Genomic DNA, 286,919 nt, shown 5'->3' with positions numbered 1-286,919 from the left:
TGCCTTAAGCTGCTGAGTAGCTGGGACTACAGGCACCTGCCACAACACCTGGCTATTTTTAGAGACAGGGTCTCACTCTGGCCCAGTCTGGTCTTGAACCTGTGAGCTCAGGCAGTCTACCTGCCTCGGCCTCCCAGAGTGCTAGGTTACAGGCGTGAACCACTGCACCTGGCCCAGTGTCAAAAATTTTATAGCTATGTTTTAAAGCTGCCATGAAAAGTAACCATCCTAGTGACATCTACCACTGTAGATTAATTTTTTACACATTCATCTTGTGGATGCTTAGATTTTAAAGATTTTGCTGATCTGAATGACTTTGTCCTCTTATTAGAATATCTCAAGGCAGAGTATACATTTAAAGTGAGCTTATTAACCGTAGTGGATGGGAATCATACTTTAAGTATTATAGCTTTCTTTTCTTTTCTTTCTTTCTTTTTTTTTTTTGAGACAGAGTCTCACTTTGTCACCCTCGGTAGAGTGCTGTGGCCTCATAGCTCACAGCAACCTCTAACTTTTGGGCTCAAGCCATTCTCTTGCCTCAGCACCCACCACAACGCCTGGCTATTTTTAGAGATGAGCTCTTGCGCCAGCTCAGGCTGGTCTCGAACCTGTGAGTTTAGGCAATCCGCCCGCCTCAGCCTCCCAGAGTGCTAGGATTACAGGTGCAAGCCCCTGCACCCGACCTTGGTGTAGCTCTCTGGATATTTTCTTTCTTGTTGTGCAGGGGTGCTGATTTCTTATCAGAACCAATGTGCTTATTGTTTTTACTTTGTAGTGGGGCTGGTGAAGAGCTCATGCTAGCAATGGGAGATGAATTAGTTCTGCCATTTTCCTATTGCCCACTTGCACCTGTATTCTTCATATTATCTTCATTCGTGCTGTGGTTTATTTGTCGGAATCTTTTCAAGCCACTTTTCCATTTGGGGAGGATTAGTCCAGTTAAAACCAGATGATATAATTTGTAACTTCACAGCCCAACAGAAATTGCAGAACTTTGGAAAGGAAATGAAAGTGGGCAGGCGCCACCATCAACCCTTCGGTGTTGTGGGATTCCCGTTCCTCTTTCAAGATCTCCATCAGTGGCCAGCTTACAAATGACTAAATGAGGGTGCCACGCATCACCCCATGAATTGTGTACATTGCAGTTTAATTTCATTCATGTTTTTGTTATCGAATAATTTATTTTTTTGAGGCAAAGTCTTACTCTGTTGCCTTGGGTAGAGTGCTGTGGTCTCCTAGCACACAACAGCCTCAAACTCTTGGGCTCAATGATTTTTTTTTTTTTCTTGAGACAGAGCCTCAAGCTGTCACCCTGGGTAGAGTGCTGTAGCATCACAGCTCACAGCAACCTCCAACTCCTGGGCTCAAGCGATTCTCCTGCCTCCGCCTCCCAAGTAGCTGGGACTACAGGCACTGCCACAATGCCTGGCTATTTTTTTTTTTTTTTTTTTTAGTTATAGCCATCATTGTTGTTTGGCGGGCCCAGGCTGGATTTGAACCCTCCAGCTCAGGTGTATGTGGCTGGCGCCTTAACCGTTTGAGCCACAGGCGCCGAGCCCTCAATGATTCTCTTGCCTCAACCTCCCGAGTACCTGGGACTGTAGGGACCCACCACAACGCCAGGCTAATTTTTATACTTTTAGTAGAGATGGGGTCTCGCTATTGCTCAGGTTGGTCTCAAACTCCTGAGCACAAGAGATCCACCCACCTCAGGCTCCCAAAATACTAGGATTACAGGCATGAGCCACCGTTGCCAGCCACCAAACAAATTTAAATAGAAGTTCTCATATTTTCTTCCTACACCACAGGGAATCATCTTGCACACCTCATTTTGGAGACAACTGGTTTATCGCATTGGTCCCACTTTGCAACTAAGATAACTGAGGTACTGACAGGTGAAGAAACGTACTCAAGGGCACGTGGCTAGCATGTAATGGAGCCAGCATTCAAACACATCTGTTTGATTCCACTGCCCAGGCTTCTTCTCTTATACTAAACAATTCTGGCTTATTCAGCAACACAGTTTTTGGTTTCAGACACCAGAGTGGGGAGCTATTTCTGAATCTTATTCTTCTAGGTGGGGGTACCTTTCCCTCCAGAAGGCCTGGGGCAGAGTAGGGGTTAGGATGAGGAGGATTCGGGCATAACTGGAATCTAACTTCTAGGCATCAAGCCCTTACTATGTGTAAGATATGGAGCTGAGCCTTGACTCTCCTCAGAGCCCTATGAGATATCTATTAGTGCTGTCTCCATTTTACAGATGACAAAACAGAGCCTCTGGGAAGTAACTTGCCCCATATTATGCAGCCAGTAGGTGGCCATGCTGCTATTCCAAGCCAGAATGAAATGACTCCTAAACATGGGACTGCCTCTAATCCATCTGCCCCACAGATGATAGTCTCATAATAAGCACATCCTACGTTAGCAGTGTGGTAAGCACTGTGCCTTCCATGTGTTACATGTAACTGAATTCTCACAACAGCCTTGTAAGAAAGTTACAATTAGATATTATGTCCATATTAGGCTCAGCGCCTATACCTGAGTGGCTAGGGCACCAGTCACATACACTGGGGCTAGCGGGTTCAAACCCAGCCTGGGCCTGCCAAACAACAATGACAACTACAACAATAAAAAACAAAATAGCCAGGCATTGTGGCAGGCACCTGTAGTCCCAGCTACTTGGGAGGCTGAGGCAACAGAATCACTTGAGCCCAAGACTTTGAGGTTACTGTGCGCTGTGATGGCACGGCACTCTACCCAGGGTGACAGTAAGACCCTGCCTCAAAAAAAAAAAAAAAAAAAGTAGCCGGGTATTGTGGTGGGCATCTGTAATCCCAGCTACTTGGGAGACTGAGTCAGGAGAATTGCTTAAGCCCAAGTTTGGAGGTTGCTGTGAGCTGTGACGCCACAGCACTCTAAGCAGGGCGACATAGTGAGATTCTGTCTCAAATAAATAAATAAATATAAATTTAAACAATTTTTTTTGACTTTTCCTTTTCTTTTTTTATTGTTTTTTATTAAATCATAACTTTCTACGTTGATGCATTTATGGGGTTCAGGGTACTGCTTCAATATGCAATGTGAAATGCTTATATTGAACTAAGTAACACATCCATCACAATTATATTCATTTCTTAATAGTTTTGAAATGTACCATTGCATCATGCACATTAGGTGAGGTCCCCCCAAATACCCTCCCTCCACCCATGTCCACCCTCCCCTCCCCCCTCTCTCCTCTTCCCTTCTACTTTCTGGCCTATAGTTAAGGTTTTGCCATTCATATGAGTGTCTAGGTGGTTATAAATTGATTTCATAGTAGTATTGAGTACACTGGATGCTTTCCCCCCATTCTTGGGATAATTTTCTAAGAAGAATATGTTCCAGCTCCATCCAGGTAAACATAAAAGATGTGAAGTCTCCTTTTTTATGGCTGCATAGTATTCCATGGTGTACATATACCACAATTTATTAATCCATTCATGGGTTGATGGGCACTTGGGCTTTTTCCATGTCCTGGCTATTATGAATTGGGCTGCAATAAACATTCTGGTGCAAATGCCTTTGTTGTAAAATAATTTTTGATCATCTAGGTATATACCTAGTAGAGGAATTGCAGGATCAAATGGTGGGTCTACTTTTAGTTCCTTGAGTGTTCTCCAAACTTCTTTCCAAAAAGGTCGTATTAGCTTGCATTCCCACCAGCAGTGTAGAAGCATTCACTTCTCTCCGCATCCTTGCCAACATCTGTAGTTTTGGGATTTTGTGATGTGGGCTAATTTTACTGGAGTTAGATGATATCTCAAAGTAGTTTTGATTTGCATTTCTCTGATGATTAAGGATAATGAGCATTTTTTCATGTGTTTGTAGGCCACGTACCTGTCTTCATCAGAGAAGTTTCTGTTCAAGTCTCTTGCCCACATAGAAATGGGGTTATTTATTCTTTTCTTATTGATTAGTTTGAGTCCTCTATAGATTCTATTTATCAGACCTTTGTCAGAAGCATAACCTGCAAAAATCTTCTCCCATTCTGAAGGTTGTCTGTTTGCTTTACCTACTGTGCTCTTGGCTGTGCAAAAGCTTTTTAGTTTGATCAGATCCCAGTAATGTATTTCTGGTGTTGCTTCAATTGCCCGGGGAGGGGGGAGTTCCTCCTCATAAAATATTCTCCCAGGCCGATTTCTTCAAGTGTTTTTCCTGCACTCTCTTCTAGTATTTTTATAGTTTTCATGTCTTAAGTTTAAATCTTTTGTCTAGTGAGAATCAATTTTTGTTAATGGTGAAAGGTGAGAGTCCAGTTTCAGTCTTCTACAGGTTGCCATCCAGTTCTCCCAGCACCATTTGTTAAATAGGGAGTCTTTCCCCCACTGAATATTTTTGATAGGCTTGTCAAAGATTTAATGGTGATAATTATCAGGGTTCATCTCTTGGTTCTCTATTCTGTTCCATAAATCTACCGCTCTGTTTCTGTGTTAGTACTATGCTGTTTTGATCACTATAGAATTATAGTATAGCCTGAAGTCTGGTAATGTGATACCTCCTGATTTGTTCTTAAATCTGAGTAATGTATTTGCTATTTGAGGTTTTTTCTAATTCCATATAAAACAAAGTACTATTTTTTCAAGTTCTTTAAAGTATGACAATGGTGCTTTAATAGGGATTGCATTAAATCTTAAATTGCTTTGGGTAGTATGGACATTTTAACAATGTTGATTCTTCCCAGCCATAAGCATGGTATGTTTTTCCATTTGTTAACATCTTCACCTATTTCTTTCTCAGAGTTTCATAGTTCTCCTTATAGAGGTCTTTCACATCCTTTGTTAGGTAAATTCCCAAATATTTCATCTTCTTTGGTACTATTGTAAAAGGAATAGAATCCTTGATTTTTTTTTTTGCAGTTTTTGGCCAGGGCTGGGTTTGAACCTGCCATCTCTGGCATATGGGGCCAGTGCCCTACTCCTTTGAGCCACAGGCACCGCCCAGTCCTTAATTGTTTTTTCAGCTTGACTATTGTTGGCATATATAAAAGCTACTGACTTGTAAGTATTGATTTTGTACCCTGAGATGCTGCTGTATTCCTTGATCACTTCTAAGAGTTTTGAAGTTGAGTCCCTGGGATTTTCCAGATATAGGATCATATCATCAGTGAAGAGTGAGAGTTTGACCTTATTTGGATACCTTCTCTTGGTCACCTTCTCTTGCTTGATTGCCATGGCTAAGACATCTATTACTGTGTTGCATAGCAGTGGAGACAGTGGGCATTCTTGCCTCGTTCCTGATCTGAGTGGAAATGTTTTCAATTTTACACCATTCAATATGATATTGGCTGTGGGTTTGCTGTAGATGGCCTCTATTAGTTTAAGAAATATCCCTTCTATGCCTATTTTCTTAAGAATTCTGGTCATGAAAGGATGCTGGATATTATCAAAGGCTTTTTCTGCATCAATTGATAGAATCATATGGTCTTTGTTTTCTATTTTATTGATGTGATGTATTATATTTATAGATTTGCATATGTTGAACCAACCCTGTAACCCTGGAATAAAACCAATTTGATCATGGTGTATAATTTTTTGATGTGTTGTTGAATTCTATTTGCTAAGACCTTGTTGAATATTTTTGCATTGCTATTCATTAATGATATAGGTCTATAATTTTCTTTCTTTGTTGGATCCTTTACTGGTTTGGGGATCAGGGTGATATTTGCTTCATAGAATGTGTTGGGAAGTATTCCTTTTTTTTTCTATGGAAAAATGTTGTATAAATGTTTGGAAAATGTTGTATAATATAGGTACTAGTTCCTCTTGAAAGGTTTGATAGAATTCGGATGTGAAGCCTTCTGGTCCTGGAATTTCCTTTTTAGGGAGATTTTGTATTGTTGATGCTATTTCAGTGGTTGATATAGGTCTATTCAAGGTTTCTAATTCTTTCTGGTTGAGTCTAGGGAGATGATGTACTTCCAGGTATTGGTCCATTTCCTTCAGATTTTCATATTTCTGGGAATAGAGATTTTTGTAGTAATCATTGAGGATTTTTTAAATTTCTGAAGTGTCTGTTGTTATTTCTCCTTTATTGTTTCTGATAGGCGATATTAGACTTTTTACTTTTCTGTTTGTGGTTAGGTTGGCCAAAGGTTTATCAATTTTGTTAATCTTTTCAAAAAACTAACTTTTTGTTTTGTTGATCTTCTGAATGATTCTTTGGTTTACAATTTCATTTAATTCTGCCCTAATTTTGGTTATTTTTTTTTTCTTCTACTGGGTTTGGGTTTGCACTGTTCTTCCTTTTCCAGTTGCTTGAGATGATCCATTAAGTTGTTGGCTTCCTCTCTTTCTGTTTTCTTGATGAAGGCTTCCAATACTATAAATTTTCCTCTTAGGACTGCCATTGCAGTATCCCACAGGTTTTGATAATTTGTGTCTTCGTTGTCATTTTGTTCCAAAAATTTGGTGATTTTCTTCTTAAGCTTGCCTTTGACCCAGCTATCATTCAGCCTAATATTATTTAGCTTCTATGACTTTTTTTGAGTATGAAGATTCCCTTTGCTATTGAGTTCAACTTTTATTCTATGGTGGTGCAAGAAGGTACAAGGAATAATTTCTACATTTTTAAATTTGCTGAGGTTAGACTTGTGTCCTAGAATATGATATGTTTTGGAGGATGACCCATGGGCTGATGAGAAGAATGCATATTCAGTTTTATTAGGAACTGAAATGTTCCGTAGAGGTCTGTAAAGTCCATTTGTTCTAGGGTCAGGTTTAAGTCTAATATTCTTTGTTTAGTTTCTTCTTGGAAGATCTATCAAAAACTGTGAAAGAGGTGTTAAAATCTCCAACTATTATAGTGCAGGAAGATATCAAATTGTTCATATCCATTAGGGTCTGCTTTATGAATTGAGGAGTATTCTGGTTGGGTGCATAAATATTTATTATTGAAATTTCTTCATGTTGGGTGTTTCCCTTGACAAATATGTAGTGACCTTCCTTATCTTTCTTTATCTTTGTTGGTTTAAAGCCAATTGTATCTGCTACTAAAATTGCAACCCCTGCTGTTTTTTTCTTGTTTCCATTTGCCTATAATATACAAGTCCATCCCTTCACCCTGAGTCTATTTTTATCCTTTAAGGTAAGGTAAGATTCTTGTATACAGCAGATATCCAGCCTGAGTTTATGTATCCAGTCAGCCAGCCTGTGCCTCTTTAGAGGACAATTTAAACCATTCACATTAATCAAAAGAATTGATAAGCCTGGTTGTATTTTGGGTGTCATGATTTTCAGATATCTAGTGGACATTTTAATCCTTTCACCACTGTGGAAGTAGGGTTTTGTTCAAAAATTTCTGGGTGAGTTTACTTTGGAGGTAGAGCATTGTGCTGGTCATTGTGGAGGATGGGTCTGAGAATATCCTGGAGAGCTGGTTTAGTTATGGCAAATTTCTTGAACATGTCTATGTCATTAAAGTGTTTGATCTGTCCATCACAAATGAAACTCAGTTAGCTGGATAGGGGATCCTGGCCTGGAAGTTGTTTTGTTTTAGGAGACGAAAGGTCGATGACCATCTTCTTCTGGCTTGAAATGTTTTGGCTGAGAGATATGCAGTCATTATGATATTTCTCCCTTTGTAGGTGGTGCTTTTCTTACATCTCACTGCTTGCAGAATTTTCTCCTTCATCTTAACTTTGGCAAAGTTAATCACAATGTGTCCAAGAGATGCTTTATTTGGATTGAGTCTTGCTGGGGTTCTGAAACTATCTGCTATCTGAAGTTCTGTATCTCTTGCAAGGCTTTGGAAAATCTCCAAAATCTCTTGGAGTAGAGCACCTGTACCTTTAGGACCATCCTCTTCTCTTTCAGTAATTCCTATAAGACGAATGTTTGATCTTTTGGAATGATCCCACAACTCTCTCAGGGAATGATGAGTTTTTCCTCTCCACTTGTCTGCCTCTTTGAGTGTTTGGGAACGTTCAAAAGCTTTATCTTCAGTTTCAGAGATCCTTTCTTCTGCCTAGTCAATTCTATTACTGAGGGATTCTACTGTATTTTGGAGCTCCTCAACTAACTTATTCATTTCCTTGAGCTCTGCTATCTCTTTTCTCATTGTGTCCATATCTTTGGTGACTTGGGCTTTGAATTCATTAATTTCTTGAGAGAACTTTAGAACTACTCTTTGGAATTCAATTTCTATCTTTTCTTCGATTCTATTTATCTTATTTGCAATCCATATTCTGAATTAAATTTCTGACATTGCTGCCATTTGTCTATGCACAGCATCTTCAGTTGTATCTCCTTTGTCATTTCTTGGGGTGGGGGAGTTGATCTACTCTGGTTATTCATGTTGCCAGAGTTCTTCTGTTGGGTCTGCACCATGTTTATTTTCCACCATTTGGTTATTAGAACTGGTAGGGCGAGATTGAATTGGGGTTCCCAGGTAGTAGAGATAGCACCTTACCAAAGTGCTAGGCTTTGTAATTGTGGCTTGTCTCCTACAACCTTACAAAGGCCTCTTTCAGATTTTTAGCAAAAGAGTCTGAGGACCTACTTGGTGAGATAGCGGAAACTAGCTCTGTTTGTTGTTGTTTTTTTTTTTTTAATTTTTTTATTAAATCATAACTGTATACAATGATATGATTATGGGGCATCATACACTCACTTCATAAACCATTTGACACATTTTTATCACAGTGGTTAACACAGCCTTTCCGGCGTTATCTCAGTTACTGTGCCAAAACATTTACATTCTACATTTACCAAGTTTCGCAAATACCCCTGTAATATGCACCACAGGTGTGATCCCACCCATTCCCCTCCCTCTACCCACCCCCCCCTTTTCCCACTTCCCCCTATTGTTAAGTTGTAGCTGGGTTATAGCTTTCATGTGAGAGTCCCAAATTAATTTCATAGTAGGGCTGTGTACATTGGGTACTTTTTCTTCCATTCTTGGGATACTTTACTAAGAAGAATATGTTCCAGCTCCATCCATGTAAACATGAAAGAGGTAAAGTCTCCATCTTTCTTTAAGGCTGCATAGTATTCCATGGTATACATATACCACAATTTATTAATCCATTCGTGGATCGATGGGCACTTGGGCTTTTTCCATGACTTAGCTATTATGAATTGGGCTGCAATAAACATTCTGGTACAAATATCTTTGTTATGTTGTGATTTTTGGTCTTCTGGGTATATGCCCAGCAGAGGAATTACAGGATTGAATGGCAGATCTATTTTTAGATCTCTGAGTGTTCTCCATATATCTTTCCAAAAGGAATGTATTAATTTGCATTCCCACCAGCAGTGCAGAAGTGTTCCCTTTTCTCCGCATCCACGCCAACATCTCTGGTCTTGAGATTTTGTGATATAGGCTAGTCTCATTGGAGTTAGATGATATCTCAAAGTAGTTTTGATTTGCATTTCTCTGATGATTAAAGATGATGAGCATTTTTTCATATGTCTGAAGGCCGTGCGCCTGTCTTCTTCAGAGAAGTTTCTCTTCAAATCCCTTGCCCAGCCTGCGATGCGATCCCTTGTTTTTTTCTTGCTGATGCGTTTGAGTTCTCTGTGGATTCTGGTTATTAAACCTTTGTCAGAGTTATACCCTGCAAATATCTTCTCCCATTCTGAGGGCTGTCTGCTTGCTCTGCTTACTGTGTTCTTAGCTGTGCAGAAGCTTTTTAGTTTGATCAAGTCCCAGTAGTGTATTTTTGAAGCTGCTTCAATTGCCCGGGGGGTTCTCCTCATGAAATACTCACCCAGACCAATTTCTTCAAGGGTTTTCCCTGCATTCTCCTCTAGTATTTTTATAGTTTCATGTCTTAAGTTTAAATCTTTAATCCAATGAGAGTCTATCTTAGTTAATGGTGAAAGGTGTGGGTCCAGTTTCAGTCTTCTGCAGGTTGCCAGCCAGTTCACCCAGCACCATTTGTTAAATAGGGAATCTTTTCCCCACTGAATGTTTTTAATTGGCTTGTCAAAAATCAAATAGCGGTAAGTAGCTGGATTCATCTCTTGGTTCTCTATTCTATTCCAGATATCTACTTCTCTGTTTTTGTGCCAATACCATGCTGTTTTGATCACTATCGATTTGTAGTAAAGTCTGAGGTCTGGTAGTGTGATTCCTCCTGTTTTGTTTTTATTTCTGAGTAATGTCTTGGCTATTCGAGGTTTTTTCTGATTCCATATAAAATGAAGTAATGTTTTTTCAAGATCTTGAAAATATGACAGTGGAGCTTTAATAGGGAGTGCGTTGAAATTATATATTGCTTTGGGTAGGATGGACATTTTGATAATGTTGATTCTTCCTAGCCATGAGCATGGTATGTTTTTCCATTTGTTAACATTTTCAGCTATTTCTTTTCTTAGAGTTTCATAGTTCTCTTTATAGAGATCTTTCACGTCTTTTGTTAGGTAAATTCCCAAATATTTCATCTTCTTTGGCACTACTGTGAATGGGATAGAGTCCTTAACTGCTTTTTCAATTTGACTGTTGTTGGTGTATATAAAGGCTACCGATTTATGAATGTTGATTTTGTAACCTGAGACGCTGCTGTATTCCTTGATCACTTCTAGGAGTTTTGTAGTAGAGTCCCTAGTGTTTTCCAGATACACAATCATATCATCTGCGAAGAGTGAGAGTTTGATCTCTTCTGACCCTATATGGATACCCTTGATCGCCTTTTCTTCCCTAATTGCGGTGGCTAAAACTTCCATTACAATCTTGAAAAGCAATGGAGACAATGGGCAGCCTTGTCTGGTTCCTGATCTGAGTGGAAATGATTCCAATTTAACTCCATTCAATATGATATTGGCTGTGGGTTTGCTGTAGATAGCCTCTATCAGTTTAAGAAAAGTCCCTTCTAGACCAATTTTCTTGAGTGTTCTGATCATGAAGGGATGCTGGATATTATCAAAAGCTTTTTCTGCATCAATTGAGAGAATCATATGGTCTTTGTTTTTTAATTTGTTTATGTGCTGAATTACATTTATAGATTTACGTATATTGAACCAGCCTTGAGACCCTGGGATAAAACCAACTTGGTCATGATGTATAATTTGTTTGATGTGTTGTTGGATTCTGTTTGTTAGGATCTTGTTGAATATTTTTGCATCTATATTCATGAGTGATATTGGTCTATAATTTTCTTTTCTTGTTGGGTCTTTTCCTGGTTTGGGGATCAGGGTGATGTTTGCTTCATAGAACGTGTTGGGTAGTCTTCCTTCTTTTTCTACATTTTGGAATAGGTTGAGTAATATAGGTACTAATTCCTCTTTAAAGGTTTGGTAGAATTCTGACGTGAAACCATCTGGTCCCGGGCTTTTCTTTTTAGGGAGGTTTTGTATAGTCGATGCTATTTCTGAACTTGATATGGGTCTGTTCAACATTTCCACTTGATTCTGGTTAAGTCTTGGAAGGTGGCGTGCTTCCAAGTATCGGTCTATTTCCTTCAGATTTTCATATTTCTGAGAATAAAGTTTCTTGTAATATTCATTAAGGATTTTTTGGATTTCTGATGAGTCTGTGGTTATTTCGTCTTTGTTGTTTCTGATTGATGATATTAGAGATTTTACTCTTTTTTTCCTGATTAGGTTGGCCAGAGGTTTATCTATTTTATTGACCTTTTCAAAAAACCAGCTTTTTGATTTATTGATCTGTTGTATTATTCTTTTGTTTTCAATTTCATTTAATTCTGCTCTAATTTTGGTTATTTCTTTTCTTCTACTGGGTTTGGGGTTGGAATGTTCTTCCTTTTCCAGTTGCGTGAGATGTCCCATTAAGTTGTTAACTTCCTCTCTTTCCGTTCTCTTGAGGAAGGCTTGCAGTGCTATAAATTTCCCTCTTAGAACTGCCTTTGCAGTGTCCCAGAGGTTCTGATAGCTTGTGTCTTCATTGTCATTTTGTTCCAAAAAATTGGTGATTTCTTTCTTAATCTCATCTCTGACCCAGCTATCATTCAGCATAAGGTTATTTAACTTCCATGTTTTTGTATGGGTATGCAGATTCCTGTTGTTACTCAATTCAAGTTTTATTCCATGATGGTCCGAGAAGATGCATGGAATAATTTCTATTCCTTTAAATTTACTGAGGTTAGACTTGTGACCTAAAATGTGATCAATTTTGGAGTAAGTTCCGTGGGCTGATGAGAAGTATGTGTATTCAGTTTTGTTGGGATGAAATGTTCTGTAGATGTCTGCTAAATCTAAATATTGGATGGTTAGGTTTAAATCTAAGATTTCTTTGCTCAGCTTCTTTCTGGAGGATCGATCCAACACTGCCAAGGGAGTGTTGAAATCTCCGACGATTATGGAGCTGGAGGAAATCAAGTTACTCATGTCTGTTAGAGTTTCTCTTATAAATTGAGGTGCATTCTGGTTGGGTGCATAGATATTAATAATTGAGATCTCGTCATATTGAGTATTACCCTTAACAAATATGAAGTGACCATTCTTGTCCTTCCTTACTTTTGATGGTTTAAAGCCTACTGTATCTGCAAATAAAATTGCAACACCTGCTTTTTTCTGATTACCATTTGCCTGAAATATGGATGACCATCCTTTCACCCTGAGTCTGTATTTGTCTTTTAAGTTGAGATGTGACTCTTGTATGCAACAAATATCTGGCTTGAGTTTTTGTATCCAGTCAGCTAACCTATGCCTCTTTAGAGGACAGTTTAAGCCATTCACATTGATGGAGAGTATTGATAAGTCTGGTGGAATTTTGGGTATCGAGTTTTTCAAAGGTCCAGTGGACATTTTTAATCCTTTCGCCAGTGTGGAAGTTGGAGTTTGATCCGAAGTTTCTGAGTGAGTTTACTTTTGTGGTATAGGATTGGGTTGGTCATTGTGGAGGATAGGTCTGAGAACATCCTGAAGAGCTGGTTTACTTATGGCAAATTTCTTCAACATATGAATGTCATTGAAGTATTTAATTTCTCCATCATAGATGAAACTCAGTTTAGCTGGATACAAGATCCTGGGTTGAAAGTTTTTTTGCTTTAGGAGATTAAAAGTTGATGACCAGCCTCTTCTTGCTTGAAAAGTTTCAGCAGAGAGATCTGCAGTTATTCTAATATTCTTACCGTTGTACGTTATAGTTTTCTTTTGCCGGGCTGCTTTGAGAATCTTCTCTTTCATGTTAACTTTAGTGAAGCTAATTATGATATGTCTGGGAGATGGCTTATTGGGGTTGAATCGTGCTGGGGTTCTGAAGCTGTCTGCTATCTGAATTTCAGATTCTCTAGGCATGTCTGGAAAATTTTCTTTCATAATTTCATGTAGAAGGGCCTCTGTGTCCTTGGCAGCCACTTCATCGTTCTCCGAAATTCCTATAACCCTTATGTTGTTTTTTTTCGAATTATCTGAGAGCTCTCTGAGTGAGTGATCCGTTTTTGCTCTCCATTTCTCTTCCTCTTTGAGAGATTGGGAGCGTTCGAAGACTTTATCTTCAATGTCAGAAATCCTTTCTTCTGCTTGCTCCATTCTGTTACTGAGGGATTCTACTGTATTTTTCATATCTTTGAGTGCTGTAAGTTCTTGTTTCAGTGTGTCTAAGTCTTTGGTGGTTTTGTCTTTAAATTCGTTAAATTCTTGTGACAATTTTTGAATTTCTCCTCGAATTCCTAATTCCATTTTATTAATCTTGTCTGCAAACCAAATTCTGAATTCGACTTCTGACATCTCAGCCAGTTGTTTATGAATGGGATCTTCAATCACATCTGCCGTATCTTTTCTTGGGGGGGTTGATCTATTCTGGTTATTCATGTTACCAGAGTTTTTCCGCTGATTCCGCCCCATGGTTTACTCCCTTTGGTTTTTCCCCTGGGGTTTTATCGAGGGCCCGTACAGTGTTGTGGCCTGAGAAACTGGGGCCCTGTCTGGTGTGGTGGAGCAAAGTGGTTCTGTCTTGTTTTCAGCTGGTTTCTGTTCGATCCTATTGCAACTTCTACTCTGGCTTGAAGTCTCAGCTGTGTGGAAAAATCAGCAATTAAGTCACCCCGCCTGCCCACCTCTGGCCCCAGTTGGAAAAGGAGAATCAAACCTTCCTACAATCGCACACCCAGGGCACCGCCTGAAGAGTCCTCAGTCTATTAGCCCAGTTCAAAAGGTCCGAATCAACTGTCTCAATCGGCACTTGTCTCGGGTGGAAGGGTTCAAGAGGTCTCTGGGAACTGGATCACAGGGGCCTGGTGACTCCTCTGACACAGCTCACCCCAGTGCAGCGTGGAGTCAGGAGGAGCCACCCAGCAAACAGAGCAGTCTGGGAAGGTTGACGTCTCCTTCCCCACTTTGCCCCTCCGTCGGACCCAGTCACTGGTATCTCTGCAGATGGCTAACCCAGTTGCCTGCAGTGAACAGACACTCCAGGGGTTTGCACCTGCCTGAATCGCAAGGAAGTCTGCCAGGCCCCCGCAGACTGCCGCTATCTAGCAGGAGGAGATGGGGCCTGACATCTTTGAGTGTTTGATGCAGGTGATGGGAAGGAGGTGTTCACTCAGGCTTAGCCCCGTCCCTGATGCATGCTGCTAACAGAACAGAACAGAACAGACAACTTTGTGAGGTTCTGTCTCTGTTCCTGTCGTCGCCTACAGGAGACCGGCTGTTTTGAGTTCAAACGTCTTTGCTGCTGGAGAATTGCGTCTGAACACCTCTCTAGGTCGGCCCCGCCCTGGAGGCTTCCGGGTTTGTGAGCCGTGTCACCGGTGGCCTTCTCTGGTTGCCCAGGGAGACAGGGGGTGTGGCCTCAGAATATCCAGAAGTGAGCATTCTGCCGTTAAAGAAAAAACGGCTGTTGATCTACCTCCAGGGAACTGCTGCTCTGGTGTGGGCACTCAGGCGACCCTTTTCTCCTCTGTCCCGCGCCCCAGAGTCAGCACTGAGCGGCCGCAGTTTGTGCTGGGTCCACACCCCTTAAGAGATCCCCCAAGAATCAGAACTCTTGGGGGATGGGCCCCCAGACCCCGATTGGGAGTGGGGCGGGAGGAAGCTAGAGTTTCATTCAGTTTCACGCAATACTACGGTCCGGGGTGGGCTCCTGCACTGCACCGCAGGGAAGTGCCGCCAAGGCTTGATTTCCCCTCAGCAGAGTGCCCTCTCCTCGCTCACGTGTCCCAGAGTCAGCGCTGACCTGACGCAGCTCAGGCACTGTGCACTCCCCTCGAGAAATCCTGGGGGATAGGCCCTCAGACCCCGAGTGAGAGTAGGGGTTCTCAGCTCTCAGCGGGGAGGCCAGAGTCTGATTCAGTCTTGGGCCCCGTATGCCCGGGGAGGGTTGGTGCACTGCACCGCAGGGAAGTGCCGCGAGGCGTGACTCCCCCTCAGCCCGGTGCCCTCTCCTCACTCGGCGCGCCTCAGAGTCAATGCTGACCAGTCGCAACTCGAGGATTGTCCACTCCCCTTGAGAAATCACCCAAGGATCCGAAGTCCTGGGGAACAGGCCTCCAGACCTCAGTGGGCGGGAGGGGAGCGCCGGGGATTCAGGGTTGCTGGCAAAGGATTCCCAAAGTTTTATTCAGCCCTATGTCCGGCAGGAGAACGCCACGGCACCCCAGTAGGGGAGGTAGGTCCAGTTTTTAGAAGGTCTCTCCCGTGGAGTGTAGTGGGAGGGCCTTTAATTTCTGCCCGCTTGTTCAATTGTGGGGCTCTAGAGCCGGTCTCATGGGGGAGGGGGACTCCCGTCCGCTTGGTGGTGGATTTTGTACCTTTTGTTTGCGTCCTTGTGATCACAACTTGCCTCAGCGGTGTTGATGTGCATTCTTCAGCCTTCTCTCTTGGTGAAGCTCAAGTCCACCAGGATACTTACTAAATTCCTGTCCCTTAACTCTCCTTCTGGACGGGAGCCTTTGTTGAAAGCTGGCTTCAATCCGCCATCTTGTCTCCCACCACTAGCTCTGTTTGATATCAGCCAACCTCTATCCTATCCTAAGAAACCACAGTATTAGGTTTCAATCTTGACTGTGAAGAGATACAAACAGCTGCGGTGCCCAGTCCCCACCCTTCAGTTCTATTCTGCTACAGAACTCAAAGGTCAACCTCAGAATATCCCTGAGTGGACAGCCCCAGACACAGGTTCCAACCAAATTGTCTCAGGCAGTGCAAACCCTGCCCAACAGAGAGGGATTCAAGGGTCTCCAACAGTGTAATTGGAGCCAGGAATCCACACTCCTGCCTGCCAGACTCAGTCCACACTGTTGTTCACTTCTCTGCTCACAGGTCCAGCTGGAACCAGGGGCCACGCCCCCACCCACCTGTCTCAGTCCACATCCAACTAGCCTCTGTTTGCCAGACCAGTTGGGGTCAGGGGGCCACACCCCCTCCTGCCAGTCTCAGTCCACTGCCTGGCAAGCCTCTATTCGCAGCCTCTGTTGCAGTCAGGGCACTGGGCCCTGCCCTCCATTCTCAGTCCACACACAGCTAGCCTCTGCTTGCCAGACCAGTTGGGGTCAGGGGACTACACCCCCACTTGCCAGTCTCAGTCCACTGCCTAGCAAGTCTCTGTTCACAGGCTCTGTTGGAGTCAGGGCACCGCACTCCACCAGCCAGTCTCAGTCCTCATCTGGTAAGACTCTGCTCACCAGCCCCGCTGAAGACAGTGGACCACGCCCTAGCCCTCGGGTCTTGGCTCACACCCAGTAAGCCACTGCTGGAGGGTTCTGTTGGAATCAAGGGACTACACCCTTGCTCTTGGATCACCACAGTCCAAGCCTATCAAGCCTCTGCTCGCAGGCCCAGCAGGCACTGGGGCCCAGCCCTGTCTGCCGAACTCAGTCCACACGGGGCAACCACTCTCCCACTGTGGGTGCCATCAGAGCTGGGGGTTCTGCACCCTGTCCTGCCAGACACAGCCCACTCTGAGGGTCAACACTACCACTGGCTGGGCATAGTCATAACCAGGGGACTGCTCCTCCTCCCGCCAAGTGTCCCTTTCTTCCCACACCCTCTTTCTTCCCTGTTAGTCAGATTCCGTCCTGATGGTTGGCAGTCCACGCTATGCCCAGTTCTCTCAGGACAAGACCAAACACTCTGTGCTCTGCAGGGGGCAGAACTTCAGACCACCATGCAAGGAGGAAAGGGTGGACTGGGAGTTTGGACTTGTAGGGGAAAATATCTGTTCAATTTTATGCCTGGTGGGGTGGTGTCTAGGTTCATAACTGGGACCTCCCTGGAGAAAGAGACCTGGAGTTTAGTGGCTCTCTTCAGCAAGGTAAAATGAGAGGTCTTTTGTTCTTTGCTTGTTCGCAGATAGCCTGTGGCAGGCCCCCTGCTTGGGGGAGGGGTCTTCTGTCCTCTAGTCAAGAGGCTTTATACCTGTAATTTGGTTTCTTGAATGCTCTTCCTTGGAGTTATAGCTTGCCGAACTTCTTTCTTGGCTCAGTTCCCCATTTTTGACTTCATAGAGTTCGATTCTGTCCAGTTTTTCTTCCTCTGCTCAGGAGCCTCTGCGGAGGGTTGCTACTAGTCGGCCATCTTCTCAGAATTCCTCTAAACATATATATTATGCCCATTTTGTAGATAGAGAAACTGAGGCTTAGAGAGGTTAGATAACTTGTCTAAGATCACATTGCTTCTAGCTAGTGGCAAATCTTCTACCAGTCTGGCATCATTGCTTTGGGTATAGAATGGAGACGATCTCAACAGAGCCAGTCTGTCCTAGGGAGCTCACCATCTACACTGTGAACATCTACTCACTGAGCAGATGTAGAATTCAGACAGGCCTGGAACTGAGTGGGTTTTGCTTGGTGCCAGGCCAACTATATGAGGAAAGAAATTGAGAGTTTAGAAATGTTTATAGAGATTTGATATTGCTGTGGCATCTGAGCCCATGATCAATTTCTACTGATTTTTTTTTTTTTTTTGAGACGGAGTCTCACTATGTTGCCCTCGGTAGGGTGCCATGGTTTCACAATTCACAGCAACCTCAAACCCTTGGGCTTAAATGATTCTCTTGCCTCAGCCTCCCAAGCAGCTGGGACTACAGGCACCCGCCACAATGCCAGGCTGTTTTTTGGTTGCAGTTGTCATTGTTGTTTAGTTGGCCCGAGCTGGGTTCAAACTTGCCACTCTTGGTGTATGTGGCTTATGTCATAACCACTGTGCTATGGGTGCAGAGCTGATTTCTACTGATTAAAAAAAAGTATGTGTCCAGGACACATTGGAAATTTAAAAAATAAAAGAAATAAACAGCTAGTCTTTTACCACAAATATAGCTGACAAGCCCTGGTCTAGATAATTCCTGTCCACTATGCATACCCAGGGCCTGTCATTTTGAGAGCGTGAGTGGTCAACTCCAAGCCAGAGAAGTGGCGAACTGCCTGCAAATGGTTGCCAAAGGATTATGGGGAATATTTTGTTCACCCAAAGTTGAACCTGATGTTGAGGATTTGTGAAAGACACCAAGACCTGATCTTGTTCCACTTGGGAGGTTCTCAAGAAGAATGAGGTGATTGGCTTTAAATGGCAATGGTGCCAACTATAAAGATCCAGCAACCAGACCAGGTGTGGTGGCTCACTCCTGTAATCCTAGCACTTTGGGAGGCTGAGGCAGGTGGATTGCTCATGAGTTCAAGACCAGCCTGAGCAAAAAATGTGAGACTCCATCTCCACTAAAAATAGAAAAACTGAAGCAAGAGAATCACTTCAGCCCTAGTTGGAGGCTGCTGTGAGCTATGACGCCACAGCACTCTATCCAGGGCAACAGGTTGAGCCTCTTCTCAAAAAAAAAAAAAAATCCAGTGAATAACATTTATAGACTTGCGTATATTGAACCAGCCTTGCATCCTTGGGATAAAACCTACTTGATTATGATGTATGACTTTTTTGATGATAAGCTGTAATCTGTTGGATAAGATTTTGTTGAGAATTTTTGCATCTATATTCATTGGTGAAATTGGTCTGAAATTCTCCTTTTTAGTTGGGTCTTTTCCTGGTTTTGGTATCAGAGTGATGTTTGCTTTGTAGAACGTACTGGGGAAGATTCCTTCCTTCTCAATTTTTTGGAATAATTTCTACAATATAGGAATAAGATCTTCTTTGAAGGTTTGATAAAATTCTGGTGTGAAGCCATCTGGACCAGGGCATTTTTTCATTGGAAGATTTTTTATTGTATCTTTGATCTCAGTGCTTGAAATTGGTCTGTTCAGGAGATCTATTTCATCTGGGGGTAAGTGTAGGGAGAGGGTGTGATTCCAAATATTGATCCATTTCCTTCACGTTGTCAAATTTCTGGGCATAAAGTTTCTGGTAGTATTCAGAGATAATCTCTTGTATCTCTGTGGGATCAGTTGTTATTTCCCCTGTGTCATTTCTGATTGAGGTTACTAGAGATTTTACTTTTCTATTTCTAGTTATTCTGGCCAAAGGTTTATCTATTTTATTTATTTTTTCAAAAAACCAACTCCCTTGTTTCATTAATTTTCTGAATGATTCTAAAAACTATATGATCCTCTCAATAGATGCAGAAAAAGCATTTGGCAAAATCCAGCATCCTTTTCTAATTAGAACACTGAGGAGTATAGGCATAGGTGGCACATTTCTGAAACTGATCGAAGCTATTTATGACAAACCCACAGCTAATATTTTACTCAATGGAGTCAAACTGAAAGCTTTTCCTCTTAGAACTGGAACCAGACAAGGTTGTCCTCTGTCACCTTTACTATGCAACATAGTGTTGGAAGTTCTAGCCAATACAATTAGGCAAGACAAGACAAGGGCATCCAAATGGGAGCAGAGGATGTAAAACTCTCCCTCTTTGCTGATGATATGATCTTATACTTAGAGAACCCTAAGGACTCAACCACAAGATTCTTGGAAGTCATTAAAAAATACAGTAATGTTTCAGGATATAAAATCAATGTCCACAAGTCAGTTGCTTTCGTATATGCCAACAACAGTCAAGATGAGATGTTAATTAAAGACACAACTCCCTTCACCATAGCCCCAAAGAAAATGAAATACTTAGGGATATACCTAACAAAAGAAGTGAAGGACCTCTATAAAGAAAATTATGTAACCTCAAGAAAGGAAATAGCAGAGGACCTTAACAAATGGAAGAACATACCATGCTCATGGCTGGGAAGAATCAACATTGTTAAAATGTCTATACTTCCCAGAGCAATTTACCGATTCAACGCCATCCCTATTAAAATACCAACATCCTATTTTCAAAACTTGCAAAAAATGATTCTGTGTTTTGTATGGAACCAGAAAAAAACCCGTATTGCTAAGGCAGTTCTTAGCGATAAAAACAAAGCCGGGGATATCACCATACCGGATGTTAGGCTGTATTACAAGGCCATAGTGGTCAAGACAGCATAGTACCGGCACAAAAATAGAGACATAGAGAAAACCAGGAAATGAAATCAACAACTTACAGCCACCTAATCTTCGATAAACCAAACAAGAGCATCCACTGGGGGAAAGACTCCCTATTCAATAAATGGTGCTGGGAGAATTGGATATCCACATGTAAAAGACTGAAACTGGACCCGTACCTTTCTCCACTCACAAAAATTGAGTCAAGATGGATAAAGGACTTAAATTTAAGGTATGAAACAATAAAAATCCTCAAAGAAAGAATAGGAAAAACACTGGAAGATATCAGCCTGGGGAAAGATTTTATGAGGAAGACTGCCATGGCAATAGCAACAACAGCCATAATAAACAAATGGGATTTAATTAAATTGAAAAGTTTTTGTACAGCCAAGTAGACAACAACCAAAGCAAATAGACAACCTACCCAATGGGAAAGGATATTTGCATATTTTGAATCAGACAAACACTCAATAACCAGGATCTATACAGAACTTCAATTAATTCACAAGAAAAAAAACCAACAATCCCATACATCAATGGGGAAGAGAGATGAATAGAATCTTCTCTAAAGATGACCGACGAATGGCCAGCAATTATATGAAAAAATGCTCATCATCCCTAATTATTAGAGAAATGCAGATTAAAACCACCCTGACATATCACCTAACCCCAGCTGAATGACCTATATCACAAAATCTCAAAACTGCAGATGCTGGCGCGGTTGTGGAGAGAAAGGATCACTTTTACACTGCTGGTGGGACTGCAAACTAATACAACCTTTTCGGAAGGAGTATGGAGAAACCTCAGAGAACTCAATCTAGACCTCCCATTTGATCCTGCAATCCCATTACTGGGCATCTATCCAAAAGGAAAAAAAAAAAAACTTTTATTATAAAGACACCTGTACTAGGCTGTTTATCACAGCCCAATCTACAATTGCCAAAATGTGAAAACAACCTAAATGTCCTTCAACTCAGGAATGGATCAGTAAGCTGTGGTGTATGTATACCATGGAATATTACTTAGTCATTAAAAAAATGGAGATTTTGCAGCATTTGTACTAACCTGGATGGAGGTGGAACACATTATTCTTAGTGAAGCATCGCAGGAGTGGAGAAGTATGAATCCTATGTACTCAATTTTGATTTGAAGACAATTAATGACAATTAATGACATGGTGGGGCATGGGGGAAGGAGAGACCAGACAAGGAGGGAAGGGGTGAGGGAAAGGAAAAGAAGAAAAAAAAAAAAACAAGAAAAGAAAATGATGACTAATTTTCACATAAATTGGTTTTAATTTTGACCAAATTATATTACTTAAACATTAATTTTTAACTCAACATGTTAATATATTGTTTAGGATATTGTATCCTCATTTATAAGTGACATATGTTTGTAATTTCTCCTTTATAATAATATATTTTCTCCAATTTTAATATCAGGTGTACCCAGATCAAGTACAATGATTTTGATGTATTTCTTATTTTTCTACTGTCTATAAGATTTAGCATGATCTGTTTTTTGAAATTATCTTTTACTTTTATTTATAAATATTAGTTGTCTATTTTTTGATACTTAAAAAACATAATAGGAAGTTAAGTGATGACTCCATACTGAATCTCAGAGTCAAAGTATTCTATAATAGACATACTCTTATTTGACAATGTGAATGTCACTTTCTTCGCATTATTATTATTGCTTAATATTTCAATGAAGCAATTGTCTGATTCCTTTTCTGAATGTATTTATGTTTGTTCGTTCTTTACAAGTTTTTTGTTTCTAATCCTTATCTTAAACATTGTTATTGTTATTAAATTTTAAGTCTTTTTAATTTTGAGAAGGCAAAAAAATGGAAACCTTATTAACACATGTATATGTAAAAATTAAAATTAAAATTAAAATTAAAAAATGATAAATGCAAAATCACTGTGTTAATTCCAAGGAATGTGTCCAGAAATGTAGAGGAAAATATTGTCTGGAAGATAATTTATAAAAATGTTATTTTCTGGAAAAAAAAAGATCCAGATCCAGCAACCTTCTCATTTCAAGGACTCCATCAGTAGAGCTCCAACTGTCCATCAAGACAGGACATCAATGTGTCACCCTCCAGATCCAGAGATGCCACTGCTGTCCTCAGTTTCAGTAGGCATTGCCATCTCTTCAAATTCAGCTGGACACAACTCAGTTAACTTCTGTTAACTGTTGTGGGACAGGACAGACAGGTAGAGCTGGGAAGGGAAACAAGATTGCAAAGTGAGTTTTAGGGGGCTAAGGGTCTAGGAGGGTGACCAGACTCCAGTTTTTCCCTCCCGCCTTCTGCCAGTGCAAATGCTACCCATCCCAGCTCTGCTTCCTCCCCTCCATGCAGCTCTGCTTGACTGGTCTAGTCCTACCCTTCACAGCATGCCTTTCCCTTCACCGCATCCTTGCAGTCTATAGCACCCAAACCAACACTTCTTTGTACACTACTCTGAGTGGTTCTCAAATTCTTTAGGTCCCAATTCCTCATCTAGGTTAAAGGTCCTCAAAGCACAGGAGACAAGGCAAGGACTTAGCAACCTGAACTGAGGCATGATGGGTTACTGGGGTGATGTCTAGGCCTCAGGGATAAGAGGGCTGCCCAGTTATCAGGGCTAGCCAGCAGTAAGAGTGACCTGAGGCAGAGGCCCAAGGTGCTGGGCTGTAGTTTGTGATGTCCCTTTAGCCTAGAGCCTGGGACATGGCTGAGGCTACAACTAAAGGTTAGTTGATTCCCTAGTCACACACACAAAGTGGCTCCAGTGTGGAGTGGGGAGGAGCAGAGTCTGCGAACCGCACAGGACTTGAGCCCACACTGTTGCTTGGCCTGGCTTCAAAGCCTTTTGCAGTCTGACTTCATCATCATGATAACAATCAACACCTGGTGAGCACTTTCTATATATTTTTTCTTATTTATTGTAGAGATAGGGTCTTGCTATGTTGTCCAGGCTGATCTTGAACTCCTGGCCTCAAGCAATCCTCCCGCCTCAGTCTTCCAGAGTGCTGGGATTACAGCCATGAGCCTGGTGAGCATTTTCTTTGTCCTAGTCACTGCTCCATGTTTACATGTATGATGAATCCCCACAATAACCTTATGAGTAGGTTCCATTATCATCCCCATTTTACAGATAAAGATATTGAGGCATAGAGAAATTACAAAGTTAAGTTACTTTCCTAAGATTGCACAGATAGTATGTAGTAAGGTTTGAATGCAAACCTAGGCAGTGGCTCAAGGGGCAGATGTTTAGCCTCTGTACTATGCTGTGATATATTCACCTTGTGTTAGGAGCCTTCAATGCCTTACCCCAAGGGAGTGGCTCTAATGGTGGGGATCTCAGACATGTAGAGGAGAGAGTTCTGATCCTGGAGACCTTTCCTAGTGGCACATCCCCCTCTACCACCCAAGCCTTATGTTTCATGGTGGCTCCTCTCTGAGACCATATGTGTCTCTTGAATGAAATAAACAAAAGCAGATAGTCCTCTAGCTGGGCTTGTGGCATCTTTCTAAGTGACCCAAGATTTCCAGGCTGGTTCTGTTTGTCAATTACCAGCCTCCATGGCTGACCGGCCCTGGTATGGGCTGAGTTCACTTGAACATTGTTTTGACTTAAAATGGGCAGAATCTGATGAGATTTCAACTTGAAACATGATTGGCTGTGTTTTGTATTATACTTTATTGTTATCTGGAGATCGAGAAATAGGACCTGTACCTTTTCTGGAAATAAGTCTGTTATTGTCACCTGTGCATTCTGTGATCTTAGGGCAGCCACACCCTGTTTCTCTTTTCACTGATCAGGGCAGATGTGGGCAGTTCCTGATGATCGGTTTGCTAAGAGCATGGTCCCTTTGATGCGCTGAATGTTTGGTGCAGGTTGGTAGAGGGCACAAGAGGAACCCCAAGCTGAGCATGGACTCTCAGGAGGGGGCACTATCCATGGGTCAGCTTGTTCAGTGGGTATCTAGCAGCACCCACAGACAACAGGGAAAGGGAGACAGGGTTGTGTCTGGTCCGGATGCCACTGCTAACTGATTCACATGCCATCTCTGGTATGCTTGCCACAGGTTGCTAACCCTTGAGGAAAAAAGCCCTGCCTGGCCTTGCCAGGACAGTTGAAATGTCTACTGGGTGCACAAAGACCCTGAAGTCTATAGCTCAGAATTACCTATCACAGGGTGGTTCCTGTCTTTTGGAAGTCTGTTTTGCTCCCTTAATACTCAATGAAGAATCTACCCCAGCTCCGTCACCCATTCTAGCTGGCCAACTGGCATCATCAGGAGTTCTGTTCCTAGGGCCCCCTGGCAGCCAGTTTGGCAAGAGCAATCTGGGAAGAATAGTCACTTGATTTGTTTCCTGTCTGCCAGACGCTCAGAGCTACTGCAAATTCACACGGATGCAATAACTCGACATGGTTTCATTCATCGAGATCCAGAGGGAGGATGCACTCCTTCCGAAGAGAGATGAGGCCCACGAGCCCAATTTCGCAAGCTGGGTAGTTTTCACACTTCTCCATGCATTTCAAAGTATAATTAAATGTCGGGGCTGCCTCATGCATCTCCTTCTGTGCTCATATAACACTTGTTTCTCGGGGCTCCTGGGGACTGTAGATTTTGCAAGGGAACAAAACAGAAACCAAACACACATATAAATTATTCATTTATGAGTGAAAAATGAGTAAGTTAACAGATTGATGAAGGTTTGGTACTGACACAGGGCTTTGATTCCAGGCTGCAGAGGTGGCAGTAGAGTGTCCAGAGCAAGGGGAGTGGGGACACAAAAGGCCTGCTTTGCATGGGACTGTCCAGACCCCACTGGAATATGGTGTTCAGTTTTGGGAGTCCATCTGTAGGAGTGAACAGGAGTGAAGGGGCTCCTGATGATAAATTGTTGAAAGCATTGGGAATATTTAACTGGAGGAGAAAATTCACTGGGAACATGACAGCTGCCTTTAAAAAACTGAAGGGCTGGCCCGTGGGAGAGAGGGAGGGGACTCAGGCAGAGAGGAGGAGTGGAGACAACAGAAGCATTGGACTCAGGAGCCCCCAGCTGAATTCACAGCTCTGTGACTTACTGGGCCTGCTCCCTTTGGCAAGTCACTTCATCTCCCTGAGTATCAGTTTCTTCATTGGTGCAATGGGGAGGCTAAACCTTCCTCACTGTGTGTTGTGAAGATTCAGTGAGGGACGTCTGTAAAAAAGTGCTTGAAATTAGAAAAAAAAAAAAAAGCCATGTGGTAATTGATATTACTGTAAGTCTCTGTAGTCCTGGAGCACAGAGCCTGGTCCCCCGGGTGAAATTGGCAGAGATGCAGATTTTTGGCACAGTTCCATTAAGAAGAGCTACCTAATCATTATAGGGGTCTTAAAATGCAAATGGCTGCTTTGGAAAGTGGTAAATTTGTTGCTGCCCAACCAGGTTCATTGCCGCTGCCCACTGCTCAAGATGAAGCCAATACACTGAAACAGCAGGTGTTACTGCAGAGAAGTGGTTTAATTCCACAGAGCATCAAGTAGGGGGAGATGGGAGGGATTTCTCAAATATGCTTCTCTGAAAATTTGGGAGAAAGAATTTTTATTTTATTTTATTATTCTGTTCTGTTCTATTCTATTCTATTTCTGAGACAGAGTCTCACTCTGTTGCCCAGGCTAAAGTGCCATGGCTTCAGTCTAGCTCACAGCAACCCCAAACTCCTGCCTTCAAGCCATCCTCCTGCCTCAGTCTCCCAAATACCTAGGACTATAGGGATCCACCACAATGCTTGGCTAATTTTTCTGTTTTTAGTGGGGGGGGTCTCATTCTTGCTCAGGCTGGTCTTGAACTCCTGACCTCAAGCAATCCACCCACTGTAGCCTCCTAGAAAATTAAGATTACAGGAGTGAGTCACTGTGCCTGGCCCATGAAAGGGTTTTTGAAGACAGTTTGGCAGGCAAGGCAATTGGGGTCTGTTAATTGGATGGGTTCAGGGTGCAACCACAGGGGTATAGAAATTGTCTTCTTCGTTGACCAGGTTCTTGGGTGGGGGTCACGAGATCAGTTGAGTCAGTTCATTGCTATGGGCCACTGGTTTGGGTGAGTCAGTCATTCCACTGGAATGCAGAGACTGGAAGATAACTTAAAAACTAGCCTTAGCTTTCACAAGGGTGATGTTATCTACAGAGAAAGTTATGACCACAGCTATGTGACTCCAGAGTAGCAATTACAGAGAAGCAAACAAGGAGGCAGTGACTAATTATTATCAAGCAAATGAGGGGACAGTGGCTGATTATTATCATTATTTTTAGCTAGGCCTGTGCCCTCACAGAGTTTTAGGCCCTTACCTCAGTTCTCACCTTGTACCCCATTAATTGATTTGTAAAGGGGCAGTTTCAAGTTCATCATCACTGGAGATGTTCAAGCAGAGGCTGAACCAGTATTTTCTGGGAGGCTGCGTGGAGGAATTCCTGAATGCAGAAGGTCAGAGTGCATCGCTTCTAAGGGCTTTTCCAATCTTCGGGGTTGAAGATTCTACACTGAGTTTCTGCAAAGTCCCGTTACTATAATGAACTATCCATGCTCCATCTCTGCATTTGGTTCCCTGCTAGAGTCTGAACGTGTCTCTCCAAAACTCATGTGTTAAAAAGAGGTGGGGTCTTTTGGAGGTGATTAAGTCATGAGGGGGAAGACCTCTCGACCTTGTAATAAAGGTTGAAGGAAGCAGCCTACCTCCCTCTACGTGTGAAGACACAGAGAAGACACCATCTATGAGCAATAAGCCCTCATCAGACACTGACTCGGCTAGTGCCTTGATCTTGAACTTCCCAATCTCCAGAATCATGAACAATACATTTCTGTTGTTTATAAGGTACCCAGTCTCAGGCATTTTGTTGTAGCAGCCCCAGTGGACGAGGACATCCCCTCTCTCCTGTATCATCAAGTTTTCCCTTGACTGGATCTTTTCTTTTTTGCAGTTTTTGGCCGGGGCTGGGTTTGAACCTGCCACCTTTGGCATAGGGGGCCGGCGGCCTACTGCTTTGAGCCACAGGCGCCGCCCAAACAAATCACTTCTTTTTTAATCTTTTCTATTAGACACAATATGCAGTTTATTCTCCAACTAAAGAAAAAGAAAAATTATTTCCTTTAGCCATGCCCTCATCTGTTCAAGTTATCTGCACTTGCTGCCTTCTATCTTGCTCCTCCAACTCTTTCTTTCACCTTCTCCACTCCACTGAAGTTCTTCTTAAGGTCATTAACAATGTACATGCTGTCAAATCCAATGATCCATTGTCTCCATCCTCCTCTGACTCATCTCTTCTGCAGAATTGATAAAACTGGCCTCTCCCTGATCCTCTAGAACACCACACTCTTTCCTCCTACCTCACTGGTTCTCAGTCTCCTTGCTTGGCTCCTCATCTCCTGACTTCTAAATGGTGGAGGGCCCCAGGGCTGTGTCCTCAGACTTTCTTAGTGTTTTCCAGTGGTCTCATACAGACCCATGTGCATAATTGCTGCACGTGATTCTTGCCTCTCTATACTGGACAACTCCCACATCCATATCCCAGTCAGGACTTCTAGCCTGCACTCCCTGGACAGCCAGATCATACTTTTTTTATTTGTTAATTGTTTATTCATCACTCATATTCATAGCTCAGGAACATAGGTCAGTGACAAACTTCTGTATAAATCAGTCCAATGAAATTCTTTATATTCCCAACTCGCTTTGTGCTCTGAAAGATACCAGCCTTCCTCAACTCCTCAAAATCTTTCATAGAATCAGAATTTCTGTAGAAATCTGCATATGCCTTCTTTCTTGGTTCAACCACAGCAAACTTTAAGAAAGCTGAAACCCCAAGGAGGACAGCAAATGCTCCAAATAACATGAGTCTGCAGGCACCTGGCCAGGAGGCCACTCTTTTGAGGTTTGATCAAAGCGCTGGACGCCATGGCAGTTACTGTCCTTGGTGGGTATGCCGGCCTTCCTGGCTGGTGGAGAAATGAACTGGGCTCTAGCATCTGGAAAGCGCAGAATGAGGCTCAGAAGACCCAGTGACAGGAGACAGGTCATACTTAACAGGTTCAACACCAAATCCCTGATGTTGAAACCTGAGCCTCTCACAGTCTTCATCATTTCGGAAATGGTGATTCCCTTCTTCCAGTTATACAGGCCAAAACCTTAGTCATCTTACACCCCACATCCAATTTATCAGCTCTATCTTCATTATGTACCCAGAACCCCTCCATTTCTGACCTTCACTCCTCTCACGTGGATCTGAGCACCTGAGTTATTCCATAGCCTCCCCATTGGACTCCCTGGTTTCACAGGGGGAGCCTGTTAAAACATAAAGCGGATCTTATCACTTTTCTGCTCAGAATTGCCCAATGGCTCTATCTTAAAGCAAAAGCCCAAGTCCTTATCTCCAGCTACTCACCTCCACACTCATTCTGCCCCAGGCTTTGGCTAATCTTGCTATTCCTCTGACATGCCACACAAGCTCTTGCACTAGAATGTTCTTTTCCCAGACACCTGTTTGGCCTACTCTCATGCTTCATTCAGGTCTTCTTGGAGAGTCCTTCCTTGACCATTCTATTTAAAATTGCAACTTTACACCCCAATAACGTTGACATTCTCTCTCTCCCACTTGCCCTTCTCGGCTTTATTTTCTCCTTAGGACTCATCGCCACCCAGCAAACTATATTATGTTTTCCTCACTTGTTTTGCTTATTCTTGAATGTAAGTAGGCTCCATAAGGCAGGAATCGTTGTCTATGTTGTTTACTGAGGCCTCTCCAGCTCTTAGAGCAGTGCCTGGCACAGAGTAGTGCTCGGTAAATGTTTGTTAATCTCCCAGACAGACTGGTAAGTGACAAATGCAAATTGCAGAACAATGGAATAGTGTGATCCAATTTATGTTAAAGAACATCCACAAAGTACCACTCTATATCTGCATATATACACGTGTGTGGGTATAAATGCGTGGAATAGAGTGCGGAAGGATCACATCCAAGCCAGGGTTACAATAGGGTTATTCACAGCAGGCCCAGGAACGAGAAATGGGTGCCAAAGGAGACTTTAGTCCTATCTGTAATGTTTTCTTTTTCTTTTTTTTTTTCTCTATAAAGTGTATTCTTGTATTACTTTTGTAGGATTTAAAAAAAAAATAAAAATGAATCAATTAAAAATTATGCATTCTAGGCGGCGCCTGTGGCTCAAGGAGTAGGGTGCCGGTCCCATATGCCAGAGGTGGTGGGTTCAAACCTAGCCCTGGCCAAAATGCAAATAAATAAATAAATAAATAAAAAATAAATAAATAAAGTAGGCTGTTTCTGTAAAAAAAAAAAAAAAAAATTATGCATTCTAACAATTTCCAGAAAGTGAACAGTAAAATTCTGAAGGACTCAGAAAGTACTAAAACCCATTCTCAGGGGTGAGTCTTGCTGTAGCCTCCAGGAACAGCCCCCCAAGGACATCACCTACTCTGGGTCAGGTACCAGTCTCAGAGCTGGGGATATATTAGTGAGCCAGATGGAGGGAGCCTTTTTCCTTGTGGAGATGACTTGCTGGTGGGAGAGCCAGAGTCTCAGGATCCTGCTCAGGGCTGCTGATATTCAGGCCCGAGCTGCCTTAGGTCACATAGACTGGAATCTGTCCTTCTAGAAACTGCAAAGAGCCACCTTCTTTTCTTTTATTTTCTTTTTTACTTGTTTATTTATTTATTTTAAAACTCTTATTGTGTGTACTTTCATCTTTTTTTTTTAGTTAAATCATAGCTGTGTACATTAGTATGATCATGGGGCACCATACACTTGGTTCATAGACCGTTTGACACATTTTCATCACACTAGTTAACATAGCTTTTGTGGCATTTTCTTAGTTATTTTGCTAAGACCTTTACATTTAGAGGTGAGGTCTCCCTCTGTTGCCCAGGCTGGAGTACAGGGGCCAGATCATAGCTTACTGTATAGCTTACCTTAAAATCCTGGGCTCAAGGGATCCAGATGCTCCTGCCTCAGCCTCCTGAGTAGCTGAGGCTACAGGTATGCACAACTATGCCCTGCTGATCGTTTTTTAATTATTATTATTTTGGGGGGGGGGCTGGGCACCATGGCTCACACCTGAAATCCTAGCACTCTGGGAGGTCGAGGTGGGTGGATTGCCTGAGCTCAGGATTTTGAGAACAGACTGAGCAATTTGAGACCCCATCTCTATTAAAAATAAACAAAAACTAGCCAAGCATTGTGGCAGGTGCCTGTAGTCCCAGCTACTCGGGAGACTGAGACAAGAGGATGGCTTGAGCCTAAGACACTGAGGTTGCTATAAGCTATGATGCCTCAACACTCTACCTAGGATGACAGAGTGAGACTCCCTCTCAAAAAAAAATTTTTTTTGTAGAGATGGGATTTCCCAATGTTGTTCAGGTTGGTCTTGAATTCCTGGCCCCAAGCAATCGTCCCATCTCAGTCTCCCGAGTAGTTGGGACTGCAGGTGTGAGCCACCCAGCCCAGCCACCTCCTTTTCTCTTGCCTAGGGTTGGGGGATAGAATATCACTAACTAGAGTTAGTGTGCTTTGAACCTGCAGGGAGTGTTTGCCTATCATTTCTCAACCTACCCACCACCCAGGCCTCAGGCCACCCAGGCCTGGTCTGCCAGAAGATGAAGCTTCTTGCCTCTGGCTGGTCCTTCACCTCTTCCTGTGTCAGTGGGACCAAGGCTGCCCTGGGGGAGGCCCCCTCCTCCTTCCCAACTTACAAGGCTGGAGACCTGGAAGCCACATTTCTCCCCTCAGTTCACTGTCACAAGGGGCAGGTTCATGTACCAGATTTTTCAGAGTCTGGATGACCCTCCACCACACTCTTGTCACTTTCCTCCTTCAAGCCAGTGCCTCCAACCACCACCCTGGTGATGCCTCTTGATGAGTCCACTGAACAGCCTTTAGCAAAGCTGGTGGGAGGGAAAAGTTATTCCCGATTCTCTTTCTCCCACCAGCCTGGGCAGACACCAGCCTAGGCCTTGTGTGTGTGCCCCGTGTCCTCCTACTGGTTGCTCGGGGCCGCTGTCATGGCCCCTTAGCTCAGTGTGGAGAGAATTGTCCTGTCAGTTAGGAGCAGAGCTGGCTGAGAAGCCTTAGACTCTTGTCCCACATCCTCAGTGGGAGTCTTGTGTTTCCTGTAAATGTAAAGAGAATCCTGACAGGGCCTGTGCCTCTGTAGAGTGGGGACTAGGGCTTAAGACACAGGCTCTGGAGCCACCTGCTGGGGTTCAATTTTCAACTTTACTAGCTGGATGACCTTAGGCAATTTGCAAAAACTGTGCCCTCTGCCTCCTTCTGTGCGAGAGTCCTCCTTTGTAGAAGGGGGGTGATCAGATTCATAATACTTACTTCACAGGGTTGCAGTGACAGTGAAATGCATTAGTGATTGCCTGTAAAAGCTCTTAGAAAAATGTCTGGCACAGAGTAGGCACCCGACACAAGAAGACTGTTATATTCACTGTCATGCATACTATATTCTATTTCATTTAATGCTTACAACAGTCCTGTAGGCGACAGTTAACAGAATGGGCTTTGGAGTCAGACAGACCTGGTTTGAATCTTAGCTTGGAGACTTAACTATGGGATATATGTAAGGCACTTCCTTTCTCATGCCTCAGCTTCTTCATCCATAAAGTGGAGGTCATAAGTTACACCTGCCTGCATGATTATTCTAAGAATGAGGGCGGTGCTCCCAAAGAGTACACTGCGTCGCTGCAGGTGCCAAGCCTCAGGGAATGGTTTCACTTATTTTATGATCCTGATTTGGCTGTGACCTCCTGGCTGGCTTTGGGTTCATCTGTCCCTCTCCCTGGAGCTTGCTTTCTTTAGCTGTCATTTAGAAAGAAGCCCTCAGCCTTCCCCTCCTGCAAGTGGGAACACTTAGCCTCCCCATTCCTCTTGGTTGGTCCCTGATGGGCTGCGGGTATCCTGTAGGGCAGCTGCTAATACTGTCCACCCTCTCTAGCATCTGAGCACCTCAGCTCCTCTAGGGATGGGACTTTGGAGGTCCTGGTCTTAACTTTGGTGGCTAAATACTGAGTGCCAAGTCTATTTGTTTCCAATTCTTGAGAAGGCACAAGTCTGGCCACCTGCAGTCCCAGGTGATGGAGGAGGCTGCTGCAAGAATCACTATTTTTTGAGACAGAGTCTCACTTTGTCACCCTTGGTAGAATGCCATCGTGTCATAGCTCACAGCAACCTCAAACTCTTGGGCTTAAGCGATTCTCTTGCCTCAGCCTTCCAAGTAGCTGGGACAACAGGTGCCCCCCACAACACCTGGCTATTTTCTATTGCAGTTGTCATTGTTGTTTAGCAGGCCTGGCCCGGGCTCGAACCCTTCCAGCTTCAGTGTATGTGGATGTGCCGTAACCACTGTGCTATGGGCACCAGCCTGCAAGAATCACTGTTACCTCCCTGACCATCTCCAGGTCTCAAAGTGACATTTCTGTGCTCAGTTCACAGCCACCAAGGATGAGTTCACTGTGGTGTTTCTTCCAGAGCCTGGTCTGCTCCCACCCCGCCACTCATTCCTGTCATTCGGCTCAGCTTGTCACTTCCCTCCTTCAACAGCACCTGAAACTGCCAACCTGATGCAGCCTCAAAGAGACGGTTGCTGTCCCTGGGCGCAATTCCATCTGCCCCCTTCATTCATCCCTGCCCAGCAGCAGCTCTGAGGATTCTAGTGCTCAAGGCCGCCCTTGCCTGTGGCTTCTGTCTCTCCCAGCACAGTCGTGTCCTCTGAGACTGAAGCGCACAGGCTGAACTTGTTGGACCGGTGCTCCAGCAGTGCCCTCCGCAGAGCTCTCAGTTCCAAGTGAATCCTCTCTATGGGCCTGGCTGGCCGTCAGCTGGCCAGCTCTGAAGCGGACTCTGGGGAGGAAACCCTGCCAAGGGCTGGCCTGAGTCCCTGCTGCTAGAGGAGCAGCTGCACCCCCATAGAGACATCGGCTTCCACACTTGTAAGTGCACGTGCCCGGGAATTCGCTACCCCCATTCCTTGTGCATTGAAAGCCGGCTAACATGGGTAGCCAAGGACAGGGGGAAAGATCTAATTGTGACTGGAGTCCTAGGTCTGCTGGTGACTGGCTGTGTGACCTTTGGTAATCACTTCACTTTTCTGAGCCTTAATTTTCTTATCTGAAAAATGGACGTGAAAGTCATTCTTTTATTAACTCATGGGCATTTTGTGAGGATCAGATGAGATCAATCGTGGATGTGAACACTCTTGATATATGCACCAGTGACAAGGGCTGCTGCTGATTTATTTTTGTGAGAGCACATACCGTTTGCCACTGATTCTCCTCTGAAGTACTTGAAGACTTTGCTCAAACACGCATCCCCTTCTGTTCCTGCATCGTTAATCCTGCCCCCTCCAGCCTGCAGAGCATTGCCATCCACATTTTAAAAATTGTAATATTTCCTCTCTTCAAAAACCACAACCTTGGCTCGGCGCCTGTGGCTTAAGCGGCTAAGGCGCCAGCCACACACATCTGAGCTGGCAGGTTCAAATCCAGCCCGGGCCTGCCAAACAATGACGGCTGCAACCAAAAGATAGCCGGGCCTTGTGGCGGGTGCTTGTAGTCCCAGCTACTTGGGAGGCGGAGGCAGGAGAATCGCTTGAGCCCAGGAGCTGGAGGTTGCTATGAGCTGTGATGCCACAGCACTCTATCCAGGGCAACAGCTTGAGGCTCTGTCTTAAAAACAAAACAAAACCGAAAAAAAAAAAACAACCTTTGGCCAGGCATGGTGGCTCATGCCTATAATCCCAGAACTCTGAGAGGCTGAGGCAAGAGGATGGCTTGAGCCCAGGAGTTTGGGGTTCCAGTGAGCTGTGATGACATCACTGCTCTCTATCCCAGGCAACAGAATGAAACTCTGTGTCAAAAAAAAAAAAAAAAAAAACTAACAAAAAAAGCCCCCAAACCTTCTTAGCTCACTATCCCCAGCTACCCACCATCCTATTCCTGTGTCCTCCTATAGCAAGGTCCTATAGCAAGACCACTTGGAATTCAAACTCTTTCCCAACAGTCTCTAGTTCCTCACCCGCTGCCACCCCATTGTCTCTTGGACACATTCCAATAAAGCTCACACCCTGCCAAGCCTCAGAGTCTCACACTTGCCAAGACAGGACCAGATACATAACTTGTGGGCCCCAGTGCAAAGTGAAAACATAGGGGCTTTTGTTCAAAACTGCAAACAAATTACCATGAATTAGGTGGCTTAAAACAACAGAAATTCATTCTCTCACGGTTCTAGAGGTCAGATGTCCTAAATCAAGGCATCAGGAGGGTGGGTTCCATCTGGAGGCGCTGAGAGAGAATCTCTTCCAGTCTCTTGGCCGCAGGCAATCCTTGGCACGTGTCGGCTTGTGACACATCATTCCAATCTTTGTCTCCATCTTCATATCCCCTTCTCTGTCTTTTCTCCTTCTGTTTACTTATTAGGACACCTGTCATTGGATTTAGGGCCCACCCTAAGCAAATATGACCTCATAACAAGAACTTTACCTTCATTATGTCAGCAAAGATCCTTTTTCCAAATAAGGTCACATTCTGTCTGGACATGTCTTTTGGGAGAGGGTCCACATTCACTGCAAATGAATTAAGAATTTCAAGACAGGCCCGCTGTGGTGGCTCACACCCGTAATCCCAGCACTCTGGGAGGCTGAGGTGGGTGGATTGCTTCAGCGCAGGAGTTCTGAGACCAGCCTGTGCAAGAGTGAGACCCCATCTCTAAAAAATAAAAAGAGAAGAAGAAGACGAATTTCAAGATAGTTCCAGAAAAATATTAGGCCAATTGCAGGACTCTGCTAAGGGTGAGGCCCTGTACAATTGCACAGGCCACATACCATGAAGCCAGGGTGTGCCAAGGTCGTCCACATCCTCCCTTCCTGCTGTCAAATTCACTGAGAGTTCTGGGTCATCTTACTTGGCTTCCTGGGAGAATTGAGCATAGTCCATCACTCTGTCCTCCTTGTGACTTTTGCTTACTTCGGCTTCCAGAATGCTCTCTGGTTTTCTTTTTCTCTCCCTAGCCAATCAGTCAGTCCTTGGTGCCTTCTGTTGGTCCTGCTATCTCCATCCACCAGAGTCAGGAGGTTGGAGAGCCATGGGGCTCATGCTTGTGCACTTTTCTCTATATGTGCTCACTTCTTTAAGGGTCTCATCTGGTCCCACTTTAAACACCCCCTGTTGCTCCGACCCCTCCTGTAAGTTCCAGGAACACAGATCCAGCTACCTGGGCAATAGCTCCCTGCGGAGATCTAGCACCTTCTCCAACTTAGCACATCCTCACTGAAGTCCTCTCAGTTGCTGGGGTGAAAATCTTTGAGTCATCTAGTTCCTCTCTTTCCTGTTACTCCTCAACATGCAGTCTCAGCAAACACTTCTATTCCACCTCGAATGAGATCTCCACTCCCTGCTGCGGCCCACAAGACCCCCAGTAAAAACACGACTGAGTCCTCTGCTACCTCATACACCTCATCTCCTACCAATGCCACCCCACCCCGCCCCCGCACTTGCTGCCTCCCATGTCACCACCACCTCTTGCTTCTTGATTGCTCCCATCACACCTGCAGCTCCCACTGCCCATGTGATTTCTCTCCATCCACTCACTAGGCTGGCTCCCTCACTCCGCTGAGTCCTGCTCAAATATCACCTGGGCAGACAGGCCTTTCCTTGCCACCCTGTCTGAAATAGCACCCATGTGGTTCCTCCAGGTTGCCACTCCCTTCTTTGTTCTTAACCATAGATATATAATATATTCATTCACAACTAGAATGTGAGCACCATGAGTTTAGGGATTTATTGCTGTCATCTCCACCATCTAGCGCAGTATGTGATACATATGTATTCAATCAAAGAGCAAATCGGTCTGATCACGTTGCTCTCCTAGTTTCAAATCCCACAATGCTCCATCACATCTCTGTACATTTGCCCAAGATGTTCCTTCTGCTTGGAATGCCCTTCCTCCTAGTCATTCTGAAAAACGCTTACTCATCCGTCCCTCAAGACCTGACCCAATTGCCACCACCTTTGTGAACGTCCTAGTTGCTGTAAAAGGCACCCGTTTTTTGTTTTGTTTTGTTTGGGATAGATGGTATCATGTAGCTCACTGCAACCTCAAACTCCTAGGCTGGAGAGATCCTCCTGCTTCAGCCGCCTGAGTAGCTGGAAATATAGGCGTGCATCACAATGCCTGGCTGACTTTTCTATTTGTAGAATAGACAGGGTCTTGCTCTTGCTCAGGCTGGTCTTGAACTCCTGAGCTCAAGTTATCCTCCCACCTCAGCCTCCTAGAGTGCTAGGATTACAAGTGTGAACCATCATGCCAGACTAACACCCATCTTTTCTCCTCTATATTTATTTTATTTATTTTTTTATTAAATCATAGCTGTGTACATTGATATGATCATGGGGCATCATACATTAGCTTCACAGACTGTTTGACACACTTTCTCCTCTATATTTAAAAAAAAACAACAAAAAAAACAGAGCCAGGAGTGGTGCTCACACCTGTAATCCCAGCACATGGGATGCCGAGGTGGGTGGATTGCCCAAGCTCGCAGGTTTGAGACCAGCTTGAGCCAGACCAAGACTCCATCTCTAAAAATAGCCAGGCGTTCTGGCGGGCACCTAAGGCCCAGCTACTCAGGAAACTGAGGCAAGAGAATTGCTTAAGCCCAGGAGTTTGAGGTTGCTGTGAACTGTGACGCCAAGAAAAAAAAAAGAAGAAGAAGAAGAAAGAAAGAAAAAGAAACACACACACAAACCAACAACAAGGAAAGCAACAACAAAATTCAACCAAAATTATATGTTTTCCTTGCCTCTCCAAAGGCAATGTCTTTGGAGGAATTTCCTTTGAAAGGAAATTATTGTAACAGAGTAGACAGGGTTGCGTGTGTTTTGTTTTTTTAAGCAAAGCGCAACCTGGAGGCAGGAACTTGGTGAGTCACAAGGGGGCAGCAAAGTGTTCCTCCTCAGAGGACCCCTCTCAGCCAGAGACAAAAATCATTCTCAAAGCCAGGGAGCAATGAAGGATGAGTCACTGCATTTAAGAACAATTGACCACCACCCACTCCCACAGCAATATTTGAAAAAGAAATAGGACTTTAAATCTCAGCTCAGCCATTTATCATATGCCCCTTGGGCCAGTAGCAATTTATTTGACCGCCAGTTCCCTCCAAAGTTAGGGACACCTGTTTCCCAGTACCACTTCTTCATATAATTGTTTTGATTAACTAAGGGGAATAACTAAGATAACAGCTAAAAAGCCTGGCACATAGTAAATGTTTCTATGTAAAACATCACTATTACCATAGAAAGAACCAAGGGAACTGTTCCTGAGCACCTATTATGTGCTCAGCACTTTGATTCCTTAAAATTATCTAGTGAGGAATAATTGATTGACAGATGGGGGGGGGTTTAAATGATGTGCCTAAGGTCACATGGCTAGCAACAAGAGCAGTTCACACTTAGCAGGTACTTACTCTGTGCCAGACACTCACTGTTCTAAGTACTTTGCTTGAGTTATCAGCCGCTTGCAAAGGTCCTATGCAGTGGGTATCATCATTATGCCTGTTTGATAGAAAAGGAAACTGAGGCACAAGTCACCGAGGCCAAAGTCACACTGTGGAATGTAAGTGTGGAGCTGGGTCAGAGCTGAGGCAGTCTGGCTCCAAAGCTGAATTGTAACTACCATGCCATCTGGCAGAGGTGGAGTTTCAACTGAGGTCAAGTTAAGGGAAAGCCCTAACTCTTTCCTCCATCCTATGCTGCTTCCAAGGTAGCTTGCAGCAAGGCTGCTCAAGACTCTGATGAAAAACAAAACCAACGCCCTCACCTCAACCTCACTAGAGCCCCCTCCCACCACTTCCCTTTCTCCCTCTTCCCCATCATAACTGCACTTCTTAGGTGGCCTATGACCACTGCCTTCATTGCTTCCCCCCTCACTTCTGCCTCCAATCTGGCTTCTGCCACCGCCCCTCCACAGAAACAGCCACCATCAAGCACTTTCACATCAATGAACCCACAAGACATTTTTCATGCCTCTTCTGAAAATTCAGACTTTTGTGATTTTGACACTGCCCACATCCTTGGCTTCTGTGAAACGTCTGCTCCTGATCCCCAGGTTTCTCCCACCTCTTTGTGGCCCTGTCTTCTTTTTTGTTTGTTTGTTTTGTTTTGTTTTGCAGTTTTTGGCCGGGGCTGGACTTGAACCTGCCACCTCCGGCATATGGGGCCAGCGCCCTACTCCGTTGAGCTACAGGCACCGCCCATGGCCCTGTCTTCTTTGCAGGCTCAATATTCTCTCCTGGCGTTTAGATGTAGATGCTCCTCAAGTCTTGGTCCTGGGTCTCTTTTTCGTCTCCTCTTTGTACTCTTCCCTTTTCCTTCCTCTCTCTGTTCTCTTCCCAGCTTCAATGTCATCTACATCCCAATGGCTCCCAAATGTATATGTGAACTGCAGACCCATGTATCTCTGACATCTCAGCCTGAACCTGTCAAAGGCCTCTCCAACTCAACACACACAAAACCAAACACAGGACGGCTCCCCTCCAGACTGCTGGCCCTCTTTTCACTGGCATTCTTTTTGTTTTCCCTATATACACAGTTCCCTACTACTGTAGGACTTTTACATATATTGTCCCCTAGTTTGTCTTTTTTTTTTTTTTTTTTGTAGAGACAGAGTCTCACTGTACCGCCCTCGGGTAGAGTGCCGTGGCGTCACACGGCTCACAGCAACCTCTAACTCTTGGGCTTACGCGATTCTCTTGCCTCAGCCTCCCGAGCAGCTGGGACTACAGGCGCCCGCCACAACGCCCGGCTATTTTTTTGTTGCAGTTTGGCAGGGGCTGGGTTTGAACCTGCCACCCTCGACATATGGGGCTGGCGCCCCACTCATTGAGCCACAGGCTCCGCCAGTTTGTCTTTTTTTTTTTGTTTTGAGACAGAGCCTCAAGCTGTCACCCTGGGTAGAGTGCCATGGCATCACAGCTCACAGCAACCTCCAACTCCTGGGCTCAAGCCATTCTCTTGCCTCCACCTCCCAAGTAGCTGGGAGTACAGGCGCCTGCCACAACGCCCGGCTATTTTTTGTTGCAGCCGTCATTGTTGTTTGGCAGGCCCGGGCTGGATTTGAACCTGCCAGCTCAGGTGTATGTGGCTGGTGCCTTAGTCACTTGAGCCATAGGTGCTGAGCCTGGCTTGTCTTTTTTTTTTTTTTTTTAATTGAGACCAGGTTTCATTATGTTGCCCTGGGTAGAGAGCCACGGCATTATTGTAGCTCACAGCAAACTCAAACTCCAAGGTTCAAGGGATTCTTCTGCCTCAGCCTCCCAAGTAGCTGGGACTACAGGTGCCCACCACAACGCCCGGCTAATATTTCTATTTTTAGTAGAGACTCAGTCTTGTCCTTGGTCAGGCTGGTCTCGAACTCCTGAGCTCAAGCTATCCTCCTGCCTCAGCCTCCCAGAATGCTGGGATTACAGGCATGAGCCACTGCACCCAGCCCTTTTTTAAAAATTTTTAATTAAAACATTTAAAAATTTTTTTCAGGTTAATGTGAGGGTACAAACATCTAGGTTACAATGTTTGTATTTGTTAGGTAGCGTCCCTCTTGTAGTTGTGTCCCACACCCAAAATGTGTGCCAGTACCCCTACCTTGTGCCCATTAAGTGGGAGCACTCCAATTCCCTCCCCTCCTCTCTCATTCTCCCTCCCCCCAACTTAAATTAAATTGAACTTTTCTCTTATGTAGGTGTGTACTAGAGTGTCTACTGGCTTCATATTAGAATTGAGTACATTGGATATTTGTTTTTCCATTCTTGTGATAAGTTACTAAGAAGAATGTGTTCCAACTCCATCCAGGTTAATACAAAAGATATAAAATCACCATTTTTAATTGCTGTATAGTATTCCATGGTGTGTGTGTGTGTGTGTGTGTGTGTATCACAGTTCGCTAATCCATTCATGGATTGATGGACATTTAGGTTGTTTTCATATCTAGGCAATTGTAAATTGAGCTGCAATAAACAATCTAGTGCAATGTCTTTATGATAAAATGATTTTTATACTTCTGGGTAGATGCCCAGTAATGGGATAGCAGGATTAAATGGGAGGTCTAATCTGAGTTCTATGAGAGTTCTCCATACTTCTTTCCAAAGAGGCTGTATTAGTTTGCAGTCCTACCAATGGTATTAAAGTGTTCCCTTCTCTCCATATCCGCACCAGCATCTGCAACTTTAGGACTTTGTAATGGGGCTAATCTTACTGGGGTTAGGAGATATCTCAAGGTGGTTTTTGATTTGCATTTCTCTGATGATTAGGGACGATGAGCATTTTTTCATGTGTTTGTTAGCCATTCATCTGTCTTCCTCAGAGAAGGTTCTATTCATGTCTCTTGCCCAGTGATAGATGGATTGTTTGCTCTTCTTTTGTTGATTAATTTGAGTTCTCTATAGATCCAAGTTATCAAGCTTTTGTCAGATTCATAACATGCAAATATTTTTCCCATTCTGAAGGTTGTCTATTTGCTTTAATTGTTGTGTCCTTAGCTGTGCAGAAGCTTTTCGGTTTAATTAAGTCCCATTTGTTTATTTTTTGTTGTTGTTGTGAGTGCCACTAAAGTCTTCATAAAATCTTTCCCTAGGCAGACATCCTCAAGAGTATTCCCCACACTTCCCTATAGGCTTTTTGTCATTTCATGTCTTAGATTTAAATCTTTTATCCATCTTGAGTCAATTTTTGTAAGTGGTAAAAGGTGGGGGTCTAGTTCAGTCACTGACATATGGTTATCCAGTTCTCCCAGCACCATTTACTGAATAGGGATTCTTTTCCCCAGTGTATGCTTTTGTTAGATTTATCAAAGATCACATGGCTATAAGAGACTGGTTTCATCTCTTTCTATTTAGTTCCATATGTCTATGTCTCTATTTTTGTGCCAATACCATGCTTTTTTGATCACTGTGGACTTGTAATATAACCTAAAATCTAGTGGAGTGATGCCTCAGGCTTAGTTTTGATTACTGAAAATTGCCTTCGCTATACAGGTTTTTTTTCTGGTTCCATTTAAATAAAGAACTGTTTTCTTCCAGTTCTTCAAAGTATGATGTTGGTATTTTAATGGGGATGGCATTGAATCTGTGATTGCTTTGGGTAGTACAGACATTTTAACAATGTTGATTCTTCCTAGCCAGGAGCATGGTATGTTCTTCCATTTGTTAATGTCTTCTGCCATTTCTTTTCTTAGGGTTTCAATCCCAGCCTTCAGACACTGTTTGAATTTACTTGCTCACTTAAGCCTTTGCAAGGCAGCTGCAAGGAGCAGCTCAGTTCAAAATCACAAAGCTGCAGGACAGCCCATTTCTGTCCCTAGTCCTCCTTGGGAGGGTCAGCTGGCCCAGCAGCTTGATTTCTGTGTTGATCCTACTCAGATCCAGACCTCCTCGCTGGCTCCTGGAGTCTCTATGCTTCACTGTGCCCCCAGAGTGATGTTTCTGGGTAGGTTCCCCCCAGCCAGAGGTGCATAGAGTCTTCTCTGCCCTATCTCACTACAACAGACTGGTAAGGAGATGTCTCTAGTCTAACAGCTTTCGTCACCCCCCCTAAAACATTTTTTTTTTTTTTTTGTGAGCAGGTCTCACTATGTTGCCCAGCCAGGCTGGTCTTGAACTCTGGCCTCAAGGGATGGTCCCACTTTGGCCTACCAAAGTACTGGTATTACAGGTGCGAGTGCAGGCCTGTCCCCTGTTTTCTTTTTTAAACAGGTCCTTTGCCTATTAACACTTGCTTACCCCTTAGATCTCAGCTTAGTGACCACTCCCTTAGAAAAGATGTGAGGGCTCCCCCTATTATGTGCTCTTACCTAACTCTCCTTCCTACACCTGATTATGGTTGTAAATTTACATGTTTGCATGTGATTCTTTTTTTTTTTTAGAGACAGAACTTCACTTTATTGCCCTCAGTAGAGTGATGTGGTGTCACAGCTCACAGCAACCTCCAACTCCTGGGCTTAGGTGATTCTCTTGCCTCAGCCTCCCAAGTAGCTGGGACTACAGGCGCCCGCCACAACGCCGGGCTTTTTTGTTGTTGTTGTTGCAGTTTGGCCGAGGCTGGGTTCGAACCCGCCACTCTCGGTATATGGGGCTGGCGCCCTACCCACTGAGCCATAGGTGCTGCCCTTGCGTGTGATTCTTTTTTTTTTTTGCAACTATTTTTTTTTATTGTTAAATCATAGCTGTGTACATTAGTGCGATCAAGGGGTACAATGTGCTGGTTTCATATACAATCTGAAATATTCTCATCAAACTGTTCAACGTAGCCTTCATGGCATTTTCTTAGTTATTTTATGTAGACATTTGTATTCTGCCTTTGGTAAGTTTCACCTGTACCCATTCTAAGATGCACCGTAGGTGTGGCCCCACCCATTACCCTCCCTCCACCCTAACCTCCCCCCTTCCTTCCCCTTCCTTGGCCCTTTCCTCATAGTCTTGTGCTATAGTTGGGTTATAGCCTTCATGTGAAAGCTATAATTTAGCTTCATAGTAGGGCTGAGTACATTGGATACTTTTCTTCCATTCCTGAGATACTTTGCTAAGAAGAATATGTTCCAGCTCCATCCAAGTAAACGTGAAAGAGGTAAAATCTCCATCTTTCTTTAAGGCTGCATAATATTCCATGGTATACATGTACCACAATTTGCTAGTCCATTCGTGGGTCGATGGGCACTTAGGCTTCTTCCATGACTTAGCGATTATGAATTGGGCTGCAATAAACATTCTGGTACAGATGTCTTGGTTATGTTGTGATTTTTGGTCTTCTGGGTATAAACCTAGTAATTCTAGGATCAAATGGCAGGTCTATTTTTAGGTCTCTAAGTATTCTCCAAACATCCTTCCAGAAGGAACATATTAGTGTGCATTCCCATCAGCAGTGTAGAAGTGTGCCCTTTTCTCCACATCCACGCCAACATCTCTGGTTTTGGGATTTTGTTTTGTGGGCTACTCTTACTGAGCCACAGGTGCCGAGCCAGAAATCCACAGATTTTAAAAGTGAAGACCTATCATTCAACTACAGTTAGTGTCCCATCTCTGCTGAAGACGAAACTGTGACTGTGACCTCTACCCACCTGGGAGGCCTACCCCCCAACCCAGCTCACACCTTAGTCAGCCAGACCCAGGCTTCCACCTTCTGCAGGGCAAAGAACAAAAGACATTTCCCTGCCCCATCTGAATAGTCAGAGGCAGGGATGCAGGTCTCAGTTTCCAAAAAACGTTTTAAACAGATAGAATACATGTTTGCCATTTTTCCCAGGCTGTTTCCACTGTCAGGGTTAGCCGTGTTGGGAGGTGGGATCTATGTTGGAGAAAGAAAAGTCTTTCAGGTATCACTCAAATCATACCCCTCCCCTCAGTCCACCTTGAATGGGGATGATGCCAGACCCTGGTGTGCACCATGACTGGCAGAAGAGCCAAAACATGGGCAATGAAATGGCTAGAGTGTCCTCCCTGAGCCCACATGCTTCATGTGCATGAGTTCAATTCTGTTTACTGAATAGTCATTGAGTGCACACTGTGTGCCAGGCACTGCCCTAGCAGCTGGGGATACGGTAGTGACTAGGACTGAGACGGTCCTTACCCTTGAGTAGGGGAGATAGACCAGCAGGAAGTTATAGGGCAACATGATAAGTGCTCTGAGAGGCGTATGCTTCCAGTGCTGTGGGAGCCCAGAAGAGGGGTCTCTGAGCCAGCCTGGGGGTGGAAGAGAAGTGCCCCTGAACCCACTCTTTTCTTTCTTTTTTGAGACAGAGTTTCACTTTGTCGCCCTCGGTAGAGTGCTGTGACATCATAGCTCACAGCAACCTCAAACTCTTGGGCTCAAGTGATTCTCTCACCTCAGCCTCCCAAGTAGCTGGGACTACAGGCCCACAATGCCTGGTTTTTAGAGATAGGGTCTGGCTCTTGCTCAGGCTGCTCTCAAACCTGTGAGCTCAAACAATCCACCTTCCTTGGCCTCCCAGAGTGCTGGGATTACAGGTGTGAGCCACCACACCCGGCCCCTGAACCCACTCTTAGAGTGTGTAGGACCCAACCAAGCCATTGGGGTTAGGGGACTATGAAGGAAGGGCTTCTAAAGCACAAGAAGCACCATGAGCACAGGCAGAGAGGCAGGAAACTATATGCAGTGTGGAGGAACTGCAGGTAGTTTTGCTTTGCTGTGCAATGTTGACATTGCCAGGAAAAGAGGCTGCAATGTTGACATTGCCAGGTGAGGCATGGACCTATCACATAGCAGCCTAGACACTATGATCATGACATGAGGAGGGCTTTGTGCAGGGTTTTCCACCAGAGAGTGGCCCATATTTGTGGTTTGGAAAGGGTCCATTGGGTGATGTGTGTGTGTGTGTTTGACAGGGAGTCTCACTCTATTGCCCAAGCTGGAGTGCAGTGGCATGATCATTCCTCACTGTAACCTTGAGTTCCTGGGCTCAAGCAGTCTTCCTGCCTCAGCCTCATGAATAACCCAGACTATAGGCATGCGCCACCACACCTGGCTAACTTTTGAAAAAATTTCTTTGTAGAGACAGGGTCTTGCTATGCTGTCCAGGCTGGTCTTTAACTCCTGGCCTCAAGTGATCTTCCTGACCTGGCCTCCCAAAGTGACTAGTATTGTAGGTATGAACCACTGGACCTGGCTTGTTGGCTGCTGTGTTGAGGACACACTGGCACTGGCCCCTCACAGGGAGGCATACCTTAGTCAGACATTGGGGATGGGGACATTTCTCAGGGCAGCACTTCCGGGGAATAGTCACATATCTGGAAGGTGTTTGCTTCAGCAATAAGCCACTACTACATACCTGGGCAATAAGGCTTATATTGATTTGGCAATAAGTCCTACATCGATTTAGTAGGTTAATACTGGATTTATCTCAAAACCCATTATATGCAGTGGAGATAATTTGTAAGGGGAGGTGGCAATGGGAGGTGGGGGATCATGCCTTATCTGCCCCCTAGGAATACTCTTACCCATCTGTCATGGGGCTGTCCATCCTCTTCCTGGCCACAAATGCCACAAGGAGGGAAGAATTCTCTAGAAATCAATTATTTGTATTTTTTGTTTGTTTGATTTGAGACAGTGTCTCGCTCTGTTGCCCTGGGTAGAGTGCCCTGGCATCTTGAATTCCAGCAATCCTCCTGTCTCAGCCTCCTGAGTAGCTGGAGCTACAGGCACCCACCCCAACTCCTGGCTAGAGACGGGGTCGCACTCTTGCTCAGGCTGGTCTTGAACTCCTGAGCTCAAGCAATCCTCCCATCTCTGCCTCCCAGAGTGCTAGCATTACAGGCGTGAGCTACAGCTCCAGGCCAATTGTTTGTTTTAAATTCATTTTTTTTGGCTTTTTATTTTGAAATTGTTTAGAGTTTACACAAAAGTTGTAAGATTTGTACAGAGAACCCTGTATAACTCCAGTTTGAAAAGTCTGTTTCTTGAGCATGCCTCTAGCCCTTCGTGAGCATGTCAGGCTGCCTTTCTCTCAGCCACCATGGAACCTGAGCAATCAAGATAATGCACCAGGTGAGGGAGACAGAAGCCAGTCTCAAGTGATCTGGAGGGTGGAAGACAGATGCTTAAGGGAAGTACTAGGCCAGGAGGTGCTGCCCAGGGCCAAAGTTGCCAAAGGTCAACTGCATACCTTAGCTAGGAGCCAGCCTGATTGCCATCTAACCTGATTCCATCAGCCACTTCATTGGGGTTTAATGGATACGCTTCAGTCCAGTGGGGAGTCAAGCCAGAGTCACCTCACAGAGAGACCTGGAGGGCAGGAAGGTGTCAGTGTTCTCTAGAGGCTTCATGGCCTGTCAGAGAAGAGATCTTAATTCTCCTCGGTGGCATATGATAGTGCAGTGTTTCTGAAATATGTTTGAATGTGACCTCACTGAGAAATGCATTTTTCTCCGCCCCCCTCCCCACCGAGACAGAGTCTAACTCAGTCGCCCTGGGGTTGAATGCCATGGCATCATAACTCACAGCAACCTCAAACTCTTGGGCTCAAGTGATTCTCTTGCCTCAGGCTCCCGAGTAGCTGGGACTACAGGCGCCCACCACAACTCCCGGCTATTTTTTAGAGACAGGGTCTTGCTCTTGCTCAGGCTGATCTCGAACTCCTGAGTTCAAATGATCTGCCCACCTTGGCCTCCTAGAGTGCTGGGATTACAGGAGTGAGCCACCTCGCCCGGTCTAGAAATGCATTTTTCATTATGATCCAGTGTACACACACTCATACACACACACACACACACACACGATAGTATCATGAAAGTTTCAAAATAATACCCTTCTGACACACTCTGATATTTTCTATTTTATTACAAAGACAATGCTTGGCTGGCTTGGTGGCTCTTGCCTGTAATCCTAGCACTATGGGAGGCCTAGGGGGTGGATTGCTTGAGCTCAAGAGTTCAAAACCAGTCTGAGCAAGAGTGATACTCTGTCTCTACTAAAAATAGAAAGAAAAAAAATAAAAACTAACCGAGAGGCATGGCAGGTGCCCGTAGTCGCAACTACTCAGGAGGCTGAGGCAAGAGGATTGCTTGAGCCCAAGAGTTTGAGGTTGCTGTGAGCTAAGATTCCAAGGACTGGCCCTGCATTGGCTTCCTGGGGCAGCTGTAACAAAGCACCACAAACAAGGTGACTGAAAACAACAAGAATTTATTGTTTCACAGTTCTGAGCCTGAAAGTTCAAAATCAGAGTTGTCAGGGCCACAGTCCCTCTGAAATCTTTCCTTGCCTCTTCTAGGCTCCTGGTGGTTTATCAGCAATCTTTGGTGCTCCTTGGCTTGTGTGGGAGCAAAGAGGAAAACATCCCCTTTCCCAGAAAGTTCACTGAAAGATCAACTCACAATTAAGGTTGATTGGTAAGAGAAAGGTTTATTAACCCTAAGCAAAGGGAGAATCACAGAGTGATTACCCCATAACCCAGTAGGGCCCAGACATTTATATATACTCCTTTTAGAGGTTAGGGGGAGCAGCACCCATAGCCCGGTGGGTAGGGCGCCAGCCACGTACACCAAGGCCGGTGGGTTCGAACCTGGCCCAGGCCTGCTAAACAACGACAGCTGCAAAAAAAAAAAAAAAAAAGCTGGGTGTTGTGGCGGGCACGTATAGTCCCATCTACTCAGGAGGCTGAGGCAAGAGAATCAATTAAGCCCAAGAGTTAGAGGTCGCCGTGAGCTGTGATGCCAGAGCACTCTACCCAGGGTGACAAAGTGAGACTCTGTCTCAAAAATAAATAAATAAATAAATAAATAAATAAATAAATACAGAGGTGAGGGGTAGATGCAGAATGTAGGTAATTCTGTTTAGGGGCAATAAATGGTTGCTAAGGAGAATGAGTGAATGGGAGAAACAAATTGACTTGTAAATGATTGTCTTTGCAAATTAAATTAACCTGGGAGACAGGAATTATATGTAAAATGATTTGGGCCAGGTCTGTTTGCATTCTTGATCTTCTTTCCCTGCAATATAGTGAGATAACAGGGAAGGGAAGTCAATTGTTCTTTTTGATGGGTTCCTCTGGCTTATGCAGCTAGAGGGGAAGCCCCTTCCAAAGCCTGTTGATCTCTAAGGGCCTTTAATTTAAAATATGCTGTATCCGGCAGCGCCTGTGGCTCAGTGAGTGGAGCTCTGGCCGCATTTACCGATGGTGGCGGGTTCAAACCCAGCCCGGGCCAAACTGCAAAAAAAATAGCCTGGCGTTGTGGTGGGCGCCTATAGTCCCAGCTGCTCTTGTGTAAGCCCAAGAGCTGGAGGTTGCTGTGATGCCACAGCACTCTACCGAGGGCGGTAAAGTGAGACTCTGTCTCTACAAAAAAAAGAAAAAGAGAAAAAGAAAAAAATATATGCTGTATCACATTTGGGGATGAAATTTCCTGAGCTCCTTCACTTGATTACTTCTGTTACAACACTGTCTCGAAATAAGATCACGTTCTGAGCTACTGGGGGTTAGGACTTTAGCATATCTTTGCGGGGGGCACAATTCAACTCCCAGCAGAATGCCAGGCAATCATACTGGGCCCCACCTGTCCTCCTGCCCCCCTGCCATGGTTCCAGTTGTGGCTGGAACTGTACCATGTGGACTGAGAGCTGAAGAGCACTGTTTTTCACTCTTTGGGCCCGAAAAGCAGAGTGAGCCAGTATGCAGAGGGAATACCGAAGCAGGTACACACACAGAGACAGGGAGAAGGCACTTACTGTCTGTACAATTCCCACTTACCGAATACTTAAGATATGCAAGGCACTGAGCAACTGCTTTATATCCATTAGCTCATTGCGTGGTCTTAAAATACATCATCCCCATGTTTAAATTGAGGAAAGTGGGGCTCGGAAAGGTTATGTTGCTTTCCCCAGCTCTCAAGTAGCAGAGCCAGGTTTCAAATCTGCCTGAGTTCACAGCCCTGTACTCCCAGTGATCATAGTAGATCGCTGCCCCCGGTTCCAGTCCCATCCTGAGGTCCAGATATAGTTTTGCTCTTGAATCCATGGGATATCTCTACAGCATTATAATAAAATATACACATCCTATGTGTGTAAATCGAATTGCGTATATTTTTGCGTGCACCTGTGTATATGTACCCTGTTCATGACACAGGACATTTCCAGCCCCCTGGAAGGCTCCCTCCTAATGCAACCCAGGCAATCTCCCCCAAAGGAAACCATCTTTCTGTCCTCTCTTTCACCATAGTAAACATGTTTTTTTTTTTAGAGACATAGTCTCACTTTATTGCCCTCGGTAGAGTGCCGTGGCGTCACACAGCTCACAGCAACCTCCAACTCCTGGGCTTAGGTGATTCTCTTGCCTCGGCCTCCCGAGTAGCTGGGACTACAGGCGCCTGCCACAACACTCAGCTATTTTTTTGTTGCAGATTGGCCGGGGCCGGGTTTAAACCCGCCACCTTCAGTATATGGGGCTGGCGCCCTACCCACTGAGCCACAGGCACCACCCAGTAAACATGTGATTTTTACTAGCTGTTAGGAGTTTCTCTTAACTGTAATCTGAGAGTCCTATTTCAGTGCCTTTCAAACTGTAAGTTGCAAGCTATTAGCGGCTTTTAAAATCAAGCATTGTCTTTTTTATTATATTATATTTATTTATTTATTTATGTAGATAGAGTCTCACTGTGTTGCCCTTGGTAGAGTGCCATGGAGTCATAGCTCACAACCTCCAACTCCTGAGCTCAAGCGATCCTCTTGCCTCAGTTTTTTTATTTTTTAGTAGAGATGGGGTCTTGCTTTTGCTCAGGCTGGTCTTGAACTTGTGAGCTCAAGGTATCCACCCACGTTGACCTCCCGGAGTGCTAGGATTGCAGGCGTGAGCCACTGTGCCGGCCTATTTTTATTTTTTGAGACAGAGCTCCTGAGCAAAGATAGGGACTCAACCTATCCATCGGTGTAGGAATGGATAAAGAAAATGTGGTATATATACACAATAAACAGCTATTTAGACATAAAAAGAATGAAATCCTGTCTTTTGCAGCAACATAGATGGAACAGGAGGCCATTCTCTTAAGTGAAACAACTTAGACACAGAAAGGCAACTACTGCGTGTTCTCACTCATAACTGGGAGCTAAATAGTGTATACGCATGGAAGCAGAGTATGGAACGATGAACAGTGAAGACTTGCAGGGGGTAGGGGGAATGAGGGGAGGTTGTCTGGTGGGTAACATGTGCACTATTTCAGTGATGAATGCACTGACGGCCTCAACATCACCACAATAAAATATATCAGTGTAAAAATTTGTACTTATACATCATGAATATATACAAATAACATGAACGGGAGCATGACCCCATTTCTATGAAAAATAGCAAAAAAACTAGCCAGGAGTTGCGCTGCACTCCTGTAGTCCCAGCTACTGGGGAGGCTGAGGCAGGAGGATCACTTGAGCCCAGGAATTTAAGGTTGCTGTGAGCTATGATGCTACTGCACTCTAGTCAGGGTAACAGTGCGAGGCTCTATCTCAAACAAACAAAAAACGAAAAAACAAACCAAAAAAAAAGAGAAAGAGAAACTACTTTAGAAGGAGATAAGCCAACCAGTGGTTACCTCTAGGGGAAATATTAGCTTTGGAAATGGGGCTGATAAAAGGGAACTTTCACTTCATTCATTTTTTGCTCTTTTATAAGAACAGATTAATGTATTACTTGTGAATTAATAATAAATTTATATATTCAAACCTGAACTTTAAAAGGCTCATTTAGTCAATGTTATCTACATATCCTTTGTACCTATATTCATTCAATTCATTCTTTCATTCAGTTATTGTTGAGCGCCTACTACATGATTGCTATTATGTTAGACGCTGATGGTTTACAAGAATTTTAAATATGGTTTCAGAAAGGAAATGGAGAGAAGAGGATGAAGAGAAGTTAGTTAATGGGCCTCCAAATACAGTTAGATAGATGGAATAAGTTTTAGTATTTGATAGTGCAGCAGGTAATTTATAGATAAGAATAATGTCTTGTATATTTCAAAATACCTAGAAGAATTGTATCGCTCCCAACATAAAGTTAAATGTGTGGGGTTATGGATATCCCAATTACTCTGACTTGATCATTTCACATTGTATACATGTATCAAAATATTGTATGTACCCCTCAAATATGTACAAATACAGTGTATTAAAATAAAGTATGACTTGGTTTCTGTTGACTAGCAGCTTTATATCTGTGTAGGGGAATTGCAGAGCAATTGTCCCTCAATGTAACAAAATGAGCATGTGATGGATAAGATCAGATGTAAAATAATACTTTAGGAGCAAAACCTTCCCTAGGCCCAGAGCAGAAAGAATAAAAAATTGATTGTAACTGAGCTGAAAGTTATAATCTAAAGAAAGAACATGTCTGTTTGAAGGAGGGCAGTCAACATTAGACACAGAGAAACAGGAATTTGAGAGAAAGAGAGTTGTTAGGCCCAAGCCCAAGGCCCTTGCTCAACTTACTGAATTGTCTGAAATTACCCTTGGCAAGTGCATGTCTGAATCCTCAGATCTTGCCTCTACCCCAGGAGTGGGACAAGGAGAGTCAAGGACCCCTGGAAGCTTAGCAGAATTAGCAAGGAGTAAATTCAAACTGAAAGGCATTAGGGAGAAGCTGCAAATTAAGCCTCTAGGAGACCAAAGGCAAATGCTAACACAGAGGGTCAGACACCGATCACAAATGTATGTAAAGCTGAGTTGGGGAGCTGACAGTTTAGCGTCAGCTAGAGACATGGCCAGGTGAGGGTATAAGTGGTACACAAGCAAGGAGGGTCCAGGGAAATGGGATCAAACAATTTCGGGGTGGATTCCTGGAGCACATAGGTGTGCTGGGCTGTTTTAAAGGCTGTATTTGGGGCAGCCAGTTTATCACTGCAGTGGAGATGATATACCAGGCTTGACTTGCTTGCTGTCTTTCCACATTAGAACCATCTAGTTAAGCCCTTTTGTCTGGGTTCTGTGGTCACCAAGCAACCCCTTGATTAAAATGTGGCCTCCCACATAGATCTGCTTATGGGGAGATAAATGGGTTGGCTAGCCAGCATAAGTAATTTTTCTCTCTTGGCCTTTATTTCTCACTGTAAGGCTTTTTTCAAAAAGAAATATATTTGATCACGTTCTCTTATTATAAAAGTAATATACGCTAATTATAGAAAATATAGATAAGCAAAAGAGGAGCATGAAAATCACTCATAATCCTACAACCCAGAACAACTACTGTTAAGACATTCCTATTAGCTCAGATCCTTTCCTTTTTTTTTGAGACAGAGTCTCACTTTGTTGCTCTCAGTTAAGTGCTGTACTATCACAGCTCACAGCAACCTCAAACTCTTGGGCTCAACCTCCCAAGTAGCTGGGACTACAGGCACTTGCCACAATGCCCAGCTAGTTTTTAGAGACAGGGTCTCACTCTTGCTCAGGCTGGTCTTGAACTCCTGAGGTCAAGGGATCCACCTGCTTTGGCCTCCCAGAATGCTAGGATTATAGGCATGAGCCGCTGTGCCCGGCCCAGATCATTTTTGTATGTATATATTTATATACAACACATATACACATGGTCAAATATGCGTTTTTAGCTTTGCTATTCTTTCTTTTTCTTTTTTTGATTTAAAACTTGTTCAATTAGGGCAGCACCTGTGGCTCAACGGAGTAGGGCGCCAGCCCCATATGCCGAATGTGGCGGGTTCAAACTCAGCCCCAGCCAAAAACTACATAAAAAAAAAACAAAAAAAACACTTGTTCAGTTATGCAAGTGATACATCACATTTTCATAAAAGATTTTAACATATTAGAGAATTATATAGAGTAAAATGTGAAAAACCTCAGAAGCAACTTTACATTTACTCTTACAGGTTTTTTTTCCTTGCAATTTCTTTTTTTTGAGACAGAGTCTCACTTTGTTGCCCTTGGTAGAGTGCCATGGTGTCATAGTTCACAGCAACCTCAAACTCTTGGGTACAAGCTATCCTCTTGCCTCAGCCTCTGGAGTAGCTGGGACTACAGGTCCCTGCAACCAGCCTGGCTGTTTTTTCAATTTTTAGTAGAGACAGGGTTTTACTCTTGCTCAGGCTGGTCTCAAACTCCTGAGCTCAAGTGATCCACCCACCTCAGGCTCCCAGAGTGCTAAGATTACAGGCATGAGCCACTGCATCTGGCCTACATATCATTTTTAATGGCTACAGGTATTCAATTGTATGAATGTACCATATTTGGTTGTTTCCAACCTTCTCCTATTACAAACAGTACTTGGACAAACATCCTTCTGCATATACCATTATGCACATGAATGATCATTTTCTTGGAATAAATTCTCATGCAAGATCAAACAGTTTGAATATTTGAAGGTCCAATTTGTCTCCACAAAGGACGTATCAACCTACACACCCACTACCTGGAGTGTGAGAGTGCTTATTTTCTTCAACCTTTGCTCACATTAGATATTTTTCAATCTTTTAAATCTTTGCCAATCTATGAACACAATAGGACAGCTCATTGTTGCTTTAATTAGCACTTAAAATAGTTCCTGAGGTTAATTAATTTGCTTAACAAATATAATTCAGGGCTTGCTGTGTGCCCAACACTATTAGTTATCAGAGGTATAGTGGTGAACAAAAAATGGCCAGAGATATTGGTCTTATGGAGCTTACAATCTGATGAAACAAATAGACAATCAGGCGGCACCTGTGGCTCAAGGAGTAGGGCGCTGGTCCCATATGACGGAGGTGGCGGGTTCAAACCCAGCCCCGGCCAAAAACCACAAAAAAAAAAAAATTAAAAAATTCAAATAGACAATCAAATGATATGATAAATAAAGGTAAAACAGCAACTGTGGTAAGGGCCATGAAGTACAAAGAGCTCTGAGAGCAGAAACCAGGGGAACTTGGGCTATCAGAGAAGGCTTCCCTGAGAAAGTGATGGTTAAGCTGGTGACTGAAGAGAGAGTTGGAGTCACCTGGTGAAGCAGGGCAGGCAGCATTCCACAGCGGGAGCAGCATGTGCAAAGATCCTGTGGTAGGAGGCAGAATGACAAGGCACTTGAGAGCAGTCCAGAGTATGGGAAGCACAAAGAGTGAGAGCAGTCAGACAGACAGGCAGGGGCCAGGACATTCAGGGCTGGTCAAGTGGATTAAGGATTTTGGTCTTCTAAATGCAAAGGGAAGTCATGAAGAGTTTAAAGCAGGGAAATGACATGATCAGACTTGCAATATGAAAAACAAAAGATAAAAAAATCATTGAGGCTCCAGCGTAGAGAACAGATTGGTGGGAACATGAGTGGATGTAGGTAGACCATCCAAGAAGGGAGTTGAGATGGGTGATGATGATGAATTGGACCAGCGGTAGTCTTAGGGATGGAGAGAAATGCACGAAGACTTTGCTAGTATCAGGACAGATACTAAGTGCTATGGTTTGGATATTATTTGTCCCTATCAAAGCTCATGTTGAAATTTGATCCCCGATGTGGCGATGTTGGGAAGAGGGGCCTATTGTGCGATGTTTGGGTCATGAGGGTATGTCTTTCATGAATGGCTTAGTGCCATTCTTGTGGTAGCAAGTGAGTTCTTACTCTGACAAGATGGGATTAATTCCCATGGAAAGTGATTCGTTCTCATGAGAGTGGATTGTTATAAAAGGAAGATCCCCTCGGGTTTCTTTCTCTTTGCACATGTCTGCTTCTTCTTTGACCTTCTCTGCCATATTTTGACCTAGCACGTGGCCCTCATCAGAAGCCAAGCAGATGATGGTGCCATAATTCTTATGTTTCCCAGCCTGCAGAATGATGTTCTAAATAAACCTTTTTTAAAATAAATTATCCAGACTCAGGTATTCTTTTATAGGAACATGAAATGGACTAAGAGACTAAGGAACCAGGAATAGAGCCAAAAACTAATCATCACCAAGTCCTAGTCTATTTCCATCATGAATCTCTCTTGAATCTGTTTCATAAACCATGTTCCAGTGGAGGCCTCATCCACTCCTGCCGGGACACTGCAATGGTCACTTCTGTGGCCTCTGTCTCATCTCCACTTTCCTTCCTGCATCATCTACCATAGATACTTTTTAAAAATAAAAACTTTATTGAGATATAATTAACATACCATACGTTGCCCTTTTTAAAATATACAGTTCAATGGCTTTTAGTTCACAAATATATGAAACTATCACAAGTATCTAATTTTATTTTATTTTATTTATTTATTTATTTATTTTGAGACAGAGCCTCAAGCTGTCGCCCTGGGTAGAGTGCCGTGGCATCACAGCTCACAGCAACCTCCAACTCCTGGGGTCAAGAGATTCTCCTGCCTCTACCTCCCAAGCAGCTGGGATTACAGGCAACCGCCACAATGCCCGGCTATTTTTTGGTTGCAGCCGTCATTGTTGTTTGGTGGGCCAGGCTGGATTCGAACCCACCAGCTCAGGTGTATGTGGCTGGCGCCGGAGCCGCTTGAGCCACAGGCACCGAGCCATAATTTTAGAACATTTTCACCATCTCAAAAAGAAATCCCAGACTGGATGCAGTGGCTCACACCTGTAATCCCAGCACTTTGGGCAGCTGAGGCAAGAGCATCACTTGAGGCCAGGAGTTTGAGACCACCTAAACAACATAGCAAGACCCCTCTCTCTACACAAAATAGAAAAATCCCCACTATGTGGTGGTGTATACCTATAGTCCAAGCTACTTGGGAGGCTGAGGCAGAAGGATCACTTGAGTCCAGGAAATTGAGGCTGGAGTGGCCTTTAATGATGCCACTGCACTTTAGCCTGAGTGACAGAGTGAAACTCTGTCTCAAAAAAGAAAAAAGACACCCCATACCCATTAGCAGTCACTCCCGTCTCCCTTCTAATCCTCTCAGTCCTAGGCAAGTACTGATCTACTTCATGTCTCTATACATTTGAATCCTACAATATATGTCTTTCTGTGACTAGCTTCCTTCACTTAGCATCATGTTTTCCAGGTGAATCCACATTGTAGCATGTATCAGTACTTCATTACTTTTTATGGCAGAATAATATTCCATTGTATGGATTATACTATGTTTTGCTTATACGTTAATCCATTGATAGTTGCGTGTTTCCACTCTTTGACTATTATTAGGAGTAATGCTGCTGTAAGCATTAATGTGCAAGTTTTTGTGAGCTATGACACCATGGCACTCTACCAAGGGCAATCAAGTGAGACTCTTTCTCAAAAAAAGAAATCACAAAAAAAAAAAAAAAGAAAGAAAAGAAAAAGAACTGCAAGAGTAAATATCAAGTTGCTTCTGAGGTTTTTCACAGCAACCTCAAACTCTTGGGCTCAAGTGATTCTCTTGCCTCAGCCTCCCAAGTAGCTGGGACTATAGGCTCATGCCACAACGCCCGGCTATTTTTAGAGATGAGGTCTCTCTCTGGCTCAGGCTGGTCTCAAACTCCTGAGCTCAGGCAATCCATCCACCTCGACTGCCCAGAATGTTAGGATTACAGATGTGAGCCATCATGCCCACATTATGCCTGGCCTTTATGTATCTTTTTGATTACAGACATCCTAGTAGGAGAGAAGTGGTAACTCATTGTGTGTGTGTTTTTTTTTAAACTCTTAGCCTTCTTCAGTTTATTTTTATTTATTTATTTTATTTTATTTTTTTGAGACAGAGCCTCAAGCTGTCACCCTGGGTAGAGTGCCATGGCATCACAGCTCATAGGAACCTCCAACTCCTGGGCTCAAGTGATTCTCCTGCCTCCACCTCCCAAGTAGCTCGGACTATAGGCGCCCTCCACAACACCTGGCTATTTTTTGGTTGCAGCCGTCATTTAGAAGATTTAGAATTCGGGCGGCACCTGTGGCTCAGTCGGTAAGGCGCCAGCCCCATATACCGAGGGTGGCGGGTTCAAACCCGGCCCTGGCCAAACTGCAACCAAAAAATAGCCGGGCGTTGTGGCGGGCGCCTGTGGTCCCAGCTACTCGGGAGGCTGAGGCAAGAGAATTGCTTAAGCCCAGGAGTTGGAGGTTGCTGTGAGCTGGGTGAGGCCACGGCACTCTACCGAGGGCCATAAAGTGAGACTCTGTCTCTACAAAAAAAAAAATAGAAGATTTAGAATTCATTCCTTGTGTTTAAAGGGAATGTTTAATTAAGAAATAAACACTTGGCTCGGTGTCTGTAGGTCAAGCAGCTGGGGTGCCAGCCACATACATTGGAGGTGGCAGGTTTGAGCCCACCCCGGGTCTGCCAAACAGCAATGACAACTACAGTCAAAAAATAGCCAGGCGTTGTGGCAGGTGCCTATAGTCCCAGCTACTTGGGAGGCTGAGGCAAGAGAATTGCTGAAGCCCAAAGAGTTTGAGGTTGCTGTGAGCTGTGATGCCACAGCACTCTATGGAGGACGACATAGTGAGACTCTGTCTCAAAAAAAAAGATAGAAATTAACATTTGTGCACAAAATGATAACAACAACAACAACAACAACAACAAAAAAGTACATTCTTGGGTGGCGCCTGTGGCTCAGTGAGTAGGGCGCAGGCCCCATATACCGAGGGTGGTGGGTTCAAACCCAGCCCCGGCTGAACTGCAACCAAAAAAATAGCTGGGCGTTGTGGCGGGCGCCTGTGGTCCCAGCTGCTCAGGAGGCTGAGGCAGGAGAATCACTGAAGCCCAAGAGCTGGAGGTTGCTGTGAGTCCTGTGACGTTATGGCACTCTACCGAGGGTGGTAAAGTGAGACTGTCTCTACAAAAAAAAAAAAAGAAAAGAAAAGAAAGTACATTCTTTTTCTTTCCTTTTTTTTTTTTTTTTTCTTGAGACAGAGCCTCAAGCTGTCGCCTTGGGTAGTGCTGTGGCATCACAGCTCACAGCAACCTCCAACTCTTGGGCTTAAGCGATTCTCTTGCCTCAGCCTCCCAAGTAGCTGGGACTACAGGCACCCGCCACAATGCCCGGCTATTTTTTGGTTGTGGTTGTCATTGTTGTTTGGCAGGCCTGGGCTGGATTCGAACCTGCCAGCTCTGGTGTATGTGGCTGATGCCTTAGCCGCTTGAGCTATAGGCGCGGGCCTACATTCTGTTTCTTAAAAACACTCAAATGATGCCCCTGTCAGGAGTCTGTTTCTGGAGTCAGCATGACATAGGTCCAGACGGAATAGTTCCCACTGTTCCAGTTCATTTTGTTAAATACTAGTACTCTATTCTTATTATTGGACCAATCAGAATTGACCAAGGACCAACAGTAGGCCTATAAATTTGCACTTTTGAGTAAATACAGTTTATTAAACTTTTTTGAGATACTTTCGTATTACTGTACCCACAGTACATATTGTTGAATAGCCAATAAGCCATATGTCACCATTACTGTCAATTTATGTGGCTTGTACATATTTGTGCCTTTTTATTTATTTATTTATTTTGAGACAGAGTCTCACTATATCGCCCTTGGTAGAGTGCCGTGGCATTACAGCCCACGGCAACCTCCAACTTTTTGGCTCAAGCAATCATCTTGCCTTAGTTTTTCTATTTTTTTTTTTTTTTTTTGTAGAGACAGAGTCTCACTTTATGGCCCTCGGTAGAGTGCCGTGGCCTCACACAGCTCACAGCAACCTCCAACTCCTGGGCTTAAGCGATTCTCTTGCCTCAGCCTCCCGAGCAGCTGGGACTACAGGTGCCCGCCACAACACCCGGCTATTTTTTGGTTGCAGTTTGGCCGGGGCCGGGTTTGAACCCGCCACCCTCGGTATATGGGGCCGGCGCCTTACCGACTGAGCCACAGGCGCCGCCCTAGTTTTTCTATTTTTAGTAGAGATGGGGGTTTTGCGTTTTGCTCAGGCTGGTCTCGAACTCCTGAGCTCAAGCAATCCACCTGTCTCGGCTTCCCAGAGTGCTAGGATTACAGGAGTGAGCCACGGCTCCCAGCCAGTGTAGATTTTTTATTGTGAAAGTTGAGAAGCTTGACTTCTGGTCTCACCTGTATGGAAGGTCATAGGCTCTCTCATGGAGGTAGGCCATGAAACTACTTGAGGTGAAGCTCGGATCAGTAACTTTTGCTTTTTGTCAGCATGTCAAAAAAATACTTTCTTGAGTCCTCAAGTTCTACAGTATGAAGCATGGCATTAACCAGTCACTTGCCATGGTCATACAAAAATCTCAGTACTATTCCAGTACTACAAAGGCCACATAAAGGACCCCTTCAAGAAGCTGGGGGTGGTGCAGACTATATGCAGGGGTCCTCAAACTTTTTTTTTCTTTTAGAGACAGAGTCTCACTTTATGGCCCTTGGTAGAGTGCCATGGCATCACACAGCTCACAGCAACCTCCAGCTCCTGGGCTTAAGCAATTCTCTTGCCTCAGCCTCCCAAGTAGCTGGGACTACAGGTGCCCGCCATAGCACCTGGCTATTTTTTTGTTGCAGTTTGTCCGGGGCTGGGTTTGAACCCGCCACCCTCAGCATATGGGGCTGGCGCCCTACTCACTGAGCCACAGGCGCTGCCCTAGGGGTCCTCAAACTTTTTAAACAGGAGGCCAGTTCACTGTCCCTCAGACCATTGGAGGGCCGGACTATAGTTTAAAAAAAAAAACAAAAAACTATGAACAAATTCCTATGCACACTGCACATATCTTATTTTGAAGTAAAAAAACAAAACGGGAACAAATACAATCACACCGCCACATGTGGCCTGCGGGCCATAGTTTGAGGACCCCTGCTTGAGCGTATGGAATCAAGCTTAGATGAAGGGTGCTTATCCTGTCTCTCAAGATGACATCTGCACTTGGGGCAAGGCATTTCTGCTTTACTAACTTTAGAGACCTTTTCAAAGTCCCTGTGCCCCATGTCTCTGTAGTTTGGAACCTTCCCCTCCCTCACATACATATCCATGCTCGTCTTCAATTTTGACTCCAGTTCAAGACAATGGACTCACACCATTGGAATCTAGCCTGTGCTTTTGTTTGACCGTCTGGCATTTTCCAGCCCATTTTTGGTTACTAGTGTTTTATTCTTAGACCTCATCCTGATAATTTGATAATTACTTTTGCCTATTTTACCCAACCACATCTACTGCCACTCAGGCCTTAATTTAGCTATCACCTTACTTGACTACTAGAGTCTGAATTAGGTACCTGTCCTTGAGAGTCCCAGAGCATCCCATTCTTCTCTTATCACTCTCTATTATAATAACCTGTGTGCCTTTCTCCCTCCCCCACACCCCCAGAATGCTTAGCCAGACTGTGAGTTCCACAGCAACTCTCATTCACGGCTGTATCCTCAATGTCACATACACGATGCTTGTAAACTTTTATTGAATAAATGAATTTATTCCACCAGTTTATTTACTCCTTTAAATCAGGACTGTATCCTTGACATGGTCCCTAAACTGAAGAAAGCCACTTTTGAATATCTGATTTTAAGTAACAGGACTTCACCATGAGTTGGCTTGGTTGAATTGGCGGCAAGTCAATACACCCTCAGGTGACTAAACCTACTTTATAAAGTTATTTAATATTGACCAATTGAGTTACAGAAAACAGGCACCAAAGTCAATGGTTACAATTTTACCTCAATTACTTTTTTTTTTTTTTTTTTTTGTGGTTTTTGGCCGGGGCTGTGTTTGAACCCGCCACCTCTGGCATATGGGACCGGCGCTCTACTCCTTGAGCCACAGGCACCGCCCATACCTCAATTACTTTTAACAGGAGAAAAACACCATGGCATTATCTTTTGAGGCACCTCTCCACAGGTAATGATAAAAACCATGTCACCAACTTACTAAAGGTCCCTGAACATGTATTTGCCATGGTAGGGAGAATATCTGTTCAGGCGATTGAAATGCAGGTTCAAAACTTGGAGCGCGACTAGGTGCCTGTAGCTCAGTGGCTAGGGCCCCAGTCACATACACCCACATACACCAGAGCTGGTGAGTTTGAACCCAGCCTGGGCCTGCCAAACAACCATAACAACTACAACCAAAAAATACCCGAAGGCAGCGCCTGTGGCTCAAAGGGCTAGGGCTCTGGTCCCATATGCCAGAGGTGGTGGGTTCAAACCCAGCCCTGGCCAAAAACCACAAAAAAAAAAAAAAAAAATACCCGAGCATTGTGGCAGGCACCTGTATAGTTCCAGCTACTTGGGAGGCAGAGGCAAGAGAATTGCTTAAGCCCAAGAGTTTGAGGTTGTGAGCTGTGCTGCGGCGACACTCTACCGAGGGCGATATAATGAGATTCTGTCTCAAAAAAAAAAAAAAAATTCAAACAGAAATTTAAAAGAAGGGGGCAAGCTCTTTGCGGGTAATATTTACAAATATCAACCCCCGGTGAGGGGTGTTACTTGGTCACCAAGAGACCTGACAGGATGCTCATACCTTGGTGAATTTAGTAAGATCCACAACCTGTTCATTACCTTTTTAATTTAAAACATCTGAGCCTCAGAAAGATAATTCATTCTATCCAAATTCACATTAATAAAAGCAGAGTGCCGGGGCGGTGCCTATGGCTCAGTAGGTAGGGCACCAGCCCCATATACCAAGGGTGGCAGGTTTGAACCCGGCCCCGGCTAAACTGCAACAACAACAAAAAATACCTGGGCATTGTGGCGGGCGCCTGCAGTCCCAGCTACCCGGGAGGCTGAGGCAAGAGAATTGCCTAAGCCCAAGAGCTGGAGGTTGCTGTGAGCTGTGATGCCACCACACTGTATTGAGGGCGACAATGTGAGACTCTGTCACAAAAACAAACAAAAACCCTTATTTCTTTTTATTTTTATTATTTATTTATTTACTTATTATTATTTATTTTGTGTGTGTGTGTGTGGTTTTTGGCCGGGGCTGGGTTTGAACCCGCCACCTCCGGCATGTGGGACCGGCGGCCTACTCACTGAGCCACAGGCACCGCCCTATTTATTTACTTATTATTAAATCATAGTGTGTGTATTAATGCAATCATGGGGCACCATACACTGGTTTTATATACCATTTGACATATTTTCATCATACTGGTTAACATAACCTTCCTGGCATTTTCTTAGTTATTGTGTTGAAACATTTACACTCTACACCCGGTAAGTTTCACATGTACCCTTGTAAGATGCACCATAGGTGTAATCCCACCAATCACCCTCCCTCCGCCCATCCTCCCCCCTCCCTTCCCCTCCCTTTTCCCCTTCCCCATATTCTTAGGTTATAATTGGGTTATAGCTTTCATAAGAAAGCCATAAATTAGTTTCATAGTAGGGCTGAGTACATTGGATACTTTTTCTTCCATTCTTGAGATACTGTACTAGGAAGAATATGTTCCAGCTCCATCCATGTAAACATGAAAGAGGTAAAGTCTCCATCTTTCTTTAAGGCTGCATAATATTCCATGGTGTACATATACCACAATTTAATCCATTCATGGATCAATGGACACTTGGGCTTTTTCCATGACTTAGCAATTATGAATTGGGCTGCAATAAAAATTCTGGTACAAATATCTGTTATAAGGTGATTTTTGGTCTTCTGGGTATATACCTAGTAGAAGAATTTTAGGATTGAATGGCAGGTCTATTTTTAGATCTCTAAGTGTTCTCCAAACATCTTTCCAAAAGGAACGTATTAGTTTGCATTCCCACCAGCAGTGTAGAAGTGTGTCCTTTTCTCCACATCTACGCCAACATCTCTGGTCTTGGGATTTTGTGGTATGGGCTAATATTTCTGGAGTTAGATGATATCTCAAAGTAGTTTTGATTTGCATTTCTCTGATGATTAAGAATGGTGAGCATAGGGGCGGCGCCTGTGGCTCAGTGAGTAGGGCGCCGGCCCCATATGCCGAGGGTGGCGGGTTCAAACCCAGCCCCGGCTGAACTGCAACAAAAAAAATAGCCGGGCGTTGTGGCGGGCGCCTGTAGTCCCAGCTACTCGGGAGGCTGAGGCAAGAGAATCGCTGAAGCCCAGGAGTTAGAGGTTGCTATGAGCTGTGTGACGCCACGGCACTCTACCGAGGGCCATAAAGTGAGACTCTGTCTCTACAAAAAAAAAAAAAAAAAAAAAAATGGTGAGCATAGGAGGCTGAGGCAGGAGAATCGCATAAGCCCAAGAGTTAGAGGTTGCTGTGAGCTGTGTGACGCCACAGCACTCTACCAGAGGGCGGTACAGTGAGACTCTGTCTCTACAAAAAAAGAAAAAAAAATAATGGTGAGCATTTTTTCATATGTCTCTAGGCCGTGCGCCTGTCTTCTTCAGAGAAGTTTCTCTTCAAGTCCCTTACCCACCTTGAGATGGGATCACTTGTTCTTTTCTTGCTAATATGAATAACCCTTATTTCTGGACGGCGCCTGTGGCTCAAAGGAGTAGGGCGCCAGCCCCATATGACAGAGGTGGCGGGTTCAAACCCAGCCCTGGCCAAAAAATGCAATAAATAAATAAATAAATAAATAAATAAATAAATAAAAATAAATAAATAAAAGCAGAGTGCCAATTTAGTAATTTACAATAAAACATAGATCACCAAGGGCAAAAATCTTTTTTTTTTTTTTTTTGTAGAGACAGAGTCTCACTTTATGGCCCTCGGTAGAGTGCCATGGCCTCACACAGCTCACAGCAACCTCCAACTTCTGGGCTTAAGCGATTCTCTTGCCTCAGCCTCCCGAGTAGCTGGGACTACAGGCGCCCGCCACAACGCCCGGCTATTTTTTGGTTGCAGTTTGGCCGGGGCTGGGTTTGAACCCGCCACCCTCGGTATATGGGGCCGGCGCCTTACCGACTGAGCCACAGGCGCCGCCCGGGCAAAAATCTTAAAAGGAAATATGGCTAGATTTTAATGAATAAGTATTTATCTTAAACCTCTTTATACTAAAATCCACCATAAATAAAATTAATGAGAAAAGATTAATATTTATATATAGAGAGAGACATCATGTGAATTAACAAGAAAAAGATGAATGTTTCTTTTTTTAAAAAAAAAAAAAACCTAGTCCTGAACCCAGAAGGGTAAGTGTTTCAATACAAAAGTGGGCAAAGGACATATACAGGGAATTCATAAAATAAAAAATGCAGTTGGCTAATAGCCAAAAAAAATTTTTTTTTTTTTTTTTTTTTGTAAAAATGCTCAGGGTTCACAATGAAAATTTCAATTCTTTCTCTCATCAGTGGTATGCTAGAGACTACTTGCAGGGCTTGAGACATCATGCTGGTCACTTGACATCAGTCATCATGGTTGTTTATTTTTTACTTGGAGAGCCAATTGTTAAACATTTCCCAGGATATTACTGTGTGTATCAAATCACTGCCTCTTACTGAATCCGTTCCAACTTCATTTAAACTTTCTGGAGTCTTCATCTTTTTTTTTTTTTAATTCTATTTTTCTCTCTTTATTTATTTATTTATTTATTTATTTGTGTGTGTGTGGTTTTTGGCTGGGGCTGGGTTTGAACCTGCCACCTCTGGCATATGGGACCAGCATCCTACCCCTTTGAGCCACAGGTGCCACCCTTCTCTGTCATCTTTAAATTATTTTTTTTAGAGATAGGGTCTCACTCTGTTACTCAGGCTAGAGTGCAGTGGTGCAATCATAGTTGACAGCAGCCTCAAACTTCTGGGCTTAAGCCAACCTCCTGCCTCAGCCTCCTGAGTAGTGGGGAATACAGGCACATATCACCACCCCTAGCTAATTAATTTCTTTTTAAATTGAGACAGGGTCTCACTAATTTGCTCAGGCTGGTCTTGAACCCCTGGCCTCAAGTGATCCACTCACTTCAGCCTCTCAAAACGCTAGGAGTTACAGACATGAGCCACCATACCCAGCCTTCTCTGCCATCTTTAAAGAAGCCCCGACACCTATGTCCTCCTCCAGCTACCATACCATCTCTGTTTTCTTTTCTTTCTTTTTCTTTTTTTGAGGCAGAGTCTCACTATGTTGCCCTGGGTAGACAGCTCACAGCAACATCAAACTCTCGAGCTTAAGCGATTCTCTTGCCTCAGCCTCCCAAGTAGCTGGGACTATAGGCACCCACCACAACACTCGGCTATTTTTTGGTCGTAGTTCTCATTGTTGTTTGGCAGGCCCGAGCTGGATTCAAACTCACCAGCTCTGGTGTATGTGGCTGATGCCCTAGCCCCTGAGCTATAGGCACTGAGCCCCATCTCTGTTTTCCTTCACAAATTTCTTCAAAGAATTTGCTATATAGTACTTGATGAATCCATTTTCTCATTTCTCAGTCGTTCTTCAATATACTTAAACTATATTTTGCCACCATTAGTCTCCTAAAATGCTCTTGCTGAGCTCAATGCCCTACATTCTACGGACAGTTTGCACTTACTTCCCTTGCCTGCTTGGCAGTTTTCAGTTCTATTGACTACTACCTTCTTAAAATCTGCTTGTCCTTGGGTTCCAGAGACACAGGATTGGGTTTTCCTCCATCCTGTCTGGCTTTTCCTTTTCAGGCTTTTCCTCCTATTTTCCGCCTCAAAACGTTGATCACTCTGGGTAGAGTGCCGTGATGTCATAGCTTACAGCAACCTCCAACTCTTGGGCTCAAGTGATCCTCTTGCCTTCGTTTTTCTTTTCTTTCTTTTTTTTTTGCAGTTTTTGGCCGGGGCTGGGTTTGAACCTGCCACCTCAGGCATATGGGGCTGGCGCCCTACTCCTTTGAGCCACAGGCACTGCCCTGTTTTTCTATTTTTAATAGAGACAGGGTCTTGATCTTGCTCAGGCTGGTCATGATCTTGGTCAGGCAAACTCATGAGCTCAGGAAATCCACCAGCCATGTCCTCCCAGAGTGTTAGGATTACAGGCGTGAGCCACTGTACCCGGCCAGTTTTTTTAACCTTTTTTCCTTGTGAAATATAACATACACACAAGAATTCCTAAAGCATAAGGATACACCAAAATCAGTATTTATAAAGCAAACAGCTATGCAACTACCAACAAGACATAGAACATTGATATTTATTGTCTGTACTGCACCTTGGATAATGCCTTATGACATATTTGGTATTTTCTATTTGATGTGTGTGTGTAGTCTCCCCCGTTAGACGCTAAGTTCCTTGTGAACAGAAACTTGAGACTTTATATTTCTTTCTACATCCCACAGTGACTAGTGCAGTGCCCTAGATATGGTCGTTGCTCAGTACATTTTACATGACTGTTCTCTATGACTCTGGGAAGACTTCTGAAGACTAATTTTGGCAAATGAGAATTGTTTGAGGGACTCAGTGCCCATAGCTCAGCGGTTAGGGCTCCAGCCGCATACACCAGGAATGACAGGTTCGAACCTGGCCTGGGCCTGCTAAACAACAACGACAACTACAACAACAACAACAAAACTAGCCGGGCATTGTGGCAGGCACCTGTAGTCCCAGATTCTTGGGAGGCTGAGGCAAGACAATCACTTAAGCCCAAGAGTTTGAGGTTGCTGTGAGCTGTGACACCAAGGCACTCTACCGAGGGAGACATAGTGAGACTCTGTCTCAAATAAATAAATAAATGAAAATTTTAAAAAAGAATTGTTTGAGGAAACACAAAATAACATTATTTGTCTAATTAAGTATGTACAAACCAGGGTATAAGGATGACTGGTATGTCATGATGTGAGTAGGAGGCACCCAGAGTCCCCTTGATTTCTGGCTCTGGCCCAGTGTACGTGTATAATTCCAGCGGAGGACTACTGTAGCATCCTCTTAACCAGTCTCCCTGTCTGTAGTCTTATCTTCAATTAGTTCTTCACTGTAGTAACTCAAGTGATCTGCGTAAATATGGATCTCACTGTGCCGTGCCACTGTTCAGTAACTATTCATGAAGTGGTTCTCCAACTATAATGTGCCTCAGAACACATTTGGTACAAATTCACGTTTCTTCTCCCATACAGAGATTCTGATCCAGCAGATCTGAGGTGGAGTTTAGCCCTCTGTATCTATAAGAAGCACTATAGGCAATTCTGATGCAGCCGCTTTGTGAATCACCCATTAAGAAACATAGCTTCGGGTGGCGCCTGTGGCTCAAGGAGTAGGGCTCCGGTCCCATATGCCGGAGGTGGTGGGTTCAAACTCAGCCTGGCCAAAAACCACCAAAAAAAAAAAAAAAGATTAAAAAAAAAGAAACATAGTTTCGAGGGCTCTTTATTCCCTACAGGTTGAAACTTCAGCATCTTTGGCATGGTACACAAGGCCTTTAATGGGTGCCCCCTTTTCATGCTGACTATTCCATCCATGCCAGTCCATTCCCATGTCACAGTCACTGTCATTTCTTGCCTGAACTGCTATAAGTGTCCTTACTCTTAAGTCATAACTGCTTTAATCACCCTCTGCTCCATTTTTTTGCCCCAGCTGGAGCTAGACTGACCTTTCCAAATTGAAAATATGTCCATGTCACTCCCCCACTCAAAACTCTCCGGGGATAGTTTCTCCAACTAGTTCGGGTGGCACAGCATCTGGATGTGGTGTTGTTCTTTCCAGAACACCCTGAAATAATTGATATATTAAATCGCACCACATGAAATAAAGCTCTTCTCAAAAGAACACTTCTGCTAGCTGAAAGTATATCTACATTATGTGTGTTCAATATAAATTCATAGCCACAAGCACAGATGTCCATGAAAAAATAAACTGTTGAATTAAGCATGATCAGTACTGAGATTGTCTGTTTCATATTCAATTGCTACTTGTTCATTCGTTTTGTTGCTTGCTAGCAGATAAGTAGAAGCATCTGTCAAAGATTTGGAAAAAATTATGGATAAAAAAGTTAAAATAGGGAAATTTCTACCATTAACTGATCTTTCCCTCCCTTCCTCCCTCCCTTCCTCCCTTCCTTCCTTCTCTTCCTTTCCTTTCTTCCTTTTTTTTGTTGTTGCACTGTGCACATCTACCATTAACTGATTTTTCCCCTCCCTTCCTTCCTTCCTTCCCCCCTCTTCCCCTTCTTTTTGTTGTCCTGTTGCACTGTGAACATCCCATGTGCCCCAGGCACTGTTCCAGGCTCTGACTGAGTAGGCATTGTCTCTGAAGACCACAGCTTGAGAATCCCTACTCTGGAGCAAAAAGTTTAAGTAACTTGGCATGACCAACCTGACCCTTCCAGATCTGGCCCCATCTTATCTTCCATTCTCATATATGGCCACTGTCCCTTCCTCCTATTACTCCTTCTGCCCAAGATTTGTAATTCCCTAAATGTTCTCTGGCCTTTCACGCTGTTCCCCCTTGACTGCCAGATAAATCACTATTTATTCTTCCAGACTTAATCCAAAAGGCTCTTATTCGAGGTACCTTCCCTTGCTTCTTGGGGTCTTTTCCTCTGCAAGGTCTTGCTCCTGACTGATTATATCATTTATCACATTATTGCTTATTTGTGGAGATATCTGGCAATGGAATAGAAGAGCCCTTAGTTTGAGATAGGGGTTTTGTCACCCATTCTTTCTTGAGTCTTCCGGCACTTAGCACAGCTGCTGCTGATGTGTAGTTGGGATTCAACGAATATTTGTGGAATGAATGTAAAATTGCAAAGGAGGCAAGGCTTATCTTTCAAACCCTTCCAGCTCCCTACACGAGCCCCTCTACTTATTTGGCAGCCCTTCCCCAAGCCTGGGCACTACATACCCTCATTCTGCCCATCATAGAAATCCACCAGGACCTGCCACTACTGACAATAGCCTAGGCTTCAAACTTTTCCCTCCATATCCTACCAAACCTTACCTATTCTGTGTCCCATCCCACTGGGGCTAGATTTTCAGACAAACCAGTGGTCCTCAAACTTTAGCACAAATCAGAACCCCCTGGAAAAATTTGTTAAAACAGAAATTTCTGGGCCCCAGTCCTAGAAGTTCTGATTTAGTGGATCTGGGATTGGGCCTGAGAATCTGTTATTTGTAATTTCCCAGCTGACTCTTTTACTCCTAGACCACAGAAAGACCACATTTTGAGAACCACTGGAAAATACTAATGTAAAACCAGAGGTAGCAGGTGATAATATACAAAGGACTCCTTAGTTCATCTTGACTCAGCCCCTTCACTGAATTTGTGATTCTGTTGGCAGGTCTAGATTTGGTTAATCCCAGATCATTTTCCCTCTGTTTCCCCTTGTCTTCCTCTTCCAGTGTTCTGATCTTACATTTCAGGTTGTTCTCAGGCTTCTCCATTTGTGACCAATGTTGCTGTCCTCATTTTCCTTTCACAAAGCCACAGCTGCGGGACAAAGAAAGCCCTTTCCTGAGTTCTTGGGTCCATTTCACTGCCCTCTTCTCCCTCTCTGCCCTCTCAATACTCCCCTATACAATGTTAGCATCCCAACCCCAGGGGTTGAGTGACCTTTCTAAAGCTTAGCTCCAATGAGGGCCCACTCCTCTCAAGCAGGTCTTAGCCACTTCCCCCCACCCAGGCAGTGGAGTCTAGTTCCACTAACAGCATTAGCATGCTAATGACAGTCACCTACTTGCCCAGGTTCTTTAAGGACAGGGGAAATACTAAAAATAGGTCATTTATATGCTTCTGCTCATTTCTTCACTCCACAAACATTGATTGAGCACCTGCCAGACATCATGCTGGGTCCAAGGGATCCTGCAAGGATACATCAAACGTGAGCACATACATGTCCGTGACAGTGCCTGTGAGTCCAACACAAGGCTTCATAGGGGCTCTTTCGGCTTCACTCGTCAATGTGGACAGACACTGAAGGAAGAAAACTCACTATCTGACCTCTCATGAGCCCTCTTGCCTCCTCAGCCCTCACATCTTCCCTGTGCCCAGGAAGGTGACCTGGGACCGAAGACTGGGAGGCAGTGATCAAGGTGGCTTCCAAACCTCTTTGTTGAAATGAGCATTATAATTCACACCTCTCAGACACGTAAAGCCCAGAACACAAGGATCTAAAACCTCCCTACACTTGACACACACACATACAACAACAAAACAAAACAAAAACAGCACTGACAACACACTCTGACACACATTGACGCAAACCAAAAATACACACTGACACACACCTTGAAACACACAAACACACTGACAAACACCAACATCACACACACTGATGCACTGACACATGCATACTGGTGGACACAAAATACACACTGGTGGACACGCATCAGCAGGTCTTAGAGAAACTTGACCTGCCCAGTTGATCCAGGTTGCAGGAGACTTGAATTGCCCACTTGATCCAGGTCTTTGAGGTCCATCCAGTGTTCACAGGGTTCTGGTAGTCTCTAGGGACAGGTGGGTCAAGTGGGGCACAAGGGTGGCACACCAAGGATTCCATGCTAAGGATTCCTCTCAATGCTGGGCAGAAATGTCTGGAGCTTCGGTAAGCGAGGAGTGCTAAGCCAGGAGGGCAGCACGTGGGACCCCAGCAGGCCTCTGGATTTGGCTCCATCCTTCTGGCAGCAGCTCTCAGTTCTGGCTTCCAAATGCTCGCTTCTTATCCTGCCACCATCTAAATCCCAAGTCCATATGGGAGTTAGTGGCCTTGGGGCCTTTTGGTTTACGATGCCCCAGCCTTTGCCAGGGAAGACCTGTCTTCCAGATACCCAGCCTGGAAGAGCCAGTCACCTCTGACTCCCTGCCCCCATCCAGTTGGGCCCAAGGCTTACAGTGGCTCTCCAACATAGCCCTGGAGTGTCACTGTCACCCTAGTCCTCGGCCCAGCCTCTCCTCCAGGCCCTCCAGAGGGTCTTGCAGACTCTGCCTACCCCTCCTCTTTGCTGCTGCCATCTCCCCTGTGAGCCTGCATCTTCCATGTCACAGAACTCCCCTGTACTGGTCCCTAGGAATGCCAGGCTCTTCTCTTCAGGCCCCTCCTGGGTCTCCAGCACAATGATGGAGCAGTAGGCACCCACCGAATACTTGGCTCTTCGTGACTGTCCCTACTGCTATCCCGCATTGTGTCTCTTCTTTCTTCTGCTCCCCCCCGCCATGGGAATCCTCTACCCTCAGCTCGAGTGCCTCCGATGCCAGGCCCTGCACTTGGCACTGGAGATGCACTTTGAGTCTCTGTTGTCAAGCAGCAAAAGGCACATCAGAGCTCCCTGAGAGAGTTTGAGTAGCACCATCCCAGCAGGTGGAACCAAGTGCTAGGGAAGCTCTTCTTGTGGCCGCTCCATTTTCTCTTCTCCTCCCTTCTCCTAGGCCAGGGCTCTAGGTTGGGTCCCCTCTCTCCGGTTCCTACTTTTCTTTTGTCCTCTCTCCTACCTCTCTCTCAGCTGCTGCCGCCCTGGGCATCTGTGGGTTCACCTTCCATGCTCTGCTGGGAACTGGTGGGCCCGGTTTCCCCCATAGACCCATCACTCCTCCTCCATCTGGAGTCCTTCTCAAGACCAGGGAACCTGCTCTTTTGAGGACTGGAATGGAGTGTCCCGCTCGTTCAAGCCTCGGGCATGCCAAATCTACCAGGCTTCTCCAGTTACAAGAAGCTAGTGAGGGGCCAATCCTGGAAAAGACGAGTGGTCTCAGGACCCGAGAGGTAGAGAGGGGCTGAGAGCAAGGGACAGGACCTGTAGCGGGCGTTTGGCGAGGATTTCAGTAGGAGAGCAGGCAGGTATATCTCCTGCCTAAGGAAGTCCTCTACTCTAAGCACACACTATCAGCCGCCTTGTCCAGAGTTGAATTAGAGCTAAGGGAAATCAGGGAGCGGGACAGAGACTGGAGGCCACTCCGGGTCACCTGCCTCTTCATCTTGCTGGATAGAGCTCGGGTCCTGCATCCCCAGCCCTTCATCCGAGACTCCATCGCGCCCTGGCACTAGAAGGGGTGAGTTGTCTGAGCTTTGCTTAAGCAGTTTAGAGCTCGGAGGGACGAGGCGCGTGGGGTCCAACTGCATAAAGTGCCCAACGGTGGTGAGCTCGGCTTCACGAAACTACAGTCCACAGCACCCGAAGCTTGGAAATCTCTGGGGAACAGGGGGCATCTCAGGACCCCTGGCTTCGGACTCCGCGTGTCACAGCTCAGTCGCGGGGCCGCAGTGCGGCTTCTGACAGCAGCCCCCTTTCTAAGCTCCATTGTGGAGCGGCAGGTGCCGCAGGCTCCCCCCCACCTCCGCTCCGCCTCAGCGGCGCTCCGCGGTCATTGGGGACAGAGGGAACAACAGCGGAGCATGGAGACTCCAATGGTCAGGCACTCCCACACATGCACCCTGGGATGTCGGTGGAGAGGAAGAGGGGGTACCAGGGGTCGGGAGGAGGGAGAGGAGGGCTGCGGAGCTCAGTCGCTGGAGCTGAGCGCGGGAAGGGGGGAGGGGCGGAGGCTCCTCTCCAGCCTCCAGGGTCTGGGGACTCTGGATGTCAGAGAGAGCAGGAGGTGTAACAATTCAGCAGAGGTCGGGACGTACCACGGAGCCCAGTGGCGGGGGGCCAGAGGACGTGGTCACCGAGGGGAGCCCCCGCCCCCCTTCTCAGAGGCCTATGGCTGGGGTTGCGGGGAGTATTGGAACTGAGCTCTTGGTCTGGGGAGGCGGTGCGTTAAATCCGCCCCCTCTTCATACTCAACTTCCGAGGGAGGTGGGCGATAGAGGGGAGGTTGGGGTTGGACCAGCGGCGAGGGAGCCCCTCCCTTGCACCTCCCCCCACTGGACTTGGTCGCGCCCGAAGTGTAACACTTTCTCTTTGTCGGAGGAGCTCCTCTGTTTCCTGTGCAGTAGCTCCCGTTACGGCGGCTCCCGTGGCAGCCCTGGCGGACGCAGGAGCGATGGCAGCGACCGATATAGCTCGCCAGGTGGTGAGTACGGGGCTTGGGTGTTAGCGCCCGGGGTGGGGGTCTGGAGAGGGTCAAGGAGACCTGGCTGCCGCTACGGCCGCTGAAAGGAGGACAGTGGGCACAGTCTAGGAGCCGAGGCACCGCGGGACTTCGGCTCTCGGGGTCAGCGGCTCAGTTCCCCAGACTGTCCCAGAGAACCGTGGTGGCGGGCGCGGTGGTGGTGGTGGGGTGTTGGCAAAGCCTGCGGGCCGGCCTCTGAACTTGCATTGCTCAAGAGCTGCAGTAAGCGCCGGCGCCTCGCTAACTGCAGCTGCGGCCCCACCGCTGGGGCGTTGTCGAATGAATGGCCGCACGAACTGCCGAGCCCTCCGGGTCCCTGGCACCCTGGCCTTGCAGCGCTCCTACGCACAGCTGCGCCCTGGGACCCTGGCCTGAACTGGAAGAGGGGTGCGGGGTTGGGTTAGCTTGGGGCCGAAGGCAGTGAATGAGTGGTGAGGGGGGCGGGGAGGTGACTGGCTGGGGTAGGGTTTCTCCATATGCATTACATATGTGACTGCGTCTGTGTGTATGAGTGTGTGCGCATATATGTGTGCGCGCGCGCTCTCGTGCTTTCCTGGGCGGGCGGCAACGGCGCCCGGATTCTGTCTGTGACCCTAGATAAGTCTGCCTGTTTCTCTGAGTGTGCTTACCTCTGTAGTGTGGGTCCGTGTCCGAATGCCTGTCTGCTGATCCTCTTGCCACTGGGTCCCATTTGTGCGTCAGTGTGGGGTGCAGTTGGCTGGCCTGTAGGTGGCAGGCTGTTGAATTTTGGCATGATTTTGAGCGGGCCTCTGGGGATCTGTTTTGGGTGCATGTTCAGTGTAACTAGGCTTGTGTACCAAAACCTGTGGAGCTGGCTTCTTTCTGTGGGGACTCAGGAAAATAAGTATGAGACTTCCGAAATTAGTGCTGTCTCTCTTTTTATTGGCGATTGACTCTGGGGAAAAAAAATATCTTCATTTAAAGAACTGAAGTTTTCCAGCCTGGGTTGCGCAGAGAAATCATGTCGAAGTGACCTGAGGCCCCACGTTATTTTTTTTGGCCAGAAGTTTGGTTGCGAAGGGAAATTATTCCATTTGGTCATTTGGTGGAACACCCTAGCTCTTCTATTTATCCATGGGTGTTTGGGATTTTAAGAAGCCCACTGGCACCTCAAGGTGAGGAAGAGGCGAAAGAGATAGGTCAAATCCCTTGGCACCAAATCCTACTTGATGATAATCTCTGAACCACTTAAAAATGTTTTAAAACCTTGTAGCGTACTTTTTTAGGAGAATAGTTCATGCAATGCAATCCTAGTGCAAAAAAAAAAAAAAAAAGACGCCTCTAGGTATCCGGTGTAATTGAAATTGATTTGTTTTCAAAATCTGAATCCAGAATCGGATAGTACTTTCTCTACAGGCATGTATTAATTTATTCCACCCGTTTGTCCCTGTTTAGAAGACCAGAAACCTCCCTCACCTCCTGCACACCCCAGCACAGAACTGTTTATATGCAGTTATGATGTGGAAGGACCAGGAGACAATGATGAAACGTGATGAAAGAATTTGAGATAATTCTCTTTTCTCCAAGAATGGCACTGTAATATGTATTTCGTTAGTGTTTTGAGGGCTCTCTCAGAGTGCTTTTCTGTTCCTCATTACTTGATTTTAGAGATGACATAGCTTAAGTGGAGGAATTAGTCTTCTGGATTACACTTGCTCCATCTTTGGTGAACAAAAATGACACTAATGATTTTTTCTTGTCAGCTAATGAATTTGCATCAACCTTTTCATACTGTCTCACCACCCCCCCTTGCCTGGATTAGCATCGCAGGGCAGATGTTGCAAAGGGGAACATTCCAGAAGGTTGTGCTTCACCTCAGGCACAACTCTAGTAACCTAGAGCACCCCTTTGTTATGGAGATGGGGGGTAGGAGGTGGTTTAGGGCCACTTGGTTTGCTTTGCATGGTTCCAGTTTGCTCTGGCTGGCCTTGCCATACTGTATGATGAAGAACATAATTATACACCAGATTCTGAAGCTCAAAGAGCAGCCTGAGCACTTGAGACCTTGTTATCGTGATAAATGGGTTTCTGGGAAAATTGACGTCACTCTCCAGGCCCCCCTCCCCCAGTCAGTGAAGCTCTTGTTTATGTGTCATTTGTCTCTCTCTCCTCCTTTGTGCCTGCAAGAAGTTATAATTCACCAGGGAAGATAGAATTACCTCAAGAGACCTTGGATGTCTGGTTGCTGCTTTTTTCTTCCAAGGAATATGTTTCCAGGGTTTGGGGAGAGAAGACAGGAGAATAAACCTTGGTGTGACTAGCTTAAGACATGGTGCCATGGGAGTAGTACCCTGGTGTGTGTGTTGGGGGGAGTCCTTTCCAGAGTCAGTTGAGGATTACAGTGATCAAAACAGGCCTTAGAGTTGTTGGGTAGGGCCTATATTGCTTGCATGTAACTTAAAGTTCAATTCTGGTCTATGTAATACAATTCCATCCCATTTGAATGAACACCACAAAAGATTCTGCATGACAACATTATTTCTCCACTGTATCCATGGGTATTTATTTGATTGATGTGTGTCCAGCATGACTGGCCCTTGCCAACTATACTAAAAAAAAGCAGTAGACGTAGTTGATGGCTTTGAAGCGTATAGCTAGTTAGAGAGACAAATTGTGGATACTGTGAAATAACTGGAGAACTATAGGACATCTTTGGGATGCCCTCCCCCACCCCTGCCCTCCACCCATGAGGTGGCATTGGTGGCTGGGGCTGCTGTTGATACAGTGTATACATTGAGGTTATATGACTTATCCAAGGTAACCTAGTGAGACACAGCCTAGGGCCCCAAAGCTGCATCTCTTGGCTCATGCACCGAGCTGTTTCTTTCAGTGTTGCATGTCAGGGTCTAGACTATTAAGTGCTGGCCCATGGACAGAACATCTCATTGATTCTGGCTTGAATTTATAACACCGTGTGAACAACAGTGCTTTTTCCAGTAGCAATCCAGGTAATGGTTATTCTCTCAAATGAAAGAACTTGCAGGGGCTCACTCTACCCTACAAAGTTTGTGTGTGTGTGTGTGTGTGTGTGTGTGTATGTGTGTATGTGTGTGTGGTGGGGGGGGGAATTGGCCAGGGGAAACTGTCCCAGAGAAACTGCTTATAGGTGAGGAGAAGATTCAAAACCTCAATATTCACACAGCCGTACAGGGAATACAGCACTAAAGCAAGTTTACATGGCCCCAAATATTAAAAATTGTTTAATCTTAGTTGAGAGTATGTGAGTCGTCACTATACTATTTTCCAACTTTTCTCTGTGTTTGAGATTTTTCAAAATAGAAACCTGAAGGAGAATTACAGTGCCCTCCCCACATGTACATGGCCTCTTCCCTCAAGGAGTTTACAATCTATTGGGGGAGGCAGACACAAATATATAATTATCATTGTCATAAGTGCTACAGGAGAGCGCCTGCCTGCCATGAGAATTCATTTCAAGAGGACCTGATCCAACAATGGATGGGAATCACAGGAAAGGCTTCCTGAGGGCATCAAATAGCAAATGTGAAGATGGTTGAGATTTCACTTTTGTTTCTGAGTTGGGAACATTTGATTTGTTAATTCGCCCACTCTTATTTTCATTCATGACTTCAGCACGTATTTATTGGGCACCAACTCTGCCAGGCCTTGTGCCAGGTGCTGGGGATAGAGTGGTGGCCCAGGCACACAGGAACTGTGCTCTCTCAGAGCTTCCAGATGAAAAGCAGGAATGAGCTCTATTTCCTCTTCACATCCTAAATCCTGGAAATGTGAGTGCTAGTAGTGTTCTTATTACAAAACTGCATTACAGCAGAGTGATTTGTCTGTATAGTATGATGAGATTTTGATCTGTAGTCATGTGCATAGCATTTGTTTCATGAAGTCTCTGCTGTAAATTTTCTATTAATTGTTGGCTTTGTTACCCAGCACAGCCCCTGCCTTTGTGTGCTATAAGGGAATAAACCCATTGCATTAGCCTGAGCAAAACTAATTAGGAAGATAAGTCCCCTGGAAAAAAAGGTATTCTAAAAGTAAATAGAACTGATTTCAGGACTTAGCTGGGTTCTGGATGATCAGAGTCACAGTTTAATACTAGGCAGGCGTGGTGGCTTATGCCTGTAATCCCAGAGACTCGGCAGGCTAAAGCAAGAGGATCGCCTAAGGCTAGGAGTTTGAAACCAGGGTGGGCAACATAGCTAGACCTTATCACTAAACCCCCCCCACAAACAACAAAAAAATTAGCAGGGCATGGTGATGTGTGCCTTGCAGTCCTAGCTATTCAGGAGGCTGGCATGGGAGAATTGCTTGAGTCCTGGAGTTGGAGGCTGCAGTGAGCTGTGATTGTGCCACTGCACTCCAGTTTGGGCAAAGAGTGATACCCTGTCCCAAACAAACAATTAGCATGAACAATTGAGAAGGGCTTTTCATCGCATATACATTAAAACTATAGTCAAGACAAATGGAAAAAAGAAGAGAGAGAAGAGGAAAACCATGGATAAACGTCATGGGTCTTAGTCCAAAGCATTACTGCTGGTCATTGGATGACACAATGCAACACCTACCAGATGACACAGATGCCTTTAAAAGAAAACACCGGTCTTTTCATGATGCTTCTGAGAAATTAAAATCCTGCCCTGCCCCCACCTCCCCCTCTTTTTACTGCATCCCCCTTAGCACCCTTCGGGGCCAGAAAAGAGTATGCTTAGGTGGTGATTTGGAGACTGCCTGATGTTAAAAAGATTCTCAGCTTAAATCCAAGATAGCACAGTCACGGGTTATGTGGGTTTTCTCTTTTCTTCTTCTCCATATTGCTTTAAATAAAAATCTTGGAGCCATCAGCCATGTAATGATGGATTATTTTAAGTAACAACTGGGGGGGGGCAGAATAAATTAGAAACACAGACCCTTCCTCCTCAGTTTGGCAGGAGGAGGCTTTTGCTGCTGGGATTTGAAGCCTTGAGTTTCTCTGCTGCCTGCACAGAGGAAGGAGGCCACATGCTCATGAGGGTGAGAAATCATGTTATCCTCTTCTTCAGAGTCTTCTCGTTAGAGGCAGTCATCTGCTGAATTATGCAGCGCCCTGCTCTCAGCTGGCCTGGCGTGGGGTCATCCTTTACACTCACTTAAAAGTGACCCGGGAAGGGCGGCGCCTGTGGCTCAGTGAGTAGGGCGCCGGCCCCGTATGCCGAGGGTGGTGGGTTCAAACCCAGCCCCGGCCAAACTGCAACAAAAAAAATAGCCGGGCGTTGTGGCAGGCGCCTGTAGTCCCAGCTGCTCGGGAGGCTGAGGCAAGAGAATCGCGTAAGCCCAAGAGTTAGAGGTTGCTGTGAGCCGTGTGACGCCACGGCACTCTACCCGAGGGCAGTACAGTGAGACTCTGTCTCTACAAAAAAAAAAAAAAAAGTGACCCGGGAAAAGATTTGCAGGCCTTCTCAGGGCCAGGCCTCAGGGCTCAGGTTTCCCCTGCCAGGGCCTTCTCTGACCCCTAATGGTGGCCCTGGGGTAACAGGAGCAGAACTCTGCTTCCTGGCCCTGATGAGGTGTGAGGTGGTGTTCGGTTTCCGGAGGCCCCCAGCACCAAACGCTGGCGCTGAGGCAGGAACTGGTTTTTTTCAGATCCCCATTAAACAAGACCAGATGGAGGCAGAGGCAAATTCAGACTCCCCAGAGGGCAGTTGGGCATTCACCCAGTGGCCTCTGGGTAAAACTTTTCTTTTTTAGCAGATTGGAAGTAACAATGACCAGAGCACCTAGAAAACTGTTTAATTTCCTGGATTGAAGGGAATCTGGCTTTTGTGGCCAAGTTGACCCACCTTCAGCAGGGGTCACCCCTGGCCTGAGGTGGAGATATTTTACCTAGACTCTGGCTGGTGGAGTTAGGCAGGCTCATTAGCTCTGTGGCTTTGGAGCAGAACTCAGGAGCTGGCCAGGCTGAGGCTTGGGCCAGAGTCAGAAGAGAGGGGAATGGGAGAGAAAACTGGGGGAGTAAGTGGAGAGGAGGAGCACAGGCCCTCCATAGCACTGACCGCCTCAGTGGCTTTCCATGGGCCGGAGCCACCTTGATGAGCCCACAGCCTTCTGAGTTGTGTCCTTTGACCCTTCTACTTCTCACCATCCACAGCCTGATGTCTCGGAATTTTACCAGCATAAAGAAAAACACATCTGCCACTTGAGTCAGCTTTTCCATTTGAGAGTGGCTGTCTGCTTGACGGGCCTGCATCCTAGCACCATTCTGTGCCACCAAATCACTCTGTGGAGCAGGACAAGGCACTTCCTCTTTCTGAGTCTCTGTTTCCCCTTTTGAAAAATGAGTGGGCTGGATTAGGGGATGGTTAAGGGTGTTTCCAGCTCTAACATTGTATAGTTTTTATGTTTCCTTTTTCTTCAGCCTAATTTCTTTTAGGTCTTTCCCTGCTTCTGCTTCTGAATGAATGGCAAAATATAACTCCACCCCTTCCCAGCTTTGACTGTTGAGTTGGGTGGGGAGAGAGTTGTAGAGAAGGTGAATCTATGCTTTTAGCTCAGCAGGGTCTCTGTAAGTGGAATAGAAACAACACCTCAGATAGTGTCTGTGGGTGTAGGTATATACAGCTATTCTTTCCTTATAAAGGTGTATGGCAGCTGAATGTTTATCTATTGAATCCTACTTTAAATGCAATAGGAGAGCTGGCTATTTAATGGAATCCTGCTGTGAATCCTTTTATAGAATGAAAAGCCACTCTGGAATTTATCTTGTGTATTAACATCAGAGTTTCATCTACCGGATTTGCTAAAAATGCTGCTCCCCCCATGGTAAGGATAATCTTCCTAAGCCACTCCCCACTGAAGGGCATTTGTGAGCCCCTTCAGTGGTGCTGCCAGCTTTTGCAGGTCTTATTTTTCCTTGGAACAGCCTCCGTGTTTCTCTCTCCCAGTACAGGCCATTATGACTACTATCAGTTTCCTCTTAGCCTGGCTTAATCAGCATAAGGGGAGTTCTGATATTTGATGTGTTAGGGACATTGGAGGGTTTTTTTTAAACCACTGAGAACTTATCGGGGCTTTCATGGTTCTTATACCTGGTAATACAGAGGCATTCACTCCCTTGATGGCATTGAAAGCAGCAGATGGGACTATCAGCTGCCTGATTGTTTTACGAAGATTTTTTTCTACATGTTTTAGGATATATGATTTGATGTCTGATTCATACGAATCTTTAGAATACAAAGTTATACTGTATAACAGTGTGCTATTCATATTATATGTAATAATAAGTTATAATAGGGTTTTATTGTATTATTGGGAAAATACATGTTTTATATACAATAAAACTGCCTTAAAGCTAACTGCTCTGATTAACCAAATTGTCAAGCATCTTTCTGGTTGTAGTTGAAGATTTTTCTAAAGTATCTGAGGCCACTTTCTTACCCAGGAAAGTATCATCATAGACTCTTTAGAATCTTTTTGTTTTTTTTTTCTTGCTCTATTACCCAGGTCGGAGTGTAGTGGCTAGATCATGGTTCACTGGAGCCTCTAATGCCTGGAATCAAATAATCCTCCTGCCTCAGCCTCCCACGTAGCTCAGACTACAGGCACATGCCATCACACCTGGATAATTTTTCTTTTTGCGTATGTGTGTAGGGACAGGGTCTTGCTGTTTTGCCTACGAGGTGGTCTTGAACTCCTGGGCTCAAGTAATCCTTCCACCTCAGCCCCTCAAAGTGCTGGGATTACAGACATGAGCTGTTGTGCCTGGCTGAACTTCTTTAAAGGCCATAAATATTCAAGACTGAATATTTTTTAAAAATAAGACAACAGAGGCCAGGCACAGTGGCTCATGCCTGTAATCCTAGCACTCTGGAAGGCCGAGGCAGGTGAATTGCTTGAGGGCACGTGTTCGAGACCAGTCTGAGCAAGAGCAAAACCCCGTTTCTAAAAATAGCCGGGCATTGTGGCGGGCACCTGTAGTCCCAGCTACTTGGTTGGCTGAGGCAAGAGAATTGCTTGAGCCCGAGTTTGAGGTTGCTGTGAGCTGTGATGCCACAACACTGTACTGAGGGTGGCAAAGTGAGACTCTGTCTCAAAAAATAAAAATAAAACAACATTTTTTTCTTGTTTATACGAGTAAGGTATGCCTATTGTAGGAAATTCAGAAAGCATAGAAAAGCAACCTCACCTACAATCCCTCCACCCAAAAGTAACCATTGATACCATTTTGATTTATAGTCTTCCAATCTTAAAAAAAAAAGAATACATATTTCCCCCTCATCCTTGGGCTCTTGGGATTATCCTGAGTATACAGGTTGGGTGTTTTTTCTTTCTTTTTTTTTTTGTGGTTGTTTTGCCTACTAGTATTTGATCATGTCATTAAATATTCTGAGAAAATATTTTTATTAGCTGCTTAATATTTCATCATGTATCATTGAACTGATGAATTGGTTTGGGTAGTCTTAGAGATTTGCAGGATCAGTATTGAGGGCAGGAGATGGAGACGGGAATGTCCACAATTAAGAGAGCTTAGGTCCACAATTAAGTGACTGATGAGGCTGCTAAAAAGAATCCTATGCCAGGTCTGGTGGCTCATGCTTATAATCCTAGCACTTTAGGAGGCTGAGATGGGTAGATTGCTTTGAGACCAGCTTGAGCAAGAGTGAGACCCCCTTCCTACTAAAAACGGAAAAAGAAAAACTAAAGCTGGGCATAGTGGTGCATGCCTGTGGTCCCAGCTACCTGGGAGGCTGGGGTAAGAGGATCACTTGAGTCCAAGAGTTTGAGGTTGCTGTGAGCTATGATGCCACAGCACTCCATTTAGGGTGACAGAGTGAGACTCTGTCTCAAGAATATATGCATACGTACATACATAAAAAGAATCCTATTTCAGGATTTTTGTCCTTTCCTAGCATTTGGATGCAAAAGGCTAGAGGAGACAGTTCAGGGAAAACCTAGTCATCAGCAATGAGTTCCAGACGTTTTTCTTTCCTCATTGTTCAGAATGACAGCCACTAACTTAGTCACACTGCTTTTAAACAGAGGCAGAAAATGCTCCATCCACAGAGAGGCACCCTTAGTCCCCAGAGACCTCAAGTACTGCTCTGCTGCTCTGCCACAGAGGTTGGAAGAGGGGCGGAGGGAAGAGAGGGACAGGAGTTGCCTACTTGGGTGCTTCTGTGACTCGTTACTTTCAGGACAACAGCAATGGGAGAAAGACGCACAGCTGGAACTGCCGTAACTTGGTCTTCATAATATGATTTTACGGATATTCAATTAAAAGACAAAATTGGGGGCGGCGCCTGTGGCTCAGTGAGTAGGGCGCCAGCCCCATATGCCGAGGGTGGTGGGTTCAAACCCAGCCCCGGCCAAACTGCAACAAAAAAGTGGCCGGGCGTTGTGGCGGGCACCTGTGGTCCCAGCTGCTCGGGAGGCTGAGGCAAGAGAATCGCTTAAGCCCAAGAGTTAGAGGTTGCTGTGAGCCGTGTGACGCCACGGCACTCTACCCGAGGGCGGTACAGTGAGACTCTGTCTCTACAAAAAAAAAAAAAAAAAAAAAAGACAAAATTGGGGCGGCGCCTGTGGTTCAACGGAGTAGGGCGCCGGAGTAGGGCGCCGGCCCCATACGCCGAAGGTGGCGAGTTCAACCCCAGCCCCGGCCAAAAACTGCAAAAAAATAAATAAATAAAAGACAAAATTGGTGTGTCCTCAAGAGAGGAGGCGGAAGAGAAAGAGCAGTGCTTCTGCCTGTGATATGAAATGTGGTATAACGTATCTCAAAACCGCAGGTGACTGCAGATGAGGAGAAAACAGGAAATGTGACTGGGGCGGGGAGGGGGGCTTCTCCCAGTTCTCAGGAGCGCTCTCTCATTTTGCCTTCCGTTTAGCTCTTTGCAGACTCTCTGCATCCTAATTATCTCTGCTGCAAAGCTGAGTGAGAATGGTCCTTTTTTATATTAAAAATGTTTTTGGCAGGCGCCTGTAGTCCAGCTACTCGGGAGGCTGAGACAAGAGAATCGCTTAAGCCCAGGAGTTGGAGGTTGCTGTGAGCTGTGTGAGGCCACGGCACTCTACCGAGGGCCATGAAGTGAGACTCTGTCTCTACAAAAAAAAAGTTTTAAAATTACACAGGTAGTGTGTGAATACATTCATGCTAGGAAAGAATCAAATAATACAGAAGCGTACTCACTACCACTTAACTAAGGGCCTATTACCATTCCCTCCCCTGAGGGAGCCACAGTTCTTGGTTTGGTGCATGGTTCAGTCTTCTTTCTATGCATTCATACACACTCGTGTGCAAATACGCGTACACAGGGATTTTTGTGCGTATGCGGGCTCATACTGTTTTCTGCTCTATAATATGTCTTGGCGATATTCACATCAGTGTATATAGAACTACCACATTCTTAATGGCTTCAGAATACAAAGGATAGATGTATCATAATTTTTTTTTTTTTTTTTAGTAAGAAAAGGAAGGTTTGTTAACTATACGCAGCTTTGAGGGATACCAGCTGCTTCTTGGAAATCTAAAGTGTTTGGTTTCAAGGCAGTTGCCTGTCTGCTAAAATGTTGGGGCTTCAGGCAGCTGCCTGGGTCTTTGGTTCTTGGAGTGTTCTTAGTCAGTAAGTGACCAAACATCCCGAAGTAAGGCAAGCATGCCACAAAGTTTATTGAGAAAGAGAAAGATAGGTTTACAGTGTAAGAGCAAGGTATATAGGCTTACAGAGTAAGATGTGTTTGCCATAGATAGTGACTGGCTCCTGGTGTCAGGACAAGGAAAAGGCAAAGAGCTGATGAACCATAATGTAGTTAAATATTTTCCTATTGTCTTGTCGGGCATTTCAGTGTTTTCTAGTTGTTCAGTATTACATACAAATTTGCTTGTGTTTAGATCTTTGCATGACCCTGGGAGGAGGTTGCAAGATTATGGAAGATGTGCGATATAAAATTTTGGTGACTTTGGCCTTTCTAGCATCTCAGTTTAAGCCTTGAACGTGGTACCACTTGCTATTAAAGATGAAAACTTGAGGTTTTAATCAGACGTGCTGGGCCAAGTTGCCATTTCCATTTCCTCTTGTTCTCACTATAGTCAAGGGAATATTCAATTAACTGCAATCAAAATAACCAGGACCTCAATTAATCAGGCCACCGTTAAAGAAAAAGAGGAAAGAGATAATACATCAGAGATTTAGTGAGGAGGAGGAAAGAGACTTCCAGGGGCTGTCCTGGGGTCACTGTACATTCAGTCCAGTGTCCTGTCCTTGTTACCTCTATATATTTAGCTCTGAACAATGAGGACTGATATCCACAATGATGACCTTGACATCTTATAAGATTCATTAAAGCAAGAATGCATGGTGTTCCCTAGACAGGATTTCCTAAAGCAGGAACTATACAAATACATTTTGGAAGCTTTCTTAACTACAGGGATTGACACAAAAAGGTTGCTGCTTAAATCTCAGTTTGCAAGAAAAGCACATTAACAAGGTCCCACGTCCCCTCCTTCCCTAACTCCTTAGTTAATTTAGGTGGATTGGACACTGGGTAAAAGATACAGTAGTAAGGATTCTAAAAGTCACTAGTGTTCTTCACCAAATCCAAATCAATGGCCATTTATTTTTAATTCTTGACGTTCCCTTTGGCCTTTGGTGATGGAAAACTATTGGGTCATCTCTTACTGCTCTGATCATTTCTCCCTCTTGGCAGAATCCACTTCATCTTCTCCTGGCTTATTTGTGGGCATTTCCTATGTTCAGTCTTTAGCTCCTCTCTCTCTGTGCTAGCTCTTGGAGAACACATCCAGTTTCATACTTCTCACTCCTAAATTTATATCTCAGTCGTGAAATCTCCCTGAGCCTATGATCCCATATTCTGAACTACTTACTGGATTTCCTCCCCTGGATATCTCACCATCAAATCAAAACTATCTTACTTTCCTTAATACATAAAATGCTTTTACCAATCCAAAACAGAAAAAACAAATACCCATTTTTTAATAGGCAACTCACATATACATCCCTAATATACAGTAGAACAACAAGATAATATTCTCCCTCACTAATACAGTGCAAATTAAATGCCATGATGCCATTTTTCAGTGATTCAAAATAGTTCAAAAGCCTGTGAAACTCAGTGTTTATGGGTAAACAGACCCTGACACATACGTAGTATTAGTGCTGGAAATATAAATTGCTACTGTTTCCTGTTGAATGATGTGTCAGTTGTACCGAGGTCTTTAAAACCTATGTACTGGGCCAGGCACAGTGGCTCATGCCTATAATCCTAGCACTCTGGGAGGCCAAAGTGGGTGGATTGCTTGAGCTCAGCAGTTCCAGACCAGCCTGAGTAACAGTAAGACCCCGCATCTGAAAATAGCTGGGCATTGTGGTGGGTGCCTCCAGCTACTCTGGAGGCTGAGAAAAGAGGATAACTTGAGCCCAAGAGTTTCAGGTTGCTCTGAGCTATGATGACCATGGCACTGAACTGAGGGTGACAAAGTGAGACTCTCAAAAAAAAAAAAAAAAAAAAGTGTGTACTCTTTGATCCAGCAGGCTTCGGTTCTAAGAATTTTACTTAACAATATAATCAGAGAGATAAACAAATCTTTAAAAACAAGAAATATTGACTATAATGTTGAAAACTTGGAAACATGCTATATATGTCTAGCAGTGGAAAATTGGTTAAGAAAATATGGCCCCTCCCCTCTCCTTCCTTCCTTTTCTTTTTCACTTTCCCCTATGTTCTATTTTTTGTTTTTTGTTTTTTTTTGGAAACACTTGCTCTGAGAATGAGCACTGCTTGCCTGTGTAAGTAGTAGAGCTGATGGGTGAAGACCCCAGCCTGCGAGCCTAGGGGTGTGTCGTCTTATTTTAAAAAAATTAATTGACATCTCCACAACCAGCGACAATGGGTCTCACTCCATCTCCCTGGGTAAAGTGCCGTGGTGTCATCATACCTCATAGCAACCTTGAACTCTGGAGCTCCAGAGATCCTCTTGCCTCAGCCTCCTGCGTAGCTGGGACTATGGGGGGAGGGGACAGTCTTGCTCTTGCTCAGGCTGGTCTCTGGTCTCCAAACTCCTCAGCTCAAGGAATCCCCCTGCCTCGGCCTCCCAGAATGCTAGGATTACAGGCAAGAGCCACCGTGCCAGGCCCTGTCACTTCTTTTTCTATGGAGCTGTTCCACGGAGGGTAAATCCATCCTCTGATACTATAGGGATGAATGAATCTCAAAGCCCAGTGGGGAGGCGGTGAGGGAGGGGAGAGATCCTAGGTAGTTTCCCCTTCAAGGCCAGGTCAGGTCAGCGTCTGGGCATTTGGGTACCTACCTCTCCTATAAAATGGAAAAGATCAGAAGTAAAGGTCAAACACTTAAAAAAAAAAAAGAAAATCTGGCAAATTCCTCTAATGAAATGCTATATAGCCAATAAAAAATAAAGTTTTAGAATTAATTTTTAGTGTATATTAAGCCTCAGGTTATTAAATCAGGTTATGAGAAGAAATATATAGGATTACCTCTATTTGTAAAAGAAAAGCACACAGACGGGAGGGAAATACATACTTGTATAAACATTAGCCATGATGATCTCTAGAGAGTGATGTTATAGATAATTTTTCTTTTCCTTTATACTTTTCCATATGTTGTAAAATTTCTGTGGAGAACATTGATTACTTTTATAAAATTGTTACTATTATTATTAGTGAGACAGAAATCTCACTCTTTCGTCCCAGGTAGAGTGCCATAGTTTAACCTCAAGCTCTTGGTCTCAAGAGAACCTCTTGCCTCAGCCTCCTGAGTAGCCGGGACTACAGGTGCCCACCACTACACCCAGCTAGTTTTTCTATTTTTACTAGAGACAGGGTCTCACTCTTACTCAGGCTGGTCTTGGACTCCTGAGGTGTTCCCCCGCCTCAGCCTTCCAGAGTGCTAGGATTACAGGTGTGAGCCACCATGTCTGGCTACTTTTATAAAGTTAAAAACCTGATAAATATAATTCTCTTACTAACAGTTTATTTAAAACCAGACTTTTTTTAAAAATTTTTTTTTTTTTTTTTTGCAGTTTTTGCCCAGGGCTGAGTTTGAACCTGCCACCTCCAGCATATGGGGCCGGCGCCCTACTCCTTTGAGCCACAGGCTCTGCCCTTAAACCAGACTTTTTGACATTCCCACTAAACAAGCTCCCTTTCCTTCCTAGCTTCCCTCTATCAATGTTGCTGTCAACCCAAGTCCCCAGGCTTAGCCCTTGTGCTGGGCTTTGCTCCCTCACCCCTCTGCTCAATCACTCATTGAGTCCCATCCTTTCTTTTGGATAGCTCTCATATTTGTCTCTTCCTTTTGAGTCCCAAGTCAGGTCAGTTCACTGCAACCAGCATTTATTGTCACAGTGTCTGGATGTCACCTTGCCAGCTCATATGTTTTCCTGACCCTAGTCTTTCTTTTCTCCAATCAAGCAAGCACCTTGAATCTGGAATGATCTTTTTATTTTTCTTAATTTTATTATTATTATTTTGAGACAGAGTCTCAAGCTGTCGCCCTAGGTAGAGTGCTGTGGTATCATCATAGCTCACAGCAACCTCCAACTCTTGGGCTCAAGCAATCCTCTTGCCTCTGTTTTTCTATTTTTAGTAGAGATGGGGGGGTCTCTCTTTTTGCTCAGGCTGGTCTCGAACCTGTGAGCTCAAGCTATCCATCCTCTGGGGCCTCCCAGAGTGCTAGGATTACAGGCACGAGCCACCGTGCCTTGCCTGGAATGATCTTTTTAAAAACACTACCTGTATCTTGGCCCGTCCTGTTCAAAACGCTTGAAATCCCCCACACATCGTTGCCTCGGGAATGAAGCCCATGCTCCTTTTTCTGCTGTTTAGGGCTGTTTGCATCACTGCTAGGTGGGAGGTGGGCACATGAAAGGTTTTTGTTAAGTTTTTGGCAATGAATTACCATTAATTTTGGTAATGATTCAAGAATAAGGTGTGGAGCTCCCCACTGCCCTCTACTTCAGTTTGAAAATGCCAGATGGGTGTAGTGGCTATCACTTGTAATCCTAGCACTCTGGGAGGCTGAGGTGGGTGGATCACTTGAGCTCAGGAGTTTGAGACCAGCCTGAGCAAGAGCTAGATCCCTGTCTCTACTGAAAATAGAAAAATCAGCCTGGCACTGTACTGTGGTGGACAGCTACTGGGGAGGCTGAGGCAGGAGGATTGCTTGAACCTCGGAGTTTGAGGTTGCTGTGAGCTAGGCTGACGCCATGACACTCTACCCAGGGGGACAGAGTGAGATTCTGTCTCAAAATAAAAATTCTTTTCCTTTCCTTTGGAGCACTTGCAGTTTCATGGTGCTGAATTTGGAAACCAGAAGAGGCAGCTGGGGTGATAAAATATGGCTCAGGAAACCTAAACTCTGAGCCTATCCCAATTTCCCATGTCTGCTGCAGAGGAGGCTCCATCAAGAAAGCATTTTGTCAGTTAAGTCTCTGTCTCCCCTGCCCCCTGCAGTGTTGAGGACCAAGAACCAACAGCGAGAACCTTATAGCTTATGTAGTTTGCTTTAATAAAAAGAAGACAGGGAAATGGGAAGGGGAATCAGAAAGAGGTAAACATAGAACAAAGCCCTGAGTGATGTGAAGCCCTCATGAAACTCAGCTGTCTTTGAGGGGCACAGAATCTACCAACTCTGAATGATGGCATATGGTCGTCTGTCAAGAATGCTCTGCTGGGAGTGTGTGGGGTGAGATGTGTGGAGGGTAATGAACTTGCCAGATGGCAGTCACCAGCACTGGTCCTGTCACTTGCTTTTGGAGTATCTGATGACACCGATGGGAGTGGGATCCCAAGCTGGGTAATGGGGAGATCTGGCAACCCGTCCTGACTAGGTCAGCTGCCAAGAGGCTCTTCCCCCCATCATAGCCTATCCCTTTCAGTGTGAAGATGGTCCCTTACTATGGACCTAGTCTAAAAGCAGGGCCAGTCCAACGGAAGAGCTGCCTGTTAGTACAGATTGGGATGCTGGCGCAGGCCTCCTGGCACAGACCATGCCCTTCTTGGATTGCTCTTGGCATCTTTCAGGTTATGGAAAGCTTGATGCAGCCCCACCCAACAGAAACTCCAACTCCTTACATAGCTCATCCTTCTCATCTAGCTGGGCTGTCTCCAGCTTCCCTTCTCCTCTCTTCTCCCCTCCCTTCCCCCGTGGCCATTGGCAGTTGGCACGTTTTTTGAGTACATGCAGGCCCCTTTTATCCTTCCCCTTGGCTTCTTGGAAGCCTGCCCCAATTTGAGGCTCTCCCTGTTTTGTAAAAACCATTAACTATAAGAAGCTTTGGGCCTTTCAGGGGAAGCAATGGCCCTCTGCTTTCCAGGGCTGGAAGTAGCTTGGCTGACCCCTATGGAGTCAAGGGAACCAGAGGAAACATGGAGACAGCTCCCTTAGCTGTGGGAAGTGCTCTGTGACATTACCAGTCAAGTCGGAGGGCCTAAGGTGCAGTGTTAACAGCAGCTCCTGGTGCTTGACTGCTTACCACGTGCTAGGCACTGTGCTAGATGCTTGAAGAACATTATCCTGTATAATCCCCACACTACTCCTAGTTTCCAGTTTTACAGAGGGGAAAACTGAGAAGTTAAGTAACTTGTCTGAGGTCACACAGCCAGAAGGTGGCGGAGATGCGGCTGTAACCCAGACCTGCCTGATTTTAAAGCCTGTGCTTTTAACTTCTACACTATTGCCTTTGTGGATCCCAAAAATGTCCCTAGAGAGAGAGGATTAATTACTTTTTAAAGTCTTTTTGTAATATTTATGGAACACGTATGCGTGTATTAAGCTCATTACATCTGTTAGCACATTTGACCAGTCACCTCTAGGGTATGCCATGTTTCTTCATATGTCAGATATGGAAGGAAACAGTCTCAGTGAGGTTACCCAGCTCGTAAGTGATTGAGATGAGGTTCAACCAAGTCTGTGAACCTCCAGTGGCAGCGTTCTCTTCCCTGACCCCACCATTCTGCCCCTGTTAAGCCCCCTTGGTAATTCGCTCTGTCTGAAAGCGTGGTAACATCCATTACTGAGCCTAGAGGATACTTGTACCCTCATCCGTGATTTCCAAGCTGATGGGCCATTTTGCTTTAGACCAGGGAGTAACTGAGGGAAGAGAGGACATGCTGGGCCTGGGCAGGTGTTATTGCCTGGCATAGAGAGCATTTGAACGGAGAAGTGAGACCCAGATTGCCTTTAAGCACATTTTCATTTTCTCCCCTTCCAAACTAGGGTGAAGGTTGCAGAACTGTCCCCCTGGCTGGACATGTGGGGTTTGACAGCTTGCCTGACCAGCTGGTGAATAAGTCAGTCGGCCAGGGCTTCTGCTTCAACATCCTGTGCGTGGGTGAGTATTTCCATAGCAGGAAATTCTATTACAGAATATGGATCCTTAATGGCTGGATGTGGCTTTGCAGGTAATTAGGTTAAATACTGTGCCATTCTGGTCTAGTTGCAAGAGTGTTTTTCCCCTCTTCTTCTTTTATCCTTCTGTTTGCTTTTGTAAGCGGCCAGTTGTCATTACATTTTCCCCTGGTCAGACCAGAATATGGAGGCCTTATCTTTGGGGAAACCGAGCTATGTGAAACCCAGTGGAAATTTTGCAAGGGAGCTGGCTGGCTCCGTTACTGCTGTCAAGTTCATTTTGACTACAGAAGACAGGAGCTAGGGGAGAATTGGAAAGTAGGTAACGGATGAGGAAAGATACCTGCCCATCAGCTGTGGGAAGTAGGTTGTATCTGTCTGTTTCTTCTACAGCTTTGTTTAGGCTCAAGTTCAGGCACTACACAGCTGTGTACGAAGTTCTTTTATTCCTTTTAGCTGTATCTCTATCTAGACCTTCAATCCAGTGGTGGGAGCCATGTCTTAGTCACCCTATGTGCTAATCACAGCACAAAGAGAATTCAATAATGTTTGTGAAATGAATGAATCTGTGAACCCCATGGGAACCACTCATTCTACTTCTCAAACACTTTCTCACATTAGCTCTTTTGATCCTTCCTAAGACTCTGGGAAGCATTTGTATCCTCATGGAATAGGTGGAGACCCAGGGACTTGAGAAAGTTAAAGATTTACCTGAGGGGAGTGCCTGTAGCTCAGTCGGTAGGGCGCTGGCCCCATATGCTGAGGGTGGTGGGTTCAAACCCAGCCCTGGCCAAACTGCAACCAGAAAATGGCCGGGCGTTGTGGCGGGCGCCTGTAGTCCCAGCTGCTCGGGAGGCTGAGGCAAGAGAATCGCATAAGCCCAGGAGCTGGAGGTTGCTGTGAGCCGTGTGACGCCACGGCACTCTACCGAGGGCAGTAAAGTGAAACTCTGTCTCTACAAAAAAAAAAAAAAAAAAAGATTTACCTGAGGTAACAGAAAAAGTGGCAGAGCCATAACAATGACCCAGACTGCTGCCAGCAACAGCTCTTAAGGACACATAAGTACTCTAGAAACCATTGCACACCAAACAAATATGAGTGACAACAGTTCCTTGATATTCTTTAAGAATCTCTCCTTAGAGCCAAGTGTAGTGGTGCATGTAGTTACTTCAGAGGCTGCTGCAGGAAACTTGCTTGAGCACCAGGAGTTCGAGGTTAGCCTGGGCAACATAGAAAGGCTCTGTCTCTAAAAGGAAAAAAAAAGAAAAAAAAGAATCTTCTCAGACGTTAAAGATCCCAAATTTTCAAACACAATCATAGCATATCATTTTCACCTACAGTGCAGGAAAGCATATTTTCTGTGACCTCCTTCTGAAATCTAATGATTTTAATGATTGCATAAATACCAGAATAGAGTCAGTTTTCACATTGGCTGGAATACTCAAACACACTTTCTGCTAATTGCTTTCTTTCTTTCTTTCTTTCTTTTTTTTATTTTTATTTATTTTTTTTTTTGTAGAGACAGAGTTTCACTTTATTGCCCTCGGTAGAGTGCCGTTGCGTCACAGCTCACAGCAACCTCCAACTCCTGGGCTTAGGCGATTCTCCTGCCTCAGCCTCCCGAGTAGCTGGGACTATAGGCGCCCGCCACAACGCCCGGCTATTTTTTTGTTGCAGTTTGGCCGGGGCTGGGTTTGAACCCGCCACCCTCGGTATATGGGGCTGGCGCCCTGCTCACTGAGCCACAGGCGCCACCCCTTTCTTTTTTTTTTTAATGTACGGGGAACTCATTCACATTGTAGATCTGAACCACCTCCAAAGTTGGTATTGTACTCTTTAATGTATTCAAAAATTCTGTTTTCTCACTAAGGTCATTCATTTTCTTGGGTTCTTTATTTTTTCTTCTCCTACCACAGCACTTGTTTTCAGATATTTTTCTGTAGGAGAATCACTGCGTGCTCAAGGACAAGTAGAGAACAGTGGATGACAGGCAGTCAACAAGGCTCACTCACTAGCTAAATGACTTACTCCCATGCATCAGCTTTGGAACCTATGAAATGAAAATAATGTGCTTCACAGAGTTACACGTCAAGGACTTTAGAGTTCAGATCTAGGCTGTTAATTCTTCAAATGCTGAAAATCTAACTCATGATTGTGATTAGGTATTAAGAGAGGAATATAAAATAAATAGAAGTCATAATGATCAACATTAAGAACAAATGCTATCACATCCAATATTAGTACCACCAAATCTCTGTTTAACAAGATCCTTGGTCTTTGGCTGATGGCCAACTTATTTCGTGTAATATTTGATTACTGCAATATTTCAGCACAAACATATCAGATTCTCTTGGCACTCCTCCCAGAGCTCCATATGACCTGTACTGAATTTGAAGAGATGAGAAGAGAAATGACAGACTCACTGTCAGTGACCTTTCAAGCACATACAATTGGCTGGGCTAGTAAAGCTTTAGGAGGGGGGTCGCTGTGAATCAGAATTGCTCTCTGAGGGTGAAAGTGTAGGCTAATTTGACATGTGGATCCCAGGCTCCCCTAAGGCCCAGGGAAGAGGCAGCCAAGCTCAAGTCAAAGTGAGTAGAAGAGTAACCTCCTATCCTCTAGTTCCCACTCAGAGATTGTAGAGCTAGAGTTGCTTCAGTGTGCACCTGCACGGGTAGAATTGCCCAAGTGCCTGGAACAGACCTTCCAAGAGGGGAGGGGTACCTAGGAGATGCTCTCACCCCCCAGGAGTCATATTCTTTCTCTCTCCCCACTTGTCAAGTTTCAGGAAATGGCTGCCTCAGTAGCTCCCCTCTTAGACCTGCAGTGTAACCATTGGATAGACCAGCCTGGGCCGGGTTAATTTCATTCCCCATTCCTGATCTGAAAAAGCCTACAACACATGCATCCTGGCCTCTTGCTGTGCTGACAACACCGTCATCGCTCAGAGAAACCACAATGTGGGCCAAGGTCACAAGTGGCTTAGAGTGTCTCTGAGGCTGCAGTGTCAGCCCAGCCATGGGGCTGGATCCAGTCAATGACTTGGCAAAGGATCCATAGGTTGACTGCTGAAGGTGATCTTTTGTGTTGCAGGGCTTTCCATGGCCATACTTTTATGCCTACTGTCTGTACATAACTGTCAGGTCAACTGCCTTAATAATGACTGTTAAAAAAATATTCCGTTTGGGCATCGACTTATGTTCCCCCAAAGTATTTTCTTTTCTTTTCTGATAGGACATTTTTAGGGTGAAATTATGGTAGTGTTAGCTTTGGTTATTAACAAGGACCTAGGATATTTTCACATTATCTTTTTATTCTTATTTTTAGAGACAAGGTCTTACTCTGTCCCCAGGTTGGAGTGCAGTGCTGTGATCATACTGCAACTTCAAATGCCTGGATTCAAATTGTCCTCCCATCTCAGCCTCTTCAGTAACTGGGACTACAGGTGAATGCTCGGCTAATTAAAAAAAAATTTTTTTAGAGACAATCTTGCTATGTTGTCCAGGATATTCTTGAAATCCTAGGCTCAAGTGATCTTTTCACTTTGGTCTCCCAAAAGTACTGGGATGTAGGCGTGAGGCAGCAACAGTAATGGCTGTGAGGAGGAAAAAGGGTCATAATCATAATATTTACTTTGAAGCTGCTCAGGATTCCAAGCTCAATTGGGCTCTGTTGAACTTGGAAAAAAACACACCAGAGAAACAGGATTGAGGTAAGCCTACAGAAGGAGGGGAAAGGGCAGCTAGCATTCTATCAAGGTCAGGGGCCAATTGTTTCATCCCTCTGTCTCTGGGAAAGACAGCTGTTCACCTTTCTTTTTTTTTTTTTTTATTGTTAGGGATTCATTGAGGGTACAATAAGCCAGGTTACACTGATTGCAATTGTTAGGTAAAGTCCCTCTTGCAATCGTGTCTTGCCCCCAGAAAGTGTGACACACACCTGTTCACCTTTCTAAGACAGCCTGCCAGTAGTGGTGTGCTGATCAATGTCTAACAACCCATCTCAGGAAAAAGATAGTTGTGGTTTGTAGAATCTGCTGATTTCTGTGGTGTCATCGCTCCCATACTACTAATGTGATGTCATTGCACATGGGCTTGGGGAGAGATGCAGGAAACAGACAAGCCAGCTCCAGCACACCAATGCCTGCCAGGCTGCTGCAAGATCAGGAAGGAGAAAGGGCAAGGTCACAGAGCCAGGCACAACCTTGTCTCTTTCCATAGGCTGTCTTGGCCAACTGGAGTTCCTGGAGTGTTTCCTTTTGGATACCTCCCTGTTGAACTTGGAGGCATTTCTCTTGGTTTATTCCAGCATTCAAAGCTGGAAGAGATTTTTTAGCTCTATGAGAACAGGGATTATTGCTATCTTGTGCATTGCTGTATCCTCAGCCTCTATAACTGCCTAGTTTCTGTCAGAGCAGCGGTTCTTAACCTGTGCGTCGCAACCCCTTTGGGGGTCGAACAACCCTTTCACAGGGGTTGCCTAAATACATCCTGCATATCAGATATTTACATTACGATTCATAACAGTAGCAAAATTACAGTCATGAAGTAGCAACGAAAATAATTTTATGGTTGGGTGTCACCATAACATGAGGAACTGTATTAAAGGGTTGAGGCATTAGGAAGGTTGAGAATCACTGTGTTAGAGGCTTATGAGTGAACATATTACACCTATGATCCTCACTAGAGCATGTTGGCCTGCCTGGATTTAAATGCTGGCTCTGACATTTATTAGTTTGTGACCTGGGACCAATTAATTACTTCCTCCGCATTTGTATATGAGGAAAGTAAGGTGCAAAGAGGCTGAGGAACTGGTACAAATTCACATGGCTAGTAAGTGACTTGGTTAAGCCATATCTGTAAATTGAGGACAAGGAATAGTATCTATCTCATAAGCTTGTTGTGAGGAATACATAAGAAAATTTATGTAAAGAATTTACAGCAGTGTCTGGCACATAGTAAGTACTCAATAAATAACAGTTCTTCTTAGTATTACTCCTGTCCTCTCATTTTATGGAAAAAGAGACTGGGAGCCAGAGAGGGGAAAGGGCTCTGCTCAGGTCACACAGTAATTTAGTGATAACTTGGCTAGGACTCTTCATTTCATAACTTGCAAGAATTTAATTGCACAAAATGCCAGAAGTTGCAAACATTAACAATAACTGATATTCTTTTTTTTTTTTTTTTTTTTTGGTTTTTGGCCGGGGCTGGGTTTGAACCCACCACCTCCGGCATATGGGACCGGCGCCCTACTCCTTGAGCCACAGGTGCCGCCCCTGATATTCTTATTTATTTATTTTATTTTATTTTTTGCAGTTTTTGGCTGGGGTTGGGTTTGAACCCACCACCCCCGGCATATGAGGCCGGTGCCCTACTCCTTTGAGCCACAGGCATCTCCCTATTCTTTTTTATTTATTTTATTTATGTTTTATTTTTAATTTTTTTTATTAAGTCTTTTGTACATAGATCATAAATACATTTATGCCCATTTCAGTGTGATTATTTGTACAAATTGGAGTGCTTACATCATACTAATCAGCATAGCTTTCACCTCATTTACCCAATTATAGCCTTAGGACATTTGTGTTCTACACATGATAGAACCAACTTGTACTTGCAATGTGCTCCATAGTTGTGTTCCCCCTACTATCCCTCCCACCTCCTCCCCATCCTTTTTATTTTTAAATTGTCTTTAGAGACAGGATCTCACTTTGTTGCTCAGGCTGGAGTGTAGTGGCATAGCCACAGCTCACTGCAGCTTTGAACTCCTGGGCTCAAGAAATCTTCCTGCCTTAGCCTTCCAAATAGCGTCAACTACAGGCATGTACCACCATGCCCAGCTAAGCTTTTCTTTATTACACAGGTTTTCACGTTTTTCACGCAAAGTGAAGGAGGTCAACATCAGAGTATAGTTCGAAAAAGCGTAGTTCATATTATATGCTTTAAATTTAAAGTCATTTTTCAGAAACTGTTGTTTCCAGAATACTATCTATATTAATCAAAGTGAGATGGAATCCTCTTGGTTGGTGGAACACGAATTAAGATCAGAAACCCTACTGTCTACTATGAGTGTCTCTGAGAGGGCTGGGGAGGCAGAGAGAGAAATTGACCCCTTGGGACTCCTCAGGTTTCCTGCTGGAATCTAATTGCCAAGTCCCCACCTTCCTGCAGGGTGTGGAATCTGCTGACCTGATCCCAGTTAGGCCACGTGTGTCTCCCCACCCCCCATCCAATACAGAGCCCACAGCAGCTGTGGGAGGGGACAGCATCCTAGGCTCAGGCTGGCTCTGTGCCAGCCATTGAGAGAAAGCATCCCCCACTCCCAGGCTTCACGCTGACAGAAGACTGGAACCAGAGCATTCGATAGCCACAGGACAAGCTGGCTTGTTTTTCTGCCCTCTTCTAATACTGCATTTATCACAATTCCCTAGACACCGTGAGTTCTTTTCTTCCAGACATTCATTATTTGGCATCTAATTTCTACAGCTTTTTGTGCTGGCAGGCATCTGGGTGGTCATTTTTCCTGCTGTTCCTCCCTGCTGCTGCCCTGCCCTGCTCAGCCAGGCGTTTCTCCAGCTGTGCAAACAGGGTGGGTCCCTCACTCTGCAGGGCTGCTCCTGAGGTGTTCTGTGTGAACCTCAGGCTAGGCACTCTTGGGAGGACAGGAAGATGCCTTGCCCCTGCTCTCTGAGCATTCTTAGGAGCAGGGAGCCAGGGATCCCACTCCGGGCACTGAGGGGACAGCGCCTGCTGCTCTCTAGGAGTTCTGAGCACTCAGCAGGGAGCTCAGGGAACAGAAGAAGGGTGGAGTGGGGATGCACATGGAAAATTTATTAGGCACACACAATGATGGGCTAAGATATAGCTCTAAGCTCAGTGCCCAGAAGGGAGGTGACTTAGGATGAGGGACCCACCCTGTATTTCCACCTCAGTGAGGTACTGGCCCCATTTGCAGTTGAACTTCACCCCCATCTTCAGTGGGGTGGAAGAGAATCTTACACATTCTGTTGCTTGGCCAAGTCTGTCACCTTCCACAAGCAAAGGCTTCACCTCATTAAATTTTTCTTGAGACCCAAATACTTCCTGTTCCTTTAGGAGAGGTAACAGGGGACCTGTTCTTGGAGAGTCTTCACTGCTAATGGATATAGCAGACCCTGGCTGGAAACATGATCCGTGTGAGGAACTATTTCCTCCGCACACTGACAATCTACTGAGTTAGTCAGACCTGGCTATGAATTGGGCTGGAGAGCTGGTTAGCTGGGCTGAATTGAATGTTCTCCTTGTTCTCTCTGTCACTCTCTCTCCGCCCCCCTTCCTCCTTCCCTCTTTCCTTCCCTCTCCATGCCCATGGAGAGCTCTCATCGTAGACAGATATTTTAAAAGCACCTCCTGCATTCATAGCTCATTATTCTGCATAAAACAGGCGAGGAAGATGCAAAGCTGGACACACCCAGAGGGTGGAGGGGAGATGGAGCATTTTCAATTTCGAATCATGCAGCTCTAACCCTAGCCTTGGACCGCAGACGTATTGGCCCCAAGGGCAGATTTGCCCAGTGCAAACCCACTCCCATCTGGGAAGAGAAGTCAAAACTCACATCCTCTAGGCTGGAGAGGAGGGAGAGAAGGGGAATGATGATAGCAGAATATCAGGGTAATCTATGTATTCAAAGTCCAGGGTGATTAACTACTGACTCTTTCTCCTGGTATTCCTGAATCGCTTGGAATAGGCTGGGGGGCAGATATAGTCTGGATCTGTGGAGATCATAAACAGTTCTAGCACCCAGAACTCTCATACCCAGCCTAGCTTGTAACCTCATATCAGATTCCTGCTTAACCCCAATGTCACCAACTTCCCTTCAACTTGTGACTTCTTGTGATGTCCCATTCTCTGAAGACTCCTTGGCTCCTGACAATGGCTTGATATCCCTTGGCCTCCCATGTGTAAGCTCCCCAAACCTTCACCAATCTGCCAAAGCCCTTCCCCCATTCATCTCCCTAGTGTGAAATTCAGGACTTTTGAAATTCCAATGGTTTAATTTATTAGTATCTTGAAGCCTGGTAGTTAAACACGCAAATGGCTGGTTTGTTTGAAATTTAAGGAGAAGAATAATTTGTGGCCTGCTAAGTTCCCTCCCCGTTAGTTAAAAATGTTCTCACTGAAAACTCAAGCAATCTGGAAGGAAAAACCAAGGGCCCACACAAGTCTTGCGCAGCCTCACCTCCGGACACATCTGCAGCATCCACACAGGGGTGTTGGGGTCCAGCAGGGAGTAGTGATGGGGACAAGAAGAAATCAGTTTGACAAGAGGCCACTGTCCCTTTTAAAAGTTTTTAAATAGACCTTTCATTTTTATTACAAAAACTAAACCTACCTAGAAAACTTAAAAAATACAGAAAAGCATAAAGAGATAAAACCACACATATTCCTACCACTCAGTGATAATCATTAGTAAAAATCTATTGGATTTCCTTCTAGTCTTTTTTCTAGGCATAAGTATCCCTCTTCATCACTGACCGTAATATAATTTCTTTTTCTGATTGTAAAAGCAATGTATATGCAAGGTAATTTTTTTTCAAGTAATAGAAAAAAGGGCAGGGTGCAGTGGCTCATGCCTGTAATCCTAGCACTTTGGAAGGCCAAAGCGGGAGGATCCCTTGAAGTCAGGAGTTTGAGACCAGCCCAAGCAAGAGTGAGACCCTATCTCTACAAAAAGTAGAAAAATTAGCAGAGCATGGTGATGCATGCCTATAGTCCCAGCTACTTGGGAAACTGAGGCAGGAGGATTGCTTGAGCCCAGGCACGTGAGGTTGCAGTGAGCTATTATGATGCCACCGCACTCTACCTGGACAAACAAGAGGTAACTGAAAAAAAATTAGAGGAATAAAGTGAAAACCACTGGAATTCTACTGATATGATTACGGCTGATATGTTGGCACAGTGCCTTTCAGTCTTCCATCTAACTGAGGCCACGCGGTCTGAGTACTTCCATATGCTTTTCCTTTCATGTGTTAGCATGTATATTTTCCCGTGTCAGGAAATACACATTTGAAGCAGGATGTGCAAGGGCTGCATAGTCCCTGTGTGAATGGACCATAACTTATCCTTTTGCTTTTCAGGAGAGACTGGTTTGGGCAAGTCCACCCTCATGGACACTCTGTTCAATACCAAGTTTGAAGGGGAGCCGGCTACACACACGCAGCCGGGTGTCCAGCTCCGGTCCAACACCTATGATCTCCAAGAGAGCAACGTGGGGCTAAAGCTGACAATTGTTAGCACAGTGGGCTTTGGGGATCAGATCAACAAGGAGGACAGGTAAGGAAGGAGTGGGGTGGGGAGGCTGGAGGGAGGCTACGGGGAGGAGCTCACCATGCAGGCTGAGCCCCTAGCATGTCCTCCGAGAATGACATGGGGCAGTGCCCTTGTGTCCTTGTCTATAGCAACTGTTCTACTCCACACACTTGGGTGGGGTCTCAGTTTCTTTCAGCAAGCATTTATTGAGCTTCTACCTTGTGTCAGGGACTGCTGTACTGACAATCTAAAAATGAACAGCTTAGTCTCTGCCCTTGAGACATTCATGGGTTAGACTGGTTTAAAGCAAATAATTTCCATAGCGTGCAACATGTTCTGTAAAGGACAGGGTACAAAGAGGTAAAGGACAAGTTACAGTGGGAACACAAAGGTGAGAACATTCAATTCCATGTGGGGAGGTCTCATGCAAGCCTTCACTGAGCAAGTGTCCCCTGAGCTGACTCTTGAAGGATTAATTATTTTGCCAGACAAACAAGATAAGGAAGAGAAGGGCATTCCAGGCAAAGGTAGCTGGTTGTATAAAGGCAAGGTGATGCTGAGGATTCTGTTGTGTTCTAGGGCTCTGCAGCTTGCTCTGCTTGGCTAGACAGAGGCAGAGTCGCTGTGAAGCTAATGAGGCTTCAGCTTCAGGGCTCTCACTAGCACAGGGCCCTTGCAAGGCCCTGTGATGGATTTTAAGTCATAATGTTGTATTATTTTTCTTGGAGGGTCCTTCAAATTGTATAAACATGAGGCCTGGAGAAACCTGATCTGCCCCTGGGCTAGCACTTGGAGCAAGCCAGGGGGAAAGTAGGGGGAAATGAGCCTGAACAGGTAAGCAGGAGACAGATCACAGAGGGATTTATAGAATATGCCAATATTGGAAGCATTGGAAGGTTTTGAGAAGTCGAATGATGTAGTCTGGCCTTTGAAGAAGGAACTTTGGTAAGACTGGAGATAGAAGAGCAAGAAGACCAATGAGGAGGCTATTGGGCCAATTAGATTAAGGCAAGAGGGAAAATAGGTGCCGAGACAGGGAAGAGGAGACAAATTTGATGAATATTGAGTAGGTAAAATTCAATAGGACTTGGTAGAGAATTGGTGCGGGGTTGTGAAGGCAAAGGAAGACTAGAATGAGGCCCACATTTCTGCCTTTGGAGAGTGGAGATAGGGTGGTGGCATTCAGTAAGAGAGGTAATATGAGAGAACCGAGTTTTAAAACAATAAGCTCCGTTGTGGATGGGTCGCATTTGCTCTGTCTGTGGAATACTGAGACACGTGCTGACCTTCGGCAGTAGTAGGCAGTTGAATATGCGGAGCAGGAGTTCAGAAGGTGGTCTAGGCTGGAAATACAGATGTGGTTTATCAAAGGTAAAGGGGATATGTTCCTACAGTGAACACATGTAGGATCACCCAGGGATCAGAGTAGAGTGAGAAGAATGCTGGGCTAAAGACAAAATCTTCAAGATGCTCAATCAGCAGATGGAGGAAAAGACATTCTGAAAAGGGGCGGAACAGGAATAAGCAGAGAGGGAGGAAGGGGAGCTAGGAGCGACTGTGACCATCTTAAGAACGTGTGTGAGTGAGGGGCAGAGTGAAGCTGAGATGATGTGATGAGGGCTGGGGTCAGGAGTGGGTGGGGGTCAGGCAGCATCTGCATTTAACCAAGAAGTCCATGGTTATCATACATGCTCATCTCAGAAAGAGCCAGTCATCATTTTGAGCTAAGTATCTGCTCATCATTTGAGGATTCTCTTGTTATTTAGATGGACTCTATGTCAAATTATTTTATTTTTACTTCCTTATAATGGGGGAAATATAAATAGTTTCTTAATAATTGAACTGAATTCTGTTTTCTATTTGAAATTCTAGAAGAAGGACACCTTGTGCTTTTTTTTTTTTTTTTTTTGCAGTTCTTGGCTGAGGCCAGGCTTGAACCCACCACCTCCGGTATATGGGGCTGGTGCCCTACTCCTTTCAGCCACAGGCGCTGCCCTACCTTGTGCTTTTTATAGGCTTGCTTATTGAAGTGCTAATCTTCTTTGGTTGAGTATAAATTAGACCCTAGAGAATGGGGATGTTTGGACCACAGTGTGAGTGCTTAATCTCAGCTGCAGGTTGCTCAGGAAGTGCTCAGTTCAGTTTCTCACAGCTCAGAAAGATTCAGCAGCTCTAACATTGGCCAATGCCTCCATAACGAGGCTTAGGAGGACTGAACTGATACTGCCCCTTAGAGGCAAACCTACTTCTGTTATATTTTTTAAATGTTCTTATTGTTTTTTTCCTGATTATAAATATGACACATAGTCATAGAAAAATCAAGTAAGTAGAAATGAATGGGGCTGGGGAGCAGCGGTAGAGTAAGTTTCAGGGAACTGTAATAAAAAGCAGTGTTTTCTACATGCTGTCATGGCCATTTCAGCACAGATGTCAGTGCCTTTGTATTGAAACAGGGAATCAGAACGCCCTGCTTTACCAGGGCACATGCGTAAACTGGGAAGAACAGCGAATTAGCCCTGATCTTACAAAAAGTTACCATTCATTGAAAGGATGCTAGAGAAAAAGAACCCAAGGGGGAGACTAGAGAGGACAGTGCTTAGGAACTCAGGCTTTGGTCTCAGACAGACCTGGTTCCAACCTCATCTTGCCATTTTTTAGCCTAACTTAAATTCTCTGTGCCCCAATTTTCTCACCTGTCAAGTGGGGATAATGATGAGGTGTGGTGAAGCACACTGGGTATGTATGACATATGAAATGCTTAAACAATGCCTGGCACAGAGTGACTACCTCATAATAAACCAAAGTTACTATTTTTGGGGATATAGCAATAGTTTATTAGAGGATAGAAAAGCTTCCGATAAAATGGAAAGAGTCCCAAACAGGTTGCCCCCAAAGTTATTATTATGATCATTATTTTTATTAATAGAAAAATGGAGAGAGAGTTGTATCACATGGCATATGAGAGGTAATGAAAAATGGTGTCTAGGAAGAGAAGAACCATAAGGTTTGGTGACATGAATGTTAATAAGTTTAGGAATGATAATTCCAGGGGAATTGTGGGTAGAAGCCAGAATGCCACAATTGCTGAGAATGGGTGGTAAGAACATAAAAGTTCAGAACAGTAAAAAGAGCAAGGGGATAGAAAAGCGAATCCAAGACCAGATCATGCTTTTCTGGAAATTCAGTATATATAAGTCAGCAGGGAAAGAATGGACTATTCAAGAAATGATGCTGGGAAAATAGGCCATCCATTTAGGAAGAAAATAAAATGAGACCTTCCACATAAACACCATTCACAAAAATAGATTCCCATTGGACTAAAAACAAATTCTAAAAATATAAGGGGAAAATATCAGAGAATATTTTTGTAACTTTGGAAGTAGAGAAAGCTTTTCTAATCATGACACAGAATTCAAAAGCCATAGAAGAAAAGACTAACAGATTTAAAATCACTAAAATAAAAAACCTTGGTATATTGAAAGAGACCATAAACAAAAGTAAAACAAGCTACAGATGGGGAGAAGATACTTGCAGCCTATATAACAGACAAAGGATTCTTCTAAATTGTAAAAAGAGCCTCTACAATTCAATGAGAAATAAACAGATAATTGACAAAAGGGAAAATACAAATGGCCCGTCAACATGAGAAAAAGGACGCTCATTCAACTTCCCCAGTAATTAGGGAAGTAGAAAATGAAACAATGAAATATCTTTTATCCATGAGACTTGCAAAAAATAAAGGATGCTATAGATACTAACACGAGGTAATTTCATTCATGTTAGTGGGAATGTAAATTGATACAGACTTTTTTGGACAGCAGATCTGGCAGTGTCTATTAAAATTTAAAATGTGAATAATTTACGTCTGACCCAGCAGTTCCACTTTTACGTATACAGCCTTGAGAAACAATTGCACATATTCATGAGAAGCATACAAAATGGATATTCACTGCTGCATTGGTTATCAAATAAACAAATTTAAACAGTTTAAATTTCCATCAAGAAAGCAATTAAATAAACTGTGGTACAACCACACCATGGAATTGTGTTTGGCAATTTAAAAGCATGAGGTAGATCGGTATGTCTTCATATGGATAGATCTCCTGGACATTTTGCTGAGTGAAAGAAAGAAGTTGCACAGTGATAACACAGATCACGATGCCACTTGTGTGAGTCTGCTCTCCTTTCCCTGATAAAGCAACAAATATTGCTTTTTTTTTGAGACAGAGCCTCAGGCTGTCACCCTGGGTAGAGTGCTGTGACGTCACAGCTCACAGCAACCTCCAATTCCTGGGCTCAAGTGATTCTCCTGCCTCTGCCTCCCAAGTAGCTGGGACTACAGGCGCCCACCACAACCCCCGGCTATTTTTTGGTTGCAGCCGTCATTGTTGTTTGGCGGGCCTGGGCTGGATTTGAAACCGTCAGCTCAGGTGTACGTGGCTGGCACCTTAGCCGCTTGAGCCACAGGCGCCGAGCCCAAATATTGCTCTTTATGTATGTAATGCAGAGTAAAAGGTGTGGAAAGTCAATCAACAATCTGAAAATAACAGTTATCTCTGAGGAGGGGAGGGGAACACATGTATTACTTGCATGGCCAGATGAGGTGGCTCACGCCTGTAATCCTAGCACTCTGGGAGGCCAAGATAGGTGGATTGCTTGAGCTCAGGAGTTGGAGACCAGCCTGAGCAAGAGTGAGACCCCCATCTCTACTACAAACTGAGATCAAGAGGATCACTCGAGCCCAAGAGTTTGAGGTTGCTGTGAGCTGTGACACCATGGCACTCTACCAAGGGTGACGAAGCAAGACTCGGTCTCAATAAAAAGTAAATAAATAAATAAAAAAGAATGAAATTTTCTTTTCTTTTTCTTTCTTTCTTTCTTTTTTTTTTTTTGAGACAGAGTTTCAATTTTGTCGCCCTCGGTAGAGTGCTGTGGCGTCACAGCTCACAGCACCCTCAAACTCTTGGGCTTGAGTGATTATCTTGCCTCAGCCTCCCAGGTAGCTGGGCCCACAGGTGCCCACCATGACACCGGGCTATTTGTTTTTTTTTTTTTTTTGGTTGTAGTTGTCATTGTTCTTTGGCAGGCCTAGGCTAGATTCGAACCCGCCAGCTCCCGTGTATGCGGCTGGCACCCTAGCCGCTGAGCTACAGGCACCGAGCCATGAAATTTTCTTAAAAGGAAGCACATAAAATGAGTGTAGACTACTTATTTAAAAAGCTTATCTGGGGTGGCACCTGTGGCTCAAGGAGTAGGGCACCGGCCCCGTATACCGGAGTTGGCAGGTTCAAACCCAGCCCCGGCCAAAAACTGCAAAAAACAAAAAAGCTTATCTGGCAGCGCCCGTAGCTCTGTGGGTAGGGTGTGGGCCACATACACCAAGGATGGTGGGTTCGAGCCTGGCCTGGGCCTGCTAAACAACAATGACAACTGCAACCAAAAAATAGCTGGGTGTTGTGGCGGGCACCTGTAGTCCCAGCTACTCGGGAGGCTGAGGCAGGAGAATCATTTAAACCCAAGTTAGTTTGAGGTTGCTGTGAGCTGTGATGCCACAGCACTCTACCGAGGGCAACATAGTAAGATTCTGTCTCAAAAATAAATAAAAGTAAAAAAAATAAAGAGCTTATCTGAGCTGGGAAGAAGAGATAAAGAAGTGTCTAGAGGGAGACAAGGAAGTCAGGGGTAACTCTTGAAGATGGAAGAGGTGATAAGGGCTTGAACAGGTGCAGAAGCTTGGAGGATAGAGAGGAGGGGACAGATTCAAGAGAAAGAATCTTTTAAGCCTTAGTAACCAAGTTGATGTGGGAGATCTGATTCAGTTTACAAACTACTATGTGTCTACTGCAAGTGCACCATGAAGTATCAAAGATACTAAGAAATAAAGCACAATCTCAAGAGCTTGCAGCTTAGTGGTGGGGAAAATCTGTATACAGATTATGTATAGCGTGGAAAGCACAGTCACAGCAATATGTGTATGTGGGAACAGGAAGAGTAACAATTAGTCGAACCTGGTGGTAGGAGGATAGGGTGAAGGTTGTTGACAGGGGAGAGCAGGTGATCAGGAAAGGCTGAGCTAAGTCTTACAGTTCAGATTAGCCAACTGGCATGTAGTGGGGGTATTTGTGCATATTTGTTGAATGAATGAATGAACAGATGAATACATGAAAGAAATAAATACACATTGGTAGGAAAAATAGAATAAAGAGAATACCTGTAAGTTATTCAAAACGAAAAGTATCCATTTATGTGCATATTGTAAGGGTGTATAACACGCCCCCTGGGTGAGAGACTCTTTTACAACTGGAACTTTACCCCAGAAGTGAGAACAATGAAATCTAAAAATTTGTACCTTCTGGTGTCTCTCGCCTGTAATCCTACCACTCCGGGAGGCCGAAGCGGGTGGATTGCCTGCACTCACGTGTTCAAGAGCAGCCTGAGCCAGAGCAAGACCCCATCTCTAAAATAGGTGGGTGTTGTGGCGGGCACCTGTAGCTGGGAGGCTGAGGCAAGAGAATCACTTAAGCCCAAGCGTTTGAGGTTGCTGTGAGCTGTGATGCCATGACACTGTACCAAGGGCAACAGAGGGAGACTGTCTCAAAACAAAACAAAATAATAAAAATAAAAATTTGTACCCTCATATTAATTTGAAATAAAAAGAAAGATGTTGAAAAGTCAAAATCTATAGCCGGGCGTTGTGGTGGGCGCCTGTAATCCCAGCTGCTTGGGAGGCTGAGGCAGGAGAATCGCGGAAGCCCAAGAGCTAGAGGTTGCTGTGAGTCCTGTGTACATCATGGCACTCTACTGAAGGCGGTAAGGTGAGACTCTGTCTCTACAAAAAAAAAAAAAAAAAAGAAAAGTCAAAATCTAAATCCAAAAAATAAAACAAAAGTATCCATTGAATGTGTTAACTAGGATGTTGGTGTGGGTCAGTCTACAATGTGTTGAAATGAAGAGTGAATGGGAAGTAAAAAAATGAGTATATTATTATTTCACAAAATCTCCAGCTACCCATTGAATATCTATTGGGCACCTACTATGTGTCAGGTCTTATGGTAGGTGCAGGACAAACTTGACTGCTAGGGGAGGGAAAGACAGAAGGAAGTAGCTGGGAGAAGTGGATGGTTAGGAAAGATATTTTTTTAGGTGAGAGAACACTTAAACCTATTTATAGATTTAGGGGAAAGAGTCAGTAGGAGGTAAAGAAATGGTAGATGAAGTAAGGATCCCAAACAATCTGAAAGGGATGAAATCAAGTGCACAGGGGCAGTGAGCCTTGAAGAGGATGAGAAACGCTTCATCTTCAAAGACTGGGAGGGAAACAGGGAAGGGTTGCTTCATTTTTCAAGGACAGGGAGCGAGGCAAGAAGTTGTGGAACTGTGAGCCTGGTGACCTTGACTTCATTGGTAAAGTAGGAAGTAAGACCATCTTGTGAGAGTGAAGAGGTCAGGAGTCAGTTTTGGAGTTTGAGGAAAGTGATAAAAGTTTGGAATGGCCCATGAGGCCAATGGAAAGGAGTTAATGAAGGCCAAATAAAGGGACTGTTATGTTGCTCTAGAGCCGTAGGAGGACAGCGACCAGGCACTCGTCATGGTGTCTAGACCCATGGTTTTGTAATTGCTTCTAGACAACTTGAGCAGCCGTGGGGCAGGAGCAGAGGAAGTAGATCCTGACGATTCTTCAGCATAGCAATTTTGTGGGGTGGAAGGAAACTTGGAACGGAGATGAGGGTGTGGATAAGAGTGGTTCAGGTGATGGGTCATGGGGTTCAGCCTGGGCAAAGGAGATGAGGCCAGTAAGGGGCTGCTCCCCTGTGAGATAATAAAAGGGTCAGGGTTGCAGACCTAACATGCTCTTATGTACTCTCATATGTTCTCATACATCCTCATATGCTCACATGTGATTGCATACACTCCCCTGGCTCTCATATGCTCTCACACCCTGTTATATTCTCTCATAAGCTCTCACGTGTTGTCATATGCTCTCACAAACTCTCATAACCTCTCCTACTCTCCCACATAGTCTCCTGTGCTCTCAGATGCTTTCATAGCATCCAGTGAGGTGGAAGACTGGCGTTAAGAGAATTGAAGGCAAAAGAACTGGAAAGATGTGTGGTTGTGGTCAGGCGGTTGGATGTTAGAGTGAGGATTTCTTGGGTGGAGCTGGTCTGGCTAATGGTAAGTTGGGTAGGCGGCTGGAGAGGAGGGAGCTAAAACTTGTGAAATTGACATGGAGAAGGAATAAAGAGGCTGAAGTTTGATGGGTTGTACACGCATACATCACAGTCACCCAGAATGTAGACAAAGACTGAACCAGAAAAAGATGGAAGAGGATGGAACAGGGCTCAGGTGTAGAAAAGTTTTTATACTGAGGTGGAGAAGTCAAATGGTCTAGAAGGGGCACTGAGGAGCCACATGAACGCCTGCAGCGCCTGAATCCAAGGTCCTCAGGTTGGTGGGAGAATGAGAAGCCGGAACCTAGAGATGTCTGCTGGATAATGATGTCCTCAGGAGAGAATTAGGTTTCCATTAGGGTAAGGGGGTAGACTTCTGCGAGGAGGTAGATGACATAGGCTGGCTCTTCTCAAACTTCATTGTACATATGAGCCCCTGAGGCTCTTGATAAAAAGCAGATTCTGATCCTGTAGGTCTGGGCTGGGACTAGAGAGTCTTAAATTCCTGAGTAGCTCTTGGGTGACATGGGTGCTGCTGGCCCAAGGACCACACTCTGGTGAAGACACGGGCGATTTTGTTTATCACAGAACAGGGGTTTCAGAGGTACAGTGGAAATGTTTTGGGTGAAGGAGAACTCTAGCATCATGAGTCCAAGAGGGACAGAGCAGAATAGGGATGTGTGCAGAGGAAAGAAGCAGTGACTGGAAGTGTGGTAAGAGGATAAATGAGCTCTTGTCACTTTTGGCATGGGTCCAGTGGACCTGACTGACTTTGGGGCATCTTGGCGTTGGTGCTTGACATAGATAGTTGTGTTCAGGTACAGTGTCTGTGATCAGGCCTCATGGGTCTCTAGCAGGGGACCCTCTGATGGCTGTGTTTGCTCAGAGGACTGACCTGAGAGAGAGAAAGATAAGGATGGCATTCAGGTGTCTAAGAAGTATGATAGAGGGCGGCGCCTGTGGCTCAGTGAGTAGGGCGCCGGCCCCATATACCAAGGTGGCGGGTTCAGACCCAGCCCCGGCCAAACTGCAACAAAAAATAGCCGGGCGTTGTGGAGGGCGCCTGTAGTCCCAGCTACTCAGGAGGCTGAGGCAAGAGAATTGCTTAAGCCCAGGAGTTGGAGGTTGCTGTGAGTTGTGTGAGGCCACGGCACTCTACCGAGGGCCATAAAGTGAGACTCTGTCTCTACAAAAAAAAAAAAAAAAAAGAAAGAAAGAAGTATGCGAGAATACTTAATAGTCACCTTAGTGGTGACTGAGCCCATGAGAGGGAGTGAACCGCCTGGGGACAGTGTGCATACGATGTACAGAATGCTGACAGAAGATGGTCCAGGATGGAACCACAACAAAGACAGGCCAGGAATTGAGCTGAGGTAAGTGACAAAGAAGAGTTAGGTAGGAGATAATGACGTCAGTGAAGCCCGGGGACAGTGTTCAGGAAGGGACCAGCAAACGTTATCAAGAAAGATGACAATTGAAAAGTGTTCATTGAGAGGTAAAATGATTATTTTTCTACAGTATAACTATTTAGGAAACCTAAGGTAATCAGCTGAAAAACAATTGTGACAAATAACAGTTCACTAAGGTACCAGTCTGAAAATAAACATGCAGAAAGCCATAGACTTCTTATAAACCAACAAAAACCAATGAGAAGGCATTGTGGAACAAAAGACCCCATTTGCTGTTAAAAAACCTTCCTTCCTGGGCGGCGCCTGTGGCTCAGTGAGTAGGCACCGGCCCCATATGCCGAGGGTGGTGGGTTCAAACCCAGCCCCGGCCAAACTGCAACAACAACAACAAAAAAAAATAGCCGGGTGTTGTGGTGGGCGCCTGCAGTCCCAGCTGCTCGGGAGGCTGAGGCAAGAGAATTGCATAAGCCCAAGAGCTGGAGGTTGCTGTGAGCTGTGTGACGCCACGGCACTCTACCGAGGGCAGTAAAGTGAGACTCTGTCTCTACAAAAAAAAAAACAAAAAACCTTCCTTCCTACATCCTACCCACAAGCCTTACATCATCAGGCCCTTGCTACCTTGCTTGTGCTTATCCTTTGTTATCACATTTTCGTCTTGAGGTGAAATTCATATAACAGAAAAATGAACTATTTTAAGGTGAACAATTCAGTGGCATTTAATACATTGACAACTATGACCTGTATCTACTCCCAAAGCATTTTTTTCAGGTTTTATTTTATTTGTTTTATTTATTTATTTATTTAGACAGACTCTCACTATGTCACCCTCGGTAGAGTGCTGTGGTGTCACAGCTCACAGCAACCTCAAACTTCTGGGCTTAAGCGATTCTCTTGCCTCAGCCTCCTGAGTAGCTGGGACTACAGGCACCCGGCTATTGTTTTTTGTTGTTGTTGCAGTTTTGGGCTGGGGCCGGGTTTGAACCCACCACCTCTGGTATATGGGTCTGGTGCCCTACTCCTTGAGCCACAGGCTTTTGTTGTTGTAGTTGTCATTGTTTGGCAGGTCTGGGCCGTTTCCAACCTGTCAGCCCTGGTGTATGGAGCCGGCGCCCTAGCCGCTGAGCTACAGGCACCGAGCCATTTTTTCAGGTTTTAAAACTTTATTTGCATATTAAAAATTGTGCATTCCAATTATTAAAATCATTTGAACAAAAAAAAAATGGCACTCTGATTAAATTGCATTTTACAGCCTGCAGGAAACGTTGGGCCAGCTCGGTTTTACTCTATTTAACCCTTGTCCCACCCTGCTTCTTCCTTCACCAACATGCACGTTCCTTTGTTGTGGGTAGATCTCAATACTTTGATATGAAAGGGGCAGCACAGTCATTTAAACGGGATCCAACCTCTTTGCATCTTACAAAGTTAAAACAACTGAAAGAAATAAAATAAGACAATGCTTGTGGGATGTGCAGTGCGCCCTGGGGGCACTCGCCTCATGAGGGCTTAGCTGCTTGCTTCTCCTGTTTGATTGTTTCTTTGGAAGGCGGTGGATTTTTCTCTTGGGTTTCTGTCTTCTTCAATCTCGACTTATCGAATTTCTCCATCTCAGCTACATTGGGTTTGTCAGGCATGATGGCCGAGGAAGTGGAGGGAGGCGGGAGAGTGAGCAGGACGGGATCTGCCCAGTGGCCACCTCTGAGTGTTCCAGAACATTTTCATCACCCCCAAAGGAAATCCATTAAACAATGACTCCCCACTTCTCCTCCCCTCAGCCCCTAGTAACCACTGTTCTATTTTCTGTCTCTAGAAATTTGAATATTCTAGCTGCCTCCTATAAATGGAATCATACACTATTTGTCCTTTCGTGTCTGGCTTCCTTCACTCACTCTGATGTCGTCTTCAAAATCCCTCCATGTGGGAGCATGTAGCAGAATTCTTGTCATGGCTGAGTAACAGTCCATTGTATGGATATTCCATATTTTCTTTCTCCAGTAATCAGTTGATAGGCATGTGAGTGGTTTCCACCTTTTGACTATTGTGAATAGTTTCTTCACACTTCATTCACTGAGTCCCACCTCCCTGGCTTTCTTCCTCTAGTTCAGACTTGACAGACTTGTTTCTGCCCCAGGACCATTCTACCATTTGTTATTCCCTCTGCCTGGAATGCTCTTCTCCCTTATCTATCCTGGGAGCTCTCATTCTCATCTTTGCAGCTCAAATGTTACATTCTCAGAGAAGCTGTCCCTGATCACTGCATTTAAAGTAGTTGAACCCCTAGTTATTGTTTATCCCATTATCGGTAGAGTGTAGTGTCTTCATAGCACTTATCACCACCTAAAAGTATTGTCTAGACCAGGGCTTATTTTGTGCCTCTGGCCATTTAGCAATCTAGTGAAGCCTATAGGCTCATTCTCAAAATAATGTTTTTAGATGCCTAAAATATACCAATTATACTAAAAATACAATTACCAAAATATTGAAAACTTGCGATTTAGTAATCCACCTGCATCCCTTTCAATTCCTGAAATAACAATATCTATACGCAGGCTTAATAATTACCAGAATTTAGAAGTTGTGATGCATAAAGTGCTATTTTAGAAGATTTGCAACAACTAGAATAGGAAACGAAAATATCAGTGCATCCTCTTGGTCCCAAAGTCACTTGTACTGCTAACATTACTGTAGCTTATTGTTACCTATTTTTTTTTTTTTTGTAGAGACAGAGTCTCACTTTATGGCCCTTGATAGAGTGCCGTGGCCTCACACAGCTCACAGCAACCTCCAACTCCTGGGCTTAAGCGATTCTCTTGCCTTAGCCTCCCGAGTAGCTGGGACTACAGGCGCCTGCCACAATGCCCAGCTAGTTACCTATGTTTTTAACCGAAGAAGCTGCTAAACTTCGGTTAGAGATGAGTGAAAAAAATGTATTATTTTCCTAACTATATTTATGAATCCTCTGAATCCCTAGACCCTTTGGAGATTCAAGGACCCCAGGGTTAAGAACTCTTGTCTTGAAAGATCAAAAATTACCAGTAGTGATGAGGAAAGGTAGAGTCTGTGGGAGCTAATTTTGACCAGACACTGGAGATAATCCTAGTAAACTAGAGACTAAAAAAGCTAGAAGAAAGCTGCTGCCTTCTCTGGCCCTCCATGGAACTTAGGGTGTGGGAGATGAAGAAATTTCCAGTTGAGGACAATAAACAGGCAATGTCTTTGAAAGACAGGTATCACCTGGACCAGGGTTTTTCAACCTTTTTAATCTCATGGCACACTTGAACCTATAGTTAAACTTCTGAAGCACACTTAAATTATGTTGATCAAAAAATAGAGTAAGCAAAAATATATACGTAACTGTGCTTTGAGCTTCTTTTGAAAATAATTTAATTAATGATCTTTTTGTATATATTGAGACAGAGCCTCAAGCCGTCACCCTGGGTAGAGTGCTGTGGTTGCTCACAGCAACCTCCAACTCCTAGGCTTAAGCAATTCTCCTGCCTTAGCCTCCCAAGTAGCTGGGACTATAGGAGCCCGCCACAACACCCAGCTATTTTTTGGTTGTAGTCGTCATTGTTGTTTGTCAGGCCCAGGCTGGATTTGAACCCGCCAGCTCTAGTGTATGGGGCTGGCGCCTTAGCCGCTTGAGCTACAGGCACCGAGCCAGGAGTGGTGGCCACTGTGGGAAGCTGAGCCACTGGGGCTGGGGGCGGGGGATCTCAGAGCAGTAGGCGGAATCTTACTATATTCCAGACAGCAGGCTAGACATTGAGAGTATGAAGATGAATAAGACAGCGATGAGTCACCCATTTAGGATTCATCTAGACCAAATCCTGGAGGCTGATTGGCTGGTTTGGCTGGTCTGATCCATGCACCTCTGCAGAGACTCCGCGAGACAGAGGCAGTGGCAGTAAGACAGGCACTAGAGATTCAGGGTGGAAAAAGCCAGAAGATATACTCTTTTCTTCCCTGCTTTGATCCCTTCTGCAAAGCAAAAAACATGGAGCTACAAAGTTATGTAATGGAGAAAAAAAATGAAGCATTGCCATGACCAGATCATTCGAACCAGCCAATCATCCAAAAATTCAGTGGATAAACCTAGGGGATGCATCTCCCACCGTCATTCCATATTCTTCAAGAACCTTCTAAGGATCTTTATAACCAAGAGATTCTTTGATGTTATTACCTTTCAGAACAATGTTGGCTCAGAGGGATCAGAGGAAGAAAGAAAGGACTATATTTTTAGATTTTTCTGTGGGGCTCCAGAAATACCCTGCACCTGGATTTCTCCTCTGTACGCAGCTCTCAGAATCTACAATTCTGAGTTTTTTGGGTTTTTTTTTAAGCTATTTTCCCCTTCTCTACTAGGGGGATCTTTCAGAAAGGCTCAAGTCGGAGGCTGCTAGAGGTAGGAGGCATTGGCTGGGGCCAGGTCCTCTGATCATGTTCCCTTCTGGTAGTGGTGTCTGAAAACTCCCTGCCCTGGGCCCAGATAATGAGCCTCTTCTAGCCTGAAGGGAGGCAGCCTCTCAGGTGGAGAGGCAGTAGGCAGACAGTGATGAGAGCAGAGGCAGGGCTGAAGCTCAGCTGACCTAGTTAGAGCAGACAGAGGCTGCAGGGGCAGCAAAGATGGCTTAGGAGTGGGTGGGAGCAGGGAGAGAGGGAAGCTTGCAAGTGAGGCAGGCCCAGGACAAGGAGGAATAGAGGCATGACTGTTGTTCAAAAAGCCCTGGCAAGACTTAGGGGCCACCTAGGGGAGCTGTTCTTGGAGACTCAGTGAGACTGGGGGTGCATGTGTACCTGTGTGGTGGGTGTGTGCAGGAGGATCTTTCCCAGATTTTGCCTGAGTATTTAGATTTTAAAGTCATAACCTTGAAGGACATGAGAGCCAGAAAAATATCTGGACCTCACGGGAGCTAAGTGGGGAGCTCCACTAAACCCAACAAGAATGAGCAAGATCCCCAGAGCATTCTGACAAGGTTCCCCAGGAGTGGCTCAAGGAGATGGGTGGTATCTACCCACTGTGTAACATACTAGGCACCATGAGGGCAGATACAGGAAGCAAAACTATGAGCCCAGCCTAGAGCAAAAGCAGCCCATCTACAGATAGCGCCAGGCGACTCCACACCAGGTTGGGACCCCTCAGGGGACAGAGAAGTGCCCTTCACAGGCCCTGCCCTGCCTGGGGACACAGTCTCTATTTGAGAGAATACTGATCCTTGTGAAGCAACAGTAAACAATCCAATGCCACATTTTTTGTTAAACCCCTGGGTCACAGAAGAGATTTCCGGTGTAGGAAGGAGGTGGACGTTAAACCGAGCCCTGAGGTCTGGGAGGGCAAGATTGGGATGAGGAGAGAGAAATCAGCATTCCAGAGTGAAGGCACACAGGTAGACATAAGTGTGGCTCATGCGGGGACCAACATGAGGTGACCAGGCTGACAAGATTAGAGGCCCACTGAGGAGAGACAGAAAAATCCAGCTGGAGAGGGGAGAGTCTGATTACAGAGGGAGTTTTAAACTTCTAGGAGGAACTGTGTCAACATCTAAGATTTGGAAGCCTTTCTCCATTCTCCCCTTTAGCTACAAGCCCATCGTGGAGTTCATCGATGCACAGTTTGAGGCCTACCTGCAGGAGGAGCTGAAGATTCGAAGAGTGTTGCACACCTACCACGATTCCCGAATCCACGCCTGCTTGTATTTCATCGCCCCAACGGGTCATTCCCTGAAGTCTCTGGACCTGGTGACAATGAAGAAGCTGGACAGTAAGGTACGGAGGTAGGGCGGGGGCACAGGTGGGCAGGAGGCAGAGCAAGCTGGACTCACTCTTACTGAAACGCATGCAAAGTAGATCCCCTTCCTCATTCCTGTCCCTCTCTAAAGATGGTGTTCTTGATCCAACACCCGAGTCATATGTTTTGTGATCTGTTTTGCCATCACTAGGAATGGGTTTTCCCTGAGCTGTCTTTCTGCCCTGATCTCTCTTGGGAATAAAGGTGGATGCAAGCAAGATGGCTGTCCAGGTCTAGGGCTCCAGGCTTTGACAGCAGAAAGGTGTTTTGTCTTTGTTCCAACATTAACTGGCCTGTGCTAGAATCAAACATGCAAACTTGACTTTGAAAATTATTATTGGAAAAAAATTATTATTGGAAACACCTGTTCCTGTGTTGTGGCTGGAGTAGTGTTCCTCAGCCTATCAGAGTGGCCACTGCAGGTTGAGACCTTTTCATGAGAAACAAAGCTCTCCTTTGAAAAAAAAAAATAGATACATAAAATGAAAGTTATTATTCTTATTATCCATAATAATTTTTTTTTTTTTTTGGTAGAGACAGAGTCTCACTTTATGGCCCTCGGTAGAGTGCCGTGGCCTCACACAGCTCACAGCAACCTCCAACTCCTGGGCTTAGGCGATTCTCTTGCCTCAGCCTCCCGAGCAGCTGGGACTACAGGCGCCCGCCACAACGCCCAGCTATTTTTTTTTTTGTTGCAGTTTGGACGGGGCTGGGTTTGAACCCCGCCACCCTCAGCATATGGGGCCGGTGCCCTGCTCACTGAGCCACAGGCGCTGCCCTATCCATAATAATTTTTATAATAGCAATTAACATCTCTTAAACTCTCATTGTATACCAATCTTGTGAGGTAAACACTATTATTATCCTTATTTTATGGAAGAGAAAACTGATGCTCTGAGAGGTTAAGTGACTTGTCCATTGTCATATAGCTACTGGTAGAACTTAGATTCAAACCCAGATCTGTGGCACTACATTTTGTTGTTGTTGTTTTCTGAAACAGAGTCTTACTTTGCCACCCTCAGTAGAGTGCTGTGGCAAGGCAGCTCACAGCAACCTTAAACTCTTGGGCTCAAGTGATTCTCTTGCTTTAGCCTCCCAAGTGCTACAGGCGCCCACCACACACCCGGCTATTTTTGGAGATGGAGTCTTGCTCTTGCTCAGGCTGGTCTCAAACCCGTGAGCTCAGGCAATCCACTCGCCTTGTTCTCCCAGTGTGCTACAATTACAGGCGTGAGTCACCGCACCCAGCCTTTGTGGTACTATGTTATGTTGCCTCCAGGCCTGAGAAAAATAGCTGTGGGAATCAGGCATGTCCTACTTTAACAAAAACTGGAAAGTGCAAATCCTACTCCACGTCTAAATTAGACAGTGTTAAAGGATTGTTCGCTGCACAAAAGAATTAACCACAGGATTCTTCAAAAGGCCTAATTACTAGTATATTTTCTCTTAATGTTTTAAGAAAACTGTAATGCGTACTTCATATGCATTATTTTATTTCATCATTCCAAAAATCCAGTGTAGTGAATACTGTTATCATCCCCATTTTACATACGAGGAACCTGAAGCACAGAGAGTCAAGTGGCTTGCTCAAGGTCAGACAGCTTATAATCAGTTTGGGATTCGGACCTCGCTCTTTCTGACTCCAAGGTATTTTATTTTACAAAAATCGAATTTACATGCAGTCATTCAGTAGCGCAGCTACTATAAAAACTAAATTTCAGCTATCATCAGAATAGGAGCAATTTTTCATTTTTCACAGCAATGAGCTCACTGCCCGAGAATAATAGGCTGCTCTTGAAATGTTGCCATGTCCTGCATGCCCTGTCCAGGGTGGCATTGAGCCAGGCGGGTAGAGGTCTGGTGGGTGGGCTGGGTTAAATAAGCAGCCTTTGATATATGTTTATAGTATGCTGATAGGGACTTGGCAAAAGTGACAAGGAGAATTGGCTCTGCCCGCTGTTCCACCTTGGCAAGGGCTTTGGCTGCCCGCACCTCTGAAAGACTTCAAGGGAGGTGCTTCCTAGATCCAATCTTTCTTTGCATCAGCACCTGAAGCTTTGTGTGATATCAAGGAGCCATTCCTAAGCCAAAGTGCAAAGGAAGCAGGACTTCTGGGTCTAGAGCCCCCAGACTCCCCTTTCTGAGCCCATGGTGTAAGCACCACCCATGCCACCCATTGGAGTCTGCTGGCAGGAATGACTGTGCTCTCCATGTGACCCTGAGCCCAGGGGCGCTCTGTCTCATGAAGACATGTGCATTTCAAGTTTCTTTACCATCTTACTGTAAAAGCCTTGTTTCTGCTTGCAGAATCTCCAGGATTGGCTAAGTTTAGGGGGGTTGAACTTTAGGTTGGCATTAGGCCATTCTCAGCACTGCCTGAAATTGGGCATTTTACCTGCTTTCTTTGCCCAGAACCTAGTCATGAAACTGAGTATAACGCTTTTTGTATAAGGCCCAGGTCAGATTGGTAACTGAAAGGGTCTTCTTTACCTGAGCGATTGGTTAATCAGTGTTTGCAGCCAGAAAGAGAGCCATGTGTGCATCCTCAGTGAGCACTGCCCCTTCCTTCCCTGCTGTATCCCAGGTGGGTCATCACACCTGGCTGGGGTTAGCCTGGCCTGGGTACGTTGGGTCAATATACTGTTAACAAAGGAGCAGCCTTCTCTCCTCCTGTCAACCACACATTTCCAGCTATCATCTCTGTGCTTTGAATCACCCACACAGTGACCCTGACGCCAAGATGTCACTCACACAGCTTATCAACTGGATTTTGACCTGGTAGACAGCTCCTGGCTAAGACTATAGAATAAGGCTAAACTTGGATTTGAATACCAGTTCTGCTACTTCCTGGCTCTGTGGCCTTGGACAAGTTACTTAACCTCTCTATGCCTCAATTTCTCTTTGGTAAAACAATACCGCCTCGGAGGATTATTGCTAGGATTAATTGTGCTAATCCATATAAAGTACTTAGTTCGGTGCCCAGCACGTTGTAAGTACTATGTTGTTGCTTATTACATTATTTGGCTACAGAGGTGTAGCCACTCCACCATTGCGCTGGGCTGCTCGCTCTGGTAGGTCCTAGGTCATGCCACTGTCAGTTGCAGGTTACCAACAATAACTCTACTTTGCTCCTCCTTTCCTTAGGTGAACATCATCCCCATCATTGCCAAATCAGATGCCATTTCTAAGAGTGAGCTAACAAAGTTCAAAATCAAAATCACCAGTGAGCTTGTCAGCAATGGGGTCCAGATCTATCAGTTCCCTACAGATGATGAGTCGGTGGCAGAGATCAATGGAACCATGAATGTGAGTAGGAGCACAGGGGCTCAACCTTCTGACCGTTTGCTTTTTATTATCATTTTAACAAATAGCAGTAAAGCATTATCACCATCTGTCTTTGCATCGTCAACTCTTGATTATGTAAGTCCCAGGTATTTGTGAGTGAGAATCCAGAACAAAAACAGTCTTTCTTCCTAGTGTTGGCTGCTGCAAAACCTCAGATGTGCAGAGATTAATAGCCAGAGACAAAGGGAAAGGGAAGAGCGTGGAACAGGGACTTCAGACCTCTTCTTTCACTCATCTCCTTGATGCTGCTCTGGCCTAGGTCAGACAGCCCCCATGGGTCTACAGGAAAGGCAAACAGTCTTTGTCTCTGAGTAAAACAATTCTGGGAGAGTTGACGTAGTGAAGGAAGAAAAGGCTGAAAATGTTGACTGGCTTCAGAAACTCAGGGATAATCTGTACTCAGATAATCAAGCCTTCTGCCTCTAGGAAGACAAATGGTTTGTAGCCTCCAATGTCATTGGTGACTAGAGACATGTTATTTTTAAATATCAGGGTTATGCTTTGCTTATTAAGTGTTGATGAATCAAAAAAATTCTTGCCATCTTTCCGCTCCCTCCCCACATCCCCCACTAGAGGAATGAGTAATAAAGAAGGCAGAGTCAACCGTCTCCTCATGCTTCTTTACAATGTGTTGATGCTGTTGCCTCGAAATAGTCAATGTTGTGATTTCAAGGAGACAGCTAATAGCTTTCAGAGAGCCTCTGCTTTGGGAGCAGATTTCTTTTTCTCTATTGAGAGGCATCAGTTTTTCCTAATGACATAATGCCTGGGTACAGCCAAACTCAGGAAAACCTTGTAATAAAAGCCATTTTTAGAAAACTTTCCTGCTGCTGCTGCCCTCGAAGTTATCATTACAGCATCAGCTGCCACCTCCTATGAACTGGCCAGCAAATTAGCATAGCAGGGCAGCAAGCCATTGTCTCGCCTGACTTCCTGCCCATCAGTACACCCAAGATAAGTTTGTTATTAGAAGTCCGTCATCATCTTCGACAAATCTAACTCAAGGGTAAGGCTTTGCAGATTGCGGCAGGTGGACATTTATCCTCTGTGACTGGCCGTGGGCATGGAAAAACATAAAAAAGATTACCATTTGTCTTCATAAGCAGTCAGGGTGTTTTGATGGCAACTAGGCTCTGTTGTGATGAGAAACCCTGAAAGTGTGCCGAGCTTGCTGAAAAATGGGAGCCTGGAGAGAAATGTCTGGGTGTCACTGGCACTGATGTATGGAAGCACATAGTCACCTCGGGACATCAGCCTCCATAGATATCTTCCAAATGCCAATTCCCTAAGTCATCAAGCAGTTTTCAGGCTTATGGTTTGCTGTGCTAAGAATAAATAGGGACTGAGAGTGTTCAGCCATCTCAGGGTGTCACATAAACTACATTGTGGATTAGGAGTGATAGTCATCCTGTGCTCTGTTCTCAGCCCAGGCTAGGCTCAGCTTCAAGGTTGGAAACTTCTCATGCTACAAAGAAGCAGTTCTTAAGCACACTGTTACGGCTGTGAAGGGGTTATGGGTCCTTTGTTACCCGTAACAGTCTAAGGATTGCCAGTGTTTCACTTTGAAAAACTAAATTCAAGTGGATGCGGGATTATCCCTATAATAACATCATTCACCACTCACTCCCTTACATTCCACCCTGCCTTTTCGAACGGGAAAGAGAGGCGTGGCCTTGCAGCCTGGAATTGGGAGTGCTTTGTGTTACATGCACTGTGATGGAGAAAAGGGTAGGATGTTGCTGCTATAAAATGTTCACCGAGATTGCTTGGCCTGCCTATCACGGGAACAACTGTATCAAGTCTTAAAGTCTTCAGACAAGCTGTGGTGTATGAAGCTGCAGTGTGGGAGACCTGGGCTTGGGTGGTAAGAGGAGTGGGTGCTGGCCTTTTCAATTCTGGATTTGAATTCTCCAGCTTCAGCCACCCAGCTAATTGGTATAGGAAGTGGATTAGAAGAAGTGGAAGAAACCTCTTACCTGAGTGGAGAAGTACAGTATCCTGTCACTCACCGCGAGAGATTCTCATGGGAGGACATGAGAGTAATATGGGCTCAGCTACCCCATTGGCTTGTGGGTGGCTCTGGAAAACCTTTCAGATGGAGGGGGCAAAAGAAGGGAGAGAGAGGTCTTGCTACATGCTACTTTCCAACCTGTCAAGGTTGTAGACTTTAATACAAGAAATTGCTATGTTTACATTTAAGGTGTTTTGAATGGTTCGGACGAGTGAATGGGCCCAATTACTTGACTAAGTTCAGTTGGCCATTTTTCTGGGGTTTGGTCCCCACAAAGGCATTTGATATTTGGGCCTAGTGAGCTGGTGTCTGACCAGTGGAGTCACAGGGAGCTCCCTCTCCCCGGCCCAGGCACAAGCTCATCCCTTATCCTGAAACAACATGGTATCTCCATTGTTTGCATGAACTTTTGCAGGATTCACCAAAGGCTGACTTGAGAGCAAATCAGGTGATGGTCTTAGTTGCCAGTAGGAGGCTAAAATTGGGACAAACATGACCAGCAGTACAACTGGGAAACACTGTCCACCATGGGCGGAAGCCAAGTGCAGTCAGGATATTATTGGCAAATGAAGAATAAAGAGCCATGACAGTGTCTGTTTCACTGGGATAAGGAAAACAATCGTCTAACCTCCCTGGTAGAATGGAGGTGGTAGGATGAGAATAAAATGATTAATGTCACTTAGATCATCAAACCAAGAGGGCTGGGTTCAGTGGCTCGCGCTTCTTATCTCAGTACTTTGGATTACTAGAGGCCAGGAATGTAAGACCAGCCTGAGCAACATAGTGAGACCCTATCTCCACAGAAATTAAAAATTTAGCCGGGCGTGGTAGTAAGTGCCTGAAGTCCCAGTTACTTGGGAGACTGAAGCGGGAGGATCACTTGAGCCCAGGAATTCGAGAATACAGTGAGTGACCTATGATCATGCCACTGCATTCCAGCCTGGGTGAAAGAGCAAGACCCTGTCTCTAAAATATAAATAAATAAAATGCACCAAGAGGAACTTCAGGAAGACATGAAATAGTATAGCACAAGTAGTGCTATCGTTTGGATGTGTTGCCTCTAAAATTCAGGTGTTGCCCATGTGATAATAGTAAGAGGTAGGGCCTTTAGGAGGTGATTAGGTCATGAGGACTCCTCATTAATGGGGTTGGTACCCTTTAAAAGAGACCTCAGGCAGCACTGGGCTACCTCTCGCCCCTCTGCCTTCTGCCATGTGAGGGTATAAGAAGAGGCCCTCACCAGAACAGATACTGTGCCTTGATCTTAGACTTCCCAGCCTCTAGATCTGTAAGAAATTTTTGTTCTTTATAAATTACCCAGTCTCAGGTAGTTTACTAAGGTAGTGAATCTGAGAATAGCCTCCCAAGAACAGGCTTGCGACTACCTCTTACTGGAGTTTTCTGAGACTGGGAATCTGACATCAGAGGACACCGCATTAGAGGTGTAAGTGAGACAGTTACATGGCCTCACCTTAGGAACCTGTCCATGTTTTGGCAGTAACACTGCCTTGCTTATCAGAGTCTCATCCCTAGGCCCACACATACAAAATGTCACCCCTGTCAGTCTCTTGCAGGGACTTGAAAGACAAAAAAATCAGGAAGCCTGGTTTCTGATTTGAATCCCCTGGGTAGGACCTAGAAGAATGGTTGAGGGGTCTTATCTTCTCCCTGCTCTGATGGAATCCATTCTGGTCGTCACAGCCATCTGTCTCTCACAAGCACCAGGACAGAGGGCCAAAGGCTTGTCCCCATGACTTCCTGCCTGTCTCAGTCAGCTGACTTCCAGCAGATGCCATGTAGCCAGGAGGCAGGGTGCAGGCCACCCTTGGGTGGCTGAGGCAGGTTGGCAGGCAAATCTTCCCTCCTTGGAATATCTGGACATGGGGGTCAGGGCGACTCATTTAACCTTTCTGTATCCCAATTCCCCCAAATCATGAATGGTGTTTATAATCATTGCCCTATGAGATTGTGAAGGTTGAATGAAGGGAGAGTGCTCAGAGATGCCCACCTTTACATACACTTACCAGAACAGACTCTGGTCTGATACTAGTTGCAAAGGAGTCCTCTAAAGTCTGTTTGGTGGAGGCTGACTTTTAGAGCAGGAGAGAAGCTAGAAGAATAAAATTACAGCAGTTTTGAGGAAGACGGGAAGCAAGTGACCCTGTCATTCTGGCAATGTCTCTTGATAGTAAAAATAACAGGCCCAAGGGAATACTGACCTTTCTTTATGCCTTTATATTCTTCTTGAGGTTTTTTTCCTCTTTTTTATTCTTGAGCCCAGACAAGTACCTCCCACTTCTTAGGCCTTTCTCTTCCAACACACGGGGGAGAGCCCAGGATGAGCAAGAATGATACCATCTGACTTCCCTTCTCACTTCCTCCTTCAGTCTAGCCCTCTGAAGGGGGCTGCTGCTTGCCTCTTTTGTGTTTTGTGGCTGAGGCTTTGAGGGTCTCTGTAGGGGAAACATTTTTCTGGAAAGTGTTTTGGGGTAGATTTGAGGCTTCTGACATGTCTTAGGTCCCTGAGTGGGAAAGAATTATGCACAGATGACCCCCCACACACAAAAAGCCAACCGGCAAAGGTTGGAGATGCTCAGGCCCTTGGGCAGCATTTTCAGGAATTCGGTGCTCCCCAAATGCTTTGTGTGTCGCATGCCCAGTTTCCCTGTTGATTAAATACCCCCCACCTCCACCCCACACCCACCTTCCATATCCATACCTCCTCTTTCCTGTGTCCCTATTTTGGGGATGTCAGTGGAGTGAGAGGGGATTGGGCAGTAGCTGAGAGAGGGGAGAGGGTGAAGGAAGAGCAGCTTTAGCTGGTAGATAAGTACCTTGGGGGATCAGTGGATATCCTGGAAGTGAACTGATGAAATCCTGGGTTTGTCCCCAGTGCTGAAGGACATGCCTGGAGTCCAGAGCTAGAGAAGAATGAAGAGGAAGGATTGGCTGTAAGATCAGCATGGAGATTAAGCAAACAAGCAACAGATTGGCTGTGGGTTTCCCAAATTGAACTGCATCTTATAATCTGGCTTTGCACAACCAGTTTCCCCCAGGGTTTAAAGTGTTTACGTCATCTGCTGCTCGAACCCCTCAAATGGGAGTAGCAGACCAGCAAGGGCTGGGCTTTGAAGTCAGTGACCAGGATTCCCCACCTAGCTCCATTCTTACTGTTGTGTTCCTGCTGGCAAGTCACTTAGACCTTTGGAACTCTGTCTCCCTGTCTATGATGTGGGATAATAAGATGCCCTACCTCCTAGTGTTGTCATAAAGCTTCAGTGAGATAATGCCATGTAAGCGCCTGGTACACGTGCATAGAGCTTAATAAACGGCCACCACCTCCAGAACTGTTAGTACAATTGCTCCTACCTACTCAGTGATGACTTCTTTGACTCCCATAAAGTTAGTAGTGCCCTCCTACGTGTTCCTCCAGCCTTCGAACCTCTTTTTACAGCCTTGATCTTACGGTACAAGGTCTGACAATTAAGTTCACAAACTTGCCTTAGAAAAAGTGCTGCATACCTCATTGCTGAATATCACTATGGTAACCTTCAAAATACTCCCCTTGGGAAGCTATGTAGTGATTCTAGTGCCTAGTACACTCTTCAAAGCAAATTTAGAACTCTTTCTGGAGTGGCCATCGGAGCTGTCCTCATTATTACCCTTGATGTTTTGAATATCATCAAAATGTCTTCCTTCCAATATTGCCAATATTTTCTTTATGTTCAAGTAAAGAAAAAAGTCATTGAGGGCCAGATCAGTTGAGTAGAGAGGGTGTTCCAATATAGTTATTTGTGTACTGGCTAAAAACTCCCTCACAGACAGTGCTATGTGAGCTGGTGCATTGTTGTGATGCAAGAGCCACAAGTTGTTGGCCGAGATTTTCAGTGAAGATTTTTCTGTTTATCAATGTTTACTTGGTCTGCTGTACTTCTCACAGTCAGCTGACAATTTTAACACACAGTTTGATGAATTTTTGCAATGTTGTTATCAGTTCTACTGGTTACTAGGTTCTTTGACTTCTCTTCATCAATGATGCTTTCTTTCTCCTCAGAAAAAGGTTTAATCCATTTGTACACTGCTGTTTTCTTCATATTATCCCCATAAACTTGGATTAACATGTCCCTGATTTCACTTCTACTCTTGCCAAGTTTAACAAGAAATTGAATGATTTTTTTGTTGCTCTAATTCAAGCTCTGACATTCTTATAAACGGCACACAAAAACACACAACAATAATGAACACCATGCTGCAAGATACTGCCAGACATTGTCACAAACACAACTGTGAAACACTGATATACCAAGGTTATGAATCTTTACCAAGTTGTTTGTACAGTGCTGCCAACATAAGTGCACAGTGGCAAGTTCAAGACCTTAATTGTCAGACCTCATATTATTGTAGCTGGTAGGTCTTTCTCCCTTAGCAAACTGTGTATTCTCTGGGAGCAGTCTCTGTGTTTTTTTAATATTGTATTCTTCTTAATGCCTAGCATATAGTAGGAGCTCAGTAAATATTTGTAGAATGGATGAGTGAGCAAATGGGTCAAAATATCTGATACCATGGCTTCTTTCTCCAAGCAGGCTAAGAAAGCTTGCTCCAGTGGACTTTTTACCTGTTGGGTTAGTACCCAACCTGGACTCTCCTAGTTTATAAAATAACGTTTATTCCATGATTCCATTTGGCCAGTGGTGACTTAGTACTCACAAGCTGGTCAGCTCCCCGCAGACCAGACCTTTGGGCATTTCCTAGGCCCTACACTACCTAGAAGGAATGGCTCCCTCTCCTCTGGCCCACAAAGCTGGGGCCACCTCCTTGTTTCCCTGTAGGCACCAAGCTCATACCCCTGTTTGTACTTTACCTTTCATTCCTCTCTCCTGTTCCCATAGCCCTACCACTGCCATTCGAGTATTGATTAAGTACTTACTTACATGCTGGGCACCAGACAATGTATTTGAGCCCTTGGTCACATACTGCCTTACATGATGTCAGGTATGTAATTTGGGCTTCCTCAACAAGACTATAAGTTCTAGAGGGCAAAGGAGTGTGTCTTCTAATTCTTCTGTCTCCCTTATAGCACCTGCAGCAGAACCCAGCACGGTCATGGGTAAATACTTGATGACTTGCCCTCTAGGCTCACAAGTTTAATGTGAGCTCTTGTTCCAGGGAAGGATGAGAGCAAGGACAGTACCACTCAGTCAGCCACATGGCTATAGCATGTACCTATTCTCAGGGCTCTTGTGCTCTGGGAGGGAGGCAGTAATCCAAGCCCCCCAGCTCTCCTTTCTATCCTGTCTATCCACATGGAACCTTCATCTTCCAATGGCCATTCTCCTCAGCAGCAACAGTGAATAGGAATAGCTTGCTAATCTACATATCTGTTTATTATTCTGCTTATTTTCTCTCTTTGTCATTCCCTATGCATTCAGTCATGTCATTATTACCTTCTGTTGTGAATTTCTGAACAGCAGTAGCCTAGTCTAGGCCTCTTATCCTTAAACAGCTCAGGAGCTTTAATAAATGCCTCTTGATGATGACAATAGTGAGGGACGTTGCAAGGGGAGGGCCTGAGACTCTGGAGATGAGCAGTGGTTGGATTGTGGGGTGCTCAGTGATTTACCTCGGGAGTTCTCAGCTTTGGTTTGCCTTTGGTTTCAGGCCCACTTGCCATTTGCTGTCATTGGCAGCACCGAAGAACTGAAGATAGGCAACAAGATGATGAAGGCGCGACAGTATCCTTGGGGCACCGTGCAGGGTGAGTGAGTCTCCACGAGAGAGCTAACACTCAGGGAGCCCCTTTTGACTCTTTGCTTGTCCCCAACTACGGTAGGACAAGGCCCTACCTTGTCCCCAGTCTCTGTTCATTCATTGTGGATCTCAAATAGACATAGGGATCACTAGCAGGCACACTCTGGCTCTAGGCATACCTAGATTCTTAATGCAAGCAAGCTCCCTTTGTCTTTAAGGGAGAAAGCATTCTTAAAACAAAACCAAATGGACTTGGAACAAGGTAGGAAGGAGTGTGCAAAATAAGCATGTATGCTTGCCGAAGTGCACTAGGAGATGTACAAGAAAGTTCTCAGCAGTGTTGTTTGCGATGACAAAAAAATAGAAACAATCCAGACATTGTAAAACAGGCATCCTCAAACCTTTTAAACAGGGGGCCAGTTCACTGTCCCTCAGACCGTTGGAGGACCGGACTATAGTTTTAAAAAAAACTATGAACAAATTCCTATGCACACTGCACATATCTTCTTTTGAATTAAAAAAACAAAACAGGAACAAATAATCACACTGCCTCATGTGGCCCATGGCCGCAGTTTGAGGACCCCTGTTATAAAATATTCATATAATGGAATATTATATAGCAAAAAAATGAACATACTACAGTTACATCTCCATGAATGAATCTCAGAAACATAATGTTGGGCTAAGTAAATCATAGAAGAATACATACTGCATGATTCCATTTGTATAAATTTTAAAGGTAGACAAAACTAGACATATTTTCAGGAATTTATACATAAGTGGTAAAACTATAAAGAAAAACAAAGGAATGATAACCCCCAAAGTCAAGATAGTGGTTAAGAGTCATTGTGGTGGGGGGAGGGATGAGATTGGGAAGGGGCTGGCCCACAGGGGCTTCTAAGGTGCTGGTAATGTTTAAGCCAGGTTGTAGCGACATTGTGTTGACACATTTCATGCACCCTTTTGTATGAATGATTTCACAATTTAGAAATAAGATGTACTGTATGTACACTTAGAAAAGTTCCTTTTGTGGTCTGCTGACACATGGTAAGTTACCCTCGGGGTTAGTCTATTCAGTGGATAAGACAAGGCCTAGGACACTGCCATGTGTGGAAGAGGTCTCTGGTCCTTAGCATCTACAGCTATAAATGGGGCCATGGATTGCTGGGCACTGTTTGAGAGGGTGGATGATTCCCTGTACACTCATCCGTATTTCTGGGCAAACAACTGAAAGTGGGCAGTGAATTATCCTTATCCCGTACAAAGGCTTCCATGTTTTAAGCCACTCGAAAGAACCACTGGTGATAGCCCGATCCTCCATAGGTAGGACAGGACTGCTTATCAGAGCTGTGCTAAGTTTTGGTCTTTGCTGTTTGGAGCTGGGGATGCCCCACAATAACCTTTGCAAATGTTTTTGGACCAACATCTCCAAATAAATCTGTGGTCTGAGAGATAGGTGCAATAAGGAAAAGCCAGCAGATGTGGTTCCAATGACTTCCTTCCTCTAACTTGGACTACCCCACGCCTAACCAAAAAAGGGGGGTTTTGAAAGTTTTTCTTATAAGTCTGAGTTGACTGTTCTGTGGGAATGAGAAATTGTCTATTGCTTGGGCATCCTACAGGGGCCTTACAGGCACTCCTTCTGACTGACCACCAGAGATCACTGTCCAGAGATGGAAGAGGAGATGGCTTATAACATAGTCCTGAGACATTGTCTTACTGAGGCAATTTTTAATGTTAGCTTATGTTTTATGACAGTAGGGGCCTTTTTCCCACGTGCAGTGAGTCTTAAGCACAGAGGGATTCTGTGAGCTCATCTGAGCTTTGGAAAGATTACTCTGACCACAAGGCAGCCTTCTGCAAATGCCAGACCCTGACATCCCAGAACCCTTCTCTGCCCCCACTCCCCTCTGCCAGACACTGCAAAACAAAATTTGGGGTGACTGTGCCTATTCATCTCAGACATTACTGTCCCTTCATGGTCAGGCCAAATTGCACCAAATGACACAATTAAACCACACCTGTAGCCACCTTGACAGCACTGCTCAGGACCTGCTGGTCCATCCAGATGTCAACTTTGCCATGACTTAGTCCACATCTTTTACTCTTGGCCACTGCTGCCCAAAATGCAGACCTTTGCTACACGCTCTTGAGGTGGGAACTTGCTCACTTGGGCCAGAAAGTGGGTTCCCCTTACTCCTGGGCACCACTGCCACTGTCAGACCACACTATTCACTCTCTACAAAAACACCCCCCTGGAAGCTTCTGTCACTTAGATGGCCCATGCCTGTGGTCCACATCCCTCTTCGTCACTGTCATCTATTGATATCCTAGTTCTTTCCCCTTAGTCTTTGGAGACTGTGTCACCTGGTCAGAGCCTTTGCCTCTGCCCTATGTTGCCTGGGTTTGAATCCTAACTCTGCAACTTACTAGCTATGTAACCTTGCCTAACCTTATTGAGACCCTGCAAGGACTGTTCCCTTCTCTTCCTGATAAATTCCAATTCTTCCTTCCAGAATTATCTTAGGGGTTGTCTCTTTGGTGAAGCCTTCACTCTCCCAGGAGTTCTTAGGCCCCCCTCTTCTGAGTTTTCATTGCAACTCAGTTATATGTCCATATGTTTGTAATTTCGAATTATGTTATATTTGAATCTATTCTTCCACTGAACTGTAAGCTCCCGAGGGCGAGACTCCATGACTTTGTATCTGAATTCCCTATGCCTCCTACTATTCTGGGAACAGAGATTCACAAATATACATTGGCTGGGTGGATGAATGTACATGTGTTATTGTCCCCAGAGTGGTGTGGAACAAACATTCCCATGAAGGTTCTGATTGCTGCATTTGGGTTGAGGTACTACTGAACGTCATCTTAGGTATTTTTTTTTTCTTCTTCTTATTTTTTTTTTTTTGTAGAGACAGAGTCTCACTTTATGGCCCTCGGTAGAGTGCCATGGCCTCACACAGCTCACAGCAACCTCAAACTTTTGGGCTTAAGCGATTCTCTTGCCTCAGCCTCCCGAGTAGCTGGGACTACCCACGCCCGCCACAACGCCCGGCTTTTTTTTTTTTTTTTGGTTGCAGTTTGGCCGGGGCCGGGCCTGAACCCGCCACCCTCGGTATGTGGGGCCGGCGCCCTACTGACTGAGCCACAGGCACCGCCCCATCTTAGGTATTTTTATGGTATCATAGTTTTTCATTATTGCCATTTTGGTAATTTTTCATTTGCATTTTCGGTAGAAAAGCAAATTGGGAGGTCAGCCAGCAGGTCCTGTATACATAGATTCCAAGGTGATACCATTGTTAGACATTTCTCCTTTCATTTCATCCCTTTCTGCTTCTGCTGCCCTTTTAATACTCCCAACCCTACTGTGCAGTTGAAAATGAGGCCCACTGCGACTTTGTGAAGCTGCGGGAGATGCTGATTCGGGTCAACATGGAGGATCTGCGGGAGCAGACCCACACCCGGCACTATGAGCTGTACCGCCGCTGTAAGCTGGAGGAGATGGGCTTCAAGGACACGGACCCTGACAGCAAACCCTTCAGGTACCACTCCCACCAGCCCAGCCCAGCTCAGCGCCCCCAGGTGGTGTGGAAGGAAGCCTTGCCCTGAACACTTCGCAGGGGAGGCGAAACACAGGTGCTAACACCGAGAAGAGTGGCTAACTCACATGCCAGTTCTGCTCGCCTGTTTCCCTTTCTGCCTCTTCGCACCTGCCAGGAGAGCTGTGGCAGGGCAGGCCTGGAAGCCCTGCTGCCCTGCTTACAAGGGCAAGGAAAGGGAGGAGGCCCAGAGAATCAGCAAGGCTGGGCATTCGCACACAAGCACGCACGCGGCAGCTCCGGTCACCTCTACTGGAGGGAGACCCTGAGCTGGGGCCTTCTTCCATAGGGTGGCAGTTTGTAACTGTCCTCTGCCCCTCTTTCTTCATCAGGCTTCTGCTCAGGCAGGCTTCCAGTCTGTTCTTTACCAGTCTCCCCATTCTCGAAACCAGGTGGGACCAGGAAGCAGATACATATTGATGAACTGCAGTCTCTTCATTCACTGTTCTTAGTGTTTGCATTAAAGTGCAAATTTTATTTTGACCACAGGATGTGAATAATCACCGGCATAGTCCTCGAATCAGAATCTAAATGCTCTCAGAGAAGAATGTTTTTGAAAGCAGGTTGTTACGCAGATAGGAGCGATACACCAAGTAGAAGTGTCTGATCTTTGTGTGTGATGTGTGACAGAAGCCCCACAGTCTAAGTGAGCACATGGTGCTCTTTATTATGGTTTGGTCTCCTTTTAAGAGATATCAGACATTGATAAGCATGTGAGGGGAGATGTCTGCATGCTAAAGTGGCTTTCAAATGGCCTCTGAAATCCCACAGTAGCTGCTCACAACTGAAACCTGGCCTGGGGACAGAGCCTAGCCGGTCCTTTGGGGATGCCCTGCTTCAGGAGGGACAGACTCACTCCTGTACAGGCTGCAGGGCCAGCAGCCACCAAAGCCTCTCCTGTTCTTCTTCACTCCAGCCTGAATACATCTGTTTCCCTCATCTTCACCCTCTTCACTCCTTCCCTTCTGCCTTCTTTCCATTTTGCATGTAAACATTCTCATGCTGGGTGGTGCCTGTGGCTCAGTGAGTAGGGCGCCAGCCCCATACACTGAGGGCGGCGGGTTTGAACCTGGCCCCGGCCAAACTGCAACAACAACAATAACAACAACAAAATAGCCGGGCGTTGTGGCGGGCGCCTGTAGTCCCAGCTACTCGGGAGGCTGAGGCAGGAGAATCGCCTAAGCCTAAGACCTGGAGGTTGCTGTGAGCTGTGACCCTACAGCACTCTACTGAGGGCGACAAAGTGAGAGACTATCTCAAAAAGAAAAAATTCTCGGGTGGCACCTGTGCCTCAAAGGAGTAGGGCGCCAGCCCCATATGCCAGAGGTGGCGGGTTCAAACCCAGCCCCGGCCAAAAAGAAAAAAAAAATTCTCATGCTAAAGAAACTCTCTTAACTGCTCTTCCTCTACCCCAGAAGTTTGTCTCTGGCAAGGAGAAAAATTTGTCCCATATTTTACTGGTTCTCCTCCCCCATTTTTCTTTCTTTTGTTCATCAGGCCCACGTGAGGTTTGAACTTGCTTCCCCTGGTGTGTGGAGCCAGGGTGCTAACCACTGAGCTACAGCACCCAGTTTCCTGTCTTTCATTCTCCCTCACCTAGTGCAGTCTGTCTCCTGCCCCCAGCATGCCCCGGAAACACCTCTGTCCAACAACCTTAGACTTGTGGCCAACACCTCTGCCAGCAACCTTAGACTTGTGGCCAATTCCAGCTTACTTGATCTTGACACCACCTTTGATAGGCTTGAATATGCTCTGCCTTTGGTTTTTCTAGTGCTGGCCTGGCTGCTTTTATTCCCAAGTCTCTTGCCATTCCTTAGCCTCATTTGCAGGCTCATTTTCTTCAGCTTCCACCTTTAAATGTTGGCATTCCCCCAGGATTCTTTCCGAGGGCCTCTGCTCCTTTCTGTCTCTGTCCTCTTCGCAGCTGATTCTTTCTACTCACAGCCCTAATTACCACCTAAAAGTAGATGACTCCCAAGCTGAAATCTTACTTTCAAGCTCTAAACCCATTGATCCAACTGTATACTAGACATCGCTGCTCAGACGTCCCATAAACTCAACCTGTCTACAATCTCATTTATCTTCTTCTTTTAAACATACTCCTTCCCCAGTGTCCCCTGTTGTAGTTCCTGGCAGCACGTGGCTGTTGGCCCTTTACCTGGTTGTCCAAGCCCTGAACGTGAATTATCTTTGAATTCTCCAAGTTCTAGGAGTTCTGCTTCCCTTCCTGTTCTTGTAGTTCCCTCCATTCCTTACGAGCCTTTAACATTAAGATTCTGTCATTTCTTGTTGTGTTGGAAAGGCTATCCTACACCCAACAGCCAGAGTGGTCCAAATTGGATCTGGTGAGATTTCTTGCTTAAAACCATGCAGTGGATATATGTCTGATTTGTTTTTTGAGATAGAGTCTGACTTTGTCACCCTCGGTAGAGTGCTATGGCATCATAGCTCACAGCAACTTCAAACTCTTGGGCTCAAGCAATTCTCTTGCCTCAGTCTACCAAATAGCTAGGACTACAGGTGTCCACCACAATGCCCGGCTATTTTTAGAGATAGGGGTCTCCCTCTGGCTCAGGCTGGTCTCAAACCTGTGAACTCAGGCAATCCACCCGCCGCAGCCTCCCAGAGTGCTAGGGTTATAGGCGTGAGCCATCATGCCTGGCCGTATGATTTTCTTTTTTTTTAATATGGCATCTAAAGCCCATTCTCTGCAGACTCAAGAACCTCATCTCCTGCTACTCCATGGCTTATGTTGTGCTCTCTAGACATATAGGGCCATGCCTGGCTCCCAAGAATGATGTCCTCTCTCCACATGTGCTTTTACACATGCTACCCTCTTTGGCACACAGTTGCCCCTCTTCACCAGGCTATCTCATGTTTCTTTAAAAATTAGCCCTGTGGCTCAAGCGGCTAAGGCGTTAGCTACATATACTCTGAGCTGGCGGGTTCAAATCCAACCCGGGCCCACCAAACAACAATGATGGCTGCAACCAAAAAATAGCCGGGCATTGTGGTGAGTGCCTGTAGTCCCAGCTACTTGGGAGGCGGAGGCAGGAGAATCATTTGAGCCCAGGAGTTGGAAGTTGCTGTGAGCTGTGATGCCACAGCACTCTACCCAGGTGACAGCTTGAGGCTCTGTCTCAAAAAAAAAAAAAATTAGCCCAGGCATCTCCCACTACACCGTGAGTTCCTTGATGGCTGCATGGTGACTGTTGGCCCTAGATGCTGAGTGACTAGCATCATGTCAATTAGCACTGGATTGAGCATATGGTAGCATATCATCAAGAATCTGTTGATATTATTAATGTGGTCAGTTTCAGAGCTAGGGCCAGGCAACACAGTGCAGGGAGAGGGCCCACATGAAGAGACAGAAGCCCCAACTTCCAGCCCCACGTCTGCCTTTAACTAGCTGTGTGATCTTGAGCAAGTCGCCTCACCTCTTTGGGCCTCAGTTTCCTCATGTATAAAAGAAAAGTATAGAACCAGATGTTCTAAGTCTGTCCAGTTCCTCAGGGCTGCCCCATCCCCCTCCAGAAGCCCTGTTATTATGCGGACAAGTGCCAGGCTAGGTGCCCACAGTTTTGTGCTTCTGTTTTTGCAGCCAGCTCCCAATTGGGGGAGGGAGGAGGATGGAACCCAGAGAAGATTGTTGGCCAGTTTTCAGCATATAGGAGCCATTCTAAAAGCAGAGGAATTTACCTGACCATGTTTGCAGTTTACAGGAGACATATGAGGCCAAAAGGAATGAGTTCCTAGGGGAGCTTCAGAAAAAAGAAGAGGAGATGAGACAGATGTTTGTCCAGAGAGTCAAGGAGAAAGAAGCGGAACTCAAGGAGGCAGAGAAAGAGGTAAATGTGAACCTGGGTGCCAGGCAGAAAGGGCAAGAGGGCTGTGCATGGCACGGAAGCTGATGACAGGGGCTTCCTTCTCAAAAGAGACAGCCAGTGGGAGCCTCCCAGCCTCTGGGCAGTGTGTCTGGAGCCATGTCTTGGCTGGCACAAATGGGGCTGTGAGTTTTTTTTGTTGTAGCTTTTTTTTTTTTTTTTTTTTTGTAGAAACAAGATCTCACTATGTTGCCCAGGTGGTCTCGAACTCCTGGCCTCAAGCGATCCTCCCACCTCAGCTTCCCAAAGTGCTGGGATTACAGACATGAGCCATTACACCTGGCTAGTTCTGTGTCTTTTTGACCTTTCGTCCCCAAGGCTGAGATGTTTTCTCATTCGGTGTCACTTAATTCTCCAGACCCTTGCCATCCCGTACAGTAGCCATGTGTGACTATTTAATTTTTTTAAATGGTTTAAATTATTTTTTTAATTGACAAACAACAACTGTCTATAGGGTGCAATGTGATGCCTTAATTTATATTTATATTGTGGAATGATTAAATCAAGCTGATTATCAAATTCATCACCTCACATGCTTATCTTCTTGTGATGAAAACATTTTAAAATCTACTCTTTTCACAATTTTGAAATATACAATGAAATTAAAATCTCAGTTTCTCAGTCACATTAGCCACATTTTAAATGCTCAACCCTCATGTACCTCATGGCTATCATACAGGGTGCCCATAAGGTTCGTGTGCAATTTACTATGCTAAACGATTCAATTTTAAATTGCACACGAACTTTATGGACAGCCTATATCAAACAACATAGCTGTGGAACATTTCCATAGTCATAGAAAGTTTCGTTCTATTGGGAAGCTACAGAGTCAAGCTCTTTAGGTCAGGTGTGGGGTGATTCTTTGTCTCTTCTCAGGAGTTTGGAGCTCAGTAGGGACAACTGATCACTTTTTCTGATGGCCATGGGGAAAGATGGTCCCAGGCAGTCCTGAGTACTATGCTGAAAACTAAAACAGTGACAGCTGGAGCATTTCCCCTTCTACTTGGATATCCTGTTCCATTACGTTTTAAACATCTCTGCAGCTCTGGAATTGTAAAACTAAGGTTTGATGGTCTTATCTGGGCTTTTCATTGCTTACGCTGTGCCTAGGCATATGTGGTCCTCCATCCCATGGCCTTGCCTCCAAGGTTTCCCCTCCCAATTTACTTACTGCTGCCTGAGGTGCAGTTTTGGTCATGTCAGCCACTGCTTCACCTCTCTGGGCCTTAAAACAAACCCTCAGCCTAATAGAAGGAAAGCACTTCATTACTTCCCAAGTCTGTATCACCTTGAAGGGTTATCACTAAAGCCCATGACAAGGGTATTGATTTTGTATCAGTTTCATTCGTAAAAGGAAAAATATCACCTAGCACTTTTAGGAGAGGTGAGGGGGTCGCAAAGATAAATGAATTAAAGCACAATGAAGAAAAGTCAGGTTAAAGCACCTGATAGGCAGCCCGAGTGACACCCCCACCCCAAGTAACTAGTAAAAGCCGGTTTGTACAGCAAGTCTATCATTCACCACACCTTACTAAATGACAGTTCCAAACACCTGTAGGATCCAGAGAATTTGCCTTCTTCATGGTGTGCTACAAGTGCTGCAGAATCCTAAATTCTTTTTTTTTTTTTTGAGACAGAGTTTGACTTTGCCACCCTTGGTAGAGTACTATGGTATCAGAGCTCACAGCAACCTGAAACTCTTGGGCTTAAGCGATTCTCTTGCTTCAGCCTTCCAAGTAGCTGTGACTCCAGGCGCCCGTCACAATGCCTGGCTCTTTTGTTTTTGTTTTCTTTAGAGATGCAGTCTTGCTCTGGCTCAGGCTGGTCTTAAACCTGGAGCTCAGGCAATCCACCTGCCTCGGCCTCCCAGAGTGCTACGATTACAGGTGTGCGCACCCGGCCGCAGAATCCTAAATTCTTGCCCAAATCCTTAAAGAAATTAAAGTTATGCTTATTCTGCTTTTATATTTTAGGGCAGTTTCTTGCACTCAGTTTATGATTGCAAATGCCTCTTCCTCTCGGAGGTACTTATCGCATTAGCATGCCAGAGTATTCTTCCTTTCTTCTTTGAATGTCAGGTTCTGTTCAAGGCTAGTTAAGCCTCCCCTAGGTTAACGCAGAGGTCTCCACACTCATGTTATAAAATTCTCTGGCTCAGCGCCTGTAGCTCAGTGGCTAGGGCACCAGCCACATAGATTGGAGCTGGCGGGTTCAAAAACAGCCCGGGCCTGCCAAACAACAATGACAAATACAACCAAAAAATAGCCAGGCATTGTGGCGGGCGCCTGTAGTCCCAGCTACTTGGGAGGCTGAGGCAAGAGAATCGCTTAAGCCCAAGAGTTTGAGGTTGCTGTGAGCTGTGATGGTACAGCACTCTACCCAGGGCGACAGCTTGAGACTCTGTCTCAAAAAAAAATTATGGGTTGAGCATGGTAGCTCATACTTATAATTCCAGTGCTTTGGAAAGCTGAGGCTGGAAGGTCGCTTGAGCCCAGAAGTTTGAGACCAGTCTGGGAAAAATAGCAAGACCCTTATCTGTACAAAAAAATTGAAAAATTAGCAGGGTGTAGTGGCACAAATCTGTAGTCCCAGCTACTTGGGAGGCTGAGACAAGAGGATCCCTTGAGCCCAGGAGTTTAAGTCTTCAGTGAGCTATGATTGTGTCACGACCCTCCAGCCTGCTGACTCCGGCCAAGTCTCAAAAGAAAAAAAATCCTTTTATTTCCTTCCATGTCCAAACCCAAGTATTTCTTTGATAAGCTTTACCATTGCTACAGTTTTTTTAGTAATCCACAGTGATCCTGCCTCATTGCAGGGGATTAAAAGAAGGCCTTGGGCCCCTTACGTATGGGAGGACCTATTACATAACCCTCTGAAGATTGGGTTGTGGGAGGCGCCTGTGGCTCAGTGGGTACGGTGCCGACCTCATATACCGAGGGTGGTGGGTTTGAACCCAGCCCCGGCCAAACTGCAAAAGAATAGCCAGGTGTTGAGGTGGATGCCTGTAGTCTCAGCTACTTGAGAGGCTGAGGCAAGGGAATTGCCTAAGCCCAGGAGTTGGAGGTTGCTGTGCGGTGTGATGCCAAGGCACTCTACCGAGGGTGACAAAGTGAAACTCTGTCTCAAAAAATATAAATAAATATTATAAAAAAATAAAGATTGAGTTGTCCTTGGGCAAATTCCTTAACTTCTCAGACCCTTTGTATCCTCATAAAATTGTTGTAACACTTAAATGAATATACACAAAGTGCTTATAAAAGTCAGTGTTGGCCTGTAATAAACACTCAGTAAATGTTATATTATTATTATAAATGTTATTTACCACATCTGGTAACTATGGAGACTCTTTCAAACAATGATTAAGCAGAATGCACTGCTCTGGACTATACTCACGAGCAGAGACTTTGAAATAAACAGGCAAGAGGAGAGAACTGCCCGAATGTGGCCCCCTTTGGTGCTATTATGGCAGTCCCTGGCAGAAATGTCTCCTGAGGTCCCAGGGTCCTACCAGGTTACAGCTCTGCCAGTGCCCACCTCTCCTGGGCTTGGCCCAGCTAGCAGCTGCACGTGGAGGGCTCTCTTGCATCTTCCTGTGCTTCCCTGCCAGCTGCATGAGAAGTTTGATCGCCTGAAGAAATTGCACCAGGATGAGAAGAAGAAGCTGGAGGATAAGAAGAAATCCCTGGATGATGAAGTGAATGCTTTCAAACAGAGAAAGACAGCGGCTGAGCTGCTCCAGTCCCAGGGTTCCCAGGCTGGAGGCTCACAGACGCTGAAGAGGGACAAAGAGAAGAAAAAGTAAGTAGTAGGCTGTCCCGGGGTGGTACCTTCTTCCTGTCCTCTTCCTCCCCACGGGGCAGGACCTGGAGGCTGAGGAGGCTCCGGGCTGGTAACCCAGGGTGAGCCATGCACTGTCGGACTAATTTGGGTACCTCTTGCTAGCCTCAGGGCCCGCATGTGGACCCGTGGACTCCTCAAGTTTGGGGAGCTGAAGGTAGGGGAGGGTTGTGGTCCCAGAGGTCCCACCCCTCTGTTTGGCCCGCTTAGGAAAGCCCCTGAAAACTCAAGGTAGATGGGAGAGGGAGGGAAAGAAGTAGAAAAGAAAGGGAGTGTGAGACAGAAGGGAGCAAATGGTGAGAGGTACGAAGTTACATAGATGAGAGGAGCAAAAAGAAGGGCAGATAGAAGGTAGTGGAAGAAAGCGGTTCTTCAACAGACGCCTCTGGGCCCCTTCTTCCCTGCCTCTCGCGAGGTGGCAGCTGATCTGGCTTCCAGGTCTATTCGCTCCTCCTATATCTGAAGTGGTTTACCCCTTCACACCTGTAGTCCAGTCCTCATCCTGCCTCAGTTCTCACTAGCTGCAGCCAACAGACAGAATTTAACCAGCCGCCACTGAAGGCTTTGCTATCCCTCCTTTCCTGGCTGCCCAGCCTGGGGTGCCGAGAACTTAGCGGGGAGCCTCCAGATGGCAGTGTACTCTGTGTGTCCCCTATCCTCAGTCTGGGGAGTTATTTTCAAACCAATCTATATCGCCTGGTATTTGGTAAGGGAAAATAGTATGAGCTCCTGGTTACCTTGTGAGTCAGTGATCCTAACCCAACCCCAGTCTCTGCTTACTGAAGTTACCCAGTCCTGATTTTAGATCCAGACAACGGTATTTCTGCTGGGACCTATACAACACCAAGAAAACACACAGTGGTCCCCTTTTGCCCTGTAGTTGTTTGTATACTGTGACTGAGGAGCTCCCAGATGGAGTAGGATCTAAAAGATGTCCATAGGGGCGGCACCTGTGGCTCAAAGGAGTAGGGTGTCGGCCCCATATACCCGAGGTGATGGGTTCAAACCCGCCCCTGGCCAAAAACTGCAAAAAAATAAATAAATAAAAGATGTCCATAGTCATTGCCTTCTATTTTTAGCCACTTGTTCCTGGACTTAACTACTGGACATTTGCCAGAAGGAAGAAGCATCTTTCTTCTGTGCCTGGCTTATCCCTTAACATAGTAACTTTTGTACAACAGTAAAATATTTTTATATTTATGGGCGGTGCCTGTGGTTCTGTGGGTAGGGCGCCAGCCCCATATACCGAGGGTGGTGGGTTCAAACCCGGCCCCGGCCAAACTGCAACCAAAAAGTAGCTGGGCGTTGTGGTGGGCACCTGTAGTCCCAGCTACTCAGGAGGCTGAGGCAAGAGAATCACCTAAACCCAGGAGTTGGAGGTTGCTGTGAGCTGTGATGCCATAGCACTCTACCGAGGGTGATAAAGTAAGACTGTCTCTAAAAAAAAAAAAAAAGAAAGAAAGAAATATATTTTTATATTTAAAGGCACTTTTTGCAATCCAATTATCCTCTATTGAAATATGTAATTTGAACATTTTCACAAATTAGTCCAGAGATTTTTTTTGTTACTGGATCTTAATATTATATGTCACATTTACTGATTAATTAACATTTTAGGTATTACCTGATGAATAAAGTTCAACTAGCCAGAAAAAAAGTCTCTTTGGCTAACCCTCTACTGTTATTAACTGTCATGGTATATTGCACCAGCAGGAATGGATTCCTATTTTTAAGATCAGAAAAATCTAAAATTTCCCAGCTCTAACCTGCTACTTTCATAGTCCTGTGGTATTTGTTAACTGAGTCCTGGGACAGTTTCACAGCCTGCTTGTGGAATTGAGAGATTAGTGTCAGTACAATCTGAACAAACTACCCTATAAGTAGATGTTCAGTGAAAGTTCCTCTCTGACCAGGCTTTCCCCTAGTCATCTCAAATTGACTGACTTTCCCTACCCCGGGCAGGGAGACACTTCTCTCCAGTCTCCGGGAATACTTGGGGTTGGCGATATGCCCTTTTCAAATTCTGAGATGGTTGAAAACCTTGCTGGCACGTGGCACCTCATATTAGCAAAAGGGGCTTAATTAAATGGCCTGTCCTCTATACTTCCAGAGACCTAAGTGGCCATAGGTCTGGACTTCTTAGATAATTCCATGAACAATTAGTTAACTTCTGGGACAGCTATCATTAGACCCTGCTCCCACAGTGGTTGTGGGTTTTAAGCGTAGAAATCATGGTTAGTAGTATTTCTTCTTGAGAGATGGTAACTGGATCTAATAGTTATACATGCAGAATTTCCTTTGGCTTTCCCTAAAGAGATTAGAAAAGAGTTCTAGTGTTTCAGGGGTCCCTACCAATCTACCCTTCCCACTTCCCCTTCCTACTACTCCTAATCTCGGTTGACCTCTAACCCTTCATTGTTTGTGTCAACTCATAATATTTGATTTCTCCTCATGCTCCCCCACCATCTTCATCAGCTCTTACTGTTTTACAGTTAACTCTGCTGTTTGCTGCATGCTGCATGAGACCCAGGGTCCTGGTAAGCTTTATTAACTCTAAATAGAACTGCCAGTGGCTTCTAGAAAATGTCTCCCCCAATCCCACACCCCTGACACACATATCTAATCGTAAAAGTCGCTGCTTCATTGGTCTAGACGGGTTCCTCCTGTGATTTACAGTCTTGGGAAGTAGCCTGGTGTGGTTTCAAGTGTACATGTCGAATGCCTGCCTGCCTGATCGAAAGGGGAGATGTTTTCAGACTTTTGTTGCTAGAACAACTGGGTAGCTTAGGTGGATCCTGTGATCAATGGTTAAGGTTTCAGTTTTGGCAGTTTTTTTTTTTTTCCCTCACAGAGGCATAATCATCACTTTCTTTTTTTTTTTTTTTTATAATCATCACTTTCAAAACTGTAGCAATAAGAGAAACTTTGGGGTTCAAAAACCCTGTCCTGGAAGGCGCCTGTGGCTCAAGGTGTAGGGCGCCGGTCCCATATGCCAGAGGTGGCGGGTTCAAACCTAGCCCCGGCCAAAAACCAAAAAAAACCCTGTCCTACAGTGTCACAGGACATTGAGGATGTCCAGAGCCAATGGAATCTTGCTTCTTTCCCAGCTACTTGGAAAGCTAAGGCACGAGGATTGCTTGAGCCCAAGAGTTTGAGGTTTCTTGTGAGGTATGATGCCAAGGTACTCTACCAAGGGTGACAAACTGAGACTCTGTCTCCAGAAAAAAAAAAAAAGAAAGGAAAGAAAGAAAGAAAAACTTGCTTCTCTATTTCCTTTTGGTACCTGTTTCTTATCTGAGGAGTTCAAGTTCTCAATTTTTCTTGGGCTGTGTACCCTCCAACATCATAATAAAAGGGGAAGAAAATGAAGAGACCTCAGATATTAGAGAGAATTCCTTACATTTAATTTTATAAGTACCAGCTTCATGAAAACTTCTGATAAGGAGATAAACAGGCAACCTTTGGTAAGAAGGATTCCTGAGTGCTGGGTACACGTATTGTGTCTACAGAAGTGAGTATAGCAGTCCCTGCCATCACCTACTTTATAGGGAGACCAAAAGCAGTAATTAAGCACCTTTTATTTATTCTAATAGACTCAGGTGGTAGAGAGGAAATAGAAATATTTTTAATTAAAAATTTATTATATATATATTTTAGACAGTCTTATTTTGTCACCCTCGGTAAAGTGCTATGGCATCATAGCTCACAGCAACCTCACACTCTTGGGCTCACACAATTCTCTTGCCTCAGCCTCCCAAGTAGCTGGGACTACAGGGACCTGCCACAACGCCTGACTATTTTTTAGAGACGAGGTCTCGCACTTGCTTAGGCTAGTCTTGAACCTGTGAGCTCAGGCAATCTACCCACGTCGGCCTCCTAGAGTGCTAGGATTATAGGCATGAGCCACCACACCCGGCCAAAATTTATTGTTTTTATTGTTTCTTAAACTTTATTATGGAAGATGTAAAACATATACAAAAGAAGATATGATAGTACAGTGTAGCCCCATGCACTCATAACCCCGAGCAACTGCCAACATATGGCCAATCCTGTCTCATCAATTGCCCTAGACCTGCTGAATTATTGCAAAGCAAAACTCATATCACTTTATCCATAAATATTTTAGTATATATCCCAGAGAGACAACAGATCTTAAAAAAAAATAAAAAACATAGGCATAATCCCATTACCACACCTACAAAATTAACAATAATTTGTTAACATAAAATGTCTAGCCAGTGTTTGAAATCCCAGTTGTCTCCTAAATGTCTTTTTACATTTGGTGTGTTTAGATCAGGGAATATAAAATACTGAAGACTTTTCCTCACTCACCCATGTAGTTTATGATTTAAATGGACAGCTACTGTTAGTCACCAAACTGATTGCTGCAGCTTTTGCACTGGGGCCTTAGGGCAGCTAGCAAAACCTACTTTCAAGCAGATCCCGAAGAAGTCTAAAGAGGCTTCTGAGACATGGCCTATGAAATGGAGCCAAAGGAAACAATCTTAAAAGAACAATGAGGTTCAGTGCCCATAGCTCAGTGGTTAGGGCGCCGGCCACATACACTGGGGCTGGTGGGTTCAAACCTGGCCCGGGCCTGCTAAACAATGACAACTGCAACAACAACAACAACAAAAATAGCCGGGTGTTGTGGTGGGTGCCTGTAGTCGCAGCTACTTGGGAGGCTGAGACAAGAGAATCGCTTGAGCCCAGGAGTTTGAGGTTGCTGTGAGTTGTGACACCACGGCACTCTACCTGACATAGTGAGACTCTGTCTCAGAAAACAAAAAGAAGAAGAAGAATGAAATTATTTACTATCTGGCTTAAAGGCAAATCTTGGAGCTATTGCTAGTTGACTGGAATTAAACAGTGGATTTCCATTTAGGAAGCCTATAATTTCCTAGAGTATCTCCACTGCTGTTGTCCCAGTGTCTAGCAGTGTCTGACATGTACTAGGAGCTCAAAGTTTTCTTTGTTCCCCCATTTTCGCTGACAGCAAGAAAAGTTGTATTCTACTAAATTGGATTTCAGTTAATTCCGGTTTCATTGCACATGACTTGACAAAATTTCATTCCATTTTCCTCAAGTAAATCATTGATAGTGGCCATTCCTAAACTTAATTCTGCCAAAACTATAACTAAAGCTACACTTTACAAGAAAGAGGCAATTGGGAAACATCTGGGACAGCCAGCCCCAAATAGGTCAGCCCTTCCTGGCAGGCTTCTTTCTCCCTGGCATACCTCAAAAGCAATTCCACATTAACTAGTTGGGGGACGCCTCGGATCCCCAGGATCTGAAAGCAGCAGAGGCAACTGCCCCGTCCCCAAAGCCCTCATTCTAGTGGTGGATCAGAGTGGCCACCTGGCATGCAGGCACAGTGATTCTTACTATTCCACCTTCATTTTGAAACACTTGAGGCACTAGTTGTAGCTGTCTGCGATTTTAAGAGAAATTCCTTTGTTACCCATACGCAGTGGCAGATACTGTGTTTCGGTGGTTATTGGTCCTCGGTGATGTGCACTGTATGGACAGTATACAAATATCAAAGTACATCAGCCTTCCAGTGAAGCCCAGGACATAGTCCACTGAAGTGTTGTTGTTTTTGTTGTTGTTGTTTTAGACAGAGTCTCATTATGTCACCCTCAATAGAATGCAGTGGCATCACAGCTCACAGCAACCTCAAACTCTTGGGCTTAAGCCATTCTCTTGTCTCAGCCTCCTCCTAAGTAGTTGGGACTACAGGCGCCCACCACAACGCCCGGCTATTTTTGGTTGCAGTTGTCATTGTTTAGCTGGCCCAGGCTGGGTTTGAACCCTCCAGCCTTAGTGCATGTGGCTGGCGCCATAACCACTGTACTACAGGCACCAAGCCTGCAGTGTTTTTGTAGGTTACTTTTTCCCTAAGAATTAGACAAAGTTATGAAAAAAGAGGTGAGCCTTCGTATAGCATTTGTTACTTTTCAAAGTGATTTTTTCATATGGTATCTCATTCTATCCTTACAATACTTCTGTGAGATAAAGAAGGAAGGAATAATCATCAGTTTACAAGATGAGTAAATGGGGATCAGGGAATTTGAGGGACTTACCAAGGACCACACAGTGAGTTAGTGGCAGAACTGGAACAAGAACACAAAACTGCGTGACCAGTTCACACTGGCCCACTGTGATTGCAGTGACTCACACTGGTAATTCTAGGACTCTGAGAGGCCGAGGCAGGTGGATTGGTTGAGCTCAGGAGTTCGAGACCAGCCTGAGCAAAGTAAGAGCCCATCTCTACTAAAAATAGAAAAAGTAGGGCGGCGCCTGTGGCTCAGTGGGTAAGGCGCCAGCCCCATATACCGAGTGTGGCGGGTACAAGCCTGGCCCCCGGCCAAACTGCAACAAAAAAATAGCCAGGCGTTGTGGCGGGCACCTGTAGTCCCAGCTACTCGGGAGACTGAGGCAAGAGAGTCACTTGAGCCCAGGAGTTGGAGGTTGCTGTGAGCTGTGTGACGCCACGGCACTCTACTGAGGGCGATAAAGTAAGACTGTCTCTACAAAAAAAAAAAAAAAAAAGAAAGAAAAGAAAAAGTAGGTGGACACTGTGGCAGGTACCTATAAGTCCCAGCTACTTAGGAGGCTGAGGCAGGAGGATTACTTGAACCCAGAAGTTAGAGGTCATTGTGAGCTAGGCTGAGGCCATGGCACTCTAGCCTGGGTGATAGTTCTGTCTCAAAAACAAAAAATAATAATGCACACCTCCTAATTCCTGGTACAAATTGCCAGTAATCTGAGTGTATGTAAAGGGTGTGCATGTATGTGTGTGAGAGAGTTTACTGTAAAACATAATATGGATAAATTTCTAAGTATCTCCCCCAAATATCTAATAGTCTTTGTTTAATAAGATAAATATATATTCTTCAGGCAATAAATGGGCTCAGATCCACAGCCAGTTATTCTCAGGGACAGTGTGGTATGATGGGAAGAGCTAGCTCTGATCCCAGCTTGACTCTCTGTGACCATGAGAAAGTCTGTTGACTCGTTTCTCCTAATATGTCAAATGGAGATGATACTAATTGCCTTATTTATGTCACAGGGATGAGGGTTTATGTAAGCAAAATATCAAAGTATTATGTGAACACAAATCAATAATGGGTTTCTGTAGTTCCGGTTTTCAGGTCATTGTGGTCTAGACGCTAGAACAGGGCCCAGCAACCTGGGGTACCAGTTAGTCAGCTGACCAGAACAGTTCTTTTTTTTTTTTGAGACAGAATCTCACTTTGTCACCCGCAGTAGAGTGCTGTGGTGTCATAGCTCACAGCCATCTCAAACACTTGGGCTCAAGTGACTCTCTTGCCTCAGCCTCCCAAGTAGCGCCTGCCACAAAGCCCAGCTATTTTTAGAGACTAGGTCTCACTGTGGCTCAGGCTAGTCTGGAACCTGTGAGCTCAGGTAATCCACCTGCCTTGGCCTCCCAGAGTGCTAGTAACCAGGACAGTTCTGAAGGCCACCAGAGTAGAGACTTCAGCCTCCTCTGCTTTCCCTTGGGACAGGAAATGCAGTGGCTGAGCGGTTCCTGTGCAAGGTATCTAGGTGGTGGCGTGTGGAGGGGACATTAATCAGGACTTACTAATTAAGAGATAAAAAATATGTTGGGGGTTGTTGATCATTGTTTTGCTAGCTAATGCCACTACTGCCACCATTTGCGTGTGTGGGGGTGTATGAGAGAGAAAGCATGTTCCCACAATCAGTGCAGTAAGACCTTAAGACCATCTAACAGCTATATTCTCATTTGTCATCCATTTGTCATCATGCCTTAAATAATTTTCTTCTGACCTTTTTGGGGATACATTAATCCATCCATTCATTAACCCAACTTCTCTTTTCATTTTCAGTTTGGGCTTCCTGTAGACGCCCTTTTCCTGCGCAACTGAGCTGGGCCTCCCTTTCTTTAATTTCCCCCTTAACACATGGGGGTACATAGAATCTATGCCCTCTCCTCTCTTCCTGCCAAGGTTTATACAAGCCTGAGAGTCTGAGGATGATGTTTGGTCTCTGGTCAAGAAGCCAGCAGTGACATGGCTTGGAGATGCATGCTGCATCCTACTCCCCCTCAAAGCACCCCAGCCATTCCCTCCCACTTCACCCCCATCTTTGCCAGACTGTAACACGTTCAGGGGCACGTCCGCTGCTCTTCACCACCAGCTTCCCTGTTCAAAACTCTGATTGCTGCATGTTTCTCTGAGGTATTTGCATCCACCACGGCTGGGTAAGGACCAGCCTGGCCCATTCTACCTCTGCTGTCAGGAGCCACAGCCCCTTCTCAGAGAGTTCCAGGAGGAGATCCTTTTGTGCCTTTTCCTTCTGGCCTTTTAGCCTAGCCCTTGCCAGTCTTCATTCACTGCACTCAAGCTGTCCTGCAAATCTATGACAAGTTTATTTACATAAAACACAAATGCTGGAGAAAGCAGCATAAATGTCCCCTCTCTTTTAACTCTGGAGTACCCCATAAATGCAAAAGAGAGAATAAAACTGAATATTATCACCAGCCTAGAGTCTTGAATGATGGACTTGCAGAATTCTTCTGAGGTGTTTCGGCATATCCAGGGTAATTGCCCTGGGAGTTCCATACTATCCCAATAAGATGGGGCCAGTAGCAAGAATAATAATCCCACTTCAGAAACTGGCAGACTGAGCTGTCAAAGAGTCCCATGTTTGGGGGTTGTCATCAGAAGACTGATGAGTCTTCTAGTCTACCTGGTGAATGTGATGGTGATTTTTAATGTGCATTTTGCACACATCCTCCAATAAGGACAGATGTGACTATCAGCTAAAGAGAAGGAAAGACGCGTTCCACCTTGGAAAGTCCTTAACTTTATTTCCAGTCTAAGGAGTTGATATTTTAAAAATATTCCAGCCCTCATTTTTATAATAGGTCCATCAGATAATGGCTTTGGGAACCTCTTTGAAGTAGAGAGACCTCAGTTGTCAGGGCCCTGAGGCACAGTGGCCTTTGGTGTTTGGCCAGTGGCAAAGTGAGAGCTGGAGGTGACCTGGCAATGATCTGTGGCTAACATGCAGTCTCTCTGCCCTTCCTTTGCAGTAATCCATGGCTGTGTACTGAATAGTATTCCCTGCTACAGCTGGACTGGACTCCATTTAGCCTTTTAAGCCAAGGTTCCTATTATAACTGACAGCTTTCCTTTGGGGTGCCAGGCAGCCAGCACCTCCCCTTGCCATGTACTTCAAGTCCCACTTCTTCTTTTTGAGTTCTGCTACTTGCTCCTGCCTTGCAGTCCCACTGGGCACTGACCATGACCATCTTCTTCTTTTTTTCTTTTTTTTTTTTTTGAGTTTTTTTTTCATCATTTCCTTTAAAGCATACAAACAAGGCTAATTTCCTAGCCTTTTTTGAAGTGTTGAGAAAGGGGAGGGGTTTCTCTCTTCAGTAATAGATAATAGTAGGAAGCAAAAAAAAAAAAAAAGCAAAAAGTAGAATACATGAAAAGCAAACATACGCACACGCTTTCTCATGTTGGCAAAGCCAGAGTGCAGTTTTGATGCCTATGGTTTGGTGATTCACTGATTAGTTAGCGGGTAGAGAGGCCAGTATGAAGACGACGCTGCCAAAGCAGAAAGCTAGTTTCTTAGGAAAATCCTGGTCACAGTGGAGCATTTTAAAGACCTTGTGCTTGGAAGTAAAAACATTCCCCCCCCCAAAAAAAAAAACCTTAAAATGGTAACAAACAAACAAACTACCCCCCACTGAGATACTCAGCCAGCAGTTTAGAGGGAAGCTGAGTCAGGGCTGTTGTCCTTGAGAAAGGCTACTTAATTTGTAGCTTTGATTAACTTCAGAGCTGCTTTCTCAGAAGCTCACACTTAACCAACCGGTAATCACCGTCTCCCCGGGTAATTATTTGCATTATAAACCGGAGGACCCCTCATTTGCATTTGTTTACAGATTAACGGCCTGAGGCTTGAGGAGCTGTGACTATTTCAAAAGTAATAAAGCCACACAGCCTTTGAGAAACTGTCAGAAGTGAAAAAGGAATTTTATAGAAGGGAGACATTTTGGTCAGTAAGACAGATGTAACCCACTTATTACATAAGAGGAAACTGAAGCCCAGAGAGGTAGAGACTTGACCTCGGTCCCACTGCTGTTTCCTGGCAGAAGCCAGGCTAAATTCTGCGCCGTCTGACTCCCAATCCATTTCCCAGAGGCATTCAATATGTTTGTACATTCCTGGAGACAAGCAAGGTCTTTTGATATTCTGAAAAACTGAATAATCAGAAAACTTTTCAGGTTATTCCTTGGAGAAAAATATCTGAGGATAGAGCACGTGAGGGTGGGTCAAGGCAAAGGTTCTGGGTTAGCTCTGTAAGGAGTCACAGGGCACCTGCACGGGGTCAAGGCACGGATCTGTTTAACAAGTGCCATAGGTGATTCTCTCATCAGAGAAGAGTAGTATACAAAAACCTAATCTGTGAGGATAAGACCTTTAAAAAGATGATCAAGCCTATTAAAGGAAGTGAAATGCTTATTTCACTGGGTAGCTTTTCTCACTGTAGATAGAAAGGTTTTCCTGGCTTGGCGCCTGTGGCTCAAGGGCTAAGGCGCCAGCCACATACACCTGGGTTGGCGGGTTCGAATCCAGCCCAGGCCTGCCAAAACAACAATGATGGCTGCAACCAAAAAATAGCCGGGCGTTGTGGCAGGTGCCTGTAGTCCCAGCTACTTGGGAGGCAGAGGCAAGAGAATCGCTTGAGCCCAGGAGTTGGAGGTTGCTGTGAGCTGTGATGCCATAGCGCTCTACCCAGGGCGACAGCTTGAGGCTCTGTCTCAAAAAAAAAAGAAAAAAGAAAGGTTTTTCCCTTCTTCAATGAAAAGGCTTTTAAATTGGTACAATTGTTATTATTTTTAAAACATACCCTAAGTGCTCTGTTTACTTCTGGTGAAACCAAACCAGTCATTAGAAATGGTCTATGCTTTTATTTTCCCAGACTGGAATGGCTTTTCTGAAACACACACATGCACGCACCCCTCATTTCTCTGAAGCCAAGAACTTTGCTTTCCCTAGCTGCCGTGCAAATCGATCTTTTTGTTTATGTTTGTCGTTTTAATCATTTGGCATTCACATGTGGCTGTTAATATGTGCTTGTTTTTAATTAAAACAAGAAGCTTTAAACCGGTGTGTGGTGTTCTTAAAACCTTTTCGGCAGATTACCCCATGGTGATGGCCTACCAGAGACCCTCATTTCTAACCTGTCTTCTCAAAAGTATAATCTGTGCTACCTCACACTGACCACTCCCCTCCCCGTCTTACTTTGAATGGCCTTTTTCTTTGGCTAATTTCATGTTTTCTTTCTCTTTCTCTCTCCCTCTCCAGCTTTTTTTAATCTTGTCTTCAGCAGCTGCACTAAGTCTAAAGGAGAAGACTGCCATTATAGAAGAGTTAGGGTTCCATATTGTCTCAAACCAGAAATCATCCAGTCTCCTCTCCCCTCAAACTGCGTACACACACAAACACACACACACACTCCACTCAACGAGTGTTCATGTGTCCCCGTGTCCAGGCAAGAAGCTCTCTTCTGACTTACATGGTATTTTAAATGGAAATGTCTTGTCCTAAACTAACAAGGCAGGAAAAGAACCATCCGAGCTGCAAAATGGACCAAATATAACCTCAGAGAGACAACTACAGGATTACTCACCCAAGTGTAAGTGACTGGGGCAGGAGGCTCCAGCTGGGTGTGGAAGTTCTATTCGCAAATTTCTGTTTGAGTTATGTGTTTTTCTTTTTAAACAATTCTCTTGGTTCAGTGGGTTGACTGTCTACAGCCCCGATTAAATATTTTTGAACATGGAAGAGAAAGCCAAGTGACACTGTATTTTCTTCAGCATTCACAGACCTTCTGCAGACCCCAGCAAAGGGGAAAAATGTATCCACTAACCCTCAGATGGAGAAGGGGAGAAAAGAAGGGGTTTAAGCTTAGTGAGAGCAAAATTATGCCATTAAACTTTCCAGAGCCAGTAGGGGTTCAAGAGGTTTCTGTTCATCTTGGGATCTGGAGGGAGAGCCTTGATGTTAATAATCTGCCTCAAGTTCATTGGTTTAACTTGCATCAAAATACCATGTGAGTGGCTCATTACCATATATCCCCACCACCGTTCTGCTGTCCAGTGTCTCTTGAGAGAGCCTCTTTGCATGTTTTCCAGAATCTGTGTTTGTTTTTCCTTTCTTCTCCTTTGTTCTTTTTGCTCAAAGGTGTGACCAGTCACTCCCCTCTGGGGCTTTCATTCTCCAGGAGAAACATCCCAGAACCAGCACTGTTTAGCTTGATGCCTTTCTAATGTCCATGTCAATTTTCAATAAAATTCAAAGAAATGCTAAATGGCTGTGTGATCTGATCCTGTCATGAGATGTTCTGGCCCACTGGGGTTTGCCTTGGGAGGAGTGGGTGGCTTTGAAAGGCTCCCAAGTGGTTGATATTAAAAGCTTAGGGAGGCACCCCAGCTCATGTACTCTTCCTAGGCTGGTTGCGGTGTCTCCCCTTTCCTCCATCTGGGCCTGAAATCCCCACCAGGGTGGGTGGTGGTGGGCAGAAAGTCTTCTACTTTGCCTTTATTAGCATGGATTTCATTGATCAGGTGAGCTAATTATTATCTAAGATATTATACGGAGGAAGTAGAGCACTAAATCCTACAGAAAAGATTCAGGTGAGTTTTAATTCTGGAAGGAAAAGAACACTGCACTGGATGTCTTTTCTACTTTAATTCTGTGATGTGAGCATCCCCCCAAATTCATGGACGTGACTGTCCTTTATGACTCAAAGAGTATTTTGTGCGCTGGGTCTACCAGAGAAGGAAGCCTATCTCCCTAGGCATTAAAGTAGCCAAGAGGGGCATGGTCAGTTTTCAGAACTTTGGTTGCGGGTAAGATGGGGTTTCCTTCCCTTAGCTTCGTTTCCCTAACTGCCAGATGCTGAAGCCAGGACGAGTGATCTGCATCCTCTGTGTGGAGACTTGGAGGCCTCTGAAGGGGTGCCGGAGAAAGTAACATTGGTCTGCCTCTGTCTCTGTGCAGCTCACACACTAAGGGACAGCTGAATGTGACAATACTGACTTGTGATGTCACAGTAGAGGCCAGCAATGAGGTGTTGTGGAAAAATACAAGCTCTGGACACAGACAGACTCCTTAGATGTGTGCTCTGGGGCAGGTTGTGTTAATAACTCTACAAAAGGAGAATATTAGCTAAGCCCAGGTGGCTCCCTCCTGTAATCCTAGGACTCTGGGAGCTGAGGCAGGAGGACAGCTTGAGCTCAGGAGTTCGAGATCAGCCTGAGCAATTAGCAGACCTGCAGACCTCACCAAAAACCCCTTCTGCAGACCTCATCTCTACTAAAAACTGGCTGGGCATTGTGGCAGGAGCCACCTGTAGTTCCAGCTACTCAGAAGGCTGAGGCAGAAGAATCCCTTGAGCCCCGGAGTTTGAGGTTGCTGTGAGCTAGGCTGAGGCCACCGCACTCTAGCCTGGGTGACAGTGAGATTCTGTCTCAAAAAAATGAAAAAAGGAGAATATCAGTGACTCCCTTGCAGAGTCATTGTGAAGGCTGCCTGTGCTAATAATGTAAGTTAAAGACGTGGGTGTTCAATAATTGGATCTCTCTGATGCAGGGTTTCTCAATCTCAGCACTATGGACATTTGAGGCCAGTTAACTGTTGGGGGTGGGGGACTGTCCTGTGATAAGATGTTTAGCAGCATCCTAGGCGTCTACCCACTAGATGTCAGTAGCGTGCCTTCCCCACTCCCCACAGTTGGGATAACCAAAAAAACGTTTCCAGACAATGTCAAAATCGCCCTATGTGGAGAACCATCGCTTTAGGCCAGAGGCCAGCAAACTTTCTGTAAAGGGTCAGCTGGTAAATATTTTAGACTTAGTAAGTCACACGATCTCTGTAACTATTCAGCTGTTACTATAACGTGACAGCAGCCAGAGCTAATACATAAAAGCATGAGTGTAGCTGTGCTTCAATTACTTATGGACACAAAATGTGAGTTTCATATATTTTTCACATATCTTAAGTTATTCTTTTGATTTTTGTCAACCACTAACAAATGTAAAAACCGTTCTTCAGGCAAGGATCAGACAAGTACAGGCGATGAGGCAGATTTGGCTTGTGGGCTATTTTGTTGATCCCACTGCTAATGCATTTCTGTGTTTATTTTCTATTTTAATGCAATTTTAATCCTTATTTCAACCTAAATGCAATAATAATTTGATAAGGTACATACAGACAAAACCCATATATCCTGAATTACAAAAGAGTGTCCATGAGACTGTAACTCAAATCTGTCCCTCTAAATTCTAATTCTCTATTAATAAAATTTTACCCAATATTTTTCTTTTCACATGGCCCTCTTCTGAGCCAATTAAACAGATTTTTGTTTCATTTTGATTTACGCTGAATGCAACATAAAAATATAACAAGGTAAAAGTAAACATTGTATAAGAAAGCTAAAAAAGAAGCGCTTCCATGGACACACACAGGTTTCATCAAGTACATGTTTCCACAATGAATAAATACTTACAAATATGCAAATAAAACATTACCCTAAATTCTTATCTTCCCATCAATGCCATTCAATTTTTAGGCAATGCCATTCTTGCTACTGAAAACTTTTTTTAGAAGCTTCTCCCAAAACTTAACAAATAGTATATTATAATCCCCCAAAAGTCTTAAATCAGAAAAGCTTTCCAACGTGGAAGATTCACATGAAACTTTTCTCCAAGGAAATAAAATCATTCTTATTATCGGAAGAAAAGAATATTGAAAGAAATCAGCTTTTAAAACAGATAAACATCTATACCAAAAAAAAAAAAGGCCTTTTCCTATATCATCCCTTTAAATGAAACATGAAAAATGTTCACTACAATAATCTCTCAGACTACTTTCATATAAAAACTTCAGAATACATAAAGCAGGACGGTGCCTGTGGCTCAAAGGAGTAGGGCTCTGGCCCCATATGCCGGAGGTGGCAGGTTCAAACCCAGCCCTGGCCAAAAACTGCAAAAAATAAAAAAGAATACATAAAGCACATATTTCAGCTTTCAAAGATGCCATTTAGATTTCATATATTAAACAGCTACAGCATGGCTCACAATGGCACAAATATGCCTAACACAAGAACAATATTAATATTTCATCCCTGGCTAACAGTCTGCATGGTTTGAAAGGAGCTTTAACTTATGTGTGGTCATTAAAACTCAATAAGTAATTCAAGTATGGTCATATCGAGGCAGGGAATTAATCCAATATCACTATAAAAATCAAAGCCATAAAAATAAAGGCAGAAAACTTGGTTTCTCTACCTTTCATTTACATAGGTAGATATCAGGACCTTACCATAGAAAATATAACAATTCTTACATATGGTTTCCCTAGAACATAATGGAGTTTCAGAAACTAGAAAAGATGTCAGGATCCATAGTTGGCTTCATCAAATGCTTTTCTAGCCCATTTCAATTCTTCATTCATAGTAAACAAGTCCTTAACCCTAGCAAACTTCCCGGGGTCCCTTTGAATCAAGAAGATGATATCTTCAATTTGTACTCGACCTTGTCTGCCAATAGACAAGGCCTTGTGAGTCATTTCAGTAATGAACTCTCTCACAGTGGATGTTCTTCAAGAGGAGATATTCTTCAAGAAGATCTACTGACTTAGCATAAGGATTCTTTTTTATCTCCAAAGCCATACATCATACATCTCAATTCTGCAGAAAAAAGGTCTCTGTTTTTTACCCTGTCCACCTTCTACACCTTCTCCAATTTCTTCATTTCCTTCCTCAAAAGCAGGATCTTCCTCCTCATCTGCCACCCCATCAGCCTGCCAGCCTACAGCACCCAGCAGGCTCCCACTCAGCAGGTTTCACTACTTGCACAGCCTCACTTCCGGTGACTTCCTCATTAAAGTGAGTTTTGATTGTATTTTATTTTATTTTTTAACTAAAATACTTAAAGAGTTTTATTTTCACATTTCACAATACAAATGAAAACCTCCCCTTTTTTGAGTTTACTTCTTCCCTTCAAAACTATTCTCCCTTTGATAGGAAGGAGGAGCAAGTCTTCCTTACCATGCTATTAAGAAAACACCTGGAGTCACAGCACCAAGATCTCCTGGTGAAACAGAACAAGTAATATGCAACTGACATAAAGAAAACTCCCCTCGGGCGGCACCTGTGCCTCAGTGAGCAGGGCACCGGCCCCATATACCAACGGTGGCGGGTTCAAACCCAGCCCCGGCCAAACTGCAACAAAAAAATAGCTGGGCGTTGTGGCGGGTGCCTGTAGTCCCAGCTACGCAGGAGACTGAGACAGGAGAATCGCCTAAGCCCAGGAGTTGGAGGTTGCTGTGAGCTGTGTGACGCCACGGCACTCTACCGAGGGCAATAAAGTGAAACTCTGTCTCTACAAAAAAAAAAAAGAAAAGAAAACTCCCCTCTACCCTTATCTGTCTGGTCAAGTCATTCCAGGACCAGTGGGCACCAACATGGGACCAGCAGGAGGTCTCATCACTGGGGGCCCAGGCATCATTGGCATGTGACCTCCCCTGGGTGGCCTCATTCCAGGAGCAGGTCCCCCTGGCATCATCCCAGGAGGAGGAGGACCCATCATCGGCATCATGGGAGGGCTCCCCACATGGGGTGTTGGCATCGTTCCAGGATGAGGAGGACCCAGAAGATTGGGGGGAGGTGGAATCATCGCCCCTGCAGGAGGAGGAGCAGAGAATGGAGTAGGAGGTATTTTCCCTTGTTGAAATGCAGCTGTTGTTTTGTCAGTCGGGCTCTGGGCCTGCTCTTCCATCCATTCCTGGTAGTTCCCTCACATTCTCCTTGTGCTTCCTCCCACTGCAGTGTGTCTTTCTCACAGATGGAGAGTCACGGGTGAGATATGTATCCCAGTAGTCACAGTAGAACTTGGGCATAGTCCCTCCTGGTGACTCCTTTCTAATGTGAGTTTTTAAAAACAAGCCTCCATATCAGTGTGGGAGGAAAGAATGGTAGAGCGGGGGAAGTAAGTCTGCTCTATTGGTAATAAAGCTCCAAGTTCATCCCATCATGGATTTCATAGTCCCCTAGAGACATGTGGTCCTTAAAAATCATGTACCACTGTACCACTTCATAAGGACAATGTTGTTACAACGGGTGACAGTTTGGGCTGCAGTTACCTTCTTAAGGTCCCCAATGGTGTCATCCATGTAGCATTTAACGTGGACCTTCCCCAGATGGTCATTGCAAACAACCTTGGCCATCCCGGTTGGAGCTCCAAACTCAAACTTCCAACCTGCAGATGCCACAACCTTCAGCCTCAAGCGCTGTGATGGACAAGATTTTAAAAGCCAGGAGAGATTCTTTTGCAACCTCCATGCATTTGAAAACCACTGGAAGGCCCGTCCAATCTCTACTTCAGCCTTTCAGAGCAGCCACATTTCTGTGTTTATTTATGTGTCATCAAGCCTAAAGGTGTTAGAAGCAACTCACCTCTCCAGAGAAATCAGAAATGAAGACAAATAGCTGGAGTTTTAATAAAAGGTAGTAAGGAAAGTGGGATTGCATTTACTAAAATTACGTGTATAGTTTTGCTAGGGCATTCTTGAGAGGGTGTAGACCTACTGTGGTGATCAGTCTGGGTCTGGGTTAGGGAGTTGGCGAGCAGCTGAGAATGCCACCTGCTTCTAGGAAGAGAACTGGGTCTCTAATACCCTCAAAAGGCCGAACAACCAGGACTCCAATTGTAACCAATGAGGTTAAGAAGCGTCTTCTCCTGTTTGGAATGTCCCCAATTAGGAAGATTCATTCCTTTGCTTACAAGGTCATTCTTCTAAAATGTGGGCACCCCTTGAAACAGTTATGCATTAGGACAGTAGTGCCTCCTAGTGATTTTGGCACCTTCCATTGGTGTCAATCCACAACTTATACACATAACTACCTCTTTGTTTGTCTTGGGCTTTAGAAAGTCATTGCCCTGGGCTAAATACCTCTAGAAATATTGTCACCATTACTTATAGGACTAGGGATAAACTCCTTATCTTGGTTTTGGGCTTAATATTTCCATAAGATCTAGTTAGATGCTGCTCTTCAGAAACTTATGGACTGACCCCATAATATCTACTCAGCCATATTCTCTAATACTTCCTAATATCCATTCTCCATTCTAGTCCACTCAGTCTCTACACAAGCTTCTCTCTGAGTTACACAAACTGTTGACTCTGTCTGAAATATTATCTACTAATTAAAATCCTACCTAGCTTGGCATCCCTAGCACAGTGGTTATGGTGTCCGCCACATACACTGAGGCTGGAGGGTTCGAACCCAGCCCGGACCAGCTAAACAACAGTAACAACTGCAACAAAAAATAGCCGGGCTTTGTGGTGGGCACCTGTAGTCCCAGCTACTTGGGAGGCTAAGGCAAGAGAATCGCTTAAGCCCAAGAGTTTGAAGTTGCTGTGAGCTGTGACACCATAGCACTCTACCAAGGGCAACATAGTGAGACTTTGTCTCCTAATAATAATAATAATAGGGCGGCGCCTGTGGCTCAGTGAGTAGGGCGCCGGCCCCATATGCCGAGGGTGGCGGGTTCAAACCCAGCCCCGGCCAAACTGCAACAAAAAAATAGTCGGGCGTTGTGGCAGGTGCCTGTAGTCCCAGCTGCTCGGGAGGCTGAGGCAAGAGAATCGCGTAAGCCCAAGAGTTAGAGGTTGCTGTGAGCCGTGTGACGCCACGGCACTCTACCCGAGGGCGGTACAGTGAGACTCTCTCTACAAAAAGAAAAAATAATAATAATAAATAATAAAATCCTACCTGCAAAGCTCAGGTCCCACCTCTCCTTGAAGCCTTTCTTGATCCCAAACTCCTATCCTGATCTCTATTTTTTCCTTCCTTCCTTCCTTCTTTCTTTCTCCCTTTTCCTTCCTTCCTTTCCTTCCTTTCTTTCCCTTCCTTCCCTCCTTTCTTTTCTTTCTTTCTTTTTTTTTTTGAGATAGAGTTTCTCTCTGTTTGCCTTGGGTAGAGTGCTGTGGCGTCATAGCTCACAGCAACCTCAAACTTTTGGGCTCAAGCGATCCTTCCTGCCTCAGCCTCCTGAGTAGCTGGGACTACAGGTGTCCAACACAAAGCCCAACTAATTTTTCCATTTTTAGTTAGAGACAGGGTCTTGATTTTTGCTTAGACTGGTCTTGAACTTCTGACCTCAAGCAGTCCACCCGCCTCAGCCTCCCAGAGTGCTAGGATTACAGGGCTGAGCCACCTGGTGGTTGTTTTTAATGTGTTAGTAAACATTCCTCAAGACAGTGGTTCTCAAACTTCCTAATGCCACGGCCCTTTAATACAGTTCCTGTGGGTCGCGACCCACAAGTTGAGAACCGCTTCCTCAAGAGCACATTGTGATGCAGAATACTCTGCTAAAGAACTTGTGGGGCATAGTGGTTCACACCTGTAATCCTAGCACTCTGGGAGGCCATGGTGGGTGGATTGCTTGAGCTCAGGAGTTTGAGACTAGCCTGACCAAGAGCTAGCCACTTCGTTACCAAAAATAGGAAAAAACAAACAAACAACTAGCTGGGCATTGTGATGGGTGCCTGTAGTCCCAGCTACTCAGGAGTGAGATAAGAAGATCACTTGAGGTGGCGCCTGTAGCTCAACCATATACACCAGAGCTGGCAGGTTCGAATCCGGCCCAGGCCTGCCAAACATCGACAACTACAACCAAAAAATAGCCAGGTGTTGCGGTGGGCACCTGTAGTCCCAGCTACTCAGGAGCCTGAGGCAAGAGAATCCCTTAAGTCCAGGAGTTAGAAGTTGCTGTGAACTGTGACACCACAGCACTCTACCCAGGGCGATAACTTGAGGCTCTGTCTCAAAAAAAAAAGAAGAAGAAGAAGATCACTTGAGCCAGGTGCGGTGGCTCATGCCTGTAATCCTAGCACTCTGGGAGGCAGAGGCAGGTGGATTGCTTGACTTCACAAGTTGAAAATCAGCCTGAGTAAAAAGCAAGACCCCGTCTCTACTAAAAATAGAAAAACGGAGGCAAGAGGATCGCTTGAGCCCAAGAGTTGGAGGTTGCTGTAAGCTATGATGCCACAGCACTCTGCTCAGGGTGACAGCTTCAGACTGTCTTAAAAAAAAAGAGAGAGAGAGACAGAAGATCGCTTGAGCTCAAGAGTTTGAGGTTGCTGTGAGCTATGACACCAAAGCACTCTACCAAGGGTGACAGAGTGAATTCTGCCTCAAAAAAAAAAAAAAAAAAAAAAGCCAGGCACTATGGGATAGTTAGGGGAGTGGTGTTCAGTTAGGCTCCGAGTTTCCCTCCTTTTGTTACTTAGTGACCCCCCCCATAGGAAAGGACAGGAAAGGAAGCTTCAGGGAAGTCTAATGGGGTGCATGTGGCTAGGATAAAGACAATGGTAGGAGCCTGTGTTACAGCAGAAAAAGATGATGGAGGGGAGGAAGAAGGATGATTACAGGAGGTTTCTGGATTGTTTTAGGAGCACAATGGCTGCTTTTATCATCCACACCGACACCTCTCTTCCTACATCTCTGTACAAACTTCATTCAGACAATATATTTCTACTTAGGGGTTTTAAGTCCTGCTCACTAAGAAACCATCTGAAGCATGTGAGAAGGGAATGGCCTGAAGCATTATTATTATTTTTTTTTTGAGACAGTCTCACTCTGTTGCCCAGGCTAGAGTGCCGTGGTGTCAGCCTAGCTCACAGCAACCTCAAACTTCTGGGTTCAAATAACCCTCTGGCCTCAGACTCCCGAGAAGCATCTGGGACTATAGATGCCCACTACCACACTCAACTAATTTTTGTATTTTTAGTAAAGATGGGGTCTTGTTTTGTTCAGACTGGTCTCGAATTCCTGAGCTCAAGCAATCCTCCAGCTGCAGCCTCCCAGAGGGCTAGCATTACAGACATGAGCCACAGCACACAGCTAGCTGAAGCATTTTTTAATCAGAAGGATACCAGGAGGGAAAAGAATCCCTCTTCAATAAATGGTGCTGGGATAACTGGATAGCCACATGTAAAAGACTGAAACTTGACTTGCACCATTCACCACTTAAAAAAATTGATTCAAGATGGATAAAAGATTTAAATCTAAGGCAGGAAACAATTACAATCCTAGACAAAAGTGTAGAGAAAACTCTTGAAGATGTTAGCCTGGGGAAAGATTTTATGAAGAAGACGTCTGTGGCAATTGCAACAACAAAAATTAACAAGTGGGACTTAAACTGAAAAGTTTCTGCACAACTAAGGACACAACAATCAAAGTAAACAGACAACATTCAGAATGAGAAAAGATACTAGCATATTACGAATCTGACACAGGCATGATAACTAGGATCTATAGAGAATTCAAATTAGTCAACAAAGAGAGCAAACAACTCTTATCACTGGGTAAGAGACATAAGGACATATGTACTAGATTGTTTATTGCAGCTCAATTTACAATTGCCAAGATGTGGAAACAACCTAAATGCCCATCAATTCAGGAATAGATTAACAAACTTGGTGTATGCATACCATGGAATACTATTCAGCTATAAAAAGATGGTGATTTCACATCTCTTGTATTAACCAAGATGGTGACTTCACATCTTTTGTATTAACCTGGATGGAGTTGAAACACATTCTTCCTAGTAAAGTATCACAAGAATGGAAAAGCAAATATCCAATGAACTCAATACTAATATGAAGTCAGTAGACAATCTAATTCATGGCCACATAGGAGAAAAACTCATTTCAAGTCAAGCTGGGAGAGGGGGCTTGGGGCGCTCCTACTGAATGAGCACAGTGTAGGGGTATATGGCACATCTTTGGGTGCAGGACATAGCTACAAGAGGGACTCTACCTAACAAATTCAAATACTGTGATTTGGTTGTTTATACCCTCACATTAACCTGAAATAAAAAAAATAGAAGTATGCCAGAAAGAGGAGATCATGGAAAATCATGGAAATTTTTGTTTTGCATTGTTTTCTATAGATGAAACTGTTTATTCCATAGTGGGGATTACAAATAGGATCCGGTTATGGTTGTTCCAGGGCAGATGGCCTCTTACATCATCAGTTTCATTGCCTTTCATTTTGTAATCTAAGTTCAAAAATCAGACTGCACCTCCAAAAATAGCAGGGCATCGGTGGGCATCTGTAGTCCCAACTACTTGGGAGGCTGAGGCAAGAGAATCCCTTGAACCCAAGAGTTTGAGGTTGCTGTGAGCTATGACACCACAGCACTCTACCCAGGGTGATAAGTGAGACTCTGTCTAAAAAAAAAAAAAAAAAAAAAAAATCAGACTGCAATTATTTATTTCTGTGTGATAGGAAAATTTTAGTCCAAGCTGACAGAAAGTAATTTTTCTTTTTCTCAGATTGTTTTCCAGGAAAGATGTACATTAATTACAGTGTTGATTTTGATAAAAGTTGGCAGCCTAGCCTGTGTCTTAGTCCATTTGTGCTGCTTTAACAAAATATTTGAGATTGGGTAACTTATAAAGAACAGAAATTTATTTCTCTGGGGTCTGAGGCAAGTCCAAGATCAAGGCACCAGTAGGTTCAATTGTCTGGTAAAGACATCTGCTTCCAAGATGGTGTCATGTTGGTGTATCCTCCAGAAGGGAGGCATGCTATGTCCCCACATGGCAGAAGGCAAAGGGCAAGTGATTAACCAAATACTGCATGAACCCTCTTTTATAAGGACCTTAATCCCATTCAGGAGAGGGGAACACTCATGGCCTAATCACCTCTTAAAGTCCCCACCTCTTAATACAATCAGATTGGCCACTAAATTTCAAAACTTGAATCTTAAGAGCAGACACATTGAAGCCATAGCAGGCTGAAATTGATTCAGTTATAACAACACAAATCAGCTTAAAATGCAGGCTGCAAGAGAATGAATTTCACTAGTTTGGGACAATGGGAAGAGCCTTCATTCATTCAATTCAACAAATATCCATCCGCGGAGAGCCTACAGGAGCCAAGTGTAGGTGCCAACAGCAAGATGGGAGTCCTCGGTTCTCATGGAGCTGACATTTGTGGAGAGGTGAATCAAACCGTTAAAAATAAGTTCAAGGTGGCAGAGCCGGTGGCTCACGCCTGTAATCTTAGCACTCTGGGAGGCTGAGGCAGGGGGATTGCTTGATCTCCGGAGTTGGAGACGAGCCTGAGCAAAAGTGAGACCCCGTCTCTACTAAAAATAGAAAAAACTGAGGCAAGAGAATCGCTTGAGCTGGAGTTGGAGGTTGCTATGAGCTATGATGCCACGGCACCTACCCAGGGTGACAGCTTGAGACTCTGTCTCAACAACAACAACAACAATAATAATATTAATAAGTTCAAGGTGATATATGCTGTGAAAAAAATAAATAAAACAGGGCAATACAATGGCAAATAATAGGGGAACTCTAGCTGAGCAGTCAGGTGACCTAAATTCTGATTTCATCATTACCAAAAACTCTTTCTCTATAGCCTTCAGCAAGTCATTTCACCTCGCTAGCCTTATTTTCCTCATTCATATGACTTGAATTTGTGAATTTCTCTAAGCTTCCTTCCTAGTATTGCATTTTTTGATTTAATAGTTCAGAGACTGTCAGTACTTCAGTAAACATGAATGCCTACCACAGAGAGACATAGAAATAAACAATAATGAAACTGAAAAATCCTGTTATCCTCTGCTCTTCTCAGTCCTATGCACGTCTACTAGTAAGATATGCCATATAGTCAGGAATATGACAGTAAAGAGTTAAAAAAGGTAATGAATCAAACTCACCTCATCCAGTAGTCTCGCTTTTGGTGGAACATGTAGTTTTTGCAGGGTTATTTCTTGCCACCTAGATTGTAATTAATTCCAGTAGTATTCCTAATATATTGAACACAAGTAGGTGCAGCGCAAATTCCTGCTGACCGACACTCATTCATTAACTAAAGGAGAAGGGGAACAGGAGTAGCACAGGTTGGCAGATAGGAAGTGACTGGAGCAGAAACAAAGTGATTCAGCTGTTTGCCACTGTGCAGCCTTTAACTCTCTTCTTTGGGCCCCTTTTGTATTTTGTAATATTTTGCACAGTTTTTTTTTTTTTTTGTGTGTGTGGGGGGGGGTTGTTGCCCTCGGTAGAGTTCTTTGGCGTCATAGCTCACAGCAACCTCAAACTTTTGGGCTCAAGCAATTCTCTTGCCTCAGCCTCCCGAGTAGCTGGGACTACAAGCGCCCGACACAACGCCTGGCTATTTTTAGAGACAGGATCTCGCTCTTGCTCAGGCTGGTCTCAGAACTACTGAGCTCAGGCAAGCCACCCGCCTCGGTCTCCCAGAGTGCTGGGATTACAGGCGTGAACCACTGCGCCGGCACTCTATTTATTTATTTATTTTTGAATGTCGTGGAGTCATAGCTCACAGCAACCTCAAACTTTTGGGCTCAAGCGATTCTCTTGCCTCAGCCTCCGGAGTAGCTGAGACCACAAGCGCCTGACACAACGCCTGCTAGTTTTTTAGAGACGGGGTCTCGCTCTTGCTCAGGCTGGTCTCAGAACTCTTGAGCTCAGGCAATCCACCCGCCTCGGTCTCCCGAGTGCTGGGATTACAGGCGTGAGCCACCGCGCCCGCCTTGCACATTTTAAATTGATACATGAAATACAAAATTATTTACTGTCGTGATCGGAAGTATGAGATAGAATGTCTGTGTTAGCAATTGGCTTGCAGTAGGACTTTAAAGTGGTTGACTTGAGAATTAACACTGTACATGATTTTCTTTGCAAGTGTTTCATTTTTACTACGTTTTTGCAGTAAACTACAAAGCTAATGGTGCACGGCTCACAGAGCTTTTCACGCCACCCTCTGAGGAAGAGGCATCTCTGAAAGACTTTTTTTTTTTTTTACCAAACCTAAATCCACTCCAAAGGGCATGCGTGGTCTTAACTGTCGCACCGTTCAGAGATCCAGGGAAAAGCATCAGAAGAGCCTATAACTACCAACAATCATCTGAAAGCACAGTCCACAGATTTAACAAAACCATGTTCTCGAACCTCAGAGAACCTTCCTAAATCCCATTTATGGAGTCCCCGCCCTCGGCTTGTCACCGTAGTGCGTCAAAGATCCACAGTCGTCACAAGAGGAAAAAAAGTATGTCGCGCGAGATTCTGTGACGGGATTACAAGTTAGGGAACAGCAGCGGCGCATGCGCACTGGTCTCACAACCTCAAGGCGGCACGCGGGTAGGTAGGCTAGATCCCAGAGTAGGGGGAGCGGAGCGTGCTGGTGGCTTTTATCCCCCTCCCCACGCGCTGCGCGGGTCTGCAGCTACGTGGAGGTGCGGAGCACGGGGCCTGGTTGTGCCTGTCTGGCTCTCGTGGAAGTGCAGCAGGAACGCTCCTGTTTTCCCTCGAGTTGGAGTTTTGGAGGGGGGACATTAGCCCCCGCGCCCCTCTTAACGGTCACCTAACGCACACACGGGTCCCCCAAGAGAGTTGGTCTTCGCGCCTCGGCGCACCCCTCACCGCCCCCTCCACCGACCCCCGTTCCCGCTGGCTAGCCGGCTAGCTAGCGGTCAGTAGTTGGTTTCATCCCCTGGGGTCCCTACTTGGGGGCGGAGAAGATGGCTGGAGGACGTCTGCTGTTGGGGGGCGACTTCCTGTCGCAGCCGCCGCTGCCCCCCCTCCCGCCGCCGCCGCTGCCGCCCCTCCCGCCGCCCCCGCCCGAGCCAGTGCTGGAGCAGTGGCGCTATAGCCACGAAAGTGACTGGCAGTGGGCTCTGCGGCGCAGCTTCATCTGCCGGCACCTGCACAGCTACCCCGGGGCTGCCCTGGACCAGCTCCTCGCGCTCTCCGCCGCCTGGACCAACCACGTCTTCCTCGGCTGCAGGTGAGGAGCCAGTAGGGGTCGGGTTAGGGACGGTGGCAGATCGAGTTAGGGGTCAGGTTAGAGACGGAGGTGAAAGGATCAGTGATTGTGGCCAGGATAGGGACGCGGGCGGGATAGGGAGGGTGGGTTTGAGGCTGCAGATTTGGAGGTGCTGGAGGGTACCGGAGGGTCCGCTATTGGCCTGAGGGGCAGAGTGGCCAACCATAGTAACTAGGGATGACAGAACAACTAGGAGGGTGCCGAGATCACAGCAGCGGCCCCTCCAGGACCAGGGATGGAGATTAAGCAATTCTTGGAGGAGGATTATTGAGAGGTGGTCCCCGTGTTTGATGGTGATATTGGAGGGCGTGGGAAATGATGAATAGCATGATCTCAGACCTATGTAGGGCCTTCCGAGGATGCGGTATCCGCAGAGAATATTCCACGGTTCGGGCTGCAGGAGGAGAGGAGGGGACCCCGAGATTCTAATAGTAGTCTCCTCTTTACCACACTCTTACATCCCCATCAAATAAAACACCCCACCCCCATCCCAGCCACTTGCAGTCCCCTAGCTGGGTCTTACTGTCTTCTTTTGGGGAAGCCATACGTACCAGCTCTTTGAGCTGCAGTGGCAGTCCTGCTTGTAGATTTGCGCATAATGTGTCTGGACTCAAACAAAGAAATGGATATTTCCATTATAAAAATGAATTGCCCTCTATTTATCTTACATGGGATAAGATGGATTAACATTTGGTCTCTGGGTGAGATTTTAGGGGTGTGTGTGTATGTGTGTGTGTTTCCCCCTTTCCTAGAACCTGGTGACGTTCTGAACAGGCCTCTTTGAAAGCTCTTTGCATTCAATGGAGACTGCAGTATGGTGCCAACGCATTTTTTTTTTTTTTTGAACCGGCTACTTGGACCTCTGTGTTCAGAACCCCCAATTCAGCCTTATACCTAGACTAATCACTACAGAAGAGTTTTTTTTGACATTCCTGCCTCGCAGTCAATATTTTATTAGAAAGGATGAGAAATTTTCAAAAATAATCAGATCAAATCTGGCCAATTCAGTTCCAGGAATGACTGTTACAGAAGCAGAAAAATAGGATTGTTCACTCCTACCCTTAATTGTTGAACATGACATCCGGTGTGATATACTTTACTTTGGTCTCATCAAAGAAATTTATATTATTCTATCTGTTCTAAGTTAATTTCTACCTCAAGAGATAATGATTATTTCGTAGGAAGAACTGGTTACAACGGGGGAGCCTTAGTTATTAATTAAGTCAGATAAATCTAAATAAATGACCTTTGCCTAACAATATTTGTTATTCTTGAGTTGAAAAGCTACCTTTATCTTATAATCATAAGGCTCCTTAATATCACAGATATTCCTTGAGGAATCTGAATCCTAAAAAAAAAAAAAAAAAAAAATCTTAAATGAAGGAGGAGAATAACTATTCTTTGTGTTAATAAATCTTACCCTCCCAGTCTCAGACTCTATGCGAGTCTGAGATTCTTTTATCATTTCTGGGTCTGAGATTCTGTTATTTCCCTTCTTACCCTTATCCCCCAACTCCCTTGGGGAATGGGCTTTTGCTTCTTTATTCAAGCTTTTATCCTCAGTACCTAGAAGATTACCTGCTGCATAATAGCTGCACAGCTAAATCAGTGGAGGCAAAGAACTTAAATGACTTGCCCAAGGCCTCACAGTTGGGAGTAGGACCCAGGTCTTTTAATATCCAGTATGATGCTCTTTCCACTGAGACACAGCTACCATATTTGCGGAGGATAGACCCCAGGAATGAAAGCAAGTAACTGACATAAGCCATATCATCATATCTCAGGATTTCATTCCAAGAACTGCAGCCTTGTACATAACCAGAACACTAAAAACACAAACCAGGCTAATGGTAGTTGGTGTTAAAAGCTCAAGCTTCCCAGCATGTTCTGTGTGTGTGCAGACAAATACATCTGTGTATATTGTGTATACTAGAGCCATTACGTTGCATTTTAGCAAAGTCAATTCAGTCAATAAAAGAATTGCCATAACATCAAATAGCTTAACTGAACATTGATGTTTGCATTATATCTGATAACTTCGACATAGGCGAAAAGGAAGGGCCAATAAAGAATCTTGGGAGCTAGGGACCAAGTGAAGTCTTCCTCTTTAGGCAGGCTTTATGTTAGCTCCTGTCTTCAGGTAGGTGAAACTTGTATTCCAGTACTTGAAATTGCTGATTTGATGCTTGGGTTGTAAACAGTAGCAAAAAGGAAACTCTTTGCACTTTTTTCCTCCAGCAGGACTTTCTGGGTTCCATTTTACTTGGGGTGGAAATAAACTCCAAAGTCAAAGTTAATCTTTTAAAATTCCTTGATCGTAAGATCAATCCTGGAGTTCAAATGTACAGGGAAGCAGGACATGTTCATTTCTTTTGCTGATGGTGGTGATTTCCCTAGAACAAGTTTGAATATCTTCTTGACTCTAACTGTGGTTCTTAAACTTAAGTACACAGCAAAATCTCCTGTTAGGCTTGTTAAAATGAAGATTGCTGGGTTCCACTTTTGGGGTTTCTGATTCAGTAGGTCAGAAGTCGGGCCCCAGAATTTACATTTACAAGTTCCCAGGTGATGCTGATATTGCTAATCCAGGGATTAGCACCCTGAGAACTGCTGTTTTATAGGATAAAATAATGTTTTCCAGCCTGCTTTTCACTCATTTTTCTCCTTCATTGTCCAGGCAATCAGGAAGCCCAAATAGCTGGAATTATTTCTCTTCGTTTTTTCATTTATCTGTTTCATAAACATAACCAGCTTATCAAGAATGTTTTCTGCAAGCAGTTTCTGAGATAAGTCTTGTGGCTAATGAAAAATTAGGTCAGTTTTCTGATCAACTGCAGCTACAGAACTCACTGCTCATATGAATGCCTAAAAATTTTCACTTGAAAGTTGTGGATTTTAAATATATATCTATGTGTGTGTTTGTCTGTATTTAATAAGGCAGAATGGTTAACTGGAACATTCACTTTACCAATTCTTGATCAATAAGATTAGAAGCAGAATCCTGGCCTATTCATCTTTGATGAGACATTAATTAATAGAGAAAATATATCTTAAAATAAAACAGGCTTTGCTCCCTTGATTATTTCTCTCTTCCTCATATAAGACTGGGGTTTACAAGGTAGATGCTGGCTGGAATAATGCTGAGAAACTAACTTTGCATGCAGTAGGGAGAGTGCATAAGTCACCAGGTAATGAAATTAGAGTAGGACCTTTTAAAAGATTTATCACTCATGTGGTTCTATGTTATTCATAAGGAGTCTTAGGAATTGTTTTGACTAAGCAATTTTATACATGGAAATCCCGATCTTTGCTTAATTTTTGTATCTCAACTTTTTAATTCGGGTATAGTAGAGTATTTAAAATATTTTTAAAATTTTCATAAGTATTTATTACTGAGTGTTTATTAAACTTCAGGTGCTATTGTATATAATAGTTTATGTTCTTCTCATAGGTATGCACGTACATGCACCTGTCTTGTGTCCAAGAATATATGATTCATGAAGACAGATTTGCTGTTAGAAATCATCTTTTTATATGCTTGACATGGTGACTAGCATCCTTGTTGCTGGTATACTATGAGCTACCTTTGAAAACCATAAGACCTGTTGGGGTTCTTTGGTTTTATTTTTTAAGCATTTACAACCAAATGAGTACCATAACGGACTTTAATATATGCATGCATTATAAAATTACTATGTTAGACTTTCCTTGATGATATCTTACATCTTATCCATAATAAAATACTGTATAGGCATTAAAACTTGTGCATTAATGATGTGGAGAAAAAGCTTATGGTATAGTAATTAAGAACCTAAAACCCCCACTAAATTGCAAATCAACATAGATAATCTTGTGCTGATTTGGGGAGCAGGACATACAGAAAGCATAGAAAAAGGAATAAGAAGTAAACCTTGGGCGGCACCTGTGGCTCAAAGGAGTAGGGTGCCGGCCCCATATGCTGGAGGTGGCGGGTTCAAATACAGCCCTGGCCAAAAACTGAAGGAAAAAAAAAAAAAAGAAGAAGTAAACCTCAACATATTAATAAAGTTATCAGTGGTTGGAATTGTAGGTGCTTTTCTTGGCTTTCCTAAAATTTCTGGTGTTAAAGGTATTAGTTTTCAAGTACAATATAAAAAATACACTATAAAGCAGTAATAAATGCTTTACTGCCTTGGCTTATTTCAAATTTGTGGAACCATTTTCTTTATCTTTGGATACTACTCTCTGGATAATTTCAGAAATAGGAATGAAATCCTAGTGATCTCATTAAAAACTTTAGATTAATATTTGCATTGTTTGAATAGTCAAGTGTTAGCTACTACATGGTCTTTTTCATTATTGTTCAAGCTGGTTGGGCTTCTTCAATATTATGACTTCCTAATAAAGGACAGAGAATCTGACTGAGGTGGCAGCCTACGCAAAGGTTTATTTTTATAAAGTATGAGTGATGTTGAATTTTGTGGCAGATGTAATGAATGGGGAATGGTGAAGTAGGCATAATAATTACTAATGCTGGAAGAAACCTGAGCTAGGAGAGAATGTGAATGGAGTGAGCCCCAAGGCCTCATTCATGAACACCGTAAAACATACATGTCATTTGTAGTTGTGCACCATACTTGGGAATCAGGCTTTAATTGAAGGCCTGGAGAATTTTGACTGGAATTCAAGATGAGTGGCTTGGCTGTGGTACCAGTTTTGGTGGCAGCAGCAATTATCAGTGGGAAATGCAGGTTGCACCTGAGGTAGCTTCCTTCAAGTTCAGAAACTTTCATTCAGGTAAAGATGTGATAGTTACTCATTTTCAGAACTTTCTTCCCAAATGCTACAGGAGTCTCTTTTTTGGTCATAAGCAGGTAAAGGCTCTGAAGGTAGGAAGTGTAAGCAGGTACTCATGATAAAAAAACAAAACAAGAACAAAAGCAGAAAAACATCATTTGAGCCTATGTTTTAATTTTTCTGTAGATAAATGCTATTCTGTCAAGTAGCCAATCTACTTAATAAGGAGCCATATTTTAAGTTATATATTTTAAAGCTTTTTATTATGGAAAATTTCAAGCACACAAAAGTAGAGGTTAATGAACCCCAGTGTACCCATCACTCAGCAATAATCAGCCGTCTGTGTGGGGAATACTCTGGAATATATTAAAGAAATATTGCCGTCATGTAATCTGTAAATAGTTGAGTATGTGTCTGAAAATCTTGCCATCATGTCATCTGTAAGTAGTTTGGTATGTATCTGTATCAAATAAATATATATTTTTTGAGACAAAGTTTCACTTTGTGGCCCCTGGTAGAGTGCTATGGCATCATAGCTCACAGCAACCTCAGACTCTTGGACTCAAGTGAGTCTCTTGCCTCCACCTCCCGAGTATCTGGGACTACAGGCTCCTGCCACAACACTGGGCTATTTTTAAGAGACGGGGTCTCGCTCTAGCTCGGGCTGGTCTTGGAACTCGTGAGCTCAGGTGATCTGTCCTCCTTGGTCTACCAGAGTGCTGGGATTACAGGCATGAGCTACTGTGCCCAGCTTCAAATAAGGTTTTTTTGTTTTTTTTTTTAAGAGACAGAGTCTCACTTTATTGCCCTCAGTAGAGTGCCGTGGACAGAGTCTCACTTTATTGCCTTCAGTAGAGTGCTGTGGCGTCACACTGCTCATAACCTCCAACTCCTGGGCTTAGGCAATTCTCTTGCCTCAGCCTCCCAAGTAACTGGGACTACAGATACCTGCCACAACGCCTGGCTATTTTTTGTTGTTGTTGTTGTAGTTCGGTGGGGGCTGGGTTTGAGCCCGCCACCCTCGGTATATGGGGGCCAGCGCCCTACCCACTGAGCCACAGGCGCTGCCCTCAAATAAGGATTTTTAAAAATATTCACATACCATTATTTGTACTCAACTAACTTCTTCAAATCTGATGCCTATTCCATGTTCAGTTTCATCCATTTGTCTCAGTGTCTTTCTGCAGTTGGTTTGATTCATGATCCAAACAAGATCCATACAATATATTTCTTTGATCTATCCCCTTTAACCTATTGTCCTTCCCCCTGTCCTTTTATTTCCATACTATAGTATTTATTAGATAAAGAAACTGGGTTGTCACATAGTGTTCCCTCATTCTGAATTTGGCTGATTATATTCTTGTGGTGGTGTTTAACATGTTTCTGGAAGTTAGGGACATGAATAGGTTTGGGTTCAATTATTTGGAGGGCAATAATACTTTATAGCCAGGTCTGTGTATGTCCTGTAGTATCATATCAGGGAGGTATATTTCTGATTATCCCACTTTTAGTGGTATTAAGGATAAAGTCCCCCATCAACTTTTTAAATTCAGATTTTTATTGATATAATTGTAGATTCACAGGCAGTTGTAAGAAACAGTACAGAGAGATACCCAGTATTCTTTACCTGTGTTCCCCAATGGTAATAAACATTTTGCAAAATTATTTTATAATATCACAACTAGGACAATGACATTGTTTTTGGTTTTGGTGCTATGGCATCATAGCTCACATAGCCTGTAACTCTTGGGCTCAAGCGATCATCCTCTTGTCTCAGTTTTTCTATTTTTAGCAGAGACAGGGAGTCTCGCTTTTTGCTCAGGTTGGTCTCGAAGTCGTAAGCTCAAGCTATCCACCCGCCTTGGCCTCCCAGAGTGCTAGGATTACAGGCGTGAGCCACCGTGCCCAGCACGACAATGACATTGTTATAATCCACTGATCTTACTCAGATTTCCCACCTCATTTTATCAGTGTGTCTGTAGTTCTATACAGTTTATCACATAGTTAGCTTTGCGTACCTACCACAATAGTCAGTGCTGTTGGACATTTCCGATACCACTAAGACCCTTTGCGCTGTCCTTTTATAACCACATTCACCTTTCTCCTACTCATACACAATTTTTTTTTTTTTTTTTTTAGAGATAGTCTCATCCTGTCGCCCTCAGTAGAGTGCAATGGCCTCACAGCTCACAGCAACAACCTCCAGCTCTTGGGCCTAGGCGATTCTCCTGCCTCAGCCTCCCAAGTAGCTGGGACCACAGGCGCCCGCCACAACACCCGGCTATTTTCTTGTTGCAGTTTGGCTGGGGCCGGGTCTGAACCCGCCACCCTTGGTACGTGGGGCCGCCTCACTGAGCCACAGGCGCCGCCACCCTTGGTACATGGCCCTACTCACTGAGCCACAGGCGCTGCCCCTCATACACAATTTTGCACATATCAGTACTTTGCTCCTTATTTTTACTGAGCAGTGTTCCATGGTGTATATGTACCAGAACTCAACTATTCACCTGTTGAAGAACATCTGGGCTGATTGCAGTTTGAGTTGTTACAAATAACATGTTGTGAACATTCCTGTATAAGTTTTTGTGTGAACATAAGTTTTCATTTCTGTGGAATAAATGCCAAAGAGCACAGTTGCTGGATCAAGTGGCAATTGATGTTCAATTTTAAAAGAAACTGTCAAACTGTTTTTCCAGAGTGACTACCAGGGGTGTCCAACTTTTTTTCTTTTCTGCTGCATGTTGGAGGAAGAATTGTTTTGGGCCACAAAGTAAATACACAAACACAATACACAAAAAAGTATGCACAGAAACAAAGTTCTGTGCATACTTTTCATGATATCCAACACCACAGATGAGCAAAAAAATCCTCATAAAAGCAGCATGTGGCCCACAGGCCTGCATGTTGGACACCCCTGGCACTATACCTTTTTACATGCCTGCCAGCAATATCTGAGTGATCTAGTTTCTCCTCATTTTTGCCAGCATTTGCATTTTCACGATTTTAAATTTTGACCGTTCTGGTAGGTGTACAGTGATATCTCATTGTAGTTTTAAATTGCATTTCCCTGGTGGCTAATGATGTTGAACATCTTTTCATGTACTTACTTGCAGTCTGTCTTCTTTAATGAAATGTTCTGTTCATGTCTTGTTTATTTTTAATTTGATTTTTTTAACTGTTGAATTCTGAGGTCTTTATACTAGATACCTGGTCCTTTGTTGCAAAGGCTACTCAGCTTGGCTCACTTTGGCCAGTAGGGATAGTGATTTGTAAATATGTTCTCCTAACTTGGAGGTCGTCTTTTCATCCACTTCATGGGTCTTTCAAGAGCAAAAGTTTTTCATTTTGGTGAGGTTCAGTTTGTTGCCCTTTCCTTTTATGGATCATGCTTTTGGTGTCAAGTCTAAGATCTCTTTGCCTAGCCCTAGATCCCACAGGTTTTCTCCTGTGGGTTTTGTTTGTTTGTTTGCGACAGAGTCTTACGCTATGCCCAGGGGTTGAGTGCTATGGCATCATAGCTCACAGCAAACATGAACTCTTGGGCTCAAGTGATTCTTTTACCTCAGTTTTCCTAATTTTCTAGTGGAGATAGGGGTCTCACTCTTCCTCAGGCTGGTCTCAAACTCCTGTGCTCAAGCAATCATTCCACCCGCCTTGGCCTCTCAGAGTGCAAGAATTACAGGTATAAGCCACTGCACTCAGCCTTCTCTTACGTTTTTTATAAAAATTCTATTGTTTTACATTTAAGTCCGTGATGTATTTTGAGTTAGTTTTTGTATAAGATGTGAAACTTAGGTTGTGGGGGTTTGGTTGCTTATAAATACCCATTTGTTCCCATGCCCTTGTGGACTATCCTTCCTCCATTGAATTGCTTTGGCACCTTTGTCAACAATCAATTGAGAATATTTGTGTGGGTCTAGTTTTGGGTTCTCCTCCCAACTTTTCACCTGATAGGTTTAGGAGCCAATGATGATCATTTTAAATCTTATTATGGGTTGCAAAATGGTCATGGTCTATCATTCATTCATTTGTTTTATTTTGAGACAGAGTCTCTCTCTCTAGCCCTGGGTAAAGTACGCTAGTGTCATTGTAGCTCACAGCAACTTCAAACTCTCAGATTCAAACGATCTTCCTGCTTCAGCCTCCTGAATAGCTGAGATTATAGGCACCAACTATGACAGCCAGCTATTTTTAGTAGAGTAGAGGTCTCGCTCTTGCTCATGCTGGTCTTGAACTCCTAAGCTCAAGTGATCCGCCCTCCTTAGCCTCCCAGAGTGCTAGTATTACAGGCGTGGGCTACCACGCCCAACCCATTCCTTCATTTATTAACTGAAATGCTTCTGTAAAAGATTTTCCTCATCAACTCTTTGATTTCTCTGACATATAATTTTCAGGAAAATGCAGGATAAATGCTTGCCTTCTTCCTTTCATATATACCTGTTTGCAGAATAGTGACTTGATTCCCTCCATCCTCCAAAGGTAACCAATGAGTTTGTAAGTAACATTATGAACTAATGGGATTTTCAACATATTTTATGCCTAACTAATTTTATTAGTTATTTATTGTTCTTATGGATACTCAAGTTGGCTCACTTTGCCAGTGGGAATCTTTTCATACTGACTCCTGAGTCCATTCCTTTTTTTACTCCTGAGTCCATTTGATGTAGCCCTCGTGGTCTTTGACAGTTTCCTTGTTTCTATGTGCAGGATATCCCAGGTTCATCTTAGACACTTCCTGCCCCAGACTTGTAATCAACCATTTTTTTAAGGACTGATTCCTTTACATGAGAAATAATAGAGACCACAATCAGGGTGTTAACAACAGCAGCTCTTAATACTCTTAGTACATCTATAAATATAATCATGTACATACAGTATGCATATATGAAAGGGAAAAATAAATCATGAATTTATACTGATATTTTTGATTCAAATTAAAGATCTTTGCTAAAATTTCAAAATTTCTTGATTTTATATTTTTATATCCTCTGCTGGAAGGTCTTGATTCCTAATTAGTAGCATAATTACTCATTTGATGGGTAAGTATTTTAGGACCCATTCTTTGCTTTTATATCCAGGATACCCTATTGATAAAGTCCCAAGGGAGCAATTATAAGACTAGCTCATTTAGAAGCTTTTTAAAAAAAACTACATCCTTTCCTAATTTTAACTGTAGATTATATTAACTTAAATAGGTACAGCCCACGCTTGATGGAAAAAATTCTCCACATGGCTGAAGGTATTGATATTGGGGAGATGCCTTCATATGATCTGATGCTGTCTAAACCTTCCAAAGGTCAAAAACGACACCTTTCAACATGTGATGGTGAGTATACTTGTTTCTGAAAGGTGGGATGTTTTTTAATGATATGAATATGATACATGACTTCTAACAGGATTGGTAACACTGGTTCTTACACGCAGGCAAAAGAGTTGAGTTTTTAGCTATGTACAGTTTTTCAAAGGATGCTAAATAGAACTGAAAACTAAGAATACTGAAGTGATGTTGTTATGCAATTTTTTGAAGTTTATGTCATGGACCCTCCCTCAAAACAGAACCTTATACTGTGACCATTTGAGCATCTAAGTAACTAAATCCTCTTGGATGAGTCCAGGACAGACCAGCTTTCTACTGAGCAGTATTACAGGGAAGAAGCTCTAGTGTCTGGTGTAGCCTCAATACAGAGTTCTTCCATAGCTTTAAATTTGGTATCCCCCATGAATCATTAGTTTCCAGCTGTTGTTAGTTTTAGAAATAAAATACGACAAATTCCCTTTTGTGCAGAGTGGGTCAGAACTAAGGTTTTGAAGTCAAAAACCTTTAGAATCTTGATAATTCTTTTTCTTTGATTTTTAGTCACAACTGTACAAAGCACCATCACAGAGTCACTCACCTCTGATAGGAAAAATAAAGGTTTTGTAACTACCTCTGGTCATCATCTCTGTTGCATTAGAGCCATTTGTTCCATTTGAAATCCTTAAGTGAGCTTTTCAGCGCAGGTGGTATGAGATTGTATTGGAATGGAACAACCTTCCAGTCTATTTACTTTACAGTCTAGGTGAAGAGTACACTTTCCTGTGTTTTAGCTCATTTGATGTAAAAGCATCTACCTGTCATGCATGGTGGTGACCAGAATACTTGATTCAATGGTATGTTTTCTGTCAAGAGTCTTCCCTTTATACATGGAAGGACAGGGAACATCCCTCCTTATGCTGGAATCTTACATTGATATTTGAATCCCTTCATGCAACGTAACAGGATATGTCTTGTACCAACAATGCAGCTTGCAAGTAATATGGTTGGTACTATATTCCTGCTTGGTTCTTTTGAAATATTCCCATTTTAATGAATTGTAAATTTCACTCATTCTATAGGTCAAAATCCTCCTAAAAAGCAAGCCGGTTCCAAATTCCATGCGAGACCTCGTTTTGAGCCTGTACATTTTGTAGCTAGTAGTTCAAAAGATGAAAGACAGGAAGATTCTTATGGTCCTCAAACAAAAGAGATAAATGAACAAACTCATTTTGCCGGCATGCAAAGAGACATCTACCAAGATTATACTCAAGACTCTTTCAGTATACAAGACGGGAATTCTCAGTATTGTGATTCATCAGGATTTATTTTCACAAAAGACCAGCCTGTTACAGCCAACATGTATTTTGACAGTGGGAGCCCCACCCCAAGCAGCACATCACAGCAGACAAACTCTCAGTCAGCTTCCGAGCCTTCACCATCACAGACATTTCCTGAGTCAGTGGTAGCTGAGAAGCAGTATTTTATTGAAAAATTAACAGCGACTATCTGGAAGAACCTTTCTAATCCAGAGATGACTTCTGGATCTGATAAAATTAATTATACATATATGCTAACTCGGTGTATTCAGGCATGTAAGACAAATCCTGAGTATATATACGCTCCTTTAAAAGAAATCCCTCCTGCTGACATTCCCAAAAATAAAAAACTTTTAACAGATGGTTATGCTTGTGAAGTTAGATGCCAAAATATTTACTTAACTACAGGTTATGCTGGCAGCAAGAATGGGTCCAGGGATCGAGCTACTGAGCTAGCTGTAAAACTCTTGCAGAAACGTATTGAAGTTAGAGTTATCCAGCGGAAATTCAAGCATACATTTGGAGAGGACCTCGTGGTATGTCAGATTGGCATGCCTCCATATGAATTTCCTCCAGCTCTGAAACCACCAGAAGACCTAGTGGTGCTGAGTAAAGATGCTTCCGGGCAGCCAATTTTTAATGCTTCTGCCAAACACTGGACCAATTTTGTCATAACAGAAAATGCAAATGATGCAATTGGTATCCTTAACAATTCTGCCTCATTCAACAAAATGTCAGTTGAATACAAATATGAGATGATGCCAAATCGCACGTGGCGTTGTCAAGTGTTTTTGCAAGATCACTGCTTAGCTGAAGGTTATGGAACCAAGAAAACAAGTAAACATGCAGCTGCTGATGAGGCTTTGAAAATTCTTCAAAAAACACAGCCCACTTATCCATCTGTCAAAAGTTCACAGTGCCATACAGGCTCTTCACCCAGAGGATCTGGAAAGAAGAAAGACATAAAAGATCTTGTAGTTTACGAGAATTCTTCAAATCCTGTGTGCACACTGAATGATACAGCTCAGTTTAACCGAATGACAGTTGAGTATGTCTATGAAAGGATGACAGGCCTCCGCTGGAAATGCAAGGTGATTCTAGAGAGTGAAGTAATTGCAGAAGCAGTTGGGGTGAAGAAAACTGTCAAATACGAAGCTGCTGGGGAAGCTGTGAAAACCCTCAAAAAGACCCAGCCAACTGTCATTAACAACTTGAAGAAAGGAACTATTGAAGATGTGATTTCAAGAAATGAAATTCAGGGCCGCTCAGCAGAGGAGGCTTACAAACAACAAATCAGAGAAGATAACATAGGAAATCAGCTGCTGAGAAAGATGGGTTGGACTGGTGGTGGTTTGGGGAAATCTGGCGAGGGAATACGGGAGCCTATCTCAGTCAAAGAGCAGCATAAGCGGGAAGGGCTTGGTCTGGATGTAGAGAGGGTAAATAAAATTGCCAAAAGAGATATTGAACAGATCATCAGGAACTATGCCCGCTCTGAGAGCCACACAGATTTGACTTTCTCTAGAGAGCTGACTAATGACGAACGAAAGCAAATACATCAGATTGCCCAAAAGTATGGTCTTAAGAGTAAGTCTCATGGGGTGGGCCATGACAGGTACCTGGTGGTAGGTAGAAAAAGACGGAAGGAAGACCTACTAGATCAGCTCAAACAGGAGGGCCAAGTGGGGCATTATGAGCTTGTTATGCCTCAAGCAAATTGAGATCTTACTAATTTATTTTGTAAATGTCTATGAGGCAGATTTATAAATTAAATGCTACATGTTCTGATTGCATTCTTAAGATGTCTCACCTTGTTCATTTCATATAGTGCTTCATTAGATATTGGAAGCTGATGGATCTGTCCACTTGTATTAGCTTATCCAGCAGATGATATGGTGCAGTTACTGTCTGTGTCTTTGATAGTGCTATGTCCCTCAGATTTTAGTAGTTTGTATAAGCAAAAACACATATCCAAACGGAATTTCACTTTGAGGAAGAAATTCTCATTTTCAAGGGCATAGCACAGCAATCTGCAACAATATGTAAAGTTGATATTGACTGCAGTTAAAAACTCCAGTCTTAATTCCAGACTTTAAAAAAATGTTAGATCATTTTGTATTATCTATTTTCATCTTTGTGTGAAGCCAGTTATAGAATGTTTAACAGTAAATTGTGAAGTACATGTAAAAATGTCCTTACCAACTAAAAGATGTAAAAGTTTCTTAAGTAATTTTAGTGTTCTTTTATTTATAACTTCTACCATATGATTTCCAGAATATTGGAAGTGAATTATTGTATCTTGTGATATATGGGTTTTAACAAATTCTAGTCTTCATGCTTAGAGAGCACTTCTTGAGAGAGCAGTTGAAAAGTTTTAAAAACTTTGATTCAATCGGAAGAAAGGAAGCTTAAACTGTTTGTTCTTGGTGCCTTGCAGAGAGACTCACAGCAACTCTCCATTATAGCTTTCACACGGTTTGGATGTGCAGCACATCCAAAGCAACCACAGCTATGGTAGAGCTTGTAAAAGACTGAAGATACATTGGTGCTTTGATGAAAAAGTCAGTTGGCTGGTCCCTCTCTCAAGCCAACTTTGTAACATATTTAAAACTGCTATTTTCGCTTACTTCTGGAATGTAAAAAAAAATGTATAAAAAGAATTAGTGTTGCTTCCTGAATAAAAAGGAGCCAAAGTTGATCAAAACAGTGTGTGCTTAATTCTGGGCAGCAGCCTAGTAGCAACACTTTGGATCTTTAGAGAAAGGAAGTGGTGTTTATGCAAAATAGTTCAACACCAGAGCACATGTGGATGATTATAATGATTGAATAGAGGGGACCAGATAGGAATCACTTACCACAGTTTTTCCCCCCTATGGACCAACATGCTGGCTTTAGCCAAATATTTGGCTGTTAATTTTTATGTGATTTTGTTTTTGTATCTTAGATAAATCAAGTATAACTTCACTTATAACAGCACAGATGAATATTAATATTGATGGAACACTGCCAGTGAAATGATGTTCAGGACAATTAGGTTATAGTGTCTTAAAACATTTAGTACCATGCTTGACATGTAATTGGCCCATAATAAACAGTAATTTCCTTTCTCCTATTTTTTACTGTTTTGAAATTAAGACGTTATTAACTATAATTAAATGAATATTTTAAAAATATAAAAGGATCGTCCTTTACATCTGGGTCTCTGCAACTTGTAGTCACCTACAGTGACTAATAGTGTGTGATATTTGCTTTCTACTAACCATGTTTCTTTCTACAGTGTGTAACCTTTCCTAATGTTGGTAGGAAGAGAAATGAGGTGTGCGTTTTGTCTTAGCACTTAAATATTTAGCAGTGGCAAAGGGATCTAAGTTAAGATCTTTATAGAGACGTTGGGATTACAGTTTCTTTTTACCTGCAAGATTTAGGCTAAACTTAAGAAGCTATGGTTCAAGTCAGTCTTCAGTTCTCTAAGAGTGGCTTTGGAGATTAAGGAATGTGAAAACTTGACTAATTTATCTCTACATTTCTTCTTTCCCAAGTGATTTTTTTTTTTGTTTGAAAGAGAGAAAAGGTAGGGAAATGTTACATATAAATCTGGTTTATTTAGGTGAGTCCAGTGCAACAGAATATAAAGGCAGTTACAGTAAGGAAGGCTCCACGCAAGTGAGTATATATAGATTTGGTTCCTGGATTTGAGGGGCCAGATTCTCTAATTTCTTAGATCAGCTTTGACACTGATACAGAATTATAGTTAAATCGCTTAACTCTGCTTGAGGATAAAATAATTGTGAGAAATGGGGTTGTCCAGAATGACCTGATGACAACCTTGCAGTTCCATTTTTGTTCCCTTGACTTGTTTCCTTCCTTTATTTTCTCATTCTTTGAATAATTATTTTTAACCCAGCAGCAACCCTGATATAACCTGCACAGGTATGTGAGCAGTTTCAAGTTTTATTTGGGTTAAATGTGTTATACTGAGGAACTAACTCTGCTTTCAGTTTTATATATAGCATTGAATCTCAGAGATACACTTTTTGGACTTTTTCCTCAACTTTGATGCAAAATGAATGGAAATATGCATTCTGTTGAGTTTCTTTTTTTAGTATTATGCAATGCACTCTCTTTGCTATGAGTAACCTCTGAAGCTGGAGATAGGTCCTAAATAAAGGACTCTAATTACAATTTTGATTCTTCATCATACCCTCTCCCCCACATTAGCAAGCGTAGAATTAAAAACTCAAGTTCAAATCTGACTGCCATTTGAAAAGGGACCTTGAAAATCTGTTTTAGTTAACTTTGCTATAATTATTACACACAGGCAGCTTGTGGAGTTTGTTAAAAATTGTAAAGGGGGAAAAAGGCAATTGACATTAAACATTCGAATGAATGGTTTGTGGTGCCTTTGACCATGGATACATTGTTTTGGGAGGTCAGCTCCTTGGTTCTTTTGTAAGGTTTTAAAAGGATTAGCCCATGAAAGGGATTGAGAATAGTGTTTCTCAGGAGGTATACAAAAGAAAAAGTTATTAAATCTGTCCTTTCTTAGTATCACCAAAAAGTTTTTTGGTATGATTAATAGTGTCAATATTTAAGGTACCCAGCAAGAGCAGGATGAAAAAGTTAATATAAAACTAATCCACCAAGCAAAGACCAATTTAATGTGGTTCTACTTTGAGGCAGAAATGGACTTGAGGGAAAATAGGAAGCGTATTTAAGGAAATTGCTGGTAGGTGAAACAATCCAATGAATGGGGTTTTGGTGCAGAATGAACGACCCCAAATTGTGGCCTAAGTCCCATGTCCTCATGGATGAGTGGGATACATATATAACAAGGACATAATTTCATTTAGCAAACACCCCACCTCACCCAAACAAGTACTAAGAGGTGATAGTTTTTATAAAGTTACTGTTCTTGGCTCTTCAGAGGTTGGTTGCTTCTCAGAAGAAAATTGTTTTGTTTAAACAAGATAAATGAGGATACCTGTCCTCCCAAATTTTACATAGGATTTAAAACACCATTTTATAATAGTTTGATACTGTTTGTTTTTAAGGTAGGGTTTTTTAAGAGTTGGAATTTCAAGATTAAGGTAGAGCGTGGTCTCTGAGGCAGCTGGCAAACACATAGGCTTTTCTTCTTCCCCCTTATCACAATTTCATTCCCTTGACTGACTATAATGTATATTGAAGTAGCTCTATGTAATAATTTTATATTGTTGATTTATTTTAAAAAAGCATTAACACTTATAACTGAAAAAAGTTCTCTCCAACAGTATCTACTGTCTTCTCTTTTCCACTCTAAGAGTATTTTTGCTTTTACCATCATGTTCAAGGGGAAAATGAGTAGATACCAGATTCCCCCCCCAAAAAAAAAAAACTTTAAAGTTTATGCTGAGTTAAAATATACTTTTGACTATGAAATTTTAAGGTTATTTTTATTTACAACTTTTGAAAAATGTACATTTTTTACATGGGTTACTTGTGCAAAGTTAAGAGTTGGAAGAGTGATAAATGCATAAAAGGTGACAATGGAACATTAGATAAAACATTTACAAGCCTTGACCCATACTGCTATGTAAAGGTGCTGTATATTTAAAAGTATAAATATCCAAAAGAAGATGCAGATGTTGCAGATGTTGGCTTTAAAGTTTTCATGATGCTGAAAGGGAAGAAACCAAAGCATGCAGCAGTAACTCAAGATTTGAGTGGAAATTAGTTTTCCACAGATATATTCCTTTAATTAAAACTAAAAAAAGAAAGATGGAGGACTGTTAAGTTTGTTCAACTAGGGCAGCACTGCTCCTTTGAAAAGATTAAAAGATGTTCACCTTTCCCTGGCTCAAAAACTGATGATGGATTTCTATTCCTACCTCTTCAGAACAAAGCAAAAACCCTGAAGACCAGTATTGAAACTTAGCATAGGTATGTCCAGTCAGTATCTCGCATTGAGAGGATGTGTCAGTTACAATTGCTGCACTACTTTGGCTGAGTCCTTCAACATTCTTCTTCCTACCAGTAAATACCATCTTGTAGTTCATATTGCTTAAGTCTTAGCATCATAGGATTTTGAACTTCCATTCCCCTTTCAAAATTGTTTACATGGATTTGTTTCTGTTTTCTATAGGCCATATTCCAAACACATTCACTCCTAAATCCAACAAAAGAGAAGGACCAGCCAGGATGAAACCCTTCAGCAATCATTTTGTTAAAAATAGCATCCTGGTCATCAAGCTATGCATAAGCACCACTTGTATAACAATTCATTTTAAAAGCTTACTGTAAAGCACAGTAACAAAAATAACTTCTCAAAAACTAGAGATGAGATACAACAGAAAAGGAATTAAGCATTAGTAATTTTTGCAAGTAACCCAGGTACAGTACATTTGATTTCATAGAGGGTGTTTTCTGATGTTCAAGGAGAAGGTAGAAGGGGCAGGAAAGGCTTGGCAAGGGAAAATGGAAACAGCACAACAGCTATTTTGCTTTTAATAAAGTAAATGTAATGACACTGAAGAATAGGAAGCTGACAAACACATCAATATGTATTCTTCTGATATCTGGCCTCTTTTGCTGCACCCACGGTCAACAATCACGCCAGCTCTGTTCTACTATTGCAGAAACACGCTTTTCATATTCCCGCTTGTTCTCCTGGTACAGCTGAGCAGCCTGGCTGTTTGCTGGACTATTAGGATTTGGTTCATCCAAAAGAGACTGTTTTTAAAAGAGACAATTTTTAAAATGTCAGTTCCTTAATGCAAAAAATGTACGTTCAGAATAAACAGTTATTGTATAAGGTAGTGACACTCAAATTATCTTAAGTAACAGCTGCATTTATTGTCTTTAGCATATGAACTTAGTTACAATAATCTGCTAGTAGCTAGGCAAATATAATATACATTTTCTGGTGACTTAGATTTTTTTTTTTTATTTGAGACAGAGTCTCACTATGTCACCCTTGGTAGAGTGTCATGATGTCACAACTCACAGCAACCTCAAACTCTTAGGCTTAAGCGATTCTCTTGCCTCAGCCTCCCAAGTAGCTGGGAATACAGGCTCTCACCACAACACCTGGCTACTTTTTTTAGTTGTAGTTGTCATTGTTTGGCAGGCCTGGGCCAGGTTCAAACCCACCAGCCCTGGTGTATGTGGCTGGCACCCTAGCCGCTGAGCTAAAGGCGCTGAGCCTAGTGACTTAGATCTTAATGGTCTACCTTTCATCTATGAAACAAATAAGCTTTGGCCAAAAGTTAAAAGATCTATTATGTTATGACCTTCAAAAAACAATTGCTAATATAAAAAGTCACATTAAAGAAAAATTCACCTGTATGGATGTTAAAATGGAAGACACATCATAAGTTGGGCTCCAACGGTTCTGAAGTATGTCCAGACATATACTACCATCTGCATATACTAAGAACATAGAAATAGGTAAGTTAAACATAATAAGACCACAAAGGTTTTAACATAGTCAAAACAAAAATTGTCAAGAAAACTTTGCTTTTGAAATTTAAAGATTCCTAGACTTTCCCAGTTAACTGCCTAAAAGTATGCATCATAACCATCACCAGTGAAATAATCAGGATGATAGACAATGTCAAATGTGGTCTGATAAAACTGTAAGATACTTAGAGCTCATTCTTCTGAAAAGGCTGCCCTATTATCCAGGAAATCATACACATTTTATAAGTGGGTCTCTAGTGGATACCTAGGTATCCACTAGAGACCCACTTGTGGGAAATTCATCCCACCAAATTTGTAAACTCTTATCTACTGTCTGAAATAATAAAAGATAGCTCAGAGTTCACAAGGTTTCATCTTGGCATAAAGATAAAAATATCTGATACCCTGAAAAATACTCCATTAATCTGAATAAAAGGTAAACTGTTCTAGGATTACTACTATTAAAAAACAAAAAAGCAAAATAGTAAGTTAGAATCACCTATGGTGCTTTTCTAATATACTGTATGCCTGGTCTTCAACAACAGAATCTAATATTCAATCGGTCTGGAATGGAGCCTAGGCATCTGTGTTTATTAAATGTTCCCAGAGTTGAAAATTACTGTCTTAAATGCCAGTGGAAATAATTACAACACAAGACCACCCCAATGGCCTAGCATTCAAAGAAAACCTCAAGAATGTTCTTATTTTTGTTTAGTAAATAAATGACAAAGATCATCAAAACTGAGAGGCTCTTAGACTCAAAGCAAAGGGAAAATACCCTCACTGCTTCAGTTCTAGGACAATAGGTCAAGACAGCAATAGACCATTATGAACAAATTTAACTTTCAGGAAGTAGCAAGCTGCCTAAATACTCAGGCACCACAGACAAGTAAATACAAATGTGGAATACTACATAATAAACACTGTAGTAGTTTGAAATATTGCACTAAAAGTGATACTTGCCATTCGGATGAAACATCTTAGAGACAAATCTAACTGTAGGTGGTTTATTCGGATATTCTTCAGTGAATTCTATTGTAAGCTTAAATGTTCCTGTAGTTAGAAAAGAAAGGTTTAAGAAACTGTATTTATCACTTTGTTCAGTAGGACTTTAATGGTACATGTTTTTTTTCAAATATGCAAAGATACACAGTAGAGAGGAAAGAGAGACCGAGTAAGAAACATACCTCTAGAAATGGCTCTAAGAACTACTCAAAGGTGATTTGGTTTTTTGTCTTAGCATTACTCTAAACTTAAAGACAGCTATTATAAACTCAAAATTACTGCCTATAGAATAACTTTAGCTACTGTACATTTTGAAAACATCCTTAAAATGACAAGAAACTCAGCCCAAAATTTAGCCTTCTTCCTTTAGAAGACCAAAAGACCTCAAAGCCCTATTTTAGTCAGCTACCATTGTAAACTCTCCATTGATTTTTAAATGGACTAGAAAAAATAAGAGCAAAGGTTCAAAAACCAATTCTAGAAATACAAATCTGTAATCAAGTTATTTTTTAAATAAAAGAGAATAAGTATAAAAGGTATAAAAGTGTTAACTGGTTCCTTTACATGTAATAGTGACAGTATAATGAAAACTTAGTTGAATTTAAGCCAGAAAAAACTTCATAGTCCCTTTCAAAAACCCTTATGTATGACTCACAAAGTACTTTACTATGAAATCAACTCAATTATTCACACTTATTAAGAAAATTAATGGCAGAAATAAGTTTAAAATCACATTCAGTTGTATTCATATCTCCAACCAAATTTCTCTAAGGATGTTTGTCTGTGCTACTATTGAAATGATTTTTCTTGGTATCTGTCAATCTAAAGTAGCAGGAGGCCCTAAAGCACACTAGGTTATAGACTTTATAAGGCAGACAAACTGGATCTTGCTCAAGAATTGTAGGATGTGATTTAGGGAGATTAAACTCTTCAAAATGTTATTTTAAATTGTTTTTGTTAAATAAATTGAAGAGGACAACTGACCAATGGTTTTTCCTGACTGAAATCTCTTTAAGTAAACTTAAAGGAATCAGTTTCTATCTGGTGTAAGGTGATGCATGTTTGATTCCATTTAATAAATTTTACTCTAATACAATAGACCACAGTTCAAGTAGAGTGTAATTACTACTTGTTCCTTCTGAGTTAGCAATTTATTTCCTTTTTGTTCCCATTAATGCTTCACTTCTTTTGCTACATCTGTAACATAACAATACCAAAATAAGTTCACTTCTACTGCTACATCTGTAACATAACAATACCGAAAAGTTTGTTTCTTACTAGCAAGCTCATAGGAAACAGTTTGCTAACAAATTTGTCCTTGGTATGAACATGTGTCCCAAAGTTTCAGAGTAATTTAAAATGTAAAGTACAGAGACATGTTATATTCCTCAGACTATTGTTAACTTCTAAACTACTTTCTTTTGAAAGCCAACTCAGAAGATAACATGTATTATAACTGAGGAAAGAAAGTTAAAATCTTCTTGAATGGACACACAACAGTTCATCAGAACATACTTCACCTTTATCAACACCTGGTCATAAAACTTCCTCTCTTTGAGGTAGAAAGCACAGTTTTTTCCTTTTCAGTATTACTGACATTATAATATGCAAGAAAAAGTGAAAATGTGTTAAAGTTCAAAACTTTGAGCTCCCTTATGTATCTAGTGTAAATATATTTAAATCAATGTTGAAATCTGATTAAAATATAGGTAAGAGATTATCATCAAGGAATTGCTCTAAAACAGAGCCAATTTAATAGCACATGGAGATCTCAACTATCTTAAAACCATCATTAATATGGTATGTAGGGGCGCCGGCCACATACACTGAGGCTGGTGGGTTCGAACCAGCCCGGGCCAGCTAAAACAATGACAACTACAACAACAACAAAAATAGCCGGGCATTGTGGCAGGTGCCTGTAGTCCCAGCTACTTGGGAGGCTGAGGCAAGAGAATCACTTAGGCCCAAGAGTTTGAGGTTGCTGGCCTCAAACACCATGGCACTCTACCCAGGGCAACAGCTTCAGACTCTGTCTCAAAAAAAAAAAAAAAAAAATGATACGTAGTACCTAAAACGTGGTAAAACAATACATAGGGAAGGCATGAGCAAAACAGCAGAGCATAGTGGGTAAGACCATGAGCTTTGCAGTCAGACAGATGTGGGCTCAAATCCTCCCTTTGCTACTTGCTGTCTATAAAAGCTTGGGGGAGGTGTATATAAAACTATAAAAACTTGACTAAATCTCAAATTCCTCATCTGTTAAATGAGATAATAATAGTATACACCACACAGCATTATTGTAGCATTTAAATGAGAGAAATATGCATAGTACCACAAAGTGTGCATAACTATGAGCAATTATTTTAGCTATAAGTCTAATGTTTCACATCTCTAGACACAGCTAGAGGAGGCAAAAACCAAAAATCCAAACTTCCGCTATCAGTAAGAAATACACAATTAATGAACTTAGATATTAATAGCACTTTCTTTCCAGCCTGAATCAAAAAGTTAAATCCAAGTTGAGTACCTATGTTGGTTGTTTACAAATTCCTTGACTTGAGCTTTCCGCCTATGCTTGCCTAGAAGTTCGATGAAGTGCTTGCCTAGCTACCAAAGAAGTTAATCGGAAATCTTTTAAAACAGCTCATTTAATATCTTCAGAAGTGAAGCAACCTGTTTATGTCTACTTGAGACTTAATTTTAAGAGTTACTCAAATCTTATTCAAGGTACACATTAAAAAGAGGGTATACTTTTAACTAAGTTAAACAATCAGAACTTCTCTATTTAGTACAACCAACCCTCAATGTAATTTCTGAGATAAAAAACAAATGTTAAGGAAATTAAAAATCTTAGTATTATGCAGTTTCAGACTAGAGCCTATCCTCTGAATATTTAGAAGGTTAAGCTCTAAAATAACTGAATATTTAAGCCTCACCATTGTTGTACACAACATATACTAATTTTGTTCATCTTCCTGAGGAGGCTAAAACATTTTAAGGAAAGTATCAATTACTACAACTACACAGAGATGTGGGAAATTATGTAAATGAGTTAAATGGCTGGTGTATGGCAATAACAAGTGGTTAAAGTTGAACTAGACAGAGAATGTGTGTTTTGCCTACAGGCATTCACAAAATCAAGAGCAGCCTGGGCAACAAGTGAGACCCTCTCTTTTTTTTTTTTTTGGTAGAGACAGAGTTTCACTTTATTGCCCTCGGTAGAGTGCCGTGGCGTCACACAGCTCACAGCAACCTCCAACTCCTGGGCTTAGGCGATTCTCCTGCCTCAGCCTCCCGAGTAGCTGAGACCCTGTCTCTTTAAAAAATAATTTTTTTTGATGACTGAAAATTCTGATTTTTACCCAAAACTCTTCAGTATAAGATATCATTACCTTAAGAACACCCTTAGTGGACTTTAGGAGATTCATTTTAAAAGAAGAAAACATTTATACCCAAATTCCAAAGGACACATCTATTATGAAAAGCAAATACTAGTACCTTACTATTACTAATTTTTAGATTCCATGATGAAGAATATTACATTCCATAACCTTTGTTTTCAGCATATTTACCAATATATTTGATGAGGAAGCAGTGTTTTGGTAATATAAGTTCTCGAGAACATATTCCTTGTATTTCAAGTATGTGAAGTGAAATCAAAATACCTTTAAGAGTTCCTTTTCTTAAGATTTTATCTCTTTAACTAGGTCCTGACTGTTCCAGAAACTTCTACCACAAATGGTTTATAAGGAAGAAACAAAAGTAGTTTTGGAGCAGTCTTAATTTATATCACATTGGAAATAACAAAATCAACTATATCATTTATCCCTAATCAGTCTTTTCCACAACTGGAAATTCTCCTAATATAAATAAGGAGTATTCAAAAAATGATCAAAAAAATTTTTTTGTAGCCACAGTGTTCTAGACACTTGAGGAAGCACCTATGGGTAGCAGATTGTTCAACAGAATGAATACCAAGGAGTACCTTGAGTAATTTGGTAATACCTGGATGAAGACAGACACCATTAAAAATAGAGCCAGTAATGTTAAAGGGGATAGTCCGGGTAGATAATGGACTCCTTAAATACCTTTTCAATTCATACCACTTAAAACAAGAGAAGCACCCTTGAAATATTTAAGTAGCCAATCCCTAGCAAAATGATGTACTATTAATAAAGCTGTGCCCAGCATAAAGCAGTCAGGGTAAAATAAGAAAAAAAAAGAAGCCAATGAAAACAAAGCTTACTAGACCTAAAGCAAATACACAGTTAATCTGCGCATAAAGCTTAAGTATAAAAAACTAGTACCAATCTAGTAGAGGAAAATTAAGTCTAGCTAGCCCTTGCTACGGATCAGTTCAAATGATTAGCTGCACCAAAGTAGTATGTACTCAGAATCACTCTCTTCTGCTATGTCTTTTTATTGCAGCCCTGAAAAGCAATGATATTTACCCCGGGGGTAAAGGTAGAGAGGAAGTTACAATATTCAGGTGACTATCCGGTTTCTAAGGGAAACCTGAGTATTTGAGATTAGTTATACACTTATTTGATATTGACTTAACCTCACAACATTTTGGGGACTGGTAGCAGTTACTATGCTATTATATAGTTTGCAGAAACGTTTTTGCTCCTGAAGGGTGTGTGTATTTGTGTGTGTAAAATTCTGTGTGACTGAACCAAGATGTATCAGTGAGAAAAAAATAAAACAAAGATCCTTTTCAAAATACCTCAAATATTAAACAATTTCACGAATTAAAATACTTTTTTTAATCTTCCAAATGTATTAAACTTAAAAAAAAAATTACCTAAACACACACACACACACAAAACTGAGTCATGTAAAACTATCAATGTCAATTTCTGGTTATGATATGGTAATATAGTTATTCAAGGTGTTACCAAACCGGCAATGGGGGCAGGAGAGACTGAGTGAAGGATATACAAGTCTCTCTGCATTATTTCTTGAAATTACTCATGCATCTATAATTATCCAAAAACATAGTTTTTAAAAAGTAATTAACATGTTTTTAAAAGTTAATCCTAAATCAATTAAAAATGATGAACCTATTGCTAGTAGCTTACTCATCAAGAGGGTACATTAAGGCTAACCTCAATTCTGAAGCTGTTCTGAGATTACTGGTTCTAAAATCTTCATGAAAGTACACTGCACATTCATTTAAAAATAAGAAACATTATACTCAAACAAGGCATTTAAGACCATGTGAGACTAATAGGCATTCAATGTCAGATTGTGGAAACCAGACAGTTGTGTGCAAAGTATTCTTGCATCCATTCAACAACCAACACACACATATTAAGCACCTGCTAAATACAATTCCTGCCCTTGCAGTAGAATTCTGAACCTGAGGTGGTCTCTGCTGACTGCCAGCAACTGGTTGGATTTATACTAACTCAGTATCTTGATGGAAGGCTGAATTTAGCAGAATTATAGTCCAAACCTCAAAAATTTTTAACGTCAGTACTACAATTGCTTCTTTTAAAAAGTGTCTGCCAGGCAGTGCCTGTGGCTCAGTGGGTAGGGTGCCAGCCCCATATACCAAGGGTGGCGGGTTCAAACCCAGCCCTGGCCAAACTGCAACAGAAAATAGCAGGGCGTTGTGGCGGGCGCCTGTAGTACCAGCTACTGGGGAGGCTGAGGCAAGAGAATTGCCTGAGCCCAGGGGTTGGAGGTTGCTGTGGGCTGTATAGAGTGAGACTCTATCTCAAAAAAACAAAAAAAAAGTGTCTGCCTTACCCAGATTTCTTTTTAAGGGAGAATGCAAGAAAAAAAAAGGTGTGGTTTTAGTGGAGTGGACAGTATCTATCTAGAACAACCTGCTAGAGATTGGATTCTGCTCAAGCCTTTAGTAGGCAGAGGCTAGGCAGAAGCAGGTTCCTTAAAGTAGGAGACACTTCCAGGATGACTGGGAACCCTCTACCCAGATGATCAGGCTCCTAAAAGGTAGTAAAGAAACTCTCTTACCATCCTCAAATGGGGTCCCTTCAGGCCTGAAACACAGAGAAAAATAGTCAGTTCCCGCTTAAGGGGCTCCCTTCTCCCCAGTTCATCTTAGGAGACAGCTAGTCCTAGCTCTACTATCTCCACCTCTGGCCAACCACTGTTGCCTGGGCAGAAAACCACTACAAATAGATGTTTTGGGCTCAGAAACACAAACAGGCCGCCGCGCCTAACCGCCACCACTCCCCGCCCCGCCCCCCTAGAACCCCAAATGGTTCCCCTGGCAGCGGGAACTGAGCTAATCGAGGCACAGGCTCCGGGGAGGCGCCTAGGCCCAGCCAGACCCAAACATGTTCCCTTTTACCCTCTGCTTTTGCAAGGGGCCCGGCCCAGAGGACACAAGGTGCCAGTTCGTGTCCCCCATCCCTAGCCACGGTCCAGAACGCAGACTCACCCAAAAATGACCGCGTTCCAAACCATTATGTTGTTCTCGGATGGCGCTCCGCTGACTCCAGCGGGAGGATCCTCCTGCAACCTTCAGAGAGACAAAAAGGGATCCCCCAGTCCGGCACTCGTGTCCACTCCCGACTGCCCCCACCCCACCCGCCCCGGCCAGCTCAGGGACCCGCCCTGAACCCTGGACAGCAGCCCCCGGCCTCGCCGTTCCCCCTTGGTTACCTCTTGAAGTCCCTCATAAGGCGGCGCCGAGCCGGAGTGGACATATCTCTAGCGGGGTCAGGGGTGGGGCATACACCGTCTTGGCTTACTACAGCGGATAAGGAGGCCGAAGAAGCCGAAGAAGGAGAGGAGGAAGCGCCCAGAGGAACCGCACTGCCTCTCCGAAGTCGAGGGTCGGTCTGGCGCCGGCTAAGCACCACCCCGGAGTAGACGGGGGCTGAACCAACCTGGAAGGAAAGGGGGGGGTGTGGAACGCCGAACGCCGGACAGGCCGTACCAACGGGGCGGAGGGGGGGAACGAAAGTTGCTTATGTCACTAAACCCCTGCGACAGGCGGGGAAGGGTGCCGCGCTGGTCCAGGAGTGAGAGGCGAGCGGCGGGGCAAACGAAAGTCTGCAGTTCGCGAGGGTTTAGTGGTGGAACCAGGTCCAGCTCCACTTGCTAATTCTAAGACAAACCCTGGGAACTTTTCTGGGTTTTTTTTTCCTGTTTTTTATTTATTTATTTGCTTGCTTTTTTTCTTTCGGTCTTTTTTTTTCTTTTCTTTTGAGACCAGATCCTTTATTAAAGCGCGCACTCTGGCTGGGGATAAGAGAGGACTGGCAGGCGGGTGGGGGACTGGGAGGAGGAGGAGGAGGAGGAGGAGAAGCGTGGAAGTCTCCAACTAGGGGAAGAAGGAGTGGGCGGGGACAAAACCGGTTCTCCCAAAGCGGGAACTCTAGAGCACAAAGCATTGCTATGAAAGGGGGCTGTGGGTCTCTTTTCTATGGGAGGAATGTACAGGATTCAGAACCCAACATTTAGGCCAATTATCACCCCAAAGCAGAATAAAATGGTGTTGTGTGTCCTAGGGGGAGAGAATGAATGCTTAAGCTCTGGGCACTCACAATTTGGCTCTGGAACCACATTTCCCCTGGGCAGTTCAACAAGCCAAGTAGCTACTATATGTTCAGAAGAGTCCAATGTATGAGAATATCCGACTGCAGAGAATTGGAAGGGCAGTGGGTCTGAAGTAAAAGTAACTGTAAGATGCACGTGGAAAAGCTGCAGGTTGCAGGGAAGACTCACAGTGAGTACCAGGACCTGCAAAAGCAATAACAGTTTTAAAGCAGAAATTTTAAGGTCAACCCAAAATAACTTAGAAGGTGGAAAAGATACACATTTCAGATTTATTGAAAATATGAGGAAGATAGGTTTAAGTTAAGTCATGAAGAGTTTTAAATGCAAAGCTAATGAATTCCTTGGAAGGCGATTTAGCGGGAAAGTGACATCATTAGAGAGCTGTGCTAATCAGAGATTGGTCCCAGGAGAGTAGCTAGCAACTCTTGCAGTATTCCAGGTGCGAGGTACTGAACCAGGCAGTGACAATAACCGAGAGGAGGGGCTGAATGGAGGGGACGTGGCAACAGATTGAATATGGGGGCAAAATGAAGGAAGGAGTCAACAATGACTGAAGCTCTAAACCCCAAGGTAAAGGGGCGTTTGAAGGTGTCATTAACAGAACTAGGGAATAGAAAGAGAAGGAGCAATTTGGGAGAGGAAATTTTGGATGGGACTTACTGAGTTCATGGGACTGGTGAGACATCCACGTGAAGATGTCGAGAAGATATCAGATGTGCAGGAATTTCTTTCTAACATGGGAGGCTGGAAGCACATGACAGTGGTAGTGATTCTAGCTGCTGCTTAACAACTGACACCTTCATGGCAAAGGATTTATATCTCCCGTTAACTCCAACATAACAGTTAAGGCAAGTCTCCCTAATGGCATCACATTATGGCCGTGGTGGGAAGGGGGTACAAAAATTTAAAAATCCTTTTCCTCTCACCCAAGTACTTGCAGTCTACTAACAACACACACATATGAAATCAACAAAAGCAAGATCTATAAAAGCACATGCATTCGTTTCCTATCAATGCTTAGCAAATTACCACAGTTGTCGGCCAAGTCAAGTTTCTTGCAGTTGTAAGACTGAAGTTCCTACTTCCTTGCTAGCTTCCAGCTGGGGACCTTGCTTAGCTCCTAGGGGTCACCCACATTCTTTGCCACATGGCTTACTTCAAAGTCAGCAACAGAGAATTTCTTTTAAATAAAATCCCTCTCACTCTCTGAATCTCTTTCTCCAGGAAGATCACAGTCTACTTTAAAGGCTTATCTGATTAGCAGACCCACTCTGAATCATCTTAAAATCAACTAACTTGGAGGGCGGCACCTGTGACTCAAAGGAGTAGGGCCCCCGGCCCCATATGCTGGAGGTGGTGGGTTCAAACCCAGCCCCGGCCAAAAACTGCAAAAAAAAAAAAAAAAAAATCAACTAACTTAGAACCTTAATTACATCTGCTAAACTGCACAACAGGACCTAGACTAGTGTTTGATTTAATAGCTGGGAGAAGGTGTGTACATACACCAGAGGCCAGTAATCTTAGGGGAAAGTGGAATCTTAGACTTCTGCCACAGCAACAGGATACATAGTACAGGTTGAGTACCATTAACGGAAGGTTAGAGCTTGGTGCCTGTAGCTCAGTGGCTAGGGCGCCAGCCACACACACCAGAGCTGGCGGGTTCAAATCCAGCCTGGGCCTGCCAAACAACAATGCCAACTGCAACAAAAAAAATAGCTGGGTATTGTGGTGGGTGCCTATAGTTCCAGCTACTTGGGAGGCTGAGGCAAGAATCACTTAAGCCCAAGAGTTTGAGGTTGCTGTGAGCTGTGATGCAACAACACTCTACCCAGGGCAACAGCTTGAGACTCTGTCTCAAAAAAAAAAAGGAAAAAACAACAACAACGAAGGTTGGTCCCTAATCCAAAATGCTTATAACTTTCAGCATTACTGACTAGTAAAAAAATTAAAAGAAAACAAAATGGGACAAGAACCATTTTGGATTTCAGGGTTTGTTTTTTTTTTTTCCAGATTTTGGAATATTTGCATTATATTTCAGCATCATGTCAATACTTACAAATAAGTTTCAGATTTTAGGACATTTTGGAATTGGGATTTTCAGATTTGGGGTTCTCAACCTGTAGAAGTATGTGAATCAACAAATACCAAGGGACTGCACAGCAAAGGAATCATCATTCTGATGGGGTTAAGACAAATTTCCTGAAATGAGTCTATTTCAATTTTGTTTCAAAAGAGATAAAGGAAAGGACTTGAGAGACAACTGAAGCGGGTTATATGATGCCAAGGGTTCAGATAAGGGCATGGACCTAAACCACATTTGGAGGATAGTGGGCAGATTAGCTTGGCTAATGGAGAGGTTCTTTGTTGAGGAATGATGGGACTTCAGCTTGGAAAAGTGAAGGTTTGGGAAGTTGATTAAATGCCCTTCAATGCAAGGATGAGGAATTTAAACTTGATAGGCAGCTTATATATAGGCATAGAGCACACGAGCGAGGTATTGAAAATATCCTACTGAGAAGCAGCATGTACTATACTGGAGAGTATGAAAAGGACTCGGAAGCTCCTGCTACTGGATATACATGTCTTATATTCAGGCTGGGTGTGGTGTCTCATGCCTGTGATCCCAGCACTTTGAGAGGCTAAGGCGGGAGAATAACTTGAGCCCAGGAGTTTGAGACTAGCCTGGGCAACATAGCAAGACCCCATCTCTAAAAAAATAAAATAAAAATAAACAAATTAACTGGGCATGGTGGTGCACACCTATAATCCCAGCTACTTGGGAAGTTGAGGCAGGAGGATCCCTTGAGTCCAAGAGTTCAAGGTTACAGTGAACTATGATTGCATCACTGCACTCTGGCCTGGGTTACAGAGCAAGAGACCCTGTCTGAAAAAAAAAAAAATTGAAATTCCCATAAGGATATAGATGTATTTGAATTTGTAGTCTTGTCTGTTTTTTGAAATCCCCTTTCTCTTCCTTCTTTGGACTGAATCAAGAAATCCTGGGAACATGAACAAATGCAGGTTGGAAGCCCAGAGGCACCTGTATGAGAATAGCATTCTAAGACTGCAGAATGGAACTGCGTGGCAGGAACACCGTGTCCCCACATTTCTCAACAGAAGCAGCGTTGTCATAGCAAACAGCAATACAGAAGATTATTTTCCAGCACAGATGATTATCAAGCTAGAATATACTAACTATAGCATAGTTTGGACAAGCCTTTCTTCCACTCTCTTCACACTTTGTCATCTTGAAGAAATACCCTGTTCACAGCCAAGCACCACCCCCACCTGAGAGCAAGGGTCAAGAAACCCTAAGTCCTTTTCAATTGAATGAAAAGTATGTTAGCAATGCCGCCTTTGTCACAGGTCTTGACAAACCCTGAGGACTAAGAAATTCCAAATTTTCCATGGGCAAGGATTAGAGAATTCTCCTAAAAGGGAGGACTGTGTAGCATGGGAATATAAGACTAGGGAAATTGTGGAATTTCCTCCATGAAGATTTCAAAATGCAGAATACATTCTGATTTTCCTGAACTATTTTGGGTTAGGGGAAACAGACCAAGGAAACTCTCATTTCTTTTTTATTTTTTTTTCTTGTCTCTACCAAATTGAAGATCAGATAAACTCTCATTTCTTGTCTTATGAAGCTGAAGCTGTTTGTATTTCAGTTATCTAGCGAAGGCAACAGAATTTTACTTTTCTACAGTCTCCCTTTCTATTGACAAATTTTAGTACAGATGTTAATGAAGAAACAACAGAAAATAAATCCAAAAGGTCTTTCTTGACTCCAATAATCTCTGAAGATAGGTCAAGAGAATCACTTCTAGGAAGTAACAATTATCCCAGTAAGTGCTCTTGGCAACACAAGTGGTAGCATGTTGTTCATCTTTGGCCTCTAAGACGCAATGGGAGAGGAATGGAGGGGAAGGAGAGAATAACAAAATTCAGAGAAGTGGAGAAATTAGAGCCTTGAACATACAATTTCCCTACCTACTGAAATCACTGAATCAGAGGAAACAAAGGCATGGTGTGGTAGGCTAAATGATGCACCCCCCAAGTTCTCCAAGTCCTATTATCTGGAACCTGTGAGTATGTTACATGTTACCTTACATGGCAAAAGGGACTTTGCAGATGTGGTTAAATTAAAATTCTTGAGATGGGAAAATTATCCTGGATTAAACGGTTGGGTCTGAAGCAATCACACTGGTCCTCATAAGAGAGATGAAGAGTAGGAGTCAGAATTCAGAGAGAAGGCCGTGTGATGACAGAAACAGAGATTGGAGTGATGCAGCCATCACCCAAGGAGCCAAGGGATGCCGGAAAAGAATGGATTCTCCCCTGGAGCCTCCAGAAGTGGGTGTCCTATTGACAACTGACTATGGACCAGTGAGACTGGTTTATGATAGGATAGTAAATTTGTGTTGTCTTAAGCCATTAAATTAGTTGTACTTTGTTACAATAGCAATATGAAGCCAGTACACATGGCTACAATGTTGTACATCGGAATTCAGTCAAACCAGCCATATCCACCAGACCAGGGATCAGCAAACTACAACCAAATCCAGCCTGCCATTGTTTTCCTATGGCCTGCAAGCTAAGAATAGTTTTCTATATTTTTATTTTTATTTTTCCTTTTTTTTATTGTTAGAGATCCATTGAGGGTACGAGAAATCAGGTTACACTGATTGCATTTGTTAGGTAAAATGCCCCCAAGAGGTGTGTCACACACAGAGATCCCACTCCCCCTCCCTCCTTCCCTCTCTCTGCTCTTCGTTCCCCCCACCCTCTTTCTCTCTCTCTGCTCTCCCCTTCTCCCACCCCCCACCATATCATTAATTGTCCTCATATCCAAATTGAATACATAGGATTCATGCTCCATTTTGCAATGCTTTACTAAGAATAATGTGTTCCACTTCCATCCAGGTTAATACAAAGGCTGTAAAGTCTCCATTTTTTTAATGGCTGAATAGTATTCCATGGTGTACATATACCACAGCTTGTTAATCCATTCCTGGGTTGGTGGGCATTTAGGCTGTTTCCACATTTTGGCAATTGTAAATTGAGCTGCAATAAACAGTCTAGTGCAAGTGTTCTTATGACAAAAGGATTTTTTTCCTTCTAAGTAGATGCCCAGTAATGGGATTACAGGATCAAATAGGAGGTCTAGCTTGAGTTCTTTGAGGTTTCTCCATACTTCCTTCCAAAAAGGTTGTACTAGTTTGCAGTCCCACCAGCAGTGTAAAAGTGTTCCCTTCTCTCCACATCCATGCCAGCATCTGCACTTTTGAGATTTTGTGATGTGGGCCATTCTTACTGGGGTTAGATGGTATCTCAGGGTGGTTTTGATTTGCATTTCTCTCATAATTAGGGATGGTGAGCATTGTTTCATATGTTTATTAGCCATTCATCTGTCTTTTTTTAGAGAAGGTTCTATTCATGTCTCTTCCCCACTGATATATGAGATTGTTGGCTTTTTTCATGTGGATTAATTTGAATTCTCTATAGATGCTAGTTATCAGGCTTTTGTCTGATTGAAAATATGCAAATATCCTTTCCCATTGTGTAGGTTGTCTCTTTGCATTGGTTGTTGTCTCCTTAGCTGTACAGAAGCTTTTCAGTTTAATGAAGTCCCATTTGTTTATTTTTGTTGTTGTTGCTATTGCCATGGCAGTCTTCTTCATGAAGTCTTTCCCCAGGCCAATATCTTCCAGTGTTTTTCCTATGCTTTCTTTGAGGATTTTTATCATTTCATGCCTTAAATTTAAGTCCTTTATCCATCTTGAATCAATTTTTGTGAGTGGAGAAAGGTACAGGTCCAGTTTAAGTCTATTACATGTGGATATCCAGTTCTCTCAGCACCATTTATTGAATAGGGGGTCTTTCCCCCAGTGTATGTTCTTGTTTGGTTTACTGAAGATTAGGTGGTTGTAAGATGTTAGTTTCATTTCCTGGTTTCCTATTCAATTTCACATGTCTATGTCTCTATTTTTGCGCCAGTATCATGTCGTCTTGACCACTGTGGTCTTGTAGTATGGCCTAAAATCTGGTATGCTGATGCCACTGCCTTTGTTTTTTTTTTTTGTAGAGACAGAGTCTCACTTTACTGCACTCGGTAGAATGCCATGGCATCACACGGCTCACAGCAACCTCCAGCTCTTGGGCTTACGTGATTCTCTTGCCTCAGCCTCCCGAGCAGCTGGGACTACAGGCGCCCCCCACAACGCCCGGCTATTTTTTTGTTGCAGTTTGGCAGGGGCTGGGTTTGAACCTGCCACCCTCGGTATATGGGGCCGGTGCCCTACTCACTGAGCCACAGGCGCCGCCCCCTGCCTTTGTTTTTATTACTAAGAACTGCCTTAGCTATATGGGTTTTTTCTGGTTCCATACAAAATGAAGAATCATTTTTCCAAGTCTTGAAAGTACGATGTTGGTATTTTAATAGGGATGGTAATGAATTGGTAGATTGCTTTGTGAAGATAGACATTTTAACAATGTTGATTCTTCCCAGCCATGAGCATGATATGTTCTTTCATTTATTAATATCCTCTACTATTTCCTTTCTTAGGGTTTCAGGGTGGTAGCATTCTATTCATCTTATTTCATGAAAGCCCATTCCTTAGTTTTGTCTTTTGCATCATTGTGGAAGGTAGGCTCTGTCCTTTAATTTCTGGGTGCTTACTTTGTTTGTGGTCCATTGTGATGGTCAATGTGTAGAACACATTGAAGTATTTCCTGTAGAGCTGGTCTTGTCATGGCAAATTTCCTCAATGTTTGCATATCAGTAAAAGATTTGATTTCTCTGTCAATTTTAATTTCTTTTCTTTTCTTTTCTTTTTTTTTGAGACAGAGCCTCAAGCTGTTGCCCTGGGTAGAGTGCTGTAGCATCACAGCTCACAGCAACCTCCAACTCATGGGCTTAGGCAATTCTCTTGCCTCAGCCTCCCAAGTAGCTGGGACTACAGACGCCCGCCAGAATGCCCGGCTGTCTTTTGGTTGTAGTTGTCATTGTCGTTTGGCAGGCCTGGGCTAGATTCGAATCCACCAGCTCTGGCCTATGTAGCTAGCGTCTTAGCCACTTGAGCTACAGGTGTCGAGCCTCTCCATCAATTTTAATTTTAGCTTAGCGGGATATAGAATTCTGGGCTGGAAATTGTTCTGTTTAAGTAGATTAAAGGTAGATGACCATTGTCTTCTGGCTTGAAAAGTTTCATTAGAGAAGTCTGCAGTCATCCTGATGGACTTGCCCCTATAAGTCAATTGGTGCTTACTCCTGGAAGCTTGCAAAATCTTTTTTTTTTTTTTGTCTTGACTTTGGACAGGTTCATCACAATGTGTCTTGGAGAAGGTCTATTTGATTTGAGGCGACCTGGGGTCTAATATTTCTCTGAAAGGAATGTGTCAGAATCTTTGGTGATATTTGGGAAATTTTCATTTATAATATTCTCTAGTATGGCTTCCAGTCCTCTGGGGCATTCTTCTTCCCCTTCTGGGATACCTATAACTCTTATGCTTGAACGCTTCATAAAGTCCCTTAATTCTGTCAGTGAACATTCTGCTTTCTCTCTTCTTTTCTGCCTCTTTAACTATCTGAGTTATCTGAAGAGCTTTGTCCTCTACCTTTGAGATTCTTTCTTCTGCATGGTCTAATCTGTTGTTGATACATTCTATTGCATCTTTAATGTTTCAATTCCTTCAGCTCTGCTATATCCTTTCTATATTCTTCATATCATTCATCTCTTACTCGATTCTGTTTTTGGATTTCCTTTTGGTTATTTTCCACTTTCTCAGCTATTTCCTTCATTTTTTCTTTCTTTTTATTTTTGTTATTTTCCACTTTCTCAGCAACTTCTTTCATTGTTTTCATCATATGTATTTTAAATTCCCCTTCTATCATTTCTAACATTTCTTTACAGGTGGAATCCTCTGCAGTACCTACCTCATGGTCCCTTGGTGGGGGTTGTTTTGGACTAGTTTTTCATGTTACCAGTATTTTCCTGCTGATTCTTCCTCATGAGTGTTTTCTTTTATCTGTTTCCTTGCTGTCCTTTTGGTACAAGACCAAAAGGATGAGAAGATTGAGGAGCAAGAAGGGAAAAAAGATTTTAAAAAAAGAAAAAAGAGAGAGTGGGTGAGTGAAAGGGAATATTGACAAAAAGAAGAAAGGCACAGAAAGAGGAAGACAGGAGTAATAAAGGTGTACAGTAGAGTACTTTGACCCACACCTTAAAAACCCCCAACCTCTGGGGGTGCTGGGTTGGGTGGTTCCCTTGAGGTCAGCAGCTCTTTGCCAGCCTGAGCAGACACGATTCCCCACCTCCAGCAAATATAGAGGAAAGGCAAAAATACTATAAATCAAACCAAAACAAACAGAAAACCTTAGAGGATAAAATTGGGGGGAAAACAAAAAATAGTAGCAGCAGTAACACTAGCAAAAATGAAGTTCTTATTACTAAAGAAGGCAACAATGGAAAATCATATTTAAACTAGAAAAACGAATAAAGGAAAAAAAAAAGAAAAATCCAGAGGAAAAATGCTGAAATGAATAAAAAAAAGGCAAAAAGATAAACAAAGCAGTGTATATATCTTGCTAAATATTGTCTGGGCAACAGGTGATCTTCTGGGCTATGAGATGTTAATCACAATGCTGATACAGCTGTATGAGATGGAGACTGGAGGCCTCTGTTGATTTTTCAAATCCCGCAGGGTTGAGAACCTAAATCTCTCTTAAACCTGCTTAAAAGACACTTTAAACCATTAACCTTGATCAAGTAGAAGCTTTCCCAGGAAAGCACTTGTTGCTGGGATCTCTCCTGAAGTGGCTGCCCGCTTATCCAGTGCGCCAAAACTGGTCTCACTCTTTGTCCCTGAGGGCCGAGGCTGCAAGGCAGTCTTGCTACTGCCAAACACTGAAATCTCCACTCTTCCCCAGTGTCTCAGTCCCGGCCTTTGGTGCTGCTCAGTCACTAGATCACTAGCCTGAACCTAGCTCTGTGACCCGGAGGGCGGGGCCTGCAGGGGCAATTTTCCCACAATGGCTGCACGCAGCCCACCCCCGAACAATATTAGCTCCATTCTGGCCCAGTGGTTCAGTCCGGGGCCCTAGACAGCGCTTAAAGTCATCCACACTCTCGCCCATGTTCTCTCAAGGTAGTTAAACCAACCGCCCAAGTCCAAAAACACAGAACAGCCCACAGGGAAGGCCTTTTCTGTTTGCATTCTCCCTCCTGTTGTAATTACAGCTGTGGCAAACCAAATGAATGCAACCACTTGCAGGTTCTCCACTGCTTTTGTTCTCCTCCTGGGGTCCAGAAGTCTCTCACTGTCTCCCTTTAATCCCAAAGGGCCCACAAGCCAGAGATGCCTGGAGTCTTCTCTCCCCAATCTCACTGCGCCCAGTGGCAAAGAAGCTGTTACTTGGCTGCCATCTTGCTCCCTCCTATATTTTTCTTGTATTTATTTATTTAACATTTGCACAGTGCAAGGTAGAATTATTTATTTATTTATAGACAGGGTCTTGCTCTGTTGGCCAGACTGGAGTGAAGTGGCATCATCATAGCTTCTTGTAGCCTCGAACTCCTGAGCTCAAGTGAAGTCCTCCTGCCTCAGACTCCCAAGTAGCTAGGACTAGGGGCTTGTGCCACCATGCTGAATAATTTTTCCATTTTTTGTAGAGGTGGTCTCACTATATTACCCTGGCTAGTCTAGAACTCCTGGGTTCAAGTGATCCTCCCACCTCAGCCTCCCAAGTAGCTGGTGTTGCTGGCACAAGCCACCATGCCTGACTAGTTTTTTACATTTGTAAATGGTTGGGAAAAAAATCAAAAGACAAATAATACTTGGTAATATTTAATAACACATAAAAATTATATGACATTTGCATTTAAATTTAAAGTTTCTCTGGGACAGAGCCATGCTCTTTCATTTATGTATAGTCATTTATGTATCCAAGGGGGATTGGTTCCAGGACACCGAAATTCCTGGATGCAAAAGGATTGGTTCCCTTGGACACCAAAATTCCTGGATGCTCAAGCCTTAACTTTAAATGTAAAGTTTCTCTGGGACAGAGCCATGCTATGCTCTTTCATTTATGTATAGTCATTTATGTAACCAAGGGGGATTGGTTCCAGGATCCCCCCTTGGACACCAAAATTCCCGGATGCTCAAGCCTTGCAGTTAGCACTCTGTATCTGTGGGTGCTGCATCCACAGGTGTGGAAGGCCCATTGTATGGTCTGTCACTGCTCTTGTGTTCCAATGGCAGAGTTGAGTAGAGTGATAGAGAATGTGTGTGATGCTCTCACCATACTGCTGCTCGGTGCACTACTGTAGTGATGCAGTAATTAACTTGTGGCATTTTGAGTGTGCATGCATTTATTGTGGTATTTATAAAATGCATACAAGTGCATACCTATCATGTCAACAATAAAATAAAAAATGGACTGTGAATGTCATGCTTTTAAAGCATGGTGGAGTGTGAATTACTTGGTTATCAAATTAGATGTCAAAGCATTGTGTTTTTGTTTTTTTTTTTTTGGAGACAGCCTCAACCCGTTGCCCTGGGTAGATTGCTGTGGCATCACAGCTCACAGCAACCTCCAATTCAGGCTCAAGCGATCCTCTTGCCTCAGTTTTTCTATTTTTAGTAGAGACGGGTCTTGCTTTTTGCTCAGGCTGGTCTCTTAACTCGTGAGCTCAAGCAACCACCTGCCTTGGCCTCCCAGAGTGCTAGGATTACATTGTGTTCTACACACAATGATACTGTAACACTGCTAAAAATAACAATGTACATGGACAATACCATGCTAAGCACTCATTACAATACTCCTGAGCCATAGGTGGGCAATATGTAGCAAAATGCAAAATTTTAAAATAGAATATCTTACTACAGGAGACATCTTCACAAAAATTTAAAAAATGAGCCTTCACGCAGGCAAAATAAGTTTCTGAGTGGCTCATTTGTTAGCCTATCAAGGAAATTCATTCACTGACAGTGACTTAATTAATCATATTTGCTTGTAGATCTTAAAAAAAAAATGGGTTCAAGAAAAATAGACTTGGCTTGGTTCCCGTACTCAGTGGTTAGGGCTCCGGCCCATACATGGAGGCTGATTAGTTTGAATCCGGCATCAGGCTGCTAAAACAACGACAACTGCAACAAAAAAATAGCCAGGCATTGTGGCCGGTGCCTGTGGTCTGGTCCCAGCTATTTGGGAGGCTGAGGCAAGAGAATCACTTAAGCCCAAGAGCTGGAGGTTGCTGTGAGCTGCGACACCACAGCACTCTACCCAGGGCGACATAATGAGACTCTGCTTCAAAAAAAAAAAAAAATAGACTTCTTTCAGATTGTCTTTCAGCAAGAATAGTGGCTGAAAGAGCTGAGGACATTGGAAGCAACATCAATAGTCAATTAAAAAACAAAGGAAATGGGCTGGGCGCGGTAGCTCACACTTGTAATCCTAGCACTCTGAGAGGCTTGGTGGATTTCCTGAGCTCACTAGCTCACAAATTCAAGATCTGACCCAGAGCAAGACCCCATCTCTAAAAATAACCGGGTATTGCGAGAGGCACCTGTAGTCCCAGCTACTCGGGAGGCTGAGGCAAGAGAATTGCTTGAGCCCAGGAGTTTGAGGTTGCTGTGAACTATGACTCTACAGCACTCTACCGAGGGTGACAAAATGAGACTCTGTCTCAAAGAAAAAAAAAACCAAAAAGCAAAAAGAACAAAGAAAATGATTTCAAGTGGTCTTCCTTGATCCTGATGAGTTGACTGATATTTACCAATAGTTTAGTTGTTGTTTACTCAAGGAATTAATGCTGAATTTAAAATGATTGAAGAACTAGCTTGTATGTATAGTCTGTGTGGAACAACTGCAAATGAGAATATTTTCAAAGAAGTCAAGAAAACACAAATTTAATACAGACTAAAGAGTCTGCTAAGATGCACTATAAGTATACAGTACATGGAGCAGAACAGAGCTTAGACAAAATGTACAGAGCTTGTGAAAAGTTAAGTTGTTTAAATCCTGTGGGGTATTTTATTTATTTATTTATTTATTTATTTGTTTTTGCAGTTTTTGGCCGGGGCTGGGTTTGAACCCGCCACCTCCAGCATATGGGGCCTGCGCCGTACCCCTTTGAACCACAGGCACCGCCCTTTACTGTACCGCCCTCGGTAGAGTGCCATGACGTCACACGGCTCACAGCAACCTCCAGCTCTTGGGCTTACGTGATTCTCTTGCCTCAGCCTCCCGAGCAGCTGGGACTACAGGCGCCCGCCACAACGCCCGGCTATTTTTTGGTTGCAGTTTGGCCGGGGCTGGGTTTGAACCCACCACCCTCGGCATATGGGGCCGGCGCCCTGCTCACTGAGCCACAGGCGCCGCCCAATTTTTTTTTTTTTTTTTTGAGACGGAGTCTTGCTATGTCGCCCTCGGTAGAGTGCCGTGGCGTCACAGCTCACAGCAACCTCAAACTCTTTGGCTTAAGTGATTCTCTTGCCTCAGCCTCCCAAGTAGCTGGGACTACAGGCGCCCACCACAACGCCCAGCTATTTTTTTGGTTGTAGTTGTCATTGTTGTTTAGCTGGCACAGGTGGGTTTCAAACCCGCCAGCCTCAGTGTGTGTGGTTGGCGCCGGAACCACCGTGCTACCGGCGCTGAGCCATCAAAATTTTATTGAGACTTTGAGTTCAGGGCTGAGATTAAAAATTTTCAATACTCGACCACTAATATTGAACATGGAATGGTTTTTGAAATTAGCTTTTGCTATAGACTTCATAATCCTTTTTTCCCCATAATGTGTTTTTTTTTTGTTTGTTTTTTTTTGAGACAGAGCCTCAAGCTGTCGCCCTGGGTAGAGTGCCCTGGCATCACAGTTTACAGCAACCTCCAACTCCTGGGCTCAAGTGATTCTCCTGCCTCTGCCTCCCAAGTAGCTGGGACCACAGGCGCCGGCCACAACGCGACTATTTTTTGGTTGTAGCCATCATTGTTGTTTGGTGGCCCGGGTGGATTCGAACCTGCCAGCTCAGGTGTATGTGGCTGGTGCCTTAGCCGGTTGAGCCACAGGCGCCAAGCCCCCATAATGTTTCTTAATGAATTTAACCTAAAATTACAAAGCAAAACAGTACTTACTTATACATGAAACTTATTCTGCAGTACAGTCATTTAATGATAACTAGCATTGTTTGAATCATGAACAATGGCAAGTTCCTTTAGTCCCTTGTGTAGTCAAAAGTTAAAACAGAAATAGAAATTTGCATTCCCATACAAATTTGCCGTTGATATATTTCCTGAACTTAAATTACAGTTCTAGCAGCATTTTTGGGACCTTGATGGAAGTGCAAAGAAAATTTCTATACAGTGTTTCAAAATCACTACAAAAAAAAAAAAAATTAAAAAAAGGCCAGCATGGTGGCTCATGCCTGTAATCTTAGCACTTGGGAGGCCAAGATGGGAGGATCGCTTAAGGTCAGGAGTTCAAGAGCAGCCTGAGCAAGAGGGAGAGACCCTATCTCTTCAATTCAATTCAATTCAATTAAGTCAATTTAACTGTGCAATTGAGGAACTTCCACCTAAACTTCAATTGAAAGTGATTAATCTGGGTGGGACCTGTGGCTCAAAGGAGTCGGGCGCTGGCCCCATATGCCAGAGGAGGCAGGTTCTAGCCCAGTCCCGGCCAAAAACTGCAAAAATAAAAGAAAGTGATTAATCTGCATTGTAATGACATACTAAAAGGCAAAAATCAAGAGAATTGAATAGAATTCTATAAATGTCTTCTAAGAGATGAATATTCTCAATTAAAATTATATGCTTGTTAATTGATACCAGTATATGGCAGTACTTATTTGTGTGAAAAAATTTTTTTCAAAGATGAAATACATACAATGTCTCTCTCTCTCTCTTTTTTTTTTTTTGCAGTTTTTGGCCAGGGCTGGGTTTGAACCCGCCACCTCTGGCATATGGGGCCAGCGCCCTACCTCTTTGAGCCACAGGCACCGCCCATACAAAATCTCATTAAAGATAAGCTTTAACCAATGACTATTTGCTTCTAATTCTTATGACAGGAAACCTTTCCTTTGAACCTCAATTATGTGAAATATTATTCCCCCTCCATAAAAATGCCATTCTTCTCACTAGTAACCCTGTATTACAAAACTACTCAATTATTACCATTATATTTCGAATGTTGTCAATAAAACATTTGTGGACATTTATTTATCTCTTATTATGTAAGTGCCTACACAATATTCTTGATTTTGTTCGTTGGCCCTCATAGCCTAAAATATTTATTCTTTAGCTCTTTACAGAAAATCTGCCCACCCCTGCACTAAACTAAGCCACATAAGGAGTGAGATTATGTATAATTGATCACTATACAACCAGTATATAGCACAATGCCTGACACATAAAATAGATCAATAAATATTGAGTAACATATAATCATAGTGATGGCATTGGACTAAGACCTAAGGAACAAACATTGTGATTCTCTAAGACCTAAATTAATACTTCTTTTATACTTTACTTAATTTATATTCATTCAAGAACTGGTAGACTGCTTTAAATGCTCATTGGTTTATGTCTTGAAATACTACACTTCTTCCAGCCAACCCGTCAATTTTCTAATCATAAGTTCCTGCTGCCTCCAGTAAGATTTCTGTTAAAAATCCACTATTCTGGATCCCATTGCTTGGATTATTGAAGTTATCCAAAGTAAACAGTCTCAATATCTTTATGCTGAATTGCCCGGCCTTCTGTCCTCCACAAAGAGAATTCTGGAAGAATGGGGAAAGAAGGGTAGAAGATGTTCCCTTATACCAGGGGTAGACAGGATTATTAAATGTCACTACTTGGCCAGGCACAGTGGCTCATGCCTGTAATCCTAGCACTCTGGGAGGCCGAAGCAGGTGGATTTCCTGAGCTCTCGAGTTCCAGACCAGCCCGAGCCAGAGTGAGATCTCATCTCTAAAAATGGCCAGGTGTTGTGGTGGGCGCCTATAGTCCCAGCTACTTGGGAGGCTGAGGCAAGAGAATCTCTTGAGCCCAAGAGTTTGAGGTTGCTGTGAGCTATGATGCCACAGCACTCTACTGAGGGCAACATATGTGAGACTCTGTCTCAAAAAAAAATTTTTCACTACTTGCAAATCACTTACATGATTAGGGCCTAATATTGAGAACTTTTATAACTCAACAATAAAATGACAAATAATTAAAAATGGGCAAAGGATTTGAATAGACATTCCACCAAAGATGACGTATATGTGGCCAATAAGCACATGAAAGGCTCCTCAGCATCTTTAGGGTTTGGAAAAATGTAAATCAAAACCACAATGATACTTTCTTTTCTGTAACTTCAATTAAAAAAAAAAAAATATATATATATATTGAGATAGAGTCTCACTCTGTTGCCCCGAGTAGAGTGTGGTGGCATCATAGCTCACAGCGACCTAAAACTCAGCCTCATGAGTAGTTGAGACTACAGGCACCTGCCATAAGGTCCAGCTAGTTTTTCTATTTTTAGTAGAGACAGGTCTTACTCTTGCTCAATTTGGTCTCAAACTCCTTACCTAAGGTGATCCACCCACTTTGGCCTCCTAGAGTGCTAGGATTACAGGCATAGGCTACCCCGCCCTGCCTCAATAACAAAATTTGAAAACCCTTAATGAAATGCTGCTTCATACCCACTAAGTTGGCTATAAAACAAAACAAAACAAACCGGGAAAAACTATTCTTGGCAAGAATGTGGAAAAATCAGAACCCTTATACATTGCAGTTGGGAATGCAAAATTGTGCAGCCCTGTTAAAAAACACTCTAGTATTTCCTCAAAAATTTAAACATAAACTTCCCATATGACCCAGCAATTCCACTTCTAGGTTTACACCCAAGGGAATTGAAAATATATGTACTCACAAAAACTTGTACATGAATGTTCATAACAGAATTATCTATAATAGCCACAAAGTGAAAACAAGGCAAATGTCCATCAACTGATGAATGGATAAGCAATATATGGTATATCTGTACGAGGAAATATTATTCAGCCATAAAAAGGAATGAAATACTACAACATGGGTGAATCCTGAAAACATTATACTAAGTGAAAGAAGCCAGACAAATGGCCACATATAGTATGATTCCATTTATATGAAACATCCAGAATAGGCAAATCCATAGAGACACAGTAGATTAGTGGTTGGCAGGGTCTGGGAAGAAGGGGGAGTGTGACTACTAACAGCTATGGGATTTCTTTCTGAAATGATGAAAATGTTCTGCTATTAGATAGTGGTGATAGTTGCACAACTTTATGAATATACTAAAAACCATTTAATTATACATATTAAAAGGGTGAATTTGGGCGGCGCCTGGCACAGGCCCCTGGCACAGGCCCAGTATACCGAGGGTGGGGGGTTCAAACCCGGCTCGGCTGAACTGCAACCAAAAAATAGCCGGGCGTTGTGGCGGGCGCCTCTAATCCCAGCTACTCGGGAGGCTGAGGCAAGAGAATCGCCTAATCCAGGAGCTGGAGTTTGCTGTGAGCTGTGTGAGGCCACGGCACTCTACTGAGGGCGATAAAGTGAGACTGTCTCTACAAAAAAAAAAAAAGAAGAGAAAAGAAAAGGTGAATTTTACGTTATGTGATGCTGACTGCAGTTAAAATCAAGGTTATATTTAGAGATACATCTGAAATCTGTATTATGTATATATAATATGTTATATCGGGATTTACATGTATGTATATATACATATATGTATGCATGTATAAAAATATAAATAAATAATCTAAATAATATTAAGAGTGTCAAAACTCAATCAGTCCCAACTAACTTGGCCAAGTTGAATTAAGTTCTGGGAGGCTCCGGGCGGACCCAATGAACGTTAGGCAGATGGGACCACCCGGAAGTTTATACAACTACAACTACCACGCGACAGGCGTTCCCGTTGAGAAAGGCTCAAGGCGCGCGCGTGACGTCATATCCGCGCGCTCCTCCTCCTTGGCGTAGAATTTTCCTGGTGTTACCCTGAACTATGCCGAAAGTAGTGTCGCGGTCGGTAGTTTGCTCCGACACCCGGGACCGGGAGGAATATGACGACGGCGAGAAGCCCCTCCACGTGTACTATTGTTTGTGCGGCCAGATGGTCCTCGTGCTGGGTGAGTAGCAGGGGGCTGTGTGGGGTCTGCGAGGAGCTAGACTTCGAGTTATTAAGTGCGAATTTCCTCTGGCTGCGATGTGGGAGTCACTTCTCATTGAACATTGATGGATTTTCCCTCCCTATCGAAATCCTTTCTGCTTAACTCCGCTCCTCTCCAGGGCTTTTTCCCCCCTCTGTTTTCTGTTTAACCTTGTGACTCTGCATGCAGACCTCCCTCACAACTAAACTCCTTCTAGCGCTCTGGGAGGCCGAGGCGGGCGGGTCGCCTGAACTCAGGGGTTCGAGACCAACTTGAGGAAGAGCGAGACCCAGCCTCTAAAAGTAGCCGGGCGTTGTGGCTGCTGCCTGTAGTTCCAGCTACTCCGGGGGCTGAGGCCAGAGAATCGCTTGAGCCCAGGAGTCTGAGGTTGCTGTGAGTCACGACGCCAGAGCACTCTCTAATGGGGGCGGCAAAGTGAGACTCTGCCCCTCCCCCCCCAAAAAAAACTAAACTCCTCTTTCGGGAAAAATATGTATTGTATCTTTTTTTCAATCCATTGTCTTCAAAAACTACCGCCTTTAGAAACTATGACTGCAGTTGCAGCTAGCTGGCTGCAAAGATGCTCTGATAGCTCTCAATTTAGAATAAGTGAAAATACAACTCTCCTTTGATCCTGTTTTCTCCTCCAGCTATAACCCCATTTCATTGCTGTTTTCATAGCAAAATTTCTCAATAGAGTTACCTATATTGGCTGTCTTCTGCATCCTCATTTCTCATTCCCTCTTGACCTCATTTTGGGCAGGTTTTTCTTCTCACCTCATCATTTAAAATTCTTAGCCATATTTGTTAATGTTACTAATTGAACTCTATGTTACCAGTTCCAGTGATCAATTATCAATGTTCATTTTAATCCTTTTCTCAGGCATTTGAGATGATCACTCCATTCTTTTCTAAACATGTTCTTCATTTGCTTCTAAGACTCCACATTCTTCTGATTTTCCTCCACATTCTTCATATTTTGCCCCTTTCACATCTGACTCCCTTTTCTTTCTTAGACTGTTAGACATTCCAAGGCCCTAGAGCTCAGCACTCTCATCTATTCTCACTCTACACAAATACTCATACCCTAGGTGATCTCATTTTTGAGCTTTAAATACCACCTATATGCTGAAAACTTCCAAGCGTTCATGTCTAACCTCCACCTCTCCTCAAACTGCAATTGCAATTGCCTGTTTAACATTCTCCACTTGAATGTCTAATGGACCTCTCAAATGTATCATGTTCAAAATTGATCATGAACCCCTACACCCTTGTTTCCAACTGTTCCTCTTATAGTTTTCCCTGTTGCAGTCAGTGGTACCAATATTCATGCAATATCTCAGACTAAAACTCTGGAATTATTCTTTTTTTCTCTCTCTCTCATATACCTTACATCTGTCCAGTCTGTCAATAGATCCTGAAGGCTTCCTTTAAAAATCTATTCAGGGTCGGGCGGCGCCTGTGGCTCAGTGAGTAGGGTGCCAGCCCCATATGCCGAGGGTGGCGGGTTCAAACCCAGCCCCGGCCAAACTGCAACCAAAAAATAGCCAGGCGTTGTGGCGGGCGCCTGTAGTCCCAGCTGCTCGGGAGGCTGAGGTAAGAGAATCGCGTAAGCCCAAGAGTTAAGAGGTTGCTGTGAGCCGTGTGACGCCACTGCACTCTACCTGAGGGCGGTACAGTGAGACTCAGTCTCTACAAAAAAAAAAAAAATCTATTCAGGGTCTGACTACTTCTTACCACCTCTGTTTCTCTCACTCTAGTCTAAGACATCATCATCTCTCAGATTAGCATCATAATCTCTTGCTCTCCCTGCCTCCATTCTTTGTCCCCACTGGTCTATCTTCCACACAGCAGCCAGGGTCCTGTTGAAAACTGGTGGTTTTCTATAACCCTGAGGATAAAATCAAAGTCCATACCAAGACCCTACATGATCAGGCCTCTAGCTACCTCTCAGACTTCTTCTGAAAGTCTTTCCCTTGCTTACTGAACTCCAGTCATAGTGGCCTTCTTGCTTTTTTTCTCCACCATGTCAAAAAAAATGTTCCTGCCCCCCAGGGCCTTTGGAATTGGTATTTCTTCTGCCCCCCAAACTTTTCCCTCAGTGCTTCTTTACTTCATACAGGTCTGCCAAAATACCACTTCTTTAGAGATCTCTTCCCTGACTACTTTATTTAAAATAGCATCTCTGTCACCATTTGTCCTCTTAACCTGCCTAGTTTTCCTTGGTAGCACTTGCCGCTATCTGAGATGACTGTTTATTCTCTCGCCCTCCCTAATATTTTTTGTTATCACTCATCATTACCCAAAATAACTTTATATAATTATTATTTTAAAATATTCTTCCTCTTCCACTAGAATGTAAACTTCATCAGAGCAGGGACTTTGACACTGTGTTCTTTGCTGAATTCCCTAGTGTTAGAATAGTACTTTGTACACAGAGGGCCCTAACATATTTATTTAATAAAAACTTCTTGATAAAGAGATGTAGTGGAAAGAGTGTGGGCTTTTGAATCATTTAGAGTTGAGTCTGAATTCTTGTTCTGCTTCTTATTAAGTACATAGTAGATCCCTTACCCTTTCTAATTCTCAATTTCCTCATCTTTAAAATAAGAATAATAGGTCAGGAGTGGTGGTTTATACCTGTAATCCTAGCACTCTCGGAGGCGGGGGTGGGTGGATTGCCTGAGCTCACGAGTTCAAGACCATCCTGAGCAAGAGTGAGACTCCTCTTCTACTAAAAAGAATGAAAAACTGAGGCAAGAGGATCACTTGAGCCCAGGAGTTTGATGTTGCTGTGAGCTGTGATACCACAGCACTCTACCAAGGGTGACAAAGTGAGACTCTGTGTCAGAAAAAAAGTAAAAAAAATTAGGAATAATAAACGTCTGCATTAGCCATTTATTATGAAGATTAAATGAGCGAATGTGCTAATTGCATAGTGTTCTCTAACATCTCTCTCCACCTCCTGTTTATCTCTTAATTACAGTGTTCTGACCACTTGACTTTCTCTGTGATCTTTAAGTACTTAATTTGCATTGTATGAATATTCAGTCTGCTTTATGACTATACCTAATTTGTTTCCTGTGTGTTTTCATCATTTTCAGATTAAAATTCCTGCAAGTAGGATGGGTCATTTGCATACTATATATAATCATATCACCTACCTTCTTTGTCCTTTTCTTAGCACATACCCACTTTCCCTAATGCCTTCCTAGTTCCAGGATGCTTAATTGTCTCTTCTGATTCTAATGCATTATAACACACACCAAGTGTATTATGATTTCAGAAATACTTGTAGAGACCTGAATTGCTGTGTTGGAAAGAACTTTTAAATAATATAATCCACTCATCTTTCAAATACAGAAAGTCCCTGAAGGAGGAAGCGATTTGCAAATCACTAGGATAGTAATTGTTTCCTGACACTAAGTCATTATTAGTTGAAAAATTCAATAATAGGTTTCAATAAGCATAGTAATTCTAGTAGAAAATTATAGTGTGAATGACCCAACTGAAAACTTCTGATTGGCTCAGGATATTTTGCAGTGACTCTAGTGATCAAATCTTTCTCCATTTCTTCAGATTGTCAGTTAGAGAAATTGCCCATGAGGCCACGGGACCGATCCCGTGTGATTGATGCTGCCAAACATGCCCACAAGTTTTGTAACACAGAAGATGAGGAGACTATGTATCTTCGGAGGTAAGGAATTGATATTCTCTGTCTAGGATTTCCCTATTGTGTTGAAGTCTATTTCTGAAGAATATAAATATCCCATCTAGTGTTGAACAGATCATCTAATTGGGCCCAATACTTTGACATTTGTGGTAGTTTTCTAACTTTAATTAATTCAGCAATATTTTTATTATGCCTGTTGAAATGGTGCTGAGATGTGATTTCATTGCTCTTTGATTTGATTTGTAACCAAATTACAGTTCTGAATGAGTTTATTCAACCTGTAATCTTTTGGAGCCTACCTTGTACCTGGTGCTGAGCTAGGTACTGGAACTGTGAAGATGAATAAGGTATGATTTTTACCATTAAAGAGCTGATGGCTCAGTGAGGAAATGGTCTACCATTGTAATAGGAAGATATGCTGGTGTTGTGAACAAAAGGTTATGGGAAAATAGGTGTGAGTGGGTCATTTTGCTTGAATAGTGGTGTGATGATGTTTGTGTTGGGCCTGAACTAAAATTTCACCAGGTAGATGAATGGGATGAGGAGCATTCCAGGTGGAGGGAATATGGAAACATTAAAAGTATCAAACATGGTGTACTTGAGAAATGAATAGTCCTTTGTGGCTGGAGTATAGGTTACTTCACAAGAATGCCTTCAGGTATACTGGGTTAAGGACAGAGTAAAATGCTGAAGTGGACAAGTTTGGACTTTATCTATAGGCAATGAAGAGCCATCTCCATTTTATAAGCAGGAGAGTGGAGTAATATGGTTAGATCTGTTTTAGATTTGGGAGTCTTTGGTACAGTAGAACCTCTATAAGTTGACCACCTGAGGGACTGTAACAAATTGGTCAACACTCAGAGGTGGTCAACATAAAGAACTAGGCCTACTGTACTGATATGTACATGTGGTATATGTCTGGTCTTTGATAATTAGGTCAGCTCGAGTTGCTTGATGTAGGGAGATTCTTCTGTATATATTGGTAATTGAAACCTGAGAAGGAATAAAGAGTGGAACAAGAAGAGAGGACTGAAGATTTAAAAGGTAGATAAAAGAATTGGAATAGAACCAGCAGAACATAATGATGTGGCCAACAAGGGAGGAGGGAGTTTCAAGAAGTGTGTGGAGGGGCCGGGGGATCGGCACCAACAGATGTCAGATACCACAGAAAGGTCAATCCTAGGGAATCAAAAGAACCATCCATTCATTCAGCAAATATTTCATTTACTGAGCTTCTACTGTGTACCAAGTACTGTCCTAGAAGCCTGGACTATACCAGTGTTTTAGTGTGCTAGAACTTCCATGATAAGATAACACAAAGTTGGTGGCTTAAAACAACAGAAATTAATTGTCTCATAGTTCTAGAGCATAGAAATTTGAAATCAGGGTGTTGGTAGGGCCATGCTCTCTCTAAAGCAGTGATTTTCAACTGGTGTGCCATGAGAGGATCTTAGGTGTGCCACGAAAATTTTTATAGATTATTAATTAAATTACTTTCTTTTTTTTTGAGACAGAATCTCACTTTGTAGTCTTCAGTAGAGTACCGTGGTGTCACAGCTCCCAGCAACCTCCAACTCTTGGGCTTAAGCAATTCTGTTGGCTCAGCCTCCCAAGTAGCTGGGACTACAGGTGCCCACCACAATGTCCAGCTATTTTTTGTTGCAGTTGTCATTGTTTAGCAGGCCTGGGCTGGGTTTGAACCTGCCAGCCTCAGTGTATGTGGCCAGCGCCCCAACTATTGAGCTACGGGTGCTGAGCCAGTAAGTGTATTCTTTTTTTTTTTTGGATCAACATAATTTAATTGTGCTTCGGAAGTTTATAGGTTCAAGTGTGCTATGAGATTATACAAGTTTGAAAAACACTGCTCTAAAAGTTCTGGGAGACTCAGTGCCTGTAGCTCAGCGGCTCGGGCACTGGCCACGTATACCAGAGCTGGCGGATTCAAACCCAGCCTGGGCCTGCCAAAGAACAATGACAACTACAGACAAAAAATAGCCGGGCATTGTGGCAGGCGCCTGTAGTCCCAGCTACTTGGAAGGCTGAAGCAAGAGAATCAAGAGTTAAGCCCAAGAGTTGGAGGTTGCTGGGAGCTGTAACGCCATGACACTCTACCAAGGGCGACATAATAAGTAAAAAAATTATGTAATTTTTTTTGTTCTTAGGTTCCCTGATCTATAAAGTAGGAATAAATAAAATGACTTACTTCACAGGGTTGTTGTGAGAATTAAATGAGTTAATGCATGCATACTTTAGAATAGCTCCTGGCACACAGTTAAAGTTGTATAAGTGGTGCTGCCGTTATTAGTAGCAATTAGTATTAGTACAACTCCTATTGCTACTGTGATTATAACTACTTTACTCTCCTCCTCTCCTTCTGTCAGGGAGATACTGGCCCATATTAGGGACTCACTAAATGTTTTCTGAGGAAAGAAAGGAAAGTTTAACCAGTTGATCCTGTGAAATGAAAACTTTTGAAAGGGCCTTTTAGCATTTGAAGAAATGAGGTTGATAGGTTATGAGACTAGTTCATATCTTTTTATTTTTTAATTTTCATTTTCTTTGAAGGCCTGAAGGCATTGAGCGACAATACAGGAAGAAGTGTGCAAAGTAAGTATTAACAGTGTGCATTTCTCCAAGGCAAGTAGCGGCACAATGTGTTAGAAAAATAATTATTTGGATACAACTCTCTGTTATGTCTTTATTCTTAGAATCTCAGCAGCCTTCACACTTTCAACTACACACAAATACCAACATGCTCCCTGAAAAGGCTAATCAAAGTTATATCCCTGACCAGTTGGCCACAAAAAAATGGGTTTTTAACATAGTAAATTTTTTTAAAAATGATGTAATTATGTATAGTAAAATTTGCTCATTTTTGAATGTACAATTTGATGAGTTTTGACAGATGTACACAGTCATGGCTTGGCTCCCATAGCACAGTTATAACACCAGCCAAATACACCAAGGCTGGCGGATTCAAACCCAGCTTGGGCCAGCTAAACAACAATGACAACTGCAACCAAAAAATAGCCGGGCATTGTGGTGGGCGCCTCTAGTCCCAGCTACTTGGGAGGCGGAGGCAAGAGAATTGCTTAAGTCCAAGAGTTGGAGGTTGCTGTGAGCTGTGATGCCATGATACTACCCAGGATGACATAGTAAGACTCTGTCTCAAAAAAATAATAAATAAAATAAAATAGAAAAATAAAGTTAAAAAAAAGTGCACAGTCATGTAACACCATCACCACCCTGATGTAAAACATTTATACCACCGTGTGTGCCCTCTGTAGTCAGGCTCCTTCCTCTACTCCTTCTCCTGTCAGGCACTGGTCTGCTTTCTGTCACTGTGGTTTTGCCTTTTTAAAATTTGTTTATAGGGCGGCTCCTGTGGCTCAAGGAGTAGGGCACCGGTCCCATATGCCAGAGGTGGCGGGTTCAAACCCAGCCCCGGCCAAAAAAGAAAAAAAAAAAAAAATAAAATTTGTTTATAAATTCTATAATATGTATTCTACTAAGTATAATATTTATTTTTTGCACCTGATTTCTTAGTATAATGCTTTTGGGATTCATCCAAGTTATGTGTGTGAATCAATCACTTGTTCCGGTTTATTGCTGATTAGTAGTTTGTTGTACTGTTTGTTTACCCATTCACCTGTTGAAGGACATTTGAGTTGTTTCTGGTTTGGGCTATTGCCAATAAAACTTCTATAAATATTATAGCATAAATCTTGATGGAAACATGTGATTTGCATTCTGAGGGCTCCCAGAGATTCACTGTGCTGTTTGCAGGTGTGGACTGCCACTCTTCTACCAGTCCCAGCCAAAAAACGCTCCTGTGACCTTCATTGTGGATGGAGCAGTAGTCAAGTTTGGCCAGGGTTTTGGGAAGACGAATATATATACTCAGAAACAAGAGCCTCCTAAGAAGGTAATCATCATTGAAGGAGACAGATTTAACCAGATTTTTTTTAATTTTTTTTTATTGTTAAATCATAACTGTGTACATTAATGCAATCGCCTGTACCCATTCTAAGATGCACCATAGATGTGGTCCTACCCATTACCCTCCCTCCACCAAAACCTCCCCCCTCCCTTCCCCTTCCTTGGCCCTTTCCCCATAGTCTTGTGCTATAGTTGGGTTACAGTCTTCATGTGAAAGCTATAATTTAGCTTCATAGTAGGGCTGAGTACATTGGATACTTTTTCTTCCATTCCTGAGATACTTTGCTAAGAAGAATATGTTCCAGCTCCATCCATGTAAACATGAAAAGAGGTAAAGTCTCCATCTTTCTTTAAGGCTGCACAGTATTCCATGGTATACATGTACCACAATTTGCTAGTCCATTCGTGGGTCGATGGGCACTTGGGCTTCTTCCCCATGACTTAGCAATTATGAATTGGGCTGCAATAAACATTCTGGTACACATGTCTTTGTTATATTGTGACTTTTGGTCTTCAGGGTATAAACCTAGTAAAGGAATTATAGGATCGAATGGCAGGTCTATTTTTAGGTCTCTAAGTATTCTCCAAACATCCTTCCAGAAGGAACGTACTAGTGGGCATTCCCACCAGCAGTGTAGAAGTGTGCCCTTTCCTCCACATCCACGCCAACATTTCTGGTTTGGGGATTTTGTTATGTGGGCTACTCTTACTGGGGTTAGGTGATATCTCAGAGTAGTTTTGATTTGCATTTCTCTGATGATTAAGGATGATGAGCTTTTTTTCATGTGTTTGTAGATTGTGCATTGGTCTTCTTTAGAGAAGTTTCTCTTCAAGTCCCTTGCCCACCCTGAGATGGGGTCACGTGTTCTTTTCTTGTTAATACGTTTGAGTTCTCTGTGGAGTCTGGTTATTAGACCTTTATCGGAGGTATAACCTACAAATATTTTCTCCCATTCTGAGGGCTGTCTGCTTGCTTTACTCACTATGTTCTTGGCTGTGCAGAAGCTTTTTAGTTTGATCAGGTCCCAGTAGTGTATTTTTGATACTGCTTCAATTGCCTGGGGAGTCCTCCTCATAAAATATTCACCCAGGCCGATTCCTTCAAGAGTTTTCCCTGCACTTTCTTCAAGTATTTTTATAGTTTCATGTCTTAAGTTTGAATCTTTTATCCAGTGAGAGTCTGTCTTAGTTAATGGTGAAAGGTGTGGGTCCAGTTTCAGTCTTCTACAGGTTGCCAGCCAGTTTACCCAGCACCATTTGTAAAATAGGGAATCTTTTCCCCACTGAATGTTTTTAATTGGCTTGTCAAAGATCGAATAATGGTAAGTAGCTGGATCCATCTCTTGGTTCTCTATTCTGTTCCAGACATCTACTTCTCTGCTTTTGTGCCAGTACCATGCTGTTTTGATCACTATGGATTTATAGTACAGTCTCAGGTCTGGTGGCGTGATTCCTCCTGCTTTGTTTTTATTGCTGAGTAATGTTTTGGCTGTTCGAGGTTTTTTCTGATTCCATATAAAATGAAGTATTATTTTTTCAAGATCTTTAAAGTATGACAATGGAGCTTTAATAGGAATTGCATTAAAATTATATATTGCTTTGGGCAGTATGGACATTTTAACAATGTTGGTTCTTCCCAGCCATGAGCATGATATGTTTTTCCATCTGTTAACATCTTCGTTAGCCAGATTTTTAAATAAGACTATGGTGCTTAGGACAGCTGCCCTTATGCATGCACGCTTGCTTGCTTTTCTTTTCTTTTTTTTTTTGTAGAGACAGAGTCTCACTTTATGGCCCTTGGTAGAGTGCCGTGGCCTCACACAGCTCATAGCAACCTCCAACTCCTGGGCTTAAGCAATTCTCTTGCCTCAGCCCGGCTATTTTTTGGTTGCAGTTTGGCCGGGGCTGAGTTTGAACCTGCCACCCTTGGTATATGGGGCCAGCGCCTTACCGACTGAGCCACAGGCGCCGCCCTTCTTTTCTTTTTTCTTTCTTTCTTTTCTACTTGAGAGGTAGGTTCTTTATTAAGAACATGCCATTTTTATGTATGAGCAGATGTTACAGAATTGTAGTACCTATATTATGTGTTCTTTTCTTATCTCCTACAGTTGCCTTGAGAGTTTTTAGTAACATTTCTTTCCTTCAAAATTTCTTCTTTTTCTAGTGTGAACAATTAAAAACTGAATGAATTAGACTGATTTTTCCTGGATCGTCTTGTTGTAAACTAGGCTAATTCTTATTCTTCCACTCTAGGTGATGATGACCAAACGAACTAAAGACATGGGCAAGTTCAGCTCTGTCACTGTGTCGACCATTGATGAAGAGGAAGAGGAGATTGAGGCTGTAAGTGCTTCTGCTGTCAGGGGAGATGGAATTTGGGGTGGGGAGTTGCAGAGGAAAGGGGACTCCAGATCAGGGAAATTAGAGACTTTGTCTTTAGACACTGTTCTGCTAGTAAAAAACTATGACACTGGGCTAGTTCCTATTCCCCTGGATCTTAGAGAGATCCATAAAATTAGAGCAAGGCTCTGCACCTGTAGCTCAAGCGGCTAAGGTGCCAGCCGCGTACACCAGAGCTGGTGGGTGCGAATCCAGCCCGGGCCTGCCAAACAACAACGACAACTACAACCAAAAAAAAAAAAAAGAAAATAGCCAGGTGTTGTGGCGGCGCTGGGAGGCTGAGGCAAGAGAATCGCTTAAGCCCAGGAGTTGGAGGTTTCTGTGAGCTGTGATGACACAGCACTCTACCCAGGGGGACAGCTTGAGGCTCTGTCTCAAAAAAATAAAATAAAATAAATAAAATGAGAGCAAGGGAATTGGATGAGGTCAGTGATTTATTTTTTTCATACTATTTTTTGAGATGCCTTAAAGGCAAAGCCCTCATCCCTTTTCTTTTTTTTTTGTAGAGACAGAGTTTCACTTTATGGCCCTCGGTAGAGTGCCATGGCATCACACAGCTCACAGCAACCTCCAACTCCTGGGCTTAAGCGATTCTCTTGCCTCAGCCTCCGGAGTAGCTGGGACTACAGGTGCCCGCCACAACGCCCGGCTATTTTTTGGTTGCAGTTTGGCCAGGGCTGGGTTAGAACCCGCCACCCTCGGTATGTGGGGCCGGCGCCTTACTGACTGAGCCACAGGCGCCGCCCCCTCATCCCTTTTCATTTTAAAAACTGTTAGACTGAATTATTTCTGGTCCATTTTATTCTATTTATTTATTTATTTATCGAGACAGTCTCACTATGTTGCCCTAGGTAGAGTGCTGTGGCGTCACAGTTCACAGCAACCCCAAACTCTCGCGCTTAAGCGATTCTCTTGCCTTAGCCTCCCAAGTAGCTAGGACTGTAGGCACCCGCCACAACACCTGGCTATTATTTTTTGTTGCTGCAGTTGTCATTGTTTTAGCTGGCCCAGCTGGGTTCGAACCTGCCAGCCTCTGTATATGTGACCGTTGCCCTACCTACTGACCTAGGGTGCCTCCCTATTTTATTTTTTTAAGACAGAGTCTCACTCTGTCTCTCTGAGTAGAGTGCTGTGGCATCAGAGCTCACAACAACCTTAAACTTCTGGGTTTGAATGATCCTCTTGCCTCAGCCTGCCAAGTAGCTAGGACTATAGGCACCCACCACAATGCTTGGCTAGTTTTTCTATTTTTAGTATAGAGAGGTATCGCTCTTGCTCAGGGTGGTCTTGAACTCCTGCGCTCAGGTGACCCACCTACCTTATCCTCCCAGAGTGCTAGGATTACAGGCATGTGCCACCGTGCCCTGCTTCAGGTCCCTTTTAGTCCAGTTCTGATGGCTTATGAATCTGTCCTTAACAGTAGAAGCAATTACCTTTATGGTACTTGCAATTACCTTTATGGTACTTCTGTATAATGATGTTTACTAAGAAATGTTATCTGTTATTTTACAAATGGTTTTCATTGAAACCTGAACTCTTCTGGATTATTGAAAAGGTGCAAAGTTGAAAGGAAGCAGAGCTCTGACATTTCAGTAATGATTTCATGCTTTAAGTAGTATAATTGGGTGGCGCCTGTGGCTCAGTGAGTAAGGCACCGGCCCCATATACCGGAGGTGGTGGGTTCAAACCCAGCCCCGGCAAAAAAAAAAATAAAAAATTACTATTTCTGGTCTTTGTTGTTATTCCTCAACAAGGCTACTGGTTTAAGGATGCTTCTTTTTTCATTCAGAGAGAAGTTGCTGACTCATACGCACAGAATGCCAAAGTGATTGAAAAACAGCTGGAGCGCAAAGGCATGAGCAAGAGGCGACTACAAGAGCTGGTGAGTGGCTTGGGGTAGCAAGGTGATTGTTTGGATTTCTTAGTCTGAAAGACCTTTTAGCGGATAGGGAAACCCTTAGAAAGTCTTCTGGGAGTTATTAGGGTAATTGGGCTGCCAGCTTTTTAACCCTGGTCTGTGACTGTTGGTATACTGCTCTGTAGTAGTAACTGCAGGATCTAGGCCCCTTATTATGATACTTGTTAGATACCCTTAACTACGATGATATTTTAAAATGCTACTTGTGGTCCGAGGTCAGGGTTTTTGGATGCTCTCCTCGGAAACAATGGCATATGATAGTGCTACCTTGTGATACCAAAATTGGCACTGGTCGTTGCTTCTTTTTTTTGTGTGTTTTTTTTTTTTTTTGCCAGGGCTGGGTTTGAACCCACCACCTCTGGCATATGGGACCAGAGCCCTAGCCCTTTGAGCCACAGGTGCTGCCCTGGTCGTTGCTTCTTAAAGCACTGGTGGTTTTTAGCATTGGGAGATCATCTTAGAGCATGTACATCTATATATTATGGTGCCTATATTTTTCCTTTTTTGATAATTACTTAAAATATTTCACTAAAATCAGATATCACTTCTTTGGTGCCTCATCAAAAGGTATACCAGTCTTTTCTCTATCAGTCATTCTAGAATTTTGGTGACAGTTGGTAGGTCCTGGGAGCAGCTTTACCTTGCCACAGTGGTTTAGAGTAGTGTTTCTCAAACTTTCTAAGGCAAAAGACCAGTGCTTTCTTTTTTTTTTTTTTTTCTTTTTTCTTTTTAAATTTCCAGTTTGTTCATGGACAGATTTGTAATTTGTAAAATACAATAAAAATAAATTTACCTCTATTTTTATTAGATTATTTTATTTTATTGCTCTCTCAAATTGCTATGAAAGTTTCTAAATGTTTACTCTCAATTTTTATACATATCTTACAGGGACAGATAACAAACAGTTCATGGACCATAAAACTTTAAGTAGCATTGTTCTAGAATGATATTCTTTTTCCTGTTCTGGCAAGAATAATATACTGGTATGCCATGATAATGATTCCCTGAGCCCTTGAGGGGCAGGATTCTGGGGCTGCTAGAATCCCTGCACTGATTTCCTTTAGCTGCAGTCTTGTCTATTTTACTTCTTTTGTATACGAATACTATTTTCCAACATTAGAGAGGTTGGAAAGCAATCGTTAAAGATGCATAATAATTTTAGAACCACTCTTCTAGCTCGTATATTAACTGAGCATCAAGAAAGAGTGTTTGGGCTAGGTGTGGTAGCTCATACCTGTAATCCCAGCACTCTGAGGACAAGGCAGGTGGATTGCTTGAGCTTAGGAGTTCAAGACCAGCCTGAACAAGAGCAAGACCCCAGCTCTACTAAAAATAGAAAAACTAGCCATGCATTATTGTAGGAGCCTGCAATCCCAGCTACTCAGGAGGTGGAGATAGGAGGATCACTTGAGCCCAAGAGTTTGAGGTTGCTGTGAGCTACAATGACACTATGGCACTCTACACAGGGCAACAGAGTGAGACTGTCTCAAAATTTTTAAAAAAGAGGGAGTGGGAGAGTGTTTAGGGTTGTTAAAATAAGGAAGGAAAATAAAAATAAGAATTTTGTGTCATCTATCAAGACATACAATGTATACTTTCTTTTTTTTTTTAACTTTCCAGGCTGAACTCGAAGCCAAGAAAGCAAAAATGAAGGGGACTTTGATAGACAACCAGTTCAAATGACCAACACCTTTCTCTGAGCCCAGATTAGAGGCAAGCATTTAGATGAGGAAGAAAAGTAACTTCTTGATTACATGGACCGATTCCTTTTTATGCCCCAGCAGAAGGCTTAAAAGTTGCTTCCCACTGATTCTCCTACATTTAGTGAGATCTTGAGCTGAGTCCATTTGACCTGCCTCCTGGATGATGGATCTTTCTAAATCATTTTTGAATATAGGTTTTCTGAACTATTTTTTGTACATTTGATGTAAACTTCAGCTATAAATAGAAGCTATGAATAGATCAGTGCTTGGGTGTCTTTAGTTTCTAAAATGGCTTTTTTATTCCTTCGTCAAAGTTAATGTTTAAAGATTTTTTGAAAAAATATTATGGTGTATCATAAAGAAAAACAGCATGAATTATTTTTAGTTTCAGCAAGTCAGATCCTTTTAAGTGACTCCATCTCAGTTCTTAGAATTAGCTATGGTTTGAATCTTTCTACCGTCAGAGAAGATTGATTAAAAGCTAAAATCTGAGCTGGGTGCGGTGGCTCACACCTGTAATCCTAGCATTCTGAGAGGCTGAGGTGAGGGGATCGCTTGAGCTTAGGAGTTCCAGACCAGCCTGAGCAAGACCAAGATCCCACCTCTACTAAAAATAGAAGTAAGTTAGCCAGTAATTGTTGGATGCCTGTGGTCCCAGCTATACAGGAGACTGAGGCAGGAAGATTGCTTGGACCTAGGAGTTTGAGTTGCTGTGCACCAGGATGATGCTATGGCACTCTATCCTGGGGCAACAGAGTGAGACTTTGTCTCGAAGAAAATAAAAAAATACTATGATGGTTGCATAGTTCAGCAGATAGAATCATGAAGAAATTAACCATTCGTCTGATATATCTGGGGAAAAAATAAATTTAAATTAAAAAAAAAATTAGCCAAAATCTGTATTAAACTTCCTTCACTTCAAACATTGAAGCTGTAGGTCAGCCATCCCGTATTAGATTTTATACCTAAGGCAAAGCCAGATTACAGTGAGGGGGTAAGATAGCTCAGGTTTGCATGAAAGTAGGGCCTCAGTAAGTAACCCAAGGGAGCTACCATTTATTCAGGCAGCTAGCTAAAAGTACTGCTTCCCTGTGTGGGTACATGTGATGCAGACAGAGATCAAGAAATGATACTGAGATAAACAAAATTATCTGTTGGGTATCTTTTATTTTACATTTGCTAGAAAAAAGTGTTGTATGTATAGATACTCTTTTATGTCACACTGCTTCAGTGATCTCAGTGTCCCCGTGTTTGTATCCATGTTTTTTATCTGTTTACCTGTATTACAAGGTGTTAGGACAGGAGGTGTGTTGACCTCCTTGTTTTATCCACAAGAGGTTGCACTTAGTAGATACAACTTCCAAGGCATGTTTGTGAGGTGCTGCTGGGAAATACTAGGGCAGTCTTATTTGCTTTCTTTCTGATTTTCTTATTTGCAAGGAAAAGTACGTTGGATGTGAGCTAGCAAGAACTGGGAAACAGAGGGATGGGAGCCCTGGGAGGTCCCAGGTGGAGTTAGGTTATCATCTTCCCAGTTACTCTCCTGCATCTAATGAGGTCTTTCTTTCCACCTCATTTCTTGTCCTCATTCTGAGAAAGAATTAACCATCATGTGGATGACCAACCCTCACTTCTTCACAATTCTTTAACCTCAACTCCAGACATTGACCTTTACCTTTACTCCACTTTAGCCACAATCTGGATATCATCTACACCACTTCTGAAATCTAATACTCTGTTCTCTGACCACAGTCTATCATATCTACTGTCACACACTTGCTTCCTCTAGACCTATTTTTTTTTATTTTTAGATTTGAAGGGTGATTATTTTTATTAGCGGTACTAATGAAAAATAGCAGTAATAATAGCAATAGTAATCCTAGCTACTTTTTATTTAAAGAGTACCTACCATGTGTCAGGTTCCATGGAAAGCACTTGACAAGTATTTCTTAATCTAAATTACGTAATAATCCTATGATATATGACAGGTTTAGCTGTTACCATTCTCATTTTAGAAATGAGTACTCTGAGGCTCAAGAGTGTTTAAGTTTCTCAAGATCCACTGCCAGCAAGATAAAGCCAAAAATCTGACCCTAAAATCTGAGCTCATTACTATGCTAAACTGCTTCTCCTGTGGAGTTTTAAAAAAATACTATTATTGATGAGGGCGGTGCCTGTGGCTCAAAGGAGTAGGGCGCTGGCCCCATATGCCAGAGGTGGCGGGTTCAAACCCAGCCCCAGCCAAAAACTACAAAAACAATACTATTATTGAGAACAGATCGTAAGTTAATGTTCAGAAACCAAGTAAAGTGCAATGTGAAGACACACAGAGGACTCACTATAGCAAATGTGTGGTTACCTTTCTACATATTTTCTGAAATATTTGTTCTTAGGTACTAATTGTAAACTCTTTCAAAATCTAGCTCAAATTATGCTTTTTGCTTCATCTATAAAGAAGTAAAACACAATATCTTTAGCACAAAGCAAGCATGTGTTCTTCATGATGTTTTACTCCTTTATATTGAAATAGTTAATAAAATAACATGACATAGTTTTCCTACTCTCTTTATTAACTTACAGTATTTATTTTTGAGACAGAGTTTTACTTTGTCATCCTCAGTAGAGTGCTATGGTGTCACAGCTCATAGCAACATCAAACTCTTGGGCTGAGGACTACAGGCACCCGCCACAATGCCCAGCTATTTTTGGTTGTAGTTGTCATTGTTGTTTGGTAGGCCTGGGCTGGGTTCGAACCCACCAGTTCTGGTGTATGTGGCTGGCGCCCTAGCCGCTGAGCTACAGGTGCCAAGCCAACTTACAGTATTTTAGCAGCAAATACAATGTGGTTTTGTTTTGTTTTGTTTTTTGTTAAGCAGGCCCAGGCTGGGTTTGAACCCGCCATCCCTGGTGCACAAGCTCAGTGCTTTAACCATTGAGCAACAGACACCTAGCCAAATATAGTGTTTGAATATTAGTATAAAGAAACATATTGAAATTTTAGAGTTTTATTCTTTTTATTTTTTTTTGGAAATTGTCAGCTGGGACAAAATGTTGTGAAATGTTCTTACTATAACAACTGATGACGTTTGGAAGTATAACTTTATTGTTTGAGAGAAACTGAGAAGCTTTTTAAAAACTAGCTTATCTCGACCATTTCAGACTCCTTATCACTGTAGATCATGTCCCCTTGTCTCTGATTTGTGACAGTTTCTTAATAGTGTCTTATGATTTTAATTTGCATTTCCCTAATAATATGATGTTGAACATATGGGTTTTTTAAAATCGGTAAAAATAACATAAAATTTACCATCTTAACCAATTTCAATTGTGTAGTTCAGTAGTTATATATATTCACATTATTGTGATACAGATTTCCAGATTTCCATACCCATCAGATAATGACTCCTCCTTTCTCTCTCCCTGCTGCCCCTGGTAACCATCCTACTTTCTGTTTCTATGGAATTGACTACTTTAGATACTTTATATAAGTGGAATTGTATAGAATTTGTCTTTTTGTGACTGACTTATTTCACTTCGCTTCATGTCCTCAATGTTCATCCAGGTTGTGGCATGTGACAAGCTCTCATTCCTTTTTAAGGCTGAGTAATATTCCTTTATACACATATACCACATTTTGTTTATCCATTCATCTGTCTTTGGACATTTGGGTTACTTCCACCTTTTGCTGTTATAATAAGGGCTATGAACATGGATGTGCAAATACCTCTTTGAGACCGTTATGAATTCTGATATATACCCAGAAGTGGGATTGGTGGTAGTTGTATTTAAAAATTTTTAGGAACTCTATACTGTTTTCCACAGCAGTTGTACCATTACCAGCAGTGCACAAGGGTTCCAATTTCTCAACATCCTAACCAACAGTTGTTATTTTCTGGGTTTTTAATTTTTTATTTTTTTGGGCTCCGCGCCTATGGCTCAAGCGGCTCAAGTGGCTAAGGCTCCAGCCACATACACCTGAGCTGGCAGGTTTGAATCCAGCCCTGCCCGCCAAACAACAGTGATGGCTGCAGTCAAAAAATACCCGGGTGTTGTGGTGGACAACTGTAGTCCCAGCTACTTGGGAGGCAGAGGCAGGAGAATCGCTTGAACTCAAGAGTTGGGAGGTTGCTGGTGAACTGTGATGCCACAGCACTCTACCCTGGGCGATAGCTTGAGGCTCTGTCTCAAAAAAAAAATAATAATAATAATAAATAAAAAAAAAACAAATAAAATAAAAAAAAATTTATTTTTTTGGCCAGATGTAGTGGCTCACACCTATAACCCTAGCATGCTGGGAGGCCAACGCAGGTGTATCACCAGAGCTCATGAGTTCGAGACCAGCCTGAGCCAGAGCAAGATCCCGTCTCTAACAATAGCCAGGTGTTGTGGTGGGCGCCTGTAGTCCCAGCTACTTGGGAGGCTGAAGCAAGAGAATCACTTAAGCCTAAGAGTTTGAGGTTGCTGTGAACTATGACGCCACGGCACTCTACTAAGGGTGACAAAGTGAGACTCTGTCTCCAAAATAAATAATTTTTAATAAAAAGAAAAAAAAAGAAAAATTGTCAAACTAGAAAAAAAAATAAAGAAAAAATAAATTTTTTTCAGCTACCCCATTTATTGATGATAGAATTATACTGGGAAACAATCACTATAAAAGAGCAATCTTTCGAATAGGTTACTAAGTAGAACATTTCTTTGAAATATAACATGCAAAAGATTGTCAAATATGTCAATATAGAAACCCTTGGATTTATACAGTGCTAATTTTCACAAATTCCACTCCCATATCAAGCAATTATTTTGTGTGATTTCTTTTGGTTTCTTTAATACGTATATCTCCGAATAATGAACTCTACCTTAGCTGAGCTTCTTGGAATAGATTTGCTCACACTTGAGATGTATGAAAGAAGTTATTTTGGGTCAGTAGGTGAGTACTCATCCTTAGTAATAAAAGAAGGTGACAAACAGTTTAACTTCTGAATATAGAATGGTCTATTCAATGCTGTATTTTTTTGGTAGAGTTTCTTTTTGATCCTTGTTCCCTTAATTTCTTCCTTTAGATTGTCAAGAAAAGGTAGAGGTACTAGTGAAAGTAGTATTGGAGGCCTTGGTGGCAGACATCTTGATGAGACCATTTTAACCAGTGATTGAGTTGTTTGGGCAGCAATAGGCTTGGATGAGAGTCCTTAGCATGGATTTAAAATGGAACTTTTGGGATTCTTAAAATCATCATAAATTGCAATCAATTGTTTTGTTGTGGATGAACATTTTAGAGATAGTGGTCTAGAATCCCATTTATATTTGCCAGCATTGCTCCAGTTCCATTTGTTTTTAACTTTGATATTAATTTTTATTACATATACTCAGTTCAGTACTCATAATAACATTGTTCGTTTAAGATGGCTGTTCACAAGTATACAGTAATTTGAGCCACACTGGTGCAGTATTATGCTTCAGATGAAAAGTCAGTACATTCTGAATCAATTTTAAAATTTCAGGGAAGTGATTTTTATTTGAGGAGGTATGAAATTATAGGTACTCATTTTTGCATATAATGATTAAGAATAAATATGCTTGCCATTAAATTACATTTCAATTTGTAATTTATTTCAGTACTATTTTTCAAACATTTATTTATCTTCCATATATTGACATTTACATGAAAGAATAGCATGTCATTAATCATCCAAATGCAAATTGGAGCACTCTATTATTTAAAATTCTACATAATTTATAAAAATTAAAGACAAAATCAGCTGGAAAGTAGTAAATAGCTTACTGAATTTTAACATATTTTAAATTTAGAAATGGAATAGCAACATCAAAGAAACCATATGGAGCAGATAAATAATATGCCTTTAGAAATGTTAAAGATTCTTTTTGTTTACAAATTTTACTTTTTAAGTTAATACAGGTAACATGTTTCTTAAATATCTTTTTACTTTGTGTTTATAAAAGTAGAATTATCCTTAATATTCCTAAATCATTTGTTTTCCCAATAAAGCCAATATTATTTTTATACTGTAAGAAGTTAAAAGAATCATGAGTTTAAAATCAGTGGCACAAATCATATATATAGATTCTAATGTAAAAAAGTTCAGTGTTAGGTAAGGAATTAAGAGTATAGTACAGTAACAGTCGTACATAAGAGGTAGAATTCCTTTTTTTTTTTTTGCAGTTTTTGGCCAGGGCTGAGTTTGAACCTGCCACCTCTGGTATATGGGGCTGGTACCCTACTCCTTTGAGCCACAGGCGCCACCCCAGGGAGGTAGAATTCTTTTTTTTTTTTTTTTTTGGAAGTAGAATTACAGTTTTAATGGAGAAGATTCAGTAGTTTATATTTCTATCCTGCTCTTGCTCAGGCTGGTCTTGAACACCTGAACTCAAGGGATCCTCCCACCTCGGCCTCCCAGAGTGCTAAGATTACAGGCGTGAGCCACTACACTGGATTACTCATTTTTTAAAGACACCTATGAGCAAAGAAAGCTAAGTACTACTCTGAGTATAAATTGTAAATGAAATCATTCTCTTTCTGGATATCATTATTGCTTATCAAGAATTCCAGCAAGGGGCGGCGCCTGTGGCTCAAAGGAGTTGGGTGCTGGCCCCATATGCCAGAGGTGCGAGTTCAAACCCAGCCCTGGCCAAAATCTGCAAAAAAAAGAAAAAATCCAGCAGGGTTAACCTATATATGGGGTCTATACTTAAATTTTAAGTTGATTGTTCCTAACTATCTGTCATAAACACTACTACAAATGATGTACCGTGCAGAGAATTACTTAAAAATTCTGTTTCATTCATAATGAAATTACTAGGACTCAAGTGAGACTACATAGATACAAGGTAGGATGGACGAGACTTTTTATGTATATGTGGGTTATTCACATTTGGGTGTTACAAATCCTTACTTCAATGTCAATAAATAGTGATGAGAAAGGCCATTTTATGAAAGTTACAAAAATTGTATTTAATGTGTACACCCAGGGCTAAACCTTACAGTACAGCTTACATTTCATAAAACATATCTGAATGCTTATAAAAGGTAATGCAAAACATAATACTTGAAGAAAATAAAACTAACAGCCAAATATGGTTTTCTTCTATTTAATTGGAAATTAATTCATGATTTATATTAAGATTAAGATGTCATAGTGAGCCAATTGGATTCCAAGTATTTATGTTTCTATGTAAGTGAACTTTATTTTGGGTCAGGTATTCTCAAGTTTACCTAAATTCTTTTGTATTGTTTCTAATCATTTATTTTTATTTATTTTTTTTTTTTTGGTAGAGACAGAGTCTCACTTTATGGCCCTCGGTAGAGTGCCGTGGCATTACACAGCTCACAGCAACCTCCAGCTCCTGGGCTTAAGCGATTCTCCTGCTTCAGCCTCCCAAGTAGCTGGGACCACAGGCTGTTTCTGATCATTTTTAAAACTCAGAAAAGGAGATATATTTTTTTTTTTTTTCTTTTGGCCGGGGCTGGGTTTGAACCCGCCACCTCCGGCATATGGGACTGGCGCCCTACTCCTTGAGCCACAGGCACCGCCCGAAAATGAGATATTTATTTATATTAGGTGCAGATCTTTTAGCAACATTAACCTCAAAACTGGCAATAATAATGTATTATTTTAGTCAGTAATCATGTTAAAATTAACACTATTGACAAATAATATAAAAATAAACTTATTTTACCTCATATTTAATTTTAAAATCCTATACCTTAGCTAATGGTTAGACAGAATGGGTCCTTGTGGAAACAAAGCAAGCTTTAACTATTTCCTCACTTCAGAGAGAAAAACATGACCTAGTTTTAATCAGGAAAGTATAACTGCATTTTTTTTTTTTTTTTTTTTGCAGTTTTTGGCCGGGGCTGGGCTTGAACCCGCCACCTCTGGCATATGGGGCTGGTGCCCTACTCCTTTGAGCCACAGGCACCACCCAAGGAAAGTATAACTGCATTTTAAGGAATTATCAAAATTTCAGCTTTTGAGAATGTAGCATAAGTATATAAAACTAATACTTTTTGCTATATTATACATTGAAATATATTTAGATATAAAAATCTAAAAAATCTAATTGTATTTCAAAGCTATGCATCTATGTACATTACAAGAGAGATGAATATGTAGAGAAAAGTTGAGCCTTTGTCTTCTAAAAATATATTCAATCCATAATTCTAAGATGATTTATAACTTAATATATTGAAAACTTCTACAATTTGTAATTGCCACAGTTACAAAGAAAGTTTTAGATAAGATAGCCTTTTAAACGCAGAGTAGTGTTGCACTTAGGCCCACTGTTCATTTATTTAAATCATCTATGACATTTGTAAATTTTTTCAAATTTAGGAAAATGTAGTTATTATGGCTTCTTCAATTAAACCTATTTCTGCAAATACTCCATTTGCACACTTTAGTACAACTGGACCGATAAGATTATTGGCACACAAAGTGAAGAGTTTTCCTTTCACATTAAAATTATATTTATGATGCCTGAAAACAATTTGGAAAAGAATGTTAACAGTTTATTGCCTTGTTATGCCTCTTTTTTTCAATCTTAAATACTCTGGTTTTGCAGTTTAAGTTCTACTTTTCCTTTTGTCTTCAAACAGACTCTTCAGCATATACACTTGAATGGCTGACATCACCACCATGATCACTAAATTAACCATAGACCAGAAGTTGACTGTATCAAAGTTGCTTTCTTGTATGTTTTGATCACGAGCTTCAAATGCTCTAAGCAGAGTTTGTATATGACCACTTTTGCTTAGTCTGAACTTGATGCTGTCCGTGGATTTCAGTATGTCTTCCAGTTTCATATCCAACATATCTGTGCCAGTAATATATTTCTTCCAGTCTTCTTGTCCTTGTGTCTGTTCTCCCATATTATCCAGGATTAATTCAAAGAAAATCACTTTCTGGGGGCGACACCTGTGGCTCAAAGGGGTAGGGCGCCAGCCCCATATGCCGGAGGTGGTGGGTTCAAACCCAGCCCAGGCCAAAAAAAAAAAAAAAAAAAAAAAATCACCTTCTTAGAAATGGTGCTGAATGTATTGTCAAAGGACATGTAGTCACCAACTTCAGTCTCTACAGTGTGAACTCCATCTGATTTTCTTTGTTCAAAAACTAAGGTTTTGCCATCTGGAAAGATAAGATGGAAATCAGCATCTAATCCTGTTCCATCTAAAACTTGGCTATGTTGATTGGTTTGATGTAACCACATACAAAAAAATCAACACATTATACCCCACATATGCATAAATGTATTCATGATCTATGTGTTTTTGACTTAATAAAAAAAAAGTTCCTAGAACAGTGGTTCCTAACCTGTGGGTTGCGACCCACAGGAACTGTTTTAAAGGGCTGCAGCATTAGGAAAGTTGAGAACCACTGCTCTAGAAGTAGAAATAAAATAGAATTGTCTTAAAAATAAATAAATAAAACTTGGTACTTGATCTCCAGCGAGGCCTTCAGGGGCACGGGCTGGTAGAAACATTCCTTCTGGCCGGCAGAGAGGGTAAAGGTGAAGTTGCTGTCTAAGGGCGTGAAACCGACCGCCCCAGGCCTCAGCCCTGGAGCCAGAGCGGCCAAGAGGAGCGCGGGGAAGGGCAGCCAGATCTTGACGCCCATCTCTGTGGGGGCAATCTCCGGCTGAAAGAGGCGTGGGATATTGGCGTCTTGGCTCTGCTTTTCCTCCCCAGACTCCTCGTGGGTAGCAGGGAAACTGGAGTCTGGTGGTGGCAAACTCCCTTCTCCAGTTCCATTTTGAAGTATTTTGTTCCAGCTTGCAAAAACCAGAATTGTTGGGTTTTTTTCCTCAACTTTGTCTACACAAGTCATCTGAAGACTCAGAGTCAGAAAGTTTTGGCTGTCTCACTTTTGATATAGCTTTGGAGGAAGAGGATCATTTAGTAACTGCTGGAGTACAGAAAGTAGTTTGTAATCTTGGCCTCTCTTTTTGTATAGTCATATGTTATTGTCTACTAGTCTTGTAGTAGACAACTTGTAGTCTTGTCTACTAGTTCAGTAGACAAGTTGTCAGGTGTTCAATAGAACTTTCTGGAGGTTCCACTGTAGTTTTCCAATTTTCAGATTTTTTTTTTTTTTTGAGACAGTCTTACTATGTCACCCTGGGTAGAGTACTGTGGCATCACAGCTCACAGCAACCTCAAACTCTTGGGCTTAAGCGATTCTCTTGCCTCAGCCTCCCGAGTCACTAGGACTACAGGTGCCCACCACTCCAATTTTCAGATTTTGAAAGGGCTAGCTTGTGCAAGTCCAGAGAATTTAAAAGAGGAGGAAGAAAATCAGGATATGGAAATACTTCATTAGGTTCCTCGGTGACAGATTCTTCAACGTTTTCTGTTGTTTTTGGCTTTAAGTTCAGGTCCATGTTCTTAAAATAGCTAAGAAAATATCACTCACTTTCTCATTTTCTGATAAATCACTTGCATCTGTTAAATTTTCTTCCACACTACTGTTTCCATATTTCAAATTCCAATTTGGAGCAGATAAAGTTTCACCATTTTTTTTCCTATAGTTAAACATGAATCAATACAAAGCTCATTTCTGTCCTTAAAGTCTCCATCAGCATAGGGCCAGCAACCTAATGAAACTGGCAATCCAAGGTCAGGACCAGCTTGCTTATCAATTGAGGCACTTGTCAATGAGTGGTTCAAAGTAAAAAGCCTTATAGGATTACTGGTTACATTAAAGCCAGTTTCCACTGAAGATTTTTTTGAATTCCTTATTCTCCATAGTATTTCCTTTGTTAAGAGGATAACACCATAACTGAAATATCCCTGTTTACTATTCTGCTGCACTAATCCTATCTATGTGGGAGGTTTTTATTTTCAGAAACAGGTACTTCTGAATCCAAATTCCAGTGAGATAAGTTCTCATGAGAGATTTTGACACATGCAGGTGGTGCCAGAGTTCTCACCATTTCTTCTTTCCATTTTGCCGTAGCCACTTCTCTGTTTCCTTAAAATCCCCACAGCTCCACCAGCCCACATGCCCTCCCCAACAACCTCTCTGAAGGCACTGCCACCCTGAGGCCGGGCCCCTCCACCTGCGGGATGAATGGCTTGGCTGGTGCCCCCTCCACCTTGGCCTTCCTGCAACAGGAGGGCAAAGAAGGCAGCAAGCAGCAGCTGGCCAGGCCATGGGTGCAGCACCTTCAGCTGCGAAGGGCCCATGAGGCCCACGAGCCAGCACGGGGGTGAGGTGGGGTGGGGTGGGTGTCAGGCCGGGTACTAGAGAGGGCCCAGAGAGGCCAGCCTCATCTGGGGCTGCAGCTCTGCAGGCTTCCCCATCGCCAGGTCTCCGGGCCTTTTGTGTGTTTTTAAGTAGCAGCCATCATATGTATGAGATGGTGTCTCATTGTAGTTTTGCATTTATCTAATGATTAGTGATGTTGGGCATCTTGTTACATGTTTATTGGCCATTTATATATCTTTAGAGCGATGTCTATTCAAGTCCCTATGCCCATTTTGTATTTGGTAGTTTGATTTTTTGTTGTGAACTTATTTTATATGCCTTTGTACTTTAGTCAAAAATCAGTTCACTGTATTTTTTGGACTTTATATTTGGTCCCTTGTCCATCCTTTTACCAATACCACGCTGTCTTGATTGGATTATTGTACTTTTATAGTAAGAAAGCTTTGAAACCGGGTAATGCAATTCTTCCAAATTTGCTATTTTTTTAGAATAGTTTTTGGCTATTTTAGCTCTTTTGCCTTTCCATTAGTTCCCACCTAAAGTGTCTGAAGAGAAATACATCATTCTTCATTGGCCAAAAATGCTTTTGTAGGCTTGGCGCCTGTAGCTCAGTGGGAAGGGTGCTGGCCACATTCACTGTGGCTGGCAGGTTCGAACCTGGCCTGGGCCTGCCAAACAACAATAACAACTACAAGAAAAAAATAGCCGGGCATTGTGGAGGGCACCTGTAGTCCCAGCTACTTGGGAGGCCGAGGCAAGAGAATCGCTTAAGCCCAAGTGTTGGAGGTTGCTGTGAGCTGTGATGCCCCAGCACTCTACCGAGGGCGACATAATGAGACTCTGTCTCAAAAAAACAAACCCAAACCAAAAAAATGCTTTCGTTGTAAGTTCAACAAAACCAATTACTATCTTCCAGGATATCATTTTGCATATGGATATTATTATTGCTTTTAAGAGTTAAATTTTTAATGAATAAACATCAATAAAAGAATTAAAATGTTTATATAGATACAGAATTAGTATTATCCATGTATAATGTGCATCCTTATTTTTCCTTTCAAAATGTGGACAAAAAGTGTGCATTAATGGGCGGTACCTGTGGCTCAAAGAGTAGGGCACCGGCCCCATATACTGGGGGTGATGGGTTCAAGCCTGGCCCTGGCCAAAACTGCAAAAAAAAAAAAAAAAGTGTGCATTAATACATAGCACATGGCAAAATATGGTAGTTGTTATTTAAAGCGATGAGACAGAATTGCCAAAGATGTAAGTATAAATGGCAAAGGAAATAGGTATTTTTTTGAGACAGGGTCTCACTTTGTCACCTTGACTAGGGTGCAATGGCATTATCATAACTCACTGCACCCTCCAAGTCCTGGGCTCAAAAGTTTTTTATTCTGTTATTATTTTTTTAGAAATAGGTTCTTTTTTTTTTTTTTTTTTTTTGTAGAGACAGAGTCTCACTTTATCACCCTCGGTAGAGTGCCGTGGCATCACACAGCTCACAGCAACCTCCAACTCCTGGGCTTAAGCGATTCTCTTGCCTCAGCCTCCCGAGAAGCTGGGACTACAGGCACCCGCCACAATGCCCGGCTATTTTTTTGTTGCAGTTTGGCCGGGGCCAGGTTTGAACCTGCCACCCTCAGTATATGGGGCCGGCACCTTGCTGACTGAGCCACAGGTGCCGCCCAGAAATAGGTTCTTGTTCTGCCACCCAGGCTGGGGTGCAGTAGTGTGCTCACAGCACACTAGAGCCTTGAACTCCTGGGCTCAAGCAATCTTCTGCCTCAGACTTCTGAGGAGTTGGGACTACAGGCACATACCCCCACACCTAGCTAATTTTTTTTTTTTCATAGACATGAAAAATTTTTTTTTTTTCATTTTTTACCATGTTACCAAGACTGGTCTCAAACCCTAGACCTGAAGTGATCCTCCTGTCTCATACTCCCAAAGTGCAGGGATTATAAGCACGAACCACTGTGATTGGCCCAATATTGTTAAAATGTCCATACTACCCAAAGTAATTTACAGATTCAATGCAATCCCTATCAGAATAACAATGACATTCTTCACAGAAATAGAAAAAAAAATCCTAAAATTTGTATGGAACTACAAAAGACCTCAAATAGCCAAAGCAATCCTGAGCAAAAGGGAAAAAGTGGGAGTCATCATACTACCTGACCTCAAAATAGGCTACTGGCAGAGTGCGGTGGCTCACACCTGTAATCCTAGCATTTGGGAGGCCAAGGAGGGTGGATTGCCTGAACTCAGAAATTCTTGAGACCAGCTTGAGCAAGAGCAAGACTCTCTAAAAATAGCTGGGCATTGTGGTGGGTACCTGTGGTGGTAGCTACTTGGGAGGCTGAGGCAAGAGAATCACTTGAGCCCAAGTGTTTGAGGTTGTTGTGAGCTATGACACCACGGCACTCTACCCAGGGTGACAAAGTGAGACTGTCTCAAAAACAAAATCAAACAATAAAACAAAGCCAAAATAGGCTACAAAGCTCTAGTAACCAAAACAGCGTGATACTAGCATAAAAACACATGCATAGACCAATAGAGCAGAGTAGAGAGCCCAAAAATAATTCCATGTGTCTATAGCCAGCTGATGCCCATAGCACATATTGGGGAAAGTACACCCTCTTCAATAACTGGTGCTGAAAAAAATTGATATCCATTGAAGAATGGAAGCTGACCCCTATCTCTCAGTGTATATGAAAATAAAGACTGAAATCTTAAGACCCAAAACTGAAACTACTGGAAGAAACCTAGGGGAAGCACTGCACGGTTTTAGACCAGGCAAGAAATTTTTGCATATGACCTTGAAAGCACAGGCAACAAAATAAAAATAAATGGGATTACATCAAACTAAAAAGCTCCACATCAGAGGAAACAACAAATTCGAGATACAACCTACAGAATGGGAGAAAATATTTGTTTTGTTTTTTTTTTTGCAGTTCTTTTTTTTTTGGCCAGGGCTGGGTTTGAACCCACCACCTCCGGCATATGGGACCAGCGCCCTACCCCTTTGAGCCACAGGTGCCGCCCGGGAGAAAATATTTGTTTTTTGTTTTTTGTTTTTTTTTTAGAGACAGAGTCTCACTGTACCGCCCTTGGTAGAGTGCCGTGGCGTCACACGGCTCACAGCAACCTCTAACTCTTGGGCTTACGCGATTCTCTTGCCTCAGCCTCCCGAGTAGCTGGGACTACAGGCGCCCGCCACAACGCCCGGCTATTTTTTTTTTTTTGTTGTTGTTGCAGTTTGGCCGGGGCCAGGTTTGAACCCGCCACCCTCGGCATATGGGGCCGGCGCCCTACTCACTGAGCCACAGGCGCCGCCCGGGGAGAAAATATTTGTAAACTATTCATCTGACAAAGGGTTAATATCCAGACTACATAAGGAATTCAAACAGCAAAACCCCCAAATAATCTGATTTTAAAATAGGCAAAAGTTTTTTTTTGGTAGAGACAGAGTCTCACTTTATCGCCCTCGGTAGAGTGCTGTGGCATCACACAGCTCACAGCAACCTCCAACTCCTGGGCTTAGGTGATTCTCTTGCTTCAGCCTCCTGAGTAGCTGGGACTACAGGCGCCTGCCACAACACCTGGCTATTTTTTGTTGCAGTTTGGCCGGGGCTGGGTTTGAACCCACCACCCTTGGTATATGGGGCTGGTGCCCTACCCACTGAGCCACAGGTACCACCCTGGGCAAAAGATCTGGCAGGTTGGTGGGAAAGAACTGTAAGATTATACTTGCTGGGAGTGATCCATCCCTGGAGGCTATGAGTATCCCCTTCTCTCCTGTAAAGTTGGGCTAAAAAAAGTGCTGACTCCCTTCATATCTTGAGTGATTTTAAGGTACAGCAAGGTAATGCCTTTTTTTGTTTTTTGAGACAGAGTCTCACTATGTCCCCCTTGGTAGAGTGCTATGACATCACAGCTCACAGCAACCTCAAACTCTTGGGCTTAAGGGATTCTCTTGCCTCAGCTTCCCAAGTAGCTGGGACTACAGGTGCCCACCATACACCCAGCTATTTTTTGGTTACAGTTGTCATTGTTGTTTAGCAGGCCTGGGCCAGGCTTGAATCCACCAGCCTCGGTGTATGTGGCTGGTGCCCTACTCACTGAGCTACGGGCGCCCAGCCAAGGTAATGCCTCTTAAAGAGCTTCCCTATAGGTCTTCCATCCTCTGTGTCCTAAAAGTTTTAAAATTACAATCACTGATAGCTTGGGCAACAAAACCATTGTGGAAACATATGTTCAGTGGCAATCTGAGCCAGGAAGCAGGGTGAGGCCCCATCACAAATGTTGACTTTGTTCTTGAATTGGACATTTCATTTTTTCCCTAAGAACCATATTGTTACTGTCAGTTATGAAAATTCTTACTATTTGCTCATAGTTACTCATGAATGACAAGCTGGTTTCGTGAGCAAGGCACAGTTGGTTGCCTTGCCCATGCTGTAAGCCCAACGAATCCTTATGATAACTGCTCCCCCCCATGTGGGGACACTTTCTTCTCAGAACTGCAGAGCATTGTTTTTGAATGATCATCCATGTCATTTTGTGTGGATTTCAAAGCCCATTTACTTAGGCAGAGCACTTGTCTATTGTCACTCTCGTACCTAGTGAGCCACATGCTCTATATGTCATCATTATAGTAGTGTAACCTTAAAAATTAGTTTTGTTTTGTAATTTTCTACATTTTGTATTTGCCTACTAATTAGATTTAATCCTGACTCCTGTAATTTGCATTTATCTGCTTGTAGACAAGTGTTTATCTTCTTCATTGTTAAACTTGAAATAGTTTTCTAATCAAGTTATAATATATTTTTTTGATAGAGAGTCTCACTATGTCACCCTGGGTAGAGTGCCATGGCATCACAGCTCACAGCAACCTCAAACTCTTGGGCTTAAGCAATTCTCTTGCCTCAGCCCCCCGAGTAGCTGGGACTACAGGTGCCTGCCATAACACCCGGCTATTTTTTGGTTGCAGTTGTCATTGTTATTTAGTAGGCCCAGGCCAGGATCCAACCTGCCAGCCTTGGTGTATGTGGCCAGTGCCCTGCTCACTGAGCTACAGGCGCCAAGCCTCAAGTTATAATATTTTGATAGCCACACCGTTTTGTTTGACATTAGCAAAATTGTTGTTATTAGCATCAGCAACTATTTTCATAGCAAAAAATAATTGTATGCTAAAGTCCTTGAATTTAGGTCTTGTTAAGGAAATACTTTAGGTGAAAAGCTTGGGAATTTAGGAATATAGTCTCATAAAATGGTCGAGGGTTGTCCAACCTGCAGCCCAGTATGTGGATTATGTAAGGACATTTTTGCTTATCTGTGATGGCAGAGATCATGAAAATTATGCATGGACCATTTTTTTGCTCATCCATTTTTATTAGTGTTTGTATATGTATACGTATATGTATATATTTTGAGACAGAGTTTCAGTATGTCGCCCTCGGTAGAGTGCCTTGGCGTGGCATCATAGATCACAGCAACCTCAAACTCTTGGGCTTAAGAGAGTCTCTTGCCTCAACCTCCCAAGTAGCTGGGACTACACAACGCCTGGCTATTTTTTTGTTGTAGTTGTTATTTAGCAAGCCTGGGTTGGGTTCGAACCCACCAGTCCAATTGTTTGTGGCTAGTGTCCTAGCCGCTGAGCTACAGGCTCCAAGCCTAGTGTCTGTATATTTAATGTGTGGCCTAAGGTAATTCTTCTTCCAATGTCATGCAGAGAAGCCAAAAGGTTGGACACCCCTGACAGATATTTCCTGCTACAAACCCGGTGGTTCTCAACCTTCCTAATGCCGCGGCCCTTTTATACAGTTCCTGTGGGTCGCAGCAGGAACTGCTGTCAACCAAATCAGGGAAGGAGAACAGATGCAGGTAACCAAGGATGAGGGAGCCTTGACATCTGAACATTGAGCCTGCTAAAATGGTTTGCTCAACTAAAACACATATACCACTTGGCAGTCCTGTTGTATGTCCCCAGTCAGAGCCTCTTCAGTGCCCTGAAGCAGCCACTCCTCAGCCATTTCACTCTCCTCAGACTCCAAACCCAAGCCAGCTCTCTTTTCAGCAGAAAGTCTTGTTTCCATTTTCACCAGGACGACTCAAGCCAACCCTGTCAATTCCTTTAGGCTCACACCTACTGGCCCACAGGTTCAACTCAAATGCAATAGCGCCCTCTTCCTCTCTATAGTGGGTACTGTAATGTGCTTCCCTGATACGCCTTCAGAACTGAAGGACGAGATGCTTACAGCAGGCAGCCCTCTGCTGTCAGGCCCCTTTGGGAACTGCCTCAGCTGAAGAGAGCCACTTTGCCCAAGCATATGCCCCCTTCCCAGGACAGCCTGCATCTCACAAAAGACTTATGCAGAGATATAAAGGCCCAGGCCCCTGGTGCCAACTCTTAGCTTCAGAGCTTCCCACAGGGCTGGCTGAGGCCTTCGTTGAACCTTCTTTTGCAGCCCAACATTTCCCTCCTGCAGGCCTGCTTTCATTCTTTCCCTTCCACATGTGGTGAGCCAAAGAACGCTCTCTAATAAGCCTCCTGCGTACTGATTTCCATCTCAGAGTCCTAGTGAATCTTAGTGAATCTGACTTACGACGCCCTCTCTCTTTCCTCTAACTCCCTTCTCCTGCCCCAGGCTGGCACCCATCTCCCCGCTCACCCCCCATGTGTGCTCAAGGTCCAGACCTCCTCACCTCCCCTTGGGCTTTTCTCTGTCACTTATCTCCTCTCTTCCTTGCAGCTTCAATCTCTCTCTCTCCCTCCATCTCTTCTCAGTACGTAAATTTGAACAAATACCTTCAACAAAAACCTCCTTTGACTCATAGCCCCCTTCTAGCTTCTGATGTTTCCATCCTTTACCGTCTAAGCGTCCAGAACCGTCCCATTGGTCTGGCTTCTGTATCACTGCTGAAGTGGCTTCCTCCTTTTTCAGCCTTGTCTTGTTTGACTTTTCTGGCGGCCATCCCTTCCTCCCTTCTTTTGTAGGCCAGTCAGCTCTCTGCCACTTTCTGTACATTCCTAAAGGCTCATGATCTCCAGGGCTCCATTCTCAGCCCTCTTCTCTTCTTATTCATCATCTCATTCATGACCATGGCTTTAACTACCCCCTTATGCTGAAGACGTCCAAATTCATATCTCCAGCTCAGATCTCTGCTGAGTACAATGCTTTTTTTTTTTTTTTTTTGTAAAGACAGAGTCTCACCTTATTGCCCTCGGTAGAGTGCTGTGGCGTCACACAGCTCACAGCAACCTCCAAATCCTTGGGCTTAGGCGATTCCCTTGCCTCAGCCTCCCGAGCAGCTGGGACTACAGGCGCCCGCCACAACGCCCGGCTATTTTTTTGTTGCAGTTTGGCCGGGGCTGGGTTTGAACCCGCCACCCTCGGCATATGGGGCCGGCGCCCTACCCGCTGAACAATGCTTTTACATCCAAGTGACTACCAGCTATCTCCACCTCAGTATCCCACAGGCTCTCATCTTTATCCCCTGCCCCTATCTGGATCTTCCCTGTGTTCCTGGTTTCACTGAATGCCACCCCCATGTTCTGTTGACTCAGCTTATTCAAGGGTTCTCAAGTGCCTCCTTTATACCCACTCTGAAAATGCCCTAATTTGGGCTTTGAACCAGTACAACTCAAATGACTGTAACAACCTCCTCAGCAGTCTCTCTGCCTTGACACTCTGCCCTTCCTTCTGTTGCCAGAGCAGTGTTTCTTTTTATTTTATTATTAAATCATAGCTGTGTACATTAATGCAGTCATGGGGCACCATATACTGGTTTTATAGACCATTTGACATATTCTCATCACACTGGTTAACATAGCCTTCCTGGCATTTTCTTAGTTATTGTGTTAAAACATTTATATTCTATATTTAGTAAGTTTCGCATGTACCCTTATAAGATGCACCGCAGGTGTAATCCCACCAATCACCCTCCCTCCACCCATCCTCCCCCACCTTTATCCTTTCCCCTATTCTTAGGTTATAACTGGGTTATAGCTTTCATATGAAAGCCATAAATTAGTTTCATAGTAGGGCTGAGTACATTGGATACTTTTTCTTCCGTTCTTGAGATACTTTGCTAAGAAGAATATGTTCCAGCTCCATCCATGTAAACATGACAGAGCAGTGTTTCTTAAAAATAATTTGGATCAAGGTACTCCTGTGTTCAAAATGCCCCAGTCATCCCCTTTTGCCTTTAGAATGAAGTAAAACTCCTTCAATTAGCACCTCTCTCATTGGGCCCTGGCCTGCCTGGCTTCACCTCTCTTGCCCCATCTCACGTACGCTAGCACAGCTGGGCTACTTGAAGTGCCTTGAACATGCCTCATTCTCCCATGTCTGGGGCGTCCTTTGTATGTGTCCTTCCCTCTCAAAAGCTGCCTTGCAACTCCCTAGTTACTCTTCCCTTTCCCACTCCTCGTTTAATCTTCAGTTGTCTTAACAAACTTTCCTGACCCTCTGAGGCTGAGGTAAGCGCTCACACTTTCCCTTCTTACTACAGACATCCATCCATTGGACCTCTCTTTTTTTTTTTTTTTGTATAGACAGAGTCTCACTCTGTTGCGCAGGCTAGAGTGCCATGACAACATCATAGCTCACAGCAACCTCAAACTCTTGGGCTTGAGCAATCCTCTTGCCTCAGCCTCCAGAGTAGCTGGGACTACGGGCACCCATCACAATGGCCAGCTAGTTTTTTTTTCTATTTTTAGTAGAAATGGGGTCTCACTCTTACTCAGGCTGGTCTTGAACTCCTGAGGTCAAGCAATCCACCCACCTCAGCCTCCCAGCGTGCTAGGATTACAGGTCTGAGCCATAGCGCCTGGCCCATTGGCCTTTTGTACCCTACCCAGTGCCTCTTGTCCCATGTCTTTCTATTAGACAGAGTTCCTTGAGGCCAACAGTCCCACCCTGGCAGGGGGTGTGGCTCTTGGTTGCTGCTCATTAAGCGGCTTGTGGGAAGAATGAGTCAGTGAGGTGTGAGTGGGGAGCAGCAGGATGAAATGAAACGGGGGCTTGAGGGGAGCCAGAAGGCAGATGCTCCATGTCACATTTCTGCTCTTGCTAGACACTGTCTTTGGGCTCAAACAGACCCAGATCACCCCCAAATGCAATCTGCTATGATCTCTTAACTTGTCCACATTAGGAGCACAAATGAACCTGTGGAGCTCTGCTTTGTGGCTGGGGCCAGACACGTGACATCCTTGTCCACCTGCACAGTGATCATTGCACCCTGTGTCTCTAAGAGGTAGAGCCACCCAGCCAAACCCTTTGCTGGCTGACTTAATTGCAAAGAGGGGAAAAGAGAATCCTGATAGTGCTCACCACTGTTCTGCAACTGCTTATATATATATATATATATATGCACACACACACACACATATATATATTATTTGTTTTTGTTTCTTTTTTAGAGATAGAGCCTGACTTTGTCACCCTCGGTGAGTCCTGTGGCATCACAGCTCACAGCAACCTCCAGCTCTTGGGCTTAGGTGATTCTCTTGCCTCAGCCTCCCAAGTAGCTGGGACTACAGGTGTCCACCACAACACCCGGCTATTTTTTTATTGTTGTTGCAGTTTGGCTGGGGCTGGGTATGAACCTGCCACCCTCGGTATATGGGTCTGGAGCCCTACCCACTGAGCCACAGGCACCACCCTATTATTATTATTTTTGTTTGTTTGTTTGCAGTTTTTGGCTGAGGCTGGATTTGAACCTGCCACCTCCGGCCTATGGGGCCGGCGCCCTACTCCTTTGAGCCACAGGTGCCAGCCCCTATTATTATTATTATTATTGTTATTATTATTGTTGGGAATTCATTGAGGGTAAGAAACCAGGTTACACTTATTACATTTGTTAGGCAAAGTCCCTCTTGCAATCCTGTCTTGCCCCCAAAAGGTGTGGCACATACCCAGGCCCCACCCTCTCCCCTCCTATCCTTTCTCTGCTCTTCCTTTCCCCACCCCTCTCTCCTTCTTTCTCTCTCTGCTCTCCCCTTTCCCCACCCCCACCTATTATTTGTTTTTTAAGATAGAGTCTTACTCTGTTGGCCCAGCTAGAGTGCCATGGCATCATTGTAGCTCACCACATCCTCAAACTCCTGGGCTCAAGCAATCATCTTGCCTCCGCCTCCTGAGTAGGTGGGACTACACGTGCCTGCCACCATGCCTGGCTAGTTTTTTTCTATTTTTAGTAGAGATGGGGTCTCACTCTTGCTCAGGCTGGTCTCATGAGCTCAAGCTCAGGTGATCTACCTCTTTGGCCTCCCAGAGTGCCAGGATTAAAGGCATGAGCCAACTCCACCGCCCCTGCCTGGTCTGCAATTGCTTTTGAAATACAGATGCATTTGCCACCCAGAGTGCTATAGAAGGATTCCAGGACCCCTGAGGTGTTATGCTGTCAGCCTTTGGGGTAGCTGGGCTGAGCTGAGGGCAGCTCTGGTCACAAGAAGCGTCTTTCTTTTTATCCCAGTGTGCTAGACAAATATTTTCTCTATGTGTGCTATGACCTGAAAAATCTGTTTTTTTTTTTTTGTAGAGACAGAGTCTCACTTTATGGCCCTCGGTAGAGTGCCGTGGCCTCACACAGCTCACAGCAACCTCCAACTCCTGGGCTTAAGCAATTCTCCCGCCTCAGCCTCCAGAGTAGCTGGGACTACAGGCGCCCGCCACAACGCCCGGCTATTTTTTTTTTTGGTTGCAGTTTGGCCGGGGCCGGGTTTGAACCCGCCACCCTCGGAATATGGGGCCGGCGCCTTACTGACTGAGCCACAGGCGCAGCCCATGACCTGAAAAATCTTATTGAATAATATCTAATAATTCTGGTTAGGAACCAAGAATTTTGTGAATGCCTACCTGGGCCTACTGTCCTGAATTTACCCAGACATTCCCCCCACTTAAAGCTTTTTCTCATGTTTTAAGGTGGGGCCAGGATCTTTGTTTATTACCATTTTACAGGTGAGGAAACCAAGGCACAGCGAGGTCAAGAGACCATCCCACTCCAGCATTGTCAGAGACAAATCAAACCAAGTAGGAGTAGCTGCCCGGGGCCCGGCCCTCTGAAGCTGTACAGCGGCGGTGTGTTTACACTGTACCCACAAGGGGTCAGTAGGTTCCACAGGAGCAGAGCTGGGGTGAGAGAGCCACATGGTGGAAGGTGGCGCCATCCTTCCAGACAACTGCCCCGGTTCCTGGCTGTGCAGCAGTTCCAGGAAGGAAATTCCTCTACCATCAGCACTTATGGGAAGTGCTTCCTCCAGGGGCCCTATTGGCCGCGTGGTTAGCCAAGAACGTGCATATCCCAGAAAGGCTGCGGACATTTCCAGGAGCAGCAGCCTTATCACATTACAATGCTCAGGTATGACGAGCCTCCTGTGAGGGCACTGCCTGGGGATGGGAGGCTGGCATACTTTCTGGAAATCTTTGGCCATCTCCACAGGAATCACCAGAACCAAAAATATCACAGGGCTGTGTCCGTTAGGCCAGAACCTTCCTGGGTGGGGGAGACTTGAAGAGCCATGTATATATAGCATCCCCAGTATTTAGACTCACACAGACTTGCATTTGAATTCTGACTTTTCCTCTTATTAACTGTGACCTCCAGTAAGTGACTTAACTCCCCTAAGCCTCAATCTCCTAACTGGCAGAACTGGGAATAATAATATTGGCATTTCAGATTGTTCAGAGGATTTATTCATTCATTCATCTGAAAAATAGTGGCGTGTTTATCCTACACTTGATACTAGGTTCAGCGGATATAGTAGATTCATTGCCTGGTGCATGGTAAGTGCTGAATTAATGATAAATTCTCTTTGGAGGCCAAATTCATACCTTCAACACATCAGGCAATTGGAAGCACTTTGAGTAGGGGAGGAAGAGGAGGAAAATAGTATTGGGAAAACTCTACCTCTACCTGCAGCGTGGAGGCAGAATTGAAAAATGGCAGCCCTGGCAGGACACAGTGGCTTACGCCCATAGTCCTAGCACTCTGGGAGGCTGAGGTAGGAGGATCACCTGAGCTCAGGAGTTCAAGACCAGCCTGAGCAAGAGCAAGACCCCCGTCTCTTCTAAAAGTAGAAAAATTAACCAGGCATTGTGGCTAGCGCCTGTAGTCCCACTAGTTGGGAGGCTGAGGTAGAAGGATCACTTGAGCCCAAGGGTTTAAGGTTGCTGTGAACTATGATGTCACAGCACTTTACCCAGTGTGGCAGAGTAAGGCTCTGTCTCAAAAAAAAAAAAAAAGAAAGAAAGAAAGAAATTAAAATGCTAGCCTTGTCATAGGATTATTCTGAACATCATAAAATCCAGACAGGGCAAGAGGTCTAGGGCTAACAAATCATCGGGAGTTGAACCCTTGAACCTCCATTGCAGGTGGGGGCAGGGGCCGCTCCTAACATCCTGGGCCCTGTAGTCTGCCACTCCCCTGGGAAAATGCAAAGAAGAGGAGGGGCTGAGAAGAAGCCTTCTGTTTGCTCTCTGGATGCAGAGGGACCTTCAATTTGCCAATCACCTTGCTTACTTTGGGGCCGTGGTTTCAGGAGTGGGAAGAAAGTATGGGCATGCATATGCAGCAGTGAAGACTTGAGCCAGGACATTGGGAAAACATGAGGAAACAAGAGCATAAAAATGCCACCCTGTGGCTGAGACCCAAATCTCTCTGACTCAGACAAGGGCATCATGGGATGCAAAGACCCAAACATCATCCTTGAGCCCTTTGGTAAACTATCAGCCACTAATTTATTCAAAGTTTTCCGAAGCTGCGGTTATTTCTTTTCAGCCTGCCTCACCGATTGTAATGTTTTCCTAACATTTTTGCTTAAGAGAAATTCTTTGACTAAAAAGACACCTCTCCCAAGCATCAGGTGATGCCCTTCTGGTATATCAGAATTCCCTCCCTTCTGGCCGGGCACGGTGGCTCACACCTGTAATCCTAGCACTGTGCGAGGCTGAAGCGGGTGGCTTGCCCTGAGCTCACAGGTTCGAAACCAGCCTGAGCAAAAGTGAGAGCCCACTGGCTGGGCATTGTGATGGGCGCCTGTAGTCCCAGCTACTTGGGAGGCCTAGGCAATAGAATCGCTTGAGCCGGAGAGTTGGAGGTTGCTGTGAGCTATGATGCCACCGCCCTCTACTGAGGGTGGCAAATGAGACTCTGTCTCAAAAAAGCAAAAAGGATTCCCTCCCCTCCTTCAGAGTACAGGCATCTGTGTTAGCAGAACACCACCCAACACCAACACAGCTGGAGGGAATCAGGGACATCTTCTAGAGTAGCCCCCTTTTTGTCAATTTTTACATAAGCAAACCAAGGACGAGAGGCAAAGTGACTTGTCCAAAGTCTCATAGCTACTGCATTAGATATAGAACTAGAAATTTTCATAGGTTTCTAGTCGGGGAGACTGGTCTATGCTTTTCCCCCAAGCCAAATGGCTTCCATTTTTGTCATATTTTTTCTGGACTTCCCTCCTTGCCTTTGTTCTCCCTACAACACGTCCCCTGATTTCTTCTCACTCTGTCCCTACAGGGATAGTTGGCAGCTAGACCAAAGTGGTTTGTCAGAGCCAGGGACAAGAGGCGGAGACACTGAGCTAGTCTAGACCACCTTCTGGAGAACCAGCTAGGTTTTAGTTAGACAAAGTAGACCTTCCTGTCAGGCACTAAGGTCATGTGTAGCAGCTGGAGTCCTTTCAGAGCTGGACTAAGAGGGAAGCAAGGAACCTGTGCCGAGGGCAATATCTAGGTAAGTAGCACAGGCCTGGCTTTCCAATCAGAGCCATCTCCAGGCGATGTTAGAGGAAATCAGACCAAAGTTAGTTGACATAGAAGAATGATTCTGGGTTGTTTTTTTTTTTTTTTTTTTTTTTGAGACAGGGTCTCACTCTGTCACCCTGCCTAGACTACCATGGTGTCATAGTTCTCAGTAACCTCAAACTCTTGGGCTCGAGTGATTTTCTTGCCTCAGCCTCCCAAGTAGCTGGGACTACAGGCACCCCCCCACAATACCTGGCTAGTTTTTTTTCTATTTTTAGTAGAGATGGGGTCTCACTCTTGCTCAGGCCGGTCTTGAACTCCTGAGTTCAGGTGACCCACCCACCTTTGCCTCCCAGAGTGCTAAGATTACAGGCATGAGCCACCATGCCCAGCTGCTATTCTTTTTTTTTTTTTCTTTTTTTTTTAAAGAAAAACTGATTGAGCTCCTCTTGTATTCCAGGTGCTGACTAGGCACCAAGGATACTGCTATGAATGAGAGAGACAGAGTCTCCCTCTTCATTGAGTTTATACCCTATTGAGATAAAAAAGAAATAAAAAAGATTTTGGTTTTGGTCAGTGTTGAAGTACCTCTGAGACCTTTGAACTTCGTGTCTCTGGTACCAAAGTACTTGTGACCCTTAGGCTTTACCAGTGGTATGTTGGTAAATGTTTGACAACTGGCTCTCTGGGGGAAAGCTGTGTGTGTGTGTGTGTGTGTGTACATATGTTAATTGTGTATTTTACTGATCTGTATAGTACACAACTTACTCATAATAATAAAATATACAGTATTATTTATTGTCAATTCCATATAGCCATCTAATGATCACAGCATGCTTTCATTGATTTTTGCCCAACTCTGTACCTATGGTTGCAATCAATGAACGAACGTAGTTCTGGCATGAATATCAGTTAGTTTATGTCAAACAATGAAGATGTCAGAATTTCATTCATTTGTCAACAATGTGAGTGATTTCTTTGCTAAATAGGTTAATGATTTTCAAATACTGGAAGACTATTTCCTCATTTTTTGGTATTACTCACAACGTAACAGCTATCGATGTGACACACCTTTGAGTTTAATCTGCATTATTAACATTTTTTCCTATCACTTTGCAAGGTCTAAAGGGTAGACAAAACAATAAAAAAGCAAGCCCTGATTTATGGCACTTGCTGATTTCTGTGTTGTAAATACTCCCACCATGGCTGATTTCAGGCTGCCAATGCAATGTCGGGAAGAGGTGCCGCTGCACCATTATACAATAGTTCCACTATTTAGTTACCACAGACAGAAATAAAGAGCATGGATAATAGTAAAATATAGTAAAATGACTAAGAAGTGGGGCTTGAGGGCATTTGTTACCTCAGTTTTTAATAGAACTTATTTAATTGTAATTTTATGTATTTTTCAATAATAGTTGTACTTAACAACTGACTCACAAAATTTCTGAATATGTAGCATCTGGCTCTCATGGACTAGAAGGAGCCAGCGCCAGCATACCCCAGGGACCCAGCTATATTTCTAGGTTCTGAATGACCCTTGTCCTTACTCCTACTTCCCTTTGCCATCTGTTCAGGACCCCTCAGGCCACCACCTTGGATGGGACCTCTTACATTCTAAGCAAACCTTGAGGCCAGGTGTGATAGCTCACACCTATAATCCTAGCACTGTGGGAGGCCGAGGCTGGTGGATCACCTGAGCTCAGGAGTTCAAGACCAGCTTGAGCAAGAGCCAAACCCCATCTCTAAAAATAGCCAGGGGTTGTGGCAGGCATCTGTAGTCTACTGGGAGGCTGAGGCAAGAGGATCACCTGGGCCAGGAGTTTGAGGTTGCTGTGAGCTATGATGCCATAGCACTCTACCGAGGTTGACAAAGTGAGACTGTCTCAAAAAATACAAAAAAAAAGGGTGTTGTCTGTGGCTCAAAGAGTAGGGCGCCAGCCCCATATGCTGGAGGTGGAGGGTTCAAACCCAGCCCCAGCCAAAAATTGCAAAAAAAAAAAAAAAAGCAAACCATAACTGACACCAAAGCCTAACTGTCGCCTTGAATGAGGGCCCTGGGGACACATTGATAATAGTGGCTTTTTCATGGGTATGTGGCTTCTTTCTGCCTGGGAAGGGGTGAAAAAGAGCCAGGGACACTTGCATTGGTTCTGGAAGGCAAATCTGGCAAGGGAAAGAGAAAGGTGAAGGGGCAAGTGCAGGGGCGCTCTGGCTCAGCCCTCTCTCTGCTTGGCCTTGCTTCTCGTGGGGCTTTAATTGATTGTTGAAGGCCTTCCAGAAAGGCTAGTGATGCTGGAGACTGTAGGTTGTTGGTGGTGGTGGTGGTGGGGGGTGCAAAACCTTCTCTTCTGCCTCTAGGATGTCACCCAGAGCCCTGGAAGCTACTCTTGAGAGTGATTCAGTGTTTGCTCTTGGAGTCTATATTGTGGGTGGTGTTTCCTTTTTAGCAGAAGTGGGTGGTGGTGGAACTTTGGCTCTGTGGCTGGGCCTTTTTATGACTGGCTCAGTGTGCTTTGGAATGTGATTCTTCTAATCTCAATTGGCATTTTTTCAAAAAAGAAAAAAAAGGAATGTGATACTCCCTAGTGGAAAGCTGGGCCAGTATTTTGGGCCATACTTTGCGTGCAGGCCACGTATGAACTCTGGCCCCTTCCAGGCCACATGCACCTGTCTCTAGTCCTCAGGTAACCCCTGGGCAACTTATCAGGCATAACTGCTCTGATGCAGTTGAGGCTGTGTTGCAATGTACTGCTCTGATGTCATTGCATGAATGGGTGTTCTCTGTTTGCACCTAGGCTGGCAGCTCTCCAAGGCACAGTCCTTAGCTCTGCCTGGCTCAGCACTCGGAACAAAGACCAGTCCTCAGTGACTGACTGAATGAATCAATGAGTACAAGCCTGGCTGACATTCAAGATTTCTTTCTGGTGAAACAGAGGTGTAATGTCGAGTCCTGTGTGGGAGCTCTGATCTTGACATCCTATACGAAGAGTATCCTTTATTATTTCTAACACTGAGTGGGAGGGGAACTGTACTAACCCCTCCATGCACACATGCATGTGCACACACACGCTTGCTTTTACTGGCCAGATGTTCAGTAACCAGCAAGTTCAGACGCCAATTGTTTTTCTCCCAACCTATGGGAAAAGTTATCTCTGTCCCCTACCCCCACACACACTGCTACACCCTGGGCCTACTGAGGCTGGCAGAAGTGCTCACTGGGAGTGATTTGCTCTTGGCATCAACCTGAGAACATCGTGTGCGGCTGAGAGGGCAGTGCTGCCCTCCCTGTAATACAGGGGAGGAGAACCAACTGAGGTGAGGACGCCTAAGGGCTCAGTGCACTCAGGAAGGGGAGGGATCAAACCACTGCTCCCGCCAAGTCCCCTGTCCCTGTCCAGGACGCGCACACCAGCATTCATACACCTCCTCCAGCGTTTGCCTTCTACCAACACCATTCACAATGGGTTGAAAAGAGGGGAGGCCTGCCATGAAGGGTGCAGAGAGGCATGACTCTGAAGTTTCAGTAGTGAAAAGTCTCCAGGACCTTGGCAGGCGCAGTGGCTTATGCCTGTGATCCCAGCACTCTGGGAGACTGAGGCGGGAGGACTGCTTGAGCTCAGGAGTTTGAGACCAGCCTGAGCAAGGGCGAGACCCCCTCTCTACTACAAATAGAAAAACTAGCTGGGCATCACAGCAGGTGCGTATGGTCCCAGCTACTTGGGATGCTGAGGCAGGAGGATCACTTGAGCCCAAGAGTTTGAGGTTGCTGTGAGCTATGATGACACCATGACAGGCATTCTACCCAGGATGACAGAATGAGAGTTTGTTTCAAAAAAAATCTCTGGGACCAAAATTATTCTTGTCCCAGTGGTTATAGATGATTATTAAGGAGGCATTCTAAAGCCACTGTACAGGAACTTCTCATGCACTCTCCTAGGATGACAGCCACACCTTCCTCTGTCAACATATTCTGGGCTGAACAACCCTGAGTGTACCCAACCTGGAAAGTTCATGTGTTTGGGTTTGTGTGTGACTATCGATACTCACAGGCCAGACCTTGCTCCTGTGCTGTAGACATATCTATCTCCCCCAGTCCAAGGGCCTCCTGGACAGCCTCACTTGGGTGTCCCACAGGCAACTGAAATTTAGTAAACCCAGCAAAACTTATTATCCTTTCCCCTCCCCTTAAACCCATGATCTGTCCTGCCAGATGATCCCTTTCTCAATAAATGGTGCTGCCACTTACCTACCTGACCAAGCAGTAAATCTGGGCACGCCCTCATCTCATACCTCTATGGGTCCAGATAGGAAGCCAGGCCTGTTCTGTCCCTCACACTTTTGCTTCATCGACCTAGTTCTGCATGCACGGTCACTACATTAGGTCAGGCCACCATCTTCTTGAAGTGCAGCAACAACAGCCTTTTGAGCTTTCTTGCCGCCGGTTCTCCCATCATCCTTATTCCACCCCCAATTCATTTTCAAACCTGTGACAGACCAGTCCAAAGGACGTACCCAAGGCGGCAGGAAGCGGACCTGCCTGACAAGCCTTTCTCTTCAAGTTACAGGTGCTTAAAGTTCCTCCTTATTTCAGTCAATTCTGGGGGTCATGTCACATTAGTTAGGTCAGAACCCTAGCATATCTGATTTACCCTGCTGGGATCGAATTTTCCGTGGCAGATAGGAAGGAATGTGAGAAGGAAGTTTTGACACCAACAAGGAAGTTCGGAGGAGGCCCAGAGCTGGGTAATGTGCATGTCTACAGGGCCAGAGGCAATTTGGGAGGAAGTGGCTTTCTGGAGAGGGGTGGGCTGGCTCCTGAATGGGCCACCCAGGAGAAAGCACAGCCTTGAGGAAGGCAGCACTCCCAGGAGGGAGGAGGGCTCAGGCTGCCAGCTCCTGCCTGACTATGCCTGCAGCCCTCTCCCAGAGGCTATGTGGGTGGGACTGGTTTCACTGGAGGTGTTAAGTTCTTCCAGAATGTGGTTGGGGCTTGCTTGCAGGATAGAGGGAGAAATTGCGGAGAGGAAATTTGGGACTGTGGCTGAAGAAGTGCTTCCCTTCTCTTACCCAAGACCTCTGATCTGAAAAGGTGATAGAGCCACACATTTCTTCTCTGGCTGAGTGGGTCCTGATCCCCCTTACCTGGGCAAAACTCAAGTCTTTCTTCCTGTGTCCTTTAGGCCAGCTGGACAGACAGACTCAATAGCTACAGCCCCTGGACAGTCCTGTATGACGAGGTGAGGCGAGGGTGAAGGTCATGTCCTCTCATGGTTGCCTCTGTCATCTCTAGGACACCACCTCCAAAATGCTGACCCCACTGGACTTCTTGGGAAGAGCCCATTGCGCCTCATTCATCTTTGTATCTCTAGTGTGAGTGTCCCCCAAACATAATGAGCGCTCAGAAAATGACCGCTTGGTGCTCATCTTTCCTCCATCCTTGTGCTTCCTCCAAGGCCAACCCCTTTCCTTGCATTCTTTTGAGAATACACCTTTTACTGCCCAAAGTCCACACTGTGGCCGTGATGTGCAACTCTCTTCAAGACCTGGCTGCTACTTTCATTTCTCACCATTCCCTCCCCCAGCCCCCCAATCCTTTGTACCCCTATGTCTGGCCATATTTTTACAACTTTTTCTTTCTTTTTTTGAGACAGAGTCTCACTATGTCACCCTCGGTAGAGTGCTGTGGCGTCACAGCTGACAGAAACCTCCAACCCTTGGACTTAAGCAATTCTCTTGCCTCAGCCTCCTGAGTAAATGGGACTGCAAGCACCCGCCACAATGCCTGGATATTTTTTTTTTTTTTGGAGACAGAGTCTTTGATGCCCTCAGTAGAGTGTCACAGCAACCTCAAACTCTTGGGCTTAAGTTATTCTCTTGCCTCAGCCTCCCAAGTAGCTGGGACTACAGGCGCCCGCCACAAGGCCCGGCTATTTTTTTAGAGATGAGGTCTTGCTTTGGCTCAGGCTTGTCTCTTAATGACTTTGATATTTTCGAAGAATATCACTCATGGACTCTTTACTCAGTTCCCCCTCATACTAGCATTTTTAAAAACAGAATGTTCTTCATATTGTCTTTGACTAATGTTTCCATTAGACGATTGGATGGGGATATGCCTCTCTGGTGGCGTGCTGCAGAGGTAATATGATCATGTTTTACCTGTAGGCGCTTGAAGTGCATGTGTTTTTCATCAGTCACATTGATTTTGATCATCAATTAAAGATGGTGCCAAAGTTCTCTACTGTATAGCTACTTCTTTTCCTCCCTTGCACATAATAAGCAGTCTGTAGGGTATACTTTAAAGCCATGCAAATATTCTACTTCTTATTAAAATCTCTCCCAGATCGAGTAGCCATTGATGATAATTGTCCAGTGTAATCATTTTTTTCTAAACAAAGGTGGCTATTTATTTTAGAATAAGGAAATAACATCACATCACAACAAATTACAACTTGAGAAAACTGACATACAGGGTGGCCATAAAGTTCGTGTGAAATTTAAATAATTAACTATTTAACCCTGTGTATCACAAGCATCTCAAGAATCTACCCACCTGGCGGGGCCTGGTGGCTCATGCCTGTAATCCTAGCACTCTGGGAGGCTGAGGCGGGTGGATCACTTGAGCTCACAAGTTTGAGACCAGCCTGAGCAAAAGTGAGACCCCATCGCTACTAAAAATGAAAAATCGAGGCAAGAGGATCACTTGAGCCCAAGAGTTTAAAGTTGCTGTGAGCTGCAACACCACGGCACTGTACCAAGGGCGACAAAGTGAGACTCTGTCTCAAAAAAGAAAAATCTACACACCCAAGTCTTTATCAATTGACCGCCTGATACACCTCTTTTTTTTTTTTTTTTTGTTAAGCAGGTCAGTCCCAAAGCCACCACCCCTGGTGCACAGAGCTGGCATTCTAAACACTGAGCTACAAGCACCTAGCCATACTTTTTCCTATTTCTTATTGTCCTTTATTCTTTGAAAGTCTCTTCATAGGTTATAATGATTTGTAAACCATTTTGTACAGAAAGAATAGAGAGATGATTTAGTATTTCCTTTAGCATAATCTGTACTGGAAAGTTAGTTATGTGGTAAGAGTCGGTTTCATTCCTAAGAGCCTCAGTATCACTTCTGGGAATCTTTATCTACAGTCATTGTATTAATAGTTTACTTATATTAACCCCACTGAGCCCACCTGTCCTGCAGAAGTAAATTCCTGTCTTACAGGACAAGTTCACTATTCCTAAGGATTTAATATGTATCTCAGGTAAAGTTCTGAGCTTCCTTAGTAGATCCTTCTACAGGTTTCTTTGTCATGTCCTCCATGTATACTTCAGTCCCTGAGAGGTTTCAAGGTCCCCCAGAAGGAAAGAGAGTTCTTTTTTTTTTTTTAATTATTTATTTATTTTTTGCAGTTTTTGGCTGGGGCTGGGTTTGAACCTGCCACCTCTGGCATATGGGGCCAGCACCCTACCCCCTTGAGCCACAGGTGCTGCCCCCGAAGGAAAGAGATTACATAAAAGCATTTCACAGTAGTTCAAAGTGATGATAAGCATCTAGTTCAGTGTATTTTAAATTTCGGTCATCTAAGCTCCACCCTCACAATTTCACCATTTCCATATACCACGTTTGCTGTCATTCCCTTACCATTTATTTTCCAATTATTTACATAGTTGAAAAGTGAAAAGCACTTTTAATCTGGCTAAACATAATTCTATTCATAAAATTGCATGTTTGAATGTCAACTTATATATTTTTTTCTGATGCACATTAAAATATGTTTAGAACTAAAAAAGAAAATATGAACAGTCCTTCTGGGTCCAGCTACAATTGCCTCATGTCTTGTGTGCTGTTTCAGTAGATGCTGAAACAAAACAAATTATAGGGCTGGAGAAAAAAGATTTTTATTGGTGGAGTTAATGATATAGGAATAAGAAATCTCAGTGATGAAAACTCTGTGGAAATCTTGTTATTTTCAAAGGCCAAAGTAATTATCCTTTGTTTTAAAGTGAAGTAGAGAAAACAGCTATGCATTGTTTTTTTTTCCTCTAGAATATTTTTTTTAAATAGGAATGATGTTGTTGCTCATTCAATTATAGCAATGCTTAGTGTACTCAAAAGCCTTTTTAATCAAGTGGGAAAAAAAGGAGGAAAATTGAGTAATAAAGAAAATCAGTGAGGGAGTCAGGCCCAGGGTTAATGGGGTACAGAAAAAAAGATCTCACTTTGGTCATTTCCTGTATGAATTTATAAAAAATTTCACTCTCATTTCTCTAGTCAGTCTCTACTCATAGAAACAGCCACCCCATACTTCACGCGCTGCCCTACCAACATGGCCTGTCGCACTTGGTTGTTTTTTTTCTTTTCAGTTTCCAAAAATCCCTTTTATTTTTCTCACTGACATTTGATGATTTTTTTTCCTTTTAGTTTTAATTGGCACATAATAATCGTACGTATTTATGGGATAGAGAGATATTTTGATACATGTATATGATGTGTAAAGATCAAAAAGGGTAGGCTAGGCGCCTGTGGCTCAAGCGGCTAAGGTGCCAGCCACATACACCTGAGCTGGCGGGTTCGAATCCAGCCTGGGCCCGCCAAACAATGACAGCTACAACCAAAAAATAGCTGAGTATTGTGGCGGGCGCCTGTAGTCCCAGCTGCTTGGGAGGCAGAGGTAGGAGAATTGCATGAGCCCAGGAATTGGAGGTTGCTGTGAGCTGTGATGCCTCAGCACTCTAGGGTGACAGCCTGAGGCTCTGTCTCAAAGAAAAAAAAAACCAGAAATAATAACAATGTGTGTAAAAAAAAAAAGATCAAAAAGGGTAATTAGCATATCTATCACCTCTGACATTTGTCATTTCTTTGTGTTAGAAACATTCAAAATCCTCTCTTTGAGCTTTTTGAAAATATATGCTCAATTATATCCACCTTATGCTCTACGGAACACCAGACCTTACCCCTCTCATCTAGCTGTAATTTGTGTTTCCTGACCAATGTCTCCCTCTCTTCTCCCTCCTCCCCCTTTCCACCCTCTAACGACCACAATTCTACTCTCTCTATATATTTTTGAAACGGAGTCTCATTTTTTACCCTCAGTAGAGTGCTGTAGTGTCATAGCTCACAGCAACCTCAAACTCTTGGGCTCAAGTGATTCTCTTGCCTCAACCTCCCAAGTAGCTACCATGTCTGGCTAATTTTTCTATTTTTATTTATTTATTTTTTAGAGACAAAGTCTCACTTTGTCACCCTCGGTGGAGTGCCATGGCTTCAGTGCTCACAGCAACCTCCAGCTCTTGGGCTTAGGCAATTCTCCTGCCTCAGCCTCTGGAGTAGCTGGGACCACAGGCGCCCACCACAATGCCTGCTATTTTTTTGTTGCAGTTTGGCTGAGGCTGGGTTTGAACCTGCCACCCTCGGTATATGGGGCCGGCACCCTACTCATTGAGCCATAGGTGCTGCCCAAATTTTTCTATTTTTAGTAGAAACGGAGTTTTAGTCTTCCTCAGCTCGAGGGATCCTCCCACCGTGGCCTCTGAGGGTGAGGATTACAGGCATGAGCCATGGAACTTCCTTTTGGAAGCTTTCCCAGAGTCCTCAAATGTCCGTTAGGCATCCCTTCCCCTTTGTTCCCAAAACTCAGTCTGCTGACCTCGGTCATCACCCTTATCATGCTGTATAATTGTTAACTTCTCTGCCTCTCTCAGTGGGATATAAACTCCATAAGGGTAGGGCTTTTTCTCATTTCTCAGCTATGTAACCCCATACCTAGCACGTTGCCTGGCCCACAGTATGTGTTCAGCAAATGTCAAATCAAAGAAAGACTTTATATATACATAACGTGCGTGTGTGTGTATACACACATGTATATATATACACACACATATATATACATCACTGACTTCTCTGGTAGAGGAAAAAGTTCATAAGAGCAAGGACTACACTTAATTTATCTTCATATTCTCTTCCCCTCCCTTCAGTACTTGGCATAGGACCTTGTTCATAATAGGCACTCAACAAATGTTTGCTGAATGAGTCCATATGTGCATATTGGTTGTTAAGGACACTATTTTTCCCTCTCCACAGAACTGCACTAAACTGTGTGTGGAAAGATCCAAGAACCAAGGCGATGTGCTCTTTGAACCCTTCCTGTTCTGGCACATGATGCAGTCCTGACTGCGACATTTATCTGAGAAGGAGGCACAAGGAATATAGATGTATGTCATCAGGGTCATTAAGGTTCCCATAATTAAGGGATTCCAAAACCTGAGTGAGTCTCTGAGGGCGACCAAGGCTTGTCTAAGACCCATCCTGAAGCTCTGAAGCCTTCCTGGATCACACTTTTGGTTCTTCCCATGGAACCTCTCCCAGGAGCCTCTGACAGAGCTAGACACCTGGGCTAGATGAGCTGATGTTAGAAGTGTTTCTGGCATGATGTCATTTGAAGGTAAGCTGTTTGTGTTGGGATGATATAGAAAAGAAGAGGCCTGGAGAGAAGGCCTACGAGGGGCCAGGCTGACAATCCAGCCCTTTGAAGAGCACAGGGCACCTGTGTGGTCTGGAGCACCGCCTGCCAATCTGGCTGATGATTGCTGATGACTGCCGAGACAAAGAGCTGGATTCCAGGTTATTGCCTTGCTCTGCAACCACACAGGGCCATAGCAGCACATGCATCTTTGGGGAGGATAAGATTTGTGATTAGCTCAGTAGCCAAAGCAACTCTTCCCAGAAGGTACTGGCTGGGGAAGCTCTCCTGAGGACTCTTCTCAGCCCCTAGAAGCAGAGTAGGTCCCTAAGAGCAGCCACAAGAAAAAGTCAGTATAGTAAGAACTTTAGCTATAGTAAGAACTGACCTAATCCTGCCTTTATACAGGAATTTTGGCCTAGATGTAGGTTATGCTTTAGTTTTTCCTCCCTGTATAAGAAACACACCATAAAATACCAACATTCAGCTTTTTCTCAATAGGAAAAAAATGCACCAAGTGGGTCCAAGATCAGTAAGAGAAAGCCTTGAAATGTACAACCAGGGAATAAGGGGAAATGGATCTCACACAAGAACCAATGAAATTTATTTTGTTTTATTTTTTTTTCATTTACAAAAGGTAGGCTGTGTTTATTAGAGTCACAAGCACTTGACTGTCTCAGTGTGACTCAAGACCACAAAGAAACTATTTCTCCTTTACTTCATTCTGAGTCCTAGGGTGAGACCCAGACTGGCAGGAATGCTGCTTGGGGCCCATTCACAGGTTTACAAGTTTCTCATTGAGGGCAGTCTGTGACTGTGTGAGATGGGCCAGATAGGTCACCATTAGCAGATCATTGATGTTGCTGTTGAGCATGGTGTCAAAGTCTTCAGGAGCAATTTTGGGTACTTGGTTAACCAGGCTCATCAAAAAGTGACCCACAGTATTGTCAGCTGACACCTTTCCAGACAGTACATCCTCTGCCTACGGCAACACCGTGCTAAGGCATCCTGGATACGAGCTGATGCCCCTCCTACTTGGTGCAAGTCACCTGAGAGTCCAATCACTCGGTTGGAGCTAAAACAGGTCTTCAGGATCAGGTCAACTCCAATGCGTTCAGTGACGTAATAGGCGTATTTCACTGTCAGAGGTGTGAACATCACTCCCATGGTCCTCCCAGGGACACCCATTAAAGTGCTGACAGAGGCTTTGATTCTCATGCGACCGTTCTGGAGACTTGTGTCCACAGTGAGGAGAATGGGGTTGGGGGCCTCCCGGCTGCAGTACTCATGGATCTGCACAGCATGTTCTGTGATATCATGGCCTGTAGCATACCAGCCCAGGATGAGCTCATTGGGAGAGACCTTTTTGTGCAATTCATACATGTTCTTAGCAAATTCCACGTTAACAGCCACTTCATTTTCTGACTCATTGGGCGGCACTGAAAAGCAATTGGTGACTCCACTGAGTGCTTGTCAACGGTTCCCAGCAGGGTTCCGATAACACGGGCAGCTCCCTCATTTCGTCTCTCGTCTCTCATAGCTGTCCACGATGGAGGCCAAAATGACTGGGTGAAGTTTGACCACACGGCCGCCAGGGAAGGGCCCTGGAAGGGCCGGACCAGTCAATGAGGGCGCTGGGGTCTGTGCTGGGGCTTGCGCTGATGCCGGGGGTCTGACCCGGAACTGTAGTTGTAGCCGCTGCCACCGCCAGGTCTGAAGATGAGACCGGAGCCGCAGCTGACGTTGGAGCTGGGCCGGGGTTGAGGCTGGGGCCAACGCTGGAGCCACCGCCAGGGCTGGGCTGGGATTGGCGAAAGGATCACTTGCTGTTACTGCTAGTGTGGCCATATTGTGAAAGAAGCTACTAAAAAAAAATTTTTATTTTAATTTTTTGAGACAGAGTCTCACTCTGTCCCTCTGGGTACAGTGCCGTGGTGTCATAGCTCACAGCAACCTCAAACTCTTGGGCTCAAGCAATCCTCCTGCCTCAGCCTCCCGAGTAGCTGAGACTACAGGCACCTGCCATGACAGCTGGCTAGTTTTTTTCTGTTTTTAGTAGAGACAGAGTTTCACTCTTGCTCAGGCTAGTTTCAAACTCTTGAGCTCAAGAAATCCACCTGCCTTGGTCCCCCAGAGGGCTAGGATTATAGGCATCAGCCACCTAGCCTGGTGAAATTTATTTTTATTTAAAAAGCACTTATCTGTGGGAGACCAAGGTGGGTGGATCACCTAAGCTCAGGAGTTTGAGAGCAGCCTGAGCAAGAGTGAGACCTTGTCTCTAAATAATAGCTGGACGTTGGGTGGCACCTGTGGCTCAGGGGGTAGGGCGCCGGCCCCATATACCAAGGTGGCGGGTTCAAACCTGGCCCCGGCCAAACTGCAACAACAACAACAACAAATAGCTGGGCATTGTGGCAGGCACCCATAGTCCTAGTCACTTGGGACGCTGAGGCAAGAGGATCTCTTGAGCCCAAGAGTTTGAGGTTGCTGTGAGCTATGATGCCATAGCACTCTACCAAGGGGGACAAAATGAGACTCTGTCTCAAAAAAGTTAAATAAATAAAAAGCACTTACATGTTGTGCTTTTTATTTATTTATAATAGTGCCTGACAGATGGTATTGCACTTACCATCTGTCAGGCACTATTCTTTTTTTTAAATATATATATTTGGTTTTTTAAATTGTTTTTTATTAAATCATAACTTTGTACATTGATGCATTTATGGGGTTCAGGGTACTGCTTCAATATACAATGTGAAATGCTTACATTGAACTAAGTAACACATCCATCACAATTATATTCATTTCTTTTTTTTTTTATAAACTTTTTTTTTGGTTTTTGGCTGGGGCTAGGTTTGAACCCACCACCTCCGGCATATGGGACCGGCGCCCTACTCCTTGAGCCACAGGCACCGCCCATATTCATTTCTTAATAGTTCTGAAATGTACCATTGCATCATGCACATTAGGTGAGGTCCCCCCCCCCGAGTACTCTCCCTCTTCCCATATCCCCTCTCCCTTCCCCTTTCTCTCCTCTTCCCTTCTACTTTCTGGACTATAGTTATGTTTTGCCATTCATATGAGTGTGTAGGTGATTATATATTGATTTCACAGTAGTATTGAGTACTTTGAATACTTTTCCCCCATTCTTGAGATACTTTACTAAGAAGAATATGTTCCAGCTCCATCCAGGTAAACATAAAAGATGTGAAGTCTCCTTCTTTTACGTTGGGCACTATTCTAAGTGTTTTACCATCTGTTAACTCATTAAATTCTCCTTTAAAGTAGGTGCAGTCATCATCCCCAATTTATGTATGGCAGAAGGAATGGAAGCACAGAGAGGTTAAATAACTTGTCTAGGGCAGCACCTGTGGCTCAGTCAGTAGGGCGCCGGCCCCATATACCGAGGGTGGCGGGTTCAAACCCAGCCCCGGCCAAACTGCAACCAAAAAATAGCCGGGCGTTGTGGCGGGCACCTAGTCCCAGCTACTCGGGAGGCTGAGGCAAGAGAATCGCTTAAGCCCAGGAGTTGGAGGTTGCTGTGAGCTGTGTGAGGCCACGGCACTCTACCGAGGGCCATAAAGTGAGACTCTGTCTCTACAAAAATAAATAAATAAATAAATAACTTGTCTAAGGCCCCACAGCTGATAAAGGGCAGAGTCAGGATTCCAGCCTATGTAGACTGGCTGAAATTCTCTTTACCCCTCTGCCCTGCCCTGAAAGCCCAAGCCTTCAGATGACAGAACAGGACAGGGAGGGCCCTCTTACTCCTCCCTTTCCTTTCTTCCTTGGGCCCTTTCATATGGATCAAATGTAAGAGTCCAACCTGTCCCCTAGTATCATCAGGGAGGGAAGGAGGGAGGAAGAAGGAGCAAAAGGGGGAGAGAGCCAGATGGAGGGAGAGAAAGCAATTGGTGACTCCACTGAGTGCTTGTCAACGGTTCCCAGCAGGGTTCCGATAACACGGGCAGCTTCCTCATTTCGTCTCTCGTCTCTCATAGCTGTCCACGATGGAGGCCAAAATGACTGCGTGAAGTTTGACCACATGGCCGCCAGGGAAGGGCCCTGGAAGGGACCCTGAGAACGCGCCACCCTCTAGCTGCTTCTGGAAACTCCTGCATTTTATTTCCTGAGCCAGAATTCTGAGATGAGTATGCTTAGAACTGCAAAGATGAGAATGGCATCACAATGGCTTTAACCCTAGACTCAGGGAACAATGGCCTAACAAAGGAGAGAGAGCGCTAAGCTTTTGCTTCACGCTGAACAGAACACAGAAGGAAATTTCTGTATCAGAGTGCTCTTTACAGTTCTATTATGAAAGATAATGATGTGTTGATATTAAGCAAGGCACTGTGGCCTCTTTGTAAGGCTCATTCCTGAGAAAATACAGCCAGAGGTGCAAGCCCCACCAGGTACAATTTTGACAAGCTTGTGGAAATTTCAACTAGAGACTTCAGGCACCCATGGCAGGGAAGAGGGCAACAGACTGGAGCAACACACATTCAACTGACAAAAACCTTTTTTTGAAAACACACTTTCAGGCCAGGCCCAGTGGCTCACTCCTGCAATCCTAGCACTGTGGGAGGCCAAGGTGGGTGGATTGCCTGAGCTGAGGAGCTTGAGACCAGCCGGAGCAAGAGCGAGACGCCGTCTCTAAAAGGTAGCTAGCTGGCTGTTGTGGCGGGCGCCTGTAGTCCCAGCTACCAGGGAGGCTGAGGAAAGAGGATCGCTTGAGCCCAAGAGTTTGCGGTTGCTGTGAGCTGTGATGCCACTGCACTCTACCGAGGGTGACAAAGTGAAACACTGTCTCAAAAAAAAAAAAAAAAGCAGCACACTTTTTTTGGCACTCTGCTAGACACTGGGAATACAAATATGAGTAATAATGCTACCATTTGTGCTAAAATAACATATTCTTGCATATGCCTACGTTGTCTCTGGAAGGGAACTCCAGAATGTGGTAATAAGAGTCCTCGTGGGTGGTTAGGGAACAGAGGTGGGAGGGAGACTAACTTGTCACTGTAATCCCTTTATACTTTGTGAATTTGGTGTAAGAGGCATACCAAATTCTACATATACATATTACCTATTCAAAAGATAAATGAGGGTGGCGGCTGTGGCTCAAAGGGGTAGGGCGCTGGCCCCATATGCTGGAAGTGGCGGGTTCAAACCCAGCCCAGGCCAAAAACTGCAAAAAAAAAAAAAAAAGACAAATGAGATCAGAGGGTCACTTTACATATGTAAATATGTAAGCGAAGAAGTAAAGAGCGGCATAAGAGCGCTTGAAGTCACGTCTAAAGTACTAAGGTTGGCCAGATGCAGAGGCTTACGCCTATAATCCTAGCACTCCTGGAGGCCCAGGCCGGTAGACTGCTTGAGTTCAGAAGTTTGAGACCAGGCTCGGCACCTGTAGCTCAGCAGCTAGGGCGCCAGCCACATACACCGTAGCTGGCAGGTTCGAACCTAGCCCGGGCCTGCCAAACAACAATGACAACTATACCAAAAAATAACCAGGCATTGTGGTGGGTGCCTGTAGTCCCAGCTACTTGGGAGGTTGAGGCAAGAGAATCGCTTAAGCCCAAGAGTTTGAGGTTGCTGTGAGCTGTGACACCACAGCACTCTACCGAGGGTGACATAGTGAGACTCTGTCTCAAGAAAAAAAAAAGGTTTGAGACCAGCCTGAGCAAGAGTGAGACCCCATCTCTACTAAAAATAGAAAAACTACTCGGGTGTGGTGGGCACCTGTAGTCCCAGTTACTTGGGAGGCTGAAATAAGAGGATCCCTTGAACCCCAGAGTTTGAGGTTGCTGTGAGCTGTGAGCTGTGATGCATGGCACTCTACCCAGGGTGGCAGAGTGAGACTCTTCTCCAAAAAAAACAATAAATAAATAAATAGACACGCGAAGGTTGTTGATAGCAATGGAGGAAACTGAGACATGAAGACCGAATTTGCCAATTTGTCTTCCTGGCTTCAGGGTTTAGCCATGTCAGTTATTTACAACAAGTCTACCATGTCTGAGCTTTGCTTTTTTTTTTTTTTTTCAATTAAAAAAGGTGGGTTTTCTAGTCATTTTTCAAACATGTCACAAGAGCAGAGGCAGGTGAGACCTGCCTAAGACAGAAGGGATTTTGTCCTTCCATAGGCTTTGGCTTCCTCCCCCTCTTCCTGCCCTCATGGACAAAGATGACAGTGTCACTAACAACCTTTCACTTTGCAAACACACACCAGTGCCCAGGTGCACCTGCCCCCAGCACAGAGAAGTGTTTCCTGCATTTAGCTGGTCTCAGACCGACACTACCTGCTCCCTCTGGCCTAAACCTGCCGAGGAACTAGCACAACCCTGAGAACATGGGTGGAGAAATGGAGTTCTGGTGGTTTTCGGGATAACAAGCAGATAACTCAATATGCTAGTGTGAATTGCTTTTTCCAGGTTATATCCTGACAGTTCTTAATCCTACCCTGACTTTCCCTGGCATGCCCCTCCTGCCAGGCTACCTTTAGGCTCCTTTCTCCAAAGCCCAGTGAGTCTGCTGGGGAAATAATCATGTAATGATAACTATGATTGTCAGGCCCTTTCCCGAATGCTTCCAGGGGCCAGGCATAAGGCTGAGCGCATTACACGCATCAGTCTTCATGCAGTCCCCACAAACACCCAGTGAGGAAAGCATTCTGGCTGTCTGCGTTTTGCCAATGAAACTCAGAGAGATAAACAGAAAGTGGTGGTGACTGGATTGCAAACCCGACTGTGTGGCTACAAGCTCATACTGCTGGGCTATAAAGGCTCTTAACCACTTTGTTATACTGCTTCCCATAAAGTAAATTTTAATATTAGCCTAATCCAACCCTATTTAGGAAGGGAGATGTGCTGCCAAAACTCACTTATGATATCTTACAGCTAAACATAATAGGCTTGTCTATTGTTGTTTGTTTGGGGCTATTCAGGCCAAGGCTTCCCTCTGCGTGCGGGGATGTGTGAGCAGGGGTTATATGGGAGCATAGCATTGGGGCAGACAGGAAATGAGCCCAGCTGTACTGGCTCTGAGTCAGAGCCCTAAAAAGATCTACTAACAGGAGACGTTAAGCTTATAAAATCAGCATGGAAATGAAAACCATAGCCCAGGCCCTGGGATCAAAAATGTTAAGAATTTCCTTCCAAGGCCTGCCTGGTGGTTCACGCCTGCAATCCCAGCATTCTGGCAGGTTGAGGTGGGTGGATTACCTTAGCTCATGGGTTTGAGATGAGCCTGAGCCAGAGTGAGATCGCATCTCAAAAAATAGCCAAGCATTGTGGCGGTTGCCTGTAGTCCCAGCTACACGGGAGGCTGAGGCAAGAGGATCGCTTGAGCCCAGGAGTTGGAGGTTGCTGCGAGCTATGATGCCATAGCACTCTACCGAGGGTGACAAAGTGAGACTCTGTCTCAAAAAACAAAACAAAACAAACCAACCACAGTGGTTCAGAGTGGCTGTGGGATCAGAGACACCTGGGTTCAGATCTCAGGTCCACCACTTCTTATCTCTGTGTCATAGGGCAAGCTGCTTAACATCCTGAGCCTCAATTTCCTCATATGTAACATGAGGAGGGTAAGAAACAGCACCCTTCACAGAGTGGTCGTGGGGTATCAATGAGATAACGCATGAATGAGGTGGTGCCTGGTACTCAGATGACACTCAATAAATGGTAGCTGGAATCTTTGTTATTATTTGTAGTAACAAGAAAAGCACTGTGGTGTCATTGACCACATTGAACGTAGAAAAAACTTGTAAGACACAAGTGGCAGGTGAATAGGGGGTGGGTTTTACCCTGAGTGGTTGAAGGTGAAAGGGCAGGAGGTAAGCACAGGGTGCAAGGCATTCCAGGCAGGGAGCAAGAGGGGATGTCTGCAGGGCCAGCCACAATAGTCTGCCTGGGCAAGAACAGAGGCTGCTGTGATGGGGCTGAGTGCCAGTGACCCCAGCTGGGCCAGGCATTAAGAAGCCTGGGAAGTGATGGGAGGGAAAGAAAGTCTCAGGTGTCTAAACTTGGCTGGGCATGGTGTCTCACCATGCCTATAATCCTAGTACTCCGGGAGGCTGAGGCTGGTGGATTGCTTGAGCTCAAGAGTTCGAGACCAGCCGGAGCAAGAGTGAGACCCTGACTCTACTAAAAATAGAAAAACTAGCCAGGTATTGTGGCACATGCTTGTAGTCTCAGCTACTTGGGAGGCTGAGACAAGAGGATTACTCAAGCCCAACAGTTTGAGGCTGTTGTGAGCTATGACCACATGGCACTCTACCCTGGGTTACAGAGTGAGACTGTCTCAAAAAAAAAAAAAAAAAGTCTCAGGTGACAGTGAATACCCCGGTCTCTACCCTCAGCATCTGAGAAGAGGAAGGCATGACAGCATGAAATCCATGACAGCAAGCTAGGGCAGGGAAGTCCCAATGCCCCCTCTCTAGGTGCAGGCCCTGGGGGAGGAAAGAAGAGTATGGAATAAGGGAGTCTGGAAGTTTCTTTGTTCTGGGCCCTGAACATATGTCTAGAATTCCAAGAAGATTCCCAAATGGGACCCGGAAGTCCCCCCACAAAATAATTTGCTATCAGCTGCAAATGTTCATTCCCAGGCCTGCTCCCCTCACTCCACATCCCCTTCCCTGGGACGGTAAACCAGAAGGAGATTCTTTTTTTTTTTTTGAGACAGAGTCTCACTCTGTAGCCTTGGATAGAGTGCTGTTGCATCATCACAGCTCACAGAAACCTCAAACTCTTGGGCTTGAGCAGTCCTCCTGCCTCAGCCTCCCAAGTAGCTGGGACTACAGGTGCCCACCACAATGCCCGGATACTTTTTCTATTTTTAGCAGAAACAGGGTCTCACTTTGCTCAGGCTGGTCTTAAACTCCTGGGCTCAACCAATCCGACTGCTGAGCTCTACTCCTGAGCTCTTTTGTTTTTGTTTTTGCCTTTTCTCTTCCAAGCAGATTCCCCTCAGTAAAGGAGACTCTGATTTCTTCTGGATTTCCACTTCCCCAGACCCAATCCTGGGTTCTGCTTGCAGTGGGCACTTGCCCGAGTTATCTCAGTTTGCAGGAGCTTTGCTAGCACCATGAGACCCATTGGGCATCACACTCTGCTCCTCCCTGGCAAAACAGCCAGGAGCAGGAGGAGGCGCAAAGTTCGGGCAGTAACTGATATCCGTGTAGCTGAGCAAGGGCTCCGCGGCTTGCCAGAGCTCCCCTCGTGGCCACATCACAACTCGCACACACGCCTCTGACTTTGCAGTTCCCGCTAACGAATGATGCCAATATCCCCTTTGCGCTCATTCCGATAGCTGGAGCATCTACGAGAGGAGACTGCCGGCATTGCTATGGATATCGGATTCTGCCGGGTATCGTCTGCCCCCTTGTGGACTGTGCTGCCCTGACAGTTTGAGGGAAGACAAGTGGAGGTACAGACTGTAACATTCCTAGAAAAATAGGATTGCCTGAAAATCCTGGGAATTGACCATTCTACCTTCACCGACCAGGCACAGAAGAACACCTTGGAAGTTTTCAGGCTTCGTGTACTCGGTGACGGGCCTGCAGACAGGCTCAGCCCCATGCTTTTTGACAGCAAATCACACATAGCAGGTCTCTGCGTCTTTCTGAGCTCACACTTCTCCCGCTTTTTTCTTTTCTTTTTTTTTTTTTTTTTGTGGTTTTTGGCCGGGGCTGGGTTTGAACCCGCCACCGCCGGCATATGGGACCAGCGCCCTACTCCTTGAGCCACAGGCGCCGCCCTTCTCCCGCTTTTCTAATCTGCGGTCATCTATCAGCAGTCTCCTTTCAAAAAGTGCAAGGCCTATTGCTTCTGATTCCCCTGCCATGCCTCCCCCCCCCTTCCTATTTCCATCACATTTGCCTGTCCTTAGTCCTCTCCCTGTGGCAACAACCTCCACACCTGTGTCTCCTCCCCTCACACCACAAGGTCTTAATCATCTAACACCCAACTTGGTGTATGATGCTTACTGCTTTCTGGGGTGGGGGGAGGTTCAAGGTCCCAACCTTCCTTTCAGTCAACAAATACCAGCTGACGTCCTACTATACACAAAGCACTCCTCAAAAATCTACTCCAGCCAAAGGCACTGTGATCACAATGGCTACCAACTGTCCTGGAGAGTTGCAGCAGGCATATTATACATATTGTGTTATTAGATCTTCAGGACACAACTCTGTGAGTGGGTATTATTTTTCAGAAGGGAAAGTGAGTCTCAGGGATGTGAAGCCACTTGCCCAAAGTCACCCAGGCAATAAATGGCATCGCCAGGACTCAATTTCAGAGTCTCACTCAATCCCACAGTCCCTGCCTTTTCCACGAACTGCCACATTCATGCAGTCGCTTCTTCAATCTTTACAGAGCTTTTCCAATGTGCTTGTTCCTGTTCTTGCTGCTAAGGATACAGGGAAGAATGAGCTGGGCACGGCTTTGGTCCTCCCTTGGATCTTCCAATCTCGTGGGAGAGACAATATTCTTGCTTCAAGTATCTATGTCTGTCTAGTTTCTGTGCGTCCGCTTGTCTTGACTCTCAGGATTTATGGAAAGTTTTGGTTTTAACTTGGCCAAATTCATTCCCTCCCTCCTCCCTTCCTTCCTTCCACAAACACTTACTGGGGGCCTGCTGTGTGCCAAGGATGGTTGCTAAGTGCTGAAGATAGAGCAGAAGCAGAGGTCCCTGCCCTCCAGGACTTGTCACTGCAACCTTTCCTACCTGCCTGCCTCTGCACCTTTATTCACACCACCCCTCTGTCTGCACTGTCTTCCCTATGTCTCTCTACCAAAGTTCAGTCCATGGCTTGGCGCCTGTAACTGAATGTCTAGGGCACTGGCCACATACACCAGGGCTGGCAGGTTTAAACCCGGCCTGGGCCTGCCAAGCAACAATGACACCTACGCCAAAAAAATAGCTGGGCATTGTGGTGGGTGCTTGTAGTCTCAGCTACGTGGGATGCTGAGGGAAGAGAATCGCTTAAGCCCAAGAGTTTGAGGTTGCTGTGAGTGGTGATGTCTCAGCACTCTACAGAGGGCGACACAGTGAGACTCTGTCTCAAAAAAACAAACAAACAAACAAACAAAAAGAAAAACAAAAAATGAAGTTCAATCCAATCATCATGGCCCATCTCAAATCTCACCTCCATGGTGGAGCCTTCACTGACCACCCACACACAGTCATGCTCCCTTCTCTGAATTCATTTAACACTATTGTCTGGACAGCTCAGGCTCTAACAACTTATTTGGCACATGTCTGATATTCTTGCATCCTTAACTCAAACATCTATGTACATATGAATCCTATCATCTTTTTTTTTTTTTTGAGACAGAGTCTCACTATGTCACCCTGGTAGAGTGCCATGGCGTCACAGCTCACAGCAACCTCCAACTCTTGGACTTAAGCGATTCTCTTGCCTCAGCCTCCCAAGTAACTGGGACTACAGGTGCCCACCACAACGCCCAGCTATTTTTTGTTGCAGTTGTCATTGTTGTTCACCTGGCCTAGGCCAGGTTTGAACTCGCCACCATTGGTATATGTGGCTGGCACTATAGCCACTGTGTTATGGCCTCAAGCCAAATCATGTCATCTCAATTTGACTGGTCCTCTTATCACCCAGGAAACATTTTCATTCTCAAGAGACATTGAGTACCTACTATGTGTTTTAACAGTAGAAAACATTGCAAACCTTTGTGGAGCCTTTCTAAGTTAACAAAGAGCTTTTGTAACTATTTTATCATTTGATTATAAAAAAATACTACCACTTTCATTTTATATTTCAACTTAATATCCAAGTTGGAATAGCTATTATCAAAAAGACTATGGATAATATATATTTCAAAATAGCTAGAAGATTTGAAATGTTCCCAGCACAGAGAAATGATAAATGTTTAAGGTGATGGATATCCTAAAAACCCTCATTTGGTCATTATATATTATATGCATGTATCAAAATATCACATGTGCCCCATAAATATTTACAAATGTGTATCAAAACAAAATGAAACAAAAATAAATGTGTACTGCTAGAAATGTAAATTACTTCACAGATAAATAGTTGACTAGTTGAAATTCCACACGAACTTTATGGACACCCTGTATATTGTTCTTAAGAAAGTGAAAACTATAAACCTGGCTGTTGCATTCTCTGACCACATCTACTCTACCCTACTCCAGACTCCCTCAGACACAGAGGAAACTGAGACTCAGAGAAGTGACATGGTGTGCCCAAGCTGGTGCGTATGGGGGATTATCTGACTCTAAATGTCTTACTGTTCCCATTTTTCCATGCTGCCTCCCATGAAAGCAAGGGCCCTGTTTATACCTAGCTGCGTCCCTGGTGCCCAGTATAGGAGTCTTCACCAACGCTGGGGCTCAGCAAATGTTTCCATACCCATAAACTCCCCTGCAGATGTGCTTCCTTTGCACGAAGGTATTGCCTTATGAGGTGGGCTGTACCAGCTCCATCTGGTCGGTGAAGGCTCAAAGTGGCAACTGAGCCCAGGCAGGCATTCTCCTACATGTCCCTTTCCCCACCCCTAGGCTCATTGACCTTAGACACCCTGAGAGTCTCCTTTAGAAGTCACGACAGTGACAGCTAGTTGTAACACATCACCTATTTGCTGGGTACTCACTATGTGTCTACCAGTGTGCCAGGGGCCATGTGTGATAGGAGGAGAAACACAAGGTGTGCTATTGTTGAGGGGCAGTGACCTGTCCAATACTAATCTGACACACTTAGCAACCAGGCAGCACATAGCCAAGTTCTAAATTATGCAGTGCTGGACCAGGTGCAGTGGCTCACACTTACAATCCCAGAACTTTGAAAGGCTGAGGCAGGAGGACCACCTAAAGCCAAGAGCTCAAGACCAGCCTGGGCAACATAATGAAAAAAAAAAAAAAGGAAGGAGGGGGAAGAAGAGGAGGAGAAGGAGAAGAAGAATTATCTGTGCATAATGGCAGGTGCCTATGTAGTCCCAGCTATTTGGGAGGCTGAGTCAAGAGGATCACTTGAGCCCAGGAGTTTGAGGTTGCTGTGAGCTGTGATGATGCCACCACTCTCTAGCCTGGGCAACAGAGCACGACCCTGTTTCAGAAAGGAAACAAAGCAAGCAAGTGAGCAGCACTGATGATGTTCTGTGGGTCCAGGCAAGAGAGCAAGACCCTGTCTATAAACAAACGAAGAAACAGATGACTGAATGAACAAATAAGTAACGCGGTGCTGATGATGCTTTGTGGATCCAGGTAACAGAGCAAGACGCTATCTCATAAATAAATAAGTAAATGAACGAACGAATGAATGGATAATGCCGTGCTGATGATGCTTTGCGGGTCCAGGAGAAGGAGAGCGCGGCTGGAGCGGTCAGGAGAAACTTCTCAGAGGAGGTGGGGAGGTGGGAAGCAGCCTGCGAGGAGCGCGGCGCTGTCAGGCCAAGGCGAGGAACAGCGCGCCCTCTGCAGGCAGCTGTGGGAAGGCGGCCAGAAACCGGCAGCGCGCGGCGGACTGCAGCGCCAGGGGTTCGACTTTGGCGGCTGTGGCTGCGCTGCGGCTTTTACGTCTGTATCTTTCCTCCAGCATTGAACTTAAGCGGTTTTCATTAGCATTTGGGACGATAACAGCCGCGTTTTCCTCTAAAGGCGCGCCCAGCTCTAGTCTCTCCTAGTTGTCCTCAATTCCCCGCTTGTCAGGAGGGAGCATTTCCTTCTGCTACTCGCCACATTCCCAGCAGACTACTTCAGCCAACATACTGAGAGCGTCCCCGACAAAGTTCCCCGTGGGCAAATAACCCGGCATCTAAAGGGAAGAGGCAGGCCTCTGCGAGAGACCGAGACACTCCGCGGTTATTTACAAACACTCGAGCGCATATTCTGTGCAAAACGATGTGCCAAGCGCCTCTTTCTTTCTTTCTTTCTTTTTCTTTTGAAACAGAGTCTCACTTTGTCGCCCTGAGTAGAGTGCCGTAGCGTCATAGCTCACAGCAACCTCAAACACTTGGGCTCAAGTGATTCTCTTGCCTCAGCCACTTGAGTAGCTGGGATTACAGGCGCCTGCTACAACGCCCAGCTATTTTTAGAGATGGAGCTATCGCTCTTGCTCAGGCTGTTCTGGAACCCATGAGCTCAGGCAATCCACCTGCCTCGGCCTCCCAGAGTGCTAGAATTACAGGTGTGAGCCACTGTGCCTGGTCCCAAGCGCCTGTTAAATACTAACTCATTTACTCTACACTACAGTGACAGGCAGCTGCTGTTGTTGACTCCATTTCATGGCTGAATAAGACGAGGCCCCAAGAGCCTAGCAGCTTGCTCATAGTTTCACAGCTGAAAAGGGGCGGAGCTATGCTGTCAACCTCTGTACCCAATAGGCGGAGGGTTCCCAGCCTGAGCCACGCCCCTTCCTCTGGGTCTCCCTGGTCATTTTCCAGGCACCACACCGTCCATGCCGCTTCCTGACCCTTTCTAAGTGAGGGTCCTCTGCTTTCAGGGTTTTCAGCTGCAGGTGCTCTATGTGGCTTAGTAAGTGCCTCAGTTTCCTCATCTGGAAAATGGTAACCATAGCACTTCCCTCAGAAGGCCGCTGAAAGGATCAAATGAGGGAATCCATCAAAGCTCAAGAAATGAAAATGGGTGGTATTACTGAATAGTAAGAGACCTAGTCTCCTGGTGTACCCTTTAGGTGCTCCCCAGTCACAGGGCCAGGAAACAAACCTCACTTGCTTTCTGAGCAGGTCAAAGAGAGTCATATTTACCGTAGTGTTTTCATTGGCATTGGCTTTCAGTGGCTGGGATTGTCTTAGAGCTGGGAACATTTGGCCCAGGCCCGGGAGCATGTCTAGCCTAATCAGCCCTAATCAGTCACATGGCTGTGCAGTTGGTACTGCAATAATGGCAGCGTCCTCAGGTGCCCCAGCGATATTATTGTTCCTCTTCCCTTGGAGTGGCCTGAGTCATCTTGTGTGGCAGACAGTGTTCATTACTATCACCATCACAACCAGACACCACTAAGTGCCTACTATGTGGAGGGCTCTGTGTTAGGGGCTCAAGACCAAATGGGCAGCACAGGCCTACATCCTGGGAACACAGAAGGGTAGAAGCACTTGACGTGGAGTCAGACCTGTTTTTCACACAGATTTGGGGTGGGTGGGGGGTGTCCTAAGGCCCTGGATTTTTAGTTCTCTAGCATGGATAACACAGCAGCCACACAGAAACTGAGTGATTTCCAAACCCCTGCTATATCCACATCTTCCCTCCAAGCCCAGGGACTGGGCAAACAATAACTGCAAGTTAGAAAGGCCCTGTACCATTTGTTACTGCAGAAGCAGAATTGTTGCCAGTTATCAAGGGGCTGGGTCCAGACAAAATTCATTCATGCCAATCAATAACCCAAGGGACAAATCCTACAGTACATCATTCATTCATTCTCTCATTTCTCCCTCCAATGAACATTTACCACACAGCCACTATGTGTCAGGTTCTATGCTTGGTGTTAGGAATGTGAAGAACAAGGCATAGCCCCTGATGGAGACACACAATTAAACACTTGGTTACCATACCATGAAATAAAGAATATAATTCAGTTATTGAACACATATTTCTTGAACATCTACTATGTGTCAGGCACTGTTCTAGGCACCAGGGATACAACCATGGATGAAACAGACAAAAATCCCTCCCCTTGTGAAACTGACAGAAGTAGACTACTTTAGAAGTCTAAATGAGAGAGAGCAGTGTGTACTGGCTGGTGGAGTCTGGAAAGGCTTACCGAGGAGGTGTGATCTGAGCTGGGTCTTGAAGGACTATACCCTGGCTGAGAGGCAGGGAAGGAATGCTGGGAAAAGTCATAGTACAACTGAGCTTGGAAATATGAAAGTGAACAGCATGCTTAGGGAATAGCAAGTGGAACCACAGAGCATGTGCAGGAGGAGGAACAGAACACGAGGTGTGTGAGCTGTCTCTCCATATAAGGTGCAATCAGATAAAATATCCCAAAGCCCAGGTCTCCACATTTTTCTGAAAGCCAACCCTGGCCCAACCTTACCTGCTCCTGTGGTTGTGTTAGTCAATTTGGGTCTTACCCAATGGTCTAATAACCCCAGCCTCAGGCTTTTATGTAACCTTAGAGTGGGGCTCAGCATTCCTTGCTAAGAGCCTTCATTTAGGCTGGGCACAGTGGCTCATGCCTGTAATCCTAGCACTCTGGGAGGTTGAGGAGGGTTAATTGCTTGAGCTCATGAGTTCAAGACCAGCCTGAGGAGGAGTGAGACCCCCGTCTTTGAAAATAGCCAGCACTGTGTCAGGCGCCTGTAGTCCTAGCTACTCAGGAGGCTGAGGCAAGAGGATCTGTTCAGTCCAAGAGTTTAAGGTTGCTGTGATGCTGTGAGCTATGATGCCACGGCACTCAACCCAGGTTAACAAAATGAGACCCTGTCTAACCAAAAGAAAAAAAAAAGAGCCTTCATTTACAAGGAAGGTCTGTCCTGGAAAAGCCAAAGAAACTTGAATAAAGTTAAATTTAACTCTAGAACTTTAGGGTCAAGTCATTTTTCTGTGACAATAATTTTTAAATTGGCTGAAAATAGAAAATAACCCATACTCTAAAAATGGACTCTGTGATTATAATAATATAATAATATAACCAAAGAGTGTTTTGGTTATTATAATTTCTATTTAACATTTGTCAAATGGATTTTGTTGCTTGGTATAGAAATTAGCTAGCTTTTATATTGTAATATATTTCATGACCAAGAATAAATAGCTGGACAGGATCACCTTGGGGTTCTCTTTAAAACCTTCTGTCAAGTCAGATAGCTTGGAGCACATTACTTTACTTCTCTAAGCCCCAATTTCACCAGCTGTGAAATGGAGTAAATAATAAGACCTACCACTTAGGGCTGTTATGAGGATCTGGAAGGTTCATCCATGTAAAGTGCGCAGCACAGCATCTGGCATGTGACAATTCAAAATAATGAGCTATGATCCTGCTTATGTAGTTTTTGAGAAATTGCTGGTACCTGGTTGTCTTGCTTGTTTAATCAGCTGAAGGAGGCTTAACTTAAATCAATCTGTCTAGCTCTAGAAACTCCAGAAAGAACCATAGCCTTGGGCAGCACCTATGGCTCAAGGAGTAGGACACTGGCCTCATATATGGAGGGTGGCAGGTTCAAACCCGGCTCTGACCAAAAACAGCAAAAAAAAAAAAAAAATAGCCCCTAAGTAGTTTTGAGAAATGATAATTGTAATTCAAACAGGAAAAGATAATTTCTAAGTTTCCTGGTGGACCAAATGAGGCACTAACCAGTGATGGGGTGTGTTATAACCCAAGATAGAGAAGTATGGAGCTGAACAGGAATTACAATTTCTTTTTTTTTTTTTTTTGTAGAGACAGAGTCTCACTGTACCGCCCTCCGGTAGAGAGCCGTGGCGTCACACGGCTCACAGCAACCTCTAACTCTTGGGCCTACGCGATTCTCTTGCCTCAGCCTCCCAAGCAGCTGGGACTACAGGCGCCCGCCACAACGCCCGGCTATTTTTTTGTTGCAGTTTTGGCCGGGGCTGGGTTTGAACCCGCCACCCTCGGCATATGGGGCCGGCGCCCTACTCACTGAGCCACAGGCGCCGCCCAGGAATTACAATTTCAATGGCCAAATTCCCAGCTTGCTATCCTAATTGGAAAACCATGAGGTTTTATCCAGAAGCCCAAGTGCCTTTACCCCCTGACCTTCACTTCTAGGGTACAGTCACTACAAGGCTCAATTTTTTTAAATAGTAAATGGACTCCTGAACCCTGAGCTTAATTGCAAAAGTGAAAGGAGATCTTTTGCTTTTAAAGATCTCAGGAACTTGTCTCTTCCCAGCAGTTTCTTTCCCTAGGGAGTGAAGTCACAGGGTTGGGTAATCAGGCTGGGACCTCATGCATTCCTTGAAATACTACAAGAGGAAAGGGAGCCACAAGAAGAACCCTGGCGATAACACAGTGTCCCCTGGGCAGCTGAGCAGCGTAGTCTGGTTGTGAGGCAGGACGGATTTACTTTCGGTCTTTGATCCCTTTTATAATCAGTGTTGTAAAGTAAGTGCCCTAACTTCGAGCTGGAGATTATTGCTACAGCCACATGTTCCTAGTCCATTCTAAAAGTGTCCTTTTCAGGTCCAGGGAGGTGGCTCATGCCTGTTATCCTAGCACTCTGGGAGGCCAGGGTGGTAATTCAAGACCAGCCTGAGCGAGAGCGAAACCCCATCACTACTAAAAATATAGAAAAATTAGGCAAGTTTTGTGACTGATGCCTGTAGTCCCAGCTACTTGGAAGGCTGAGGCAGGAAGATCACTTTAACCCAGGAGTGTGAGGTTGCTGTGAGTTAGGCTGAGTCCATGGCACTCTAGCCTGGGCCACAGAGTCAGACTATTTCTAAATAAATAAATAAATAAATAAAGTGCCGTTTTCCTTCTTTACAGCCCTTTCTCTCTCTTTCTGTGTGTGTGTGTGTGATTCATTTTCTATAGTACATGTGCCATTTTCTTGAGACTGAGAACATCTGAAGGTCAAAGATAAATCCATTACCAGTTGACTGTGAATGAAATGAATATAATTTAAAGCATGTTGATAAAACAATAACTTTTAAAATAATAGTAAAATTGTGTAAAGCAGGTTCCTGGCATTGTTCTAAGCACTTTATGCCTATTGACCTCTTGAATTTAAAATTTTTTGAAATTTATTTTTATTTTTTATTTTTGAGGCAGAGTTGCACTCTGTCACCTAGGCTAGAGTGCTGTGGCATCATTGTAGCTGACAGCAACCTCGAGCTCCTAGGCTCAAGAGATCCTCCTGCCTCAGCCTCTGGAATAGCTATGACTATAAATGCCCACCACAAGACCTGGCTAGTTTTTCTATTTTTAGTAGAGACAGGGTCTTGCTCTTATCAGGCTGGTCTTGAATTCCTGAGCTCAAGCAGTCCATCTGCCTCAGCCTCCCAGAGTGTTAGGATTATAGGTGTGAGCCACTGCACACAGTCTTTTTAATGTTTTAAAATTTTATTTTCGTTTTGCCTCCATTTCCTGGTGATGAGACTTTTTTTTTTTTTTTTTTAAGAGACAGGGTCTCACTTTATTGCCCTCACAGCTCACAGCAACCTCCAACTCCTGGGCTTAGGCGATTCTCTTGCCTCAGCCTCTGGAGTGGCTGGGACTACAGGCGCCCATCACAATGCCTGGTTATTTTTTTGTTGCAGTTTGGCCGAGGCTGGGTTTGAACCTACCACCCTCAGTATATGGGGCCGGTGCCCTACTCACTGACCCACAGGCACCGCCCAAAACTATTAACCCTTTAATCTTCTCACTATTCCTCTGAGGTAGGTACTATTTTTATAACCATATTTCAAGTAGAAAAACTGAGGTATAGAGCAGTTACATTGTCAAGTGAGAAAGTAGTATTTGAAAATGATACTTCTACCCCCAAAACTTCTCATGAGTGGGTTCTGAGCAGGAAGGCAGGAGCAGTATGCTCCACTCTGGGCAACATCAGGTGAGCTCCATACCTTGGTGGGCCTCTACCCTGATGTACAGGACTGGCTCCAAATCCCTCCATCTACTCTTGCTCCACAAGCAGGAGTAAATCTGGGTTTTGTGAAGGTACCAGCATATATAATTTTGGCACCCTTTTTAAAAAAGCACACATACACAGGCTGGGCAAGGTGGCTCAAGCCTGTAATCTTAACATTCTGAGAGGCTGAGGTGGGTGGATTGCCTGAGCTCAGGAGCTCAAGACCAGCCTGAGCAAGAGCAAGACCTCATCTCTACTAAGAATACAAAAATTAGCCAGGCATTGTGGCAGGTGTCTTTAGTCCCAGCAACTTGGGAGGCTGAGGCAGGAGGATCACCTGAGCCCAAGAGTTTGAGGTTGCTGTGAGCTGTGAGGCCAGGGCCCTCTAGTCAGGGTGACAGAGTGAGACTCTGTCTCAAAAAAAAGAAAAAAAAAAAAACTAAACAAAAACACAAATACAAAAATATCTTTTGAAATTTTTATAAAACCCAAATGAACGAGTTGCCAGGGCCCCTGCTAACACTTGGAAGGGGCCCATGGAAGGGGTGTCTCTGATGGGAAGGGTCATTAGCTTCACAGAACACCTGCCTCTGTTTCTCACCAAGCCAGGCAGTGGAGCTCATTTAGACAAGAGTGTTTTCCTTTTCACTCCCACAAACATGCGGTCCTTGGAAGTTGATCCGGGAACAGCTATTTAGCTGAGACCTTGCTCTTGTTATGTCTTTTCAGCCACAACCATTTCCATTCTGGTAGTGAAAACATTAGGGACCATGAAACGCGTCATGTGATCAGATTCAGCATGTTGTCTTAAATCTGGACAGTGCTAAATTTCCTCCCTGTGTTACAAAAGTTGCTCAAGGAAGTGAAATCCCAGGATAGATGTTTACCATCAAAATAAGACCCCTCTTCCACTGTCCCCTGCGTCGTCATGGAAAAGCCATGGATTAATAGACTCCTTTAATTTCACTCAGTTTTGTCTCCAAAGAGGGTCCAGTGAAAACAACCGGCCAATCTGTCACTTGAACACTGTTTATATTTGTTGCTGGGATACCAAAGGCTTTTTAAGCCTTTGGCTAAGAAGAGCACCATGCGTCTGACCTTGTTCACCTACACATAAAGCAAATAATGGCTGAAATGATAGGAAAAATCCTCTAATTATTTTGAGTGGAACACAAGGCATTTTTGCATCCCAAAATTTCAGCATCCAGTATTTGTTGCTCGATAAATTTCAAACTGCATATGGAAGTACACATTACACATAATAGGATGAGGCTTTCAGAAGACTGTTAATTATCTTGAGGTAAATCAGATCACCTTTGACCCAAACCCCAAGCTGTAATTTTGTTGCTCAGCTTCTTGGTCCTGAAATTAATGTAAATCTTTACATTCGTAATTTTACTTGCCAACACCAACCCACCCACACAGTCTGTAAATGACTGCTCTGAGTCAGAGACTATTCACTTATGATTATGTTAGAGATTTTAAAATGTTCTCTGGAAAAATTAAATCACCAAATCCCAGTCCTTTCATTGATTTTGCTTTATATAAAAATGATGGAGCAGGAGAACGTCTAAATTGGAAGAGACTCTATAGAGTTTGTCTTTTCCCCAAATTCCTCCTTTCTCAGATGAGAAACTGAGGCTCTGATGTTAGAAGTGACTTGCCCACAAGTTACTCAGTGACCAAAGCTAAAATCTAAATGGAAAGGGCTGGGTTAAGGTTTTAATAAAGGGCCACACTTAGAAATCTGAGGATTCAGAAGCTACCTCTTCCCTGCCTTCCTGCCTCCGACAGCCTCTGTTAAGTCCCGGCACCCCACAGCCTGAGACTTCTAAAAGAAACCATGCCATTTTCAATCTAAGTAGTCAGAATATGATTCAGATAAAACAAATAAGCAACCGTTACAACAATATGCATTATTTTGGTGGGGGAGGGATGGATATAAAAGAAACTGTTCATAATGATGACTTTCGAGGAAGGGGATAGGGATGGGAGAGGCAGGACAGGGGGATGTTTATTTTTCATTTTACATCTTTTCTTTACTATTTGGCTTTTTTCATCATGTACAGATGTCAATTGTATTTAAAACCTAAAAAGCAATTTAGAAATGCAGTGGTCACAAACTTCAAAGGTGAGATAAAATTTACCCCAGTAGCCCTGGGGCTTGAAAATCTAGTATACAGTAAAGCAGTACTTTTAACAGTTTTTCTCCCAAAGTCTCCAATAATGGCAGAGGAGGTTGAATGGGTTCCCCCAGGAGTCTGGGAGCCAGAAATGGTCCTTGCATACAAGAACTCTCTTTGCAGTTTATGTTTTTAGCATGCCTTCAAATTAATAGGCTCTCTAGCATTTCTCCATCTCTTCTAATACCAAAATAATGGCTTAAATGACTTACCATCCACGAAAACTGCCCCTCGGGGAAGACACCCTTCGTTTCTTTCTCGGGCGGTCGGAGCACCCGCAGCACACTGCCTCCAGTGACTGAGTGGAGAGGCCCCCTGGAAGAGGAAGCGCGGCTGTGCACGAGCTGACCTGTATTCTGACTCTCTCACCTGGAATCAGGCTTCACGGATCTTGTTATGCACTGAATAGTAACAAATAACGGCATAAATTAGGTGTCGCTAAGATTGTGTACCATCAACGTTTGCATGAGCATAATGGACATAATGAATTCTATAGCACTATCCTGCACAGCTTGGAGAGATTAAAACCACTTTGTCTTTAAATTAAATTTCAAAAATCATTGAACAAGAAGAAAAAGACACACACACACACACACACACACACAATCCCACCTCATCTATGTCAGCCACCCAATGGTAGAAGGCACCACTACTTGCTTTCTAATCATTAATGCCTGCTCCTCGGTTTATTTTAATAGCTGCCAGCTTGGTGAGTCCACATCTATTCTAACAACCATAAAGGGGACTCGGTCCTCTTGTATTGTGTAGCCAACCCTAAGTGGAGAGCCTTTTATCCCCTTTCAGAATAAAATCTATAACTGAAAAAGACCTAAGCTGAAGTTTATTTTGTATAAATATTACATAATCTGTCTAGGTTGTTGCATAAAAAGAAAAGTGGGCTTGAATTCATTTTTAAGCAGCACTGAGCTTGGACAAATCTTCATTCAGCAAACCTGGGTGCCTAATTATGAGCTCATACTGGAGTGCTCACTAGGTGCCAGTTATCATGCTTACTGCTCTACATGCTTTAATAGTATTTAACCCTCACTCACTGGACCCCTAAGAAATATGGCTAGCATTAGTATATCCCCATTTCACAGATGAGGAAACTGAGGCTCATCTGACTTGCCCAACATCATACAAATAAGTAGCAAGGCCAGGATTAAAATCCAGGTAGTTCTGATCCTAGAGCCCCCCAAATCCAAACTTGCCTCCTAATAATTACGATAGTCAACTATTTATGGAGTGCTTGCATATGTTCTATGGTAGGCACTTTGCATAAATTATGTAATCTTTGCAACAGGCCTCTGAGGCAGGCATTATTAATATCCTCATTTTATTTTCAATTTTTTTGAGACAGAGTCTCACTATGTCACCCTGTGATGTCACTAGTGCCGTGGCATCACAGCTCATAGTAACCTCCAACTCCTGGGCTTAAGCGATTCTCTTGCCTCAGCCTCCCAAGTAGCTGGGACTATAGGCACCTGCCACAATGCCTGGCTATTTTTTGGTTGTAGTTGTCATTGTTGTTTGACAGGTCTGGTCTGGGTTCGAACCTGCCAGCCCTGGTGTATGTGGCCAGCACCCTAGCCACTGAGCTACAGGCACCAAGCCTTAATATCCTCACTGTATTTTATTTTTTTTGAGACAGTGTCTCACTCAGTTGCCCTGGGTTGAGTGCTATGGCATCATAGTCCACAGCAACCTCAAACTCTTGGGCTTGAATGATTCTCTTGCTTCAGCCTCCCAAGTAGCTGGGACTACAGGTGCCCTCCACAATGCTGGCTATTTTTTATTTTATTTTATTTTTTTGTTTAGCAGGCCCAGGCTGAGATCAAAACCCAATAGCCCTGGAGCATGTGGCTGGCACCCTAACCACCGAACTGTGGGTGCCTAGCCAACGCTGGCTGTTTTTTAGAGACAGGGTCTTGCTCTCGCTCAGGCTGGTCTTGAAATCCTGAGCTCAAGCAATACACCCACCTTGGCCTCCCAGAGTGCTGGGATTACAGGTATGAGCCACCAAACCCGATCCAATATCCTCATTTTAAAAGGTAAGTGAAACTGAGGTTTAGAGAAATTAACTTTCCTACCCGCATGGTTAACTAGCAGAGTCCAGATTTTGAACCCAAGCCTGATACACGGAATTCTTTTTTTTTTTTTTTTTTATTGTTGGGGATTCATTGAGGGTACAATAAGCCAGGTTACACTGATTGCAATTGTTAGGTAAAGTCCCTCTTGATACACGAAATTCTTAACTAAGCTATACTATGATTCAGGGGCTTGGCCAGGGGTACACAGCAAAACACCTAGGCTCTCCCTGGCACTAATTCATGTCATGCAGACCTCTGTGAATAGCCTTTAATAAGCCAGTGTGGGATGAGCTTCACCCCTATACATGGGATCACCTATCCTTTTCTGTTTCTAATGTTGTGACTTGACAGACATGGCACTTCATTATTCATACATTGCTCATGTTACAAGCAAAATCTACCGGATTTCTGAGCCCTAATCAAGAGCTTCAGATATCGCAAACACTCTCTTGTGGATTCCATGAAAGGGCTTATCCAAGACAAACTTACGTTCTCCATTGACTGGGCTCATTAGTATGTTAGGCAAAATGCAGATGGTACATTTCCTCTCTGTAAAAACTAGTTTTGAGGTCGTGGCCCATGTCTAGCTCGCTCCATAATTTTTTTTTTTTTTTTGAGACAGAGTCTCACTATGTCACCCTTGTAGAGTGCTATAGCATCATAGCTCACAGCAACCTCAAACTCTTGGGCTTAAGTGATTCTCTTGCCTCAGCCTCCTAAGTAGCTGGGACTACAGGCGCCCGCCACAACGCCTGGCTATTTTTGTTGTTGTTGTTGTTGTTATTGTTGTTTTAGCAGGCCAGGGTTCAAACCCGCCAGCCTGGGTGTATGTGGCCGGTGCCCTACCCACTGAGCTACAGGTGCCACCCTCTCTCTAATCTTTTTTTTTTTTGTTTGTTTATTTTATTTATTTATTTTTGGCTTTTTTATTTTATATCGTTGCTTATTTTTTATTTCTTTACTTTTTTTTTTTTTGAGACAGGGTCCCACCCTATGCCCCTGAGCAGAATGCAGTGGGCGTGGTAGCTCACCACAACCTCAGACTTGGGTGCGGGCACCCCGCTGCCTCAGCCTCTGGAAGCCACTGGGATTACAGGCGCTCGCTGCAGCGCCCGGCTGGGTTTTTCCATTTTTTTCATGAGTCGGGGTCTCACTGTCGCTAAGGTGAGTCTCGAACTCCTGAGCTCAAGCGATTCTCCCTCCTCAGCCTCCCACAGTGCTGGGATGACAGGCGTGAGCCACCACGCCCGGCTCTTTTTTTTTTTTTTTTTTGAGACAGAGCCTCAAGCTGTCACCCTGGGTAGAGTACTGTGGCATCAGAGCTCACAGCAACCTCCAACTCCTGGGCTCAAGCGATTCTCCTGCCTCTGCCTCCCAAGTGGCTGGGACTACAGGAGCCTGGCTATTCTTTGGTTGCAGCTGTCATTGTTGTTTTGGCGGGCCCGAGCTGGATTCGAACCCGCTAGCTCAGGTGTATGTAGCTGGTGCCTTAGCCGCTTGAGCCATAGGTGCCGAGCCGCTCTCTATAATCTTTAACAGCACTGCAATCTCAGCACAAAGTAACTGTGCCAGCTCTAATCCTCTGCTTTGAATGGGATTAAATAAAAATGGCTTGAGTTGGCTTGGCACCTGTAGTTCAAGTGGCTAAGGCACCAGCCACATACACCAGAGCTGGCGGGTTCAAATCTAGCCCAGGCCTGCTGGGCAACAATGACAACAACCAAAAAAAAAAAAGCCAGGCATTGTGGTGGGCACCTGTAGTCCCAGCTACTTGGGAGATTGAGGCAAGAGAATTGCTTAAGCCCATGAGTTGAAGGTTGCTGTAAGCTGTGATGCCATGGCACTGTACCAAGGGTGACAGCTTGAGGCTCTGTCTTAAAAAAAAATGGCTTGGGGAGGCACCTGTGGCTCAGAAAAGGGACTGGCCCCATATACCAAGGGTGGTGGGTTCAAACCTGGCCCTGGCCAAACTGCAACAAACATTTAGCTGGGCATTATGGTGGGCGCCTGGAGTCCCAGCTACTCAGGAGGCTGAGGCAAGAGAATCACCTAAGCCCAGGAGTTGGAGGTTGCTGTGAGCTGTGACATCACAGCACTCTACTGAGGGCAATAAAGTGAGACTCTGTCTCAAAAAAAATGGCTAGAGCCAGGTGAAGATGAAGGAAGTCAACTGGATGAAAATTGTTAATTATTTAAATTTTCACATATTTTTCACCTAACAAACTTTTACCCTTTTATATTAATTCAGCTTATACTTCTTGATTAATAACCACAGGACTAGGAAAGGTGGGTCTGTAGTACATTTTGGAGAAAGCTCAATTCAGCTGTGACGGTCCATAGGCAATGGAGCAACGTATTTTTGGATCCCCTGAACCTGATCTTCATTTTGCTAATATGTTGGGAATGTCAATAGGTCCCACAACCAAATTAATCATTGATAAGTGGATGGCTGACAATTGGTTTATTTATTTTTTTGGAGTCTCAAGCTGTCACCCTGGGTAGAGTGCCACAGCGTCATAGCTCACAGCAACCTCCAACTCTTGGATTCATACGATCCTCTTGAGGTTTTTTTCTGTATTTTTAGTAGACAGGTGTCTCAATTTTTGCTCAGGCTGGTCTCGACCTTGTGAGTTCAAGCTATCCACCCACCTTGGCCTCCTACAGAGCTAGGATTACAGGCATGAGCCACTCCCCCAACACCTCCCCCCGCCCCCCTCCTTGATAATTTTTTCTTTTTTTGAGATAGTCTCCTTGGGGTGGCGCCTGTGGCTCAAGGAGTAGGGCGCCGGCCCCTTATACTGGGGGTAGGGGTGGGGGTGTCAAGCCCGGCCCCCGGCCAAAACTACAAAGAAAAAAAAATAGTCTCATTATGTTGCCCTCAGTAGAGTGGTATGGCGTCACAGCTCACAGCAACCTCCAACTCTTGGGCTTAAGCGATTCTCTTGCCTCAGCCTTCCAAGTAGCTGGGACTACAGGCACCTGCCAAAATGCTATTTTTTTTGGTTGTAGCTGTCATTCTTTGGCAGGCTGCCGCTGGGTTCAAGCTCACCAGCTCTGGTATATGTGGCTGGTGCCCTAGCCACTGAGCTACAGGTGCTAAGCCTGTTTTTTTTTTTTCTAAAGTGTCACTTTGTCACCCTTGGTAGAGTGCACTGGCATCATAGATCACAGCAACCTCAAACTCGTGGGCTCAAGCGATTCTCTTGCCTCAGCCCAAGTAGCTGGGACGACAGGCCTGCCCCCAATGCCTGGCTATTTTTTAGACGAGGTTTCACTCTGGCTCAGAGTCATCTCCAACCTGTGAGCTCAGGCAATCGGCCCGCCTCAGCCTCCCAGAATGCTAGGATTGCAGGTGTGAGCCACCCCTCCCGGCCCAACAGTTGGTTTTAAAAACAAAATTATCTCAGGAGACACTGTAGCATGTTAAAAACGTAGGATTTTGAAAAGGTAACACTTATTCAAATGTAGCACTTACTTGAATTTAAAATGTACTTTATATGAAAATAAACTGCAAACCAACAAAATTTTATTTTAGATATTTTTATTTTTCCAAATTTGTTATTCATCAGGAGTGACTGAAATAAAAAATATAATTGAGTCCCATCATCATCATGGAAATGGCTTTAAGAGAAAACTGGTCAGATGAATATTATTGCTTCCCATTTTCAACCAGTAAATAGTTACCATTGATAAATAGACAGCCATGAGCCTGTCGAGAATGTTCAAGATATGCTATATAATACAACATGCCTGTTCACAGGGGGAAACTAGGAAATAACTTATGTGTACTTCTTGATTTCATCGTATAAGACAAGCACAAAAGCACCACCCATGCCTCTGAGAACATTGGACCATGCACCCTTGAAAAAAGCTTTGCCTCCTTCATCACGAAGGATCTTCCTCCAGCAGTCAATCGTGCCACTGTACATGATGTCAGCTGTAAAGGATAAAGACGTAAAATTGGTGACGGAAGGCCGATCAAACGGCTAAGATTCATTAGACTAAATAAAGCAGAGCCCCACCTCTAAGAACTAATGTCAGCTTAAAACCCAACATTTACACATCAGCCCAGGCAGTACTGCAATATTAATGCTGTGACTAGACAACAGATCTGTAGACTACCCATAGGTCTTAACCTCTAATACCACTTAATGACTCTGATTCACAGGCCTCTGAAGGGCCCTTTCATAGGCAGCTGTGTAGCATAGATGCTATCAACCCCAGCCCTCAACCTGAACAGCTGTTTTTAAAGGCAGGCATCACTAGTTTGTGGCCACAGCTTATCCCATGCCCATGACTTTAACTTCCCCTCAAGTGGAACTTACTTCGTTTGCGCCCTGACTGCATCATCATGCGACGACGAACAGTGTCAAAAGGATAGGAAGTCAACCCAGCAACGGCAGTGACAGACTGTGCAATCATCCAACTGACGATGATGTGAGTATTCTTGGGATCTGGAAGCATTCCTGGGAAGAGGAAAGAAAAACTTTCACCCCCAAAGAAAAGTTTTACTGACTTGTTGTTCTTCATATGCACTAAACATTTCATTTGTACATGGGGATTATATTGGATGATAATTGGCTTTCTTTAGTAATTAAAAAAAAAAAAATCTCTGGCTCCTGGAAAACTAGGTTGGTATAATGATCTTTTAAACTGTCTCATAAGAACATAACTTTAAAGCACATAGCAAACTTACCCTTTGCAGTGTCATAGATACCGAAGTAGGCAGCTCGGTAGATGATAATACCCTGGACAGACACGTTAAAGCCTTGGTACAGGCCCCTAAGCCCATCAGATTTGTAGATCTTAACCAGGCAGTCACCAAGGCCTTTGAATTCCCTTTCCGCTCCAGCTTTACCCACATCAGCTGCTAGACGGGTACGAGCAAAATCAAGAGGGTACACAAAACACAGGGATGTGGCCCCAGCGGCACCACCTGATGCCAAATTCCCTGCAAAGTAGCGCCAGAACTGGGTCCTCTTGTCCACACCACCCAGGAAGATCTGCTTGTATTTATCTTTGAAGGCAAAGTTGAGAGCCTGGGTGGGGAAGTATCGGATGACATTGGCCAGGTTACCACGCCAGAAGGACAGGACTCCCTGCTCCTTGGGGATACGGACCACGCAGTCTATAATACCCTTGTATTGCTTATCCGCGGTGATTTGCTTGCTGGCATGCTGTACCTGCCGGACAGGAAGGAGGCCAACGGGGACAGTTATAACCGTGGAGAAGGGAAAGGGGTAGAGCATATTATCATCTCGATCAATCCTCCTTAAGATTGGCTCCTCTTTTCGCTAATTTTGTCTTCTACATCTCACAGTTTGGACTCTCCTAATAGCCACTGACGCTGTCACGGGGAGGGGGCGAGGAGGTGATCTAAACCATCACCTCACCAGAGGCATTAAGCCGCCACCCCTCTGGCTAGGAAGAGGTCACTCTCAAGCGGACCCACGACCTTTAGACTTGGAAGAAAGGTCATTATCGCAGACCCAGGTTCAGAGGCATTAGGGCGAGTCCCACGTAAGGCTCAGTCACCTTGGTTACCGCGGCCTACGCCTCACGTCTCCTGAGCTGCTTCCCTCCCGCTCCACGCCTACTCCACTCCCAGGGGTGACCTGAGCGCCACCATCCCTACGCTCGCCCAGGCGTGCCCACTAGAGCCGGAGCGCGAGCGCGCGCGCGGCGTAGGAAGGCAGGCGGAGCGGCGGCGCGGGGGCGGACGTAGAGGGCAGAGACGTAGAAGGCACACGCGCTTCCCGGCGTCGGCTTCCGGCCCGGCGATCTTTGAGCGCGTCTACGGGCTGGGCGGCCGCTGGACCCGGGCGCATGGCCTCGCCGAGGCTCGTCTCTCCTTGCCGCGACCTTGAGGTCTTCGACACAGGCTAATGTTCCTCTTTCTAGGAGGAACTTTCCGGCTTCGCCCTTGACTCCAAGGCGGGGATGACAGTTCCCCCTGGACTGACCCATCCGAGTGCGCTGCCTGGGGGATGCAGAGCCCCTGATCTTCCTCACCTCCCTCCGCCCCCGAACCCTTCCTGGACTTCTGACCTCAGGTCCCTGAGGGCATGTCCCTTAAATATGCCTTTGGGTTGGTCTACACTAAAGTTCCCTCTACGCCTCGGGCACCAGCTTTCGGTGTGACCCCCCACCCCGCCACTTCCTGGTTGGGCTTCTCGACCCCAGGACGTACCTGCAGCAGCAGCTTGACTCGCTCGATGGGCGCTACCGCGGTCTTGGAGATGGCCGCGGCCACTCCACCTGCCAGGAAGTCCTTGATGAAGGACACAGCGGCATCTGTCATGTTGAAAGGAAAGACGAGACACGCGACTGCAAGACAGAACTAGGCCGAGAACCGGCTTTGATTCCGGGGCTATGGGGCGGAGCGGAGCAAATGGCTGATTTATATACCGGGAGCCGGCGCTGGAGGGGCGGTATCGCAGGGCGGGCCGGGGCGGGCGCTGAGCGGCGGCGCGCGGGGCGGCAGGGCCGCTGACTGGCCCCGCGCGCGGAGGGAGGAGTCACTGAGGTAGAGCCAGGGACAGCCCGCCGCCGCCGGGGGCTCGCCCGCGGCACCTGACCTGGCGGGGGAGGGGTGAGCCTAGTGAATACCTGGGACCTAAACGCTGGACCCCGAGAGAAGCCT

At 43.9% G+C, this 286,919-nt stretch overlaps 6 protein-coding genes, 1 non-coding gene and 4 pseudogenes across 13 annotated transcripts; 4 read left to right on the top strand and 7 right to left on the bottom strand.

Moving 5' to 3' along the window:
* The first annotated feature begins 71,775 nt into the window (after positions 1 to 71,775).
* Positions 71,776 to 149,316, top strand: SEPTIN6 (septin 6). 6 transcript variants are annotated; one of them, XM_053581111.1, is made up of 11 exons: positions 71,778 to 72,470; positions 89,730 to 89,844; positions 98,978 to 99,173; positions 114,306 to 114,492; positions 117,659 to 117,820; positions 125,529 to 125,625; positions 128,995 to 129,163; positions 132,936 to 133,068; positions 136,712 to 136,902; positions 139,434 to 139,478; positions 144,816 to 145,986. In XM_053581111.1, exons 1-10 carry the CDS (start codon positions 72,441 to 72,443, stop codon positions 139,435 to 139,437), a joined length of 1,284 nt encoding a protein of 427 aa, XP_053437086.1. In that variant the 5' UTR covers positions 71,778 to 72,440; the 3' UTR covers positions 139,438 to 139,478; positions 144,816 to 145,986. The 6 variants fall into 6 exon arrangements, with proteins under 6 accessions (XP_053437082.1, XP_053437084.1, XP_053437086.1 ...); XM_053581108.1 differs by lacking the exons at positions 139,434 to 139,478; positions 144,816 to 145,986 and adding an exon at positions 146,024 to 148,109 and having other exon boundaries at positions 71,850 to 71,865; positions 72,368 to 72,470; XM_053581107.1 differs by lacking the exons at positions 139,434 to 139,478; positions 144,816 to 145,986 and adding an exon at positions 146,024 to 148,109 and having other exon boundaries at positions 71,776 to 72,470.
* A 4,114-nt stretch (positions 149,317 to 153,430) lies between these two features.
* On the bottom strand, positions 153,431 to 153,908 carry LOC128577638 (U1 small nuclear ribonucleoprotein C-like; annotated as a pseudogene).
* A 100-nt stretch (positions 153,909 to 154,008) lies between these two features.
* On the bottom strand, positions 154,009 to 154,235 carry LOC128578476 (ubiquitin-like protein 5; annotated as a pseudogene).
* Positions 154,236 to 162,166: 7,931 nt separating this feature from the next.
* NKRF (NFKB repressing factor) lies at positions 162,167 to 176,962 on the top strand. Its single transcript, XM_053580754.1, has 3 exons — positions 162,167 to 162,837; positions 172,848 to 172,978; positions 174,028 to 176,962. Exons 1-3 carry the CDS (start codon positions 162,572 to 162,574, stop codon positions 175,983 to 175,985), a joined length of 2,355 nt encoding a protein of 784 aa, XP_053436729.1. The 5' UTR covers positions 162,167 to 162,571; the 3' UTR covers positions 175,986 to 176,962.
* Positions 176,963 to 180,722: 3,760 nt separating this feature from the next.
* Positions 180,723 to 189,581, bottom strand: UBE2A (ubiquitin conjugating enzyme E2 A). 2 transcript variants are annotated; one of them, XM_053580425.1, is made up of 6 exons: positions 189,343 to 189,581; positions 189,119 to 189,199; positions 188,689 to 188,714; positions 182,665 to 182,754; positions 181,583 to 181,671; positions 180,723 to 180,972 (listed from the first exon to the last, which is right to left on the bottom strand). In XM_053580425.1, exons 1-6 carry the CDS (start codon positions 189,384 to 189,386, stop codon positions 180,844 to 180,846), a joined length of 459 nt encoding a protein of 152 aa, XP_053436400.1. In that variant the 5' UTR covers positions 189,387 to 189,581; the 3' UTR covers positions 180,723 to 180,843. The 2 variants fall into 2 exon arrangements, with proteins under 2 accessions (XP_053436400.1, XP_053436401.1); XM_053580426.1 differs by lacking the exon at positions 182,665 to 182,754.
* A 17,628-nt stretch (positions 189,582 to 207,209) lies between these two features.
* On the top strand, positions 207,210 to 221,306 carry STEEP1 (STING1 ER exit protein 1). The gene is made up of 7 exons (XM_053580242.1): positions 207,210 to 207,393; positions 210,994 to 211,111; positions 213,653 to 213,694; positions 214,874 to 215,012; positions 217,280 to 217,369; positions 219,216 to 219,308; positions 220,965 to 221,306. The coding sequence occupies exons 1-7, from the start codon at positions 207,270 to 207,272 to the stop codon at positions 221,025 to 221,027; spliced, it is 669 nt and encodes a 222-aa protein (XP_053436217.1). The 5' UTR covers positions 207,210 to 207,269; the 3' UTR covers positions 221,028 to 221,306.
* Positions 221,307 to 221,454: 148 nt separating this feature from the next.
* LOC128577030 (protein FAM217A-like) lies at positions 221,455 to 231,991 on the bottom strand (annotated as a pseudogene).
* Positions 221,834 to 221,901, top strand: LOC128578864 (small nucleolar RNA SNORD77). Its single transcript, XR_008377963.1, has one exon. It is a non-coding gene; the product is annotated as a small nucleolar RNA SNORD77 (small nucleolar RNA).
* LOC128577872 (transmembrane emp24 domain-containing protein 5-like) lies at positions 228,929 to 230,676 on the bottom strand. The gene is made up of 3 exons (XM_053580243.1): positions 230,495 to 230,676; positions 230,075 to 230,240; positions 228,929 to 229,964 (listed from the first exon to the last, which is right to left on the bottom strand). The coding sequence occupies exons 1-3, from the start codon at positions 230,674 to 230,676 to the stop codon at positions 229,626 to 229,628; spliced, it is 687 nt and encodes a 228-aa protein (XP_053436218.1). The 3' UTR covers positions 228,929 to 229,625.
* Positions 231,992 to 257,100: 25,109 nt separating the features above from the next.
* LOC128577225 (eukaryotic translation initiation factor 3 subunit F-like) lies at positions 257,101 to 258,322 on the bottom strand (annotated as a pseudogene).
* A 25,515-nt stretch (positions 258,323 to 283,837) lies between these two features.
* Positions 283,838 to 286,693, bottom strand: SLC25A5 (solute carrier family 25 member 5). The gene is made up of 4 exons (XM_053579365.1): positions 286,467 to 286,693; positions 284,973 to 285,459; positions 284,602 to 284,742; positions 283,838 to 284,213 (listed from the first exon to the last, which is right to left on the bottom strand). The coding sequence occupies exons 1-4, from the start codon at positions 286,575 to 286,577 to the stop codon at positions 284,056 to 284,058; spliced, it is 897 nt and encodes a 298-aa protein (XP_053435340.1). The 5' UTR covers positions 286,578 to 286,693; the 3' UTR covers positions 283,838 to 284,055.
* Positions 286,694 to 286,919: the final 226 nt, after the last annotated feature.

The sequence above is a fragment of the Nycticebus coucang genome, chromosome X (assembly GCF_027406575.1).
Source record: "Nycticebus coucang isolate mNycCou1 chromosome X, mNycCou1.pri, whole genome shotgun sequence".
NCBI lineage: Eukaryota > Metazoa > Chordata > Mammalia > Primates > Lorisidae > Nycticebus > Nycticebus coucang.
The sequence above is the reverse complement of the archived record's forward strand: the minus strand, read 5'-3'. Positions and strand labels throughout refer to the sequence as shown.

What these genes read in the sequence shown, in the direction of transcription:
- SEPTIN6 (XM_053581107.1), top strand. Translation starts at nt 72,441, where the DNA reads ATGGCAGCGACCGATATAGCTCGCCAGGTG. An exon ending in TGAAGAAGCTGGACAGTAAG is followed by an intron (nt 114,493 to 117,658) that starts GTACGGAGGTAG and finishes TCCTTTCCTTAG; the next exon opens with GTGAACATCATCCCCATCAT. An exon ending in TCAAGGAGGCAGAGAAAGAG is followed by an intron (nt 133,069 to 136,711) that starts GTAAATGTGAAC and finishes CTTCCCTGCCAG; the next exon opens with CTGCATGAGAAGTTTGATCG.
- UBE2A (XM_053580425.1), bottom strand. Translation starts at nt 189,386, where the DNA reads ATGTCCACTCCGGCTCGGCGCCGCCTTATGAGGGACTTCAAGAG. An exon ending in AGGGACCCCATTTGAGGATG is followed by an intron (nt 182,755 to 188,688) that starts GTAAGAGAGTTT and finishes TTCTAACTACAG; the next exon opens with GAACATTTAAGCTTACAATA. An exon ending in TAAGATGTTTCATCCGAATG is followed by an intron (nt 181,672 to 182,664) that starts GCAAGTATCACT and finishes CTATGTTCTTAG; the next exon opens with TATATGCAGATGGTAGTATA.
- SLC25A5 (XM_053579365.1), bottom strand. Translation starts at nt 286,577, where the DNA reads ATGACAGATGCCGCTGTGTCCTTCATCAAGGACTTCCTGGCAGGTGGA. An exon ending in GAGTCAAGCTGCTGCTGCAG is followed by an intron (nt 285,460 to 286,466) that starts GTACGTCCTGGG and finishes CCTGTCCGGCAG; the next exon opens with GTACAGCATGCCAGCAAGCA. An exon ending in TATCTATGACACTGCAAAGG is followed by an intron (nt 284,743 to 284,972) that starts GTAAGTTTGCTA and finishes TCCTCTTCCCAG; the next exon opens with GAATGCTTCCAGATCCCAAG.
- STEEP1 (XM_053580242.1), top strand. Translation starts at nt 207,270, where the DNA reads ATGCCGAAAGTAGTGTCGCGGTCGGTAGTTTGCTCCGACACCCGGGAC. An exon ending in GAGACTATGTATCTTCGGAG is followed by an intron (nt 211,112 to 213,652) that starts GTAAGGAATTGA and finishes TTTTCTTTGAAG; the next exon opens with GCCTGAAGGCATTGAGCGAC. An exon ending in AACAAGAGCCTCCTAAGAAG is followed by an intron (nt 215,013 to 217,279) that starts GTAATCATCATT and finishes CTTCCACTCTAG; the next exon opens with GTGATGATGACCAAACGAAC.
- NKRF (XM_053580754.1), top strand. Translation starts at nt 162,572, where the DNA reads ATGGCTGGAGGACGTCTGCTGTTGGGGGGCGACTTCCTGTCGCAGCCG. An exon ending in CACGTCTTCCTCGGCTGCAG is followed by an intron (nt 162,838 to 172,847) that starts GTGAGGAGCCAG and finishes TAACTTAAATAG; the next exon opens with GTACAGCCCACGCTTGATGG. An exon ending in ACACCTTTCAACATGTGATG is followed by an intron (nt 172,979 to 174,027) that starts GTGAGTATACTT and finishes CTCATTCTATAG; the next exon opens with GTCAAAATCCTCCTAAAAAG.
- LOC128577872 (XM_053580243.1), bottom strand. Translation starts at nt 230,676, where the DNA reads ATGGGCGTCAAGATCTGGCTGCCCTTCCCCGCGCTCCTCTTGGCCGCT. An exon ending in GCCTCGCTGGAGATCAAGTA is followed by an intron (nt 230,241 to 230,494) that starts CCAAGTTTTATT and finishes CAATCAACATAG; the next exon opens with CCAAGTTTTAGATGGAACAG. An exon ending in TCAGCACCATTTCTAAGAAG is followed by an intron (nt 229,965 to 230,074) that starts GTGATTTTTTTT and finishes TGTCGCCCCCAG; the next exon opens with AAAGTGATTTTCTTTGAATT.